This window comes from Channa argus, chromosome 20 (genome assembly GCF_033026475.1).
Source record: "Channa argus isolate prfri chromosome 20, Channa argus male v1.0, whole genome shotgun sequence".
Lineage (NCBI taxonomy): Eukaryota > Metazoa > Chordata > Actinopteri > Anabantiformes > Channidae > Channa > Channa argus.
The window spans coordinates 14944495-15182453 of NC_090216.1; the positions used below are offsets into that span (position 1 = coordinate 14944495).

At 39.7% G+C, this 237959-nt stretch overlaps 18 protein-coding genes and 1 long non-coding RNA gene across 32 annotated transcripts; 8 read left to right on the forward strand and 11 right to left on the reverse strand.

The window, feature by feature from the left end:
• The first annotated feature begins 5525 nt into the window (after positions 1–5525).
• l3mbtl2 (L3MBTL histone methyl-lysine binding protein 2) lies at positions 5526–17161 on the forward strand. Of its 4 annotated transcripts, none has more exons than XM_067488612.1 (18): positions 5526–5578; positions 6355–6778; positions 6911–7028; positions 7182–7315; positions 10449–10524; positions 10773–10852; positions 11504–11621; positions 11907–12041; positions 12541–12629; positions 12729–12975; positions 13473–13543; positions 13909–14013; positions 14225–14372; positions 14518–14600; positions 14825–15059; positions 15744–15809; positions 15941–16105; positions 16181–17161. In XM_067488612.1, exons 2-18 carry the CDS (start codon positions 6428–6430, stop codon positions 16450–16452), a joined length of 2493 nt encoding a protein of 830 aa, XP_067344713.1. In that variant the 5' UTR covers positions 5526–5578; positions 6355–6427; the 3' UTR covers positions 16453–17161. The 4 variants fall into 4 exon arrangements, with proteins under 4 accessions (XP_067344713.1, XP_067344712.1, XP_067344715.1 ...); XM_067488611.1 differs by having other exon boundaries at positions 5564–5688; XM_067488614.1 differs by lacking the exon at positions 15744–15809 and having other exon boundaries at positions 5564–5688.
• A 44-nt stretch (positions 17162–17205) lies between these two features.
• Positions 17206–24544, reverse strand: chadlb (chondroadherin-like b). Its single transcript, XM_067488616.1, has 11 exons — positions 24279–24544; positions 21600–21776; positions 21302–21496; positions 21054–21209; positions 20813–20958; positions 20294–20575; positions 19993–20212; positions 19036–19309; positions 18541–18953; positions 18269–18435; positions 17206–17972 (listed from the first exon to the last, which is right to left on the reverse strand). Exons 2-11 carry the CDS (start codon positions 21774–21776, stop codon positions 17660–17662), a joined length of 2343 nt encoding a protein of 780 aa, XP_067344717.1. The 5' UTR covers positions 24279–24544; the 3' UTR covers positions 17206–17659.
• A 257-nt stretch (positions 24545–24801) lies between these two features.
• Positions 24802–32197, reverse strand: rangap1b (Ran GTPase activating protein 1b). 2 transcript variants are annotated; one of them, XM_067488618.1, is made up of 16 exons: positions 32072–32197; positions 31561–31679; positions 31320–31447; positions 30919–30978; positions 30577–30756; positions 30311–30445; positions 29853–30011; positions 29632–29745; positions 29439–29538; positions 29166–29250; positions 28917–29070; positions 27717–27800; positions 27479–27581; positions 27112–27200; positions 26453–26574; positions 24802–25739 (listed from the first exon to the last, which is right to left on the reverse strand). In XM_067488618.1, the coding sequence occupies exons 1-16, from the start codon at positions 32182–32184 to the stop codon at positions 25655–25657; spliced, it is 1830 nt and encodes a 609-aa protein (XP_067344719.1). In that variant the 5' UTR covers positions 32185–32197; the 3' UTR covers positions 24802–25654. The 2 variants fall into 2 exon arrangements, with proteins under 2 accessions (XP_067344719.1, XP_067344718.1); XM_067488617.1 differs by having other exon boundaries at positions 32033–32138.
• Positions 32198–33357: 1160 nt separating this feature from the next.
• On the forward strand, positions 33358–51166 carry zc3h7bb (zinc finger CCCH-type containing 7Bb). 3 transcript variants are annotated; one of them, XM_067488609.1, is made up of 21 exons: positions 33358–33782; positions 34486–34547; positions 34661–34697; positions 35034–35231; positions 35893–36051; positions 36262–36396; positions 36482–36524; positions 36616–36839; positions 36948–37254; positions 38405–38463; positions 38589–38688; positions 38777–38938; positions 39057–39262; positions 39386–39486; positions 39613–39794; positions 40088–40167; positions 41124–41377; positions 42077–42182; positions 45414–45522; positions 45643–45776; positions 46142–51166. In XM_067488609.1, exons 2-21 carry the CDS (start codon positions 34489–34491, stop codon positions 46175–46177), a joined length of 2691 nt encoding a protein of 896 aa, XP_067344710.1. In that variant the 5' UTR covers positions 33358–33782; positions 34486–34488; the 3' UTR covers positions 46178–51166. The 3 variants fall into 3 exon arrangements, with proteins under 3 accessions (XP_067344710.1, XP_067344709.1, XP_067344711.1); XM_067488608.1 differs by having other exon boundaries at positions 33358–33661; XM_067488610.1 differs by having other exon boundaries at positions 33359–33661; positions 36948–37242.
• A 3703-nt stretch (positions 51167–54869) lies between these two features.
• Positions 54870–62311, forward strand: tefa (TEF transcription factor, PAR bZIP family member a). Of its 2 annotated transcripts, none has more exons than XM_067488620.1 (5): positions 54870–55076; positions 58326–58700; positions 59012–59232; positions 59940–60151; positions 60588–62311. In XM_067488620.1, the coding sequence occupies exons 1-5, from the start codon at positions 55001–55003 to the stop codon at positions 60607–60609; spliced, it is 906 nt and encodes a 301-aa protein (XP_067344721.1). In that variant the 5' UTR covers positions 54870–55000; the 3' UTR covers positions 60610–62311. The 2 variants fall into 2 exon arrangements, with proteins under 2 accessions (XP_067344721.1, XP_067344720.1); XM_067488619.1 differs by lacking the exon at positions 54870–55076 and adding an exon at positions 57203–57532.
• A 2870-nt stretch (positions 62312–65181) lies between these two features.
• Positions 65182–66724, reverse strand: phf5a (PHD finger protein 5A). Its single transcript, XM_067487869.1, has 4 exons — positions 66574–66724; positions 66212–66235; positions 65577–65743; positions 65182–65366 (listed from the first exon to the last, which is right to left on the reverse strand). The coding sequence occupies exons 1-4, from the start codon at positions 66623–66625 to the stop codon at positions 65277–65279; spliced, it is 333 nt and encodes a 110-aa protein (XP_067343970.1). The 5' UTR covers positions 66626–66724; the 3' UTR covers positions 65182–65276.
• A 372-nt stretch (positions 66725–67096) lies between these two features.
• Positions 67097–75414, forward strand: aco2 (aconitase 2, mitochondrial). Of its 2 annotated transcripts, XM_067487867.1 has the most exons (17): positions 67097–67212; positions 68936–69078; positions 69540–69798; positions 69925–70017; positions 70091–70249; positions 70368–70518; positions 70676–70780; positions 71037–71128; positions 71415–71520; positions 71655–71812; positions 71900–71973; positions 72087–72198; positions 72305–72583; positions 72671–72862; positions 72999–73131; positions 73425–73546; positions 73661–75414. In XM_067487867.1, exons 1-17 carry the CDS (start codon positions 67177–67179, stop codon positions 73793–73795), a joined length of 2349 nt encoding a protein of 782 aa, XP_067343968.1. In that variant the 5' UTR covers positions 67097–67176; the 3' UTR covers positions 73796–75414. The 2 variants fall into 2 exon arrangements, with proteins under 2 accessions (XP_067343968.1, XP_067343969.1); XM_067487868.1 differs by lacking the exons at positions 67097–67212; positions 68936–69078 and adding an exon at positions 69282–69373.
• A 2936-nt stretch (positions 75415–78350) lies between these two features.
• On the forward strand, positions 78351–87320 carry csdc2a (cold shock domain containing C2, RNA binding a). Of its 3 annotated transcripts, XM_067487872.1 has the most exons (5): positions 78351–78629; positions 83597–83953; positions 84052–84174; positions 84661–84861; positions 87081–87320. In XM_067487872.1, the coding sequence occupies exons 2-4, from the start codon at positions 83766–83768 to the stop codon at positions 84821–84823; spliced, it is 474 nt and encodes a 157-aa protein (XP_067343973.1). In that variant the 5' UTR covers positions 78351–78629; positions 83597–83765; the 3' UTR covers positions 84824–84861; positions 87081–87320. The 3 variants fall into 3 exon arrangements, with proteins under 3 accessions (XP_067343973.1, XP_067343974.1, XP_067343972.1); XM_067487873.1 differs by having other exon boundaries at positions 78353–78629; positions 83627–83953; positions 84661–87320; XM_067487871.1 differs by having other exon boundaries at positions 78358–78629; positions 84661–87320.
• LOC137105531 (uncharacterized) lies at positions 78456–79724 on the reverse strand. The gene is made up of 2 exons (XR_010911831.1): positions 79092–79724; positions 78456–78928 (listed from the first exon to the last, which is right to left on the reverse strand). It is a non-coding gene; the product is annotated as an uncharacterized lncRNA (long non-coding RNA).
• A 4023-nt stretch (positions 87321–91343) lies between the features above and the next one.
• Positions 91344–99234, forward strand: get4 (guided entry of tail-anchored proteins factor 4). Its single transcript, XM_067488334.1, has 9 exons — positions 91344–91544; positions 92546–92624; positions 92854–92935; positions 93075–93224; positions 93533–93671; positions 93957–94097; positions 94242–94317; positions 94585–94657; positions 96251–99234. The coding sequence occupies exons 1-9, from the start codon at positions 91405–91407 to the stop codon at positions 96340–96342; spliced, it is 972 nt and encodes a 323-aa protein (XP_067344435.1). The 5' UTR covers positions 91344–91404; the 3' UTR covers positions 96343–99234.
• vps35l (VPS35 endosomal protein sorting factor like) lies at positions 99213–108351 on the reverse strand. The gene is made up of 30 exons (XM_067488332.1): positions 108180–108351; positions 107692–107791; positions 107310–107489; positions 107005–107124; positions 106874–106898; positions 106096–106175; positions 105783–105911; positions 105599–105683; positions 105472–105528; positions 105279–105375; positions 105092–105139; positions 104757–104850; positions 104475–104675; positions 104319–104365; positions 103818–103929; positions 103494–103610; positions 103351–103404; positions 103151–103231; positions 102982–103044; positions 102812–102897; positions 102639–102719; positions 102458–102521; positions 102110–102208; positions 101948–102025; positions 101725–101839; positions 101363–101502; positions 101033–101198; positions 100749–100867; positions 100347–100496; positions 99213–99982 (listed from the first exon to the last, which is right to left on the reverse strand). Exons 1-30 carry the CDS (start codon positions 108215–108217, stop codon positions 99884–99886), a joined length of 2925 nt encoding a protein of 974 aa, XP_067344433.1. The 5' UTR covers positions 108218–108351; the 3' UTR covers positions 99213–99883.
• A 444-nt stretch (positions 108352–108795) lies between these two features.
• zdhhc16b (zinc finger DHHC-type palmitoyltransferase 16b) lies at positions 108796–116640 on the forward strand. Its single transcript, XM_067488333.1, has 10 exons — positions 108796–108950; positions 112550–112872; positions 112945–113139; positions 113526–113614; positions 113713–113741; positions 113860–113993; positions 114448–114533; positions 114623–114746; positions 114829–114899; positions 115389–116640. The coding sequence occupies exons 2-10, from the start codon at positions 112603–112605 to the stop codon at positions 115489–115491; spliced, it is 1101 nt and encodes a 366-aa protein (XP_067344434.1). The 5' UTR covers positions 108796–108950; positions 112550–112602; the 3' UTR covers positions 115492–116640.
• Positions 116614–130767, reverse strand: mms19 (MMS19 homolog, cytosolic iron-sulfur assembly component). Its single transcript, XM_067488331.1, has 31 exons — positions 130613–130767; positions 130032–130080; positions 129677–129777; positions 129453–129538; positions 129213–129287; positions 128848–128917; positions 126680–126808; positions 126475–126536; positions 125441–125527; positions 125263–125337; positions 125035–125112; positions 124413–124551; positions 123536–123690; positions 123299–123377; positions 122978–123103; positions 122796–122877; positions 122545–122642; positions 122066–122230; positions 121630–121785; positions 121416–121515; positions 120890–120992; positions 120493–120570; positions 120268–120394; positions 120078–120184; positions 119841–119897; positions 119507–119693; positions 119303–119385; positions 119034–119198; positions 118709–118768; positions 117986–118086; positions 116614–117873 (listed from the first exon to the last, which is right to left on the reverse strand). The coding sequence occupies exons 1-31, from the start codon at positions 130731–130733 to the stop codon at positions 117843–117845; spliced, it is 3132 nt and encodes a 1043-aa protein (XP_067344432.1). The 5' UTR covers positions 130734–130767; the 3' UTR covers positions 116614–117842.
• A 421-nt stretch (positions 130768–131188) lies between these two features.
• Positions 131189–145216, forward strand: ubtd1b (ubiquitin domain containing 1b). Of its 2 annotated transcripts, none has more exons than XM_067488335.1 (4): positions 131189–132000; positions 142036–142263; positions 142408–142565; positions 142935–145216. In XM_067488335.1, the coding sequence occupies exons 1-4, from the start codon at positions 131919–131921 to the stop codon at positions 143202–143204; spliced, it is 738 nt and encodes a 245-aa protein (XP_067344436.1). In that variant the 5' UTR covers positions 131189–131918; the 3' UTR covers positions 143205–145216. The 2 variants fall into 2 exon arrangements, with proteins under 2 accessions (XP_067344436.1, XP_067344437.1); XM_067488336.1 differs by lacking the exon at positions 131189–132000 and adding an exon at positions 135447–137176.
• Positions 145217–162895: 17679 nt separating this feature from the next.
• Positions 162896–196644, reverse strand: antxr1c (ANTXR cell adhesion molecule 1c). Of its 2 annotated transcripts, XM_067487715.1 has the most exons (18): positions 196001–196636; positions 187811–187882; positions 186500–186571; positions 183431–183512; positions 183273–183303; positions 183100–183173; positions 182894–182962; positions 182141–182221; positions 181264–181324; positions 180435–180533; positions 180146–180215; positions 176625–176703; positions 174756–174851; positions 174512–174550; positions 174052–174150; positions 173781–173948; positions 172367–172447; positions 162896–165711 (listed from the first exon to the last, which is right to left on the reverse strand). In XM_067487715.1, exons 1-18 carry the CDS (start codon positions 196156–196158, stop codon positions 165454–165456), a joined length of 1689 nt encoding a protein of 562 aa, XP_067343816.1. In that variant the 5' UTR covers positions 196159–196636; the 3' UTR covers positions 162896–165453. The 2 variants fall into 2 exon arrangements, with proteins under 2 accessions (XP_067343816.1, XP_067343817.1); XM_067487716.1 differs by lacking the exons at positions 162896–165711; positions 172367–172447; positions 173781–173948; ... (1 more) ...; positions 174512–174550; positions 174756–174851 and adding an exon at positions 175568–176511 and having other exon boundaries at positions 196001–196644.
• A 1087-nt stretch (positions 196645–197731) lies between these two features.
• On the reverse strand, positions 197732–202288 carry LOC137105475 (retinol-binding protein 3-like). The gene is made up of 4 exons (XM_067487714.1): positions 200976–202288; positions 200171–200361; positions 199642–199784; positions 197732–199288 (listed from the first exon to the last, which is right to left on the reverse strand). The coding sequence occupies exons 1-4, from the start codon at positions 202167–202169 to the stop codon at positions 198963–198965; spliced, it is 1854 nt and encodes a 617-aa protein (XP_067343815.1). The 5' UTR covers positions 202170–202288; the 3' UTR covers positions 197732–198962.
• Positions 202289–202435: 147 nt separating this feature from the next.
• LOC137105474 (retinol-binding protein 3-like) lies at positions 202436–207906 on the reverse strand. The gene has a single exon (XM_067487713.1). The coding sequence runs from the start codon at positions 207118–207120 to the stop codon at positions 204148–204150; it is 2973 nt and encodes a 990-aa protein (XP_067343814.1). The 5' UTR covers positions 207121–207906; the 3' UTR covers positions 202436–204147.
• Positions 207907–209038: 1132 nt separating this feature from the next.
• gdf2 (growth differentiation factor 2) lies at positions 209039–214780 on the reverse strand. Of its 2 annotated transcripts, XM_067487719.1 has the most exons (3): positions 212143–214780; positions 211752–212086; positions 209039–210746 (listed from the first exon to the last, which is right to left on the reverse strand). In XM_067487719.1, exons 1-3 carry the CDS (start codon positions 212238–212240, stop codon positions 209827–209829), a joined length of 1353 nt encoding a protein of 450 aa, XP_067343820.1. In that variant the 5' UTR covers positions 212241–214780; the 3' UTR covers positions 209039–209826. The 2 variants fall into 2 exon arrangements, with proteins under 2 accessions (XP_067343820.1, XP_067343819.1); XM_067487718.1 differs by having other exon boundaries at positions 211752–212244.
• A 143-nt stretch (positions 214781–214923) lies between these two features.
• gdf10b (growth differentiation factor 10b) lies at positions 214924–219383 on the reverse strand. The gene is made up of 3 exons (XM_067487717.1): positions 218899–219383; positions 216754–217661; positions 214924–216162 (listed from the first exon to the last, which is right to left on the reverse strand). Exons 1-3 carry the CDS (start codon positions 219158–219160, stop codon positions 215971–215973), a joined length of 1362 nt encoding a protein of 453 aa, XP_067343818.1. The 5' UTR covers positions 219161–219383; the 3' UTR covers positions 214924–215970.
• Positions 219384–237959: the final 18576 nt, after the last annotated feature.

Here is a 237959-nt window from a genome sequence, read left to right on the forward strand (position 1 = left end):
CCTCCACCTGCTCCCTGCTCACACTACAGATCACAAAAATCATCTGCAAACATCATAGTCCAAGGACATTTCTGTGTAACCTCATCTGTCAGCCTGTCCATCACCAGAGCAAACAAGAAGGGGCTCAGAGCTGATCCTTGATGCAGACCCAACTCCACCTTGAACTCCTTTGTCACACCTACGCATCCTCCTCTCTCCTCCTTCTCTCCCTTTCCATGCCCGTTTGGTGTATGTGTGTTTGTTTTGCTCTTCAGCACAGCTGGGACTGCAGCGGTGGCCACACCTGCATGCAATCATCCACCTTAATGACAGTCTCCTGCATGCCACAAGTCGATAGATCGTCTCAGTAACCCGTAACCGAATTTCTTATTCGTTCATTGTCTCTCCTCACCTACAGAATCTCCGGCCACCCTGCACCCTGTCATCCTCCTCAACTCCTCGTCCCCACGGCACCTAATTCCACGGTTACCACCCGTCCCCCTCCCACGACTCACCGCCCCATCACTCCCTCCTGCACCGGGTCTCCAAGCACCTCACCTCCCTATGACCTCCTCTGTACTTTCTCATCGGCATCCTCAAAGCAAATACTGCATCTGTTGGACTCTCTAGGCATGAAACTATATTGCTGCTCACAAACACTCACATCTATCTATCTATACTATTACGTCACACTGATCTAATCATCACTGAGTACATAAAATGAAATTTGTGCTCTGGCAGCCACAGCCCATACCCAGGGAGTGTATCAAGGAGATGTGGTGCCTAGGCAGGATTTTTAACAGGGAGACCTCTACCTATTGAGACACCTGGGTGACTATACAATGTATTCAGGTTTTTGATATGTCAATAAATGTATAATCAAGGTTTAGACACAATACTGATGTAAAGACTATTGAGTCCTAAAGTACTGCAGTCCTGACTAATTATTTGTTTTTGCTGTACACGGAAAACATTTGGGATTAACATCTAAAGATTATATCTAGTTAAGATTTTCAGTTTTTATTTGATGGTTGATATGATGAACAAAATGAAAGAGTACTTTTGCATTAGGTCACCCAAATGTAAACTCATACAAAAGTATATAAGCAGACAATTTTAATTTAAATTAATATAAATTATACTTGCTAATTCCTTGTTTCTAATAACTACATTTCTGCTCATGAAGTTTTCTTCAAATGATGGACTGTGCCCTCGTAATGTTTTGGGTTTTTCTTCAAAACTCTCAGAAAATTTTCAAAAACTATGGCAGACTTCTAAGGGTTAAGCTACTGTATATTTTACTGTTCTGGTTTTAATTCAATATTTATTTTATTTTTAACTTGATCTTATGTTTTTCTTTGGCAGCCTCCCTTTTTTTGTCTGTGCTATAGGATAGTCTCCAGTAAAGGACCAGACAGTTGTGAAGAAGGGCATTATTAGGTTTTGTGATGTGTTTCTGCTGATATTGGGAGCATTTTACACTCTTAACATAAGCTATTCAGCAGCCCTGGCATCAACATTGGAATTCTTAGAGACGTAACATTTTATTCATTTTTCCACACAGGTTTTTCAGAAAAATCATCATCTCGTGTTACGTGTGCTTTCACCCAACAGGTGCTACTTCCAAATTAATCCTGACAAAGGTTCCAAGGTGGACAAAAAGGCACCCGAAACACCAAGCGGTGAAATCTAAGGTCATCTTGCTCATCTCAAAGATTGCAGATTTCAAATGGAGGGAGTAGTCTGTCCTTGTGTGTCTGATTACCAGGTGCACACACTGTCCTCTCATTCCATGTACACACAGTCAGCATACTGCAACATGTCAAATATTTTATCTAAATGGTGCCTTTCAGATTGTTTTGTTCTTTAGTTGTGGATTAATCTTTGTGAGTATTTTTTACATGGGCTGCAGTCGTACGTATACAATTCAATACGAGCAGCTTGTTTTGATGGAAACAAGAAGAAATTTTTCTGAGGTATCAACCACACAGGAAGTATTGTTTCATCTTCAAAGAGACAACATGTTAATCTGTGTAATGTTTTTCCAAAAATGTAAAAATGTATGAATGTTTTAATTGTGGTATAAATTAGGTTCTTTGAAGGATGTTGTATACATAAAAAAGTGACAGGGTTCTTTCATTCGTATAGAAATTAGAAATGCATCGTGTTTTTAGGTTTTAATTTTAGCCCTTGTATTTTTCCTTGTTGTTAACTACATAATGCAGTTGTATGTTGTTGGTATTACAAGCCATTATGTGAAATGCAGCAGGTTGTGATGGAAAAAATGCTAATTTGGGAGGGCATATTTTAATCTTTTTCAACAAATGTGAGGTCGAGCATTCTGAGAAAACTTAGTGTTGTCTTTGTTATGAAAGGATTTATTGTTCAATGAATGAAATTTTTAAACATGAAGAGTTTTCAAATAACATAACTTGAAAAAAAAATGCATACCTAATTAAACTAACTGACTGTGTAACAGGAAGTCTTTCTAGGTTGTAGAGAATGCATGGAGATGCATTTAAAATAATGTTTTTAGTTAAGTTTTTACAGATATTTCATAGTAACTAAGTAGAATATCGCTTATTTTTAATGTTAATTATCTTACATTTTTAGTATTTTAGCCATCTTCATTAGGGAAGTTTTCTGTAATCGTCTGTCATTTGCTTGTTTGTTTTTTACTCTTTCTCCATTAAGTTACAACAAAAAACATGCCAGACATGGTCTCTAACTGTAAAACAAAACTGCTATGTACTGTTCTGGGGCACATAAAAGAACTTTTTTATTTTATTATTTTTTTCTTACATGAATGCTGCAAATATTTCACTGTTATTTTATTTCTCCCCTGTGGAATTTCCACCATTATTTTATATGTTTTTTCTGGCAACTGTGCTGCCAGATTCTCACCATTTTTAACAGCATTTGCTTGTGACAATCCTTGCTGCCGGAGTGTTGGTTTTTTATGATATTTTGTTTTCATTTTTTTAACACAGAGACACACTCTAACAGGATTAAGAATTACACAAAATCAAAGCTCTGTGCAGTAGTATTTGTTAACAGTGACAAAAAATGTTTATTTCATTTTCTTTAAAAGAGACAAGCGGGAATTTTGTCAGCTTGAAGTTTAAACAAGCAACATTTTGGGCTAACTGAAGTCTGTTTTCTTGTTGATAGGTGTTTGCTCTTATCCTAATCTCAACCTAATGGAGACTATCCTCTAGTGAAATATGTCAGTGTATCTCATTTGTACCAGCTGCCAAAAATGACCAGATACATATTGTTTTGTGAAATCTAGTAGCTGTAGTGAAATAGTATTTAGAATCTCCAGAGGCTCTCAGGAGAGAGGTTGGGGTGGTGGATGGATCACAACCTAGGACTTATAATAATGTTGTTTCCATTGTGTGTAATCACCTGACAATAAGAACTGTTTTAGTTTCATTAGCTTAGAATTTCTGTATTTGCCTAAAGTTTTTAATATTGTGAAACTAAAATTAAAATGTTTCTCTGTTTTAGTCAATCATGGAGGAGTCAAAATCATCCATCATAATAATAATCACCCTCCTTCTGCTGTGCATGATCCTGGTTTGGCTGAACAGAAAGAAAAAAATTGAACACGTGTGTGTACTCTTCCTCCACTGGCATTTTAAAGGGGGAAAACATACATATGGAAAAAGAAAAAGTCCTTCTTGAGTTTTGGATTTTGGACTATTGTTCAAACAAAATAAGCCATTTGAATACATCTCCTCAGCATTTGGAAATGCTGTGGAACTCCATAACTAACCTTTGGACATACAGAAGATTCATTATTAATATAAACATATTGGAATCTGTGTGACAGATAAGATTTAAACCAATGCAGTGCAGTTCATTTAATCCCAAATCTATGTTCCAGTCTTTGTAATAAAATGCTGTCGTTAATGGTGTTAAACGTGGCAATAAGGTCTAGTAGGACGAGTATAGACACAAGTCCATTATCTAAAACCAAGAGAAGGTCGTTGGTGACTTTCACTAATGCAGTTTCTGTACTGTGATGTTCCCCAGTTAAGCACGCCATTGTTTTTTATTCTTACCTTTGTTAAATCTCGATGTCCATACTCATGTTGTTTGTATGCACCATTTTGACAAAATTGTGTTCTCAGGTTTGGTTGTTAAGTGTAAGTGCACCCCCATTCATTATATCCACACTTGTTAATCTCCTTTTAGTCCCTTTTGTGGATGTCTATGTCATTCTCAGAGATTCCTGCTGCTTTCATGTTTTACTTTGGACTCCACTTACGAGTTTTTTTCTCTTGCATATTTGTCCCCTTGCCACTAATTTGTTTTCGTTTTTGTTCCTCAGTTTCATGTTGGGTCTTATAGGCTAAATTTGTGTTTAGCCCTTGTGTGATTTCTCATCAGCTGATTTAGTTCCCCTAGTTCACATTGTCTGGTTCACATTCGGCTTCCTAATTTCCCCCTGCATTGTTCATGTTGTCACTTTGTCTAGTTTTTGTCTGAGTGGCTTTTGACCTTTTAGTTATCCTTGTTCTGACTTATATTTTTCTGCCTCAATAAACCTTATTTACCTTTAAGCACTGTCTCTCCATTTCCTTGGGTCCACCATAGATTTACACACATACCTATATCTATCTATTTATCTATCTATCTATCTATCTATAATTTCATATCTGTGTGTTTAGTTTGATTCCTATATTCAGAATATTATCATTCATTTCTCAGAATTCAATCGGTTTATGACTAATGTGGCTTCAGAAGCCTTTGGTGGGAATGAAATGGTTCTTAGTTTATTAGAAACTTGTCCTGCTGACGAGTAAAATAAACAGAGCTGACTTAACATATTTGCGCTGACAATCAAAGTTGTTTCCTGGGGCCAGGAAATTAATTAATTAATTCTTGTTCTTCTAGTTATGTTTAATTTTCTTGAGAAGACAGAGGCGTGATTGTGTACTCACATATGTTTTAACATTTTGTCAGCTTGAAGTTCGAACAAGCCACCTTTTTTCTCTCACTCACAGCACTATAATGGTTAGGTTTTTATCCTAAAGCTCATCAGTAGATTTTGGGCTAACTGAAGTCTTTTTTATGTGTTTGCTGTTACCCTAATCTTGTCTTCTTGTGAAATACTGTATGTCAGTGTATCATTTGTACCAGCGTCCGAAAATGACCAAATACATATTACTGTTTTGTGTCATAGCTGTAGTGAATGTAAGACCATCAAATAGTATTTAGAATCTTTTAGATTAGAACGTTTTTCAGGAGAGAGGTTGGCGTGGTGGATGCATCACAACCTTATAATAAAAGGACTTGTAAGAGTATTATGTGTGAAGGTAAGAATTGTTTTGGTTTCTTCATCTTATAATTTCTTTACATAAAGCAACAATGATCTGCTGTGGCGACCTGAACTCACGGGATAAGCCGAAAAAAAAAAAAAAGACGATCCAAAATTTTATTTATTTATTTATTTATTTATTTATTTATTTTTATATAGGGAGAAAGTAAAACCGGAAGATGGCACCAATGCAACATGGTACGCCGGCCGCCATAAAACCCCGAAGAAGAAGAAGAAGAAGACGACGACGACGCAGCTGCTATTACGTCAGAGGTACGCGACTACAGCACTTAGGGCTACAAAGATTTAGCTACACATCCTATATTCTAGCAGTTTAGTAGACGTACGAAACATTTGTCAGCGCCTAAATATTATTGACCTGCGTAAGTAGCTATTTAAAGTAACAGTTAAAATGTTACTTTTTTATGTCACAATTGACCTATTATGTTTTTAGCGCCCTTAGCTGTTAGCTTGCCTGTGCAGCTTGTTTATATAACTTTTAGCTGTAATAGTTGGCACACAACATTGAGTTTAATAGCAAAAAATACTAAATTGTTACGGCATATACATAGGCTGGCAACGACTTTTATATTTATCAAATATATCTGTCATTTTTAGTTTTTCAAAATGTGTCTTTACACATTTTTTTTATGACATTAGAAATGGCTGTTGTGCATGGTGTGTTCGTGAGCCTTTGTGTTTAGGGCATGTTAATGACATATTTAGACCCTTGACTAGTGAATTCAGCATAATTATTCCAACTGTATTATGATGGAGGTTATTTCAGATCATGTTCACACATGAAAACATTTTGAGAAACTTTGCAAATATAAACACAATGGCCAAGCAGGTAGTGGTAGGAATCAACACAGATGTTATATTGCTCTACTCTCTCATTTTGCTCAGCCTGTAACTACCCTGTTAACCATTGTCCTATCTTAAATGTTGAAATCAGCATCACCCAAAACTTCATGTTCCATGTTTTGGAGTGGAATATAAGTGTCTACAAGTATCAATTGTTTTTGGTTTATCTGTTTTTCACACTGCAGAGCTCACAGTACAATGCCCTACGACTCAAAAGAGAAAATGATGCACTGGCATTCCTCTAGATGAGACTAAAGGATGCCCTACCACTGTGTGGCCTATGGATGTGGCAAAACAGCAGAAGATGGTGTGACACTGTTTAAATTCCCTAAAGACCCAGAGGCATTTCGTAAATGGGAGAAGCAGGTCCAGCGTACCCGCACCCAGTGGGTTGCTACACCCAACTCTCACCTCTGCAGTGAACATTTTGGAAGGGAGTACTTTGATCCTAGACCACCCACAGGGGATCTGAAGCTGAGGCCAGGAGCTGCTCCTACAGTGTTCGTTCGCCCACATTGTTCTGCCTGCAGTGGAGTGGGCTGTAATGACTGCCTGCCTGCCATCCAACAACGGGACACTGCAACTGAGCCAAAAGATTATAACTTTACTGTTAGTAATTATTGTTGTGGACCAGCACAGATCACTGCATAGCACGTCCTGATGTCCTGAGAGCTTCAAACAATTCTTTTGTTTGACTATAAGTGTAATGTAAAGTCTTTCATTTCTATTTTGTCTTCACAGGGTGTAAATAGTGAAATGGCACCCATTCCTTTTAATGATAATGATGGAGGAGATGGTGAACAACATCTAACAGGGGGAGAAGCGAAGCACAGAGAAAACAATAGAGAAGATCGACCAGGTGAGGTATACATGAGAAGAAAAGTGAATAACGGGAGAGAGCAAATGGTATTTTATTACTGTCAAGTGAGTCGCAAGAATTGATGGCTCTTCTGTACAGAAGTTTTGAGTTGAAGTTTTCAAAATTGTATGATTGCTTTTCATGTTTTTACAGTGGTGTGTGAGATGTGTGGCACCACTGGCAACATTAGCACCTTCTTTTCAAAGACGAAGCGGTTCTGCAGTACATCCTGTTCACGCTCTTATTCCTCCAACTCCAAGAAGTCTTCCATACTGGCACGTCTGCAGGTGAAGAGAAAATGTGCATCACAGCCCAGAAATAACATTGAATTATATGTCTTTTGCTGTCACATTAGGTATTTAGCATTTTTCTTCAAGTAGAAGATATTTTTACCCAAAAGTGTATAATAATTTAGATTAATACAAATAATAATGTAAAACATCCATTTAGCCATTCATTGTCTGCTGATGCATTGGGTCTTAGAGGCAACTTTCCTTCCGGGGAATCCTGAGATACTGTATTTCCAGCCTAGATAAGCTATATAAATATAACATTATAATAATATTTATTTATTTTTTGACATGGTCTTTTGCTCATTTACACAAAGGGAACTACCCAGTAAAATCATGGTTTAGTACACTTGCTCTGTTACCAAAGGGCATTTGTAGTTAATTGATTTTTCTAGATAACTTGGGCAACTTTTTGGATATTTGTAAGCTTCTGCATTCCTCTCATATCAGGCAAATGTTGTGTGCAGGGAGCTTGGAGAATTTGCTTTTGTGAGCAGTTTCCATCAGCAGATCCACAGTATAAGTAGGGGTATATTTTGGAATCATACACATACAACACAATTTTTTTTAACAGCTTCAAATCAATGAATGTTGCTGTACACTGTGTCATTATTGAGTTCAGTTAAAACTGAAGCTTTAATTTTGCAAATAACAAAAATCTGCAAAGCATTTCTTTCTTGACAGGTAAATATTGAAATTATATAAGTATGACTTGTTAAGATCTGAAATTTTTAGGTGTATCTTAGTTACATGGATGTGTGTTGTGTTCAAATAACCCATAATTACTGTAGATATTCTTAATTCCTAAACAACCAGTTTGCCTTTTTAATTTTACCATAAGTAGCTTTGTGATTGTAAAATTCATCATATTCTACACTTTCTGACAGCATTATGTTGTGTGTAGACTATATGATCCCATAGGCAGTAACTAACAATTACTTATTAGCTTTTCTGATTAACCTGCCAATCATTTTCTCTCCTAATCATTTACTTTTGAATTATGGATAATCACAATGTTGACACCCCAATGCCAGGTCTTCAATTTCTGTGTTTTTATCAGTTCAAATGCAATTTCTAATAAACCAAAAAGCATCAAATATTCATTTGAGAAGCTGGAACTAGGAATATTTGACATTTATGCTCGGCTCCAATGATCATCAGAGATGTTTGGCCGTTTACTGGACGTTTCTGCTGTAAGTTAAACCTGTATATATTAACACAATAATCAAATCTCGATGATTTTTTATTTATTTATTTATTTTATGGCTGCATCATTCCATCAGATCGATAATTTTATGCTAAATTCCCCAAGACTCAACTTGATCCAACTGGGAATCAGTGGAAAGTTTTCCCAGTTAAAACTCTGCATGTGTTTTCCACCCTTCCAAGCGAGTGGGGCAGTCGCAGCAAACCTAAGAGGACGAGGAGGAGGAGGAGAAGAAGACGACGACGACGACCGCGCTGGACTTGAAAACATTGCGCCGAGTGGAGAAGCTTTTGGAGCAGCCGTGCGTGATTGTTTTCTGCGCTGTAGTTTCGCAAAGACCCCGTTTTGTTAAGAAACGATGGTTCACAAATGTTGCGTCGACGCTTGCTGGAACACAAAGAGGCAGAACCTCGCTTTTCATCGGTTTCCACTCGGCGACCCGGACAGACTGAGGCAGTGGCTGTTTTCACTCAACATGGACGTGAACACTCCGTTCCACGTCCTCAACAGGCTGTTCGTCTGCCAGAAGCATTTTCAGCCCGACGACTACAACGAAACCACGGACCAACAGAGCCGCCGAGCTCGGACCCTCAAGGCCAACGCCGTCCCCACACAGTTCAGACACACACACCCCTCGGAGACTGGTGACCCCACCGCCAGTATCATTTACCTGGATCGTCTGGTAAATATGGCTTAATGACGGAGTTATTTTGACCAAACCATCGTCTTCACAGCCTAATCATTCACGTCCTGTGCAGTGGACATTGTCTTTTTGACTAATTTCAGCTACCTTACTAAGTCCTGATGTCTGAGTCCAGTGATATCTCGCGGATGCGATGAGGGGAACTTTGTTTCCACGATCAGACAAAATGGAGACTGCGGAAAAACGCACTTTTTCCTGCAGTTCGTAAGAGGATATGAGCAAACCTTCCAACATAATGTATAAATCTATTAGTGGAAGATTGATTTAATCATGCAAAAATGACAAAAATCCCCAGATTCTCAAATGTGAAAATTTGCTCAGATTTATTTTTATTTAACTACTTTATTTTAGATTTAGAGGTTGGATATGGCTATGTTCTCGATCAAACCATAAGTTAATTGAGGTTTTGTTTTCTTTTTTTCATGGCCACATCTAGCTCTCTGCATGTTATTTCCTGTGTGTGTGTGTGTGTGTGTGTGTGTGTGTGTGTGTGTGTTGTTAGTCCTTGCATATTAAAAATGTGACTATTTACAGAATTTCTAGATCAAGTCTAGTGGCTAGTAAGAAAATATATGCTAAATCTTGCTTATCCTCTTCCTTATTCCTCTATAAATCCTGTTTTATAGTTTTGTATTGTAGGAAGCTGCAGTTTGGTGCAAAAGTTTGCATCCCCTAATTTAGGATGGCGCATTCAATTTCATTGCAAAGGGATGCAAACTTAACCCTAACAGAAGGGCAAAGCACATTCAGTTACTAGTAAGAAAAGGAGTGTATAAAAAGTTTATAGTTAAAATAAGGAAAATTAAATTACAAAGGTTCAGGCTCTTGATTAAAAATAATAAATACAATTTCTAATAAAGGAACATTTGTACCATCCATGCATTTCATATTATGCTGATGAAGGAAAAAAAATTAGTCTTTATGCAAATCAAAATAAAGGGGCTTAGATTTTAATATTGACTAGCAATACAATGTGTCCCCACTGGATTGATTTTTGTCTCATGTTAAATCTGTTTTGTCTTTATTTCTTTACTCACCTGAACCAAAGCATTAACATGCACTGAAACCCATGGAACTTTTGCACCCGTGTCTTTACAATTTTGTAAATAGGGAAGAGTTTGTCAAACTCTCACACCTATTAACTAGCAGCGTCAGTCATCTACGTCTCATGTTGTTGTTTTTGTTTTCTTTTTTAAATAAATGGATGTTTCTTCTTTTAGGGGAAGCCACCCTCGAAGAATGCTGTTGTGTTAAATAAGGTGAACAAAACTGGTCCAGTTCCAACAGGACAGGATGGTAAGGCATCATGCAAAGTCCAAATTAATTTCACTGCAGTGCATTTGTATTAATATCCATATCATAAATATCTATGTCTACACAAGTTTGCATTTGATTTAGAAATGCTTTCTTCGTAAATTTAGTAAAATCATAGTGAAGACATTTTCCAAACTTAATTCAGATGTAGGCACAATCTGAATACATTGGAATATCCTTATAAAAGTTTTTCTCCAATTGATGATTTGTGTTTTGTTTGCTTTAAGTAGCATTCGGTGCTGGTTTTGATTGGGGTGTCTACTTGGAGAAGGAAATGTCTCTGGCTGCGTCTGTTGCATGCTTCAGACACGTGAGTCCTGTATTTGAAATCTTATTAAGTCTTTTTGATTATTCACACATGACAAATATTAAAGGATTTGTCTCTAACACTGGTGGAAGGACAATTTTGACTGTTTTAAAATGTCACAATTGCACATTTCAGCATCTAATTGCAATGTCCTGAAATATTTGTTTAATAATGTTTTTACAAAAACTATATATTTTTACAATTGAATTATAATATGCCAAGTACATTTGATTGTATATTTTGTTTATATGCAGAGAGCAAACTGACTTCCTAAGGCTTTGAAATAGAACAACACAGAAAATCACAATAGTATCATAAATTTGGTTTATGCAACCAAAGGTTTAGTAACATTTTCTGAAAGTTGTATTTGACAGAAGTGGAGCCTCTCAAACACTATTAAACAAAAAAACTGTTAGATTGATTATCCTAACGAAGAATAGACCTTTACAAAACCATTGGAAAAACTGAACTATGAAGATGTAAAAAACAAAAAAAAAAACACCGTTTAATGTACCAGTAACTTTAGAAACACAAGAAAGAGGCTTGTGGCATTGGTGACAATAACAAATTCTTAGAAATATCTTTTTATTGTAAAGCAAATTAAAACATCACAGTGAGGATTTGTAAGGAACTATCTGACCTTCCACTCTCCAGGCTCCCCTATGTGCCCAGTGGGACGACCTCACCGTAGGGATGAAGGTGGAAGTCCTGAATACTAATGCTGTCCTCCCCAGTAAAGTTTACTGGATTGCCAGTGTAGTGCAGCTTGCAGGTCTGTACATGCAAACACCTGTACATAGGAAATTGACAATGTATTTTCTTATCCTCCATCACACTTAAATGCTACAAGTACAGCCAGCACACTCTATTGTATCTAAGCAGTCACAAAACCTAAAACTACGTGTTAATACATACCACTACCTTGGTTGGTCATACTGGTTCTGATGATCATCATAGTGTTTAATTCAGCAGAAACAAGCTCATAATGGCTACTCAATATCTGTTCTGACATTAAACGGTAACGTTTTCTCCTTTTGCTCACCTTCCCTGTCTCCAGGATACAAAGCCTTTTTGAGATACGAAGGGTTTGAGGATGACAGCAGCCATGATTTCTGGTGTAGTCTTGTTTCAGGAGAGCTGAACCCGATTGGATGGTGTGCCATGACAAGCAAGTTGCTGGTGCCACCACAAGGTGAAGATTCACATACAAACCCGAATCACACCGCCATTAAAACAATGCTGAACTGGGCCAATACACCCTGCTGTAAACAGCAGATAGAATACAGTGAAACTTAAGTTTGTGAATACTCTAGAATTTTCTCCTGTTGCTGTATATATTACCTAGCATACGACCAGATTTTTACTTCAAGAAACTAGATTAATTAAACCTAGTTACAATAATACACCAAACAAAAACAAATCTAATTTCCTGTAAGATTTGCTCACTAAGAGTTCAGAACTACTTCATTAATGGCAAGTCCCCCTTATGCACCTGAGTGAGCTGCATTCTGGCTCTAGGTTTAATATTTATATGAAAATCTGGTCATGTATTAGGTCATTAATACAGAAATAGAATTTTAAAGTATTCACAAAAAAGCACCACTGTGTCTGATACTGTATAATTACAGTGTGTTGTGATAGGTCTATATAATAATGAGGAAATGTTCTAATTTGACAAATTGTGTCCATAGATGTGAAGCAGAACATCACAGATTGGAAAGAGTATCTGATGAAAAAGTTGGTGGGTGCCAGCACTCTACCCGTTAACTTCTACCTGAAGGTAAAACAGGCTCATAAATGGAAACCCAATTATTTAGTTAAACACATAATTGGCATAACTATTTGTTTTGTTGCTACTGTTGCTCTGTCCTTTCCTAAGCTGGCAGAAAGCATGAGGACCTCCTTCAGAATAGGCATGCGTGTAGAGGTGGTGGACCCCAAACACGTGAGCCGGACCCGTGTCGCCATCATAGACTCCAATATTGGTGGCCGTCTACGCCTGGTGTACACAGACCAAAGCGATGCCCCTGAGAATGTCATCTCTGATTTCTGGTGCCACATAGGGAGTCCGCTCCTGCACCCGATCGGTTGGTCTAACAGTGTGGGTCATGCCATTAAACCCACTGGTAAGTGTAGAATTAGGTTTGATTTACAGCACGCAATATGAACATAAAACCCACTGAAGAATTTAAATTGATAATACAACTAAGAGCATTCGAGAAAGAAATTATAATGAAACGAGCATGAAGAGTAAAACTCTTCATATATCCGCAACCTTCAGGGATCAAAGGTTAAGCCGGAAGGATATCAAGTCTTGACAGGACAGAGAGAAACAGCCATTTAACTGGTCAGGATTGAGGTGTTATGGAATCTGTCAAACTCACCCATTTATGTACAAAAGATGCTTTGTGATCTGACTTATCACTCTCACAATCTAGTTGTAAAATGCTTTTTTTTTTTTTTTTTAAACTTCTGTGCTGTTTGAACCGGAAGCCACCACAGTTGTTTTCCGTAAATAGAGGAATATTGTAATAAACTGACACTTTAAGTCAGTTTGTGCTCAAACTAAAACTTTTAACGGCAACAAATCTTTTTAAAATCTTTTTTCTTGTTCTTTTTATAGAAAACAGTTGGGAAGCTGCTCCCAGTGGTTTAAGGGGTAACTCTGACAGTACATTCATGCTCTTTAAAAGGGTAAGAAAGCATAGACAGGCTCAACAGCTTTTCACTAAAACCTCAGTGCACTGGAACTGGATTGGAGTTTTTCTATACACTAAAAGCACATTCCCAGATAACTTTTAAAATGCTGGTGACGCAGTTAAATGAATAACCATTCCACATTGTTTAAGCAATTAGTACTTGCTATAGTTTAGCCTGGAACTGTAGAAATTTGTTTAAAGTGACACAAATACCATTTATTGTAACTTATGAACTCATCATTTCATGACAGTACAAATGAGTGTTGATGTTTAGCCTTGCTGATACTAGTCTGCCTTTTCTACATACAGTGTGGAAAGCTGCTTTAACCCAGCTCTCAGTAACCACTTTGTGATCCACAGCCTAGGATCGTTTACATGGAGGGAGGTTTCTTCGAAGAAGGAATGAAGCTGGAGGCCATTGACCCGCTCAACCTGGGCAATATTTGTGTGGCCACTGTCCACAAGGTACAATAAACTAAAGTTTTGTTTATAGTTGCAGCGGTGGTCTGCAGGTTTAGCTAGTTCTTTAAAACTAGATTATGTGGCATTATTATGACATAATAGCCAATGGTCAGCGTAAAAACTATCTGGTATGGATCATCTCTTCTGACTCCGATAATATGGTTCTCTACTGAGTCAGTTTCTACTAAGTACCCTTCCCCCTTCTCTCCTCCAGGTGCTGTTAGATGGCTACCTGATGGTTGGAATCGACGGCACCATATCTAACAATGGCTCTGATTGGTTTTGTTACCATGCCTCTTCTCATGCCATTCTTCCCATAGGCTTTTGTAAGAAAAACAACATCCCTCTCACTGTACCTCAAGGTAAATATAAACTCTTTGTCTCTTTCTTTCTCTCTTTAATTTTTTTATTCCTTTTATTTAAATGTACATTTAATTACTCATGGAAATGAGTCAAGCACAATGCTGTTCATCGATGTAATTGTTTGACTTTTCTATTTTTTGACAGGTTATGATCCTCAGAACTTTACCTGGGAGAAATACCTGAAGGAGACTAATGCCAAAGCTGCACCAGCACAACTTTTTAATGCTGTAAGACATAAAGTATACCTATTTCAATATTTGAAATTGTACTCATTATTTTGTAATATTATTGTGATCACACTCAAGTTGAACTAATGTGCAGATTAAGAGAGTAGCAGTCTGTAAATGTATGCACCCGTACATAAATGTGACATGCAATAAGTTTGATTTGATTTGGTATAGAAAGAAAAGAATTCAAATGGCTTAATAAATCACACTGTAACTTTGCTTAGGACTACCCAGGTCATGGTTTCTCCCCCAACATGAAGCTGGAGGCAGTGGACCTGATGGAACCACGACTGGTGTGTGTGGCCACAGTGAAGCGATGCATAGGACGTCTTCTTCTAATCCACTTTGATGGCTGGGACGATGAATTTGACCAGTGGGTGGACCACCAGTCCCCAGACATCTACCCTGTTGGGTGGTGCGAACTCGTGGGCTACCAGCTCCAGCCACCTCCTGGGCTCGGTAAACATCCAATGTTAACGTCGGTGCATAGAGCTCGGTCTTGTCTGAGAGGCTAACATTGTTTTTAGTTGGAATTCAGATTCTGACTATTCCTACATATAATAAGTCAACTTTTCATCATCATCATCAATCATCGAGATTAGAAGTATAACGTTCAAAGAAATACAAGCTGAGCTCCAATCTCAAGATAAGAGTACATCATTGGTGGATCCCACAATCACTTTTTGAGCAAGGGAAAAAAGACCCAGGAGGACTCCAATGTGAAATAAAAACTTAAGACAGACTGGAATTTGCCAACTGTTACTGACAAGCCACAATGCTGAAGCACAGTAGTGAAGCTTTTTGGGCAAATCACATCAGCTTTATGTTCAGAGGGGGGGGAAGAGGGGGGGAGGTTTCAAAGAAAAAAACACCACACACAATTAAAAGCACCAAGAATGGCTAAGAACCAAAAATTGGACCATTCTGAAGTGTCTTCTAGAAACCCTGAATTGAATATTATTAACAATGGTAAAAGCTGAAACATCCACCCTGGAGAAGGCCCCCCTCCAAACCTGACATGGCTGGAGCACTTTGCTCCAAAGTCAAGATAATAAAATTGAACAACAACAAATGTATCTACGTCTGTATTTACATTAATTTGACCCTGTATAAAAGTGACAGGTGTTTTATTCTGTTTTCCAGTTGATTTAATCACAAACCAAGAGGCACGGCACAAGAAATGCAAGCCCTTTATGTACGGGAAAAAGAGTACGTTTTGACTCAGAAATGTACACGAAGTCTTGTCTCATCCCATTACATTATACTTTACAGTATAGTTACTTTTTTGTGTGCATGTGTAAAGGCTGTGAAGCATCACCCTTTGTTTTCTCTTTTTATAGAAAAGAAGTATGCAAAGAAGAGACTCTCTGAGGAACAAGCTAAGGATGATGCTGTTCATCAGCCTGAGGTTACTGGCACTGATGACTCCCAAAAGCTGCTAGACAGAAGTCTACCTCCAAAAGTTCCACTCATCCAGCCCAAGACTGAGCCAGAGGAGCGGGAGAGTGAGTCTCACACAATTTGCTTCAGTTTCCACACTTCTTTTAATCAGTTGTAACTTGACAATTCTTTGTCTGTAGTCTTTTCAGTGCAGGTGAAAGTGGAAGAGGTAGAGATGGAGACCCCCATTGAAACTCCAAACAACCCTCCACAAGTCTGTCTAAGTAGAGTCAAGCAGGAGAAGAAAGACGAGCAGAGCAAGTCGGGACTACATGAGGTTTCAGAGGTAGCAAGTTTGGAACATGTATCACATAAGACAGAGACAAGTAAAGCCGCTAAAGACAGACATGAAGAGCTGGGACTGTTGGAGAATTTTGCAGATGAAGGCACGATGGACAAAAACAGTACCTAGGGGAGGGTACCCAGGAATACAATGGTACCATCGATGAAAGACATTAGTACTGACTAGGACATTACAGGAGATGCCTTAAGAATGAAGAGGATGAGACAAGTGTGTCTGCTCAAAGACTTGAGAGAACTGTGGAGTAGGAGATTTAAATGACTCCACGATGGACTAAAAAAAAAAAAGACACTTTTGAGGCAAATTAGTTTTCAGTGTTAGTGTAAAGTTATAACTTTTAATATTTAATTCCTGCTAAACCTGGCAAACACCCATGGTTACTGGTGGTAATAACATTTCATACTGGGAGCTCAAAGACCTCAATTTTGTCTTCATTGTAGTTATCAGTTTCCCCTTCATGTTATTTTACTTCCTGCTGTACCTACAATTTATTGGCTGACAAAATAGTCAATGGAATGTTGCCGACAAATTCTTTGCTATACTATAATAACTACACAATAAAGACTTTTATAAATGCTGAAAATATAATGTGAAGCAGCATCAGTTGGAAGTCTCGGGTTAGCATTAGCAGTAATATAGTACCACAGGGATACAGTGTTGGTAGAGTGAACAATAAACAACCCTGCTGACATCTGTAGAATAAAGTCACAGTATCAACAATGACAATATGAAAGAAAGAAAATGAGAATCTTTTAATATGTCATGGCTGCATATGGCTTATGGGGATCAGTTGTGCCAGTTCTTGAACTACCTCACTTGATCTATGTTGTGTGCAGAAGTGATAACTTTACTCATCATACAATGGTTTGTTGTAATGCTTTTATTTAAAAAATAATCATCACATCCAGATGTGTTTTGACTTTCTTAGTTTGCACAGTTTATTAAATTGATGCTTATTCTAATCTTGAGGTTGAGGTATAGTGGTTCAGAATAACTAGCATGAAGCCAAAGATCAGATCAGTTTGATCAGGTAACTGTAACATTCACTTAATACATGTTGATCAGAACTGCTAAGGAGCTGAAGTCATTTGGTTTAACCAACATGATCTTGACTGGGAACATAGGTCTAATGCTGCAAATTTGAAGGAGGGCAGTGCTGACAAAGCACATGCTCAGTCAAGTTTTTTTCAAAAGCTTTTATTCTGTGATTTATGGATTATACTGCTGTAAGTGGCGGATGGTCTGCAGAGGATAGTTTAACAGAGTTGAGTCTATAGAATAATCTGCTACAGTTGCGAGTTTACTTGAATCTGTGGTCTCAAAAGGAAACTAAAGCCATGCTCCATTTCTTGTCACTTTTATTCGCCCCAGTCTGCTTTTTGTTTGGGCTCCGACGAAGTTTGGATTTGGCTTTCAGTATTTTGACCTGTCGAAGTCTGTTGAGGTGCATTGGTTTGGGTTTGGTTGCTTTGGGTGCTTTGGCAGGCTTGGGGGTCGCTGTAGGGGCAGAGGAGAGGCCCTCTCCACCCGGACAGGCCTTGAACACGTGGATGTCTTTGACCCTACGACCCCTCAACTCAGGCGGATTGGCACAAGTGGCTCGCACCTTTAAGTTGACTTTCTCAATCCACCTATGAAGAGGAAAACTCAAATTATTTCATTCAGATATTGAAGTAGTCGCAAGTAAAGGTACAGATCTTAGCTACAGATCACTGGAGTGTAATTACATCTGTCATGTTGATGTGTAAAAAGAAACTTGGTGGACATTTTAAAACAAAATCTATGTTGAAGAATTTAAATGCAGTCAAAATATAACTATCATTATAAAACATGCTTTGTCCCTATTTAGGGAACTGCATAGATTTGTATGCTTTAGAAATCTCGGTCTGTTGAACCCCATCACTTTCTTCTTTGTGGGCTGTCTCACATGCGTAGCGGCAGCAGAGGGCAGTCACACATCAGAGGGTTGTGGGCCAGGTTGATGACCTCCAAAGCAGTGAGGGGGTGGAGGTCAGGGACCTCCTCCAGCTGGTTGCCCTCCAGAAAGAGACTCCTCAACCCTGGACCTAGGCCTGCGAGGGAGTTCTGTGACATCTAGTGTGAGAGAGTATTGGACTTCATTTGATGAAATTAAGAAAGGAGAGAGAGAGAGAGGTTTTTGATTTTTAAAAAAAGTTATGGCATGTGTAGCTCACGCACCTTCTCCAGCCCCATGTTGTCCAGATAGAGCTCCTTCAGCGACCTTGCCAGAGGCTGAAAAGCATTCGGCCCCACCCAGCGTATTGAATTCCCAGACAGCCTCAATTCTCTGAGGCTCCCAGCCTTAGTCAAAGCTTCAGTGGGCACCGCCTTTAGCTTATTTCCTCCCAAGTGGAGCGTATCCAGGTCACTTGCCTTGTCCAGAGCCCTTGGGGACACCCATTCGATGGCATTTGCAGTGAGATAGAGAGCTCTCAGGCCCTCGGCCCCAATCAAGCTTCCTGGCTCCAGTTTGGTAATGGCGTTGTTCTCCAGATGAAGTGCCAGCAGACTGGGCACCAGCTTAAAGGCTCCTTTAGGGAAGCTGGTGAAGCGATTCTTGTCCACGTGGAGGTACGTGAGCTGAGGGAGACCTGTCAATATACAGTAACTTAATGTCAGCCTTGTTTTAACACGAATATGTAAAGGAATTCAGATTGCTGCTGAAACCTCCACCTTTAAAGGCGTTAGGGCTGAGGGACGTAAGTTCATTTTCTGACAGGTACAGGTAGATCAGTCCCTTCATCCCACTAAAAGCCCCATCCTCGACCTCCACAATCTTGCAGCGCTGCAGGTGCAGAGACACAACCTGGGCAACGCCCGGGAAGCTGTTACTGGGGATATAGTGGAAATTGTTGCCACGCAGGTCGAGGAGGCGCGTGTTGGGAGGGAAACCCCGAGGAACTTTGCTGTGACCACGGTTCTCACAAGAGGAGTGGTGTGTCTCAGCCTGAAGACAGGAAGTTAATGGGAATGTAGAAAACAGGGGACATGGACACACCTCCAGGACGGAGCATTGGTTCACTGTGTCTTGGAAGTAACGTGCTTCTACATGAGATGAATTATTTATTTCATTTGTCACTATTGTGTGTAGCTGACTGAGCAAAATGTGCCTCTTTTTTTCCCAAATCAATATAAATTCAGTACAATCAAACAAACCTAGAGCTAAAGTCTAAAATGTTAAGTGAGGAAAACAATAATGGCAATCTCTCTTTTAAACAGGACATAATTGGCAGCAGTAGAATCTGTAATATTAATAATTAGCCACAATATACTACTGGTCAAACCAGTAAGGCTGCAGCAATGAACCCTTTAGTAAATGTAGCCGAGCAACATTTAATCATCAGAATTAGGCTGAGTTACAATAATCACCTGCTGACCACAGCCATGATAACACTGATCTTCTCATTTAATCAGAGCAAAAAGATCAGATTTTATTTGAAAAACACAATTCCAAGAATTTAAGTGGGAGATATTTGAATAGTTTAAAGAAACTTGAAACTACATTGAAAAGCCACAATCAATAACCTTTTAAATCTATCAAATATTCTTTGGTCAACTCAACCTCAGAAAGACATAGACATTAAACATAATGTTTAAAAGTTTCACTGAATCCACCTAGTTCCCACTCACCTCACACACACAGTTGGTGGGACACTTGACCTTGTTCTCTGGCTCTTCAGTGGGCAGTGGCATGATCCTAGTTGCCTCCTCAAACTCTGCCTTCAGCATGGCCTCCTGGCTCTGACAGCGAAGCTCTGCAGGGTGGACGGCCTCCAGGTTTTCTCCTGAGAGGTGGGCCGGTCCGCCACATGTACCCAGCAACTTGACCTTCCTACCAATTGCCCACTCCCTGCAGTGTAGGGGAAACACATTTCAAAGTTGAGGAGAGTCAGAAAGCCGTTGGTTTATAATGCACAAGCATCTCCAGTACCTGAGCGGACGCAGGTAGCAGTTGCAGTAGACAGGATTCCCAGCTAGGTTCAGGCGAGCCAGATTCGGGGAACCTTCAGCGAAAGGCTGGATGACACGCAGCTGGTTGTAACTGATGTCCAGGTGGGTGAGGCTGGGGCATTTTGAGAAAGCTGTGTTGGCCAGGTCCTGCAGGGACATGTGGTCCAGGAAGAGGTGGGTGAGTTTGGCCATGGACACCGCATCCTCTCCCATGTAAATCATTGGGTTGTAGCTCAGATCCAGACGGGTCAGCTCTGGCAGTCTGGACAGGAGAAAAGTGGAAAATTACTTTCGCTTCTGAGTTAAAGCAGCTGTGAGAGCAGCCAAAGTCATGCAGCCACTTTGGTCCACTTTTATTCCTCACACCCGGGTCTACCGTTTGTTTTCTTTCATGTACGGTTTTTAATCTGTTCTGCAGTAAAGTCTGAGCTTTGCCTTGCAGCATGGCCTGGGACTGATGCTACTGAAACCCATACTTTGGCGCAAATGGTCTGTTCACCTGGTCATAGTCTCCGTAGGGAAGAACTGCAGCGCATTGTGGTCCAAACTGAGACGGATCAGAGTGAACAGACCAGCGAAGGCCTCAGTGTCCAGGTAGTTTAGAGAGTTGTGACTTAGTCGAAGCAGTTTGATGTTCTGCAAACCCTGGAAAGAGAAGAGAAGAGTTGAGATATTTCTGTATGTCTTTCAATGTTGCCTTTCATTTTGAGGTATTTTGTGTAGATTGTCCTTGTGTCTACCTGGAAGGCCATGTTTGGGATGTAGACCAGGTGGTTGTGTGTGAGGGAGAGCAGGTTGAGGAAGCCCAGCTGGGAGAAAGCTCCAGGCTGAATTTCTTCAACCCGGTTATGGTCGATCATGAGCTGCTTCAGTGAGGACAGACCATCAAACGACTCCTGGACTCACAGTAGACCAAGACAGGAAAAGATTGTAACCTTGCTGCATGTGTTTCTACTGAGCTCTCGTGGGGGGTTTGCACTGTAATCACCTGGTAGAGGATCTCAATGTAGTTGTTGGCCAGGTTGAGGAACACCAAGCGACCTAAGCCGCGGAAAGCACCCTCCTTTACCCTGCGGATGTTACAGCGCTGAAGCCACAGGTGAGTCAGGTAGGGAGTATGTTTAAAAGCCCCGGTGGGAAGCTCTTTGATGTCATTTCCTCGAAGATCCAATTTCACTGTGATCTGGGGAAACAGGATTACATGTTTAGAAAAAAACAATACAGAACCTAAACCTTTACGCGTGTGTGTGTGTGTGTGTGTGTGTGTGTGTGTGTGTGTGTAAAACCTCATCAACAGCGGGAGGAACTTGGGTCAGGTTCTTGTTGACGCAGGTCACAGTGAGCTGGATCTGGTCACAGACGCACTGCTGTGGACACTTAGCTGCATGTGCTGCAGGGGTGCAGAGGATTAGCAGGTTGAGTAGTGGGACCCAGAAGATGTCAGGACAGAACTGGGAGTTCATCTGGGAGAGGGGGGAAAAAAAACAGCAGTGACTTCAGTATATACATAAAACAAGATTCATATTCTTTAATAATGCTCCTCTTTGACGGTTTGTTCCATTAGGACCTAAAAACGTCCTTACACATCTAAAGGGTGACTTATGTTAAAGCCATTTACTCAATTATTCTTTCATTCATTTACACAGTTTGCCAGTGGAAATGAGGAAGTGCTCTCTGCTCTTCCTAATTCAAAACACAATCAACTAATAAATGCTGATGTACGGACATAAACTGCTATACTTTATTATGTGATGCCATTTTTTTGTTGTCTTTTTCATCTTTGAAAGTGTTTGCATGTTTATACTAAAAAAATAAGAAAAAATAAATGGTCACTTTTTTCAAAGTAGTCAAATCAGGATTTGGAAATGGTCAATGTGCATGAATCAAACTTAACAAATCCTAAACATTTTAGACATGTCTGTGAAATTAACTCAGCAAAAACCTTTTAATTGAAAACATTAATGCAATGTTTAATTTACAGTATAATTTAGTAGTGAACCAAACACAACATTTAATTTTAATATGTCAAAATAGTTTACATTTTAACATATTTTACATTTATTGTACAATACATTTTATTGTATAATTGACAGAATACTGTACTTTCACCACATAAAAACTAATATAAAAACCAATACAATACAGTTAAAATGACAATAAATAACAAAATAACAAGATGGTGTTAATATAAGGATTTTTATGAGAATTATGTAAATAGATTGCATTACATAAGCCTGTATTATACATCCTAAAAATGGAATTCATAAGTAATTCTAATACATATTTAATAAGTGTTACGTTGGGGACGATGGGCAGCCACAGTGGAATATGTTCCGCACATTGATTTGACTTGCCCTTCCTGCCACAATCCCCTTTTAAAGATGCTAAGGACCGGACCCAAGGTCGCCCTTGGTGTCTATGTGGGGCTGGATTCGAACTACAGAATTTACGGAATTGCTTTTTCATATAGTTAGGTTTTGACAAGTGCTCTCACTTTTACTCAACTATAACGTTTGTGTACTTCTATCACCTCTAAATTGTTCTTGTAAAAATCTGCGATTATACCGTCTAAACCTGTGTGTTATGAAAATTTTATTTGACACATAATACAGATCTTCAAGTTATTTTTGTTTTGTGATAGCTGTCACATGCAGCTTTAAACAAATTCACTTTCAGCGTCTGAAATCTAGAAGGTTGTGATACTTTCGCTTAAGTATTTTTACTCCTCTCCTTTTACAAATGCATAAGCCCTTGGCATCATGTTTGGTAAAGAAAAAGGGGCGTACAGTATCATCATGGAAACACACTGCATCTTATGTTCAACTTTTCCTTAGTAAAACGCAGTGTGATGAAAACCATCACTGTCATTCTGTAGTTTTGGGGATTAGAGTGATTTTGGTCAGATCAGGCTGCCCTAGTCTTCATTGGAATGCCTTAAAACCACATTCCCATGTCGGATCAACAGTCTTGATCCACAGGAATGGACGGGAAAGCTTTCACAGCTTCACACTCTGAACTTTCTCAAAATGTTGACACGGTGAAATGGTGCCATGACTAAACCTTGCTGTCAAAACTGCTGCGCCACATCTTGTCAGAGAAAGACTAGAGCATAAAAGAGCGCTACATTTAGTTAATTCACCTGTTATGTACATGTGCAGTCAATTTGAATTCAGATTAAATTTCAAAACAGTTATTTTTCAAGTTTAATCTCTTAATTGTTCAAGAGTACAGAAACCTTCCCTTCTTGTTAAAACAACCATATATTCAGCACTAGTTTACTTATATATATATATATATATATATATATATATATATATATATATATATATATATATATATATATATATATATATATATATATATATATATATATATATATATATATATATATATATATATATATATATATATATATATATATATATATATATATATATATATATTTTTTTTTTTTTTTTTTTTTGCAGCATGCACATTTTGTTCCTACGATCCCTTGTGTTAAAAGGGGCAAAGAAACTGGAGACGCAGGAATTTCCCCCAGTCCGACTGTTTGTCCGCGTCCCCCCGGGAATCAACAGTGCGGACCGCAGAGGAGCTGCCGCGTCGGCGGCGCACAAAGACGCAGTGTTTTTCTCTGCCGATTTTGTGCCAAAATGCGCTTCCCCTGGAAAAAGTGTGTATTTGGCCAGAGTCGATGAAAAGACATGTCTCCGTCGCCTGAGACTGCATTTATCTGAAACTATATTGTAAGATGCTCTCAGCAAACAGTCTTTTGTATAATTGGGGATGGCGACGTTTTGGGAACGACAAGGACTTAAAGACGAAACTGGATTTCAATTTAGTTTTCTTTGGGCGCAATTTATGTCAAAATTACAATCACTGGACATTATTTTACGAATTCAATTGAAACCAAATCATTTACAACGAGTAGCCTGTAAAGTGTCCCGTTGTCCGCACAGACTCACCGTGGTTCCGTCCAGCTGCAGGTCCTTTTCTGCCAACTGCCCCTCACGGTCTCTGCTCCGTCTGCAGCTCTTCCCCAGACTGACTCTCAGCCAAATCAGATTCAGTTTACACACATACACACACACCTCCACCTTTTAGGGTCTGCGCTGCTCTTCTGAGGTTGGAATAGTTCTTTCAAAGTTAAACGATTTTTAGGCATTTGGCCTCATTACAAAGACAATCTGCAAAGCCCGTGGACGTTGTTGGTTCTTGACCATCTAAAATGAGCAGTAGAGTTTCTGTGATTGGTCAGAAATGTGAGCCTCTTTCAGTAACTTTTAGAAATTCACACACACACACACACACACACACACACACACACACACACACGTGGTTGACCGATACCGGGTTTTTCAATGGTTGATCTTCAGAGCAGGGAGGCCGATGGCAACGTGGCTTTTACTTTCTTTGTTTCACATAAAATGCAATTTAATATTATAAACAGAAACACTCAACTTAAATCAACATTTGAAAAGACAAGAGTCAAGCTTGTTGAATTTGTTCTATTTAAGACAGAATTCAGGTTAACAAACATTATCCTGATGATATAAATGTGGTCCACACAGTTATTCAGATTATCTCAATGCCAATAAAGTGAATCCCATTTTCATATTTCCCTTAAATGCTAAATAAACCCACACAAACAGTTATGAGGTAACACACTGCTGTTACACTTGTGCTATACAAAGTCAGTAAGAGTGATTCATGATCAAATGAGGGAAATAAAAATCAGGTAAAAGTGATTCTGGTCCCCTGAGCTATGATATTATTTATTGACATAAATAAGTATCTTGCACTGACCAGTTCTGACACTGCACACCGTGAGTTTACAGGTGAATGAGCATGTGACAGAGGTCTAAGGCAACAACAAATTATGTGATGTGTTTATCAGAACACGGACATTTCCAAAGTTGCAACAGATGCATTGTTTTGTGACTTAATCCAAACCATTATAGTGTGTGTTGCATAAGGTGCCAAACTGTTATTGGCTAATGTGAGCTCACATTACAATCTTTCATCTTTAAGACATTAACCACAGGCTTATCTTAAATGTGCTCCGCTATTTTTTGTCATTTGTATCTAGATTTTCTATAAAAATATAAGTCACAAGCATCAGTAGAAAAATAAAAATTAAAAGATTCTGAAAAGACTTCATCACACCTTCATAAAATACACAGATCACGAGAGGAGATACAGTAAGTGGTTGTCTGAGTCCCTTGTTCAAGTGTTAAGAATCCCATTTGGTTTTGTTCATTTAAAAGAAAAATAATAAAACATTTTATATTTCTGTGTGTATCAGTCCCAGTGTTGGTTCTGGCAACATTGACCTGTGGAGTCAGTGTTGGTCATGGCACCTCTTCTGCAGAGCAGAGCTCAGTCTCTCGCTGGCACTCCTGCAGGACTTGAGAGCGTCACTGTTTCTGCAAATTCACACAAAAACCAAATCAAGTAAGAGTGTATTCACACAGATGTTTGGCCTGCCTTAAAACAATTCAAGGAGCTGGATTATACCCTGGTAAAATACAACCAAAAAAGCCAAATTGGAGAGCTGTATATGTTAAGACCTAATGTAGAGGCTTTAACCAACAGCTCTATGTAATACGTGCAGACAGCATTTTATATTATCTTTAGATGTGGCAGAGTCTGCAAACAGCAACAAGAGGGAGAGAATTTTCACTACCAAGATGTAGGAACTGCAGTGATGAAATTTGCCAATAAAATCAAAAATCTACATCACAGTAAAATAAATTGCCAGCCTTGATGACAATATGATGAACAGAATAATAATTTAGCAATAATCTTCACATTTAAACTCCACGTTCATTTGAGATTTTAGATCCGATCTGATTAGAACAGATGAGATGAGCAGTGATTTCTCCCTTTAGAGAAGGGCGGTCAGTCTGTTTATGATGCATACTCATGAATATTGTTTGTACCCAAGACAAAATTGAAGTAAAAGAAAATTGGTGAATGCTACAAATTCTCTTAAATCGTTTGTAAGTGGCAATTTAGAGCAAATCTATTCACATGAATGATTTCCATTCTCTGAACACAGCCTAAGACCATCCCACCCCACCAGCTACACACTGACAAATGATACTAAGATACTTATGTAGCTTAAAAATGATCCTACTTGGATATGAAGGTGTAAAGCAGTGAGATGTGGTGCTGAGAGAAGTAGTCCTGCTGGACAGCATGTTCCAAACACAACAGCTGACCTGGGACCAGTGACTCCTTTTTCATCTTCCCTTCTCCCTGAAACACATCAGAAATGTAGAAAATTAAAAATCTCTGATACAGATTGATTAAATTCTGAATTATATCCAGCTGTAATAGAAAGAAGTAAAACATGAAGCAAGCCCTGTAATAACTGTGTCCTAATGAATCATAAATGTGTATATTTAACTCCCCCCCATGTGAGAAGAAATAACAGATTCAGTAACAGTATAAAAGACTTGGTAGCAGAGGGAATCCTTTAAAGTAGACTTCCTACAACTGGTGACTGTTAAAGCCTTTGCAGATGTAAATCCTACTTGAATTCTTATTACTTTAAGTAGGTGTCAGCCTGATAGACTTTTAGGCAAACTGATGTGTGTGTTTAACAGACTGCACTGTGGCAGACCCAAATAAACCTGCTGAGCTATGCTAGATTTTAAATATTAAAAGTGTAATTAATAATAAAAATAAAGTTACAATAAGCAGTTTAACTGATTTGAGTTTTTCTTCTTAGAAAAAAATATTCCATGTTAATTGGCAAATCTATGTCTTCAGCTCATTGTATCGACACTGTACCTTAAGGAGTCCTAGCTTGATCAGCAGTATAGAGAGAAAGCGATATGAATGGAAGGTTGTTTCACATAGGAGCTTTTTCAGGACAACATCTGCGGGACATAATGATACAGGTCAATTACATGATACAGCAGAAGAAAGTCTCACAAATGACTCTGTATCCATCAACACCAAACTGAGGTTTGAACCACTGAGAGAGCAACAAAATATGCAGCATCAAAACAAAACTGCATGCCCACTGCAATTGTGGTCTTTTACTAGATGCACTGTGTGTGTGTAGCCTTGTCAGAGTGTACACGGTATCACACTTTTAAAATAACAAGAAAAGTGAAAAAATAAACAATATGAGTGAAAGTAGCATTTTACTCACCAATAGTTTCTAGAACAGCTGTCTTCATCTCGGGTTCCTCCTTGTACAAGGAAGCAATTTTCAGAAAGACATCAGCAGCCTTGTACGGGTCAGATGCATCAACCTGGTGAGAAGGGATATGCAAAAAAATATTATCTTCAAACATTTCTGTGTGTACAAGAGAGACAGTGATATCAAACTGTGCTCATTGTACGGGAGCAGAAAAAAAAAATTCTATAGATTTTTTTTAAATTCCCACCTGTTGGTGCAGGGTTGTTCTCATTTCTCCTAGCTGAGTAAGCTTTTCCACAGAGGGGCAGCTGAGGAAGGACATAATCTCTGCCTGAGAGCAAACACAAAGTCACAATCTGAACCATGGAAAGAAGCTTGTGTACATCTGGTTTATACAAAATAAAAAAAGAAAATAAAAAAATTCCAACCTAGTCTGAAGCGTGTGTTCTGTTTTGTCCATTAAAATAGGTTGAGGCAGATGCAGAAACAAGTTTATAATTACTTTACTATGATGTTGCACTAATTAGCGTGTAAAAGTGAAGTTGCAAACACTGAGTGCTGCTGTCATTCAGTTTTAAAAACGGCAAGGGGACAAGACAAGGTACAGTGAAGAGATCTGCGGGTAATATTTTAGTCTGCTTCATTTGAGGATTCCTGATATCAATGTTTACGATATTATGAATGGGGTGGGGGTGGTGGGGGGATTGAATAAAACAATGACGGAGGTGTGCAAACAGTCTGCGGTGAGACTTATGCTATCAGTTATACTTTGAATATGATGAACCATATAAGAAGACATTGCCCCAGTCTGTCTGATGACAGCCCAGGGGAGGAAATGGCAACATCATCCTGTAGCATTTAAACAACCTCCCCATGCAGATTCAGACAGGAAAAAAAAAATCCATAAATAAAGTAAAGGTTTAAAAGATATGCAGCCAACTGTAGTTGTGGCAGATGCAGGAATTTAGCTTTTGAATAAAGTGCTTGTTATAAATATCCTCTCACACCAACACATAAGCAACACTGACCAAAAGATGATGAACAGAGTAGTGTTTTTTTAATACAGTGTGCTTTTGATTTATGTCTATAATGCCACCATAATTATGTACAAATAACAAAGCTGCATTAATTGATAAATTAATAACAAAACCTCTTATTTAAGATTTATCACTACGTATTTGACAGGTAAATGTTTATTGTGCTAATGCCTGAATTTTAAAGGAGACTGCTTTACCAGAAACATGCTGAACCAAAACCAGTGACCCCACAATTGTTGTCTAGACAGAATCGTACATTTTGTGAACCATTTCACCTCTAAAAGAAACATTTTTAAATTAATGTAATGAGTCAAAATTATGTCCCCGTTTTACAATTCTTTCACTTGTACACAGTTTAAATACCCGCTCAAACATGGATATACAAAGTATAAAAAGTTGTGTTGTCTTACTGAGCTCTGATGTTTAGTAGGACTGTCATCCTTTCTTGTCACTCCATTTTCCTTTAAAATGTCATCATCGTCCTCATTACATTCATCACTGGAATCCTCTTCCTCCTCCTCATTATCGTCATCGTCTTCTTCATCAGGTTCTCCCTCATCATCACTAAGGGCCAGACAATGTTTGGTGTTTTTAGTAATAAAATCCTTCATTAAAATTCAGGACGCATTCACTGACTTACATTACACACACACACTTACCTGAGTGATGCTAGCAAGTCTCCTTTGTCCATGTTCTCCATAACTTCTCTCAAAGCCTCACAGCCCTCCTCTCCCAGACAGTTACCTGTTAAGATTCATGCACAAGTGTACTTTTCACCTTTTGTACAATGGTTTTATTCTCAGGTTTAAAAATCCTCATGAAATTTCACAACTTTTCTAAACTAATTATACTATACTTAACATTCCAGCACCATTACAATTCTCTGAAAACTAATTCCATAACTTTTACATTGAACGTGGAAATGGGTGTACCGTTCAGATCAACTTTTTCCATGTGAGGCTTGTCCATGACTGCTTGAGCCACCACTAGTGCAGCAGCTTCTGTGATTTCACCAAACGACACATTCAGCTCCTAAAAACATAGCAGATAAAAGAGCATTTCAGTAAGGCAGGTGAGAGCAGACACAGGTAAAAACAATGACTTTTACCAAAAAGGGGATCTGACCTTGAGGATCGGCAGTCCCTCTTTAAGGACAGCAGCTAGGGCGATGGCTCCTTCAGAGCGGACCAGACAGTCACCAAAGTTAATCACCTCTACGTTCCTCAGGTGCCTCAGAGCCTGCAGGGTCAACAGAAGAAAAGCATGTGCAAAAAAAAAAAAAAAAAGTTTAGCATTAACATAGTGCCTACATTCTGCTCTTCTAATGGGAAATACACAAGTCATACCTGTGCCATGGCCAGTGTTCCTTTCTTGGTAAAGGTGTTGTCATTGAAGTTAAGGACACGAAGCTTTGGGTTTTGCTGCATAGCTGAAGCCAATGCTATTACACCAGCATAGTTGATACCATTCTGGGGCATGTGAACTTCCTCCAGGCTGCCCATCAGCTAATACAGAAGGGGAGTATAAATCAAGGTGCCTAGAGTGCAGTAGATCTATATTCTTTGTAGTCACATCATGTTCATATAAATGAAAAATGAATAGTGCCACAGTTTGAACTGCCTTAAAAACCAAAAACATAATGGAGTACCTTTCAATAAAAATAAGAAATATTCTACTACATACAAAGTTGAAATGTTTAAACAGCATCAAAACATAAAATTAACAACTTTAGATTTCCTGTAGTTTGTTCATGTATTAAAAACCTATGTCAATCACTTTGGGCATGAGTGTTCTTTAGGCCTACCTGAAAAGCCTTGGCGAGGGCGCTGGCTCCCTCATTTTCCAGACGGTTTCTGCCTGCAACAAACACTCTGAGTTTGAGGGGAGCTCCTACCGCTGATGACTTTCTGTAGCACTCAGTCAGAGCTTCAGCCAGGATCTACACAAACCATACAGTCCTGTTACTTTCTACAACACCTGTTTTGTGTGGAACATATACAAACTCCTATACTGTCTGTATTTCTTCTATTTGACTGAATGATCTGGAGGTGCATTTGTTTGTGAACACACCTTTCCTCCTCCAATCCCCATGCCACAGTTATTGAGCCTCAGCTCCCTCAAAGTGTGGCAAGAAGGGCTTTTCAGCAGCTGTTCGATTCCCTTCACACCGTCTGGCCCGAAGGCATTATCACTCAGGTCCAACTCTGTCAGTCTGGCTCCTGCACTCATTAATGCACTCCCTAGGGACCTCTGATCAAGCACAGACAGAAAACACAACAAGAATACATGAACTCACAGAAATACATGAAAATGTTGAAATGTATAATAATAAAAGAAGCATTTTAAAACAATATTAGAAAGCAAGCATTGAAAGCCAAAGTAACGGCATAAACCACTAGCTAATGTTCTTACCAGGGCTGTTGGGATTTCAGAGCGTAGCCTTCCAGTGAACATGTCGCTCCAATAACATCTCTAAAAAGATAAGAGAAATAAAACTGCAAAAGTACTGAAAGCTGGCATGAATGGTTTAACTCAGAACATTTGTGTGAAAGCATTTATTTCCAATGCATAAGATAAATCTGAATGACAAGCTCCAGGGAAAAGAGTTATTACATTTTAAAGATGATGAAAGAGCTTCAGCAGCCTACAATACCAACTCAGTCCTAAATTTATAACAATGTAATATTATTATATAGCCTCCTGGCAAAAGCATTCCTTTTGTCATTTTAATACCTTGATCTCTTAGCTGAACTCAGGTTATCTAGGAGAATAAAACCAAAATCTCTCACTGCTAGCTATGAACTGAGGGGTACCTGGAGCAGATCTTTGTTCTCCAGAGCCTTGGCAATGGTTTGAGCTGCCTCCACACCCACAGTGTTCCCCTCCAGGCACAGAGCTCTGAGACCCTGGTACTGCTCTATATCACGGACCAGCCCCTGCACTGAAAGCAAAGACAGCAAGTTAAGAGGTCTGAAGAGAAAACAAGGACGAGTCCAGTGATAACAACACTACAAAACCCAAACCCTCTCTCTGCTGCACTGTTTAGTTTCTGACCTGATTCTGCGTTATCCAGCTTCAGTCCCAGGCCTTTATAACTCAACTCGCCGTCTCCGACATGGGTCTTGGAAAGCACATCAGCCAGCCGAGCAATGTCGTCTGAAGCCATAATGAAACTGAAAAGACAGCGAGACGGCATCTAATAAATATGCAGAATGTGTGTAAATATAGAAAATAATTAGAGTTCAGATCGACATGTAAATGATTACAACAGAAAAAAAAACCTTAAAAGACAAAATAATTTCTAACATCCGTAGCTTACAAGACCTACTAATAACAGCGGAATTAGCTTTTTAGCTTCACAGGTGCTAGCTAATAGTAGGGCGCAACACCAGAAACTCGTTAAACTAAGCCTGATGTGGCCGAATGTTTGAATTTTATAGAGTGAGCTCTGGTGTATCTCGGCCAATAGGATAATCATATAACTTTCAATAGAAAGCAGAACATTGTTAATAATACTGCCAATTACCAAAAAATAGTATCTAGTACAATAACAGCAAAAACACACCGCTCCTTCCGTACAGCGCGCCGGTTCCTAAACCAAGTGACGTTATGGTGCCTGTCTTCTTCTTCGTTGATACCGACTGAGCAAAAGGTCACCTTTCTGTGTTTTAGCGCCATCTAGGGTGATCGTTGGAACATTGTCATCACCGCCCGGTTACCTTCCAGCAGCCTTCAGTGATCATTCGAGTTGCCCCCTTTAATCTATTTTCACTTTTATTTCTATCCTTTCAAAGTAGTTTTGAACAATACATATATTAGACATGTTATAGGACCATGGGACAGACAATACAATACAAAAGCCCATGACTAAAAAGCCAATAATATTCTAAAATATTTAAACAATTATTTAATATTCTTCCACAAGTTCTTCATTACATTGCTGGCTCTATTTGTTATGTGACAAACTAGAACTTCTAACAATTCTAGTTTTGCAGAGAAACATGACTCAAAACATCTCTGCTGATTAAATGCTACCCACTTGCTTTTCCTTTTACAGAACATGGGGGAAAAAAACGTGCGCCTCTGCAGCTACTCACTAAACCTTTCATTTTTACCTGGTTGTGGTCTCCACTAACTTGATTGTCAGTGCCTTTGCTTCAGTTACCGTCTCACTTGTAGTCAACGTCTATTCCTTTCAATAGCTAAGCTAAACTGAACTCTCTTGTAACAAAACCTTTGGTTTGCATTGTTTCTTTGACAAGTGGTCAACAAACTTAAATGGAAAAACTACAAAGGCAAAACTATAAAGGCAAACATCAAAGCCACATTATGTCACTAATGACATCATCAGTATAATGACACATGTACATAAACTTATTAATCTAATTAACCTTACAATACACAACATAAACAAAAAAAAGAGGAAACCCTGGTTGGCTCATAAAGTCACCGTTGGCAAAAGTCAGCCAATGTCCATTGTGTTCTTGTAAAAACTGAACCCTGAACCCAAAATGCCTGCAGGGAATTTCAACCGGGGCAATCATCCATTTGGACTTATAGATGAACCAATTACAATATGAGTCTGGACGGACATAAGATGTAAACTGCAACTGCACGTTTATATTTTGGATTCTATGTTTGCACCTGTCACCAAGACAAATTCCTAGTACTGTAAAGTTTTAACTGTACCTGGCAATAAACCATTTCCTGATTCTGTTTGGTAGTTGTCACTGAACAAGAAGGATTTTTTGCTTAAATTGCAGCTGTGTTTTGATGATAATACAGCGAAAGCAGTATTTTTTTTTTTTTTTTACACTGCTCAACTACCAGAGATGAAGACGGGGCTCAATCAGCTCGGTGACCGTTTTTGCTGTCCTCTGGTGGGCATGCTTCTACTGGAAACTTGTTGCGATACTGCACTGCCCAAAACTGTTGGCAGTTAGCTTGCTAACACTAGCTATAAAGTGTACTGGAGCGGCCGTAACGCGGAGAAACTCGTACCTCGTCCACATACCAATGACAGGGACAGTAACCTTACAAATATGCTCCTGGATGTTGACTGATTTTTGGCTTACTAGTTCTTCCTATCATTATCGACGACGCGTTGTGAAGCTCTCTCAGATCTGAAAAAGCGCAGTGACTTAGCAAACTCTCGGTGAGTTGCATCGCTGAGTGAGGACTGGGACTCCACTAGTAGCTAGCTGAATTCTTGGCTAACTCATCTGGAAACCGGATTTGTAGGAAGTGTAGTGTTAGCTATAGCTGTCGGCGGGAAGGTAATTACTTGTAAACTGTAAATCAAGCTATATCAATGAAACTAATTTGAAATCTGACTGAATTCTTATTTTCTTAAATGTCAGTTAAGCTAGCTAAGTTCACGTTAGAGCGATTAGCATTTAGCCCAAGTCAGCAAGTAGCGTTAGCTCGCCAATCCTGTCGGTGGGCACACTCACTCAAGTAGTGCTAAACTATGGAATGGAAATTGATGCAAGTTATTTACTTTACATGCACCAGTTTTTGTGTGGTTGTAGTTGAGTCACACTTACACTTACATAACGGATAAGCCTACATTCCACACGCTAACATTAACTAGCCAATTGGGGTTTCTCCCAATATTTCTGTGGTTAACTTGTGTGTAACGTTCCCCTTCCCCTTATTTTCTTGAATATCTGCATCATGTATGTACCGACGTTAACGTTAATACAACTACCCAGCTAGCTTTGTCCTCGCTGTTGATTCAACGCAAGTCAGACGATTGCTTAGTGTTATGTTTGAAGCAGGCCTTGGTGTGAATTAAACTACTGTTAGTTAGGTGGTGCGTGTCAAAGACGTTTTTAATAATTGCAGCTTCAAAGCTTATTCGTTGAGATGCTAAACGTCTGTGTAGACAAGACCATTGTAGCTGTCAAAACTGTTAAAACGGTTGTGTAAGAAGCTCAACTTTAAGCTGTTGCAAGTAAACATTGTCCTCGCCCTCAGGCTATGGATCCCGAAAGACATAAGCGTCGAGAGGAGATTCAGAAAGCGATGAGCTTTATCCAGTAAGTGAACCACGAATATTTCCTTGTTTTCTCCCCTCAACAACCGAACTAGTCATATTTACCAAAATGTACAGCAGAGACAGCAATGACAGCCTTTTGTCTTCTGTCCACAGGTCCTCATTGCCTTTCCCAGAACCAGAGAGTTATGAGGTTTGCATTTATCCTGTCACATTTTTCATTAACAGCCTTTTATCAGCACTGTGTTCCTAGAATTTTCACTCTCACACATTATCATGACTATATTCACGTCTGTTTCTCTTATTGTCTGATTCTCTTTTTTTATTGTCTTATTCTCTTACTGTCGGGTGGAATTTAAACATTTATCCTGTCCTCTAACGTTTTTCCTCTTCCCTCTCTCATTCCGCTGTTTTGCCTGTTCCTGTGTCTTACTGACCGACCCATATCACCTTACCATAAATTTGTATGTCACCTCTTGTATCTCGTTATTGTTACTATAACTACTTTCTCTCTCTCTCCCCCCAAAAGACATTTCTGACCCAGTTGGTATGTAACTTGCTGGATGAGGGTAACTCTTGCTTTCGAGATGGAGACTGGCGACAGGCGACCCAGCAGTATGGAGAGGGGATCAGTGTTGCACGCTATGCCCAGGCTGAGGCTCTTGTCATCCCTCATGAACTGCTAGAGAGCCTCTATGTCAACAGGGCTGCGGCCTACTATCAGACAGTAAGGGAGAAGGGGATGTGTCACTTGTACAACCTTGTGGAATTGCATACAAACCCCAGTGGGGAATGTGTATAGATCACTAACTTGTATTACATTCACAGTTTAATCATACACCATGTCAATTGTAGATTATCCCCAACTTCTGAGTTAGGATAGATTTTTGTATTTGTCATTATGTGCACTGTCGCCAGGCCCTAATTGTTCTTCAATATTAGAAACAATTACTAGTCACCAGCACTTGACACACCGTAGAAGAAGAGTGTTCACTGTTTCATTCTGATTCTTGGAGGACGCAGACCTTGATACGAACCTAGCGGACTAGACTATGTTCATCTTTTTGCCACCCATGAGTGTCAAGGTGCAGACTCATCAACAATTAACACAATGTCCCCAGGAACAAATTTTCAGTTTGCATGTGTCCATTTTTGCCCCCTTTGGAGCTCAGGCAGATATTACTTAGTCCAACGTTTCCAAAAGAGGTATGCCATATACTGGACTTGTCTCCAGATATTGCGGGCAATTTACCCAACCATTCAAGGCATAGTGACTATAGAAAAAATACAGAGGAAACTCTTGTTAGCTCATTCACCTTTTATGCAGGTTTAGTGGAACTATTTCTCCATGCTAAGTGACACTAAAATCCTTGTATTTTCTATTTCAGGTGGAATATGAGCGCGGTGTACAGGACTGTGATAGTGCACTGTGTGTGTCAGAAGGTAGTCGCAGGGCTTTGTACCGCAAAGCACTCTGTCTGAGGGAGTTGGGACGGTTCAGAGAGGCCTATGAGTGCGGAACCAAATGCCTCCTGACAGCACCGCAAGTATGTCAACAACACAGATAATAAAACTACAGTTTGAAATAAAGATTAAATTTCAGGGATTTCCATTGAAGATTAGTGAAAAGAATGAAGTGTCAGTGTATATGTAATTATGAATGTGACAATATTCGATCTCATGGACTAAACTATGTTTCTTATAGTAGTTCACCTTGTAGGTGATGAAACTTGTTCTTTTTTTCCCCCATCTTCCAGGACAGACAAGTGACTGAGCTGGCTCAGGATCTAGCCAACAAACTGGGCCTAAAGGGCCGTAAAGCTTATGTCAGCCCTCAGACCACACCTACAGAAGGAGAGAGTCATGGGGAGACATCCCCACCCACAGGAGAGGTAGGTACAGTTGTTTTAGTGTAGTTCTTGTCATGGGGTAACTTAGTGAGAGGCTAATATATTTAATTTTTACTGTTGTCTGTAGATGTCCTCAAATGGACTGGAATCTCTAGGTGACATTGGACCAGGTATGGAAAACCTTGACCATTTCTGCTAACACCCAGACTTCAATCTCTATTTCCATGCTCATTTCTTTGTCTTTGTTGTTTTCCTTTTCAGCGGACATCTCTAGCGCACAGTGCATCCCTGCTCCTTTGGCCACACCCATCCCAGTCAGTGATGAACCCCCTGTAGTGACTCCATGCGCAGACACGTCAGGCCAGACCTTGTCTCCCATGCCATACTCTGTGCCGGTGTCGGAGCACATGGATGAATGCAGCAGCAGTGTCATGAAGGGTGAGCTAGAAAGTCTGCTGGAAAGTATCCCCAAGAAAGTCAGTGAGGTAAGCAAGGACGGGCAAGAAACGAAAAATACCATAGATTCTCTTTTTCTGTTAATATTTTAGTAACAACCTTTTTAAAACTAGTGAAATTTCTGTTTCCTTCTGCAGAGTCCAGTCCAGGGTGCTATCCCCACCAACCTTCCCAACACGGCGGTTGGTGTCCGGCCTCCTTACTCCCCCAACCTTCCGGCCCCATCACCACAGCTTCCTGCAGCCTTTTTCAGCTCCTCCTTTAGTGATATGCCCTCTTTACAGTCTTACTCCCCACTGACCCAGCGGGACCAGGGCTCCACCCAGGCGCAGGACGCAATGGGGGGATTCTCTACAGGGGCCACGGATGGAGAAGGGAAAGCAGGAGTTGCTGCTGGTGGCCTAGACTCATTGTCTGAGTACACTCTCCCTGGTGAGCTAAGTGGTAAAAGACTTTATTTGTTTTCATATAAATGAGGGTAAACTACTATAGATTTTGAATTTTGCTCTGTGTTGGTCAGTCAGTACATCCAAAGTACAGTGAGAAAGTTGTGGGCATTTTTAAAATGTGTCACTGGAAATCTTGTAGTTATGCTAATAGAGGTGTTCTGATCTATATTTGTTGGCTTTGTTACCCATCTGATTTCCTTATATTTAACCACTTTGTAGTAAATAATAATAATAAATAATAATAATTATTTTACATATTGAAACAGGAGATAATCAGATAAACCTTACTTTGCAGGAACTACTAGCTCCAAATACTAGAGCTTTTGGTCCAAACATTTTAAGTTTCTAAGCTGAAATCATTGATAATAGTTAAAGAATAACTGTGAGAATGTTATGTCTTTAACTGATATGAAGGGCAGGTACAGAGAACAGTTGAACCAATTAGTTACTCACGAATTTAATGTTCATTAGTCACAGCTGAAAAGACCTGGTGCTGGATACATCTGTCCATTTAATCAGTTTTGCTTCATCTGTAATGCCTAAAAACAAGCACTTAGCTGAATATAGCCCTGCATCTGTGGTGCTGGAAGGTAGAGTGGTCGTCCACCAAGTGTCCTTGAGCAAGACACTGAGCCCCAACATAGTTGCTCCAGGTCAGTATTGGCCAGCTGCATAGCAGCTCCCCCCTCGGTGTGTGATTTTGAGTGCGAATGGGTGAATGAGAAGCAGTGTAAAAGCACTTTGAGGGCCAACAGGTAGAAAACCCCTTTAAAGTGCAGCCCATTTACACTTCACATCATACCAGTGATGAGCTAAATAGTCACATTAGCATATCAGTTTTTTGGCATATTTCCAGCATAAGTGTACAAACTCATCACTCGTCAGTGTGTACAGTTACATTTTTATATTTAATTAGAGGATCCACGCAGATGCCATTTATCCGGACATTTCTAGATGATAACATAAGAAGCACAACATGTCATGTTTTTCAAAGCTGGCCTGCCTGTAATGAAAAATATATTGTTAGATAAACACCAGAAATTACTTGTAAATAGAACTGCTTAATGCTGATGAGCAGACGTTGTGACTCAGCATAATTACACTACTCTGTTTGACATCAGGGTCTTTGTGTCTCTGGTCTTTAGGAGGACGAGTGTGTCACAGCTTCATTCCTGGAGTGCGCAACCACAGTGCTGCCCATGCAGTGAGTAATATTTATTTATTTTATTCTGTTTGCAAGACGGACTAGTTTTTATGTGACATTAATGTTTGTTATTTGTTGAGCTTTTTTTTTTAAATATTAGTTCTCCTTTTCCTCTTCTCCTTCAGAATGGTCCAGCAGGAACCAACCTGTCCCTGCTCTCCAGGAATCCATTGGCAGCCACACATGAGTTTCGACAGGCCTGCCATGCCTGCTACAGTCGAATAGGTCGGTTCAACTCAATGACACTTAAGTAAGTGAGCAGTAAGTATTGTGACTGTGCTGTAACCTCACCTTGTCTTTCTTATTATTACAGGTCCAAGGGTGATGGACTACAAATATCAGCCAGAGGCAGCACACCGCTGCAAGAGAGATGTGCTGCTTTGTCGCCTCAAAAACACAGATGACCCCACCTGGAAAAGGATACGGCCTCGGCCTGCACGGAACAACTTCCTGGGGGCATTTGTACTCTGTAAAGGTAAAGAATATAGTAAATTTTATATACCTGCATGTATTTTCTAGATATGAAATTCAAATCATGTAGGCAGCAGGCAAATGCAATTAACTTGTTTTCATGTTTTGTCTGTATCCTGCAGAGGTACAGGAGCGCCAGGAGTGCCAGTATGGGGAGAACTGTACATTTGCTTACTGCCAGGAGGAGATAGATGTGTGGACACAGGAAAGGAAAGGAGCATTGAGCCGAGAGCTGCTTTTTGATCCATTGGGGAGCACAGAGAGACGAGCGCTCAGTGTAACCAGACTGCTGCAGCTCCATATGGGCATGTTCATGTTCCTCTGTGAGGTAAGCTCTTAGGGTCTTGTGAGATACTCCTGTGCCTTTTTTCTTTTGGTTTGATCAGCACATTTGGCTTGTTAAGATAACAAGGGATTTGGTCTCATCTGGATCTCTTTACCTTTTCTACAGGAATGCTTTGACAGTAAGCCTCGCATAATCAGCAAACGCAGCAAAGAAAACTTGGCAGTCTGTTCGAACCTCACAGCGCGACACCCATTTGATGATAACAAGTATATACTCTATATTATGTTGGTTCTGGTTTGAATACAAATCATGTTTAGTTAAATGAAATGCAAATTCACTCTTTACTGTGCCGTAACACCTTAAAAGTTATTCCAAACCTCTGCCGGATGCAGGTGCCTAGTACATGTTGTGAGGTCAGCCAATGTGCGCTACAGTAAGGTGCGTCCCCTCCACCCCCTTTGCCAGTTCGACGTATGTCGCCACGAGGTTCGCTATGGGTGCCAGCGTGAAGACAGCTGCTCTTTTGCACACTCTGTCATAGAACTCAAATGCTGGGTCCTACAGCAGGATACTGGTGGGTAGAACGCACACAACTGTTGTCTTTTTCAGTTTGTTAAAATAATTTTGCACAGTTTAAGCTGGGATGGAAGTTTATACTGTAGTTCACAAGCATAATAAAGTGTAACCCACAACACAGTGTAATGTTCTGTTATTGAGAGAGGTGCGCTGTATTTTTAAGACACTGATATGAAAATTTTGTGTAATAAACAAAATAAGAGTCAACATCGGCAACCAACAATAACAAATTAATAGAGCATCTAGTAAAATAACAGATTGTTACTGAACAGGTACTAATATTTCCTTCAGGTATCACCCATGAAGAGATGGTGCAAGAGTCCAAGAGGCACTGGCAAAGACTGGAGCAGAATTCACAGAAACAGCAGAAGGTGAGGCAGGAAAGTAAACTAACAAAACTGTTTTTGTTTTACACCAGATATGAATTCACCAATTAAGTATGACAAACCCCCTTTTGTATTGTAGTTATTGTCGTTTGGAGTTTCTTGCAACAGCTTTGTGCAGTGTGGACAGCCACATGCTTACTTCGATACATATGTCAGCCAGTTTTTTCACATGTAGAGCATAATAAACACAGAAGTCATATCCTATCCCAGTGCACCAAAAATGGTACAGTAGGACCATAAAGACCTACATTTAGAAAAATTTACATGTAGTTATTTATTTATTGCCTCAGTCACTGCTTCAGCATGTTTAAATTTGGCATAAATGTTCACTTGGGCCTAAAGGTGAACAGATTTATATTTGGGGGGTGAAAGGTAAGAGGTGTCAAAGATTAGCTTAAATTTAAAATAAGCATCCACAAACTCCTTGAGCTTTGACCTAGATCAAAGGTCAACATGAAATCACTTCAGTCTCTTTTCCTTTTCCCTATGATATCTTGGAATGAATTGAGGGAATTCTAATAACAATAAAGAGATGAACAGCTTTTGAGTGGTTTGTGCGAAATCAATTTCAAAATCCGGCAAACTGCCAGAGTACAATGTACTTTTCTATACTGTGGCAGCAGCACTGACCTACTGTTAGATGAAACACACAGTACACAGCTCCCAACTCGCCAGCAGAAAGACAAAGAATCCTCACGACATGGCGCAACAGCAGTTTCCCATTCTCTACGTGATAATGATACTGATGCACATACAGACTTTGATGTTATCACTATTTTTGCATTTCTGTTAACATTCAGGGCAGCTTTAATTACATATCTTAAAAAACTTGCCTGCAATAACTGTTTAGCTAGAATAATAGAGTTTAAAAATGGTTTAACTACAAATCATATTTGTGATATTTACATTAAAAAATATCACTTTTTTCTTCTGTCTTTCAGCCTATCCATATCCCGCATTCGAGCAGCAGTGTACCTACAGGGGTCATTGGGGGAATGGGGGGAGGAGGGGGAGGAGTTGGGGTAGATGGACATGGGGGTGGTGTGAGCCCAGTAGGAGGGTTAGGAGCAGTAGCAGGAAGGGGGCGACCTCTCAATCTGAAAATTAAGTTTGTGTGCGGTCAGTGCTGGAGAGAAGGACAGGTGAACGAGCCCGACAAGAACCTCAAGTACTGCACTGCTAAAGCACGTCACAGGTGAGGCCTAGGCTACATTCACATCACAGATCCTAATGGTGAATACCAAAGTTTTTGCCAGATCTGATCTATTTTTGTTGGTTGACCAAAGTGAGAACACCATTGTTGTCCTAAACTGACTCGCAATTACTGAAATGTGAGGCTCATGTATAGAATAATGTGTGAGTGAGACACAAATTGTCAAATTGTGCAGCTTCCTAACAACTACTTTTACTATAAGTTCATTCCAGTTTAGTTTTAACAGACACTTCTTTATAAGTTTCAAACTTCTCTGTTTTCATCTATCTTTGCTGTTGATCTCTTTTTTTTGTTTGTTTTAAAGGGCTGTAAGATGTCAACAATGACTGATGTTGAGGCAATATGCACATGTGCACAGAGAACATAAACAAAAATAAATAAAAAACACAAATTCCACGCATCCCTTTCACGCACCACATATGAATCAGATCTTGGATCTCACATGATCTCTTTTTTTCTTTTTTTTTTTTTTTTTTTGTCCATACTTCCAGTTTTGGGCCACTTCAGCATTTAATGTAAACATACAGTAGCATTACTGACCCTATGTAGACTCCAAATATTGAATTTGTGTTAATTCTTTAAATTTATATATTATAATGAACATTTGTATAAAAGAACAAATGTTAGTTATTTCTGATGGTTTAATTTGTTATACTTCATTTTGGGTCTATGTCTCTCTAGCTGGACAAAGGAGCGTCGGGTCCTGCTGGTAAAATCATTTGAGAAGAAAAAGTGGGTTGTCGTTCGACCTTTGCCATTCTCCCGCACCTATCCACAGCAATACGATGTGAGTCCATCCTACTTTTTTTGCTCTTTACCCAAACTGTATTCAGCATTTACGTCTCATCTGAAAGGCTTATTCAGTTCTGACTAACTGCTCAGAGACCTGAAGAGAATGAGAGGTAAAATGTCTACAGCAAATACAAGCAAGTCCAGTTGCCTATACACAGCACTTTTGGGATAACCATGACTTGTGGGACTAAGACTCTTGAGATCAGGGCTTCATCTGGGACATCTGGTTAGGCCCAGTTGGGTAAAGTCTGTAAGTTATGTTGTTTGTTTTGAATTAGTGATATTCTTTTGCTCCGAATCGCTCTCAATACCAATGGCTGAAGACCGACCCATTGATTGATATTTTCCTAGAGCACTCCCAAAACCTGAGGAGAGGGCCTGTTTATGAGAGCTTAACAGTCAAGTGTTGTTGTGGTATTTGGAATGTGGTGACCCAGCAACACCACTGTCCACCCCAGAGCAATGCCCAACATTGCCCTAGATCACTGCGATCAGCAGCCAGAGAATATCACTGCCAAACATCTGAATCCTACTTTTTAACTGTCCCAGACTTGATAACCATGGACCCAAATTAGTCCCAAAAGTCACCTTCTGATTGTTCTGATTGACATACTGTGCCATCAATGTATGCACTTGGTATACATAGTAATCAGTTTAGTTGTAAAATACAAGTTTGACTTTTTCAGTAGATTTCTTGATCACTTTGTACTCTCTCACAATTATATCTTAATCTTTAGTCTGTTTGGCTCTGTTTTAGGGTACAGCACTTACCTGTGCTCTGCTGCCATAAGACAAATAACCTTCTTCCAAATGTAATCTGTTTCTCTCTGTGAATGTTGGCTATATATGCAAGAGCAAATGATTATACTGGCTACAGTAGCACCTGGTTTTAGGAATGATTAAATGGCGGCTAACTGAGTTTCAAAAAACAGTTTACTACTATTTTGTCCACCACATTTAGTACATCTGTTAGGACTAGCTGAATAACAAATTCTGTCTGCACCACAAGTTTAACAAAAGAACAGCACAAAAAAACATGGTCCAAATCTGAATCAACTCCGAGTTTGAACTCAAACCCAACATTTAACATTATCACCTTCATAAAGGAGGATTTGCTGCAAGAGTGTTTCATCAGACTGATGTAGATTTGGCCCAAATAACTTACAACCGAGTGGAAATTCATTCATATCTACAGAGTCTCTACATAGACTCAATAACATTTTCATAATTAAATAGAAACTGGATGAAGTTTAAATAGAATGAACATGACCTGTGTTTCCCCCTAGAAATTCTTTTAGAGAAGGTGGAAAGAGGATGATAGAGGTCTTGTGCATACACAAACTTTTTTTCATTATTTACTTGTCCTTTGGTTGGCGAATTCCATGTAAAGGTGAATTTAAGGCAAAAGGTGAATTTTAATTATTAATGTAATTATTTTCTTGGTGTTGCACGGCTTCAGTGTGCTGTAAACAAAACACTGTTTCCCAAAGTTTACATTTTATAACGCCTTGTGCCTTCTGTGCGTGTTGATAGCGCACGGAAATCGAGTAGATTTTTACACCTGATGACGCTTCTCACCTGGGCAATATCCTGCTGTGAGTTGCTTGTCTGAAAGGCAATTTCCGAAGCTGAATTCTCCTAACATTGTCCGGAGTTCATGTCTGAAACAGGCTTATGTCTCACTGGGGACCTCAGTTAAAGCCCACTGGGATGTTCCTCTTCTAACCGAATGTCTATGCTGACAGGAACAAAAATATTCCTACCATTATAGTTATATTATTAGTTATAAACAACAATGTGTAAATGTGCTTTTTTTTTTTTTTTTTTTTTATAAATATTGCTTTTAAAAAACTAAATTATAATAAAACTAAGTTTCGAAACATTTCTGTTTAAAATCTATGAGGCTATTTGACAAATTGAAACTTGCCAGTCTGATATCTGATTCAAACTTGAACGTCCCATTAATATAATTTACTTTTTTTTTTTAACAGCATAAAATCCCGTTGTCAGACCCAGTGTAATGCATTTAGTACACACAGACCTGCAGATGGAAGAAATGTACACTTTAGTTTTGTGAAAAGGAACTTCTGATTTCACTGATTTATGGATTTGTTCTTGCTAACGTTGCTCTTTAGCACTATGTCACTTTAGCACTGCTCTCCCTCTCTCTGGGATTGAGGAGACAATTAAATAGTGCACAGGCATGGCCACTCAGCAAGTCTGTACTATTGTAGGGTAAATGGAATGTTCCTTGTGGCAATTATGCATTTGGGTGCTCAAGTTAATTTTTACTGCATAATGACCATGCCGCAGGGAAATTTTCTTGATTTACATTTAGTCATTTGGCAGATACTTTTTTCCAAAGCAACTTACTAGTGAGGTACAAGACAAACAAAAGTCTAAGTCAAGGAGAAAAACAGATGCAAGGTTTTGTTTTTGTTTTTTAGATTTAAGTGCATAGGAAGAAGAGTTCTGTGTTCAGCAGTTTTTTGAATATTGAGTGAGTCTGCAGAGCGTGCAGTTTGGTAGCTTGTTCCACGATTGTGGGATCACTGAGCTTTATTGTCCCAGGTCTCGAATCTTTCTGCATTAATTTCCCTGGGACAAAGGGACAGCATTAATTTTAAGCTATGTCCCCACTGTTAAGTAATGGCTAGGTTTTAGAAAGATGGAGTATAAATAAATCAATTTTAAAAAGAGTGTGTGGGTAAAGGTATATTTATTGTGTGTGTGTGTGTGTATATAACTATATATATCTATATATATATATATATCTATCTATAAAAAAACGAGTATATATAAGAATGGGTATTACATAAGAAGATTGATCTAGGGATTAATATGTAGTGAGTTTTTAACTTTAGTTTAGAAGAACGATTGTCTTGGTGATAAGGAAATGACTGGTGGGTTTCTGTATTTATCTAAAAGATGGTCATATTCTGAGATGTTACCAAACAGACAGTAATAGTGATATTGGAATCCTGGAGCTCAGGATAGTGGAGTACTTTTCTGTCCAGACTGAACTGGTTCACAGGCCCAGGTGGCATGGAAGTAATCATTAGTGCTACCTACTGTGCTTTGCTACTACAGGTGCTAATTAGAAAATTAGCTCTTTTTTCTTTTGGTTATGTTGTTTTCTGTTTTGATTATGAATTTTACCACTAAATCTGTTGCAATGCTGTCTGTATCACTCTGGAAGCAATGCCTTTTCTTGTCTCTCATCCAGATGTGTGTGCACGTGATGAAGCAGAAGAAGTGTCACTATATTGGCAACTGTTCTTTTGCCCACAGTTTGGAGGAGAGGGATGTCTGGACGTACATGAAGAACAACAACTGTAAATACTTGGATCCATCTAGAACCACTGTGTTTTGAGATCACAACGATGGTTACATATTATCATAAAATTCTGGTTACCAATAATGTCTTTACTCTTTTTATTCTCATCTTCCCGCAGTGAGAGACATGCAACAGATGTATGAACTGTGGCTGCAGCTCACCAATCAGAGTAGACGGACAGATAGCTCCGCTGTGACCCCACCCCCAGAGGACAAGCAGGTCACCATAACAGCAGATTACACAGAAAGCATGGTTAGTGGTTATGGCGCCATCATCAGCAGACAAACCTGCAGTCCCCTGATTTATTGCCCTTTGTGTCAGATAAAAGTGTCACAGATGCCTCAGGAAAAATCTAATTTCTAAGATATTTATATAGTGATACAGACTGGATAATTCTGCAATTCACAGTATGTCTCAAGTCACCGTGACTTCTGAAGCAGTTGTTTGACAGCTTTCCCACAAATCATATTTTTTACTTGACATTGGACAAGAACTTTTAGTAGAAAAGTTTTGGACAACTTTACATGGAAGTTTGCTGAAGTCACGTCTTTTGGCTGAAATTGCCCTTATTGTCTGTGTGTGTGAAAGATAAACTGTCTTGGTATGTGTTGTTTCAGGGAGGCCGGCGGTTGTCAGAAGGGGAGGACCTCTAAGTATTGATGAGACAGGCCTGCCACACCAGCTACAACTGAACAGTCCATCATCTTACTGGTGTGACTTCCTCTAGCATCTAACCAGCAGTGTGAGGAGCAGATGGATACACAGCAGAACATTTAACCCCACCCCAAAAAACACAGAGTCGCACACATTTTCTCAGCATATGATACACAAAACACAGGCACTGATTACCATTAAGCTTTGTTAGAAAAATACAAGACTTAGCTTTGTTTTGTTTTATAATGTGCTGCAGTTACAGACAGCACCATTAGATTCCCCTTAAGCAGAAATTTTACCGACAGCTAGATTTGTTCTGACTAAAATAATAAACTAGTGTTACCTTGTGCTCTCTGGACTGAGCATCTGTGTCCACCAGGCTCCTCTTTTAGTTTAGTGGCACTGAAACAATTGTTTGGGTGCGCTGGTCGCAGCTCTTAAACATTGCTTGGTGATAATTCAAAACTCAATAGAAGCTTGGCGCTCAAACAAAAAGTTGAAATTTTAACTTGGAGTGCCAAAAATGCCAAGCCCTCAGTGTTTTCGACGGCATTAGTAACTGAAGAAAGTCCGAATTATTGTTCAAAAGAGGTTCTTGGAGGACCCTTGTTTAAACTGTGTAAAAACCAAATCCTCCTCTCCTTCCTTCATTGGATTTTAGTGAGAGGGTTAAAGTACATTTTCTCGGAGATTAAACATTTTGAGTGTAATTTTTTTTTTTTTTTTCCAAGAGAAGTTGTTCTTCCTTGTTATATTGTCTGCCATATTGGTAGAACGCTATGAATGTAATGCCTGCATGGGCCTTTAAAATGAGGAAATTAGTCATTTAAAATGTTGCTGTTATTGTGGGATGTTTGTAAAGGTACTGAAATCAAACTTTAGTAACATTACAGTTTCCTCCCTCTCCCTCTTTAATGATTAAAAAAAGCCCCTTGATAGCTAATTTATGTAATCATTACTATTCCTGCATAGGACGAGCACAGATGCGTATACACTCACATATTAACCTCCTAGTTGCCATCGGTTAATGTCGAGGTGAATCACAGCATGCTTTAATGTCAGTTCTGCTTAACAACAGTAGGTGGTAACATGGTGATTTTGAGGGGGGAAAACATTATTGTGTAAACTGCTGGTTAGCAGCTGACAGAGATGTGACGGTTTAGGAGGGTGATGTAGAAGCAGCTGCTACACTCATACCGAGTCCAGGCTAGAGCTGCTCTCAGCAATTGATCAGTTCAGACTGCAGATGCTCATTAATAAATGAAGACCTCATGTGCACTGAAGCACAGTGATAATACTGACCGCACAGAAGACTTTGGTTGTTGAAATAAAGATAAGAAAGAAGTGCTTTCTAATAATTGAAAGAAAAAGGATAAAGATAATTTAAAGACTGAGAAGCTGAGTGAAAATGGCTAAAGAAATAATACAGTAAGAATGTTTTCCTATAGTTAGTCATTAGAATAAAAAAAAGAATGGAAGGAATGCTCACTTCTTCAGTTGAACTGTGGTCATCATTTTACTAAAAACCAATTATTCCTCCACAGCCATCAAACGGAACCCTTTGTCCCTAATCTGCACCCAGAGGTTTGTTCCTGATAGTTAACAAAAGATTAGCAGCTTTCAGCTTGTCCCTTCAGCGGTTGCCTCAGCGGAATGTGTTGTTCCTGATAGTTAACAGCAGCCCCTGAAATAAATCTTATCATTATTTGAAACCTGTTAGCTTGAGACAGGGAAACGATTTGTGCCACGCATTGTGCCTATAAACAACACCGTCACATTGGACACACATGCAAAAACATGCATGTACACACACACACACACACACATACACACACAGGATATGTTTTGCCATCTCATTGTAGCCTTTAATGTGGATGGAGACATGATGGAGGTATGTCTATATACAGATACATATACACACATATTATACAAATTTACAAATAACGGTATACTACTAATAATGAGGATAACTTAGCGGTTAAGCTTAATAAATATATAACCAGAAAACCTGTATTGATTACATAGAGGAACTTCTTGTTACTGAGATATTGCTATATGATATGTATCACTGAACTAGATGAGTATAGTGGATTCTTTTTTTTTTTTTTTTTAATGATTCTTTTATTTTGTAATTTTCCTTCTGTGTGGGTTGTTCCAGACAGGGTTGGTTTGACAGGATTGCAGTAGAGAATGATTTGAGTTCGAGGCTGAATTTGTACATTGTCTTTACATCAAGAGCAGAGAGGTAGGAATGGATAACCAGGATTTTTGTTTTGTTTTTTTCTTTAAGTGCTGCAGCTACACTAGATGAACAGAATATCATCCAGTAGCAAATTTCCTGCCAATTGTAGAAAATTTTCCAGGCGCTGCACTTTATAATTGATGTATTTATTTAGTTTTCTATTGAGAGAGACCTCAGCTCTTTGCATCAGTTCAGATAAAGCCTTCAAATACCAAAATACTGACAAGCAGTACTGAGTACTGATATTATAGGCAATGTATGTAAAACATTAGAAACAAGTGGACATCATAGAAATCTTAGGCAAGGTTGTAAAAGTCTGTTGTTTTTATTTTTATATTTTTTGAACTCGCTGCAGTCCCTAAATTTATGTCAATGGATAAATAGCAAATAGAGAAATGGATGCAACATCACGGGCTGCTGTCTGTTATACCGCTCCTAAAAACTAAAATGCAGATCTTGGATCAGGTTAGCTGATCACTCAGCAGCAGTTTTGGGGTTGATGATATGTATTGTTTGTCTGGAACAGCCCAGGGATTAGCTTATTTGAGGGATCGTATTACTACTACTTCTAATATGATGAATAAGATGTCAATAATGATTGCTATCTATTGACTATTTCTATTTCTCTTCTATATGCTATTGATATATGTATGTTAATTGCTATGTATAACTTTCTCTTTATATATGTATCCATGTATAAATATAATATTTAACAGTAAATATGCATCTGTGTATGCAGCAGTGCACTCCTCTGTCTGGGAGTCAGTGAGCAGAAAACATATCTTCTGATAGTTATTGTAAGCTTCTTGAGTTAAGTCCTACAGATGATGACTTCAGTTGTCAGTAGAACAAGATATTTTACATGATATATATTAATGTTAGAGCTCTGTTTGTAGGCCTTTATTATAGTTTGGACTTAAAAAAGCAAAGTTAATGGTTAACTCTTCTTCCTTTGCATTGTCTCAGTGTTGACCTAGAATCAGAGCTCGCTGCTCACTGCCTGTGCTTTGAGTTTTTGTTTAAATTAATAACCAGACAGATGGACAGCTCTGCTAATAGAAGCATACATAGAGGCCTATATACGTCTGTATAGCGCCTTATTCTATATACCACACCTATAAGGTGATACATACCCCTTATTGTATAATCCTGCTTACTATACAGTATATGATACCTGATACTTATTATAATACGTAGACACCCTTTTAAGGTAATTTAGATAAGAGATGATGGAGCTTTTTTTTGTTGTTTCTGTGGCTGTGGAGGAGTTTGCTGTGGTCAGTAATGTGTTCCTGTCATGTTTTTCAGGGAATAAAAATGGAAAGTTTTTAGAATGCCAAACACTCAAATGCTCTTTATTTATTCAAATGCTTTCAGTTCCGAATATTTGCCAAGCAATTAATCCTCTGCCACCAGCCAAAGTTCGGTCAGCGTTTGCTAGCAACACTGTAGCTGGTAAATAACCAAAAGTTGGAATTTTTTTTATTAGTATTCAATTTGGCCACATGAACTAGTGAATATGGCAGCGTAAAGATCTGTTGAAGTTAAATTTGTTTTTGCGAAAAGCACAGAGCATTTGAGGGGAGGCTCCTCTTCCACTGATGATGTAACTGACCCACAGGAAAAAAGAAAACTGCATATCTGTGCTGCGTGTTCTGTGCATGTGTTAAAGGCAGGCGAGTCGTGACACACATTTAAATGGGGAGGCAGGTTTCTGCTACTGTATGTGCACACAGAGCAAGTATCATTATGATCTGACAATATTACTTATACTTACCATCTTAAACAAGCTTGCCCTGTTGTGTATACTGTATAGTTTGCCTTACCAACTATGGCTGATTGTCATTCATGCTGACGCATTAAGTAAACCAGACCTGAAGTTTGACAGCCAGCAGATGAAGACCATGGTGCAAAAATCCGTGATTCTATCTGGAAAGGGTTTGGTATTAAATAATTACATTTTGGTATTAGTCTTTCTGATCCTGTGCTGCATGATTAATGCAATGCACCAATCGGAGCCAGCAAAAGACAATTTCGCAAACTAAAACGGAGTCAACGACATTAGATCAGAAGGCAAGTAACGTAATACCAGGTCTTTTTTCTGACTTTCAGTGATTACATCCTTGTGAGCATGAATGGCCTAATGCTGAGCAAAGGACTTTACTGAAGCATTCATGACGTTTTTTATATTTAGGTTGATGAAATACAAGGACCGTCTCAGTTTATGGAAGTCAAAATTACTGTAATCCTTTCACACCATCATCACAATACAGTAATTGTTTACTTATTATGTTAGAACACAACAAGATTGGCATTTAATCAGTATTGTTGATGTTGACATTAGTCCCTCATGCTAGAAAAAGCAGAAATAATACGATTAATAACATGTAATTAATTACACTTTTACTTGGTTATTTCCAAAGTCGTTTGACGTAAGCATTATCGGTTTCTGACAAAAGTGGCTTTTGTCCTGTTCATCAGTTCTGGTTATTACACACTGCTGCTCTTTAATTAGGTGAAATTGATTATTTCAGCTGTGAAACAAGTTTCGGCTCAACAAATTTTCTTGTGACTCCAACTCTTTCCTGCCCCCAACGCAGTTTGTGTCATTTGATCTGCATTACCAGCTCACCCACACAGCCACAAAATAAACTTAACACATTGGTTTAAAATCTTTTAGATAGTTATTGGTTATTTGAATTGTTTTCAGCAACCCGTAAGAAGGAAACCAGGGTTGTAAAAATGGGGGGGGAAAAAAAAAAACAATGCATTTTCTTTTGTACTGTATTTTTACATTTTGTTGGGTTTTTTCCTTGACTTTGTTTTTGCTTTTTTTCCTCCCCTGGTTTGAAGTTCATGATAAAACAAGTGGACCAAATCTCTTGAAAGAATTTAATAAACTGACAGTTTTAGTAAAAATGTACTTTTTTTTTGAGTAATCACAAACGACAAAACCTATGTGCATGTGTTTATTATCTACAATTCAAATCATTTTAAAGGTACAATATGTACAGTTTTGTGCCGCCTGTGATTTGGAACTGACAGCAGTACAGAGCTATTCACTTTATACACGTGAGGCTCATCCTCCTAACTAGAGTATTTCCAATCAATGCACAAATAATTTCTGCTTGGTTAGTTTGCTACGTTTTGCAGCATTGTCCTTTTTTTGTACAACCCCAGTTCAAAAAAGGTGGGATGTGGTGTAAATAAAAACAGAATGCAATAATTTGCAAATCTCATCAAGCCATATTTATTCACAGTAGAACATAAATATGGTGAAGCTGAGACATTTTAGCATTTCATGGTAAATATTGGTGGCTGCTACACGTTTTTAAAAGAAAAAGTTGGAACAGGGCAATGCTTCCTATTGTGTAGTATCCCCTTTTCTATCAATGTCTGTCAATTTCAATTGTCTGTCAATGTCTAGGAAGACCAGTTGCTGGAATTTAGGAGATGCAAGATTCTAGCTGCTCAACAGTCCTGGGCCTTTGTTGCCAGTTTTTTCATTTCATGATGCAACCAATGTTTTCTATTGATGAAAGATCTGGACTGCAGGCAGGCCAGTTCAGCACCCGCACTCTTCTCCTGCAAAGCCATGCTGTTGTGACGGGTGATGTGGTTTAGCATTGTCTTGATGAAATATCCAAGGCCTTCCCTGAATGAGACGACATCTGAATGGGAGCATATGTTGCTCTTGAACCTCTATGTACTTTTCAGCATTGATGGAGCCTTTCCAGATGTGTAGGCTGCCCACACCACAAGCATTAATGCAGCCCCACACCATCAAAGATGCAGGCTTCTGAACTGTTTCCAGATAACAAGCTGGATGGTCCCTCTCCTCTTTGATCAGCAGGACACGGCGTCCATGGTTTCCAAAAAGAATTAAAAAATTTGACTCATCTGACTACAGAACATTTTTACATTTTAAATGAGCTTTGGCCCAGAGAACACGGCAGAGCTTCTGGATCATGTTCATATATGGCTTCTTCTTTGCACGATACAGCTTTAACCTACATTTGTAGATTGCACAGCGAACTGTGTTTACAGACAGTGATTTCTGAGTCCATGCAGGGATGTCCAGTAGAGAATCAGGCCTGTTTCTAATGCAGTGCTGCCTAAAGGCCCGAAAATCATGGGTTGATGAGATTTGCAAATCATTACATTCTGTTTTTATTTGCGTTTTACACATCGTCCCAGCTTTTATAGAATTGGTGTTGTATGAGATGTGTTTAACCTTACACAAATTTCCAGTTACCAGGCTACACTTTATGCTACTGTTGTTTTTTTGTTGTTGTACTGTTGAGCATGCAGCATGGGTTGAGGAGATTTGCAAAGAATTGCATTGTTTTTATTTACCTTTAACACATCGTTCCAACTTTTTTTGAATTGGGGTTGTAATTTGATCAAGGAGAGTGAGGAACTTATGTTAAAACAATTTTAATTCACCCAGTTCCAGGTAGTTGCACATTCAAATTATTATTTTTATAATCAATTCACTAAGGTTTTTTGTATTAAATTTTTTTTATTTGCAGAAGTTGCAAATGTCATTGTTAATGCTTTATAAATGGGAGAAACTCTTGTTTTCTCCTTGTCCTACATTAAACTGATCATTTATAGTGTTTGTACTGTTGCTCTGATGAAACAAAACATTTGTTGATATAACCTTGGGCTATAAGAAAGGTTTTTGCTGCCAATGGTGGATTTTTCTAGGCTACAATTTTTGTATTTTCTGCATAGAAAGTAATTATAAAAATAACGAAATTTAAATTATTTCCTGTTCAGTCACAGGAGCATTCAAATTGTTAACCCTTGATCTTAGATAATACTTTCTAGTGCTCATTGCTTCTATACTAACCTAAGTATAGATCAAGGGCTTTCAGCTTATCCCTTCAGTGGTCTCCACAGCAGAAAATGTTCTATGCATTGATTTGGCGTGAGGTTTTACTTTGATGCCCTTCATACCCCAACCCTCCCATTTTATCCTGGCGTGGGATCAGCACCAAGGTAGCCATTGGTGGGGCAGGATTCGAACCTGTTGCCTTCTGCATCTCAACCCGATGGTCCCCTACTATACTAACCTACAGTAAGTATAAGATGCGATATTATACAGTATTGTATATGTGGTCAGTCTATGGCACAGTTTCAACTAAAATTGTAAGAATGTGAGGACGCATCAACACTGATCATTACAAATGACTTTGAGGGTAGTGAAGTTTTTCCACACATCTTGAAAAGTCTTAAAAAACCAGTTGTGCACATGTAAATACTTTGACACACCTCCCTCATAAGCCTGAGGTGATGTTAGTGCTTTGAGAGATTAGATGTAGGGATTCATTTTTATTTATTTGTTTAACCCGCAAAAATAAACAAGCTTAAAATAATCTTGTAATAGCCTGCAATGAATACGGGGGCAGATTTAGAATGTTTTATTTTAATGGACAGAGTGGGGCACATAGTCAAAATAGGGTGGCACGTTTAGCAAATTATTTTAAACTAATTGAATGATTTAAAAGGTTTAAAACTCATAATAAAGTGTATATTAATAATAAAGCATTCATAAAGTGTTTGTTCAGTGTAAGAAATCCCAAGTACTTAACTTATATTTTATGTAGTCTGTCATTCCACTCTAAATAGTGCCCTGAATGAATAAAGTTATAATTTGAGCATGAAATTCAGTTGGGGAGCTCTTGTGTGGGCATGTCTCTGGACTACACCCATGTGAAATGACTGCCCTCCTCCTACTAAAAGTCAAAGTCTCGTGAGAAACAGATATGTTATCTTTATACACACGTATTTTACTTTAAACTTATACTTTATATACTTTGAGCCATTGGCTGACATTTCATCTACTAAAACCAGGACCTAAAATGTGCAGTAGCTTGAAATTAGTGATATGTAGTGAATAGGTTTTATTTGGTTGACCTACCTCCTACAGTAGCCTATCGCCTAAATAAACTACACTCACTGGCCATCATATTAGGTGCAATCCAGTACAGCAGCTCTGCCATGACTTGTATTTTTACAAGGTTATAATTGCTCTGTTTGCAATTTAAAACAGACAAAGATGATTCTACTGTGTTCATTAGCGAGGTCACAGTGGATGGTGGAGTTATACTGAAGGACATTATATAAAATGGTTCTAATGGTGGTTGGTTTTGACCATCCTATTTAAAATGAATGAGCGGTGAAAAACATTTCCACCACCTTATGGTTACCTACGGTCCACATTTTTTCTCCTGTTTTCCCTTCTTTTTTTTATTCTATTCTAGTATAAGACGAGGTTCGAAATTGGCCGTTTCCACTCTGACGGACCCAAACATCGACCAATCGAGGCTCTTTCCGTCTAACTCGCTCTGCTGATTGGATGCTTGGGAAATGAGAGGGCGGGGTTCCTCAAGTAACTTCTAGTGGAGAGTTCATAGCGTGCGACCCGTCGTCAGATTGTTGAGATTCCCAGCACTTTTCTGGAGCTGTCAGCCTCGTTTAACCAAGGGGACTTTATTTCATCTGCTGCTTCTTGTGAGCAGCCCCAGCTCTAAAACATTTGTTGAATAACTTGCAACATCCAGCAAAATAAAACATGTCTACAGAGATCCCGGAGATGTTCAGGGCTCTTGTTGAGCATGTGTTTACTCTCCCAAATTTAGACGACAACGGTAAGTGGCTGTCATGTCAAACAGGGACGTGTGTTGTCTCGGACTTCTAATGCAGTGACTTTAGAGTTCGTGTTTTATGAAGGTCCGGTTGCTGATGTAGGGACAGTTAGTTTTCAACGTGACATAATTAAATATTCCATTTCATTGCTTTCAATTGAGCGTAGATGTTTGCGTACACTGGAGGTCTGTGACGAGACCGATTAAATCAAAGTAGGTCAGAAGCTGTGGATATTGACTTACAGGAGTGATACGAAAGACTGTAGAAACAACCTAGTGACAAATTCTCTTGCTGTGTCGTCCACATTAAGCCATTAAGTTACCTTTCAGAATAAGTATCATGGGAAAGTTACATAGTGACAGTAAGCTTGAACAAGGAAAAACAATTATTGATATTCTGGCAAACTGTAATTTTGGTGATCATCATAACCCGATTAAGAATGTCACCTGTTTTGATCTTAACTGACAAACATGCTCTACTTTAGTGAGACAAACCTTCTTGACCTTCACCATCACCTTGGATTGTCAGATTATCACCCTGAAATCAGCTTTTAAATGTTGCGCAAAAGTTTCAATTGCAAGGCTTTAATTATCTCTGCATTACTACTCTGAAATTCTTACGTTTGAGCAAATGGCAATTTGTAACATTTGTTGTCCATCAACAGACATAGTGAGCAAATATTCTACTCTGTCACTACACATTACTCTGTTAAACAAGTGCTGCACTTATGGTTAAAACCCGTTAGTTTTAAGCAAATCATGTCCGTGTTCATCAGAAAAAAGAGAACACTTAACCCACTTTGGTGCTGTTTATTTTGTGGTCATATAACCCATGTCTTAGGTAAAATGGATGTGTAGAGAAAGAGAAAGAGGAGCAACTGGACTTAGATTATTTAATTACTAGATAGTCCTGGTCCATATTTAGATAAATGAGATTAGGGTCAGGTAATTTCATCACATTGAAAGGTGCTCTGTTACTGACTTCATTTCACAGGGATTTCATTATCATCTGTTGGGTGTTTTGTTATACGTGTCTCTAAAGAAGCCCACAGAATGCATAGGCTGTCAGACAATGTACAAAAACAATTAATGTTTACATAATCAGACTTTGGTTCCCCTCATATTGTTGCAAGCAGCAGTTGAGGGGAACACTCCTTCCACCACTTCCATTGAAGTCTATCTTGCATCACGTGGATAGTGATTGCTGAATCCCATTGTAATATATCATAATGATTCTGGTAGACACTGTATAAACTCTGTACTGCAGCTATTCTATTTTGAATACACTAAGCTGTCAAAGATAAGTAGATATATATTTGCATTAGAATCAATGTTTGTTAATGATCAAGTGCGCATACGTGCTCTTAAAAAAAAAGTAAAACTATTTTCCTTTCACTTATCATCTGCATACTAAGACTTTATACTAAGACTTTTTATTTAGCCCGAGAGATGCTGAGAGATTAATCCAGTGCTGCTGTAGCAACTGAGCGAGTTTAAAACACGCAGATCTTTGCTGCTGGAATTGCTGCAGGGCTGCAGCCCTGCACCCGTAAATATTGTATGTCATGCTATTGAGTGGCCTTCCGGCTACGAAGCGTCGCCCTTATTACACGTCTCGGCACGTGAGCGTCAGAGGCGTTGCGCTGTTTCATTGGACGCTGCCAGTCGATATGCAACAGTGGCAAGTGCACATGTTTTCCCATGTGATCGGAGCAGCGGTAGCGCTCTTTTAGAAGAAGCTTCAGTTCGCTAGTTGCAAATAGCAGACACATCACAACATCTTAAATGACTCCTGAAGGCCGTCTCTTATTGATAAGTTACACAGAGTTTTGCAGTTTATATGCGTAAAACATATTTTAGAATATAGTTTAGAAAATAGGTGCAAGTTTGGACTTAGTTTATTGCTCGTGATGCGTTTGCTCTTAATAAAGTCAGCGGTTACATATATGTAACTCGGTCAACCAACGAGAGTTCAGCTGGTTGCAAGCGACCATCGTTATTGGCTTCTCGCGAGAATCACCGCCCATCACTGAATGAGCTCATTAATATTAATAAGGCCCAACTCGCCTATCAGCAGCAGGCAAGGCGGAGTGAGGAAAATTAGTAGGCGGTACAGCTTGTTCCAAACACAAAAATCCTCTAAGCACGGACATTGTCGAGGCAGGGGAGCAAGACTAGAGAGGAAGTAGCGATGCCCTGAGGGTTGTTGCTACTTTTTATCGAGTATTTTGTGGATTATTATAAAGCAGAAATAGATAGCTGGTGTTTTCGATTTAGCAGGAGGCTCGCTTCTCTGTCGCTGCTGTGTGGATAACGCGAACAACAAGTGACAAAAAAAATGTCCGCAGAGCCAGTTCTCATCACAATGGCAACAGAAACCGGGACCACGGGTTCATTCCCGGTGGTTCTGAAGAAAATCATGGAAATGCCTCCTCCGAATATACTGGACGGCGACGACGGTAGGTGCAGCGAAGTGGCGGGGAGAGGACGAGAGGCCGATGTAGCGTTACGTTAAGAACGAGTTCAACCGAAGTAAAATCGAGAAAGCGTGTTATTTATGTTAGAGTAATCGCCCGTGTGACAAATTTTCAGCGAAACTCCTGTGCACAGCGCACACTGCCGTCGGAGTAACGTTACACCCCGTACACGGGCCTCGCTTTGCTAAGTTTGTGACCCAGCTCAGCATCGAGACTTTTCTAGACACGCCCCTGACTTTAAACGCAGCCTTTGTTGACATTCCTTTCCTCGATTTCCGTGACTGAACACTGTGCTCACAGAAATTCCCAAGTTACGATCATAAGAAGGCAAATGCGTGACTTGTCTGGGTGTGTGATCGAAGGTGTCTTGTTGCTACACGCTAGCTAATGTGTGTGCTCTAGTTAAATGATGGCCCAAATAAAGTCACCGTGACATTGGGATTAGTCCGCTAAATGGTAATGTTTGTGCAGATAGGATATGATCACCGGTGTGGTCATACACTGAGCAATGTTGTCGTTTTGCAGTTCATAGCTGTTGTGGAAACTCGTGGCTTAAACCCCTTTTAATGCAAAAAGTGCCCGGAATGCTTAGGTTTGGGGGGGGGGGGGGCTTAGAGCCATTTCTAGTTAGGGTCTATTTGGAATGGAACCTCCTTTTTAAAATGGGTCATGTCTCAGCTATGGTTTTTTTTAAGGGGCTATCCTGTCAGTTTTCATATTTTATGGCACATCTATCTACCTATATTTACGAACTTCTGTCTTCTCTGTGTTTCAGACACTGACAAGGAAAAGCTGTGTCTGGGAGATAATGTCGACCTGGGTGCTGGAGGGGGTGATATGGGTCCTTCAGCCGCCTTGACCCCTGCTATCTGGGATAAGACTATTCCTTATGATGGGGAAAATTTCCACCTGGAATACATGGATCTGGAGGAATTCCTCATGGAGAATGGCATTCCTACTTCCCCTGATGAGGACTCTCTAATGAGCAGCGCAGAGGGAGATGCTGGGAAGTCAGAGAAGCCTGAGGCCGAGACTAAGGTTACCAACCCAGCAGTGGCCCTGCTACCCATTCAGGAGTTGGACAAGTGTGGGGAGGAAGTGGTGATCATTACCAAAAGTGACTCTGATATCACTTGTGATGTTACTGCAGGTGAGTTAGGGGACCCTCTCTAGCCTGGTTGTTCTTCAAGCTTGTGCACAGCCACATAAACTACTGAATGTCAGTTAGCACAAAAAGTTTTGCAACCAGTTTTTATTTTACACTTGCGTGTATTTATTTGGTTAAAATTTAAACCTCTCATATGATAATGCTGTGATGCTGCACTGTTGCTTTGACTCAATGATTATCTCTTAATTTACAAACTTTTGCTACTGGCAAATTCTTGCCATAGTGCTGGTTGTGTCACTGACCTTGAGTTTAAACTGCAGCTTGCTCTTATGTCCCTTCTTTGTCTGTCTCAGAAGTGGAAACAGAAAAGGACAGAGTGACCCCTGAGCCTGTGAGTCCTGAAGATATTGAGGTTGATGTCAACTACGAGCCAGATCCCACAGACCTGGTCCTGTCAAGTGTGCCTGGGGGTGAGCTGTTTGACCCACGTAAACACAAGTTCAGTGAAGATGAGCTCAAGCCACAACCTATGATCAAAAAGGCGAAGAAGGTGTTGGTGCCAGAAGAACAAAAGGTATGCTGGCAGAGACAGGATGAGCCTCTTAAGCTCAGAGACTTTAGCTGGACTCTGTCCAGCAGTTAGTATTGCTGTTTGTGGTTTGTTCGTTTTATAGAATACTGTAATAGTGAAGTGAAGCATAAAGCATTGAGGGTAATGTAGTTGAGTTTTCATTTGATTAAATTTCACATTTTAAAGTTTGCTGATGTTTGAAGTGTAAAATAGTGTATTGGAAAAACTACATGTTCAGGTACTAATGCATGTTGGCCTATGTAGAAAAAGTATCAGTGTATAAAAGTGACTTCAACTTTAGCTGACACAACAATAGTAAAAAGATCGACATGTCCCACTTCTTGCAGTGTTGACAGGCTATTTTAAAGTGTAACTGAAGGTGTCAAAATGACATTGAATGATTAAAAAAAGTTATTAATTTAACACAGGACAGAAACGTTGCCATGTCACAATAAATCACTTCTGGCAACTCACAGTGACTCAGCGTTTTGATAATCCAAGAATTGAAGTTTTCCTTCCTATTCAGTCTGCCAGAGAAAACTGGTTTTGTTTACAGACAGAAAGAAGCTTGGATGAGGGCCACATTGCAAAGTTATCTGGGGTCAGATTTGGGCTAATGCGTCAATAATAAGATTGAACAGTTTGGTGTTTTGTTTCTTGGACCCTGTTCAACCCTGCTGTTTTTTTTTTTTTTCTTCTCCACTCCTCAGGATGAAAAGTACTGGCACAGGAGAAAGAAAAACAACCTGGCCGCCAAACGCTCACGAGATGCCCGCAGGTTAAAGGAGAACCAGATCACTGTCCGAGCAGCTTTCCTGGAGCGCGAGAATGCAGCGCTGCGGACGGAGGTTGCAGAGCTACGGAAAGAGTGCGGCCGCTACAAGAATGTTGTAGGACGATATGAAGCCAAATTTGGACCCCTGTAAGGCACCTAAACATAAGATGCATACAACTGTAAAGGACATCCACAGAACAGTATCAGTCACTTTGTTTTAAGAAGTGAAGTTAAAGAAATTATTGAGTTCTGATCGTCGGCCTTGTCGACATACACCCAATCTACTGAAAGTGGTGAAAATGTGGATGTGGGTTATAATAAATCAGCTTTTGTATCAAAGGTAACATCAAAAAACGAGACAGAACTGAAGTTTTATAGACTAATGTGACAAATGACAAATAAGCTGCACAGTGGAGCTTTACTAAAACTTTTTGTTGTATTTTTTTAATTTCATATATGAGGATCTGTAAAATAATCACACAGTCTTGTTGATTGGTGTAACACATTAGAAACAGCACATTAATGTTAACCTCACCACCTCCTCCTCCCCTTGTCATTCATCCTTGTTCTCTTCTCTTTCAAGCGCTGTGGCAGAAGACCAATAGACAACAGTTGATTGATTCGTTTATTTTCCAAATGAATAAATAAATCCGAACTAGGAGTTGACACTACAATCAGTCAGATGACGAAGAGGAGGAGGAGAGCATGTGTGGGGGGAAAGACTGATGTTGGCATGAAGGTGGAATAGCATGTTAAGACCTGATATCTCTTTATTTCTTATTTTATGACTTACATTTAACATCTATGTGAATGAGGTCAGTGGGGGAGAATATTCAAGTGCTTCTTCAGTACATCTCTACAAGGAAGTGTACTTCTATCATGTTTTATATTACTTCGTTTAAAAAGGATTTGTGATGTCTGTGTTGGAGAAACTGGGTTTTTTAGATTTATTTTTACATTATTTAGATTAGATTAGAAGGTATTTTTATTATTTATAGTATTAGTAGAAATGAACTGCTCTGCAAGTTGCTTCCAGTTGTTTCCACATTTAAATTCTAAAATCTGCCTGTCTACTTTTATATTCAAATTTAAGAGCTGGGCTTCTTTGCCCAACAAGACGTTTTAAGTGGGACATTTCCAACAACTTAAACTTCTACAGGGGAAAACTGTGACAAGGGCGAAAGGTTCAGCCAAGTTCTCTTCTCCACATAAACAATCGCCAGTGGCACAGAGCTGTACATAAACGCTCTATTCTCCCTGTTTGAGTGTATGTAACGCAGACGCTCTCATGTTTGTCGGTGAGTAGGATTTCTGCTTGGACCTCTGCAGGTTGTAATGTTTACTCGTCTGTTTATGTCAGTAAAGCTTCAAAAGTGTTGTGTGTAGAATACACTGTTGCATGTACTAAAAATAATTGTGGCCTAAAATAATTCTAATAATTTATAGATTTTTTTTTCCCCCATTATTTTACAAATGTACTCATTGCGACAGTACAGTTTTGGAATTGGATTTATTTAGTTTTGGATAGATATTAAGCAGTGAAATAGTAAATTCCCTGTCAGAGGTTAACTTCTTTCATTGATGATTTGACTTGATGCATGTTAGTTTGTTCTGTTGGAAGCAAATGGCACAGGTAGTGCTTTATTACAGGCAGCTGGTGGTGAAAGGTTAATCTGGTAAGTGTGTGAAATAAAACTTTGTTTATTACAGTGACCTAATGAATTTGGGTTGTACATATAGCAAGTCTTTAATTCAATTGCTTGAGATGAACAACCAAAACAAAGTACTGAATCCTTTTGAGTGGAATGGAACAGTAAAAAACATTCAGCAACTTTTATTCGTTTGTGTCTTTAGATGGTTTACTTATTCTAAGACTTGTTAGATGGCAGTTTCTGTTGCCACAATTGTTTTTTTTTACTGTTTTATTACTATTCTTGGACAAACCAGGAAGTCTCAGTGAATGCAGACTGTATTGGGGTGTTTCTTTCACTTATAAGAGACCCCAAAATCTCAAAGTGTCTTCTTTGTCTAAAGCCATTTCAATGCAGTGTGCAGTCTGCCAGTTTACAGAGGGACATATTGTGTAACATCACAATTGGAAAAAAGTTGTAACTTAATCCTGGATTATTTCATTGTCCTATTCTAACAACAAGGGAAAGCTGTTCTTTGCTGCTGGGCTTTAATCCATACACATTATGTCTTTTTACTAGGATTAATTCAATTTCATGGTATCTTGTTTGATGTGTGTGTGTGTGTGTGTGTGTGTGTGTGTGTGTGTGTGTGTGTGTGTGTGTGAGACAGAAACAATGTTCACAAACAAAAGAGTTCTCAAATGACATATAACCTAATACAGGTTATATTGTTTTTCATTACAACCCGCAGTAAATACAGTTTTGTTTATTCCTGCTGTTGCTTTTCTGTGGAGTCAAACTAAGTCGAGAATACCACATTTTTCTACTTTGTGTGAATAACTTTCTTTAAATTCAGTCTAAAAAGTCATGTCCTTTTGTAATATATCTAAGGTGGAGTTTTAAATTCATACCTTTTAGTGTAATTGTGACATGAATGATACAGTTGAGTGAAAAAGTTTGCATTCCCTTATGTTCAAATGGCAAAAAGGGCAGAGCAATGTTTGTTTGTTTTTTTTTCCCTTAACATAATATTTAATGCACATTAAACAAGTGCAAATTTTCCTTTGTTAGAAGTAACAAAAATGATCATATTGGGGGAAAAAAAGTAACATTATAAATGTTTGCATGCCCCTTAATCAACCATTAATAACCTTTACTATGTAAAATCTGGTGTCTGATATTTAAATCAGCTTGCATAAGATGTCAGACCCCAAAATTGGTGAACCTTCATAAAGCTGAAGAGAGCTATAAAAAACATCTCTCTCTTAAGACCATAGATTATGAACATCATCTAGAAATGAAGGAAGAATCTTAATGTGACTATATTTCTAAGAAAACTGACGGAAAGAGGTGATAGAAAACTTCTGAGCTACTTAAGAATCTAAAACAAAGGCGGCCTGTTAAAGTCCTTAGCGAACTGGAATAAAAGTGTTCATCTTCACAGTTTAATGGATTGTTTAGGAGAAAAGCATAATAAGTGTAGTATACTAAGGCGCATTTGAACAAAGTTTTAGAACAAGATGATGTGACCTGAGGAAATCAACGTTTAATAATTTTGTATATGTGGTGAGAAAACGCAAATCTATGAGGAAATGAATAATAGAACACGAATAATAGAACATAAAGGCGCAATGATTTGAGAGTGTTTGTCTGCATCTGACATTTTTCTGACAAAGAAAAAAATTGTACTGTACAATCCATTAAATATTATGTTATGTCTAGCCATATCAAGTGAATGCAAAGTTTGGCACTCAACTGTAATGAGCTTCCTGACTCCATTTTAATATTTTTATGGCTTTCTGCTTTAATAGAAATTACATCAGGTCAATTTGACTTATGGTTTTTAAACTTCCTGTTTCTGTCTTTGTATTACTTTGTAAAGAAATGTACTGACATTTTGAGTGTGGTCAACTTTTGTCTTGGATATAAAGTATGTATAAATAAAGCTTTATTGAGAAAGCGTAGAAATGCTTCTTAAGTTTCTAGCAGTGAACAGTTCATCTCGAAGAAAAGTCAAATCCAAAAGAATTAAATCTCCTGTCCAAAATTGACCCTCTTGAGTTTTAAGCATCACATCACTAAACTAGCTCAGTCGAGCTTTTATCATAATATCAAATACTGCAAAAATCAGACCTATGTTAAATTTTAATAATGCTGAGACTATTATTCATGCTTTTGTCTCCTCTCGACTTGATTGTTGAAAAGCCTATTTTCCTCACTTCATCGCTCAGAACTTAGCAGCTGCCTATAAGCCGATAGTTCGGCCACAATCCTAGTCTAGCTTCTCTACATTGACTACCCGATTATTTTAGGATCAATTTTAAGATAATGATTACTTATAAAGCACTGGATGTTGTTGCTCCATCCTATATTTGTAATCTTTTAATTCTATATGTGCCATTACAAAACTCATCATCAGACAGTGGATTGTTGTGAAAAAACAAGGGGGATGGAGCATTTTCCATCATGGCTCCAAAACTGGAAAGACTGTCATCTTGTTGACACGCATTTTTAATCAAATTGCCTTTCCTGAGATGCAAGACTTTTGTTTCAGTATAAATAGTATTTTCCATCTGTCATTTGATGCATTTTTACTTTTGTGCTTTTCTTTGATTTTATTTATTTAAAATGTTTCCCTTTTTAATGTACAGCACTTTGTACTAGTTATTATAAAATTATATTTAACATAACTGACAAACACTTGGCCACAGAGGCTCTGTAGTTATACACTTTCAAGCTGATGAATACACACTATATTGCCAAAAGTACTCGCTCACCTGCCTTTAGACCCACATGAACTTTAGTAACATCCCATTCTTAATCCATAGGGTTTAATATGATGTCGGCCCACCCTGCAGCTATAACAGCTTCAGCTCTTCTGGGAAGGCTTTCTACGAGGTTAATGATGTGTGTTTATGAAATACATAATACACAGTGCTCGCAGTCTTCACTCTAATTCATCCCAAAGGTGTTCTATCGGGTTGAGGTCATTTATTTGGATGGGTTAGTGAATACTTTTGGCAATATAGTGTAGGAGCATCAGAAGATGATCTCCAGTAGGTAAATTGGAAATTAAATGAACCTGTAGCCCAATACTACCATTTTCACTACAAATGCTCTGTAGATCATGCCCGAGTGTTAAAATACAAAGCAAAACCTTTGAACCATTGCCAAAGAAGTTGCATAAGCTATAAAGGAAAGAGCTGGATCATCTCTGTGATACTTTTCACTCAAAATGGAAATTTAAACATGTTAATTTGTTTTTTTTTTTTGTTCAAAGGTTGGTGCCCAATATGAATGAAGCTTAAAACTTTAAGCTTAGTGATTACAATTTTTTACAGTTTTGAAACATTTACATTTAGTCATTTAGCAGATGCTTTTATCCAAAGCGACTTACAAGTGAGGTACAAAACAGCAAAAATCTAACTCCAATCAGAAAACTGTTCACATTTCACGAGATGCAAGTGCGAGAAAGAACAGAAAGGACTTGGAAAAAAAATAATAAATTGATTTAAGTGCATAAATCATGACACAGAAACGCAGAAATATAAAACAGAGATTTATTGACAAATCAAAAAATGTTTCTTGAAGTTTGGAAGAAAAAGCTGAAAAACTAAAACAGGGACTGGAGCAGAGCGTCTTCACCTCTTCTTAAAGCCATACTTCTTCCTTTCATAAAACAGATCCGTTTTCGAGCTGCCCAAGTTTACAATCTTTGGGCATCCATCACGCTGTGAAGACAACAGAAACAAGAGTAAGAAAAAAAAAAAAAAACTTCCTCTTTAAAAACTTCAACACAGGTTTTGTAATATGGGGTCTGCTTAAACTGTAATTGCTAATTCTTTCTCTTATGGCTCATAGATCTCAGCAAGTAATCCCAGATCACACAAAATCTCACCAATATGGACTGTTTATTTTCTTTAGTGTTTAAGCACTCTTACATCTTTCTCCTGGATTGTACACTCTTTGCAGTAGTAGGCATCAGATACTCCGGGACCTCCACAGATGACACAGCGTCCTTGATAGGAACCATAGTTACACTCATCACAGATCCGCACCAGTGTGCATGGTCTCACGTAGGAATCACAGATGACACACTTTCCATCACCTAAGGAGAAGTTAGAATTGATAGATGAGATAATTGGGGGTAAGAAAAGCTGACCCCCAAACAACTGTAAAATAAATAAATAAATAAAAAAGCATCTTTTAACACAGACTTCATCTTTGCTTATAAATTAAGCCAGTTGTAGAGGTAAAACCCAACTTGTATCCCACCATAATTTTATACTATAAAAGGGTGTGCTTGTTGTATCAATGCAGAACATTTTAATTACTAAATCTATTAATACAAATCCTTTGAATACTCTCCTCAACTCACTGAGGTGAAAATTTTACAATGTGAGTGTCCCTGAGCAAGACACTCAGCCCTTGCTCCCCTAAACTTGTTTATACTTGCTTGAAAAATGTAATAAAAACCTGGCAACAAACTTATACAGATAGCGTTAAATACTTTACCGTATTCACAGAGAGACAACAGTTAAAACATATAATGATAATCACTGATAGAAATACTCACATTTTTCGCAAAGTCTCCCGATAGCTGGGGATGGAAAACAAAGCAGTCGGTGAATTTAGAGAGAGATCTACTTTCACAATAATGAATACGCGTTATCAAAATAATCGTTTCTGTTTCCTACAGTATAAATTAATTACATATCACATAATCTGTAAAATACCAACAATACAAACATTATTGATCCTGTCGATATAAATTTGTAGACCTCTCAATGCTAACTCCGTTGCTAACATACTTTTAATGAAATACATGCTCTCTATGTTAGCATAGCAGCTAACGTTATCTTGGACAACAACAAAGTGGCAGCAAAGATAACAGTAAGGTAGTAGATAGCACGTGGAACACAAGAATATAAAACATACCAACTCCAGCTTGTTTTCTGCAAAAGATCAAATCTGGATGATGTTTAGCCATTGTGAGCTAACGTAAGGAAAGCGCTGTTGAGTTGGTTCAACTTTCACCTTTGAACTGTAAATTTTAAACGAGGATTTGCGTTACTGCCACCTATCGTCTTCAAATTAGAATTCCTCCTATGATCCTAAACAGAAAGACAAAAATAAAAAATAAAAATACAGTTTAGATGTATCTCACACCGTACAAAAACAGCGTTTTTGATTAAAAAAAATACAATATTCTAATTTAGTTAATTATTTAACTAGTTACCTTTTTGTTAAGTCAAATTGTGGCTCAGCCAGTACAAATAACAGTTATCCTTTCAGCTCTTTAGAAGTCGTTTCAAATATGAAAATTATTTCTTGGTGATTTGAATTTTCAATTTTTATTTTCATGAAACATTAAAAGAAATAAAATGTAACTCTGTGAATGTCACATTAAATTACACGTTTAAACACTTTGGATAAAATTAAAGCCGTTAAAAATATTTTATCCTTAAAGGACCTGCGAGGCCCTTACATACAAAAGCGTGACGTCACAACTTGGCCGACACATCTTTGTCAGTGAACAAAATGGCAACTTACTGTCTTACTGTCGCCCGGCTTCAGGTAAGTGAGATAATCGATTGCGTACATGATAAATGTAATCTAGAGTTTGATGCCACCTCTAACCTTAGATTACATACATGCAATGTAACGTGATTCTAGCCAAAGCAGAAGAATCAGAGCGGTTAGTGTGGATACATAAGCTGTGAGACAGTCACCGGCTGGCTGGTCAGGTCATCGTGTCCCTGCTGCAGGGGACACAGCCAGTGGGCAACGGCTAGTTTGTCCGTAATAACAAAGCCCAGTTAATGTCTCCGTTTACATGAGATGATTTTCGACATCGTCAGTCCTTAAACCTTATGTCTAGGCTACTTTTAGAAGTGGGGGGTTGTGTTAAATAGCAAGGTTAACCACAAGGTTAGAGCTGCATGCAGGCGAGCAGCATATAACAGTGGATGTATGTATTAAATTACAGCAAAGAATCCATCAAACTATGTTTTAACCAGTCATTTTTAGCACTGGTTCAAAGCCAGAAATGCTCACTCCACTCAGTCAGCCAATTAAAGGTCGCCTTAATTGATTTTGAAATTGCTTCTTTTGGTTCTAGTTTGAGTAGTACATGTACATAAATCCCCTTAAACTTCCCTACATCAAATCTTTCTCTACAACTAGCTGTAAAATGCTTCTAGATCCCCTGGAGGATCTTGTTGCTCACAGTATCGAGTTTGCAATCATGGGTAACCCGCTTCCCCAGATGACATCATCTGAACTCCAAATGATGCTCCAGGTGATGTCATTTGAAGCAGTTTTTTGGCTAGAAAAAGAGAAATTTATATCTATATAGATATCTATGGATACCTCTATCTATCTATCTCACTTTAAAAGCATTAATGTACATTTACATCTTAAACTAAAGTTATTAAAAGCTATTTGAAAAGGTCGCTCTTTAAAGGTGTGTTGTGCACCTGATAAGTACGGTGTCTGTGAGAGCTCACAGCACTGCAAATCGAGAAAACAAATGCAAATAGAGCAAAAAAACAGCAAAAAAAAACAAAGTTCACAACAGAGAAAATGCACACAACACAAACCAAATAATGAAACACACTGCAAAAAGCAACAACGCAATAGAAATGACTCCTGGAGCAACTTAAAAGACATTTAAAAATGTAAATGTCCGTCACTTTTTACTGTCCCCTGGAAACATTGGTGTGACAGTTTTTACCACAGTTTGCCTTTTTTCTATGTGGTTATTTAAAACCTTCAGCTCTGCGACAGTTCAGTCTTGTCAGTTGTCTGATACCTTTTTATTTTTTAGCTATTTGGGGAAATCTACTAAACAGCCTTGTTCTTTTCTGGCAATACCCTGCTTTACGACCACACATTAGTGCATATTTACCAAAGCTGCCCACAGAAGCTCTGTCTGCTTTACTGGAGAGAGGCCCTGCTGCATCTAAAATTTTTTGGGGAACTGAAGCCATTATTTCCATTGATTGAGGGGATCGTCATTGGGGGAATTCTATTTGGAAGCTCTGACATCTGACACTTGAGTGCTCTTTAAAACAGCATTACATTCCCAAGCTAGTTTCCCACTGCGTAAGTCATTATTTCACATGAGTACAATTTTAGACACAGTCTGCTCTATTACCTGAACTTCAAGTAGACTTTCAAGATTAATAATACATAACTGTGTTTTGGGTGAGGAAGAATATATATTTTTGATGGGGTGACACTGCTGGAGAGGCAGCTATGTGACTAAGTTCATATTTCTGTTTGTGGTCATCTCCAGCTGGCCCTGGGCCATGGTGCACGCCGCTTGCACATGTCAGCAGCTTACAGAGCCAAGGCCAAAGTGTCTATGAGCCGCTTTGAACCAACTTCTTTCATCAACTATGAGACCCTCCAATCCAATGTTGACATAGTACGAAAAAGGTCAGTGTCCTCTCAGTATTTGCTACTCACAGCACTGTTTTGTCAAATATGTCCTAATCAGTAGAAGAGTTTTAATTAGTTTGTTTGTTTGTCTGTTACCAAAATTTTTCATCATAGTAACCTTTGTTCCAGTTTTTCAGCCTGGGTTGCACTTGACATTCTATAAAGCCTTACAAAATTCTTCTTGTTAGGAGGGTTGGTGGAGTTGGCAGGAGTGTGGGGGGGTGATGTTTAGCTTTGTGGCTTCTGCTTGTTCAGACTTTTAATTACTCCAGGTTTAGCCAAGCAAAGACTGGTAATTATAGAATCACATATTGAAGTGATTTTGGGTGAAACAGTGGCATGTAATTTAACTATATTATAAGATGAAAGAATATGTGAGATTTTATCCAATAGAATAGTTTTTTGTTCCAACTCACTGAAAACACTCCTTTCTATGTCGTTTTATACTGTTTCACTAGACTCAACCGACCACTCACCCTTTCAGAGAAGATAGTTTATGGACACCTGGATGACCCCCACAATCAGGAAATCGATCGCGGTCGCACCTACCTTCGCCTACGTCCTGACCGCGTGGCCATGCAGGATGCCACAGCTCAGATGGCAATGCTGCAGTTTATCAGCAGCGGTCTGCCGAGGGTGGCGGTGCCCTCTACCATCCACTGTGACCACCTGATTGAGGCTCAGATCGGAGGAGCTAAGGATCTGGCCAGGGCAAAAGTAAAGAGAATAGTTTGTTTATGATCATTATTTATGTCTTTACTTATCTTAAATAAATCAATACAATATTTTATTAAAATGTTACATACAGCACCTTAAACTGAGCTGTTGTCTTGATTCTCATAGGAAGTCAATGAAGAGGTCTACAACTTTCTGTCCAGTGCTGGGGCAAAATATGGAGTTGGCTTCTGGAAACCAGGCTCTGGAATCATCCATCAGGTAAGTTGTAATTAATCTTAAAGCCACTGTAATGGCTGCAGCATACTAAACATTTCATTTGATATCCAAATAGATCATCCTAGAAAACTATGCATACCCAGGAGTGATGCTTATTGGCACAGATTCCCACACACCTAACGGTGGAGGACTTGGTGCCATCTGTATCGGAGTTGGAGGAGCTGATGCTGTAGATGTGATGGCAGGAATCCCCTGGGAGCTCAAGTGTCCCAAGGTCAGCAAAATACACTTCTCAGCTCACTCTATCCTGTTGTAATTGTTCTTATTGTACAGTAGTGGTTGATTTAATTTCTATTTTAACCCTAATTTACTCCTCAATCTCTTCCTCTAAGGTGATTGGTGTAAAGCTGACTGGGACTCTCTCTGGCTGGACATCTCCTAAGGATGTCATCTTAAAGGTGGCTGGTATCCTGACTGTCAAGGGGGGTACTGGGGCCATTGTAGAGTACCATGGACCAGGGGTTGATTCCATTTCCTGCACCGGTCAGTGGGGGTGGGGCGTTTTCCATCTGACTTGTTATTTTTCTTCTTAGCTTGTTGGCTGTTATTTAAAGTAAAATTAAGGCAATATTAATAACTTTTCTTTCTCAGACCCAACATATAGATTCAATACAACATGAGTCTATCTTTTTGTGTTCAGGAATGGCCACCATCTGCAATATGGGCGCAGAGATTGGAGCCACAACCTCTGTGTTCCCCTATAACCACCGCATGAGGACCTACCTGGAGAAGACAGGACGTGGAGGTATGTTCAGAACTCAGACTTCACATATATATCTACAGTTCTGTTTAAGGTTTTCAATGCCAAGAGTACACAAAGAAAATGCTGGCTCAGTTACTAATATCTCAAAAGTTTATAAGCAAAGACATAACAAGGAATGTAAAATTAAAAAGGGATTTAAGTCCAAACTGCAATGAAAACCTAAAATGTCATTGTATGCATGTATTTGCACGTTTATCTTGAACTTTTAAAACTTACATTTTAATGACTTTTTTCTTAGAGATTGCTGCCCTAGCTGATGAATACACTGACCTGTTGGTACCAGATGAAGGCTGCACGTATGACCAGATCATTGAGCTCAATCTGGATGAGGTCTGTCCTTTTTTTGCTTTTTTTTTTTTTTTCAAATTGTCTTGGTGTTTCCTTCTTTATCGCATAATTAAAAGTGGAGAACACCAGGAAATACAGGAAAGGGGTAGAAACAAAGTGCTCTAGCCAGGAAACACTTCTTTGGCATTTGATGAGGTAAAGCCAGAGTGAAAATATGTTTTCACTGTCAATTTAGAGTTGGATTTGTATTGGATAGTATTTTAATAAACCACTACTATTACTAGTACTTTGTGTACTTGACTGACTGTGGTGCTGTTTCTTTCCCTAGTTGAAGCCTCATATCAATGGTCCATTTACCCCTGACCTGGCTCATCCAGTGTCTGAAGTAGGTGCCGTGGCAGAAAAAAACGGCTGGCCACTAGAGGTTAAAGTTGGTAAGAACTTCTTCATGATGGCTATACAGCTTTCATCTTATTTCCTATTTATTAATTCAAATTACAGAATACAGAAAAACATGACCAGGAAGCAGACTCAAAGATTAAAAAAATAAAAAATCTTTTTTCTTAAGGTTTAATTGGCAGCTGCACCAACTCCAGCTATGAGGACATGGGCCGTGCTGCTTCTGTGGCCAAGCAGGCTTTGGATAAGGGCCTGAAGTGCAAAGCTCAGTTCACAGTCACCCCTGGCTCTGAGCAAATTCGTGCCACCATTGAAAGGGATGGATATGTGAGTGGCAGCACACACAAAATCTTCCTAAAGTTTTAACCTCGAGTAGAGTAGGAGAAGCTGAAATGTGTTTGTGTCATCTCGCAGGCAAAGATCCTTAGGGATGCGGGAGGCGTGGTCTTGGCAAATGCATGTGGACCCTGCATTGGACAGTGGGACAGGTAGGACCAACAATAACTGGAAATGTTTGTGCTGCAACTTAGTGTGTCCAAATAGATTAATGTGACTTTGGGTGTGTCGTGTAAGTTAAAGTACTGTTCCTGTTTGTATTCAGACGTGACGTGAAGAAGGGAGAGAAGAACACAATCGTCACCTCCTTCAACAGAAACTTCACTGCCAGGAATGATGCCAATCCTGCGACACATGCTTTTGTTACCTCTCCTGAAGTAAATGAATCCACATTCCTGGAAAATTAACAATTGGTCTGCTAGTATGACAGTCTGAAGTACATAATAAACATACATTTTAATGTCCTCTTATCCTCTTCCTCAGATTGTTACAGCTCTCGCCATTGCAGGCACATTAAACTTCAACCCAGAGACTGACTATCTTACCTCTCCTAATGGTGAAAAATTCAAGTTGGTGCCCCCCACTGGTGATGAACTCCCTGCCAAGGACTTTGACCCAGGCCAGGACACCTACCAGCATCCACCCCCTGACGGCACCAACCTTATGGTGAACGTCAACCCTCAGAGTAACCGTCTACAGCTGTTGGAGCCCTTTGACAAATGGAATGGAAATGATCTGGAGGACATGCAGGTGCTCGTCAAGGTGAGGTTCCTGAAATCAGACTGCGGCAGTCCTACTGCTGGAGTGGCAAAGTATAGGGTTTTACCATGAAATTGTCCTCCTTTGCAGGTGAAGGGCAAATGCACCACAGACCACATCAGTGCCGCAGGGCCGTGGCTGAAGTTCCGCGGTCACCTGGACAACATCTCCAACAACATGCTTATCGGTGCAGTCAACAGCGAGAATGATGCCATCAACAAGATCAAAAACCACCTGACAGAAGAATATGGAGGAGTCCCTGATGTGGCCCGTCACTACAAGGTGAGGAACATGGAGAGGGAACTTTCAGGTGCTGGTTTATTGGTCTGAATTTGTATCTTACTGGAAAAATCAGATATAGGGACTTTTTGGAATGAAATTGTTTTTTCTAACACACTTTTTATCTTGTTGTGTGAAGGCTAATGGTTTGTCGTGGGTTGTGGTTGGAGATGACAACTACGGTGAGGGCTCCAGCAGAGAGCATGCGGCACTGGAACCCAGGCACCTGGGAGGAAGAGCCATCATTGTCAAGAGTTTTGCCAGAATTCACGGTATTTGGGAGCTTTTTTAAAATTTACTCTATGAACACAAATGGTTATTGGTCTGCACTTCCATAGCAACTTTCTACCTTATGGGTTCCCAAAGCTCTTTGTTTCTCATTCACCCATTCACATACACTTACACACCTGACCTGCATCTAACCACCAACTCACGATTGGTGCTCGACCTCTATACCTCCTGAGCCAGAGCCAGACCCTCAGACATGAGTGTTTGAAACCCCATTAAACACAGTTGATACTTGACTTCATTGAAATCTTAAATTTGTTTGACCTTCTGTCCTTAGAAACTAACTTGAAAAAGCAGGGCCTTCTCCCACTGACCTTCAGCAACCCATCAGACTACGATAAAATTCGCCCTGATGATAAAATCTCCATCAGGGGACTCAAAACCTTCACTCCAGGAAAAGTAAGCACACGTCAGCTCAAACTGCCATCTTTGCATTCGCCATTTGTTTTCTAATAACTGTTAATGAAAAGGACCTGTGATGAAAACTCTGGCTCATTTCTCTCCTCTCCCTAGCCTTTGACAGCAGTTGTAAAGCACAGCGATGGCACTGAGGAGACCCTGGAGCTCAATCACAGCTTCAATGAGACACAGATTGAATGGTTCCAGGCAGGCTCTGCTCTGAACAGGATGAAGTTACTGCAGCAGTGAGGAAGAGGAGAGAGGAGGATGATTTTCAGTAGGAAAACAGGGGAGGGAGGCCTATTGGGAAAAGGAAGATAAATAATTTAAACAACTACTTCATCTGCAATAGAATGCAATTTGGACATGAGTAATGTATTGACATACGTGTAAATGGTAAATGTTTGTAGAATACTCCAGACTGAAAGGGTGATGTAGACGATGGTACATAGTGCCTGGTCTGTGGTCAGACATTTTGAAGCCTTCAGTTCTCAGTATATATCTTCTTAGATAAACAGTGATAACCGGTAAAGATCCCAGCCTTTGTAAAAACAAAGGGGACACACACACACACACACACACACACACACACACACACTTTGACACACTAAGCAGTGACATAATCTTCTGCCAGCTGATGTGCTGCTGTTTGTGTGGCTGTTCAAAAAGGGGCAGTGGAGCCACAGGAGCACAGCCAGCTAATGGCGGTCAGTCACCTTGTTGCTTTAGGATTGTGTTGCACACTGCATGCGTTTAGCCAACCTTTGGCATCCGTTCTGCTCATGTGTTTATTCAAAGGTCACCCTGGGAAGGTAAACACGGCTGAAGCTGTAGCTGCAGTGATCATGTGAAGCCATAACAACACATGAACTTATTCATTCATTTGATCGTTTAGCCACTCATTTATTTGCAGTTATCCTGTTTCCTCCCCTGGTGGCCTCAAGAACATTCTGTAGTGTCTACAAGTGACCGTGGCTTGCTAATTTTATGTAATTGTACACTTTGAAAGGAGTGGCCCAGATGGCAGCTGTTCCCCCGGTGTTGTTGAGAGACATTTATTTAGCATGCAAGTACAGAGAGAAAGCAGATAGACCATTAATGTAAAGTCAGCCAACTTATCGAACTTCAGAGTGATTACCATAACTAGTGGCATGAGAGCGTTTAAGAGTTGTTGTCGGGACGTCTATCACACTGAGTGGATATTGCCAATGTACAGAAAACCACTGCAGACATTTCCTGATTTACAAAGGAGACTCGTGTGCTTTAATTGTGTGGAAGAAAAGCAATTCTTCCTCTTCTCCCCCTGAAACCATCTTTAATCTTCCCTCCTCATCAGCTGTACTATCTGAAAGGTCATCATTTCCCAAGTGTTTGTTTATGCCTTTTTCCTGTAAAGGGTTCAGGTCTTTGATGCTATTTCATTAAGGCTCAGGCCTTCCCACACAGTGTAAACTCGTAAAAGTCATATTTCCATTGCTTTTCTTTGCTATGGTAATATCTTCAAGATTGGAGAAAATAAATGTACATGACATATACTCTGTTTTTAGGGTGGGGAAATTGGAAGTTCTAAACTCTCAATTTCTATTTGCTTTGTTTCAAAAAACGTAGCTGTCATTCACTCCAAAACCTTGACATGGGTGGTAACATCAGAAAAAAATACAAGATGTTTTTATTTGTCCTCAAGATTAATTCATCGTCCCATTCTCTGCAAACAAAATGCATTAAGACAAAAATGACTCCCTTTTGTAAACCCACTGTAAAGTGTCTGGTTCCGTGTACATTGAAGTTTGTGTATCTTTTTCTCCAGATGATCTTTTCTGTATTACAGAAATACCAATGGGTTGTAAAATAAAAATTCATACATCTCACTTTCATAGTTTCCAGTCATCTATCCAAAGTTGAATAAAAAAAGAAAATAGGGGTTTAATAATGATGTTGGTGCTTTTTTGACACCTGCATTTAAGTGTCAGATCAGACTCTAAACCTAACAGGACAGACACTATTTAATATTTATCTGTTTAAATATAATTTGGACTTTAACATTAAAAAGTCCAGACAGTTCTGGTGCAGCTGGGCTCCGCCTCAAAATATGGCAAAAGGCTGTAGAGATTAATTCAGCTCATAATGAGCTATTCATATGAAGTCTGAAAGCAAACTTGTATCAGACAAGTTAGATTTCATTTGCAGCTGTACATTTTTCATTAAATACTGGCTCAAGGCTTTTTACAGTTTGATTAGAAAAGGCTTTAGATGAAAGATGGAGGTCCAGGATCCCATGGTTGCTAAGTCTTGTCTCCAGTCATTTCTATTTGATCATTATTTAAAAATAAACTCAGTGGGTCCAGAAAAAAATTCCAAATATATTGCCTCTCCCAAGGATTTTTTTGGCCTCCTGCCAAAAGCTAAAGACTCACTGAGACTGAATGAAGCAACACAACATACCTCCATCATGAAAAATGATTAAAGCGCTTTAAAAGTCTGTGGTGTTTTCTATGTATTTGATTATGGACACTGTTAATACTGTCACTGTTCACTAAGGCATTGACAACAGGCTCTGCCATCAACATCATCAACAGAAATCTGAACGAATAAATTGTAGGGAAAACATCCACCTGTTCCAACAGGCAGATGTGACTGGATTTGGCTACACAAATCAAAATTCAATTAGATTCTTAATGTTAATAGTTTGAATGTAGGTTGCTTTTACTGTATTTGTAGATCCTCAGTGTAACAGTTCTGTGTGTTGTTGCGTTGAGATTTCTTCATCCTGCACACCAGAAAAGGGGGTGAAGAAAGGAAAGCAAGGCTGCAAGCAAGTGTCCACGCTGCAGGAAAGACCAGGTAAAACATTTGAGTTGAAAGCAAAACTCAAGCCATGTTGTCATTTATTAGTGAATTTTTGAAAAGCAATAATTTATTCCATTTTTATTTTTAGTTAGTTTCTTGAAGTTACATGAAAAGAAATCTGTATTTTTTTGTTTTTTTAAACTCTGATTTATTGTCAACTTAGTTTCCCAGAGAACAGTAGCATATTGTTAGGACAGCCACACACAGACTGAACAGTTTTTATATGGGCGACTCCGGTAATTTCAATGTTAGCGATCAAACTTTGGACACATGGTGGAAAGTATTTTATGTTTTAAAATGGTTACATTAACATTGGAATGTTAGGGACCGACTGAAATTGTAGAGAATAGTAAATATTGTTGGACAAGTGAAGTTGCAGATGCAATCAAGTGAGAACTATGAGCTCAATAAAAAGTCAGAAATCCTTCTCATCCTCCACTTACCCTCTGAACTCCTACCCTCAGGAAGGCGCTGTAGGCAAGAGCCAAGAGCACCGATAAGGGAACTGCTAGGGCTGACAACGCTCACGGGGAGCAACTAAGTTGGGGTTCAGTGTGTTGCTCAAAGACATTTTGACACGTGACCGGAGCAGTCGGGGATCAAAGAACCAACTGGGGAATTGGTAGATGGCCGCTCTATCTCCTGCTCCACAGTCGCTCTGGTAGCAACAGAAGCTGCAGCCAACTACAACCTCTTGCACAAATCTGCAATCCTGCTTACATTTGTGGATTTTCAAACAATGCAGCTACATGAATTAAACAGACAGCTTTAGTCCAATTCTCAACCTACATCCTCTTCTAGTAAGCTGCAGTCTCTTCCACCTGCAATTTCTGACAGACAGCTTTTCATCTTTTGGCTTTTGCACTTTTGGCTTGCAACACTTGGAGGTACATGTTAGTAGAAATGTGTGTCTGTGTGTGTTTATTGCTGCTGATTAAAACAGGCACTACCAATTCAACCACGTGCAATAAATATATAGTGAGCCCTAACAGAGTTATTTGAACTGTCATAATGTGAAGGCATATATTATTAACCTTTCTCTCAGAGGACACAATCTCCAGCCCCATCGTTTGTCCATCAGGTTCTTTAGTCGGGACAACAAATAAACATTTAAAGGAAGGGCCACAGGACAAACAAGGTGAGTGCATGTACTCTACTTACACTTAATAAAAGATGACAAGAATAATTAAGTGATCAAGGAACAATCGGTTTCTCTGAATTTCTGTAACACTCCAATTTGGGGGAACCTTGGAGGGAACCAAACCATGTTTGCTCTTCTGTGGGGACATCTAAGAGAGCACTCAGGTCCCCATCCCTGTGATATCATGTATTAAAGGAAGTTTATAATAGTTTGAATATAGATAATCTGGAGAAGGTTTTCTGCTCCGACGATGTCACGTAGAGGACTTACGGAGAAATCAAACCCGCAACCTCTGCGGATGAGAAACATGCAAACTGGAAACCTCCACCAGCTTGTCTGGAGGAGTTTTTTTCAGCTAGAAGCAGAAAGGTGCTTAATATATAGAAGACAGAGAAAACTTTAGTCACAACAAAAAGCTATAACAGCTTTAGCAACTGCAAATGGTGTCATCACATGGATGGACTTCCCAAGAGAAGAGGTCCATTGAATTCAAATCAAGGACTCTGCACAGGGGAAAGCTGTAGTGTAGCCTGCTGTGAAATAACATCTAGATTGAAAAGAAAAGGTCAAACGCCAGGGAAGTATCATGTAAAAGGCTACTTAAACAGAAAAATATTTTATTTTCGTTTTATAAGGACAAAAACCACCACTTGTAACACAGGTTCATTTAACTTTGATATTTGTCATTTTATTTTAAAGGGATTTCAGCTGTATCTACAAGCACAGGACCTGCAGCCTCTGTAAAGCCTGTGAGGGGAACCTCAAATCAAAAAACACCCTTTGCCCTTACATTTAAATGAAACCTCTCCGGCCAAGGTCACAACAAAGAATAGACTGTAGTGGGCTGAAGCCCGCTGTTGTTTTTTGTCCAGGAACCCTTTGCACCCCCGCCCCATCCCCATCTCTGCTGCCTCCTCTTCATTTGCTATTTTTTTTATTCCGCCTGTGTGTGCGCCGCATCCATACAAGCATCCACGGACTTATTCACCACATGTCCCCGCAGCTTTCGCCGGATTTCTTCCCAGAATTGCCTTAGATCACCTCCAAACGCGGGGGCACGTCGCGTCTGAGTTCCAGCTGATCGTGGTTTTCACGGTAAGTGATCGTATGACCGATCGGTTCTGTGGATGATTTGTAGCGTGGCTTTTACGCACCGAACCTTTTCTTCTCTTTCGGTAAAGAGCCCGTCGGCTTACTGCCAAATTGTGCTAAAATGCCGGGGTGGAAGTGTTTAACTCAGACCACAGATTCGCCATCTCGGATTCCTCCCTTTGTGTTTGGCATCGTCTCGTGCTGAGACGCATTTTGTTGTCACATTTTTGGGGCCATCGGACGAGCATCCTTTCGCCTTCTTGTCTCAAGCTGCCACGGTATGAGAATGTTCTGGAAACAATCTGGCCCAAGGATACGGAATGAATTATTAAGCCTGTGTCAGCCTCACATTCAAAAACAAATTTAACCATAAAAGGAAGTGTATCTTTAAAAGGCTAATTTAAAGTTTAAAATGCTGTGTGTGTGTGTGTGTGTGTGTGTGTGTTTGTGGAGTTTACGTGTTACCCATGCTGATGCAGGGAAGTACAGACAGCTACAGTCCCCTGGTTTCACAAAGAGGGTGGTGGTGGTGGGGGCGCTTTTGGCCTTTTGTCTGTCTTTTCAAACATTCTCCAGCTCTCTTTCCTTCTCCAGTCCAGCTTCAGTCATGGCTCCTTATTTATTTATTTATTTATTTATTTAGACATAGCCTCACACCCTCCTGATAAAACCTTTCACCAAGTCATCTGACGTAGAATCACAGCAGGCTCATTACAGAAGGTCAGGTCTCTGCTAATAAATGAATTCATGAAGAAGGAACTCAGCCAGGGAAGTTGTTTAATTACTCGGGCTACATATTTATGCCTTGTCATCCATCAGCCATGCTATCAGTCATGGTGTCTCCTCTGTGGCACCACCATGTTCAGCATCACTATACAGCCTGATACCAGCAGGTTAAAAGGCCCAGTCAACAGCCCTGATCAGAATCTGTTCATCAGATGAGATTTAATAGAGATTAAAGCCACTACTGTCAGCATGTTGGGACCTTTGAACCCTTGTACTATTTGGTGTCTGGACATGCTTTACAGAAGCTAGTACAGATTACTCTGAACTCTGAATTTTTGCAATTTAAATCCTCTTTTACATGTAGAAAATATATACTAATATTCATATACATATATATAACACAAAAAAATTGGGGACAATGTGTAAAACATAAATAAAATCATAATGCAATGATCTGCAAATCTCAATAATCCATATTTTATTCACAATAAAATATAAACAACATATCAGATGCTGAAACTGAGCCTTTTTTTCCATTTTATTTAAAATATTAGCTCATTTTGAATTTGATGGCAGCAACACATCTCAAAAAAGTTGGAACAGGGCCAACAAAAGGCTGGAAAAGTAATTGCTGCAAACCAAAAACAAATGGAGGAGCATTTGACAACTAATTAGGTTAATTGCAAACAGTTTAGTAACATAGGTTGGTATAAAAGGAACATTTCAGAGAGGTAGAGCCTCGGGAATGTAAAGATGGGCAGAGGTTCACCAATATGTGACAAACTGACAAACTCTAAAAATTGTCGAACAATTTCAGAAACATGTTCCTCAACATAAAATTGTGAAGATCCCACCATTAACAGTATCATCAAAAGATTCAGAGAATCGGGAGCAATCACGCTGCTCAAGGGACAAGGCCGAAGGTCAAAACTGGATGCACATGATCTTTGGGCCCTGCACTGTGAACACAGTTCACTGTGCAATCCACAAATGTCAGAGCTGTAAAGCTGTATCATGCAAAGAAGAAGCCATATGTGAACGCTGCCGTGTTCTCTGGGCCAAAGTTCATTTAAAATGGTCTGAGACAAAATGGAAAACTGTTCTGTGGTCAGATGAATCAAAATATTAATTATTTTTGGAAAACATGGACACTGTCTCCTGTCGACTAAAGAGAAGAGGGACCATCCAGCTTGTTATCGGACAGTTCAAAAGCCTGCATCTCTGATGTTGTGGGGGGGCATTAGTGCCTGTGCTGTGGGCAGCCTACACATCTGGAAAGGCTCCATCAATGCTGTAAAGTACATAGAGGTTTCAAAGCAACATATGCTCCCATCCTGACAAAATCTATTTCAGCAAGACAATGCTAAACCACATACTGCATCCGTCACAACAGCATGGCTTCACAGTAGAGGAGTCCGGGTGTTGAACTGGGCTGCCTGCAGTCCAGACCTTTCATCAATAGGAAACATTTGGTGCATCATAAAACAAAAAATCCGGCAACAAAGGCCCAGGACTGTTGAGCAGCTAGAATCCTGCATCAGACAAGAATGGGGCAACATTCCTCTCCTAAACTCCAGCAACTGGTCTCCTCACTTCCCAGATGTTTATAGACAGTTGTCTAAAGAAAAGATGAGCCGAAGATAATAAATGGTAAACATCGCCCTGTTCCAACTTTTTTGAGATGTGTTGCTGCCATCAAATTCAAAATGAGCTAATATTGTCCATGAATTGTTAAAATGTCTCAGTTTCAACATTTGATATGTTGTTTATGTCCTATTGTGTATAAAATATGGGATGATGAGATTTGCAAATCACTGCATTCTGTTTTTATTTATGTTTTACACATCGTCCCAACTTTTTTTGAATTGGGTATGTAAACACTGAAACAGGTCTTACTGTAAGAAATTAGTCTCTTTAAACAGATCCTGTATCTTCTTCGGCTGGAGTGATTTACTTCAAAATTCTCTGTTTCTTTCCACTCAACAGGGAAAAACAGCCTTGAGATTTAATAATCTCAGACTTCCGAAGCCTAATTAAAGCTTTAAATGCACATTTGATTACATTTTTGCATGACGAAAGACTGAATGGGTCTTAAGAAGTGACCTCTTGATGGCCAGTAGAAAACTGGAATAATGATTTCAGCAAAAGGGACCTTATTTAGTGTTCATGTGGGCACCTGACTCTTGAACAAATGTGAGCCCATGCTTTAAATTTTAAATTGATGTATTTATCAATTTAAATAGCAGTATAGGAACAATATGTAAAAAGTCGTTCCCGTAATGCAAAGTCAAAAACAGGTTTGCACTCCACATTCTAATGATAGTGTTATGTTTAGTTTATTTGACAAAAAAAGAAGGAGGCACTGAAATCACTGTGTGTTAAGGTTACTTCAATCCATTGAGAATCATTTGAGCTCAGCAGTTAGATGCTTGATCAATGAGGGGACACTGGAGAGAAATGAGGATAACGAGCAAATTTGGGAAGATGATCATTCGATTACTGATGCTGACCTCTTCAAATGCAGTAAATGTTTTTTTTGTAGTGCGTGTAAAGTGAAGCTTACACACAGCTTCTCAACCTCTGCCTCAATACACTTCAAAGCCCCCCAGCTTGGGATCACGCCATCAGGTTCAGTCTAGCTGAAAAGATAACCTCCATCTCATAACTATATTTAGACTGACCGCAAGGAGAGAAGGCAGAAAGTGTGATATTGGCTGAAGCCCGTGGGAAACAGATGTTTCATCAGGCTTAGTCAGACATTCAGGCTGAGGGCATCAATACTGACATTGACTGGGAGGTGGCTGTCGATAACCCCAGTAGCACGTCTGTGCAGTTAGACCAGCTTCTACCGTAGAATGATGCCCTGCAGTTCTTTGTATTTGTAGAGAGGGGTAGTGAATGTCATAATAATGATACACACAACAGCTCCCAGTTACAAAAGGATAATTAGGTTTGTGTGGTGGCATGGTAATGGAGCTCATTTATCCTAAAATGAAACGCTTCAGAGAGCCGTCTGTTGTTTGAATACAGAAGAGCAATCCTGTAAAGAATGTCGGGCTTGCGTGAGTGGGGATTTCACTATAATAAAATGTGATGAGCCGAGGCGAGGCCCTCTGGGGAAGGATTGTTATTTACATCATCTTAAGACCTTTTCCAATCCAACGAGGTCACAGTCCAGCATTCAGAAAAGTAAACTGCTTTGTTATTCTCAATGTTCTGACAGCAGCTGGGGTACACTTGGCTGTACAAAAGGAGAAATCAGTTAAAAATCATCTGTTGAATCATCTGCGTCGTGTTAGGCCACTTTGATAACTGCAGACCTCTAAAGGTTATCATGTCCCTCAGAATCAAAGACCACAAGCTGGTTGCAAGATCTTTTTGGACCAACCTTCAACATTAATATGGAAAGAAATCCTGTACAAACAATCAGTTTATACTTACACTAATATCTTTTGCTCTATTTGATGAAAAGAAAAATTATTTCGAAATGGGCCTTAAAGAATGAGAATACAGTTCAACTAGAAGAAGATTTGTATTAAAAGTCTACAATGTAGTGGGCAGGTTATGATTACTTATCCAGTGTTATCATCAATAATCCTAAAACATTACACTGAATTGGTTTTAGGATGATTCAGCGCATACATGCTACTTGAGCTTTGGGTCTGTGCATTCTTTATGTTTCAGTTTATGTTTTAATGCAACAGGTTTTTTTTATTAGTGTAATTACAGTAGCTTAAGAAAGAAGAGATTTAAAGGGAAAAATTAGAATTAATCATTATTATAAATTATAACCACATTTGGAGATCAAGCTTTTTGCTGGACAGAGACATAAGAGTGCAAGCTTATTATGGGAAATAGTCGGTACCTAAATAAGTTTGCATTTCTAAAACCTCTTGTGATGACAGAAGGGAGCAGTTTTTCTTTTTATATTTTGAAACCTTGAATTGAGGCAACTATTAAAAAAAAATAAAAAATAATAATAACAAAATGCATGCGTCTAAAAAAATGTCCTAAAATCAATGCAGCATCATCATTTAACATGAATTCTGGACGTTTTTTCCAATGCTTAGCAAAAATAATAATAATAATCAGTAATGTCCACATTCTGAAGTTCTTGAGAAAAAAAAAGAACTATTAATAAAATTAAGTCAGTCAGTCAATGAGTATCAACATATCTCTTATTTGGAATTATTTGCTAAAAATCTTCTTTTGCTCTCCTTTACCAATCCTTACCTAATTTTTAGGACATCATCGCTCCACTCCTTCCTCCTCAGACCTCCTGTCACAGCACCTCTTCTCCCTCTCCTGCACTCTTGCCATGCAGGAGGTGTAACCCTCCTTCCTCTTTGTCCTTGTGTGTCATTGGAGGAAAACCTAAACCGGAAAAAAAAAACAAGCCTTTAACAAGACAAGATGTCAGACCCTGATGTCACCTCACCAGCGGACCAAGCACTGCCTCTGACCTCCTCTCGCACCCCCCTGCAGCTCTCTTTCCCCTTTCTGAGGGAGGGCAGCCGGGTTTGGGAGAGAGAGAGGAAGCCGCCCCAGCCCGGAGAGCTGCCCAGCCCACTGCCCACTAAACGCACCCGCACATACTCAGCGTGAGTAGGAGCACAGAGGCAGAAAGTTATACTTATTATATAAAAATAATATCTGTGGTAATGATTTATATGGCCTTCTCTCTCCTCTTTCTCTGCAGGACAGTGCGAGCCAAATCAGGTCCAGTATTTAAAGGGATGTGCAAAAACTTCTCCAGGTCTCAGGGTCATGGATTCATACGTCCCTCTCATGGTGGAGAGGACATCTTTGTCCACATCTCTGAGTGAGTGAAGTGATGACTTAACTGTTACAACGGATGATTGGTGTCTATATTAAACAGTGCCAAGTTACAAAACATGAGCTTATTCTATGTTGAAGAAACCGCACAAAAACTGAACTGAACTGATCTGTCAACTCTGTCACAAGACGTTCCCAAAGCTTTCCAGAGACTTTCTCTGGACCCTAGTTATGAATGTCATCAGTTCATTAACAGATATCTGGTTTGGGTCCACATGTCCACACTGGAATAAGCAACAGTCACTAGCTCTGACAATCACATATGTGGCTCAATGCCCCAGAATACAAATGTCAACGTACCAAATTGCTTGAGGGCCTAGTGCAGGTTTTCTCTTTTTTTTGCTCAGTGGAACAGTTCTCATATCTAGAAAGTTGCTCACTCCAGAGTTTTCCCCACTCTGTAGTTGATAGAGACTTTCCATTGATGACTAAACCACACTTTGATGTGTGTGTAATTTTGTTTCTTCGACAGCATCGAGGGGGAATACGTGCCTATGGAAGGGGACGAGGTCACGTACAAGGTGTGCCCCATTCCGCCCAAGAACCAGAAGCTCCAGGCTGTCGATGTGGTGATCACCCACCTGAATCCAGGCACCAAGCACGAGACTTGGTCAGGTCAGATCATCAGCTCCTAGACCAGGACTCCAGACCACAGGAAGCTGGAGAAATTTAGGTTTAACTTGAGGTTTTATGTTTTCAGGGTGTGAGGTTTGGGACCATGTCTGATAAAAGAGGGATCCAAGCTTGGAGCTTGTTAGTGAACACATGCGTAGGTCCGAAATTGAATGTATTTGTTTGAATGTTTTCCTTTCTAGATCTTGGATTGATGAGCTCAGTCGAATGTTTTAGTTAAAAGTTTAAACTGTGGTCGGAAAGTCAGGGTGGTAGCAGTTTTACTTTGGCGTAGGGAAAGTATTTTAGTTGGTAAACCAATGTTAGGGGAAGTGAGGTCTTTAATGAGTTGCAATGATGAAGATGGGTTAGAGGCTAAAATGCATTCTGAGCAAATCTGAAATATTTCAGCTTGTCAGATCTACAGTCATCTCATCCGTCCAGAAAATCAAAGGGTTTTCAAGGTTTTTTGACATAAACTGCTGCCAAAAGAGTATACTGACAGTAAATGTGGCATATATCCAGTTTGCTCTTAATTCCTTTTGGCCTCAGGAGCTCTGAGTAGCTCTACTTTTCTTTCCCTTTTAATATTGTAGCACTACTGTATTTTGTATTTTGGCAAGTGTAGAAATCCAGTATCACTGTAGCCAACTCCAATGATGGTCTTATGTTAAAGTGATAGAGCAGTTATGTGGGCCTGAAACCAGGCATGGGGAATGGAGAGGGAATCAGGCAGTGGATGGAGTGATTATCTGTCAATGTACTTGAGCATAGATGCAGCTTGATTTGAAATGGTATGAAGTATGTGTAAGGAAGATGACCAAGATTAAACTCTGCAGTTCTTTAACTTCTTAGTGACAATAAAGAAATAATTTTTTTTTTGCTTACTTGATGAGAGTTAAATGTTTACATTGGTATCACTCTATTCGATCAGTGTGAAGCTAAAGCCAGCAGCCAAATAGATTAGCTTAGCGTAAAGACTGCAATCGGGTAAAACAGCTAGTCTGACTTTGCCTCCACCTCTGAACACCAACTTGTCCTCAAACTTTGATGCCTTTATGTGTCCTTTGTAGCCACACTCCCATATGACCTGATAAACCATTTGTTGCAAAAAGTGCCAGCACATGGGGATGCCAAATTGCACCGGTGAATAAAATGGAGCCAAAATGGCGGCCAGTTTCATACTCAAAAAACAGCAGTTAGATTATGGTCAGGATCTAAATAAAGACATTGGGACGCATAAAACACACAAACAAACAAACAAACAAACAAACAAAAAGATTTGCCTGTTTTACAGTGTTTTACACTGGACTCAAACTTCAGGTCTCCTGTGTGAAAGTCCTGAGTTTTGTGAGCCATCCACAGCCACAGCCTCCTCCAAAACACTGGAGAATCTAAATATTATGTAAAGGTCTAACATTCACTACAGACAATAGATGTCATGAACCAATATTAAGTATCTGTCCTTTTCAGCAGCTGGTACAAACAACCTACTGTGTCCTATTTCACCATAGGACATTCTTCCTTTAGCTCATCAGGTAACATGGCATTTGTTCATCCAAACAAAAAACTGTCAAAATGTCTTCATGCTAAGCTAATCTCACCAGCTGCTACAGCCCCTGCAGCTTCATATTTAATATAAAACATGAGAGTGGTATCATTCTTTCATCTAACTCTCAGACATAAAGTGTAGAGGCAAAGCTCCAATCACTTCTGAGATTTTTGATGTCTAGGCTTAAACATTTTATATATATAAAAAAGACAAATGGCTGTTTATTTATAATAGTGAATTAGAATTTTCAAATTCTACACAATTAGAATTAGAAACTGAAAAGGGGAAATAAGTTTCACCACATGAAGTTCGAGAGAGGATGAACTGCTGAATTTTAGCTGGATAATTCATTAAGTTTCATGTGTCACAGCACACGACTGTGAAAAATAATAAAAAAAACAACAGCTTCCTGATATGAGTTTGAAGATTATTTATTGACTTATTTATTTTCATTTGTAACTACAGAAACATCAGGTATTTGTGAAAGCCTGTTTGAATACACTGCACACCTCACTCTAATGATACTACCCTGTTTAAATCCCTTTGCTACTGTCACATCATACACAGGCAAAAGAAGAAAAAAAGACTTTGCCCAAATACACATTTGTAATTTCTCCATAATTCTTGTCTAATTTTTAATAACAGAGAGTGTGTGTGTGTTTAACAAGAAGTTAAGTTGTTTTGGAAATCGGCATGTTATGTACTATTTGTCGTAATTCTTTGTGTAGATTGTTTCCTCATGCAGTAACACAGCTGGAGCGTCCAGAGAAGTGCCGTCAGGTGTCCCTATGCATCTCTGATTTCTTGCCACGAGTGGGATTTAACACCATAGTGACACAACCTACGTGTTCGGTTTATTTAATTGACAGAAACAAGTCTGATTGTGTTCGCAAGCACTTTTATTTCTGTCAAATCACTGTGATGCTGTCATTGAAAGAAAGTTTGAATAAAACTTACTACTCTATTCACGGGCCTGTGTGGAAATTGGTTCTTTTTAATGTAATAGTGAAATAAATAGACATTTTACTTGTTTTACTTTTACCACGCTTTACCTCAGTGTCTCTACTCCTTACTTGTCTTAATATAGGTGGAAAAACTAGGACAGTTATTTTGAGTGGACAAAGTTCTGTCTCACTGAAGTCCGTTAAAGGACAGGCACAGATAAGTTACGTAATTCTCCTTGGTGGGTTTAAAACCCGTTCAAAGAAATGGGTTAAAACAAGAAAACACACACAGAAAACCAGACTTGCTTTCAAGTCCCTAACAAGAATGAGGTCACTGACAGACCTGGCAACTTAAACACCACATGGTGGATTTTCTACTTTATTCAGAAGTAAAGGAAGTAATATTTACTGCAGTAGCAGCAACACTCACTTTGTAGATGAAAAACTCCTTTTGAAAAAAAATGCATAAATATTAGGGGCAAGACTTAGACTTGCAGTAACAAAGTATTATAATGCACTAAAATGCTACTAGTGGGTGTTTCACTGTGACTGGATTACTATAACTGATGAATTAAAGTGATAGAAGCTTGTTAGTATTGTAGTTGGTTGAGGTACAGCTAATTTTAAATGTTAAAATATTCTTGGATTGTTAACTGCCACAAATGAATCTTGTACACTCATATATTGTGTGTGTAAAATCTTAAAGTACATTTGCCATTTCTTGCTAAAATCTATCTGACCACAAGGTGTCAGTAAGGTGATGATCCCGTTTTCCAACATCCACTAAAGAAACAGGGGGGGGGTTTTCTGTGAAGGTGCTGAACTTGCATTTTTGTGAATAGTAACTGAATACATGTAGGTACTGTACTTGTGTGCATCTACTTAACTTAAGTACTTCTATTTTCTGCTCCTTTATACTTTGCAGTAGAGTAGTCGTCCACCAACTTATAGCAGCTCGCCCATCGGTGTGTGAGTGTGTGTGTGATTGTGAGTGTGAATGGGTGAATGAGAAGCAGTGTAAAGCGCTTTGAGTGCCAATAGGTAGAAAAGTGCAGAGCATTTACCATTTACTCTTACTACGTCTATTTAAGAACTATTTAGTCATTATTTAAATGTTTAGGTTCTGAATAATATTAGAAATAACAGTATAAGACTTTATTTACCTTCGTCAAATTCACAGCTACTAAGCAGTATCCAATTTGGAATAAAATTTGTTAGACGGAAGAGACAAAATCATCAAAACTGCATAAGGTTGTAAATCAGTAACTATAATGCAATAATAGCACATTTCTTTGTGTGAATTCAGTCATTTTGTATGAAAGGCACTTTTATATTTGGCACTTTAAATAATGCTTTTTTTACTTAACATTTTGAAAGCAGGACTAATATTTGTAACAGAGTATTTCTACACTGTGGTAATGATACATAAGTAAAAGACCCAAGTACTTCTTACATCACTGTTTTAAAGGTAAAAAACACAAGGAGAAGCATAATAAGGCAAAAAAAAAAAGACTTAAGTTTGTTTAGTTTCAACCATTGTGTTTGTTTAGTTTTCATACATAACTATTTCTATCAACCCATATCATTTAAACATTAGGATTGTAGACATACCCCATAGAATAAATGATAAACTGTAATGTGTAATATACCTTTGACTAGAAGTAGTGAAGTAAAAGTCAAAGTAGCCATAATTAAATCTACTAAAGTACAGATACATGAAAAATATACATATAAGTACAGTAAGAAAGTACTTTATTGGGATTCCCTGATGTAAGAGGAGATGCTGACTCGGGACATGTATCTGCAGATGTGCAGAGCAACAGAGGACACAAGAGGACAGCAAAACTTTAGTAGGAAAAAGCCTCATGGAAAAACTCATTAAAGGATATTAAAAAGGGTCTTTTTTCCCGTCTTCTGGTTTTTTTTTCTTTGCTCTATGTTGTTTTTAACTTTTTGTTCCACGGCTTAGGAGAAATACAATTTCTTAGGTTGGGTTTGAATTGAGCGCAGAAATGTACAAAAACTGTGGTTAAAAAAAATAATAATTTAAAGTGCTTTAACAAAAATTTAATACTGCACACTGTCAGTACATTTTGACCTTAAGCAGCTGCTGATGGTTGAAAAATTATGACATACCCAGAAAAGATTTAGACTAAGAAAATATAACATTTACAGCACTGTCTTCCTTAGGTCCAGATTTTATTTAGAAAGCATATTTACAGTAGATTGTGTCCAGAATGATAGAGCTAAAACTTCTTCTTCTTCTTTTCCTTTCGGCTGCTCCCTTTCAGGGGTCGCCACAGCGAATCATTTGCCTCCATCTAACTCTATCCTCTGCATCCTCTTCACTCACACCAACTAACTTCATGTCCTCCCTCACTACATCCATAAATCTCCTCTTTGGTCTTCCTTTAGACATGATAGAGCTAAAACTAAGTGATAAAAACACCTACGTCAACTGTAAAGGATCCAAAGATCAAGTAATTTATAAAGCAGTAGACTTCGTAGTATAAATTACACAGTAGGTTGAAAACCACACTGGTTTAAACACAATGTAGTGTTCAATCTTTTTATCATTTTCAACTCCTTTTTCCCCTAATGTTCACTTTTCACTCATTTAAGTGCAGACTATATAACTGCACCTGTCTCAAACCAGATCCACATGGCCAATCGCCTGTTGTCAGCTGCAGCATTCCTGTGTGGGGTTGGTATGTTCTCCCTGTACTTGTGTGGTTTTTCTCCAGGTATTCCAGTGTCCTCCCACAGTCCAAGGCCATGTTACGTTAACTGGTGACTCTAAATCGACCGTAGGTGTGGATGTGAGTGCGAATGGTCGTCTGTCTGTGGATGTCTCTCTGTGCTGGCCCTAAGATAGGTTGGAGACCTGTCCAGGTTGGAGACCTGTCTAGGGTGTAGTCTGCCTCTTTCCCAATTACAGCTGGAATATGCTTCACCCCCCCTCGACCCTGATCAGTATAAGTGGTTAAGATAATTAAAGGATGGATGGACACTACCTATAGATTGAGCTCCAGTCAGGACAATGTAATCGTTAAAGTTATTAAGGTAATTTTGTCACACCCATAGTACTACATGACATTTACAACACCTTTTATGTAAGTTGAGATATTTGTAGATGATGCGATTACAATTAGAGCTAATATCAAGAATGACAGCACAGATGTTATGACATATAATCAAAATTTTTATTTTTCCACACTCACAACAAAGCTTTTCACAGATGTAACACAACCCTGACCTTATGACTTTTCACCTGTCCAACTTTTAAACAATCAGAATCACTTAAATTGGTAAAGTAACTGGCGATGGTCCAGTATTTTGACTACAGTACATCGGGGCTTTATCATTTAAGGCAATATTATTAGTAATTTAGTAAGTATTATCAATAACAATAATTACTATTAAGTAACAGCATTTAGGATTCACATTCTTTAAATTTAATTATATATTGTAATACATTTTGTTATTTAAGACAGCAAAAGGTAGTGGGATGGGGATAGGAATTATAGAACAATAAATGGGCACTTTTACATGTAAAAGAAAGCCAGTTTATTACGGAATTTCTTATCCTATGTGAACAATGTCTTCTTTGACTGGGGAGAAGTAAGTAACATTGATGTGTTGCCCACATTGGGGTTATCTTGGCTGAAGTCTAGAGGCAAATGTCTATCTAAAGTTAAAAACACTGAAAGAATTGGGTATTTACCAGCTGGACAGGGCTTAATGAGTGATGTTCTAGTTGCATTATAAAATTGGTGGGTGCATTAACTGGGTCTATAACAATAAAACATCTGGATAAAAGCTTTTAAAATCAAATTTAAAAAGTTCTCAGCTCTTTGACAATGCAGTACGAAGTCATAGAGTAATGGTTTTAATCAAAACACTGCATAGTGTCTACAATCGAATAAAGCTAATTTAATAATAGTTTTTTTTATTATTATTGTGAACCTTTTAAATGTTCTCTGCTCATCTTCCCACAACAATCTCGTACAACTCACCGGCTACGGCAAGCGAAGAGGGTCTTGTTTAAAACGTTTCGGGCTCCAGCTCCGGTGCTGTCAACAGTCGGAGTGAGTGCTGCGGAGCAACGATGTCGGAGCAGGAGTCTCTGAGGTGCTCCAGTGCCAGAAACCGAGGAGGCGTCCAGAGAGTGGAAGGAAAGCTGCGAGCCAGTGTAGAAAAGGGGGATTATTATGAAGCACATCAGATGTACAGGACTTTATTTTTTAGGTAAGATTTCGTTGTACGTTCGTGTAATTGTCATTTGGCTTTGGGGCCTGGCTGTTCCAGATCATTCCTGGTTTCAACCTTGCTTCTATACCTGCCCGTTTATGATTGGATGGGTTTCACTCCGGACCCACCCACATGTGTTGGTCCATCTGTTTGTTTGGACAGCTGTGCTGTCAATCTTGCAGTTACAAAATGGGACCGCTGACTACGGCTAGTTAGCTAGCCGCTTTGGCTAATAAATAACGATAGCCGTGTTAGCTGGGCTGCTAAAGAAAGACAGCCCATGTGGATGAGTAGTAGTAATAATACTTAATATTTAAATTACATGAAAATAGAGTCTGTCTTTTTAAACTAATGTCTTTCACTAAACGTGTATATTGAGCAGCCCAGCTGTGTTAGCAGTTAGCTATATAGCCACATAGACTACCGACGCAGTCTGCGTTACAACGTGATGGTTGGACGTGTTACGGTTTCCTAGCGTTAGTACATTTATTTTGTCTTCACATATCGATAGTTATGCGCACATTGCCATTGGACAGATTTGCAGAAGCTGTAAACCGAGAAACCTTCACACATGCACGATCATGTACCTGTTCCTGCATAGAAAGTTGGATGCTGTTTTGTGGTGAATAACCGAATATGGTTGCCTCCGCCACCGTTTACCAAGGACGGTTATTCGTTCCAGTTTAGGCAAATTCCAGCTAAACCTTCCTCATGTCAGGGTGTGTCTGGCACTCCGCTGCTACTTCATTTGTTTCTTTTATCATATTGAGCAATTGAAATTAAAAACGGTACCATATTTACGAAGTTATTGCATTACTCACGTTTTTACCTTTTTTTTTTTTTTTTTTTTTTTTTTTAAATCAAGCAAAGCTAATGTGGAAGTCTCTTATCTTGCAGCCTTGTGCAGTAATCACCTTGAGCCAGAAACAAGCTTGCGCCTGTCATGATATGCTAATGGTACCATCCCGTGTAACACTGACACTCCTGTCTTTCATCAGGTACATGTCACAGGGAAAACATGCTGAGGCCAGGGAACTGATGTACAATGGCGCTCTCCTCTTCTTCAGCTATAACCAGGTACGTGCTACACTAGACTTCTGCTCCCTTAAAACTGTTCCAAATGTTAAATGCTAGTGGTGTGACAAATGAATATGGATTTAATTATGTTTTGTGTACGGTATTCGTTCTCCAAAACAATTCTCATTTTTCGTAGATCGATTAGACCTTATTCCTAATCCACAAATCACTTGTGAACTGTGAACCACATAGACTCTAAAAATAAGATTGTTTTTTTTTTCCTCTGCAGCAAAACAGTGCAGCAGATCTCTCAATGCTGGTGCTGGAAGTGTTGGAGAAATCTGAGACAAAAGTTGAAGATGATATATTAGGTAAGCAGCAGCCTTGAGCATTTAAAGCAGTGTATCTAAAAGACTATTTGTACTTAAGAACACGTTTTGTTTTAAGGCCTTTAAGTATAGTAGGACTTTGCACGTTTAATGGGACGGTTGTCTGCTGTTTGTTGAGCAGAATGCCTTGCCAAGCTCTTCAGCCTGATGGACCAGAATTCTCCAGAGAGAGTAGCGTTTGTGTCTAGAGCCTTGAAATGGTCCACAGGAGGGTCTGGCAAGTTGGGACACCCAAAACTACATCAGCTGCTAGCTGTCACGTTGTGGAAAGGTAATCATTTATTCACTGAAGTGAAGCACATTTTAACAAATGATTAACAATATGAAACTGATAGTAGAGAGCTTGTAACTAGTATACCAGTATTAGATCAATGTTTCATTCACTCTAGTAATCATCAAATCAATTATCGACATGCTACCTTGAAACAAGGGTAACAGTCGAAGGTGGCATATGAACATTTGCATCAGAACATTCATGCCTGTTAGAATCTGTGTGTATTGGCCTCAGTACTGTTCTTCATGTTCAGTCCATCCTGTTCTTGTTTGAAACTTTTAATATGGAAATTGTTGTGTTTTAAGAGGAAAACTACAGTGAGTCTCGCTACCACTTCCTGCATTCGTCAGATGGGGAGGGCTGTGCACAGATGCTGGTGGAGTATTCCGCGTCCCGAGGCTTCCGCAGCGAGATTGACATGTTTGTGGCGCAGGCCGTCCTACAGTAAGTAAACCCCTGCAGATTAATTTAATGTAGAATTAGTACTAGTAAATATTAGAGAAGGTGGTATTGGCGCATCATTTACTAGCATGTCAGCTTGCACTCATATCCATTTTCTCTTTGCCAGCAGTTTATAAAAAATGGCATTCATCTTTATTTCTCAACAGTCGTTTATCTCTCTTTCCTTTAATCCTTTGTGCTATCTTTTTCCCCTAATTTTCTCAATTTGTCTTTAATGTTTGTTCCTTTTCTCTTTTTCTACTATCTTTCTTTTACCTACCCCTCCAGGTTCCTCTGCTTAAAAAACAAAAACAGCGCTTCTGTGGTGTTCACCACATATACAGAGAAACACCCATCCATAGAGAAGGGCCCCCCCTTCGTCCAGCCTCTACTAAACTTTATCTGGTTTCTGCTGCTGGCAGTGGATGGGTGAGGATGCATTTTATGTTGTAAGACTAGGTAAACTAGTAGTAGTACCTCTAACGATTGAGACGTGAATTGATAAATATGTGCAAATTGGGGTTGAAAAAGGTTGAAGATGGTTTTTTCTTTTCCTTCTCTTTGCTTCTTCAGGGGTAAATTAACAGTTTTCACAGTGTTATGTGAGCAATATCAACCCTCCCTGAAGAGGGACCCCATGTATAATGAGGTGAGTGTTGGAAGGTTATCCTTCACCACTTCACCCAATAAAATGATATTAATCAGTGTTTTAATGATGTTTAGTAACAGCATTGTATTTGAAAGTGTTTTATGGTCACATAAAATTAGTTAGTACTTGGACATTATTTCAAACATGACAACATTGTGTATAAAATGCCATTTTTAAAAAAATGTTATAATTGAATATAACAGTATGTCTTTGACTGTAATTTGGAAACTGTGTCCTCCTCTTTTGCATGTCTTCCTGGCTCCACAGTATCTTGATAGAATAGGACAGCTTTTCTTTGGCGTTCCGCCCAAACAATCCCCATCATACGGTGGACTGCTAGGTGAGTTTACTTTGCTCATGTGTGCAGATGTTAACCAATATTACACAATATTTAATGCGTTTTCAAATTTGGGGAAATTTGCTTATTCACTTACTTGTAAAGAGTTCGATGGAATATCAATATCACTCTTATGTATATACAATAGATGTGGAGATATAAGTTTGGCGGACACAGTGATTTTCTGTAGTCTGGTAGGAGCCTCTTGCTGAGAGGCGAGTTTGTTGTGTAGTCAGTTTGTACAGAAGGTTAGCAAGAACACTGTGTTAGCAGAGGAGAGGAAGGTTCGGTTAACCGTGTGTCTATAACGGAGGAGCTGACGCATAGTACAGAATGTAAGTTAACTAGGTTTTGGAAGCACTGTGACCCCAGTATGCAATCATTGTGGCTATACATGCAAAACACTGGAAAAAGAAGAATCTTTCACCAGTAAGATACAAGCAAGTGCGCTGCCCTTGCTGACAGCTGAATTAATTAAATATATGCAGCTGGTATTGGTCTTTTCATCTCTTAAGTCTTAGAATCTCTTGTGGAGTTTGTGAAAGGCAGACACGGAGACAGGATAGGAGGTGTCAGGGATATTATTAGTTCTTTTTGAATTAACACTGTGATCTAGACATTTTTCAAAACAACTTCCTAACAAAAATGTGCTTGTACAGTGGAGTGGAAAGCTTTTCATCCCATGATGTTAAAATGGCAAAAAATAAAGCAAAAAATGGTTTTCATCAAATAATGTTTTATGCACTTTTGGTTAGTACAAATGGTTTACAAGTACAAAAAAGTTAAGGATTGTATTAAGGAAGTACCGTCAGGTGCAATTCTTTCCCATTCTTTGTGGTGTAATTCTTGCAAGTCTACTACATTGCTGAGTTGTCCGCCAAGTACATCCTTCGTCAAATGTATCCACAGGTTTTCAATGATATTTAGCAATGAAGACTGGGAAGGCCAGTAAAAAAAGAAAACAAAAAAACATCCATATTATTCTTTAATTCTTTTCAACCATTGACCATTGAGTTGACTTGTTTTGTGCTTTGGATCCTTGTCTTGTTGAAGGATCATCTGCCTCTTGTATTTTTTTAGCTTTTGGACTGATGGTAGGAGGCTTTACCCTAAAATCTGATGCTGCATTCATTCCTCCTTCCAGTTTATCTCTCACCACACATACTTATGTGAATTATTATCAAATAATTCAATAGTGCTATCAGACCACATAATGTTGTTCCAAAACTATATCGATATATAGGTAGATAGATAGAGGCCGGATTTACAAAGTATTAGAATACATTTCATAAATGATGGGGATGCAAACTTTTGCACTGATAAAATTTCCATTATTTTACTATAACTTTCTTCTTATACACTTCTTGACCATTTTTATTGAAGGAATGATAGAGGTGATGAAGGAACATTTGTACTACCTGAATTTGCATGAAATATTGTTGATTAAAAAGCATATGTTTAGGGTTTAGTGCCCCTTTTGGTTTCTCTGTAAAAGAAATCTTCAGTGCACTAGTGTGTGTAGACTATTAAACTTATGTATGTACTTGATTTGATTGAATTATGTGAAAACCATGGTCACTCTGTTGCATACTTCAGGAAACCTGCTTAACAGCTTGATGGGGTCAGGCGAGGAGGATGATGGGGTTGAGGAAGCCCAGGAGGACAGCAGCCCTATAGAGTTGGACTGAGCCTGCAGCCCATGAAAAGGAGAGCAAATGAACACAAACAAAAAGAAAGACCACCCCAGCCCCCTTCGTCACTTCGACAACAAGAGTTGGGGCAAACTCTGGTCTGTGTTTTCAGAGGCGTTGCTTTGAGAAACCACATCCAACCTATTCAGTCCACAATTAGATTATGCATCAGGTCGCCAAAACCTCCCTGTCAGCACTGCCTGGACTGAATGCATCAAACTGCAAACTCTTCCCTCGCTGAACTATTGTACTTATTTTAATCATTTTTTTTGTTAGAGACTCTTGCTATTTGTTTAGAGTATATGATTTTTTTTTTTTAACAAGAGTTAACAAACTGTCCTCTCCCTGAATACCAGCTCACAGGAGATGCAAATAGTTATTCTCCCAGCAGAGAGGATGGCATCACAAGTAAAACTCCTCTTTATAATGTTGTTTATTACATCATTATAAGAGGGGTTATTTATTTCACTACTACTATTCTGTTTTTGTTTTTTTTTGGTCTGCCAGCCACTTAGGGGTCGGTTAGAGTTTTGGTGTTGGCATAATTTTGGCATTTTTAATAATTTATTCCGTTACTCATCTGGTCTTTTAGGTAGTAAATTACATTGTACTGGTAACCATGGCCGTGTTACACTTTTTCTGTAGTTTATCCATAAAACTAATGGACAAACAGTTTAGAACTTTGTAATTTATTATCAGAGGCCATTTTGCACCTTCAGTATCAAACATTTTCTGATCAGTGTCTCACTTGTGGTTGTCATTTTTCTATTCAAGTGAATTGCAAGCGCACAACAGTTTGTAATCAAATAGCTTCAGTCTAGAGGTCTCACTTGTTACTGTGCACTTGCTGAACTACAACAGTTTATTTGCGTCATGTCCACTAAAAATTGTATGGAGAGATCCAACTTCGCCTTTTTGCAGTCGGCAGAAGTTACACAAATTATGGCACTGAGGTGTTTGACGCACTTGCAATCACTTGGATAACTTAGTTATGTTTACTAAAGGAGAAAAATGAGACTAAATATTGTGTCAGAGTGCGTCTTGCTTTGCATGTCATAAAACACAGATTACCGGGATGTTTTTTTTTTTTTTTAAGTCTCTTTTTCAGTTCTATTTTTATTTCCGTTAAACATTTCCTTTTAGGGGTAGATCAGTAGTTCCCTATTAGTTCAACCTGTGCACAATAAGAAGTATGATTTACAGTTGCAGTTTATTGATAACTTCATCAGCACATGCGGTCTGCTCGTTCCTCTTGACAGCTTTCGTCTCTTCGCTAACATCAATTTTTAACTTCTATATTTCTTTTCATAGTTACATTACATCCGTTCTGGTCTTGTCAGATTTGAGATGTTTTTTCATAAAAGAAAAAAAATTTAAGATTACCTCAACTCTAGGTAATCTCAAGGGTTCGAATCCCCCATGTGACGTGAAAATTTGTATTAAAAACTAGGAATGTCCAAATGTCTTCCAATTTACTGATGTTCATTTACTTATATGTAATCTGTGTCAGACTACAGAAGTCCAAAAGGGCCAAAATGAAAAAAGACATTATGCAGAGTAAAATATAGATGTGATCCAATGAATTCTATAATACATTGATTACCAATTTCATTTAGTTTAATTTTAATTTAACTTTTTTTTTTTTTAATAAAAATTTATAAATTGAATAGGTGGTGGTGGGACACCAAGAAATACATTGAAAAATAATTTCCATAATTACCTTTAATTTATTTCACAGATCTTTGCTTTATTTTAATATTTTTATTTCCTAATGATAATAATGGCCATGTTGACATTTCATAAGAGCTAAACTAGTGTTGAATTAGTGTATAAGCATCATCTGATGTTGGTGTTAAACATCAGATGACAGCAGAAATTTCAGAGATGTGGCCGTCACAGATTAAACAAAATATATGTCCCGTGCTACAAAAACCTGCAAATAATTATTTAAATTAATTAGAAAAACTATTTTTTTTTCTCCAAGCCTTTCTGTTACACCACTGAGATTGACCATTCAAAGGGAAATTCAGGCAAAACTGACTTAAGTTCCCCAGTGTTTCCCCATGGATTTCTTTTTAGCAGTGATAACATTTCCCATAAAATTTTCAAACAACTTAAAGCTACAATATGCAACCTTTGGAAATCAAGAAAGCTGTAGCACAAGACTTGAAATCAATCCATCAAGGGGATCAAATACTGACACTAACTAAAGGTTTTTGATGTCTAATGGATAAGGACAAAGTAACCTTTTGTGTCAGCATTTCATGTGCAGGGTTTGACCTTTTGCTTATGAGAGTGCTCAGTACTTTGCTGGAATTCAGTGTTACTGAAGGCTTTGACAGCCTTTCTAAACATCAAGATTAATTATGGAGCATATTTGGTATGTAATTATTTGAAGTTGGCCTTGGTGTAGGCCAAATAAACACTTAAATAGATATTTCCGTGTGTAGCATCATTCTCACCATCGCATTTATGATTCTTGAAAGTGGTGACATTTTAGTTATGTGCTCACATAAAGTAATAGATTACATCTGTAACTTGGTAAACCATAGAATAAGATACTAGATAAACTAAACAATGTAACTCAAAGCACGCAGGATTTAGTCTGTCAACTTTGATAGCTTTCTTTTGTTTCTCAAGTTGGGAACAAAATGTTTGGATATTTATAATTTAACCAGAAAGTCAGTTTTGTCAGAATACTCCTAATTTGAGTAAAATAAAATGTGTGACCAAAGGCCTACTGTGTTAGTGAACATCATCAAAGCTGTTAGTTTTTTTTATCTTAAATATATCTGTTCATTTCAGAACTGAAGGGGAGTGTTTGCCTTTGCAATGATTCACTAATTGAAAAATAAACTACAACTGAGTTTGAGAATGTCTTGAAACAAACATTGTCCTGTATTTTTTTTTATTGCATCATTTTTATGTAGCTGGCACAATACAAGTTTCAGAATTTGCTAACATTTTAATTAAATTTTAGTTCAGGTTAAAAATGGATTCATGCACATTATCACTATTTACAAGTGCTAGGACATGTTAAGACACGGTTACAATTACATGTATGAAGGCTGGAAAATCACGTTCCTGTAGAGACCAGCTGTACTAGAGTAGCGTTAAGTTTTCTTTTTTCCTTGTGTGCAAGATAACAGCAAGAACAATGAGGACAGAAAAAGTTGATCAAAAAGTAAAACTTGTACGGTAGCCTTGTAAGTCCTCTGTAAGAGAATAAAATGCCTATTTAACAATTCTGTAGCTTAAAGTATTTCTCCCCATGTGTCACTCCTCACTGAACAACATCAGACAATGTTATTTAAAGTTTCAGTGCAAGGGTTTATTTCTTATGATTGTTCAAAAAGGTGCTATTTTAAGTTTGGAAAAAACAAAGAATATGGCACAACTGGCTGAAATTGTGGTCTGAGTATGCCAGGTAGCATCCAAAAACTTTTTATCCATTGATATCCTCATCAAATCTTCAAGTACATTTTTCTCCTTCTTTGTGCATCTTGTCTTTTATATACACAATACTGGAGGCTGGTACTCAGGTGCGAGACTGTAGTGTGAGCCTCTGGATGGTGTCTGACAGGTGAGTCATGTCGGGCTGCTGAGCCTGATGTTTGATGTACTCCAGAGTCCGAACCTGAGAGAAAGGGGGATAAAGTTTGTTGTAGTTAAAACATTTACATTTAGTCATTTAGCAGACGCTTTTATCCAAAGCGACTTACAAGTGAGGTACAAGGCAGCAAAAATCTAAGTCAAGGAGAAAACATCAAAGCAAAGTCCTATAAGAAAAGTGTTCACATTTCACGAGATGCAAAGAGCAGAAATGACGTTTTTTTCCTTAATAGATTTAAGTGCATAGGAAGATGCGGAAGAGTTCTGTTTTAAGCAGTTTTTTGAATATTGGGAGAAAGTCTGCTAAACATCCAGAGTTTGGTAGGTACAACAAAGACAAGAAACACACACATATGCTAAATATGTTTGCGGTGTGAGTGTGTACTCACAGAGACACAAGTCTCACAGTATCCATGTTTGTGGCTAAGGTTCCACAGGTTGACAGCCAGCTGGCTCAGCTTGTTGTTCCTCAGGTCACCATGAGCCAACAGCACACCGAAGAGCGAGAAGCCCAGTGCACCCTGGCGCCGTGTGCTTTGCTGCGAGAGGACGAAAAGAATGTCACTGCTGTGTTGTAAAAAAAACGGCCAAACTGTGAAGCAGGACTTTCCTATCTGTACATGAATGCAATAAATATGCCACTATGCTGCTATTGTGTTATGCTATTATTTTATTGATATCATTAAATTGACTCAACTTGTAGTTGTTAGCAAGGCGCTTCTGTTGCATAATAAGGTCATCACTACAAATCAAACAGGAGCAAACCAATGCCTCTCTCTGTCTGTCCTCACCTCGTCCCGACCGAGTGTCTTCAGATGGTCCAGGACCTGCCCAATCAGAGTCTCACACAGCTTGTTGAGCTCTGATAGAAACTTGGGGTCACCGCCATAAAGTGTCTCATTGGAATCCACTAAGACCAGAGAAGAGACAGAAAACAACTTTTACCATTACCACCTATGTAAAGGTAAAAAGTAGAACCACAAGCTATGAGTAAGAAAGAAAATGTACATTTGGTCTTGTAGTAAAAGACTGGAGTATATTAGACATACTTTTACTAGAATGTATATGCATGTACCTTTGGGGATGGAGTAAAGGTAGATTTCCTGACCCATTGCAGCCAGCAGTGGGAGAGCGCTGATGTAGACCCGCACCTTGGCATCACTGTTGTCCTCCCAGGTATAATCTTGGACCATATTCAGTAGACCACGAACTAGGTAGAGCACTCCATGCTCTGGATGGTCCTGTAAACGCACATGCACAGAAACACAAACGCACTTTCAGGGAATTCGCAAAAAACCCACATCTGAACCCCAAAGTGAGCTGTTGAAATAGAACTGAATTTTCCCACTTTGGAGGAATTTCTGTCTGTATTGGGAGGCTGTTTAGAGCAGATGGAGAATGTTACCGGGACAACCAGCAGTGTGGCCAGGAAGTTGCTGATGAAGTCCAGCAGAAAACTCTCAGAGGAGCGAAGTTTCCCCTCCACACTGATGGAACGAGGAACCTCGGGAAGAATACCAACTGCAGCCTTTAGGAAAGCATCCGCTGGAGGTGAGGAAAGGAGAAGTGAAAGGCAGGAAGAAGAGAGGGTAAGCAGGAAAGAAATTATATGGGGCGGGTGGGGTGTGGTGGGTTGGGGGAGACAAAGAAAACGGAGAGAAAAAATAAAAAGGGAGAAAAGTAAGAATTACTGAAAAAAAAAAAAAAAACACAAAGAAAAAGGTAACGCTATACCCTAAGCTTTCAGTTTATAATGTGAAACCTCACCCTGGGAGAGACACTGGTTGGCCAAAGCAACCTGACCAGACAGCAGATAGAGGCTGAGACGACTGAAGATGCTGCTGAGAGATGGGATGGTGATATAACTGTAGGCAGCACACGCCTGGTGGACATAGACAGAGAATCATGGTTATGGCATCTGGTGTCATCTGAAGGATTCCTTTTTACTGTGTGTGTGTGTGTGTGTGTTTGTGTGTAAGTTTTGACTCACCCTGACAAATGCCGCTGTTTTCCTGGAGTGACTCCCTCTCATCACCCTGCTGGTCTCCATCGCCAGCTGGTTTACCGTCTATAAAAGGACAAAAATAAAGTGAGCACCATAATGTAAATGTATTGATGGACACAAAATGCACGCAGGCAGATTTATACTGACGTGAATGAGCTGCACCAGTACTGGCTCTAGATTACAAAAGGTGGCTCTGGCCTCCACACAGAAACTCAACTGCTGCTCGAAGTCACGACCAAAAGAAACCTGAACAACATAATGGAAAAATAGAACAAAGTGTAGATATTTTATCACATGACTGGAGGATTCCGTCATTTTGGCTGGTTATGGTTTTCACACAGCGATAACTGCTGCAAGGTAAAATATAACCATATATTAACATTTACAGCTCGATTTAAATTTGAAATGTCAAAAAAATGTAGTTTATTATGATATGACCAACCACTGACATTTGAGAGACACTTAATACACTGACAAAAGTCTTTGGGGCCTCACCATGCGGATGAAACCAATGATCAGCAGAGATAAAGACCGTTTCTCATCCTCAAGCGTCAGAGAACTGCAAGATAGAGAAAAAAGAAAAACTTATCCCCCAAACTGCTAATAGAACAACACCTACGAAAATGATTGGAGGAACATAACTCAAACGCACACAGGAAAGAAAAAAAAAACCTACTTGACAGAGTCGTGCATGGTTTTGCAGATGTGCATCATAGCGTTTAGGATGACGGGGTCTCTAGTCAGCTCCACCTGGTGTCTGTGAGACACATACACACATGAACATTTACATTCTTGAGATGGTGTCAGTTTTTGTCACAAACCAAACAAATCAGCGATGCGGCTCTTTACTTGATGAAGACCTCCATGATGGATCTGCACACCTCCACCCTCACACTGTCCTTCTGGAACATGTCTAAAAATTGCAAGAAGCGCTCCTGAAGAATGAAAAGAGAAACACACACAAAAAAAGTTGGAACTGAAGATGATGAAGGATACATTCTGAAGGGGTGAACACTCACCATGGAGAAGAGGATGGAGAAGTCATGGAAGTAAGTGAGAATCTTCCTGATCACCGACTGCAGCTGCACACACGATGAAACAAAAACAGAGTCACTACAGAGGAGGCATCAGGAAGAGGTAAGAATAGTTAAGATTAAGAGTAAAGAGTAAGTCCTCTCAGCTTCTAACCTGAGGGTAGGCATCCTCGAACGCACGGTCGGGTGTCATGTGTTTAATGATGTCAGCCAGAATGGTATTGACCTCACGTTTCTGAGCAAAAGAAAAACCACAAACTGTGACTCAGGGATACAGTTAAAGACGAAAATCGTCACTGAATTCCAACTATTAGGAAGTGTTTCCACTGATGCCCTCTTCTGCGTTTTACTTACCGTAAAGTGCCGGCAGGTAAACTCCACCCAGATCTCAGCGCAGTTGATGTAATCCTAAAACCACAATCAAATCTGGACTAAAAATCGAGGGACATTTTAACTTAGAGAAGAGTCTCTCTGACAGCCAGAGTCAGTCACAGTACCTGAGGACTGCGGACTTTGGTGATGACCTTCCAAGCTTCATTCAGGATTGTCAGCCTCTCGGATTCTGGAGGGTCAGCGCAGGCCAGACTGCGACCCAGAGATCCAAACAACAGATGCTGGAGAGGAGACGAAAATCATGCTTCTGATCACTTTTAGAGCAGATAAGTCCCAGCAGAACTCGACCGTGCATTTAATTTTAATTTCTTTTTCACAGCCAAAATAACAGCTCATATCTCACAATAGCAGAGAAACAGGATCTTCAGGGCCTGAATTAAAAAAATATTTAAAAACTCTTAAGTTAACCATATTATGACTTCTCTGACCTTTGGGAAACCAGCCTCGTCACAGTCTTTGATCATCCCGATGAAATCGGTGGCTCTGGCTGCAACAAACTCCGGCCTGAACGCTCTCATAACTGAATTCAGAAGCAAGGCACTGTGGGAATGAGGAACACATTACACGTTTCCTGTTGAAAGGGCAAATTTTTCATAACCACCAGAAACTACTGAATGAATTTTTAATAATAATAATAATTACTTTAATAATTTTGTTATAGTAGCTCTGATAATTTTGTTTCTTTTTGGGCAGTGTCATTGTCTGGATCGATAAACAGGATTTTCAATAGGAGTTTATTTTGTTTAACTCTTCACTGGTTGCATCCAACAGGTCTTTATTCTTCTTGTTTTATCTAATTAATGTTGAGATGTTGTTGAAAATTATTTTATTTTAAAAACAGTGAAGACTTTAGCATCTTGCCATTTACCCGCAGGACCAAAGTGTAGCAACTAAATTCTTCTCATTAACATGTTTTGACAAGCACTCACTTATTTCCCAGTTTCTTGCATCTCTCCATCATCTCTGTCAGCAGAGGCTATAATGGAAGCAAAAGTGGCATAAACACAAAGGGAGGACACAAAAACCAGCAGTATTATTTTTAATATTTCCAGCAATTCGTAAATTCAACGTATGTGGCTGCAAACCTCTGGAGCTCTGTAGGCGATGCACTGCAGGATCCAGTTGATGGCGGGTGAGTAGAGCGTCAGGTACTCGGGCATCTCTACCCGCTGCACTACCAGCTGATTCTGGACGCTCTCACCGCTAATCTGCTGGAAGGTGAGGAGCAAGTCGAAGAAATTGCAGTTCAGGCTGTCTTTCAGGTGGGGGGCCACCTCGATCCCCACCTACAGAAAGAAAGTAGCATGACTTATTTTTTCCCCTCTATCAGTTATTAGTATGTTTATATTAATAAACATTTCTCTCACTCGACAGAGGTAAGCTCGGGCGTATGCAGCCACTAAAGGGTCTCCGATCCCTCGGATCATAGCGGTCAGACGAGGAAGCGTCTCTTGAATGCCACTGTGGATGCAGGAAGGACAGAGGGAAACTTACAAACCCTCTTTAGTGTAAGCTGACAGGACTGTTAGTACAAATGCACCTTCATAGTGAAGCTTTGCATCAACTTTAAAACCCAAATATTCCCCCCAAAAAAACAAATGGCTGGTTTCTTTCAAGTTCTAACATTATACTTTACTCACACACTGATACATTCAAATGGAGAACTAGTCGAAAACATGGAGATGGGAAAGAACAAACTTACGATCTGTTCAAGAAGCAGTTGCACTTGAGAATTGCAGCCTCAACATATCTGTTCGTGGAGGTTAAAGACTACTTCATACACAAGGTAAGAGGGGTCTGTCTTGATGATCAGGGTCAAAAGAGACACAGACTTATGCCATGTGAATCCAGAAACAACTGTGCGGCTGTGATGATACCGGAAAGGATACAGTCTGGGCAGGAGCTCTCTGATGGAGGCGATCTTAAAGAACCAGTTGAGGCATGTCTCCTTGGCAGTGTCATTCACATCTTCCACAGTGAAGGACTCTGGGGAGACAGGACACCATATTACACACACAGCCAAATCGAGAGACGAAGAAACTACTGTGCTCCAAAACAATGACTAGATTTAGATCTTCCTACCTGGTAAGGGTCGTGGGTCTGAACACATGGTCCAGATTCTGTCATAGACCAGCCGACCTACAAAACAACAGGACTACGCTCAGAAAACGTGAACCAAACTGAAGCACAATGAGGCACATTCACTCACCAAAAGTGTCCAGGATGTCTGTTATGAGAACAAACTTGCTGGGGTAGAACTGGATCACTGAGGTGTCAGACAGAAGCTTGGAGCACTAAAACACAAAATATATAATATAGACACGGAGGAGTCCACGTGTTGATCAAACACTGTCCCCATGGCAGTATAGGTAAGTTTTCATTGGATCAATTACTTGGATGACAATCTTCAGCGCTTTGACTTTCTGGTCGGAGGCCCAGGCCTCCTTCAAGGACTGGTTCAGCTCCTCAATGCGGTTGGCATAATCCTGCTGGGAGAGGTTCAGCAGCTCTCTCTGGGAACCCTGAACACACACACACAGACCAAGTAGGTCCAAAATGCATATTTGCTGTAATATGGATTGACATTTTTTCTTAATTGAAAATCTATTGTGTTAATAAATTTTGCAGCTTATTTCAGCACCAACGGAGGTGGGTGAGGTGCTTACAAGCCTGTAGATATCCATACAGAAATAACAAAAAACCTACATCCTCCAGATCATCCAGCTCCTCTAGGCGAGTGCGAACTTTCTCTGAAACAGCTGAAGATCCTGGACTTTGAGCTTTTCCTACAGACATAACGGAAGTCATTAATTAAACATAGTAAAATAATAAGAGCAAGAGTTATAGCAACTTTCTGAAGTTGATATAGCTAATATGTGTCAACAGGGTTTACACATGCAGCAGTTATAAATATTCATTTGGAACCTGATGAATAGGAGTCTGATAGTAACACTCTTTACCTCTTGTTTGGTATGAACCTCGATGCCCCTGAGGGAAATATCTGGCTTTTTAGCTGCTAAAGGCTCCATTGTATTCATCAGCTAGTCTGAACTTTGCCTGTTTACAACTTTGTTTATCTGAGCTTTTTTCACACAACAATGCTTCCTGCTATAGCTACAAAACTGCAAGACTGAATCAAACAAAGTTGTGGGCTGTAAAACACAAACAATTAGCTGAAAGGCAGTAAAGAGTCGATAATGAGGAGTGACAGTTATCTGTGAGTTTGTCTTTAGGCGCAATTCCTTTCACGTTTACAAAGTGATTTAATCCACTGTCAACGTCAGCATAATGACGACATCAGCTTTAATTTTCGGAATGCATGAGTTGATGTATTAAAAAAAAAAGTCCATTGTGAGTTCTACCGATATTAATATTTTGCCATATAAAATCCTGATATAGTCTTAAATAATCATATTGCTGACACAGTCTGGCTTAAGTTGAAGTGTTTTAGGAGGTTTTTATATTGAAAGGCAATAGATCTTACCTCTATCAGACCCCATGAAAAGATTCTAGGAGGACAAACAGATATACATTTGGTTACGATCCAGTAAAAGCATGACTGCGTACACAGAGACTGACGTGGTTACTGGTGTAGTAAATCGGTGAATGACTCACGATGGAGAGTTTTTCAGTGGTGGTGAATCTGGCCAAGATCTCTCCTCGCTTTGCTGACCAGGGCTCAAAGTCTGGGCCGACCCCCACTTCCTCCTTCTCTCTCCTCTTCTTTCCCTTGTCCTGGAAGCCAGACATCTTTATTTAAACCTCAAGTCAAGTGTTGAATACTGTTCAACTGCTGTTTATTTATAAAAATTACTATCGGTAACGATGTAATAAAGCTGCTGATTATGTCTTTAATGGAGTATAAAAGCTTCTGGAGCAGCATTTGTCTAAATATCAGTCAGTCTGTGACACGAACTGACCCCTGTGGAAGCACTGTGCGACATGGCTGGGGTCTCAGTGGCTGAGGCTGCAGCAAACATGGACAGGGGATCGGTGCCATCCAGCATGGAGCTGAGGGGGTCTGGTGGCATTGAAGAAGAGGAGGAAGAAGAGGATGTGCTGCCTTTACGAGCCCCATGGCGGGTTTTAGTATCTGTCACCTGCATGGAGCAATGAGGATCAGGTCATGGATGTTAAAGGGACATTAAAAGACAAAATTATATCATGTGTCATTTGATGAGGGAAAAAGCTGTAGTGAATATCAGGGTTTAAGAAAGTGGAGGAAGAACTTTATGATGCAAACACTGTGATGTTTGAAGTGTTTGTCACTGTGTGTGTGTTACAGCAGGACGACACTGATACCATAATTGGTTTAAGGGGATGGTAATCTCCAAACTCCACCGGAGTAGTCTCAGGACGACACCTCTGCAGTTCTGCCTCATAGTTACGCCCGCGGGAACGCCTGGTTGCAGACAGACAGACAGACATATGGAGGTGATGTCTTTGGCAGAAACGACAATCAGCTGCCATCATTGTCAGTACCTGTATGCTCGAGGCAGATAGGTTGTTCTTATTCTAAAGACTGACAACAAGCTGTTCTTTGCTAGACTACAATAAACCATAGCTTGGAAAAGACACAATCACACTTGCTAATGTTGCAATAAATTAAGTAATATGTTGGAAACCTGCAAGAAAGTTGACATTTCATTTAGGATCTATGCTTACACACGACACACGCGTGTGAACTCAGAGTACTTTAAACGTATTCGCACAATGTCAACAGATATGTCAATTGAACAATTTGTGCAGCTATTGAGACGTTTTTTTTAAATAAGAAAACAGCATCTTACCACTGCACCGCGGCCATTTTTCTCCCATCATATGACATTCTAGTACTTCCTGGTTATGCCAGATTTTGGAAAAGCGCCGTATTGTCTAAAATGGGGTGTTTGTTAAGTATTTAATCCTGTCATATTAAGGTATAATACAGTGAACGTATAATAAAAAGCTGTTTTATTATCTGTATCAACGTAAGCGTGGGTTTAGTGACGGACTTCAGCAAAATAAAACTTCATTTCCCAGGAGAAATTGCGCGCTCTCAAGCGTGGTGACACAAAAGATATGTCGTAGAAAAAGAGGTCCCACTTAGACCTTATTTTCGGTAACTGAACAATAACAGATAAATGGTAAAGGACTGACCCATATTAGTAATAAGAAGCCCTAACATACGTTTTCTCCAAATATTACGCAGCCAAATCGCGGATTGTAAGAGGTGCTACATGAGATTTAAGGCCAAAGAGTAAGTGGACAGACGCATGATGTTGGGCTCAGTTTAAAAACTAGAAAACAAGCATAAGAATGAGTGGGATCAGAGCAGGGTTCGGGTTGAGGTAAAAGAGAACACTAACCAAGAAAAATGACATCACTTCCTCCAGAAACTATTAATGACCCTGTGCACTTGGTATAAGTTATCATCATAGAACGAATCGTGTTGCCAATAGAACATCTTCGTGAGCGGCGCTTCTCTGTGAAAGAGTCCGAAAAGACCTGAGCTAACACTTTATCCTGACCATGACCTGACCGCAGGGCTCCTGCCTCGTCCGCCCACTGCACCTGACCAGGTAACACACCTCGGCGTCAACTTTGTCTCAGGTCGCTCGGTCGGCCGTGTTTACTGAACTTTTAGTTGGTGCATGTGGAAGGTGACTGGAGGCTAGCAGGTAGCTAGCCGACATTAAAGATATTGTAGCCTCTTTTTCCGGAGGATGTCTTGATGAAACCTTACTGGTTGACTCACATTGATTTAATTCAGTCAGTCGGTGTGTGAAATATCAGGTTCAGTTTTTTTACACTGTTTTACCTCAGTTGTCTGTGAGTGCGGTCATAAATTACATAAAGCCGTCCTGTCTTCACAGCCTTGGTTTCTGACATGAAGAGTCGACAACACTATTACCCTGTTTGAGTCCCGGCTTAGCTGCTGTCGACAGGATGAGAATAGAAACAGTGTCACTGCTGGTGTTTCCAAATTGTAAGGTGTAATATGGGCTGTTAAACACGAACTCCTCATAATATCACGACTCAATAAAAGCATTTCACTCAAGCAGAGCTGCAGGGTCAAATAGCTACAAGATGTAACTATAACGTGGCTGTTAAGCAGGGAAAAGACATTATTTCAGAGCACAGTGTCAGAGTTTGATCTTCAGTTGATTGTGAAATAAAGCAAAGAAGAAAGAAATGAGAAGATTACCCTATTACAATAACTGAAATAGATCAAAAGAGACTAGAGACAGGCCTGGTGCTAATGCTTATTATCTGTCCATATATTTTAATTAATTGTCAAATATATTATGCCAAACAAATGTTCTTTTACTCCAGGCAAGTGGGACAGCTCAAAATCAGAAGTGTTGCTCATGAACTAAAACACTTAACTCAAATATTTTACAAAAATTTATTACTTATTGACTGTATTTAGACATTTTAATAAATGTCTAAATACATTTAAACATTTATACCTGCAGTTCACTGCAGGTGGAGAAATTACATTGAAATGTCTAAAAGTAAAAATCATGGGGCTGAGTATTGGGGAAAAAATATGCCGGTATGATTCATGTCATGATAGAGGGGTTAGAATTGGATATATTGTATACTTAAAACTGTGCGATATATTGACACTTTTTAAATGGTTAATTTTGGGAAAGCTGTCATGAAGACAACACTACCATGCAAAAAGATCTGAATAAATTTTAAAAGTTAAAATTGTGTGCAGTCAGAGCAACAGAAAATCTGAACATCTGTCTAGTTATCAGGCGTTTAAGCACAACACAAAATGTAAACTATAACTGTAAACTATATTGCCATACTCAAGTGTATAAAAACATTTTTCTACACCCCTAAAAATTAGCAGACAGAGATATGCACAGTGATCTTTTCCTCTTACTTTCAACAAACAGCAGATTTTAGCCAAGCAGGTTGCCATAGAGACTGTGGTGCCCTGCTATGTGCCACTCTCATGTTTTCTGTCACCAAGGTACGCAAGAGATTAATATAATGGTTTTTAACACCCGCATGCCTGCAAAAAGCAAAGGTGTTACTGTGTATGTGTCTTTACAGGGTCATAAATTTTTTTTTTTTGTCTCTAATAAAATGGATATAAGCTATTACATCGAGCTCCAAGTGTATTGGGGGGCCTGGTGCCTCAGTGGCAGAGCATTGGGTTGGGATGTAGAAGGCGACGGGTTTGAAGGTGTGGCCCCACCCAGTCACCAAGGGCCACCTTGGTGCCGGACCAAAGCTTGGATAAAAATGGGAGGGTTGCGGCAGGAAGGGCAGAACACGTTCCACTGTGACGGCCCCTCAAGAGACAAGCCGAGAGCTGTTATTCTTTTGACATGTAGCTCCAAGTGTAAGATTTTTAACTTTTATTTAGTTTTATATTATTAAAATACAAATGAAAAGTGAAATGTGAATGGAAATCAATGCCTGCCAGAAAACAAAAAACGCCAAATTTCTGGAATGAGAAAAAGAAAATAATATCATTTATTTGTACTGTATTGTGGTATTCGGGCTGTTTAGTTCAGTTAAATGTGGTTGGTTTCACCCTGTGTATGATTCAGGAGTAATGAACTGGACTTGAATGCAGACCAAGACCTTCAAAGGACAACACAACACATTTGTGGTGTGAACATGATCTCATCTCAATCTGACAAGATTGTGAGCAGTACTCATCATTTTTGCGAAGACAGGACTTCCTACCTTCTAATTCAGTTGCCATTTTTCAAATATTCTGAACAAAAGAATCAATCAATTAAATATGTAATCTGGTGTTTAATAAGTAACAAAAATAGTAAGTAGATACAGCCCCAGTCTAAAAGTAGAACTTTATAGTAATTTTATTTAATTTTGCCACAGCGGATCATTGTCCGCATGTTGATTTGGCACAGCCGGATGCCCTTCCTGACGCAACCCTCCCCAATTTCTACCGGGCTTGGACCGACACTGCACAACTGGGGAGGGGAATGGGCTGTTAGGGGTTCAGTGTCTTGCCCAGAGACACTTTGACATATAGCCGGGACCAGGGTTCAAACCACGGACCCTGTGGTCCGTGGACGACTGCCTTTATAGTAATCTTATAGTAATTTTTAAAAATAACCAACAAAAAAAAGCTAATTATTTTGTGGTGTTAGCTTAATGTTATAAGTTATAATTAGGCCAATATTATGACATATGACAAATTTTGAGGCAACTAAGTGAACTATAGGAAATTAGTGATAGTATTTATCACCATTTTTATAGGCAAAACAAAATGGTTAATTGAGAAAATGATCATTAGTTGAAGTCCTAACTAGAAATATTTTTGTTTTTGTTATCAGCTTTCATACATTTCTGTACAGCAAATAAACTAATGTTTCAGAATGAAACTGGTCATTGTTTATTTATGCTGCCCATGAAACCATTTCAATATAGATAGAACTGAAAACCTATCAGTATCATCATGTTTAACTTTGACAGATGGGACATGGCCTCCTTGTGTTGTGTGTTCTCTCGTTGTCAGACATTCACACATGTCCATACAAAGTGAGCCAGCTGAACAATAAATTACTGTTATATTACAGAGCTGAGTTAGCAGTGGTCTCCATTAGAAGTCAGAGATTAAAAGGGTCTCAGAAGGTTGCCCAGCCTTACTGTCCCTGAGTAGCAGTTCTCATTATTAATGCCATCTTATTTTGGAGAACCTGAACAAGTCTTATCTGTGTAACCTATACTCACTTTCATGAAATGATGCCCTGGATCAGGTAGCCACTTTATTTCCTTCTTACGACATTCATCCTTTTACATTTCCCTCTTATAGGGTTACCACTCTGCCTCTCCCCGGCTAGTTTCTAAGCGTGTTTTTGGCGTGGAGATCTGGATTCGCTTTGAATTATTAACAGGAGAAGTTTACTGTGGGCTCTTTACCTGATAGCTCCAGTCTTGTACTGATTTGATGGATATGTGTTGCACAAAGGATGCTGTCATTGAACTTGAATGACTTTAGGAAAGTTGCGGATTTCAAGTTACCATCTCTCGCACAAATGCAGTAGGAGCTCTCACACCTCAAGAACTGTGGAGACGACAATGGAAACCTCAGTGGTCATCAGTCTACATTATGAAGAATTGTTGTTTTACGCAGCCTGTGTTTGTCACTGTTGGTGTGTGTGTCTGTGCGTTTGTGTATGTGTAGAAGGCGGAGTGTGTAGGAGAGGAGGAGGAGGAGGCGGTGGTGGCAGTGGTGGCATGCGTATGGGCAGCAGCTGGAGGTGGCAGGTCTCCCGGGCCATGCGACTGGCGTTGCGCTGGTGCAGGCTGTGCCGCCTGCAGAGAGGAGGGCGAGGCAGCGGAAGCAAACCGTGGATCAGTGGAAAGATTTTGGACCTGTGGATCTACAGTAAACTGCTGCTCAAGTCACTGTATTACAACAGCCTGAACAACTTTGACACCGTGCTTGACTGTGCGTTTGAACCGGTCTATTGGATTGTAGACAATGTGACCCGCTGGTTTGGAGTGGTAAGTTCTCTTCTCTTTTCTCCTCTTCTCTTCTCACTACTTTCCTCACCCTCTCATTACTTTCTCTCTCAGGTGTTTGTCTGCCTCGTCGTCCTTCTGACAACTTCAGTTGTGGTCATCGTCTACCTGTTCGTCCTACCCACCATCTTCAGCACCTACCCTGTGCACTGGATCGTCTGGCATCTCTGCTGCGGACACTGGCTTCTCATCATGTTGGTCTTCCATTACTATAAGGCCACCACCACCTCCCCAGGTCACCCACCCAAGGTATCGAGCACTAGGTGACATTGTGGAGTGAAGGTGTTCACCATCCGTTTCAGCTTAGCTGAAGTAGTCAGACATTAGTTGTGTTTGTCTTCTTTGGCACATCAGCTTACAGCAAGCTGAATTATGTTTTTCACCAGTTCTGTTACAGCTAAGTTTTGGAATCAAATGAGTTTGTGTTTACAGGTTTAAACGGCAATAAGTAAAGTTATTCAAATTACAGCATTTTTTCCTTTGAAATGTATAAATCTAAAGAAACAATTTTTCAGTGTGTATTTTATTTTTATTTGAAGGCAGAAGAACAGGGGCTTAAATCGATTTTCTGTTGTTTTGTTGTCCACTAAGACTAATATATCATATTAATGTTTTTTTTTTTTTAATTATTTCAGGAAAAAATTAATGTCCCTTCAGTGTCGATGTGTAAGAAATGTATAACTCCTAAACCACCCAGGACACACCACTGTAGCATCTGCAACACGTAAGAGAATTTGCCAACTCTGCTTAGGAGTCTGTTATCTTTTAATGTTTGTTTTTTTTAATCTTTAAAAATTAAAAAAAATGTTTGTTATATTACAGGTGTGTTTTAAACATGGACCACCACTGTCGTATCCTTTTAAAAGCTAAAAAAAAAAAAAAATGCATATAAATTAATTTGGCTTTAATTTAACATTCTGCAGTCTGTAAGTTCCCACATTGTGCATATTGATCTGAATACATGTCCAGCCTGGTTAAATAACTGTGTGGGCCATTTCAACCATCGCTACTTCTTCTCCTTCTGCCTGTACATGACTCTGGGCTGTATCTACTGCAGCATCAGCAGCAAGGATTTGTTTCTGGAGGCCTATAGTGCCATAGAGGTGAGGCTGGCTTACTTTTTACTTTGATCACCAGCATCTCTGGATGTTGATAAGCGATGTTTGATATAATTTAGTTGTCATGAGACATGTCTAAAGAGATGATGTGATGATTTGTTTTTTAGTGGCAGCCAGATGGTAGTAAGAAGACAGAATTCAGGCTCAGATGACAATAAAAAGCGAAACAGGAGACCTGAAATGGATATTGCCTTTCTGCTCTCATATTCACCTCTGATTCTCGATGATCTTATCGCAAAAGATATTTGTTTCCCAGATGGTAAACTAACAAGTCTAGGCTTCTAATACCCTCAAGCATGTTAGACTTGTTAACTCAACAATAAGATGTGTTATCCTGAGTCAAAATGACCTCAGAAAGCAGAGAGATAAAACACCAGCTCTGGCTTTGACATAACTCCACATTTGGCAAGTGTCACAGTTTTTTTCCTGTCCTCGTCAGAGTTACTCTCAGAATCCCCCTCCGGAATACACTTTCAGAGAGACCTCTGCTCACAAGAGTGTCATCTTCCTCTGGGTGCTGACCAGGTGAGCAACATTTTGCCTCTACTGTCCCCTTGTTTGTTTCACAGTCATACTGACAGGTCAGGTTTTTTTTTAACGTGTTGCCCCTGCAGCTCAGTGGCAGTAGTTCTGGGAGGACTCACCCTGTGGCATAGCATGCTCATCAGCAGAGGAGAGACCAGCGTGGAGCGCCACATCAACCGCAAAGAGACCAGAAGACTGAGAGAGAAGGGCAAGGTACGTGAACTCCATTTTACAAAACCATGTCTTCATATGAATTGTTCTTTTTAAGTCATGTTTTTTCTCTGCTCTTATTTAGGTGTTCAGAAATCCACATCATCATGGTAAAATGAACAACTGGAAGTTACTGCTTGGTGTGGAGAAAAAGAGGTGAGGTCTGCTACGCGTTGTCCTTAATGGGGCTAGTAAAAAAAAACGTGTTGTCAATCTGAAACCTACGTACACTTCACTGTGGCTGCTCTTTTTGCTTCAATGTTTAAAAATGTCTGGTTTAGGTCATGTATTTTATCCATGATTGATTTGCAGTGACTGCTTTACAGTACAACCAACGTGTGTTGAACCCTTTCATACTTTATATAAGTAATACTTTCATACATACAGGGAGGTGGCTGCTATAAAAACAATTTTTTTTTTTTAGCCTTCATGTACATGAAGGCCGTCTTAACCTAGGCAGGAATGGCAAGGCCTCAAAACTACCAATAAAACTAGATTAAAAAGTAATTTTAAATAATGAGATTTGGTTTTCATAAAAATGCTCTAAGTTTAAAAGGTTAAACAACTTTCTTACTCTAAAAGTGACAAGTAAAGTTCAATGTTGTTCCCATTTACACTTCTGATTTTTGTTCTTTTATTCCTTAGTCACTGGTTCACACGGGTCCTCTTACCCTCCAGTCATCTCCCTGGTGGAAACGGCATCACATGGGACCTGACCCTCACCAGAAGAGATCCTATGGCCATCTGACCATCAGAGTTTTGACTCTTTTTAGGAAACCGCTCCCAACCTTTCGACCTGCATTTACACAACGAACAGTGTGTTGCAGTGCTGTTGTGTTTAGCTAGATAGTATAAGAAGCTCCCATTCCAACTATTGTGGCCTCATGTTCCCATTACTTGATGAGGGGGAAAGCTCCATAGTGTGAACATCATCTTTTCCCGTTGCTAGAAAACCTCTTAGGTCTTATGGTGACCTCGCCACCAGTCGACTTCGACTTTTGACCATTCTGATTTATAAAAGCTGCTGCTGGCCAGCATTGTCATCAAGCCCAGACCTGTTTTTACTACTTTCTCCCATCCACTTGCAAGTGCACAACACAGAATGTTTGTGCATCTCTTGCACGATCATTCCAGCCTCCTTGGATAATTATCTAGGTTTGAGGACAAGGCAGTATGAGGACTTAAGGGCTCATTGAATAGTGAGAACAACCTTAGTTACCTGATACTAAAGGCACTGTGTTGTATTTTCAGTGTGACTTCACACTGAATGAAAGATTGATGGTTTTCTCAGTAATGATAAAATCCAAAACATATCATCTTTTAAAACTGACACTGTATTGATCCAAGATAAATGTTTGATCTAATCTTGGACCTTTTGATTGAATGTTAATATTTAAACTACTTCTGGGTTTTGGACAAATCCAAGTGTTAATGTGTGGGGAGGCTGGTCATAAGATGAAAACACTCACTTTTTAATCGGATGAATGTCAAAAGATTATTTGATCATTTTCAATATATTGCTTACTTGTTTACACCTAAAATATTTTTGTAGTCATATTTAGATCCACTTGTCTTAAATTCTCGAATTGAATCTTATGGTTACGATCCAGTTTAGGCAAAAAGGGGAAACCTACACAGCACATATATTATAATATTCAACATTTCTGTCTTAGGTGCTGATAAAGAAATTGTTGCGTGCCTTGTTTTGCTATTCAGCCTTTACAATGAGGCTCGCTAAACAAGGCATTGTGAATTTTTTTTATTCCCAACTGATTTTTACCCATATTCATAATGAAGAATGAGTTGGATCTGTAGTTGCCATGGAAACATTACATACAGCTGTGAGATCAACCGTAAGCATTGGGAGCTGTGCTCCAGCTTAGCTTTTTTTTTTCTTTTTTTAAAATAAAACCACCCTTTGATATTTCTTGCTTCTATAGAGTTTCCATTGCCATGTGATAAAATAAAATTTGAAACTGTTTATTATTACAAAAAGTACTTTTAATGACAACTTAAGTTACACATTTTAAATATTGTCTATTTCCTTGGCATCAGTTAATGTGAGGTCCAGAGACATCACTGAAATTACTCAACTTACTGTGACATCAGTACTTTTTTAGACATTGACAGAACACAAGGTAGATTCTTGACACCACAACAATTCATTAATGAATATTAATCTCAACATAGGTAATTATGTAAATAATCTTAATCTAACTCATGTCATTGGAGGTGTGACAGATGTACAGTAATGTACATCTTTTTTTGTCTGAACCTTACACAGCTGTCTGGTGAAGGTGACAGAAATTAAACACACCAGCTGTTAAGACATTCCTGTTCAATTACATTCATCCAGGTGGGAAGATAAAAGGCTATCAGTGCCTGCTGGGTTCAGTGCTGTGTGCATTTGACTCAAAGTCCACATTATAGTAGTAGAGATTGGTGTTTCCACTACTCTAGATGGTCACAAAGTATAAGAAAATAGACAATGCAGTTGAGACCTCTCGCTCATTAATGTGCTATGTTTAAACAATACATTTAACAGGAGCGTTTTTGAATTCTAAATAGTCTGAAATTTATAGATCTAAACAACTAATTTTATTATTAGAAATTTAGCAAAATGTAAATGAATATAAAATCTGTTAATGTAATTAATCAAGCAGCAATATTTGATATATTATTAGGCCTAGTTAACATCAGATTTATAATTTAAATTAAACTGAGCCGTATTATTATTATTTTTTTTTAAGTAAAGCATGTTTAGCAGCAAGACACTGAACAACCAAGATACCTTCACATGATTTGGTGACATTTCCTCCAATATGCAGCGAGAAAGATGAAAATGTACATGAGGCCAATTTCACAATAACAAACTAGTAGTTTTCATTTGTTTAACTTAGACTATGCTCCGCGGTCGGTTATTCTCTTACTGGCGCATTCATTATGATTAGAGGCAGTTATGACAAAAAAACAAACAAACAAAAATCAGTAAAAAGGGAATGAAAATGCAGGATGGGTGAATTTGACCTGGGACAATGAGCGCAGTATTAATAGCCCAGCTCTGATCCTGGGTACCTGGTCATAGGAGGGTTGGGAAAATCACCTCCCACCAGGACTTCCCAGGAGGAACCTATGAGAAAAATAGGTCAGTTGCAGTGTAGAACCAACAAATAGTTACAGTGAGGCCTAAAGTAAAAGGTGATTTCACTTTTATTCAGTTAACAGTAAGATCTGATTCTTACCACTCTCCTCGGGCCTGAACAGCCTCACTCCTCACCAGCCTCTTCTTGTCATCCAGAGGCCGGGCCAAAGCTTTTAGAACTCTGGCCCGAAATGGTAAGATCTGAAATGATGATAAATGTGAAAAGATTTGCTTTAGTTTTAGATTACTGTGATTCCTGAAGCCAGGAATGTTACATGGCACAAGTTAAAGTACCACAGAGGAAGGACATTTTGCTGTAGTTTGAGATCAGCCAAGTTTTTGTCGATGTGGAGCAGAGATGGTAAAGCAGACAGAAGCAGGAAAGCAAGCAGATTTTTGTTACTTCAGTAGTATCTCGTTTTTTTTTTTTTTGTTTACAAGCTTCATATGTGATTTTTTCCCCCCCAGTGTTTATACAGCATTACAATTAATATGGTAACAATTTGTGTACATAGTTTACTGTGTTGCAGTGGGTGACGTACAACACAGTTATTATGCAGCATATTTATTATAACTACTGATACAAAAATCTTCACAATCTATACCCCTGGAGTTTATGTTTTTTGGTACAAAATAAGTAAATAAGCTGTTCTTCACTTCACACAAATTCCTAAATTGCTTTGCTGAAGATTCCACATTTATTAGATGAAAGTGGAAAGATGGTGGAAAATGTTTTACTTCAGCTTCATGAGAAACTCTTTGAAGAGGCATATAAAAGGAGGGATGTTTCTTCACAGAAAAAAACCTTCTATTCAGCTTTTACCTCATGTACAGGAAAGCGGGAAAGAGCATGGATGCAACGGAGTGAAGCAATCCTTACGTTCTGAAAGAGAAACAAAATAGTAACAACTCTGGCTAATTAGCCCCATGCTATATAAAAATGGATCCATCTGACTAAGTTACATTAATGTGCTGTAACTATGGCAACAGGAGTCATGAGCTGGTTAATGGTTCTTCCTGAATTGTTCTTTCTTTTGGTAGGTTTTTTCAGAGTGCATGTAAGTGTTCAGGCATTAACATTTATGTAGCCTTTCTTTGTGCTGCTTAAAATCCTACCAACCATAACTCAGTTATGACGTTGCACCTACCATGACTGAACTACCAACAAGGGCCAGCAACCTGCTCACGAGAGCCTCGAGCTGCTGAATGAGAGCTGCTGGTGGGTCAATGAGGACGGGCTCCAGACAGGACAGAGTGGACAGTTGGACACCCTGATCAGGACATGACAAGGCTTCCAGCAGCAGTGACAGGAGCTAGACAAGGACAAATAAACTTTTTATTACTGTAGTGCAATTTCCAAAGGCCACTGCAAGCAGTAAGAAGTAATTTGCAGAAATCAGATTTCCTGTTTACTCACTGCTGGTAGTTCAGTGACTTGGACCTTCTTTGGCAGTTTATTGACTATGTTGGACAGAGCTTTCAGGTAGTTGGGCTTCTTCTCTGGATCAGAAACATAAAATGAATAAAACAAAAACTTGCAGGGACCAGTGTCTAATCACCCAAATCATAAAATAGTAAGTCGCTCGTTGTGGATATTTTATGTCTGTAAATCTCTGTGTACCTTGGGGAGCTGCGTTGAAGCCCTGAACCAACTTAGCTGAATTCTCTCTGAAGAAGCGCTGCCGGTACATGATGCGTATATCGGCGTGGCAACCGCGGTTTAGCACATCAACAGAATCGCACATCAGCAACGAGAAGCCGTCTGCTGCCATTACACCAAGATCAGCATCATCGAGCAGAGATAGGAGCTTCAAGGATACACAATACAAATAATTAAAAACAAAGGCTATTAAAACCATACATCAAAGAAAATAATGCAGACACAAAAAAACAACGTCCAAGACTGAAGTAAAGATTATTGTGTAGTTGAGGAAGTGAATCCTGCCAGCAGTCACCTTGTCAGTCAGTGCTGTGGATAGAGGGTGGTATCGCAGTAGCAGGGCTTTGGCAACCTGAAGACAAAAACAAAATTAATGCACCAAAATCATTTTAATAATTCTTCAACTACTGTAAAAGGTGAAGACTTTGTTGTTCTGTGTTTCATGACAGTGACATGCATTTGTCAAACTATTATATCAGTGTATAAACACAAAAATTAACAGTAGGTACATTCAAACCAGAGTGAATCTTACCCAGATCATAAGTGTGAATGCCTGAATGCGTATAGGAGAAGAGGCAGAATCCAACTCACTACACACTCTGTTCATCATCCTCTGAATTAGACTGTCAAGACAATCACCTGCCAGAGAAACCAAACCGTCACTACAGTTTTTATTTGACAAGCTTAAAGCTCTTATGACGCCTGACAGGACACACACTGACCCAGTGGTCTTTTGTTAACTAGACTGGCAAAGCACTTTGCAGCAGACATGTAGGACAGTGGGTGGTTGCAGGAGCAGCTCATCTCTTCCAGCTGTGACAGCAGCCGGTCTATCTGAGGCACCTCCACCTAGACGAAAAACAGAATGATGTCAGTTTACAGCTAGTAAGATGATTTTCTTCAGACTTTCAATAAAAGCAGAATGAGGTGTTACAGATGAGACTCACACTTCGAGGTAATGAAGACACGCAGCCCATGAGGAGACAAACCATCTGAGACTGGGTCCATGAGTCGCCCTGCTGCTTCTGGGAAAACATTACACGCCAACATAAACACACTTTTATGGTAACAGTGACATAAAAAGTGGCACAAAACCTTAGATGATCAACCATAAATCAGGGCTGAGGAAAAACAAATGATACAAAGATGCTGCCTTTAAGGACACAGATGATTTTTTTCGCCCTAATATCAATTAAAAAAAAAAAATACTAACGAGACAAGATTTGAAGAAAAGCCTCAGAAAATCCACTAAGACAGACTCTTATTTTCTTAACTTTATTATGTAAAGTGCCTTGAGATGGCTTTGTTGTGATTTGGCGCTATATAAATAAAGTTGAATTGAACCTTAAGCAGCTGGATATTTGAAGGGAAGGAGTTGTCAGGCAAAAAGGAGACATCACCATCCAGGAAGAGAGACACAGCCCTTGATGCCGTCTGTCCTGCCAACCTGAGGACGTGATACATAGCAACAGGGAAACCACACAAACCTCATGAGAGACGCTTGTAAAACAAATCAAAGAGACTGACACAGAAAGAAAAAGTGAGGAACAGACAGGAAAGGGGTTTTACACCTGTATGTCTGGGTAAGATAACAGTTGTACCTTGAATCCTGTTCTGCATTTTTCTGCAACGCATTAGAAAACTTACCATTTTTAACTGCAATAAGGTTCTAGACACACTACGTAACAGATTTATCATAATCTAAATGACTCTTTACTGACAGTGTTTTATTGGATGTCTCTGTACTGAAGACTTCCTAACATTTACCTCTAACATTTTGTTCTATTTGGACTTTCACCCTGTAAATTTCCTTGTTATATTAACAGAGAGAGAGCAAACGAATAAAGAACAGCAGAGAGATTGTACTGACATTGGCTGTAACCTAGAGCAGGATGTACTGATGACGGGGACCATAGCAGACAGGACCACCTCTTCTACTATAGGACTAAGACAGCCCGATGACCCCTGATCTGTTTATGTAAAAAAACAAAAAACAAAACAGACAGAAATGAATCACCATTAAACCTAAACTAGGGCCTATGTTTTGGGATAGAGTGAAACCTGTTTAGGAACTGTCTCTTTACCCTGCAGTGCTGCTTGGAGAGCCAGCGACAGCAGACGTGGTATGATGATGTCATGAAAACACTGCCCTGTCTCCTCGGTGTCCCGAACCTGCTCTGCTATCCTCTGGAGGCTGCGACAAGCCAACACCATCTCCTCCACTGAGAACCTAACAGTACCTGAAAACAAGAAACAACTGCATCTTATGTAGAGTTGTGTCTTATATATTTAGTTTGGGGTCACCTTCATTTTGTGATCAAAGATTTATGTTAGGGAAAAAAGTTTATTAAATGAATAATCCGAGCTCTTTTACCAGATACTCAATATTTTCCCTATTTAGCTAAATGGAAAAGAATAAAAACAGCATAGACACAGCAAAAATCCATCATGTATTTTGAGTTATCAAGTTCCATGCATATTCCTATAAACTAAAAACTGTTAACATCCAAGTCCAATTACCTGTATGTGCTGAACTCAGCACCTCCAGGAGGACTGGCGTGCTCTCCTGCACAACGCTGGGCTGCATTGAAATAGCAGCCAGAGCAGACAAACACCGCTGACGCACTGCATGATGGGAATGTAGCTCAGATGTTCTTCTGTTTTCGTCCCCTTCCTCTATGGGCTCTGAAAGGACGTGACAGGTTGGTCAAGTATTTCTCTGCAAATTCAAGTATATTTGGAGTAATTCTGATCACAATACTGGTGCCACCATGGCCTCTAATCCCTAACTGAGAGGGCTAATGCTTATGCAATCAATTATTTTGTCTTTAGTATTTCTCACCGATTTTAAGAGGGTTTTTAATTCAATGGTGAAGTAATTTTCGGAGAGCTAAATACTTTTTGTACACATTGTAGCCTTAACCTTACAGTGCTCCTATTTTATGAATTTCAAATTGTATGCGCAGATGTCATATTCTTAGTAAATGAATTTTAGTTACCAGAAAACAATTCTCTCTTTAGTCTTGGGATCAGTTTAGTAATAAAAGCTGCTGGATGCAGCTCCGCTAAGGCTCCAGCACACTCCACCACAGCACAGCTGGAGGCAGAAAACAAGGAAAGAGACAATTTATTTTTAGTTCACATAAACATCTTGATTCTAGTTTGGTCAAAATGGTGAGTGAAGCAGAACACCGGAATAAATTGGATGACACAGGAGAAGACGACTGGGTAATGTTCATGATAACCTGACCTGACTCTGTCATCCTCCTCTGTCAGCAGCAGTCTTATCAGGTGATCTACAGCCAGCTCAATATCAGCATCCAGAAGCAAACCTGAGACACAGTGCATTTGTAATATTTGAAAGAGTTCTGCACATCTGACTAAAACAGATGGTGCTGTTACCTATAGATGTAAGAGTATATCATGTCTCACCTGTTTGTTGTGCTAGTGATGTGAGCACAGAAGTGGCTGTGATCTGAAGACTAGAATTAGTCTCAGACAGAGCTGAGAACACCATGCTGCACAGAGACTGACGAAAGGCTAAAAACACACTCTCCTCTAATGCAGAGAGATGAAACAAAAAGTAACACCGATGAGTTCAAATCTGGAGACTGTTTTTAACCTTAAGGAAAGCAAATCCCCTCTGTTTCCCAAACCAGTACAGTCTAAATTCACAATAACACAAAGTTATAGTTGAGCTTTAAGAAGAGAAGGTCAATCATAATCAGCCTGGTGTGTAATTGATGCACTCACCATTCTCTGATGACTGGCTGTTTTTTACTGACTGGATGAATCGCTGCACCACCTCCAGTAAAGTCCGTCTGTGGGAACACTGCTCAGGGACAGAAAGTCATGTTACTGTATCACTGAAAATACGAATGTTGGTGTCAGTAACGGCACAGAATTCACAACTCTTTCAGACACCAAACAGCTGGAAAACTTGCTCATAGAAAACTAAACACGCATCTGGATACCGGATTCCTCACACACCTGTGTTCTGTTGTCGTACTGCTCGATTAGAGAAGGCATGACAGCGGATGTAATGATGTGGCTCGCCCTGCTGGAGGCGCTGCAGGCAGCTTGGAGCAGCTTAGCGCTGGGCCACACAAGCTTCAGGTCAGGCTCACACAGGTGATGCTTGCAATCTGGAACAACACAGTGGATACAGCATGTCTTACATCCTATGAGTGAGTTTCATTAAAGATATTTTACATTCGGCGGTTTTATATCCTGGTTGAGTCGTGGTTGTTGGACTAAAGTAGCTTTGAATCACTGGAGCTATGGGGAAGGGTTTCTTGCCATTAAAAATAACTAACACTATATTCATTAGGGTTTTCAATGTGAAGGTGCAAATTTTTTTAGATACCAATAAGTATAGTGTGCCAAAGCTTTGGTTACTAGTTAGTTTGTGCTCTTTTTTGCCTTTATAAATAAAACAACATCTTTGAAACCCCAGGATTTCCCCCTCCTCTAAGTGGAAAACCTAAATGTAAATGTCTAAAAACCGATGGCGTTTCCAACCTGTTTCATTTGAGACTGAGCATATTTAATGTGACACAAGAAACCACAGCTGGTTCGATGAACTTCAGCCACTGTGGTGCAACTTCCTGTGCTTCTACTTTAGCAGCGCCTCACTGGAGCCAACCCTCACCACTGGCTGTGTGAGTGTTCTGATCAAAGTTAAAAAATCTTTGTATTTGTTACATCACACAACTCATGTCTCACCTCTGTATTTACTTCAGATGTATCTCTATCATAGTAATTTTAATGTAAACATTTCTGGACGTTATTTCCCCTCTAGGATCATGTTGCCACATTTTATGTTTTGTTCATTTGCTTTAAAATTAGGTGTTGGCATTTATTTCACCTTTGAGAACAATTTCCAGGAAGGTGCTGAGAGAGTCTTCAGAGTCAGAGTTGAGGACTGAGCGAGACAGACAGGAAGTGAGTGCGGAAAGAGCAGCAAGGCCCGCAGACTCAATTTTCTCACTGGATGTCTGAAACACCTGCAATGAAACAATGGAGGGAGTTTCACTTGCATATGAGAAACTCATTTACACTCAAATCATGAGAAACTGCATTTGTTCCCTTTTTCCCAGAAATCTTTGTATTTGCGTTATTTCCTGTAGCTCTGATAAATCATGCCTAACTTCTTTGTTAGAAGACTTTACATATCCTGGTGTCTTGCTTCCATAATTTGTTACAAGCTGTGCTCTACTCCTATTATTAAGTCCTCTCAGTAACTGTAGTATCTGAATATTGGCTGATGTAAAAACACGGTTTAGTGAAATCTTTAACGTTTACAGAAACTACTAAACCAATAAAAGAAACTACTACAATAACAAAAGTCACAAAAACACTGACACATTTAAATGTGTCCTAACCAAGCTTAAGATGTCTTATACAAACACAAACAAATCATAATCACATGCTTTTTGTAGAAGAGTCACAGCAAGAACACTTTGTATTTAAAGAAATATCGATCAAACCTCTCTGCGCAGTGATGCCCACAACCCCTCGAGGAACTCGGCCAAGTCTTTATGTTCATATCGTGACACACAAGCAGTCTGAAAAACATGAAATCTTACGTGATAAGAAGCCACAGACGTTTCTTAAATGTTATACTCTCATCAAGATTTTCTAAAGCCTACACATACATGTCAGTCAAATGTTCATGTCAAAAGTTAAGCTTTATGGAAATGTGTCAAGAACCTCACCAGAGTCTGCAGCGAGTCCAGCTTCGCACTCTGAACATCTGAGTCCAGCTTCTCGATGATGAGAGGTAACAGAAACTGTGACAGAGAACACAATACTTTACACCTTGATACGCAAGTCTTCTCAGGTCATTTAATTTCCACTGCAACACCACTTGTTTGTAATTTGCCATTATCCCACCTCTGCAAACTTCGGTGTCCCAGTGAGAACAGCTCTCAGTGCCTCAATTAGTTCCTCTTTGGTGATGCCATGGGCGTCACTGGGAGGCTGGGGTGGTTATGGGAAGAACACAGGCTATTAAAGCCTAAATATGAATTCACATTTAAGTCATTTTTTTAAATTAACAATGCGAAAAATTGATTGTTTCCATTTTCTAAACTGATTATATGCTGGTTTTCTTGGTCTTCTATAATCTTATGATATTTTTGAATAGATCAACTTAGACTGGAACTATAATTTGTAAAGTACGTTTTTCTGACATTTGAGGGATATAAAAGGGTCAGTTCACAGATAAAAAAAATTGATAATTTTTGGTTTGATAATTTTGTCAGGTCCACAGAATGCAATTTAATCATTTATTTTTTTCTTTGTCTTATGACCCAAGCTTGCCACAGATGATTGTGTGGCCCCCACAGTGACTTGGCACAGAAGGATGCCCTTCTTCATGCAACCCCTACTATTGTCACCCCCCAAAAGAGGTTAGGACTAATTTTCAGGGACATCAAATACAGTAAGTGAGATAAGTATAGGAAAAGTTTTGGCACAACACCAGCACTAAAAAGGGGGGGGGGGGGTTCAGTGTTTGGGGGTTCAGTGTCTTGCTAGAGATACTTGGACTTATAGCCTGGGAAAGTCCGGCCACAAATTGCTGATCCTACGGTCGATAGGCAGACACTCCACTGAGCCTCTACCACCATCTCATGATAATATAACACCTACTTATTATTGTTTTGGTATAATCTGATAATACTGAAAACCCAACATCAAATCAGCATAAGTGTGTCAATGTGCTGGTTTGGGCCAGAGAGTCAACATGTGATCCTTGAGCTATGATTCTCTGTGACGTCGAGTTGGGAAATGTGCGTGAGCAGATGAGTAGACAGTCACTATTATTACTGTTTTCCAAAGAGATCATCTGTCTGTCGTTTTTCTGTCTGCTACACGCTGTTTTCAAGAGTTCAAACCTAAGAGCAGCTGAGTAAACAAGGACTTACTGGGGTGAAGTCGATGGGGAAATAGCAGGACGTCACTTCGAACAGCTCCTCTGTGAATTTACCTGAGACAGCAAACAGGAGAATGGGAAGAGAGAAAAGGAGGCACACACAGCCCAAAATGTGGTCTTGTGAATTGTGCACTGAACAGTAAAAGCGTTAAAAAAAGGGTCAGCGAGTGACCAAGACAAAGCGTATGTGTGCTCACCCAGATCATAACCTCGGTGAATGATGTTCTTTGCAATCTGGAAGGCCAACAGGAGGTTTCGAGGATCCCTCTCCCCATCCATTGATTGGACAAAACCAAAAACAAAGTCTGCCCCTAAACCCTTCAACTCTGTAAATTAATTAAAATGATTTAATCAGAAATACAGACTTGATATACTGTAGGTTACTACTATGTTCAAAGCTTTGCATCATCTTACTTTAAAATTGCAAAAAGAGTAAAAAAACAAAAATAAAACTATTTGGTCAACATAATATTTAATGCACATTCAGCTGGTACAAATGTTCCTTCATCACAAAAAAAGTGTATAAAGAGAAAGGTATAGTAAAAGTAATGAATATTTTATCATTATAAAAGTTTGCATCCCCTTTATGTAATGTTCTCTAATAATTTGTATGTCTTTCCTCTCCTTCCTCCAATCTCTTTGGCTACCCTCTAAGCAGTGGCATAATCGCTCCAAGTCTACCAGATTGCTTAGTTTCTATCATGTACAGCTTTCTTCAAATCTATCCCCAGGTTTGTCAATGATGTTTAGGTACCTGCTAATACATTCACCATATTTTTTCAAACCACTTGTGTCTTCACCTTCCACATCTTTTCTAACTCTTCTTTCAGCCATTGCTCTTTCTGGAGCTTCTAGCATTCCTTCTTCCTAATGTTGCTATTACTTAGGATTTCTACATCTACCACCACAGCCTTGTTCTTCTGTTTGTTCCCGACTACTATGTTGGCTTAGTTGGCCATTACCAGCTTGTCAGTCTATATCTGGAAGTTCCACAGGATCTTAGCTCTGTCATTCTCAACCACCTTTGGAGGTGTGTCCTATTTTGGCTTTGGGACTTCCAGCCTGTACTCAGCACAGATGATTTGATGATTTGGGTGAGTGGGTTCAGGCCTATGCAGAACACCAGCGGGCACAGACTATCTCTTTAGTATATGGCGCACTTGATGCTGACTTGTGCACAGGTCGGTGTGTCTGGTCTTGCAGTCTTAGGTGAATGCTTTATCTGGTGCTTTGCTCCTCTTGTGTTAATACCAATTCCTTTCTGGGCTTTGCTCATGCATTGATCTATGTGCCTGCTCATCTATGATGCCTGAAAGGAGCTTCCATGTTGTGCAGAGGTATGTTATTGGGTGGTAAATGAACGGGACTGTTCCCTTCTAGGAATCCTTTCGGATCTGGACTGTGCGGCCTTCAGTTAACAATTCAGGGTGGGTTACATCCACTAGGAGTGCGGAGTGAGGTTAGCTTCTTTAACCAGTAGGCATGGATCATGTCCCTGACATGATCATGTCAGGACCTGGTGCTGTCCAGCTTTTCATACTTGAAACACTCTCTTGGATGTCTGCCATTGTGATGGTTAATGGATTTTTTTCAGAAAGGTTTCTGTGGTCTGCTCTCTAGTCCACCAGCCACTGGGCATTGCCGTTATGGGAGGCCTCCTTCTCCCATATGCTTTTCCAGCATTCTTCAGTCTGCAGCCTTGGTGGGTCTGCTCTCATGTTATTACCCTGCCACTGGGAGTACACCTTGGATGGCTCAGTAGAGAACATCCTGTTTATTCTCCCAGTTTGAACTTCTCTGGTGTACCTCTTCAGCCCGTTACCCAGGGCTGTGAGCCCTAGCTTGGCAGTCTCCAAGGCCTCAGGTATGGACAGTTTGTTGTACTTCTTCCTAATTGCATCAGTTAGGGTTAAAGAACTTGATGCCAGCTGAGATATATTTATAACAGTAATTATCCAATGGAATGCTCCAACTTATTTGCGTGGTTAAATTCTCCGTGGATATATTTCTAAGCCCCCATGTTTTTGGGATAGTACCAGGAAGCTTCTAATGGAAATGCAAACTATCGGCAGGACCACATACACACTTCTGTGTCAGTCCTCTACTTGCATGCAGTATAATATGGCTTTGTGAAACATGCCAAATTATTCAACTGAAAGACAAAGCAGATGAAGTCATGACTACTCTGTCCTCACTCTGAGTTTAGAAGTGACCACAGTGCTTAATCAGCAAACTGCTGAGGCTTCTCACTCTCTGTTTTGGACCGCTAAGACATTCATCATTTTTTTTCCTTCCAGCAGAGCTCCTAAGTTATTGTTTGGAAGTGCAATAACAGACTAAAAAAGGCTCATTATCTGTATCTTACCAGCCTCTCTGGTCTCCATGAGGTTGATGAGCATGTTGTAGACGCACGATCTCTCCACAAGCATCAGAGACTGAGGGAAAACACACAGATAATATGAGCTCCACGTGGTTTATGTCCACATGGTTTAGGAATGTGTTCAGTGAGTCAAGTTTACCCATATAGCAAATTTAACAAAAGAGGGGTTTTGCAGAACACCAAGAAGACAAAAACCCAATCAAATACAAGCATTAATGGGTTTATATTTTTTAAATATAGAGACAGAGATGCAGTTTAAACACAAAACGCACCCAGGTTCCTTACACTAACAGATTTCATTCTTTTTAATACATAAAACATGCTTATTTTAACACTATGTTGAGACCCACCTGGACATGAACATCCTGAAACAAAGATTTCAGCATGGACACAGCTGAGCCAGGAGGTAACGTTTTACACTTTGTCTGGAAAAAGCACGAACACACACACAATATTAATTGGTGGTTGCTGATTTTACATCTAGAACTTCTTTAAATATTTATAAGAATTTTATTTGTGAATTTAGTACTTTTAATCTCATACAGCAACAAAATGTTGTCGATATAAATCCACCACACAAAGACACTCACCAAGGCTCTTAGCCCCTGTAAAACAGGCGATGTGACGACATAATGGTCCTTCAGACGGTTTTCATAGAAAGCGATGAGCACTTCCACTGGGAGGAACAGTTAGACATACTACTGAAATATCGACATTTCATTTATTGATAGGTAATTGAGTTTTGCATCCAAATAGCTAATTACTAAGAAGAGGAAGAAAATAATCATAATAAAATCACACAGATGATATGTACCTTCTTTTTCTGAAAGATTTCCATAGGACTCCAGCAAAACCTCAGACAGCATCTGGACTCCCCTTGCTCGAGTGTGAGGCTGTGAGCTAGTCAAACTAACTCTACAACGGAGAAGAAAAAGCAAAAATAAAATGAGAACGTTTGATGAGCACCTTTAATTTATCATAAGAGTTTCTTTGCATAAATGGAAGTCATTCATGTCAAGTCAACATTATAATGGTGAAAATTTAAATCTACATCTATATCAGAACCACTTCTATTATCTTACTTGTGTTATATACAAAGTCTGATAAACATTAGTGCTTTCACTTGCTTATGTTCTTGCTACCAGCTTACAAAAATGTTGACACCTTACCCCAATGCTTCCACCAGCTGAAGTACTGTAAATTGTCCATCTTTGACAGCTGAAAATAAACCGCACTTTAGTGAAGAATAGTAAATCGATGAGAAGATAACCAACTACAAACATAGAGTAAACTGTCCTGACAACAAAAAACAAAGTAATGTCTGCTACTTGGTCGTTAGCTATAGGTTCAATAGCAGCATGCAGCATGGGGTTCAAGTGTACAGAGTTCACTGACAGGATTATTTAGTATAGGTACACAAACACAGCAGGATGTGGTTAAACTACAAGGGTATAGCATTCAAATTCACAGTACTAAAATAATGACAATTGAAGAAACACTAGGGTTACAGTCATCGTGTGCTGCTGCTGCTGCTGCTGTGACAAAAAGATGAGACCGGTGCTAAAATGTTTATGCTTTCATGAGGTTGGAACACCACACAGGATGTTGTGGGGCTAAAGTTAGCTTGTTAACCTAAATGCTGTGTTGCGCATCCTTGGAGGGGCACTCGAGCAGCCTCAACAGCGTTTAATTCACAACGAACTGCAGGGGAAATGCATTAAGGAAAATATGTGGAATACTTTTCTTTTACCTGTTGCTGTGTCTTTGGCCTTGCTATCCTGTAGTCCCGAGACAAATTCCTCCACCAGAGACAACAGCAAGCCACTATCCGCAGCCATCGTGCCCATGTAAAAGCTACTGAAACCACGCATGCGCGAAAAGTTTGTGTTTCACCGCAAAAGTGAATTTTACAGAGACCTTTTAAAAAATATATCTTTAGGTAACAACGCGTTGTTAACTCTGTGTCATTAAATTACGCGAATGTTGCCTGACTTGCAAACGCTTTAAGAAAGATCAAATAACAACAGTATAGCTTTTTTTAGGTGCCTCCTTCAGGTGTTGTTCGGATTCTAAAATGTCAACCGGGACAACGAAGCTGAAGTGGACTTTACTATTCATGGTGTGGCCATTAACTTTGAATAAATCATTATATGTATCATTAATACACTATGCGTAAAATAAACAAAGTCGTCTGTGTAATAACTATGTTGAACCTCGGCCAGGGTTGAATATATTTCTTATCATCTCCAAGCTTATATGCTTGTCGTCCTGACGTAAGCGAACCCAACATTTCCCTGCGTAGATATACGCAAGCGTAAGAAAGTTCGGTGGCACTCGCTCTGTCGCCAGTCGTTCTACCAGTGTAGAGGGAAGTAACGTTAACGACTGAGGGGTTTAAAGAGAGGACTGTGGAGACAGCGACAGAGTTGTAAAGTGGTACATCGAAAGCTGCGGAAAACTGTAACTACATACCACATCTGTAGTAACTCACAGAGAAATGGCCCCAATGGGTGTGTGGAGAAGTTTGTGTTTACTGATGTTTTGGTGGTGTTAGCTAGCTCGCTGGCCCTGTTAACGTTAGCTATTTAGCAAGTAAGCTACGAGCTGTTAGGACTGCTGGCGTCAATATTTACATTTACCCAAGTTGGCAAGAAAGTTAGAACGTTAGGTAACTTACACGATGAAGGAGATATGGTTAAACTGATAGAAATTTGGCAGATGTTGCAGCGGGTTACAATCTAACTATTAGTGTGAGTTAGTGTGGGTCACGAGCGTTGAGTGTTGTAGCGTTAGGGTCAAACTTTTAACTGCACGACACGGATACACAAAGAGTGAAAACCCACAACAACCCAACAGGTAACTTATAGATCAACTCAGTGCTATTTAACATACAAGCGACTCCCTCTTTGCTGTTACGGATTAACTATCAGGCTAGCAACGCTGGAACTGGCACCTCTCCTCCTCCACCTCGTTGGATCTAGTTCGTCTTTCTCTTCCGTAATGGACCCCCTGATCAGCTAGTGAGACGCGTGGAAACGATCAGCTGCCTGCTAATCATGGGAGGCTGTGTAGGGAGATACTTGCAAGGCTGGGAGGACACTCAGAGCCGAGGCTCATCGCGGAATGGTGGACGAGGAGGTAAGACAGTGGGTGGATGGGTACATCAATGTGTACGGTGCTTAACTAACTGGTAAAAAGTTAAAACTGTTCTTCTTTCTTTCATCTAATGCACCTTTATCCCAAGTATTATTATATGATATTTTGCAAAAGAGTTTTCCACATGACAGTTGTCTGGTCTTTCTCAATAGCATTTATATTAACTTTACACAGATCAACCCCACCCAACACCAAAAAAACCCCCACCAGGTCTGTTTACTGTTGTGGCTGGTTGGTGTGATACCTTATGCATTTTACAGTGCACCCACTGTGCTAAAACAACAGAGGCATTACCCATTCCTGCATTACAATCCTGCATCAGACTGTAACCTAAACGCATCTCAAATAACCCCTTTGAGATTGGATTTCACCTCCGTGTTAACCTTTGTTTTTTTGAGGGAAATCTCTTAACTGCTGGTAAACAGAAAAGAAAATTACTATCAAGGCATAGTCATGCAACCAAAGAAAATAAAACAAATTTGAGGCATCCCTTTGGGTGATCTTTCTGTTTGGCAAAGAAGACATTTGCATTCATAATGTGACACACATATCTTATAAAAAACTGAATTTTATATATACTGTCAGATTGGCGGAACTGTCTCCTAACTAGAAAAAGCATTTACAAAAAAAAAAAAAAAAAAAGGACTGTGAGTGCTTGGGCGCCAAAAGAATTTTCCAAAGCAAAGCTAAAATAGTTTTTGCTGGAATAGCTTTAAATTTAGCTTTTGCTGAAATCGCTGAAATAAAATGTTTGCTTCCTTATGGTTAAGCAAATCTCAAAGTCAGTTAGACTTCAAAACTTCAAAGGCAATTATGTGATGTCATTGATGATGTTCCTTGGTGAGAGTATGCCGAAGCAGTTTGGCACCAAACAAGGTACGGAAGACAGAAGTTGTAATTAATAATAATATTGTAGTAGTAGTAAAGGTGATTATAACAATAAAGATTAGGATATAATTACTGTGAGTAAATGAATTCTCCACTATTCACAGTAAATAAATATGTTGTATTTTCCTCCAAAAGACAATAAACCAGTAAGTTGTCTTTTCTTAGAGAAAGTTATTTTCGTATTTTACCAGCGCGCAGAACGCGATCGAGCTTCCTCATGCGATTTAAATTGAGCACCTAGCCGACTCATCTGTCATCCCAGAGCCACACCTAACATTGATTACAGCCAAATTCTCCTACACCACACCTACATTTGCCTGACATTGCACCTACAAACAAAGTGGAAACCCAACAATTTCAATCCTTACTCTCATCCCACAACAGTAAGCTTGCTGCCCCAGCTGCTGTCATTTAGAGTGATATTAAGTTAGTCCTGTTAACATCGTGTATCATCAGAGACCAAGCAGGACATTGTGGTTACTGTAACTGCCAGCAAAGCACCAGAGGTTACATTAATTCCAGAAGGTGCTTATATACCAGTTATTCACATCAGGGACTTGCGTTCTCGTTTATTACTTTCCCGGAAAATAGCATTCCTCTAAAGGTAAACACTGGTGACATGTTTTGTTGTATTACACATGTCTTCAATAGTGATGGATGGAATCTGGATTTACAACCAGACTTAACAGTGACACAGGCAACAAAAAAGTTCGGCATAGTTTCAACCCCTAGACAATAAAGTCTTTTCTTTTGTTGTTGGTTTTAGAATTACCTTTTAGTGATAGATGGGGTGACTGATGAAATGCTTTCTGTTCATGGAACAATTATAGGCTTTATATACCTGTCTCTTATGTCTGTTATAAACTCTGCTAGGAAGGAAAAAGTCTCCCAAATACTCCAGCAGCAAACTTAATATAAATAATGTTATTTTACTTAATCAGTACAATGAATGGCCAAGCCATCATTAAGTGTATTCCAGCAGCTACTTTCTTCTCAAGACAATTCTTACACAACTGGGAAGAATCCTTGGGGGGGTCATTGTTTTGCTACAAAAAGAAGTTGTCAACAATCAGTTATTGCCCAGATGGAATTGCAGCCCTCTTCAGTATGGAGTAGTAGCCATGCTGATTGAGGATGCCTTGCACATTGTGCAGATCACAGTGAAGTAAAGTGATTTTGACTCTTGTTAACACACATACTGTAATGAATGTGAGTAGCAAATACATGTGTGTCCCTATACTCTTAAGGTCAGGTCTGGCTCATCCTATGTTATTAGTAAGACCTTCAAGTACCGTACAGTTGTTTTATCCACAAATATCTCCCCAATGATCGTAGATATTTTCGCAGAAAGAAAAAAAAAAGTAAGGCAATGTAAGGTTGCAGCATATCTCTAAAGACTATAGGGTGGACCTTTTTAAAGAAAACTTTAATTTTTTGGCCTTATTTTGTAGAGAATAGCCTTCCTTTCTCAAGACCAGTATAGATGACTTTCTAACGATTTTAGAACCATTTTTGGTTCTAATTTACAATGAAAATTACAGCTCACTTTAACGATGAAGGAAGAGCCAAGTATAAACCCATACATGAACCTATATGCAGTAAATCAAGATGTTGTAAGACCTTTTGAAAGACACACATGATCAGTTTCAGAGCGTTCAGGCAGTTATTGCTAGAAGTTAAGTGTAACATGCAAATTTGAAAATACAATATCACCAAATCATCACAGAAATACAAATGTGTGTAGGGGTTTCCAAACTTGTCTTGCCAGTAAAAATTCCCTCAATCAGGTTAGTTGGGGTGTAATTTTCAGCTTGTTCTAGTTATAGTCGCTTTGAGAATATCCAGAGCATTAAAGTATCCTTTATAGGGACTGTTTAGGAATTTAGGAAAGTGTCTGTTATTCATTTTGATGCAGGTTCTGTTCCTTTTGTTTTTTTTTTTACTAATGGAAAGTTTTGCAGTTTGTCTTCTTCCAGCAGGAATAGTCTGCCGTTTAAATCAGAAAGACAGGACGCTTTTAAGAATGATAACAGCTTTGTATCAGGGAAAAAGACGTTTTTGTTTTTTCTTTAACCCATAACAACTTGGACATATCCCAGAACAGGCATCTATTATAGATTTCCAAAACAGAATGTGACCTTCATAATCAACTGCATTTTCTTTCTATATGCCAAATTGGACATAGACTATATAACAGCTAAGATTCCCCAGGTTTATTTTGGCAGTAGTTTGTGCTAATGAGCTGATTGATTTCATCAGACATTCCCTACTTTAATGCTCAAATGGAAAAGAACAGGTCAGGTCATGTCTTGCTGCCTCACTGACTGGCTTCTTTACCAGGTCTACATCTTTACTTGACACAACCTAAGGCAGCCAGGTGAGAGCAAGAGGTCAAATGCAATACAAGAAAAATGTAGTATAATTTTAATTTTGAGTATAGATCTTTGGATAAAAAGGCTGTGTGACTTGTGTTGAACTGTGTATGAGTGACATCTTTATCTTTTCCTTTCTGCTGTTTCCCTTTCAGGGGTCTTCACAGTGAATCATGTGCCTCCATCTAACCCTGTCCTCTGCATCCTCTTCTCTCACGCCAACTACCTTCAATGTCCTCTCTCACTACATCCATAAATCCCCTCTTTGTTCTTCCTCTAGAGCTCCTGCCTGGCAGCTCCAACCTCAGCATCCTTCTACCGATATATTCACAGTTTCTCCTCTGAACATGTCCAAACCACCTCAATCTGGCCTCTCTGACTTTATCTCTAACACATCTAACATGAGCTGTCCCTCTGATGTCCTCATTCCTGATCCTGTCCATCCCCGTCCCTCCCAAAGAGAACCTCAACATCTTAAGCTCTGCTACCTCAAGCTCTGCCTCCTGTCTTTTCTCCTGCCACTGTCTCTAAGCCGAACAACATCTCTGGTCTCACCACCGTCTTGAACACCTTTCCTTTCATTCTTGCTGATACTCTTTTATAACACAACACATCTGACACTTTTCTCCACCCGTTCCAACCTGCTTGCACTCGCCTCTTCACCTCTTTTCCACACTCTCTGTTGCTCTGAACCGTTGACCCTAAATACTTAAAGTCCTGCACCTTCTTCACCTCTGCTCCCTGTAACCTCACCGTTCCACCTGGGTCCCTCTCATTCAAACACATGTATTCTGTCTTACTGCGCCTAAACGTCATTGGTCTACTTTCCAGAGCAGACCTCCACCTCTCTAGAATTTCCTCCACCTGCTCCCTGCTCTCACTACAAATCACAATGTCATCTGCAAACAACATATTCCACAGACATTCCTGTGTAACCTCATCTGTCAGCCTGTCCATCACCAGAGTTAACAAAAAGGGGCTCAGAGCTGATCCTTGATGCAGACCCACCTCCACCTTGAACTCCTCTGTCACACCTACAGCTCACCTCACCACAGCTTACAGCTCTCATACATGTCCTGCACCACTCTAACATACTTCTCTGCCGCTCCAGACGTCCTCATACAATACCACAGCTCCTCTCTCTGCACCCTGTCATACTCTTTCTCTAAATCTACAAAGACACAATGCAACTCCCTCTGACCTTCTCTGTACTTCTCCATCAGCATCCTCAAAGCAAATACTGCATCTGTTGGACTCTTTCTAGGCATGAAACCATCTTGCTGTTCACAAATGTTCAACTCTGCCCTTAGCCGAGCTTCCACTACTCTTTCCCACAACTTCATTGTTTGGCTCATCAGCTTTATTCCTCTGTAGTTGTCACAGCTCTGCACATCTCCCTTGTTCTTAAAAATGGGCACCAGTACACTTCTCCTCCAGTCCTCTGCATCCTCTCACTCTCCAAGATCTTGTTAAGCTAGTCAGAAACTCTACTGCCACCTCACCTAGACACTTCCATACCTCCACAGGTATATCATCAGGTCCAACTGCCTTTCCACTGTTCATCCTCTTCAATGTCCTCCTCACTTCACTCTTACTAATCTTTGCTACATGGTCACCTCTTGTACTCTTTGTTCTCTTTCATTTTCCCCAATTATCAAGTCTTCAAAGTTCTCCTTCCATCTTCCCATCACACTCCTGGCACCATGTAGGTCAACAGCACCGGTGGGGGGGCACTGTTAACCCAGGCCCCGACCGATCCAGCATGGAAGTCAGATTTGGTGTATGAGTCACATCTATCAGAAGAAAAAACACCAGTTGGCATCCTCATGGCTGGAATACACTGGTAGAACAAAGCAGTGTTCTACATCATATAAACTGTGTCTGACAGTTTTTGAAATGTGAATATTTTTTATTATCCCTTGTATTCCACGATAGTAAACTTTATATCATTACATTTAGGACTGTTTGTTGAGCAAAAGAAACCATGCATTTGCTCCCCATGTGGAATAGACAGTTTCACTATTTTATATTTTAGAAGCCAATCTCTTTTCTATCTCGCCGTTTTTCTACAAATACACAGAGGCTGATTGAGAGGCAAGAACACACTAATCTGAGCAGAAAAGTCCAGAAAACGGTGACCCATTCCAGTTTCCTGGAGTGCTCAGAGACATCATCAAATGTCTAAAATACAAAAGACATTTAGTTCAAAAGGATATAAAAAGCAGCGTGACATAAATGGCAAAAGTGTGGTATTTTTGTATGATAATGTACTTTATTAGGTAATTGTTGCAGTCACGTTTTACGTTAAACAACGTTCACATCAGAAGTTAGATTTTTCTAGCATTTGTAATCTGAATCATTAGTAATAAATGTAGCTGATCTCAAAGGAATTCTCAGAAATCAACAAAACCACATGCCTTAAAACAGATGCATGTTTTATCATAAATAATTTGTTCAGTCTTGTCAGAAGAAAACGATGAGGGAAAGGATTATATTTGCCTCAGAACTACCCAGTGTTTACAAAAGTCACTGTATCCATAGTTCAAGGAAGCGTAGTACACCATTGTGGTGAGAAGATATCCAGCCACAAAGATGACCCTGTGTGTCTGTGGTTGTGTCTGCAGTCACACATAGATTGTGTCTGTGTCCAATGGACCTCCTCCCTAGCCTCTCTCATTCTTTAGTGCATGTTCACTGCTGTCTGGTATTTAAGAGAACACAGAGAACACCAAACATTCATTACTTGCCTCATGTCAGGGGAATGTGAGTAGCTGTTAAATGTTTTTACAGGGCCAAAGTAACAGATTCCCAGATTCAAGTAAACTTGTAACAACCTCCTAAGATTATTTATAACCCCACATGGCTGTGGGGTGTGTCGTTACCTGATATACAAAATTGAGAGGCAGCATTATATGATGCCTGTCCCTTGTTTATGATGCATTTTACTTGCATTCATAAATGTGACAAACTTGACATAATTTTGCGTCTACATTTTGTGCAAAGCAGAATTAAACTTTCCTGTGCTACAGTGACAGTGTTGATACAACAGGCGCATTCACTGAATCAAGTCCTTACGTCCACTGTTCATACAAATTATCCACCACGCCAAACTTACTTCAATAAAAAGTTACCCTTTTAAACCGTATTTCTGCCACGGGGCCTATAATTAAGGTGCAGGTTGTCCATTATTTTTCTATTGAATATAGATTTTTGGCAGATAGTTTTGAGTGTTGAGCGTTAGGGTCACTTTTTACCTTTTGCGAGAAATTTTGACTTCAGGAGGGCACACTTTATAAAAGAAAACACAGACAGTACAGAGATTATACAAGTCTGAAGCGAACTACAGTAAGACATGAAATGCTTAATGTGATTTGTCAAACTTCAAAGCTGTTAGCTTTCTCATGTCTGCTCTAGTGGAATGTACAGCATAGAAACACTTTAGAAAAAAACTCCCTGTAGATACTATATGGACTGAATGTGTTACTGAGAGATAACTCTCAGAATAGTTTTCAGTCAGCCCTTCTTTAAGATATGGGGGGTCACTAAACGTGGGTTTTCTATTGCATAACCTGAACTGTAACCTGGAGAACATGTTCCACTACAAGTAGAAAGTACCAGTTCAATTTTTTTTTATTCATGTTGAAGTATAAAAGTTCCATCCATCCATCTAATATCTTTACTGCTTATATTTTTTAGGGTTGCGAGATGCTGGAGCCTATCCCAACTGTCACTGAGAGAGAGGCAGGGTATAGGGTTCTAGTCTAACTCAGGGCTAACACAGAGAGACCTATAGGCAACCATTCACACTCACATTTACACCTATGGGCAATTGTTAGCCACCAATTAACCTAACAAACATTTCTCTGGACTGTGGGAGGAAACTTGAGTACCTAATTGAAACCCACGTAACTATGGGGAGAACATGCAGACTACACACGGGGGACCTTTTAGCTATGATGCAGCTGTGCTAACCAATCCCCCACCATGCTGCTGGTACAAAAGTACATATTGTAAGCGATACAAAACAACGTGTTTTGAGTAGTACTGAATTCGATGCTGTTGATGACATGAACACCCTGAAAGTGTCATCCAGATCTAATTCAACAATTAGTGGTGTCACTGGGGAAATAAATTCGAAAAGAAATGAACTAGAAGCAGGTTGACTACCAGAAATCAGAAAATAGTTTGGAGAACATCTCTTAAATTCATAGCATATCTCTACAACTATTCTGTGGAGTGGTATTCAGAAAGCCGCATTTGCTTTACTTGCGATTCACTGGGCTCAAAGTGCTAATCTTACACCACCCATGCACTCCAAATTACTCCCCCTAAAGCACCCACACTATAAATAATTTGTAAGAAAGTCAACCCCTTGAATGTGTGCTGTCTCCTCTATACTCTTCTTCATTTCTCATCGCTGCACTTTGTTCTGTTAAAGGAAATATTACATCAGCAGTAAGACATGGTTGAGAGAGAGAGAGAGAGAGAGAGAGAGAGAGAGAGAGAGAGAGAGAGAGAGAGAGAGAGAGAGAGAGAGAGAGAGAGAGAGAGAGAGAGAGAGAGAGAGAGAGAGAGAGAGAGAGAGAGAGAGAGAGAGAGAGAGAGAGAGAGAGAGAGAGAGAGAGAGAGAGAGAGAGAGAGAGAGACTTAAATAAGTGCTCATCTGATCTAGCCTGTCTAGGTTTGTTTTCTGTTAATATTGAATGGTGGGAAACACAGATAAAATTACATAGACACATCCAGGCTACACATGCTAAATGCATATTGCAAACTCTGGATGACCTTCTAATTTTAGATTTATACGACGTAGTGGGGTGTGTTGCTGTCTCTCTGGTGACAGCTAGTATTTCTCCCTGCTCCTAGCTTTGTTTATGCCTGTTAAAAAAGAAAAAAGAAAAGCGCAAGGCATGAATTTTATGCAAACATCAAGTTTATTAAACAATTTTACTATTTTCTCACCTTCCACACAGTCATTCTAAATGTGAAAAGCAAAAAGATTTAATATAGATAGCAAATGAAACCATACTAAATCTAATCTACTTTCTAATCTAATAAATCTAAAGTACTTTCGTTTTTGAATACCAGTAACACTATGAAGAATTGTTTATGAGAGTAGGTCTCCAGTGCATTCGATGTGTTTGTCAGATATACACAATCCATTTGTAAACATGCTTTTTATTTTTTTTTGCATGAAAACTCAGGAGGGCAGATTTTACTGCAGTTTATGTTACAGAAATATAAGTTTGTGCCCATATTGAAATATATATTCCCTCAATGATGGCTACTTGATTGCCAGAAGGTTTGTATGTTTTACTTTGAAATATATGTTATCTAAATCACAAATATCATATTTGCACCAAATTAAAATCAAACAAAAAGTATTTACAGAGCTTACCTGTATACTTACCTGTATATTTATTTTTACTCTTAAATATTGGTCAATGTAATTGAGCTTTTTTGAGAAAAATGTAAAAATAACCTTGTTTTATGTCAAAGTGAAGGATTTCTAAAAACTCTTAATCAAAAATGAAATGATGTAATTGGATAGTTATTCACCTTCTTCCAGTGTGTATTTCTTTTTAGCACATATGGCAGGAATTACATCATTAAGTCTGTGGGGATAGGTCTCAGTAAGCTATGAACATCTGGACGCTGCAGTTTCTCTCTGCTCTGTCAGGTTGCACAGGAATAATGAATCCAACCTTTTCCAAGTCCAGCTAGAAATTCTCAGATTAATTGAGGTCTGGGCTCTGACTTGGTCACTCCCAAACATTACCCTTGTTGTCTTGCTGGAAAACAAATCTTCTCCCAGTTCTTTTGTAGACTGCATCAAGTTTTCCTCTCTGCTGCCTCTCCCATAAAACATGGACTGGTGAAGCACCCAGGCAACAGTGTTTGTCTGTGCAGTTTCTTATCTCTGCCACGGAAGCTTGTAACTCTTTCAGAGGAGTTGTGGGTGTCTTGGTGGCTTCCCTCACTTGTCTTGTACAGACCCCCAGTTTTTAGGATGGCTTGGTCTAGGCAGTTATACCTCTGCCACATTCCATCTAATTTTACTGATGGATTTAACTGTATTTCAATCCATTCTGACTTGTGCTTTTCACTAACCCCTTTGCAAAATTGTTTGAGTGGTCTTTTGTCTTTATGGTGTAATTGTTGCATGAATAGTGATTTAACAGTAAGTGGACCTACCAGACACAGGTGTATTTATACTACACAAACGCATTTACTCTACTGAGGTGATCCACATTTACTTATTGTGTGACTTTCGAAACCACTTTCATTTTTTATTAGTAACATACTTACAAGTATTTGTTAGCTTCATTGAGCTCACATATAGACTTGCTTATGTAAATGATACCCGATTTTTAGAGTATACATTTAGCATCCACACCATTATTTCCAAGCTTTTTATCAAACGATAACGTCAGTTGTTCTTGTCCAATTTCCTTCATCCACTGTTGTGCAAATCCGAAAACTAACAGCAAGTATGTTTGTATGTCTTATGTCTTTGTGGCTTACCTTGGTTTTTATCTGTTGTACTGCATTAACTGGCATCAATTTAATGGGAATTTTGGATAAAATATCTTTTTAAAACAACTAGCCACTGGTAAGTAAAAACATATTTGGAATGCTCCAATCAGATGGTAGAGTGGCTGCCTACGCGTCCCGCCCTTCCCAACCCCACGTTGAACTGTCGAAGGGCAAGACACTGAACCCCCATCCTCATTCCAAGCTTCTTTCTTTTCCATTACAGGACGTAATGAACCACTGAAGAAAGATCGCCCGAAATGGAAGAGTGACTACCCAATGACAGAGGGTCAGTTGCGGAGCAAGAGAGATGAGTTCTGGGACACGGCACCAGCTTTTGACGGTCGTAAGGAGATCTGGGATGCCCTGAAGGCCGCCGCTGTGGCCCTGGAGTGTAATGATCATGAGCTAGCTCAGGCTATAGTGGATGGAGCAAGCATCACACTGCCACATGGTGAGGACATAAAGTATCTACCTTTCTTACTCATATCTGAAACATATGTTTAAAATAAATAAATATCAATCTTTAAGTAACTGGTTTATTTAGGGTTTACATACATTTACACGTTAATTTGTCTTCGTGACAACCCTTCCACAGGTACTCTCACAGAGTGTTACGATGAACTTGGAAATCGCTACCAGCTGCCTGTCTACTGCCTGGCTCCTCCCATTAACCTCATCTCAGAGCGCAGCGACGACGACCCTAGTGACAGCCCTGAACCCCCTGTGGCACCCAAGAAGGAATTCCAGCTCAAAGTACCATAATAAGTTTCTTTCTGATTTCAGTATCGTAGGTTTTAATGCCTTAATTTAACATGCAATCATTACCCAGAATCCATAGAATCCACATTTCAAATGTGACTCAAATTGGAACCAGCTGGTATTAGTATGGGTTTTATTCAGTCAAAGCTTCTGACTTAATATAGTTGAAATAATAACCTCAGAATCGACTAAAACCCCAACTTAAGCTGTGTCTAAGATTTTGTGCATAAGGGACAAAAGTGAAATATATCTTTAAGCAATTTCCAGCTTATAAAAGCACTGATAGTTACCTTCCTGGTTTATTCTTGAAGGTTTCCGTGCAGGACTTTTTTGATCATTCCTACATTCACTATTTCTCTGTAGGTACGTCTGTCCACAGGTAAAGACCTGCGTCTCAATGCCAGCATGGCTGATACCATAGGCCAGCTTAAGAAGCAGCTGCAGGGCCAGGAGGATATCGACGCTGCCCACCAGCGGTGGTTCTTCTCTGGCAAACTGCTTACAGATAAGACACGACTGCAAGACACTAAGATCCAGAAGGACTTTGTCATCCAAGTCATTGTCAACCCGCAGGCCCTTCTGTCCCCCGAGGTGTCACCCAACACCACTGTTTTCTCGCCTCCGTCTGAATAGCTGAGACCCTCGAGGAAAATGATGTACAGGGTGACTGACACGCCTAGAGGACCACAAATGCTCCCTATTGCTGAATAACTTATATTTTTTCGAGAACACTAATAATTTTCAAATACAATCAAACTGTGGAGGTACAGTGCTGCTTTCTTTCATATGTCATTGTATTTTTTTGGGTGTGCTGAGATGTTAAAGTGAATCCAGTCACACCATTAACTCTGGAGATCTTTATCTTGAATTATCTGTGATAAATGCAGAATCTATTGTGCTGGTGTGCAGTCTTATCAACAACATCACGGTGCACGTGCAAAGACTTGGCCTCTGACCTCTTGCCTGCACTAATGCTAATTAAGTGCCAATGGAAGAAATGCAGAGCAGAGGTGTTTGTGTTGGTTCTAAAGCACATTTTTACTAGAATGCCCATGGACTCAGCAGTTTTTGCTGTCCTCCACAAAAACAGGAGGTGGAGGTTTGAAGGGGAAGGGGACGGGAACGAGTGATCTGGAACCCTTCTTTTTCATGTCATTATTTTCCTTTTAATGGGGATATAATGTAAACGGAGCTTTTTTGCACATTTGAACATAATTACTATACTTTTCGTGGTAGTTTGTGTGCCTTCTACAAGATGAAAGAAAGCTACTCAAGTCCTGAAAGACACTTGTTGGTTCTGCTAGAGTAAGCCTTCTGTATTTTTTTAGATCAGTCCAAGCTAATTCTGCTGCCTTGTTTTATTGATTTTGTAATTCAGTCAAGGAATTTTGGTGTGTGAGTGCTGACAGGTGTGTGTTGGTGCATTTGGGCAAAAGGAAATACCCATACAATACGATTATTGTAGCTCACATAGACAGGACTGTTTCCCTAGTGTACAAGTCATAGCTTTGCAATCATGTGGCATTGTACAGGGACATAAACATTACAATGCAAAGTTATGGTATGTGAAGCTCTATTAATGAGTGCTTTTGGATCATTAAATGCATAGGGGCAGCATCACAACCCAGATATTGTCAGGGAAGGTGCTTAGGGCTGCTTTTTGAACCACCTGATGAATGTAAATCCAGTGTTCGCTCACCCTTTCTTCTCAATGTGGTCCAGTAGCTTTGAAAGAAAATATTTTTCAAATTTGTTCACCGATGTCTGACTTCCTTCACCAGCATACAGAAGGTTTCGACTGAGCCTGTTTGCCAGAAGACAGAACAACTTCTGTAGTTGTTGAGATTGGTGAGAGCCATTATGGTTGGATATATGGAGCAGTGAAACACAACGGTGAGGTTAAAAAATGTAACTTTGGCGGTTGATTCTTATTAAATCTAGCAGCACTAAACCTGTTCCCATTACAGGGAGTTATTTTGTGTGCGTGAGTAAAAAGAGCCACTTCACTGATTTTAGACAAGAGCTGACACAACTTTGTCTCTAATACTTGAGCGTACACATTGAGTGCATTATTTACTGTGGCTCTGGAGGAGCTTAAATGAGGCTGAGAACATAACCCTCATTGTAATGTCACCAGATAAAGGTTTTAGCAGGTTTCTTTGAACAAACCTTATACATTATCAGGTGCATTATAGAAGATGTAGGATGAAATGTATTTGACCCCCATATTAGAAAATAAGTCAGGATGTCTCTCAGTGAAATACTAAATCACGACTGACTAAATCAGGACTAACAATTAATTCAGATGAATTAGCACATTTTCATATTTTCCTTTGTGACTAAGCAAAACAAATTTATTAAGTATGTTACAGTATGGCCTTTTTAAGTTCACAGCATTAGTGCAACACCATCACTGCACAGACAATGACTTATTGAGAGATTAAAACTAAAGTCTAATTACATTACAGATGGTCTTTGCACAAGCCGTTCTGCCTGACAGTTGTCACTGACCAGGCAGGTATAGTTATCGCGTTGAAGTACAGAGATGCCTCTGTTAGCGTTTGTTTTTCCGCAGCAACAAACAGGGCATTGTTGCATTGTTGTATGTAGAGCCATCAAGTTGGTCAGCAACCCCAGAGCACATGTCAGCCATGAAAAAAAAAATGACCCTAAAACTATTCTCGCACCCCCTTTGCTGACACTCCCATCAGGCCTAACAGCATGATTGGTAGAATGTTACTAAAGCATTGTGGTTACGTTCACACACAGTTTAGATATTTCCCCTCATCACACATGACGCATCAGATTTCAACCTGATTGCTTAATAAATATTCACTAAGTTGCATTTAAAAATTTTTTTTACTTTCAGTCTGAGACATACGGTACATTTGGAAGTGTTCTGGCATGTAAGCAACAACTAAATAAGTATAAGAGACTTGACATAATTGGTATTTTATATGCAGTTTGGTCTAAATGTTTTGAAAGAGTTATTTTCTGGTACATTCATACTGAATAGAAAGAAAGATTGTGAGTAGCTTAGATATGTTTTTGAGTGTTCTAACAATCAACAAACATTTTTTTCAAGTTGTGAACTTTGTGAACCACTGGGAATCTAAGAGAATTCTAATTGCATGTTGCTTGTTTGGTGCGTCGCTTTCACATCTAAGTGATGTCAGTCACAATTTGGTAAATATTCATGCAAATCATTATTGAGCATCAATACCTGCTTTGTGCACGTAGCCCATGTTGTGGCGGCGGTGGTAGAATTTCCGCTGGCACAGAAGTCTATAGCTTTATAAGCACTGTTTTCACTCACCACTCCTGTTGCACAATTATCATGCAGTGTCACCAACGAGGAAATGAAAATGAACCATCTTTATGAACTGAGCCACATCCCATCACATTAAGCTAAATGTTCAATCTGTAATTGAGTTTCATATTCTTGTGTGTATTCAATACATTTTTAAGTTCTGTAGTTTATCGATCATCCTTTTGCTTCCCTTTGCCAATGGTTATTTTGGGGTGATTTCATAATGATTGTATGCAAACTTGAATACACATTTTCTCTGTACAGTATGTGCAATACAATAGACTTAGACCTCGATAATATTTTAGATTTTAAAGTTTCATAGAGCACCAGCCTTGATTATTGATACAGGCCCCTTCCAATCTGAACGTCAGACAATCAGCTGCCTCTGTCAACTGTTCAAACTCTTTATGTCTATCACTTCAGACATTAGTCATCTCTCACAGACAATATATCTTAATGTTAAAATGCCCACATAAGTTCCCAGTGTCCATTCAGCTGTCAGCCCTTCATGTCTCAGCTGTGAAGGTCGTGGTGTCGTTGAGTCTCAGGGTGGGGAAAGGCTCTGACAACTTTATCAGTAGCTCTCCTGGTTCAGAGGCCACGCTGGAGTGAGCCTGTGTGCGTTTGTCCCCGTTTATCTCACAGCCTCTAGTCTTATGATAAGATTTACTTACTTTCTAAATGGTTTAAAAACTAACATTGAGCAGTGTTCATTGCACCAGGTTAAACTTAAAAGTGAAAGTATTAGTAAAAAGTAAAAGGGCTTATGGGAACTTTAGCGTGCCCCTCAGGTCGCATCAGAACAACAAAAACCCCCTGATATTTTCCACCAGCAGTTCACTAGAGGGTCACTCCATGTAGAGTGAAACACTATGGTATGAAAAGATTCTATTTTGCTCAGTTGAGTGACAAAATATTATGAGCTGTTTCCCTTTAAATGTGCTATGAAATTGATGAGTTCCTTTTTTTTTTTTTTTTTTTTTTAATTGGTGTGTGCATACTATTTTGTTTTTTGTGAAGGGCCACTATGAAAAGTCATATTCTTCTAAACAATAGTAAAGTAGCAAGATGTAACATTTCCTTAGATCTACTTTCATCTACACATCTACTTCAACATAGGAAAGCACAGGCATTAATAATAACATGAACAATGTCTGCATGAGGGTGTGGCCATGGAAGTGAGGCAGCTAAATAAAAGTCATCTATTGTTCAACTTATTATTTACACCTGTGCTTTTTTAAAAATGATTTTCTATTAATTTCCACTGTTTATTTGACCTTTTACAATTTGCAAGTGATTTTCTTCACAGGGAAACTAAGGGACAGCAAACCGTAGTAGTTGAGAGATTTGTCAGTTACGTCTGTGCAGTCCAGAGGTGAATGGAAACACCTCTGTAGTCAGACTCCAAAACACAAACTTGACTTTTACAAACCTATTTCCAGTGTACAGTAGTGTGTCATAAATGTGGGACAGGGGCTTTTCCATTACCCTGTACTGGTCAGACTCCGATGATGATTCAGTTTCAGCATTTTAAGCTGATGTGACAAACAAATCCAGCGAACTTTAAGACGTGTCCTGTTTTGTAGTTGTTGTTTTTTTAATTTGAAGACCACTGACACTGACTTGCCTGCAAGTTACACCTCTCATTTTTGTGACCACTATTTAAAAAACAAAATCTTTGTCCAAATGCAAGGAGTGCTTAGTTTTAGATGTAGTGGTAATGAGCGGTTCTAATAAAAAATAAAAAATAATAGGGCTCAAGAGAATTTTATGCATATTCCAACAGTTCAGGTTGGAAGATGTTAGTTGACAACAATCCTTATTTAAGGTCCACTTGCTCACTTTATCTAGATCTTTCAACTGCAACTTGCTATCTTCTTTAGCACATTGAGCTTAATAAACCCCCCAGTTCTTGAGGAAACTGTAATTTCCCAATTTATCAGAAACATGGCAAGATGTGGTTGAATGTAGTAAATGGACATTGAGCCAAGAGGGTTTTTTTTTGTCAGCTGTTTGTAAAATGTAGAGACTGACACAGGATCCACAAGGGACAACCACCACTTTTTCTTTTTTTTTGTCTTTTTTAATGCACCGTCAATGCTGTTTTTAAAAGCACAATAAGGAGAAGTGCAAATGGACATTGCCAGTCAAAAAGCCTCACTTATCATTTTGCATACACTTGAATGTATGTAAACGTCTGCTAATTTGAACACATTTGGTAAGATTTGACGAAAATGTGTAATCTGTTTTCCGCATAGCGTCAAGCACACACGTCTATGTTACACAAACAAAAGTGCATAGAAAGTAAATTTTTTTTTATAGCTGGATACACAATAAAAGCCATAATACGCCTGAAACCTTTTATTTTACACGTTGAACAGCAAATAACACTTGTAAGATTTCAAATTCAAAAAAACAAAAATTGCAGTGATATGAAACCTTTTGAGAAAAGGTTATGTTTTTCAAATTGTCTGATACCTAATTGTGTATAAAAACAACTGTATCTCGTCAAAGAGAAAAATCAAATCATATGGAGATATTTTGATGGTTAATTGCACCCTCAAATTATTTTACTATACAATGCATTCATTTATATGCTTATTTCATTCTGTCATATTTTTAAGCTGTTGAGGAAAAATACAAAATAAAAAAAATAAAGCTTGTCTTCTGCCTTTTTAAAAATTGGGGTTTGAGGGAATGGAAACAAAAGAGTTGATGATGAAGGAGCATAACGATGATAAAACTCTCGACTGCCTACGGGCTCCACAGAATCATCATCCCCACAAGATGGAGCTGTACTGTTGTGCAAATACTGGAGCAGACTGAGGCGTCTGAGGAAATCTAACTGTTTGTTTCAAAAATTCCATGCGTGAATCTGATGATTTAATCTGCGTGTTCCTTAAAAAACAGCAGTGGTTCAGAGCCAACAGAGGATCAACGAGTGACTTATGGAGTGTATTCAATCATTTAACAGAAGGGCAGAGTGTGTTTTGGATCTGCACTTCTCATGAATAATAGGACATGAGCTAAGAAACAAAATGCTTCATGTATTCCACAGAATGCCTTCCAACCCTGTTTAAAATAAGTTTCATACACATAAGTTCATATATTTGCTGCAATGTTTCTCCGTTCGTTTCCCAGCAGCCACCTGTCAGTTAGTGATGTTGGTGGGAATGTGATGGGACAGACAACCTTTCTGGAATTTTCCCTTCCCAAACTTTGAGTTACAGTAGGTGGCGCTCTTCTCTTTCGCTGCTGAACTGTGGTGAGCCTTAGCGGTCATGACAATTATGCCCCTTTTTCCTTTTCTTTACCCCAGAGCTGTAAAATCCACCATTTACTGTCTGCGAAGCAGGAAATAAGTGTGTAAAGTGTGAAGAGCAAAAAGTATTTCGTCATAGTGAATAAGCCGATAGAGTGGTGGCTGGTACTTTATGTGAAAATACTTGACAGTGGCGCCATTTTTGCAGCAGCTAACATCCTCCTCTCAGTACACGTTGAGAAAACTTTGCAAGCAGTGTAACTCTGTCTCTCTCTCTCTCTCTCTGCAAATACAGTTAACACAGGGTCTCTGGAGGGATGTGGTGCACCGGGTCTGGAAAAAGCCCCCATTGACACTGGAATTTCACAGGGAGAGCTGTGTTTGTGGTCACTCAGCCAGTCTGCCCCATACACACACACACACACACACACACACACACACACACACACACACAGTCCCTAGATGACCCTGACGCCATAGCAGAGAGTTTGGAGGTTGTGATTTTTTGGGGGGGGTCATGACGCAGGCTTGTGACTTTATTTGACTTTTGATTTCATTTTCTAAAAATCCCCCATCATAATGTGTATGACTATGTTGCTTACCTCTTACTCTGTAAAGTTATGTCTGACTTTTTATGACATTACTTTAAAATAGTGTACCATGTATCAAATGGCAGTGAAGCCAACACACACTCTTCTCTAAAGCTACATACTGTAATGTCTAGTGGGTCATGTGCTTTCTCTGGATTCATATACAGCTTTGTGCTTGTTTCGTGTCTGGCTGTTGGTTAGTTTAAATCTGCCTTACATATATTAAATGTCCCAGAAAAGAAAAAGACCCTTCTCATCACATCGAATCAATTTAAAACCCCCAACCATACCAACTGGATTTAGCAGTAAATAATATTCTCTTATCGGCACAATGGAAAGTCAGCCCCACAGGAAGTTGAGAATCAAGAATCGGATTAACTGTGCAGAGATAGTTGGACTCTACAACAAACGTCCTCTCTCCAGACAAAAGCACTACCTTCTTTTATAGTTGGGAGTAGTTGGGAGTTTATATGACGATCTGTCATTTCTACTCCTACTGACCACTGAGGGCGGCAGGGAGTTTGTTGTAGGCCAACGCAGAAGTTTGCATCACCCGGGTTCCCTCGTAAAAAAAAGGCAATAAAATGCTTCCACTGGTGTTTATATTATTACTTTATCATAAAGCTATAAGTCTTGAAATCAATCCTGCGCGCTCTGCCCAGCCTTCACCGTCCCTGCTCTGCTACGCTCTTCTACTATCTACTAAATGGGAGAAAACTATTTTAAACAAAAACGTCATACTGCAGTTGAAGACGTTAACAACCCAAATAACATTAAATCTTGTGTTTAATATGTGTTTTAATTGTATTGAAGGTTTTGACACCTGCAGTTCCCCCCAAAAAATTCTCTCTGATTCCAGAGGACAAAAATGTAGCACGATAATTCTTTTGTAAAAGTTACCAAGCTCAGTTCTTGCACTTCGTTTAGTTAATATCCTTGAGCTTGAAAACTGGACATTTTTAATGTCTAGTGAAACATTTTAACCCCTGGGTCCATACCTTCCACTATTGGACCCTCCTGGACAGTTAACCACACACAAAATCTAAAGTCCTTAGAAGTCTTGATCCTTTCAACCTGAATGCAGTAATATTAGTACGACTTTCTACTATCCTGTATACCAGAGGAGCATACGGTGAACACCTGTTAACTGTAGGTAATGTGTCTGTGTCCAAAATCCCACCCTAACTCCGTTTTGATGCGATGTTACACTAAGCAGTTAACTCAGTGAGAAGTTAATTGAAGTGTCAGACACTTCGTAAACCACGTCACATTGCATCCTCACTAACAGTAATTAGCACCACAGCATCTCTACAGCAAGGAGAATTGTCATAAAATTGTTATGTACACTGTTTTTCCTCCCATTGGGGAAGTTTAGAGGGACTGTACACTGGACAGATTTACACACTCAACAATTGGACACTACTGCAAAATGGTGAACACACTGTAAAGTGCCCCACTGTAATAGTGAGTAGGGTTGATACTGGACACGAGCCTATGATTTTTTTTATTGATGAAATGCTCATAGTACAAATGTCCCCAGGTTGAGTTCACAGGTGCACACTCATTTCTAATTTAATCAGAGATGAGTTACAAGCTTCTTCCAGCTTTTTCTTCAGATGATGGCTTGATTATACGGTAACTGTAATATAATTTGCCTTCCTCTGATGTTGTGGTTATGTTGCGAATGACAGAACAGAAACTAAAAAGAATAGGCTTTCAAAAGAAGCTCAGAATTACCCTATTCAGTGTAATGCTTAGTGAACTTCTTGAAGTTTCTGCTGAACTGACTTACAGGAACTGGAGGTCATTCATGAGTAATCAGGATGTTTATGAAAGAAGTGTGTGTGTGCGTGTGTGCGTACTCCCTGAATTACAGATGCCTCTAACCAGAATAGATGAAGAATTTAAAGCGTCTCAGCACAGAGTTGGTGATTTTGTGTTTGTGTGCTCGTCCAGCTAGTTACGGTGGCTTTGAAGCTAATCGCTGGACTCCTGCTCTCATCCACTTACCTAATACTATCCCGGTACAGACTTAAACCTCAGCTAAGATGATGGTGTTTGGGTGAGTCACCTAAATACCTTCCACTGTAAACTAAAACTGTGAGCCTGGTCACCCCATGGCGTGACGGACCAGGTCACAGAGTCCAGTGGGAGCAGAGCCAACAGAAGGTGTTACAAGGCGAGGCGGGTTTCCAGGGCTTAGCGTGGCAGGAAGGTGTTTGTGGGTGTGGGTGGGGGGTATTTGACAGGTAGAGGCTCGGAAGGTTACCATGAACCAACCTATTGTGTTAGTAGAGGAAGCAAATTTGGCACTTAGCTAAGTTCGGAGGTTGCATGTCCGCATGTCTGCTATTGTTCCTATAAGTTCAGATGCAACTAGTACAGTTTTTTTTTCAATTCACTTCAAATGAACTTTATTTATAAATCTCCAATTCACAACAAGCCATAATAAAGTTAGGACTATACAGGTTTGTAGAGGAAAACCAACAATCCTCCCTAGGCAAACTCCCTTTAATGGAAGAAACCTCCAGCAGAACCAGGCTCAGGGTGGACGACCATCTGCCTTGACTAGTTGGGGTGAGTGGAAAGTGGAGAGAGAAAAGAAAAGAAAAGCAATAGGAAGAAACAACAAAACATTTGGCCATTTGGTAGGAAAAGTAGCTGCAGCCGGGGACACCTGCAGAAAGGGACAGAGAGAGGGAGAAAGACAACAATGGAAGAAAGAGAACACAAAGTTAATATCATGCAACGCTCACATAGAAATGCAGGAGTCTAAGTCTGTAGCAGCATATCTGAGAGCTTGCTCAGAATCCCTGAGCGGCTCTAACTGTAAGCTTTTAAGAAAGTACGATTTTATCCTGGGTGTCTGCCTCCCAAACCGGAACTAGGCTGGTTCCACAGTAGAGGGGCCTGGCAGCTAAAAGCTCTGCCGCCCATTCTACACACATTCACACATCACTACATACAAATTTGTGGCTTCACACAAACTACAATTTTCTTTGGCTTTCCCAAGTGACCAAACTAACATTAGCTGTCAAGTCCTGTACTGGCTCCATTTATATCCCTAAATGCTGCCTGATAACAATGTAACTAGGGAAGATTTCTTAAAATTGAACAAAAGCCACACACATTCTGTTACAGCTTGAGACACTACAGGTTCCTGCGAACCAATATACACACTACAAAAATCAGCAATAAGACAGTTCATTTAATTTGAATCCTGTAGACATTTAAATCAATTGTACTAGCTTATATTGAATCCGAGCTATAGACTCTGTTCCACATACATTCAGTAATGGTAATATGAGCTGCTGCAAACCAATCAAGTTCTCCAAACACAAATTCATAAACCCCAAACCTAACTGAGACTCTCATGAGACTGATTCAATCTCCCAGAGCCAAAGTAACCATCTCCTCATTTCCTTTCAGCCAATCAGGAGGCTTCCAAACATCCCTATTGTAATCAGCAGACCGTCTCGGGGTATTTACTGTACCAGATTGTAGCTTAGGACAATCTCCCAGTGGCCTACAGGGTATTAGACGCTGATATGAGCTCTATCAAAGTCCCGTCTTCCCACAGCAGCCTAAAGAAAAAGAGGCGGTGTTGCCTGAAGGTCACAGAAATTGACCTCTGACTTGAAGGGTGCAGGTTTGACACACTTGATGGACCTCTTTTACATTTCTGTATTGTAGTTTGATTCCACCATAGATATTTGAACTGAGAACTGTTAAGACATGATGTCACACTACACGAAAATCACTTTAAAGGCCAGATCACTTTACTTCCATGTTGCTTCTTGCTTGCGGTCTCATTACATTTGCTCTAAAGTTTACACTTATTGTTGTGTTAAATCCTCAGTTTCAATTCAGCTCTGGTAACAGTTCTTTTTTTCACTAAACTAAGTGTTACTCAAGTTTTACACTATCAGGAAACTAACACTGAAAATCTCATTTATTTTTTACAAACAAAACAAAAACTCATAAAACTGGTTTACTGGACATGACTTTATTTCAAGATGATTTAACACCCGGGAGGGACATGAATGATAAATTTAAGAGCATTTAAACTTGAATTCCTGGAAAAAAACGACCAGTAACAATCAATAACAGATTTGTTATTGCTGGAAGTGAAGTTTACCATGCAAATTTGGTTTAGTCATTACTCTGTGCTGAAATATGTCTCCCACCGAAAGATAATATACTAAAAAGGTGGTTGCAAACTTGTCACTTGTAAATCAATATATAAAAATCCGGTCAATGATGAGCGGTTCACACAAGGTTCGGCAGTTGTTGGATTGTTTCTGGTGCCACCAAAAGGGCAAACTACCAGTTATGTTGTGGAGTAAGGCAGCTTCCACTGTGCTGTAGCAAGCTGTGATGTACTTTACATTACACTATTCTTTAAGTAGTAGCTTTTGCACGTCTGAATCCTTTTTCTAACCATAATTTCCAGGAAGCCACTCATTTTAGTGTGGTCTAAAAAACATCATGCAGAGAACAGAAACTTGCTAAAGAAAAGCAATCCATCACATGAAAACTCATGTCTGGTTTTCGTTTCGAAAATGTTACGTTATTAATAAGTGGCAACACAAATGCAATCATGGAAATAATTCCACTGTGGGACATTTGCGTGCAAAGGGGGGGAAGCCGCAGCTGAGACCGAGACCAGAGTCGGCTGCCAAACAACAATGTCGTTAAAGCAGGAACTGACAAAATTCAAATTGTTACTTAATTTATGAGCATGAATTTTGGTGTAGCTTGTAAATACAACCCGTGCACCAGTTGTTGGTGCTTCGTTGTTGATCTGATTGTTTGTTTTGAATCAGCACGTGCCTTCCACCACATTGTGATGCAAAAATAACCTAAGATTGAAACAATTGAAAGCAGAATGTGGAACTAAAGTTATCTTAATTGATTTAGTTTTCCTGTATTTGCACACACATTTCCAGGGACTCTAGTCCAGATAGAAGACAAACAAGTAAGTGAACAAAAGACTTTGATTTATCTGTTTACTTCTTCTGTATTCTTGTATGTTCTGTCCTCTGCCGTACTCTCTTATTAGTTGGATACACTTTGTAAGTCCGCTATATAAAAAATACCATAAAAATACCATTTCTTATTGTGGTGTAATGACATATGTAATGTGTTACCCAAGTCATCCTGAATCCCCTCCTGACAGTGATGACTGCAGATGTTTTCTTCACTTCACACCATATAAATCAGTTAACTGTGACGGAAGAGGGGCAGTAAGCGTCCCTGATTGAAACACTTAAAAACACACGCAGGCCCACACACGCACACGCACACACACACACAGTGCACAGCCTTGATATGGCACAATTACCATAATTACCAGCGGCCTACAGAATGCTATATCCAAACCGCATGACATGGCAGAGTAGTGGAAAAATGACAGTTCATGTCCCTGTATTTGCTCCTATCAGGTTGCACTGTTGGGCTCTTGGTTATGGGACTGATCTGACTGCCACTGCGCTCAAACGGAGGGTTCACACGCATCAAGCTTAGTTACTGGCTTGCTTGAAATCTAACAAATACAGATGTATTGCACACTTAACCTTACAGGCACTGGCTGTGGTTATTCGGGCAAAGTTCCGCATTTTGTGAAATACATTTGTTTACTTTCTGTCTGTTTGCTGAATATAATGCTACAGTCAGCAGCTTTGCATATAGCTGGGTGCAAAAGTTTGCATCCACCTCTTTTTAAATGTCAAAATGAGTAAAACAAAGTTTTTCCCATCAACACTATATTTTATGTACATTCAGCTACAAGTGTTCTTTCAACGGGAGTAATAGTTTATCCAAGTGTTAATAATAAAATAATGATAATGATCAGTGCAAAGTTTTCATCCTTCTTAAAAACATATTTCCAAATAAACTTTAAATGAATTCTAATGCAAGAACAATTTTACTAGTTGTATGTGTATTAAATATTATATTGATAAAAAAACATTTTTACTCTTTTTGTCGTTACTTCTTAAAAACAGTGTATTGCTACGCTTCTTGTGCTTAAGTTTATCCGATGGCGTTGACACCAACCAACAGTATTAATAGTGTCAGATTAGGGCAACTTCACTTACACAGAGTACTTATATAGTAGTACAGTATAGTATAGTACTACCTGATGTGTGCTGTGGGATTTGAGATAATTTGCTTTGTGTATGCTTCGCCGTATTTTCCATGTAGTCATACCATACCTCCACTTTTCCCTTAGTCTTGTGGTTGTGTGTCTCAGACAATAAATATCAGTTGTGTCACTGTAATACAGTACTTTCTCTCTTTCTGTCTCTAGATCTACATTCTAAAATTGATACCACTGAAACCAGTTGATGCATGTTTCCCACTAAGCATTGCTTTGGAATAAAGCTGTTTATGGATGCTAATGTCACAGTCAGAATGTGCACAACCCTTGTTTAAGCAGCACCTAAATAATTACATTTCTTTTCTACGACACAATAGATGGTTGCAACCAAGAGGTTTAAACATGGCTAAAACACTCATATAACCCCAAAGTTCTTCATTACATCTCCACTGGAGCACAGCAGTGAAACGCCAGATGAAATTTCAGGGGACAAAGATCTCCATCCGTTGTAAACAGGCATGTTAATGGTATATGGGGATTAATGTGATGGAGACTGCATTATGCAGTGCCTAGATCTTTTGGAAAAGTGTGTTTGCACATGAGCACATTTGTGATGTGAGAGCCAACCCCATTTAAGCCAAGACACACCAGACTGTGGGTGTCCTGGCTGCTCAGTTGGATAATGTGCTCACCATGTAACTGTAAGACTTGTATCCAGTCCTGGACTTCCGTCACCTCCTGCCCGTTCAGTCTCTGGTCATGTGTCTTTACAGTCTGAGGCGTTTACCAAAACCCTAAAAACCTGAAAAATGTCGGTCATCTTGGGCTAGATTATAACTGGAGGAGTCAGAAAACTCTATAGGAACTGTTGGATTATTATTAGGAAGGTGTGGTGTGCAGAAAAGGTGTATGTATTTTGTTTTTCTTTTTGATAGGAGGTTGGTCACATTTTAGAGAAAACAGAAGAGGTTTGAAGTTCTTTTCAGCCCAGGTTTTGGGTTTTCCCTCGTGACATAGTGTATTGAAAGATGCCAAAAACAAAATGCCAGTTTTGTTTTCCTACTTCTGTTGTGTGATGTTATAGCCATGTAAAAATGACAATTTTCATCTGAGTACACTATTTTAAATGTATGATATTATGGTTATGGGTAATGCCAATGTTTGAGGAACTGAAATAAATGAAGGAAAAAGGACAGAATCAGAAAAACAACCTGTGTCACATTATTTAGACAGAACTTTGTCACATAATGATTTTGTGGTTCAGCTTTATCTCTGTGTACTACGTGGTTTCTTAAATCCACCTTTAAACTCTTCAACCCAGCCCAGCCTTATTTTTCCTAATCCCTGCAAACCAGCTCCATGTGTATGATGGCCGTGTGTGTGCTCGCGTGCGTGTGGTTGTGTGGGTGTTTAGGTGAGTTCCTGTGTGAGTCCTGAAGCAAGCTGTGATCTCTGTTTATCTTTCTTGTTCTTCCCTCTTCCTGGGCAGGGGGTTGCATGGTAATAAAAGTTTTAAGGTACAGTCATTCTTAATGGAGACAGTCTGGGTCATACTGAACCTAACCTGGACCACCTTCAGTGTTTCTTCACAAAAGAGTCTAGTTACTTATCATTTTGCAACACAAAGCAAACATGAAGAAAATAATGTTTTCTGAGTTTGGTGCTGTTGAGAGCCAAATAGTGCTTGACAAACAGCTCACTGTGAAGTGGTCGCTGGCCGTGGCCTGAGGTAGAGATACAGTTATAGAGAGTAAGACAAATGCCACAAAAGTGAGAAGCCAAATACACAAAAGCTTTGCAGAGTAGATGTGAGATGAGAGGATTAGGATGAAGAAGGGGATGTTGGGAGGGAATTCGGTGCCACACAAGTCGCTCCTGGGGCCTGAGTGGTCCTGTTGGGTTGGCAGGAAGAGCGAGGAACCATGGAGTAGGGGGATGTGTGTGTGTTTGCGTGCGTGTGTGTGTGGCGGGGGTGGGTGGGGGGTTCTGCTGAGAGCAGCTCTCGGTGCCACGTTTGCATCACAGAACTCTAATCCTTTCAGCACTGAGTCAGGCAGAGCTGGCGCTGTGGTTGTTTCACTTTTTAAAAGCCCTTTTCTGTCATTTGCTGCTCCATCTGCAACATGATCACAACAGCGTGCGGCTTTTATAATTTATTTTTTACCTCTTTGAAGTGGTTACGTCTCCTTTTGTTTGAATCTTTTTAAAACAGACCATTGCTGTACCTGTCAATCTGTGTATTGCAGCGCAGCACACAAACAGTTTATGTACAGTAAATGATTCAACCACTTAGTTGATCAACCACTGAAAAACTCTACTTTTATTTCACACAGAACTAAACAAAGCAGGCCAAAAAAAGCCATGTGTCCACACCGTAGTTATTTTCATAGACTGTAACGAAACCTAACCTCTTTAAACATTTTTGTAAACTAAGATAAAATAATTTACCCACAAAAAACTAAAATGAACTAAAAAATATCAACAGCTTCTTAAAATAACTTAACCTTATCGAGTGAAGAGGTGAGGTCAGGGCGTCAGGGAGAGAATGCGGGAGTGCTGTGTGTGACTATCTCAAATTAATTGTAAAACTGAAAATGAAGGTCCATGTTTAACTCGTGAAATTACTTCAGGTAAAAGCATCTGCCGTGCAGATGTAAAAGGAAACACTATGAAGAAGAGAAACGTGTTGAACTGCAAGAAAAAGAGCAGCAAGGGAAAAGTCACAATCCAACAATAGCAGACAAGATCAGCGATGACCAGCTCCAATCAATATCTTAAAACACACTCATCAAACTTTAAACAATTTCATGCAACACTGCATTTGAAATTTCAAACTCAAATTAATTGATTGCGCTAAAAACACAAAGAGCAACACAAAGTGTCACTGTCTTTTTACCTAAACACACAAAAAGTGTTTTGTGAAAGTGTTTTGAGTGAATACATGTTCACACTATTGTAGACATACACAAATACTATTTACAGTTACAGGTTTGTGTACAGACACACAAATCCCTGTACATACACACAGATTGAGACGTACAAGTCTAAGTACTGACACACAAATCCCAACACAGACACACAAGCCTAAGTGCGCATGCACAAATCCCTGTACACATACAAATAATTTTGCTACTATTCTGCTTCCATACCTGTTCACGACTACATGACTAAAATATCCCATCACTACGGTTTATAGTAAGATTTACCTGGTTTGAAGTGGAGCTGAAATGTTGAATCTTTTTCACACCACACTGATCTTTGTCAGCTTCTATTTTCAACTAAAACTAAAACTAAAACTAAAATAAACAAAAACAAAATAGAAATAGAAAGTCTGTGAAATAAAAAATAAACCAAAACTAATAAAACTACCCTAAGACTCGATATTTAAAATAATCCAGACTCCAAAAATAATCATTTAAAATTGTATGTCAAAATGAAAATCTATTGGAACCTTGGAACCCCCCACCCCCAACCCTATAGTATGAATGCTGTTTTTGTCAATATTAAATTTGCTCCCATCCTTGATGTTGTTGCATTAGTAATTTTTCAGTGAACAAAATGCAAAGTTTCAAGCATATCTACTGACACTAGCTGAAAAACACATACTTATACACACATTGAAAACAAACGAACCAGCCAGCTTCTGTCTGCATCTCTGAAAAAGCTGTTGATGACAATGTTTGTTTGTTGTAGGTCTCCCGAGATTAGAAAATTGCACGATATCACGTCTAATTGAACCCATGCAGATCTGATGAATAACATGTCTCTTGTCATGTCAATGCTGTTGTTGCTACAGTAGGAATCGTTTTTTGTCTTTTTTTAAAGACTTTGTTTTTTCAGAGTGTCTTGCCAGAGGCTAACCTGTGGAATTGCAAAAAGAGTGGTGCAGCTGGAAACTGGAAATGCTGGAAATAAAATTAGAACTAAAATGTCGGAAAACGGAAACGGAATAAATAAGAAAAACAATGAAATGAAAGCAAAACTGAAATGTAATTAAAAAAGCATTAAAACCACACACACACACACACACACACACACACACACACACACACACACACACACACACACACCTACCCACGCACACACAGTCGTCAGTGGCAGTGGAAGATTTGGTTGGCCTCTGTGGCACTCGGGGTTTTCCAAAGTCCACAACATCATCTGTGTTGGAAAGTTACTGAAGAGCAGCAAATGGTTTGTGTCAGCGCTGACAACCAGGTGGAGTGAAGTCAACAATCAGGCTTTTCTATCTGCAAAAAGCCTGTTTTCAACATGTGATGTTGCAACCTGTGCTCAACTCTCAGTCCATTGCAGTTGAGAAGTACTTTGCTCACTCTGCCTTTGCATTCAGGCCAGCTAGAAAATGGAAAATTATGCAACTGACTAACAGGCAGTGTTTTGATCAAGCTGATGATGAACTGACCTACAGTTGATTGCAGTTGAGTCAAAAACCGTTTCTCTCATGTTGCAGTGGAGGATCAGAAACAGTGTTTGTGGTCAAATAAACTGAGGTTTAACTGTGACAAAACCACCACTAGACTTACAGGACAGCTTCCATCGTTCCATCCTGCTGTTTGCACTCACACCAGTTACCATGGAGACGGGGGGCATCAAAATACAGGCACAGTGAGAATTACCAATGTGTGTCTGTGTGTGTGTTTGTGTGTGTGTGTGTGTGTGTGTGGTGCTGGGTCAGTGAGGTTCAGTCTGGGCGGTAATGTGAGACCAAGATGAAACACTAAGCCATCAGCACATTCCTATGGGCCTTGGTTTTCTTCAGCTGGGGGTGGGGGGGCGGCGCGGGGAGAGGGAGAAGGGAAAAAAACTGAAAAAGAAAAAATAAAAGGAATGAAAGTAACCGAGCAAAAGAAGAAGAGAAGCCAGAAAGCAAAGTGTATGACAGAGAGTGCGAAAACCAAATGGCCGTAAACACATCATCCACTCTTTTAGCACTAGTCATATTTATACAACAATAACTCCTTCACCTCTCATTAGAACATAAGTCTGTGTAAAATGCTGTAGTTTTTATATAATGATATTTTTCGGGGCGGCTTTGCACCAATCTGCCGGCAGCCTCGCCTGCTGGATGGCGGTGGTTAACGGAGGAATTGGCTTCCCACAAATATTGTCTGAATATCTGCGAACCACGCTAACAACAAAAAAAAACGATCATAAAGTTCTTGTTGTGAAGTGGCTACAGAACCCTTTAATAACCACTTACAACCCTTCATACCCACATTGTTGTTCGTTAAATTAGGTTCTCGACAGTTACAAAACAAACACACACGTTGTCATTCAAGTTAGCTGTCGGATTAAAAAAGAACAATGTCTGGAAGCAACATATAAAACAACCTACTGTGAGCGGAGGTTTCAGATCACCCAGGGCAGAGGTCATCCTTTAATGACTATAGAGTTAGGATTTGTTAGCAAATGGAGGCGACATTGACACTGTAACTGTCTTTTCTACTCTAAACCGCCCCAACCTGCACAAGGTGTCAATTACTTACATAGGAAAAGGTTTTTGAAAGTCCTCTTTAACGTGTTAATATTGTGACTTACTGAAATGATACTAAGGAAACTAATGATTCATTTAATGAACATTTATTCCACATTTTAGGCTGCAAGTGTGATTTTTGGAATCTGATACATACAGCATAATCAAAGGTATTATTGGTCCCTGCTGTGAAATTCAGAAGCTACACAACAGAACGTCAACTCTGAATAAAGTTGTTAAAATAAGTGCGGCTGTCATCAATTGCAACTTGTGGAGGGATAAACACCTGAATGCATCGAAAAGATGAGCTGATAATTTTTGTAATTAAACTCAAGTTGCAGGATGTTCACTTTTATCAGAGTATTTGTACTTTCATGTATACTTGACAGCAAGGCTAAGTAAATGATGTGAGTTCCTCATCCACCTCTGAAATCAACACACTGTGATGTTTGCCCATTAAACTAAAACCATGATTTTTGTGAACTTGTTACATGCTCTTACTATGTGTTGATAACCATGCAAACATACCCTGGGGAACATCCATATAAATATAGTTTTTTGTTTAAAAAAAACAAAACAAACAACTGCCACTTGAGTTTTAACAAACAGGATGTGTGTTTACAGTCTATAGTAAATGTAGTTTTGGGGAATATTTGGTTTAAAATATACCCATCAAACTCAAATAATGTGAAGCAAAACTAGATCAGGATGAACAGGAATAAGAACAGGTTGATGAAGGTTGATGGGAAACCAGTCACACACTGCTGTTATTCTTGATTTTTGCTTTGTTCAGCTCGTCTGCCTCATTTTCTCCATTCTTCTCTCCTTCTCTCCTGCTTCAGCCCACTCCTTGCTGCACACCACATCCTTCTCTTCTCTATGTGTGGAAGGAAAAATCACAGACTCCACAATAATTATCCCGCTGGAAATACTCATGGGGGCTATTCTGGCTGTATTAAATTCATTACCAACCATAGAAATAAATTTGGAATTGTCCCTGAGCACATAGTGTGAACTTATGCACGTCCGGTTATTAACGAGAACCCTTGGTTGTCGCAGGACGCTCTCATTCACTTCAGTTCTGCTTTCACCAGAGGGTAGCCATTGGTGAACCCAGCATCATCATCATCAGCAAAGAAGAAAAGGGATTAGGAAAATCCTGTAATATGTAACCGCTTCTTTGGTAATGTCTATTTGGGTCCCTGGCTAACTTAACATGCTAAAGAGCTCTGTTTTTCTCATTGTTAGGCAACCAGTATTACAGTGATACACTGGTTAAGCCTGAAATAAAACATGTCTTGGCTATTTGGAGAGCAACAAGCTAGACTTGCTGTACTAGTTGATTATTTGTTGCTACGGCCTAAAACTATGCAGATGAGAGCTCTGAGGATGAACTGAACCCCCCGTGGAGTCATTACTACAAACAAGTATTTTATATCTGATCCACTGTTGACCACCATGTGTGTATGAACAGTATACAGGGCTTATTTTGAATATTATCAACTGTATAAACATTGAGGAGCAAAAAGGCCAAGGAGACCAAGCAGAAATCACACACAGGAACTCTCTGGTAGAAGCTTGGAAGTCAACCTTTATTGATATTGTTCGAAAGAAAAGTCACCTCAACCAACAAAGAAAATCACATACGTCTTTCATATTTGCTTCAGGTACTGCTTTTTATACATGTAAAAACACTGGGTAACATAATGCATCTCCACTCATCTCTTATCAGGAACAAAAACCAATCGAAAAAAAATGCCTTTCAAGCACTGATCTTACACCTGGACTGTCATTCTTTCTTAGATTGTTAATAGAGTTGAACAGAATCTGCATATTAGAAAAGAGTCACTGCTGAGGCCAAGGTAACTCTGGCTAAACAGCCAAACACAATTTTCACAAATGGAAAACATCCTTTCTCATTTGCTTCTCTTGCGTTAATAAGTCTCAACTGAAGTGAGGAGATCTGCTCTGGTTTAGTTTCTCTGAGAGTTTCCATCACTCAGTCACACGAGAGAAACAAGGGGATAAGGTCAAACCAAGGTGCAGTTTGATGGTGTACCAAATTACATCGTAACATCAAATCATTGTGTTTCTGTGGCCGGAGTTTGGTAAACAGTTTAGTTTTAGAAGGCACCATCACATTCTGGGTGTTGCCACGTAAAAGGTATAAAATGCTGATGTTTTTGGTTTAATTCCAATAAACCAAGTAATGAACCAAACGGTTATGACAGAAGACGCAGTTTTCAGTCAAAAATATTATGCTATCAGTTTATACAACAATTCTTATATAAATTGTGTGAAAGTTCATGGTTATTTTAACAACCACGGATGTAAATTATACACTGTAGTGAAGTGATGTATGTACGTTTCCCTCAACTCAGCAGTGCAACAGCCTTTAAAAAGCTGCAACTGAATATAAATGCATGTAGAAACACAACGGTACAGGACAGAACTGACTGACGTACATTTAAATCAAAGTATAAAAGAAAAATATCAAAGAATACAAATCCAGAAGGCACTCGATATAGAAGGAATACCAACATTTGTCGACCTCTTTTCTACTCACCGAAGTACAAATTGCATATTCATTCATACTGTACTTTTTTTTGGTCCATTGTTTCCCTTTTGTTTTCTAGCAAAGAACTACAGAAAGATAATGCACAACAGGATTCACATTTTTTTGTTTTCCAATTTACAAAAGATGAAGTCTAAATGGATCTTTTTCAGTTTTCACAAATGTTTGCAGTGTAGCTGAGGGACTGAGAAACATTGGTAAACTTTCCATCACTTTTAGCTGGCTAGCTGATGTGTTTCTTTAATTCTGTGCACAGTGTCCGTCTTGGTGGTTGGACACCTTGTCGGTATTCAAGTACTCTCCTCTTTTTCTCTCAGGGAGTAAAATAAATTAGATGCTCTTTGAACTGCCCTGCAGTTGCAAAGCGACTGGTGATGATAAAACTGAAGACATTAAACACACATAATGGTATAAAAGTACAGAATCAGGATTGTGTCTAAAAAGTGTGAGGAGAGACGTAGACCTGACTTCTGGTTGCTTGAGTTTATGAGTTTTAATGTCCCGATGTTAACAAAAACATATTGTAGTTGCCCAGCAGTCTATGTGCGCGGATACCATGAAAAAAAAAAAAATATATATTGCTGTGATCTAAATTCAACTACATAAAAAGGTGGTTAAAATCCAAAGCCTCAAACACATTAACCAACAAACGTAGCATTCAACAATGTACTCAGACATAAATTTTAACAACATACCTTTCATATAACATCTGTACACTTCCCTGTCACTGAGTGGTAGAAAGTCTGGACCACAAATCACCAAACTGTAGCATTTCTGTATTGAAGAGCTGGAATTTGTTGGATCAGCATGTTGTTGGACAACATCACAAAAATATGGAAAAAATAAATCCCTTTTATACTGAAAACAACTATCAAAAATTATGTTTTTTCAACCAATCAGATCTTTTCTTTTCTTCGATTGATTTAACTTATTTGAAAATCCAATTCCCAGGACCTCACAGCAATGGCAAAACAAGCCAAAGGCTTCTGATTTCCATCTACAACTTACGTTTCACCTTTAGTCTCAAACCCAATGGCATAACTCAGTAGTTGATAAAGACATCAAAGACATTTTCATCCCATGAAGTATTCCCCTGTGGACTTTCTGTCCTGTGCTGTCCAGCAACAATCCTCCCTGATCACCACATTCAGTCTGTATGGGACAGGACATCAAGTCAATCTGCTTGTCAAACCAATTTCACTTATCATCAGCAAATACTCACACAGTTTTCTAGTTGCGGGTTTTTTTTTTAAACTTGATTATTATTAATGCAGAGAGGAATTGATGATTTCAGCTTTTTGATACGTTTACTTGGTATTGAGGCATTTTCTGGTGCTGGCATGTGTTAAATGACTAATTGCCAGGTACACAGTGTGACTTGATACCCTTTTCCATACGGGAAGAGAAACACAGAACCACTTAGATTCAAAATACTGCTGATCTTTGGTTTAAAGCAGGAGTATCTTTGGCAGTGAGCACCACAGCATTCAGACTGAAAGAACTGTGATAGTTAAGAGGGTGCATATGGGGGTGGGAGGGGTTCATATGTGGGATTCAGGGTCGGAGGCTTGGTGGGGGGCGTGATGGCGGTGGACAGGGAAGCCCCGGGGGTGTGCGGGATGGCGGTGGACCTGGGGGTACCTGGCCGGATGGGGGTGACCTAGTTGGTGGGCTGGTGGAGGTGGGAGACGGGGAAGCGGTGCGGGTAATGGGGTGGGACTCTGGGGGCGGTGGCGAAGGCGTGTGGATTGGAGTGCGAGGTGGGGCCTTGGCTGACTCGTCCTTCACCCTTGTGAAGTTGATGCATCGACCCTAAATAGAAGGAAAGAGATGCAAGATTATCAAAAATGTTCAAATCGGCAGTTGATATGATTTAAGTTTAGCCAGAGTCAATCAGTCTGTCGCTCTGATCCTTGACTTTTGGATAAGTTAGAACAGTTTGGATAACTTAAAACAGTTTTTCTGATGGATCCTAATGATTCCAGCGAGAAAGGCCTTGATGTTTTTGCTTCGTCTCTTTCGGCCATTTCTTGTCTGTTTTTTTAGATGTCTTGTGTCTGATTGTGGATGTTTATGGACCTTATGTGTTGATTTTTAGGTCAGTTTTCATCGGGTTGTGGTTCAGCATTTTTAAATGGTTTGCACCTTTAGGGGCTGCACTTTGTGGAGGCTCTGTGTCTGTCAGTGTAGAGTTTCTAAAGAAGGACTTCACTAGAGACATTTGCCCTTGTGCCCTCTTCCCTTGTGCCACTAACATGGCTTTAGACATTTAGTCTTATTAATTTGTGCATGATTGTCTAAGACAGAAATAACCAGCGCACTTTACATTTGTGAGTATAACCAAAGAAAATAATGTAAAATACCCAAAATATTGCATAAAGGATTTTAAGCTACTAATGTGGAAAAGTTGGTGAAAAGGTGTATTGACCAAGAAAAGTGCTATAGAAACAGGGTCAGCAAATTAATCACGACCTACACAAAGCATGCAACCTTGGCCTCTGCTCTACCTCTGCTAACATGTAACAGCAAACAAAAACATTATACCTCTGCACCACACGTCATCTTGATTGATTTTCTATAAAATGTATAATTTGCTCTACATTTGGATACAAACTAGTGAGGGATTTTACAAGTACTGACCAAGACCAATGGCCTGTACTGTGGTCGTCTGACAAACCAATACAAAAACAAACAAGCATGTAATATGAGGGTTATTGTGGTTTATAAAATACAACTGAAAGAAAACAACTCACCCATCTTTTAAGTACAGATACACACAGGTATATAATCTAAAGTACATCTGCAGCTAAGAAGGCAGTGACATCAGTCGACAGCGGGGCAGCACGGTTCAGTCCATACTCTATGTTTGTATCTGTGCCTGGGTCTGTGTCACTGTGTGTGTGGGTAGGGCCAGCTGGTGTTACACTTAGCCCAGTTAGGCCCAGGGTCATGTCCTGAGAACTCTCCTGGCCACTTTGAGAAACAAGGGGAAGGCTGAGACTAAAACAAGTGCATTTTTCCAGGAGAAATCACATTTTACTCCTGAGCAAAATATTACCCCGGCCACAAACTTCACCAGAATTCACAGAGGTCTCTGTTGCCACTGCAATTTCACCCTCTCCATAGCTGCATGTGGTTGGCAGCTAGAGTGGAGTGAACTGAGATTAATCCACTAATAACCAGTATCACTGACTGAAGCCACACATGGTTTACTGATGGAAAAATAATTGCAACTGTATGAGATGAAGACAGTTCACTCATCCACCTTAAACCTACGCAAAACAATTTGGTCCTGATTTAAATGTATTGGCATGATGTCCAATACATGCAGCGAGCTATAACGCACTGCCGCAACATCACGTCTGGCTTTTGGATTGTGTGCTGACAAAAAGTCCGATGATCCCATCTCATTTATTGACCCATTGATACACACACTGATGGTGGCAGTGGCCATGGAAGATGCTCATCCGACCCACTGGGAGCAACTTGGGGTTTAGTGTCCTACGCAGGAACACTTCAACATATATGATAGGGGGGACTGGTAGTCGAACCATTGACCCTGTGGACGACTGTCTTACTAGTTGAGGTACAGCCGCTGAAAAATCATAGCAGCCAGACTGACAACAAAACAAATTACACTGGAAGCGTTTGAGCTCTCCTCCAGCCAGCCGCTCCTGTCCTCCTCCATTTAGCTGTGGTAGATATAGATCCATCTCCATATCTACCACACACTCTTCTCCAACACTGTTGTTAAACTTCTCACCTCTCATCAGGTTCAGTTACAAAACGCTGCTAAAGTGCAGCCATGATGTCGATGATATGCAGGATGAGCAATGTCTCCCTAACACATACACAGAGAAAACATTTGGCAAAAACAAATCATTAAAAAGAGATTTACATTCCAATTATCCTGACTAGTAAATTTGCTGCTGAGATAAAAAAAAATAAAAAATTGATAAATGAAGGAGAAAAAGTAGAAGAATTTAGAAACAACCACTAGTCTGTCTCCACTTATCCAGTCTGACATTCCTAGACGTTGATGGAAAAAAAAAAAAGCTTGTATGAGGATCTTCTCAAATTCTTTAAACTGCTTTTTGCCTGGTGGAAATACCCATGGACGAGAGATGTGCAGAGAGGGGCTGCATTCAGCTACATTCACGTCTGCTCGGAACTTTGGCTTCATCCCACATAGGATGCATTGAGAAACAATTTCTCCCCTTTTTGTGCTGCTAATGAGAGCAGTTGGTCTGGGTAACTAATTTCACACTTGTTCACTTCTTCTTACCAGATTCTATTGCCAACATTGAAAAAGCTGCAGGAGAATTCCTGTTTGCATGATTCCTCTTTACAAAGTAAATGAGTCTATCTGAGTAGAAATATGCTCCAAAACATACATACAATGTTGATTTAGTCGAAAAATATTTCAAAACGTATTTAATGTGGACAGGTACAGGGCCTGTGACCCAGACTTATTGAACAGCATTGACATTGTATAACACATTATTATGGAAAAACTGCATTTGCACATGCACTGCTTCATTGAGTACTTCTCATTACTTTTCTCGGCTGCTTACTCCTCCGTAGCCCCGGAAGTCGTTTTTAGGCCGCAATCGTTAACGATGTCACAATACCATTATTTCCTTGATTCAGAGGAGAGAGGATCGACATAAGCGAGGAAGCACTGGTGCATCCTTTGTGGAAAGCTCTTAGCGGACTGTCACATCCCTCTGTTAGAGATCTGTCAGTCATCTGGAGTTTAGATGGGCTCAAAAACTGAAGCTAATGTTCCAAAAGACGACAAATGCAAATACAAAACAATGAATAAAGAAACAGGCCTAAATTTAAAATGTGCATCTCAACGCATTGATTAGAAACAGCAGGAGCTTAATTCATTCATCAAAGCCTGAATAAATGAATAAATGATAGATTATCAAGAAATGCAGATTATAACATGATATATGTTAAATTGTTGGCAAAGGCTGTTGTACTCTATGAGCCCAGAAAATTTAAACGAGTTACGATCAGTTGACAATATGAATTCCAAAAGTTTTTAATAAATATGCAGATGCTTGTGAAACTGTTTGATCTACTTACTGTAAAGGAAACATGCAAAGATGATTTACACCTTTATTTTAATTTGTCAAAGTCGCCCGTAGATCCAGATGTTATGTATCATAGCACGACCATCGCCATTGTTCCTTAATTGAACTTTGACTCGTGCTGTGCAGACTGTTCTCAGCCCTGCAACCACTGCTTGTACAAGCAAAAAAAGTTTGAGTCTCTAAATTGTAGTCATCGAATGCCAGCAACCTTCGCAGTGTAGCTAAGGTGGTGCCAATTAGTATGTTGTCCTGGGAAGTTTGGAGGTTAAATACTGCAGTGACAGGCTGCAGTTTGAACCGCTGAACATTTTAAAGAATTAGAGACAACCACACATGCTCAAACTTTCTCAGTCACCTCCTCCACTGTCTTTCCAAGGTCATAAAATGTTCTGAGGCTGGCAAAATGTGTGTATGTGTGTGTGCGTGTGTACTGTATGTAAGTGTGTGAGACATGGTTGATAGGTTGGTGGTGGAGACAGCCCTGGCAGTCGTCTGCCTTAGGTATTACTTCATGTCCTTAAGCCATCTAAATGATTTCCCAAGGAAGCTCATGTTTATATGAATGAGTGTGTGTGTGTGTGTGTGTGTGTGCTTGTGTGCTTGTGTGTGTCTGGACTAGCTATCACTCATACTGTACACTCTGACGTCAACATAATGAATGTGGCTTGGACACATACCCACACACCCACACATGCACACACACACACACAAACAACACCACACTGTGCAGAGGTTATGAGGCAAACCATGAGGCTCTGCCTGCACACACACACACACACACACACACACACACACACACACACACACACACACACACACACAAGGACAGCCTCTCCACTCTACCTCACAGAACAGTACAGAGCCTAAGTCTGAGTCCCACGTCCTATTCTTGGACAAACTCAGAGGGAATTATATAAAGCTAGATTGTCTATTTGTCCTTTTACACAATCCCGTCATCACTGTACAGGGGTTTTACACGGTCGATCTCCTTTGTGCCAGGGGACGGTATGAAGTCATACTAGGTCATAAGGTTTATGTCTGAGTAAAGCCATGTGTGTCTTTTTTTCACTTTGTTAGTTCATCTGTTAAAGTAAAGCAGACAATTTTGTCTCCTAAGACAAACAAGCAAAGCACCAGTGTCAATACCTAATTTCCTCTGTGGCTGGAGATTATTCCCCTGTGAGAATTCTTCATTAAACAAACAATGAATAAGACCAAGACAGAGGACATAACAGAATTACATAATCCACAGCCAGTACAATAAAACTAACAGGTCACACCGAAAATGTAAATTCCAAAGAGGCACATGTGGTAAAGAGAGATGAGCAGTCAGCTCAAATCAATCTTTGGTTCAGTATAGAATCAAAACAGCCTGATAGTTGACTGCATGGGCCCCTAACCACAAGGTTCACATCAGAGGCTGAATCATCTGGATTGATGTTTCTGTTATCACTGCTCGCTCTCTGAAACTCATGAGGAGGTTGTGCAGGATTGCAGCCAGGTCGGTCTTATGGGCGACTTTCAGCTGTTGGTGTGGGAATCAGCACAGCAGTGAAAAACACATCATGACACAATAACCAAGCAGGATTCCAGCCCGATCTCAGCCAACTTGGCCTCATGCTAAGAGTATGTTTGTTCCTATTGGAAATCTTGCAGCTTTGGAGATTGACAGTTCAGGAAATGTAATCGCTAACAGCTTTTCAGGGTAACTCCTAAAAGTGAGAGGAGAGGGGCACTTTTCCTTCCTACCGTTCCTTCTTGAAATAAAACACAAGCTTGCCTGCTGCCCTGAGATTTGTTTCTGCTGCTTTGTAACAAAACCACAAATAACTTGAGAAGGCAGCATCATTTCGGTGGAAAGACCCACGCTTTCTTCTGCGAAAGAAATGTTGCATCACGCAGAGATTAGGCATCACTGAAAGCTTTTAAGGTATAAAGGCAGTTGTCAGCGAAGGAAAATCAAATCCAAAATACGCTTTTTTCTTACTGCCAGTTTGCTTTGGTAAAGCTGTGATGGTAAATTAGTGATGATTTTTTTCTGTCACCAGCGGGAAGGCTGAAAGCTTATCTGGCGGCAATTCTGGTCTGCACACCTGTGAGTGGTGCCAGGAAAAAACTCTTAAATGTGGAATTCCTGTAGGAAAAGATCATTGGAAAGTTTTATGCTATTAAGATGAGGTTTTAACTAGTGTTTAGATCAGGGCCTGATCAACAGGAGAGTCAACTGTGGAGACGAAGAAGAGTCTGTGGGGGAAACGGGCACAATAGATTACGACCTTAACCTAACTCACCAAAAAAAAAACCTCCTTGAAGCCTGGAGTTTCTGTTTACTGTGCACCAATGAACTTCAAAGTGCCCATTAAGACTAATGATACTGGCAATGCCTGCGAAGAGCTCATTTTAACATTAAACTAGTACTTCGCTAACAGTGTGACCAGGGTTTAAAAAACATCCCCCATGTTTTTCTAACCCCAGTGAACTCCTGCCTTCTCTCTAAATTCAAACCAAACTCCTATCTGGGGCTTTTTGATGCAGAGGCCCTGGGCATTAAAAAAAGCATTTGGCTGAGGAGAGGGAATTTTTTTTTTTTTTTTACCAGCTTGAACATGCAAGCGCTTACAAAAAAAAGGGATGTGTCTGAGCGCATGCTGTGGTTCTGCTTTCTGTCCGATTTATGGCGGCTAATGTGACGCAGGTGTGAGAACGATTGAGACGAGCCAACTGAGGTGTTAGCTCGGGAACACCAGGGGTGAATGAGAACGACAGTCTGATGGAGGGAAGGGAGGACAGGATGAGTAATCCTTACAGATGACTGAAGCTTTTAAGGGTGTTGACAGCAGAAGATTTTTTAAACTGAGCCAGCATGTTACTGGATTTCTGTCTGACAAAGTCTTTCTCACTTTCAAAAGTATTACCATACATTTGGTCATATAATGTGAAACATCCTTCTTAAGCCTAGTTCATCTATTCAAAAGCCAAAATATGAAAATCAAGAGCAACATGTGTAAATGATCAAACTGAATTTTTTTTCTGAACATAACCATGTATTTTTCTTTTTTTACTAACTTAAAGTTTTATCACCATTGTTTCCAATTGATTGAGTTGTTTATTGTTTAACATGAGATGTGTGTTAGTTTGAAATATCTGTAAAAAAAAAACAGTAAAACATTGGAGTGATTGCTTAAAATAAATGTCAGTCTTCATCAACCCCCTAACATTTGTGTTTAGAGGAAAGATAAAAAGAAGCACAAGGATAATGCAGCTGCAGGTTCAAAACATGGCAGGAATGTGAAACAGGGGAAGTGAACGGGAGTGGTTGTGGGTGAAAACATTGGATGAAATGAAATATTTCCTGAGGCACTCACATGGTCCCCAGGCTGGGGTCTCATCAGAGACACCTGGTCGTACCCACGGCGAAACAGAGCCCAGATAGCATCCAGTTTTCCCTAAATGGGAGAGATGACAGAGATTTAACCGCCGGCTACATCTGGACACTAAACTCGTAACTTGATACAAGTCTATTAATATTGATTCTACTGTATCAGCAAACATTTGGTTTGTGGTTTTTCAGTCAAGGCCAAGAGTCTGCAGGTTTTAATCTCAAACACTACGGCAGCTGATTCTACAGATTACTGTAGCTCCTTCCTCTCAGGGTTTAGTCACTGATTAGTCATGATCAAGACTTATGGTCCTATTTTGGTTCATTTCGCTTTAACATCACCTTTCATTCCCTTAGTGTCTATCATGGCAGGAATAAAGTAGTTAACAAAGTTCGGTTTCAGAAATAAGACAAGGAGCTTGCTATCAGGACTGTAAACCCATAAGAGCTGCACTGAAGGTGATAAAACTCATTCACAGAAAGTTTTTTGTTAGATACAGTAAAATGGATTAAGAGGAAAAGGTGAGGTTTAAGATGCTACTACTCTTCAATCCCGTATATTGAAACAAAGCTTAAACTAATTTAAAAATTTGCATTAAAAGATCTTTATGTGAGCTGCACAGGGCCATTGTTCTGTTGGTGTATTTATTTACTACACACACTTTAGTCAGCATGTACAGTGCTTTCTCCTTTTTCTAGCACTGGGATGTATGAAGAGTGTAGAACTTCAGTGTGAATCAGTCCAGTGCTGTCTGTAGGGCTGTGTCCTATTCACAAAACCGCCTTTAGAGTCGTAAGGTAGCGGTGTGCACAGATAACTGTAAGTACTGTGGCCGCATAAAAGGCCAGTGTTGCTACACAGAGCTCTATTGTGGTGTACGATAAAAGCACAAACACTGCTGACGCCAAGTCTAATAATGTCCTCAGTGTGTGTTAAATTATTCTAGTTATATGGGCACATTGATAGTTGGCGAATTGTGTGCTTATGCAACTAATTACACACAAATATGGCCAGAACCGATTTCTTTTCCCTCCCTGCTGTCTTGTGAAAAGTTTGCAGCTAAACTCATGGTGCTTTTCATCTTTTAGCCTCAGCTGAAGGATCTCATTCTCCTCTGCGGGTTGAGAACATTCTGCCACACAGTTATTTGAAACTCTGCGGACAAGAGCTCAAAAATGCACAGTGGTCAAACTCTAAACAAGGCACATTTTTGATTTCCTGAAAAGCTGAGATTTCATTTCAGAATGGCAAGGATGCACATGTGCCAATTTCAAAGTTTTCCTCATCCTGTAGCTTTTTTTTGCCTTTTTGGGAAGTCAACTGAATGTATTATATAAATGTATTGATAAAAAGTCCCCCATGGTCAGCTGGTCCTGAGGAAAACTGAGGCTGTGTTTACCCGAATGGGTGTGTACCACTTCCGGCTCTGAGGTGGTTTCTTGTTCTGAGGTTTCTTAGGTTTGGGCTCATAGGGCTCGTACTCCTGCTCGGGCATTTTCACCACAGCGTTCTTCGGCTTCTCCAGCTTAGCCCCCTCCTCGGTTGAACCCTTCCCTCCCCAACGCACCTACAGCATGGTGGGAAATAAGTGAATACACATCAAAATGGAAGCGGTGAGTGTAACCTAAGGTGTTTGGGATGTAGATTTAATGCATGTGTCATTCTATCACCTCCATCCTCTTGATTCCTCCGATTCCTCTTCCTCCGTAATAGGAAGCATCCACAGTGGGCCATTTCTTCTTGGGCAAGCCATCTTCATCATCTGACTCCTAAAATACAAATATTGACACAAGAACTAGCTATTTCCTCTCTCGTTCACTTTCTAAAACACAGTTTCAGGAAAAAAAGGCCAGGACAGTGATCGTTATAGACCTACACACTGAGACTAGATCACTACATAAAACTACAATTATTTTCAACTGGCCTTCATAACCTTTGAGGCATGTGTGTATTGCCAATAAATACAAAATGCAGTATGATGAATGAACTGTAAGATAATCTTACAGAAGGTTCCAGCTTATTGTCAAGTAGCACAGCGCTACATCAAAACATTTGTACAGTGTATGTTTAATGTGAATAAAGCAAACTGGACTAATGTGTGTGTGCGTGTCTGTGTGTGTTTTGACTCACAGGCTCAGGAGGAGGTGGAGGAGGGGGTTCTTTGATCACCTGAGAAAGAATAACACACATGACATGTTCACTGTTATGAGAGCTGGAGTCAAGTTTAGCTTGTCACAAACACATAAATCACATCACCTTTACACTGCTGACTCACACAGGAGCTTTATGAAGCTTTTTGTCTGCGATTGTTGGCCCTTTAAAGGTTTTGATGTCAGTGTTTTCTTTTTTTATAATCGACGACTTCTTTTCTTACCACAGTGCAGCAGAGAGGCCAGAACCACCAGAGGAAGAGCAGGGCCAGCAGGAGGACCAACACCAGCAGCGTGATCAGGAGAATGGTGCCATCAAACTGCAGAGCAGACACGCAGAACAGCTGTATATCAGCACCACATGTTGAGTAGGTTCCTGTTTTACCCTTACTGCAACTACTTCCTAAAACCATATTTAGGTAGCCAGATATTTAATGGACAAAAGTGAGATATGAATCGAGATATGAATTCCTTGGTAGAGGGAAGCTGAGAAGTGGTACTAACTTGTGTACTTTTATATTTTAGACCATCTGCTGTTTCACATTAGCAACACATGTACAACTAATACAACGTGGTGTATTGTTCTGTTTGCATTAATGCATCAATAAATCTAATCTAACCATATAATTTAGGTGATTTATGTGTCAATGGGCCATTTTGAATGATGAGTATTTTTACTTTCAATGCTTTGAATGCTTTAATTAAGCCATTTGGTTTTCACTCGCACATTTTAGTTGACACTGTGGTGCTACTTTTATTTAAGTAAAAGATCTCAGAATGTGTTCCAGTACTGGAAGAATTGGAAGTAACACATAGTGCTGCAGTCATAGCACAGGCAGTAGCAGTGGTTGCAATAAAAAGAAAAGAAATAATAGTAACCGTGTAGTACTAATACATGTACATGCAGCAGTAAGAGCCGTAGTGATAACAGTATAATCATAGATGCAATTGAATGGATTTGTCACGGTTAATATTCACGTTATGTTTCTGTTGATGACAGTGGTTGATGTCGGCTGCGTGATCCCTGAATGAATCCATCAGCTACGTCGCTCAGTCTCATAATAAGAAGCCGTGCAGGCTTCTGTGATGCAAACATGGATCACATTACAGGCCTTAGATCAGGCTCACATGTGGTCAGACTTTCCTCTATCTATCTTGTGGCAAAGACATGAGAGGATTTATCTGAATCAGCAGTTGGGTCTGTCACAGTAAACACTGCACTAGAACTAGGTTATTATTTCTCAGAAATCTCCCAGTTGGATGGTTTGAGTTTTTCTGTTACTGTAACCAGTTGACAGGTGTTGACCAGAGTCACGCATCTCAAGTTGTCGTGCCTCCTCAAGCTTGCTGTGCCTACAGCCTATATGGTTTAGTTTAGTGGCAAGAGGCGGCTAATTGCAATGGTATGTGTAACCGAGCTCTGTATATCATCAACCACAACACAGCCCGTTGAATTCACAGTGTTTTCGTGGATATGACGTCACATGGACTAAGGGGGAAACATCTTCAAAGGGCGTATTTCTTTTTGGCTTGGTGGGAATCTGCCATGGCCCCAGGCCCATATGTTCCAACATACGTGTTTTATTTGGTTCAATTGCTTTAAATTGCATCTTAAATGCATCTTGCGTAATCTTGGTTTTGAGGGAATGAAGCTCCATCCTGCTTTTCCCTGAACTTTTTTGGGGGAGGGGGGTCTATACTAAGGAGTGCTGTGATTTATGTTTAGAAAAAAGGGGATAATTGAGCAAGGAAAGTGCAAAAAAGCAATACAACAGAAGATGGGACGAGACAGAGGACTGGGGAGGACAAGAAAATTTGAAATAATAGGGGAAAAATCTTTAAAGGTTGTTAAGTGTTTTCTTAATCTTAAGTGTAAACTGGAGACTCTGTCCAAACCCTTTCTTTTATATTCCATCTTCATTAGTGTTGCTCTGCTCCTTAAAGATGTTTGGACTGTTTAAGCTAGGGATATTTTAAAGCCTATAGAGAAAGGGTTAATTAAGATCTGTTAATAAGTGATCGACCACACACTTAAGTACAAGTTGTTGAACTTAAGCAGATTAAAGGCATGAATGAACAGAGACTGTACTTACACACTCTGTGGTGGTGATGTGCACATTGCTGCTGATGAAAGACAGACCATCATTCATGCTCACTTGAAGATAAATCACCCTGAAACAAAACAACAGACACACAAAGAACAAGTGAGTGTCTCAGCATGAGGATGAAACGCTAGGCCAGTTTGGAGCAGTTTATTTACTCTGAAGTGTTTCCTCCTTTCATTCAGTCCGTTGGATGGAGATGATGTCACTTGAACTTCGGTTCACACCAAATAACACCACTAACCAGCCACAGACTTCTTTAGTAATAAGAATGAGATTCAAACCAACAGGAAACAATCACAAAAAACACAAGGGATTCTGAACAGGAGGGGACAGAGTTTCAATTTAGGAAGAATGTGACAACTACAAGGATGCTCAAGTCCAGCTTTTCTTTTAAGTTTACAAAAAACGTAGCACCTGCCAAAATCTCAAACCTGGCAGGAGGACATGTTACTAAATCTCTGTCCAATAACACTTGTTTACGAGTGTCCCATTACTTGTACTTAAGCAATTTGAACCCAGGTGAACCCAGCCTTTCCACTGTGATTTAAAAAAAAAAAAAAGAAAACTCACATTGTAGGTGTGATAAGATGCTGAGGTGAAATTGCACAGAATGAAAAGTTGCCAAGTCAGAGTTTTTGTTTTTGTGATTAGGGGCAGGTTGTGTATTTTTCCGAGACGGGACACCATCCAACTTTTCTGGAATGAAAACAATCTCTAACCCATGACTCCGTTAATGCAGTCAGTGATCCTTACATGGAGCTGAAATGCCTCCCTTTCGTGACACAAATAATTGCGCAATAAATGAGAAAACACTCCTAGGATCCAAGTCCTGTCAATGCTTTGGAACAACAAGAGTCTTTCTAGATGTTTTGAATCCATCTTTTCCCTTCCTCCTGTGAACGGTGAAAAACAATTCTGAGAATTTCATGTGACCTCCTCCCTTTCTAGTTCACGTCTTAAAAATATGGAGACGAAAGTTTTGCCATTATTTTCAACATTTTCACCAATATTCTGTCCACTATAGATTCATTTCAATACACCTTATCTAAACATAGTATTTCCTATGGAAATATATACTATTTTCCATGTTGGGCAAAAAGTGGAGGTCCAAAAAAGGCTTTTTTACACAGACAGTACTTTAGTAGAATTAAATCAAAGTTGAATTTGTTAGTTTTTGAAAATAGACTAATAAATATTGCCAGCAATATAATTTAATCTCTTACTCAGCTTGCTTTCAAAATGTTCAGGGTGTGGCTCATGAAAAGGCCAATTAATAATAATTATTATTTTTTTCTACAATTAAGAAGAGAGAAGAGAAGAAGAGAAGAGAAAGGGCAAGAATTAAAACCAATCGGTTTGAATTTAAGGATGTGTAGAAGAAACAAAGCAGCGGGGAGGAAATGTTTGTAGAACACTGTGTCCAACAGTTGTCAAACAAGGAAATGAAACAGTCTGAGCAGATGGTTCAAGCATGGACACACACACACACATTTACACAACTAAAAAAGTTCATCTGACACCTGCAGCCTCAGGAAGTGTGGGACCCTTTGCAATAAAACACTTTATCAAGTAGAATGGCAGCTTGCATTTCCATCTTGAGTGTCCAAACATAGATGATATGATGACACCAGTCTACATAAGAATATAGACCAGAAAGCGATGCATCAGTAATTAAGATCTGCGTTTACATATAAAATATCACACATTTTGCCAAAGATAAACCAGTTTCATGATATTAAAACCGACAATTGATCCGAACACAAACTTCATTAGCGGATCAGTTTAAACCCTCGTTGAAAGGTTTTGCTGAGAATCTGGCTGCATACAAACACACAGCCATGAACTTGAAATACCAGGCTAGCTGCTACATGGCTTTGATCAGCTGAATGTGGACAAGGAGAGTGGAAGTCTGACAGGAGATAAAAGAGGGAGTTTCTGTCGTACGTAGACAAATGAAAGACAGATACAGACAGATACAGTACAAAGAGGAGAATGAACAGATGGGCTAGTTGGGAATGTAGTGAGGGAGCTTAAGTGTTAAGCTGGGTTGGAAATTTCTAGAAAACAGAACAAACACACAAAGGCAAAAGCGAAGTCACTTAATGAGATGTTTGAGTAAGACAAAGGCACATGATAAGCCCTTAGTATTATGACCTCCACTACCAAAGTATTGACAAAGGATTCCGAGTTTGAGTGACTAGTCCAGGTTGTTTAAATCTTTCCCTGCTGCTGCACCACTGCCAGGCCATTTATTAACTAAATGACTTCAGACCTTTATGGGAGACCAAAATGAAGGAATTGTAACATAATTACAGGAGTACGCCATCAATACAGCTACTGTTAAGTTTCAAGGAACCATGCAGAGTTTTAAACATTCTCTCTTCTCTGCTCTGTCTAGAGTTTATGTTTAAAGTTCTTAACCACTGTCTACGAAACCTTAAATTCTGTGGCCTGCTGTACTTTTCTTCTTATAAAAGACTTAGGTTAGAGAGGTTTGTGGATTGTTAATGTTGGATTATAGTCAGGCTTAAAAAGGAGAATACAGCTGATGCAGAACAATTCAGACTGGGTTACACCAGAAAAGTGTGTAACCGTCACGGGGTGAATGTTCAAGTAAACTAACCTTCACCTTGTCACCTTCTTCTTTTTTACCCAGTAAACCAGAAAACGCTGAAGTGATACGATTGAAACCGACTATGTATTTATTAATATGTCAATAGACCGGATCCTGATGTCATCCATACAACCAACTATATTCAGATCTGCTAATATCATGTTATAATTCTGTTCACCGTCAACAACCTGTTTTCAGCCTGTTGAGTCTCACTTTGAAACGGGTCCTTGAATGCTCAAGTCTGCTGACTTGACTATGCCCTTTAAAGCTGCAGTGTTTTATTTTACAGTCATTTGGTGGCACGGGGGCAACATTTTGGGTCATTAGTGTCTGAAAAAGTTCACCATGGTCATGTGTTTTAGCTCTGCATGGTTTATATGCTCACCAGTTCTCTGTGGGTTTTGTCTTTTGGCAATATAACATTTGTCAAAAAATCCACAAAAAAATCAAAATAAACCGTTTTTGTTAATTCAAATTAAAACCATTACCTTACCAAGTCATCAGGTTAGCTGTATTATATTGTTTTCTTTCTGGCCCTGACTTGTCGGTTTTAACTGTACTGTTCTAACTGTGGACAGAAGCAGGATAAATGCATGACGGCTACAGACAGCCCTATATTTTAGCAAGCTGTACTGGGATTTAGAAAAGAAGAATGTGACCACAGACAGGGATCATAAAAAGAGCTAATGTAGTGCAGACATCCGATGGTGTGGGCATATTCACTTATTTTTATATACATGCCTTTGTGTTTTGAGGTAAGCTACACAACATGTCTCTGGCACATCACTGGTGAAGATCTAAGAGATGAAATAAAAGCCCTTTTCTTGAGATGAAATTCAAAGAAGATCTTTTGAGAACAAATGAAATAATAAAGCCATCACAAACAGAAACTTACTTCCCAACTTCATTGATGACAGGAGCTGGACACAGTAAATATGTGTCTTCTACTTCACTTGGCTTTTCATCTAGAAGTCAAAGACAAACCTTGATAAATGGAAAACCACAGATACAGTATAATGTGGGCAGGTAATTAAAAGAGCTTCAAAATGTCCATTTAAATAAGACAATTTCCTGCTATAAAATCCAGTGTATGTTTTTGTCTTGCATGAGTCACCTTTTCACATTTTTTTTAAATAACCAGTTATATTTTCAAAGGTATCAATCAAAAGCGTTTGTCTACTCACTGACTGTGACGGTATCGTTGATTTTGAAGCTGCAGAGCACCTGGTTGATGTTTCTGGCATGTAGAAAACCGTTTCCTTTCACCACCACTTGGAAAGACTCTGTTTACACAGCCCATATTGGCATTAATGCAGTTTTGACATGTGATAATGAAACTCCAAGCAAAACTACATGATAGATATGATATGAGAAGCTCATTTTCATGTTTACTTTTACTACAAAGTTATATTTTACACCCATCGTGGTCACAATGACTAAAGTCCTAAAAAATGCTATTTTTTTAAAACAGGGATTCTTCTTATTTCTAAACCCACATAAATCTGCACCATAATAGGCCTATTTGAAAGATTATTATCTAGATGTAATACTAGAGCAGTGAGGTAGTTTCCTTTTTGAATGATGAAAGCTATTCACTGCCTAATAAAAGGCAAAAGCAGATGTGAAAAATTCCTTCTGCTTTTGCCAAAATGGTTAATTAATTCATGCTTTTATGTCCAAATTTGTGGCTTTTAACGCCCATAATCTTTGTCTTGGCTGGACACTAAAGGACTCTGTCTATTGCACATCTTAGCTGCAGCCATGGTCAATCCTTTCTAATATGAATTAAAATTTTATTCCCACTGTGGTCCCGGTAGATTTTCTCTAAGTGACCTTGTTGCCCATATATGGTGGTTTTCAGTCTGGGATCGTCATTAGTGAAGTAAAAGGAAAAGAGACACCAAGTAATGCACAGGTCAAAAAAAAATTAAAAATGACGAGAGGCTGGCATCAGTGTTTATAACTCAGGAAGGACCCAGTTCAGTTAGTGTGTAAGTGCTTCTTGTTCCCCACCTCCTGCACAGACACTGGAGGGCTCAGCTGCCAATATTTCAATGCAGGATTTCTTGATGATCTGGAGCAGAAACAAAGACAAAATGGTGTTTGTCTACGGATGACAGTGTTAACCATCTGCTTGTAACTGGAAGAAAGATGACACTGGAAAAAGAGCCAAGATATCTATCTACGTATCTAAAAATGTTGTAGGGCTCTCTAAGAAGTAATAATAATATAAGTAATAATACAGTATTATTGTGGGTCTCACTCTCAAAAACTCATCAGTTGTTCATAACAACCGACTGTAAAAAAAACTATCACAAGAGAAAAAAGGAAGAGCATTTCCTTTATGCACTTTATTGTAAAATGTAATAGCTGCACGGTGTCATGTCATGTTTGTCATCTTGGCTACTATCACTTCATTATATTTGCAATGGGTCGTAAGACTCTTTTATTCGTAATGTTAAAATTAAAACTGTGTGTAAAATGTATGTTAAGTCTACTAAAGACAGTATATGGAGCAAACATTTATAAAGAATTGAGCATCGTGAGAATTGTTTGACAGGCTTTGATGGCTGTGGAATAGAAACAAGAGAGGAAATGTGCTGCTGTCTGAATATGTGAGGCCTTTATGAGCCTAGTGTTCACAGAGTGTTGAATCTGTCTGCTGCATAGTAAAAAGCTTAGTAAACTAACTGGACTGGCACCAACAAATATTCCTGTTAGCAAAGTTGAGTGACTTCTGCATAACACTCTTCTAGTTTCAGTTTGTACATATCGAATTGGACTAATACAGAGCCCATCTGTGTTATATATAGCTGGCATCTGCACAGCCGGCCTGTTTGTCCGCTCGAGCTACAGGACTGTTTCCCTGCACAGAGCAATGATTATTTACCGAGTCAATGACTCCCCGCAGGGCATGGAAGCCTCCCAACACAGGAAACACATGCTCGATGGTGTCTGCAATGGTGGCCAGCTGGAGCCGTAGAAGTAGAGACAAAGGTGTACATGGAGAAGAGAAGGAGGTAAGCAACAAAAGAAGAATGAATTTGCAAAATACCACCGTTTTTCTCTAAATGTGAAAAGAAAGGAACCTCTAAGATTAACAGCAGACACTAAATACTGTACGAGTGCGTGTATAGTACTCTCTCATTCACTTTAACACATGATACACAATCAGGTAGTGGGTCCATTGACATTCTAATGGGGTTTGAACCACACTTGAAACTAAACATGTCTGGTCACTTACACACACGTCCTTAAACTCTAACATCAACGTCTGTCAATGTAAATACAAGGACCTAATTCTTCTGCTGTTCGTCATGTTGAAGCTAATTGTTCAAGATAAATAAATTCACAGATGTTTCTCTGGTCCATCCATGTGTTTGTTGGCATCTGCACTGGCAGCTCAGGGTTTAATTTTAAGTTAAATTGCACATGAGGACACAGAATACACACTACGGACTGTGGAAGTTACAGCATTTTGGATCTTTTACCATCTCTGGATTGACAATCATGTAACTAACAGTGGCTTTTGATGATCATTACAATAAAGTTTAGGAAATTATTTTCTTTCAAACCAAATGCGTAACATGTTTGTGTGCCTAAACCTGCCCAGTATAGCTTTGAACACTGACATGGGTATTACCTGTGTCTCATTAAAGTCTTTAACACCAACACAGTACACGATAGCTCCAAGAGACCTTGCTTTCTCCGCCTGTTGGAAAGACAGGGGAATAAATCCATTACTACAAGAAAAATGTCATTTAAGACCATATTTTGGTCTCAAAAGCAGCCATGTGACTTTGGCCACAGAGGTTTAGGAACTAGTCCCCAGTGCGTATGTGTTGCTACCTCTTGCTGTGCAGTCTCGAGCTGATGTTCCTGCAGTTCCCCATCTGTCAGAGCAATAATTACGCTTGCTGGGCCTGGGAAATAAAAAAATGAAATAAAAGACATATAGTCATGTTCTAACTTCCAACATAATGTAATTTAGATTATATGCAAATTAATAATTCAAAACTCACCAAAGTTCTCTCTTCGTATCTGCTCGTTTGCCTTCAAAAGATATTTACCAAGGCCTCACATTAAAAAAAGGACCTGAGTACACTTCACGATTTACTTTTAGCTACAATACATTTGATATATAAATACAAATATCATACAAATGACAACAAGGCCTTACCTTCTCCAGTCCAAGGTGCATGAATGTGTCTCCTCCAGGAATTTCTTTGTGCAGAGCGTTTAGACCTTTCCTGATGTCCACTCTGCACAGAGGAAAGAACACACAGACCCCGCAAAGTTGTCTTATTTATCATCTGCTCTATTATGGAAACCAATTAACCTGTATAAATGCCAGTATTGGAAAGTAGGATCAATGCAACCGCAAGGGGACACAAGCCAGTGTCTTCTTGTGCCAGTCCCAAGTCTGCATAAATGCAGAGGGTTGTGTCAGGAAGGGCATCCGACGTTAAACACATGCCAAATTAAAAATGCGAATCATGACTTTCACACTGAAAATGACTCCCGTATCGGCCCAGGTTAACAACAACCGCAACTAGTTCTGTTGACCTACAGGGTACCGGTGGAAATTGGACTACTGTTGGTTGAAGAAGGAGAGGAGGAAGGTGTGTTCGTTGGCAGAGAGAGAAGAGGAAACCTAAGAATGTATGACTGACAGTAGAGACATTGAAGGTTGGGACTATGACAGGGAAGGCTAGAGAGTTTATTGACATGATGCAGAGAAGGAAGGTGGACATGCTGTGTGTCCAGGAGACCAGGTGGAAAGGTAGCAAGGCTAGAAGCTTAGGAGCAGGGTTCAAGTTGTTCTACCATGGGTCAGATAGGAAGAGAAATACAGTAGGAGTTATCCTGAAAGAGGAATTTGTGAGGAATGTTCTAGAGGTGAAAAGAGTATCAGGTTAGTGGTTATGCCCCACAGAAAGGCAGTTGGTCCTGATGACATACCTGTGGAGGTATGGAAGTGTCTATGAGAGGTGGCAGTAGAGTTTCTGACTAGTTTGTTTAACAAGATCTTGGAGAGTGAGAGGATGCAGAGGACTGGAGGAGAAGTGTACTGGTGCCCATATTTAAGAACAAGGGAGATGTGCAGAGCTGTGACAACTACAGAGGAATAAAACTGATGAGCCAAACAATGAAGTTGTGGGAAAGAGTAGTGGAAGCTCGGCTTCTCTCCATTGGCTTCCCATAAAATCTAAAATAGAATTCCTCCTTACATCCAAAGCTCTTAATGGTCAAGCTCCAACATACTTAAAAGATCTCATAGTACTGTATTACCCGATTAGACCACTTCAATCCCAGAATACAGGCCTACGGTTGGTTCCCAGGGTTTGCAAAAGTACAATGGGAGACAGAGCCTTTACTTATCAAGCCCCTCTTCTTTGGAATCAGCTTCCAATCCAGATTCGGGGGGCAGACACCCTCTCTACTTTAAAGACTAGGCTTAAAACCTTCCTCTTTGATAAAGCTTATAGTTAAAACTGCTCTGTCAACGTGAACTAGCACCTAATAAAGATGCTATAGGTTTAGAGTGTTGGGGGACAAGTGCAATGAGCTCCTCTTCTTACTCTCTATACATTTATTTGTCACCTCTGCATGCTATTGTGTCTTCTCTCTCCCTTAGATGTCCTTCTCCCCCTCTGTCTCCCTCTCCCTGTCCCTTGCTGCAGGTGTCCCCGGCTTTGGAGCTGTGTTTTCAGTGTGCAGCTACTCATCCTACCAACCTGTATAAGGTTTTGTTGTTGCTTTTTGTTGTTCTTTTCTTTTCCCTCTTCAATTTCCACTCACACCAACCGGTCAAGGCAGATGGACATCCACCCTGAGCCTGGTTCTGCTGGAGGTTTCTTCCATTAAAGGGAGTCTTTCCTCTCCACAGTTGCCTAGGGCTTGCTCAAGGGGGATTTGTTGGGTTGCCTGTAAATACTTGTGTAGTCTGGACTTTATTATGTAAAGTGCCTTGAGATGACTTTGTTGTAAATTGGCGCTATATAAATAAAGCTGAATTGAAATTGAATTGAATTAAGGGCAGAGGTGAGCAATTGTGAGCAGCAATATGGTTTCATGCCTAGAAAGAGTCCAACAGATGCAGTATTTGCTTTGAGGATGCTGATGGAGAAGTACAGAGAAGGTCAGAGGGAGTAGCATTGTGTCTTTGTAGATTTAGAGAAAGCGTGGAGGGAGCAGAGGTGAAGAAGGTGCAGGACTTTAAGTACTTAGGGTCAACGGTTCAGAGCAACGGACAGTGTGGAAAAGAGGTGAAGAGGTGAGTGCAGGCAGGTTGGAACAGGTGGAGAAAAGTGTCAGGTGTGTTGTGTGATAAAAGATTATCAGCAAGAATGAAAGTACAGGTGTTCAAGACGGTGGTGAGACCAGAGATGCTGTTCGGCTTAGAGACAGTGGCACTGAAGAAAATACAGGAGGCAGAGCTGGAGGTAGCAGAGCTTAAGATGTTGAGGTTCTCTTTGGGAGGGACGAGGATGAACAGGATCAGGAATGAGGACATCAGAGGGACAGCTCATGTTAGATGTTTTGGAGATAAAGTCAGAGAGGCCTGATTGAGGTGGTTTGGACATGTTCAGAGGAGAAACTGTGAATATATTGGTACAAGGATGCTGACGATGGAGCTGCCAGGCAGGAGGTCTAGAGGAAGAACAAAGAGGAGATTTATGGATGTAGTGAGAGAGGTCATGAAGTTAGTTGGTGTGAGAGAAGAGGATGCAGAGGGTTAGAGTCGCTGTGGCGACCCCTGAAAGGGAAGAGCCAAGAGGAAAAGAAGAAGTGGAAAGTAGAATCACTCAAAAACTGCACTTTGGATGTATTTTGTAGTATTGCGTTTTGCCATCTTTCACCTCAGACTTTTCCTGTAGTGCAGGATGGTCCATTCACATTGGCAAAATTAAGGATCTGAATACTTGTTTCAACGCTAATTACTAAACCTGGAAACATCTCTGTCGAAAATAAAAACCAAGGTTACGCAACAGTTCATAGTAAGTTGTAGAAATATTTGCAACAACAACCACATGGTGATACGAGCCAATTAAAGATCATCTGCTTTCAGTCTGGTTTAGTGATCTATGTTTACAACCCATTGTTTTTCTTGTGTAATAGCACTTTGCACTATAATAACATTTACTTGAAAACAAATTCATCTTCTTTCAGTCAGTTGCACTTAATGACATAATATGTCAATGAATTGGATTATGCAACAGATTGTATCAGCATTGAGAAATCCTACCTGTTTTCGGTCAGTTTCAGGATGGTGGATGCTCTGGAGGAGAATGTTATGAAGGACATCCTCAGCATAGGACTGGAACAGAAACAAAGAAACAAACAACCCAAACAAATTAACATTGGATCTCATTAATTTTTTTGCATTTTAAATGTATGTAATAGGTACATGCCACAGACTGATTGTAACTACTAAAGGTAGAATTTAGAAGCATTTGCCTGCAGGCTGTTTATTTCTACATCATCTGAGATTAATCTGAAACACTTTGTCAATGATTTATTTTTGTAGTAAGTGACATATAAAGCAGTTATGTAAGTGACATAACTGCTTTAATTCCATGAAAGTAATAAAATCAACAACATAAAAGTCTTTTTATGAACACAATAGATATCTCAACTCCCTGACATGATGCATTGGTGTTTGCTGACGTACTGGATTTGAACACTGTGTGCATGACAATAACTTCGATGTTAATCTTCAAAATATGTCACAGAAACTTCAGATTTGGTTATTTGTGTTTATTGGAGTAAAATAAACTATCTTTGGAGAGGAATTACATGCATGTAAACAAGCGTAACCATATCTGAAGCCAAACGTGTGTTGTGCTGTGAGAGAAAGTAAGTCGTTGCAGATTTGCACTGTTTAAAATGCTCCCTTTAATGTTCAAAGCTCAATCTTTGATGGCATTTGAAACTTTGCTTTGACTTAACCACAAAGCCCCAGGTGTTGTGGTGGCCTTCAAGCAGCGCTGACAACAAAACAGAGCCACCCACAAACTGAAGGACAGATGTGGCCTTTTGTTGAAATATCAAAATGTACCACATTTACTTTTCCCGTCGCATTAAAATGTGAATGATATTGACAGGATGTTAATTTGCAGAATATGTAAATGCACATGGCAACTATCAGATGACTACAACTGATCTGGAAAAATGATGAAGTTGAAAAGATTGTGTTATTGTTTCCAGCCTGCAATCACTGCTGGTTACCCTACTGACATCAGCCCAGCCACTGCAGAGAGACAGCAAAAAATCGGCCTGGACACTGACAGACTTAGCATATGGCCAGTTGTGGCTGTAGGGTTAGGACCTGATTTTACTTCACAGGGATTCCTGTTGCGTAAAGTGTGGGTTTCTCATTAGTGATCTACATCCTGGGGCTTCAGGAAGTCCAGTACAGAGAGGCTGTTTTCTGTTTTAAGAGACTTGCAGTCATTTGTGAAACCTTTCCAATGTTACAGTATTGAGTTAGTTCCGCTTTTTACTTTGGACTTTAATTGTGTTTGCAGACAGTCCATGTTAACAAAGTAGGACTTACCTTTTGAATTTCTCAGCTAAATTTTCCACAAAGTAGTAGATTTCCTCCCAGTGATTCTTCACACTCCCAGACCTAAGAGAGGTGAACATTTTTTCAAAACTTTTATGTAAAACAGTACTGTACAATAAATGATTAGGCTACACTGCACACCGGGACCCAGTAAGTGGACTGGGATAAAAGGAGCGGGTGGTGTGGTTGGTTGCTTATTTAGCTCTCCCCCCATATCCTGAATGAGTCCCTGTGGGCTGAGGAAATAGGTCCTGGTCTCCCCTGGTTAACCTCCATAAAACTGGACTATGGCAAAAAAACTCCCTATGGTATTACCTTCATTTCCTCCGGGGAGACTGTGTGTCTGTGTAGCAATTTTATTAAGTGTGAGCATTAAGACAGAGGGCTTCTGGCCTGATATGACCAGTCCTCAGGTCATCCCTTAGGTAACGAGGGAGCCAGAGAGATGACACATGGGGAATAAGCTAATTGACCGTAGTAAAACTGGAGGTCTGGTTAGAGGATGAAGCTTACTGAGAATAACTGACTGAATGCTATTCTAGGTGCTGACGAACGGATGTAACAGCATTAGAGACACTGACACGGCTCAGAATTGATGTGCTGCTGTTTCTCTGTATGCAACAGAAGGTCCACACCAACTTTTGCCCGTAAGGATTAGTTGGATTTATTAAACAGCTTCTAGTGTGTTATAGTGAGAACCAGACTAAACAGTGACTGTTTTATGTTTGTTAACCTTTTAGTTTTATCAGTTCCCAGCACACCAAAGATCCAAATATCATGCCTGGACATAATAAACTGAATCTCCCATGTGAGCAAGTTGCGCCTTGGGCTGCCAGGAAATCATTTATTCAATAAATTAAATTACTACTGTTAATGCTGTACTTATTTTCTGTAGAATGCAGTGTGATCATTTGTATATTTATATAGAAAGAGAAGAACCAATGGAGCCTCACTCGTTCACATTACTATGGAAAACAGCACAGGCTACGCTGCCAAAACCTGGAAAGGAAATGAATTGTGACTAATGTTATTCGTCTGCATTTGAGTATCAAGGAGGGTATATACATACCCCATGGTGTGTGTGGGTGTGTTATTGGTCCTCACTAACATGGAAATCATTTGGACAGGGTGGCAGGACCAAGAAACAGTTAGGACAAACCAGGGACTTTCCAATCATACCTCAGTTATTCAAGACTTTTTATCCAGCCAGAATAGACTCTGGATCTTTATTAAATGCCCTGTTTAGCAGACTGCGATAGTAAGATAGACAATCAGGCTGGTTTCTCATCACTATTACTTATCTCCAAGAGGGTTAACACAACTGTTCACCAGTGATTGCATTTACAGATGCTGGGATTTCTGTTTTACAGTAGTCATCTTCTGAGAGAGCCAACTTATATTCAAACCTCATCAACAGCAAATCCAACAAAAACAAACAGAAATCCTGCAGAAATGTAGGCTACACTTTATGGGTTATGTAAGAATCAATGTTTTTCCTCCCCCTAGTCTGAACAGATACACATTTTGTACACGTCCAACCTAAGCGTTTTCTCAGTCTTGTCGATCTGACATGACTTGTTCCTCCACATCAAAGCTTTACATTCCTCTGAGGCTGACTGAGCAAAGAAAGAGGACAAGACCTTACAAGCTAAACAAAAAATCTTACCAGAATGTAAAAAAAAAAAAAAAAAAAAAAAAAAAAAGAGGAGGTTGTGAAGCAGAGGAGTTTAACTTGGATGTCCAACACAATGTGCAGTTTTACAGAAACAGTCACAGAGGGACTGGACAAACATATGTAGAGATGTGGCCTCTAACCTGCAGAAATTGTGGATTGAGCCAGTTTTTCTGTGCAGATTGTTCCATTACAGCGACAGCTTTGGCACAGTTACTAGAGGTGTTGGGATCGTTTTAGAGTATTTATTTAACATTGTGGATGAATCTGAGGACTCCCACGTTTGGTTTTTTTAGCTGCTTATCTTTATTGCTGAACCACAATGGCTTTTGTTTGCATTGGAACGACTCGATTGTCTGAGGTGGCTGCAGTCGTGGGACCGAGGCTTAGCTTGCAGTTTCTCTCACCTGTCCAAACAGCGTTAGAAAGGGAAGTGGGTGATTTTGTTCTGCAATTCTTGATGAAGCAGTTTAATGAGGTGCCCTTGCCCTCCTCAATCTTTTGATCTAATTTTAATGGTCTCGAAGTTCAGCGGTTTGGGGTTTGGACAGAAAATAAATGTTCTAAGAAGCCAGGCGCATTAGAGACAAAGTGAGAGACAAAGCCCAACAACATTTTGAAGTTATGTCATAGCAAATTGTCAAATCCAAGCAACAGTGTTTTCTCAATTGTAGTGAATTTCAGAGCAAGATAAAAAGCATGTGTCTGGCTTTATGCCATCTGTGGGCTGAGAGAAAAGGAAATGAAAGAAAAGATAGGGAAGGACAGATGTAGCGCTTTCTTGGGGTGATAAAAGTAAATTTAGCCGGGCAGAAGTGAGATAATGTGAAAAATATGTTGGCTTAATCACAAAGTTGTGTGCCAGAAGAAATGGTGCAATGATTTGATCAAAACTTCCAACTATAGGCCAAGTCTTTCTCCAACCTGTTTTAGTCTTTTTGAGCCAAAGCAGCAGGCAAACATGTCAGAACACCACCAGACAACCAAAAACAGGGAGTAAACTATTGATGAAATCCACATGTGGTTGACACATTTTAATGACTTTTTCTACTGGCTCCATGCACATTACTAACAATGTGCCAATGTTGCCAAACATGAATCTCGTTTCAGCTGTTTGCCAGATCTCGAATTTGACCAAATTTGAATTTCACTTGCCCTTTAAAATTAAATTAAAACCATGAAAAATTGTATTGTAGAACAAGGTACGAGTAGATGGTACAAATTATAAAAGGTAAATAAAGTAGTCAGTGACACTGGCCAGGTTACTCTACCTTTTTTCACTTTATACATAAAAAATTAAGAAATCTGAAAAATGTATTCATCTATCCATCTATTGACTTGGTGTATGTGTATCAATAAAAGCTAAATATCCCAAAGTATTTAAAAAAACACACATAAATCAATCCGGTAAACATAGCAGAGGCTGTGGTTTTCGAAAGGCTCTGTGAAACCGTACACCTTAACAAAAACAACCCAGCAGTTAAATGTCGACACGAATGTGAAAATAACACCATGATCCATCTGATGTCCATTAAAGTGAACTCTGACTAACGGGAATGGGAAAACCCCCAATACCTCTCTCAAAACACAAAAGCAGTTTACTCCAAAGTCTACTTTGACTGGTGTGTATAAGATGATAATAAAGCTTTAAGGAGGGTGATGTAGGTGATAAATATACAGTCAATGATATATCGTAAAACCCTTTGAAAAGCTGAAAGAATCTCAGTGGATTTAGGAGCGTTTAAAGCTTCAAGTTTACTTGTTTAGATTCAATGACTTCCCCTATAGTTAACATTCAGTGTTAGTGTATTTTCAAATAGCTGTGGTCACAATCGGATGTGAAACCGTATTCATCATTACTTGTCAGCAGTGTTACACAGACAAGCAGGAATTTACCAATGTCCCCATCTAGTTTTTGACTCAATAGGCCTGATGACTAACAACATCGTTGGTGTTGTGGTGGGGGGCTGGAGCCTATCCCATCTGCTTTTGGGCGAGAAGCAGGTCTCCACTCTATCTCAGGGCCAACGTAGAGAGAGATACAGTACACTTACTCACATTCAGACCTACAGGCAGTTTAGAGTCACTAGTCAAATGCATGTCTGTGGACTGTGGGAGGAAGCAGGAGGAAACCAACGCAAGCACAGGGAGAACATGCAAACTCCACATAGAAGTTGAATTAGAAACGGCCCCATCCTGCCACCAGGGGCAACCCCGGTCAACACGCAGAACATGTTCCACTGCGGCGAGGCCCTAAAGGCACAAGCCAAAAGCCGTTAATCTTTTGAAGTCAATGTTGTTTATTAATAAATAAAATTTCTACTTTTGAGAAAAGCTTGCTTACAGTGATGAAGAAGAGATTATCACATGACTCTGCAGTTCCTCCTAGCTCAATTACATGTTTTAGTGTCTTTGAGCTAATTGTTTTGGTTTAGTGTCACTGTTGCAACATCAGGTGGCAGCAGCCGTTTCAGTGACATCTGCTATACACTAGCATAAAGCACCAAGCTGCAGAAGGTAGCTACATTTAGCAGCTAGTTGATGAGCACAAAGGGACATCGAGAACCTCAGAAATAGGTGGAAACAGGAGAGAGTGTATTGATTTTTGACTTATAAAGGGATGTTAAAGGAACCGTAACTGTGATTCATGTCAACTGAAGGGGACAAGGTGACATCACTCTCGTGTTCGGTTGTTCCATACAAACGTACAGCTTCCTGTGACGTTTGCAAAAAAATTAAAAATAAAATCGCAACAAAAAAACAATTGAAGCATGTTTGTTTCGGGTAGGTCTTTTCGATTCGTCCTATAAATATCACATTCTTCATTATTCTTTCCTCAATTTCCCTACTATTGCCCTTAACTACCCAACAGGCTTGTAGATGACGGAATGTGGGAAAAAGCTCCATTGGTCTGAAGACTCAGCTTCATTCTCACAGTTCAAAGTGTTGAAGAAAGAAAAAAAAAAACGAATCCCAACTCTGCTTATGAGGCTGTCTGCCACCCCAGCTGGGCCTACCCACACCACCTCGGCCTGCAACCAATGATGGTGCTCCAATTTAACTGACTGGGCACAAGGATTTGTTTGTTTAAAAACCACTAACCTACTTTAACAGCCACTGCAGAAGTCTTTACTGCGTGATTGCTGTGCTAATGCTCTCTTCCAAACCCGAGAGAAATAGTGTGGAAAAAATGATTGGATAAGTAGGTGGTGAAGAGGCATAAGGGATGCGTGTTAGAAGATACTGAAGCTTCTCTGGCCATCTCAAAACTTTACACAACACTTTTTTTCTCTTTACTGAAGCGGCCTCACACATTACATATTACCAGGAGGTTTGCATTAGAAATAGGAGTGGTGTTCATCGCTTTAAAGCCCTCAGGGCCTGAAGGACTGACAGCATGATATCTTTTAACAAGACATTTGTTCCTGATGAAATTACCAGAGCAACATGCTGCGAAGGGGCCAAATGACAAAACACAGAGCGGGTGTCATTCCACAGCTAGAACGTATTCCACAGCCAGACATATCGAAAATATTTATGGACTGCAGCTGCAGTTTTTCCGCTGACTTGCCTAGATTCAGGCCACATGACTGATCGCCCTACCAGAGCGCTAACTTGTGACTACATCAACAACAACAAAAAACAGCCATGATTGCTGTTCACAAAAATTGAGCACATGACCGAAATAGCGGGGATTCGGTGCCCAACGCAGAATGGGGCGTGCAAAACACTGCTGGAAAGAAGAGAGACATAGTCCAATACTTTTAACCCTTCAACGTCTTCTAATATTTTCCAGCGGACAAAAAACAAGATGGTCACACGCAGCCCCCATCACTAGGTAAACATTTGGCCTCTTTACAAAAACACTCAAATCCATTTGTCTGGCTCTGTGTTCCTTATAAAACAGCAAGCTGCAGCCCACCCTCTCTCTGAATCAGCAAATATACAGTACATCTTGTAAAAGCAGCAGTATAGGGCTTAAAGGTATATACTAAATGATAACAGGGTGTGTTTTAAGGCTTTTGGTTTCAGTATTTGACAACAAGCCAGTCTCTTCAAAATGAATATGTACTGAATCGGTTCAAGGTGGTGTTACTTCTAAATAAGAACCCTGTACTATAAATGTCAATGTGGGTGCTGCATGGAGATGTTGCTACATTTAATTTAATTAGGATGTTCGTTCTTTTAACCGTTATTCACCAAAACACTGCACTTTATAAAGTTTTGAAAATTCTGCTCCCTTGTTGCATACATTTTAACTATGAAACACATTTGGTCGTTATTTCATGAATGATTTCAGTTCCTGTTTTTACTCCATACATTACTGACGATTATACATCATGTGTTAGCAGTCTGTCCCCTTATCTTAATGTCTATATGTGTAGGTCACAGTTGTGTGCTGAGCGCAGGTTTCAACCATTGTCACGTCAATACTGACATGTCACTGGATGTTATGTTTCTGTTGCTCACCACTTGTAGCCTGCTGATTAGTGCAACAACCCTATTTTCCTTTAGCATACAGAAAAGCACTGCAGGGAATATAGCATTTGAGGATAATGTGTGTCACTAAAACCCACATTTTCAAGACCCAGACCCAGATGTCTCAGACTGAAGCTGGCATTTACCACCTTCTGTTGGCTTCAGTCCGCAGCCAGCTGCATGTCTCAGCGAGCCCTGTCCTACATGTTCGAGTCATGATGTGACATAATTTGTCAGAGTCTGGAATAACTTGCTTTTGCTGTTGATTAATGAGCTAACGTAGCAATTATTCCCCATCATTAGTGTTAAAATCAAGATTTTCACCAACAACCCAGTGCCAAGAAGCATGTTTCTCATTTTAAGTCAAACGGCCTAACCCAGTCCCACAAGATCTCCAATTATGTTTCTGTAGGTTGTTTTTCCAATTTAGACGCTCGCTGGTGACCAAAGGTTCTGTACAAGCATGAGGGGCTGGTGATGCCCTGCCACCACTTTATTGGCCTGCATCCTCTGCTATTCTGCTGGCTGTCACCTTCTCTGATTAATCTTTAGATCCTCCATATGAATCAATCAGTGCGCAGAGTTTAGACTGTGCCTCGTAAAAATAGCTCAGCCCTGAGTTATGGGGGTGAGTGAGCTACACGAAAGAGGAGACTGGTCTCTAATAAGCTTCCTCTGGTTTGAAGTCAACAACTAATGAACAAACCGTGTTAGTCACCCCTAGCGTGGGCACCAAAGCATGCAGGACAGCAACAAAAACATCTGACATTGGGAGAAAAAAAAAAAAAGGCTGTTTCCTTATTTGTCGCATGTGTCAGTGTTTACTGCACGGCACAAGCCAAAAGCAGCCTCTCACATATGGGGAGCAGTCCCATTGTCATTTTGTCCTTTTCTGCTTGGGAAAAATGTCAAAGGGTCAGTAAAGTGTAACAAATACAGTGAAGCACTTTAACTGTCATTAGAAAATGATTTCGGGCTGAGATCTATCAGTGTGGAAACTGTACACTCACTCTCATCTCCTTAATTGACATTGGAGCAGAAGCAGGCTTTTAAAGGTGCTGCAAGCAACAATTTGTTGTCCAAATTACCCCCACATTTTCCATAAATGTTGCTGCTTCCTGTCCCCCCCCCCCCCTCCCCCCAAACACACACACACACACACACACACACACACTTCCACATTCCTGGCATGGCATCATTTAAGTGCAAGACAAAGAAAAACGTTAGGCAATGTCTAACATTTCTAACATTGACAATGACTGCAGCATTCATGTTCAGAAATAAAAGCAACACGTGAATCACACATTGCTTATTCCTGCTGTGGTGTTAAAAGCTATAGAGTTGCCTTCATTACTGGACTGCAAGGTAAATGCACTGAGAGAACAGCAGCCCCTCCAGAAGTTTCTCTGACATTTTATTTTTTCCCCAGCACTAAGTCCAGCTCTAAGATGTCACATAACCACAACATTTTTCCTATGTGGGCGTAGAGAGAGTAAAAGGTGCATTCACTGAGCGTTGGGCAGAAAGAGTCCCTCCAGTTTTTCCCCTTACAGGAAAAAAGTCCCTGTTCTGCTTTTTCAGTATAATGATTAAAGAGGTAAGGACTTTTACCTTAAGAGAGAGAGACAGACAGACAGCGAGAGAGAGAGAGAGAGAGAGAGAGAGAGAGAGAGAGAGAGAGAGAGAGACTATTTTTGCACTGCAGCTCCTTTTTGCTTATTCAGCAAACTGTACTCTACCAGTCAGCCTCCGTTCCTGCGTCATAGGCGCCGCGCACGCACGGATGCTATCCATGGCCCAACTCCATAGTCTTACTAAAGTCTAACTAAACTATCCTTTCTGGTTTACCTGGCCTCAGATTTGCAAAATGAGCTGCTGCCATGAAACAAACACACAAACCACATTTTACGCAGCAACGCGAAAAGTAAGTGCAGATGTCAGCTTGGAGTATTCTACGTGTTTTGCCGACGACTTTCGCCGGGAGGCACATGTATGTATCTATAAAAAAAACACTACCACGCTGCACTTACTTATCAAGCACAAAATACAAATCAAACGCGCCCTGACAGGAGCTCTCCTCCTCTTCTTCGTCCAGCAGCTCCGGCTCGCTCCTCACGGATGGAGAGCAGAGCAAAAATAATCCGAACAAAACCAGAACAAAACGCATGTTGAGCAAAAACGGCGGCATTACTTCTCTCTGGGAAAAAAAAGTTATTCCTTCGTGGATGAACAGGAACTGGAGCCGAATTAAAAGGCTTGTTTCATCCCTGATAGTTCAAATAAAGAACGGAAGAGATGCAACAAAGAGCAAAAGGAAGGATGCAGGCGATGCTCCCACGTCTCTGTTATTTCGAGCTCAGTTTGCAGTCCTGACCACCCACATCCCGGTCAGAAAGTCACTGGAGAGATGCTTTCTCTAAGAGGGAACGATTAGAAATAGTTAAAAACACAAAAAGGTTCGGATGGATCAGAATTGCCTTGCAGGTTACAACAAAAAAGTTTTAAAGACAAGTAACAAATCCAAATGCAAGGCAATGGATATTGTCAAATTTCAGATAAGAGTTTCCTGTCAAAGTGTCAAAACTTGTTAAAGTCTGAAAAAGCCAAATGAAACTGGGTGGTGAAGAGCAGGATTGGCACTGGAGGAACTGAGAGCCCGGGGGACAGACATGGCTCAAATGGAGCAGGTGTCAAATTTCGTCCTTAGGAGGAGGCAGAAAGAGGGAAAATGGGTCAAGATACTATTTTGCACCTCCCTCACTTGGAAGATCGCTGGTTTTTACTGGGGAATCTGCGCAGGGCAGGGGACGATGAGAGAAGCATGATACGAACCTCCTGTCATCACATAGCACCTTCGTCACTGTAGTTATTCATCCTGAGCAAATGTGTGCACTTATCTAGTGTTTCAGCATTTTGTCTTTATTTAGTTTGCTGTCTCTGGTCTGCTACCAGTTAATTACAACAGCAGGGGCCAGGAACAGCTACTTCCTCTGTAATTACTCCCTCATAAATCAGAAGCTGGGACTGTGATAGATGTGTGTGTATTGGCACATTTACAGGCTAGAACATTATTATATTTTCATATTGTGCTGTGATTTTTCCTTCCGGAGTTGTTGTGCTTCATTTCAAGCATAATTCCACTTTGAGTGGAATCCACAGTAACCCAACATTTCTTTGTTCGTTCTTACAGTTAGATGTAGACAAAATTACTTTTGAACTGTGAGGAAAGGAAAACATTAAGACTGACAATATGGATTTAAAATTAGGGCGAATGTTTGCTGTCACAGTATAAAACTGTCTCTGTTTTACTTAGTTTCATGTGTCCAATTCAAAAATGTGCACAAAACGCACGTGAAGCAGTATGTGAAGAATACGGTCTTGTATTGTGTTGCTGAAATAAGCAAGCAAATGTTATCAAGTAGTTCTCTCAAAGATTTTTGTTTAAAGGAGCCTTCACAGATGTGCGAGTTATCCATGTCCCCACATCACTACGGATGCTGACTGTTAACCTGCCGACTGATACAATGCTTTTTCTCCTCTTCAGCCAGAGGATGCGATGTCCATGATTTCTAAAAATAGATTTAAATTTTGACTACTTAGACCACATGAGAGTTCTTCACTTACACTAAGAGTGGTCCATCTGAAATGAGAGAACGAGAAACTACAGAACACAAACTGTGTTAGTTGAATTTCAGAGGTGTTCCTGACTTTATGCATTTCCACTGTAGAAGCATAGTCACTACCTGCTGAGCTTGATGTACTGACATGTCTCCTGATTCTCTCAATGTCTTAACAACATTATTTCCTGCAGAACATAAAATCCCCAAATTGTTTGGACTTTTACATTGAGTAACATTTTTCTTGAGGTGTTTAAGGTCTGTATTCTCACAGAGTGATACACCCGGACGTGTATCAGGAAAGACAAGCCAGGGAAATGTTTAAAGGCCCCTGATGGCCTCTCATGTTGTGACTACAATCCCTCTTAACCTCCATAATTAAACGGTGCACAGAAGCTGCCCCACAAATCTCCAAGTTGGACCCTTCCTGCTCGATTGCTAAATCAATCAATATGCTCTTGAACGCAATGTACCCTTCACAACTGTACTGTTGCTGACATAAAAACAAGGACTGACAAGCAGCATACCAGCAAAGCATAGCAGACAGGGCTTGGGGCACATTTTAGTTTGGGTCTCGATAAAATCCTCTGTGACTTTTCTGTTGATTGAAGACTTCAGTCAAGAATTTGTCTATTGAGGTGCAGTTGCAGACATTACTCCATTGCTAGTCAACCAATGCTACAATGTAGCAGCATCATGAAGAAAAAAGGTTTTGTTCTGTCTTTTCAGCTGTTGATGAATTTTGTTGTAAGTGGCAGTATGATAAGTATGATATAATATAGTTATTTATTTTCTGAAAACAAGGAACTACACAAACATTTCTGTTTGATGCTTCGCTTGTTAATGTAAAACACTGACAAATGCACACACGGCTGTTTATTTACATTGTGTTCTTTTTAATATTGTTTCAATACTGTTCCACCACAAATTCATACAACCCAACTAGGTCCACGTGACATGACGTTCACTGTGGACATATGGACATACAACATTTTCTCATACAGAACAGGGAGATTACATGATGATTTTCTTACTACAATATTTAATGTATTCTTTTAAAGAGGCCCCGATTCCAAAATATCTACTATAATAAATGAAAACCAACTGCAGTTCGGAAGTGTTTCAGAGTTGTTGTTATGTTTGACTAAAACATAATCGTTCCCTGTCATTCAAAAAACCTTTCACAGGCAAAGTAAGATTTGACAGAAATAAAAACAGTAAGTAAATTCTTTTGAACCTTTGCTCTACTGGCAGCTCTACTGGAAGTTTTGGCAGAATTAATAACAGATCACACGTTGTAATTAACCTAGATTCTTATTTGTTACACAAATCTTGGGCCGTTTTAAACTCCCCATGGATTTGCTGTGAATGTGATTTACTTCTGGCCTCCAAAGTGCTTGTTGAAGATGCCCTTGGCGGTCTCGAGGGCGGCATCTGCTGAGACAGCCATGTGAGGTGCTATGCCAGCTCCCTCCCAGGCTGGACCAGCAGCAGTGTCCGAGTGGACCGTGGGGATGCTCAGGAAAACATCAGTCTCACCTACGCGGAAGGTCTTGGACGGATGGGAGCCCCCGGCAGTGGTCTCTCCGATGATCATAGCGCGACCGAGCTTCTTCATAATGTACACGAACTCCTCTGCGGCTCCTGCAGTAGCTCCACTGGTCAGGATGATGAGGCTCTTCTTGGAGCCATATCTTGTGCCTGAGGACCAGGATAACACAAAAAGCCTAACAAGGTTAAAAACTGAGATGGTCAACATAAAAAAACCATTTGTGTAACGTGAAATGTGTAAAGATAAGGGTTAACTGCTAACCAAATCCATTAGTGGCCAATCAGGACAACTTTAAAGACCCATCACCTATTTAAATAAACTGGCATTTTTACAGTTGTAACAACCCTGATTAGCTTAAAGATCGCTCAGAGTCCTAAAACCCGTTGCTAATTTCATTTTAGTTCTGCATTTGGTGTCTTCCAGCACCTGAGATCCTACAGGCACTATTTTTTTCAGTTAGCTGTAACTTAGTAAGATATGTACTTGTATTCTTTTTAATTACCAGTGAGATCCGCCAAGGTCTGAAGCTCTGTGATGGTACCAGATGGTCTGTCGTACAGCTTGTCAAACACAATCTGCTTGTCAGCATCAAAGAAATAAGAACAGAAGCCTGCAATGGCTGTTGTTGGGCCACCGAGGTTGTTCCTGCAAATACAGTCAGACAACAATAACTAAAAGGCTCCATTTATAATTAATTGAATGATTGTTTTTGAACTTTGTTCATGCAGCTAATATTTAAAATATAACCACCTGGTTTGAGTGTCAGATAAGTTAAGTCACAGAAAATCAAAATTACCCTTACAGCCTTTATCTTACAGGAGTCAGTTAATTCACTTAATTTTTCAGTGGTTCATATTTGAAAATGATTATAAATACATAGATAGACATATCCTTATAAACCCATTTTAATTTTCAAACTATTTTCAGACATTTATGAGCTTTAGCAGCTTTAGAAGATGATTAGTGCGGCAATATAGCCCCATAGAGTTTTGAATAGAAGCTGTGATGTGGCTGTGAGCCTGTTTATTCACCTGAGGTCAATGATCATAGCATCAGTGTTGACAACTTTGTTCCAAACATGCTCAACAATAATCTGGGCGATAGGTTTGACCTCTTCAAAGTCTCCAAACATGTCAAAACGCAGGTAGCCAATGTTGTTCTCAAATACATCGGTGTGGAAGGAGAGTTTGATCAACTCAATGTACATTTCTGGAGAGTAATTCTGGTGAAAAAGACAAGCAGAAAACAGATTTGCTGTGAGAGGACACTGTATAAACTGTAACTCGAATTTGTTGACACGTTGACAAGTTAGTACCGTTTAGAAACTCAAGTTTTCAGCAATTAAAGTAAACATTTAAATGATGTTAACAAATCAAACTCATGTCCTAAAAATATTGTGTTTACTTTATTGTGGCATCATATTTAAAAAACCATGAGTTCGGTTGATTATATTTCAAATCAATTGCTCACTTAACTCCTGTAATGTGGCTTCACTGTTAGAAACATTGTTCACTTATTTGCATACACTTCCCAGCATGCATTTCATCAGGGTTAAAATGATTTAGAATTTCGTTTTTCGTAAAATCAAAATGTGTGATTGAAGCAACACATTGTCTCAGGAGTTAAAACGCTCTTTTTAAAACAATCACAACGAAGAAACGTCTGCACTACACACACTTACTCTTGCTTAAAACCCTTTGTGTTAATTTGACTTTACAGCCACTTCTACATTTTGCTACTTAAAAACTCAAAAAATAGTGAGCCAGAAAAAAAAATGTTTAAACATTTACACTTTCACAGCCAATTTAAACAGTAACCATCTATGTAAGGTCTCACCATAGGTGGCAGGGGTGGGGTGTTGCTCGTAGTCTTCAGGCTCTTGTCTCCAGAAAGTGTCTTTAAGTCAGCAGACAGCTTTGTCTCCAGGCTGTCCTTGGAAACAACCATGCTGTACTCACCATTTGCTAGGAGCCCTCTTAATTTCTCTGCAACGTCAACCCCGATGTCTTCAAAAGCATAGTTGTCAGCAATCAAAGCTGCGGATCCCTCAATGATGGCTGGAACTTCGGCACGGAGGTTGACAATTTTGATGGCGGTAGCGAGCGCATCCTCTGCGTTAACCTCCACATCGGGGATCACACCTGTGACCTCCCAGGTGGAGCTGGTAATGGGGTTGATGGACTTTGCAGTTGGCACAGTAATATAGAAGTCAGTGTCACCTACTTTGATTTTATCAACTTTCACTGAGCCCCCAGCGGTCTTCTCACCCACAATAGTGGCCCTCTTTAGGTTCTGGAGGCAGTAGGCAACATCCTCTGCAATGCCTTTGGTGTTTTTGCTTGTGAGAATGATGAGAGGTTTGGTTAAAGCGTATCTCTGCCCCAGCAGTGTGGACCTAGTAAAGAGCTTAGTGGTGGCATTCAAGGGCCGGTCGTACACACTGTCAATGTGAATCAGAGGCTCTGCTTCGGTGAAATAAGACACAATGTAGGAGATTCCTGATAAGTCTCCACTGCTGGTGTAGCGCAAGTCAAAGATCAGAGCTGAAGTAGGCAGGATTTTATTCCAGACCATGTCTAGGAGCAGGGAACCAACTTTGTCAGCAGCCTCTTCTCCGAGTATATGATCTATCCTTAGGTAGCCAGTGTTGCCGTCCAGGATGTCGAGCTTGATAGAGGTCTGGAGTACGGCAACGAGCTGCTCTGGGGGCAAGGGAGGCATCTTTGGGGGAGTTACAGGTACGTAGTTTGGTTCATAGGAGACTTTCAAGCGTAGGTCACCGATTGTGGTCTGAATACCACTGGTGAGGACTTGAGCCAAGGATTCGGCGTCTGGAATGCTGAGAACCTCTGTGTTGCTGCTGGCGGCCTCAGTTGCCTCCTTCATTCCCACCAGCTTCTCTGGTGAGCAATAATTGTCCATGATGATTTTTACCATGTCAACAATGAGGCTAGGCTCAAATGAGCCATGGATAAAGATGACATTTCCCAGAACCAACAGAGAGGCCACAAGAAAAAGAGCCCTTAGCATTTTTGCCAGTTTTGTTCAGAAAAAAAAAAACCTGTAAACAAGTGGTTGTTGATAAGATGGACTTCCTTCTGCGAGGAGGTGTTTTGTCAAATGGCACTGCCGTCGCCGCAATGTTGTTAACACACACACATAAGAGGATTTGCCCGACAATAAACCTCTAATTGTATTATGCACAGTGAAAGGTAAGGTGAGGTAACAACCCAGCCAAGTAGGTGTAGTAACAAGGAGATGTTGGCAAAGACACTACTGTTCTATTTACACAAGGTGTTTTGAACACTTATTTTAAGCTTCTTTTGTTAAACAAGGGAAGCTTCTAACCAGCAAAGATCTAAGGGATTAAAGGGGGTCGAAACATGCATCCCCTTAGAGTAAGTTCCTGTTTACTTACTAAACCCTTTGGTGTACTATGAAAATAAAAGTAATAGATTTGTGGATTTTCTTTCTTTTTGCTTCATTTGGAGATGAAGATAAAATAAATTATTGATATAGAGCATATAATTACGATATTTCAACTAAAGGTTAAATGGTATATGGGCTGTTTAATGATTATTTTTATTAACAAAATAAAGCATTTCTATTAATTTCTGAAACATAAATACAAAGCAACTTAGACTCACTGAGTTTTTTATTATTTCATAGGCATACAATTACCTTCAGTGTCTTTTTTCTGAAGGTGTGTGGAAGTGAACTGAAAGGTGCAGTTTGGGATTGTTTGGTTCTTGCGCCCTCTGCTGGTTAGGTTTTGTAATTCATGAATAGAGCAGGCTGAAATAACACAGCGCAGTACAAAAAATAAAACAAAAAACAAAAAAAACACATAAAAAAATAATAGGGACACCACGACAATCAAAAACAATCAAGAAATGCAATACATCACATTGCATCTAATATAAGACAACATAAAATAACATCCTAATACAGAGCATGGAAGCAAAGGAAATCACAGAAAAGAAAAAAGATAACTTTACACAAAGTGAATAAAAATGAGGGTTAAAGGATTAAACAATCAATATAACATAAACGGTGCAGCATAACTTATGTCAGCAGACACCACTTTTTTTGTGAATTATCATTCATTTGGAATTTGCTTAATTTGAATTCACACTGACACACATGGGTATTGCCACATTAATTAGTTATCATACGTTACATCTGGTTGCTATTACTAATACCAGGATAGATACATGGGTTGGAGTTTTTACTCTATCCACAGCTAAAAGGTTCCCTCCTGTAATGAGGTACCTACATGCAATGATATATATGCATTCACCTTGAGTCTGTGTGAATGAAGGTTTTTATCGTTAAGTTTTATGGTACTGGAGTGTGTCTGGTATATATGGAAAGCCATATATATTTACATATATGTACATATATATAAAAAAGCTGAACCCTTGTGTTAAAGGGCCACTTCACCAAATTTCAACTTGCTTTTTCTGTCTTTAGTTTAAGTTGTAAATGTACATCAATACTTTTAAACTTCCCTCTGACTTCCCTGTATTAAAAATATTTCTCTGATTCTAGCTCATTAGGAGTTCAGATGATGTCATCTGGAGGAGCTCTGGATAAGAAGATGATTACAAACTTCATAGTGTGAGCAACAAGATAACATATTCTGAACTGAAGTGACGTCATCTGGAGGCATTTTTCACCTACGTGTAGGTAGATATTTTAAATGTAGTGAAGGTGTCCTTTAACTTCAGCTCTAAAATACATAATTCCTTTTAAATAAAGAATTAATTAAAGAAATTTTAACACGATTGCTTAATGATTAAGTCTGATGACAGATTTTAAAGCCAGCTTACTACTGTAGCTTTGGTCAATCAAACACATGATTAATTCATATGCGGCATTGACTACAATGCCCCAAATCCCACACATAAAACTGGATGTTAATATAAAAGTATTTGCAAAACCTGGAAAAAGGAAATGAATTAATCAGTTTTAGGACAGGAATGAAATTATTATGCAACATGAGAAGCTATGTCCCTTGCTGTCTCTTCATCAGCCTTGTTGCTATGATTCTCTGTGCAGTGGGAAGAGCATCATTTGCCTGGGCAATGACATGGGGCTCAATCCCTTGAACACTCCACATCCTCCCTGTGACAGCACTCAAAATAACCTGGTTAGGGATTGAAGCATACAGGACACTGTTCCCGATCTGATAAATTCCACTTGATAGTGAACCCCCGTTTGTTGGCTCTCCAATGATTGTGGCCCGATTTAGTTCCTTCATAGTGCGGGTGAAGACCTCAGCTGCTGACCCTGTTAGATGACTGGTCAGGATATAGACGTCCTTGGAGGACCCAAACCATTGTCCCCAGAACTGAGGCAATGTCATGACCTCTGTTACGGTATTTGTGTTGCGATCAAAGACTATGTAAAGACGCTGCGAAGCTTCAGAATCGAAGAAATAGCTGCATAGAAGGGGAACTGCTGTTGAATACCCGCCAGTGTTGTACCTCATGTCAATTATGAGGGCGTCTGTGTTTATTATCTTGCTCCACACTAATTTTATCAGCTGTGGCACAATGGCTTTTAACACCTCTATGTCTGCCATCATGTCAAACCTCAGATAGCCAACATTATGTGGCAGGAGCTCGAGTTTAAACAAAGCATTGATTAAATATTCTGCTTCTTCTGCTGTAGGGATCTTTGGAGCGTCATAAAGTGACTCAGGCATGACATCGTAGTGGAAGACATGGAGGCGGTGATCACCTGAAGTCTCTTGGAGGTCTACTGTCAACTGAGAGGCCAGTGATTCAAAGTCAACCACTGAGCGATATAATCCCTCGGTCCATTTGGTAAACAGTAGCTTTCTAACATTCATGGCAACTTCTCGGATTGCGTAGTGTTTTTCTAGTAGTGCCCCAGTTTCTTCTATAAGGGACTTGAGTCCCTGGTGAAAATCTGCAATGTCATGAACATAGTTCACAGCTTCATCAGCAAGCACAATAGCATCAGGGACCACACCACCTCCAAGCCAACATTCACCATTGTTGTCAATAAAATTGATAAAAGGGACAGTAATAACAATATCTGTCTCATCTATTTGAAAGGTCTTTGAATGCATTACGGTTCCTGATGTAATTTCCCCAATGACGGTGCCACGATGTAAGGACTGTATAAGGTAAGCGAAGTCTTCACCGGTGCATGCTGTGTAGTAGCTGGTCAACACATAAACCCCACGTTGAGAGCCGTAGGTTGGGCCCGTAATTTGAGACATTGAGTTATGTTCTGCTGTTATGTTCTGAATTCGGTCATAAATTGTAAAAAAGTGATGCTTCTGTGTAGTGTCATGCAGATATGACAGTATTAGGGCTAGAGAAGTAGAAGATCCACCACTGTTATAGCGTAAGTCAATAATAAGGTGTTTAGTGTCTTTCAGAGGTTCCCACACCTTTTTAGCCATCAGCTCTTCTATCTTAGCGGCTGTAGATGCTGTATCCACTTTGACAAACCGGTCAAACCGGAGATAGCCAGTATTATCTGGGAGAATTTCCACTTTAAATGTTGTATCAATAACTTCCCTTAATAATTCCATATCATCTGTAACATTATGAAGACCAGCATCGTCCTCTACGAAGGCAGCATTGTCTTGCATGTGTTTGATGATTAGTCGCGGATCCTCAGACACAGTCTGGAGAACTTGGTTGAGTCTGACTGCTAGGTCTTCCTCCGATACGACAGAGAATAGGTCTGTAGATTGCAGATGCTGAAGAAGAGCTGGAACTCTGTCAGTGAAAGCATAAAACATCCCAATTATGTCAGAGATACTCTGTACAAGTTTTGGAATAGCACTCCTTACAGCGAGAAGGGACAAGGCCTTTGCAAGAGCTTCCTTGGCAATGACATTGATTGTTGGGGAAATGCCAATCACTTCCCAGCTCTGGCCTGTAATTGCACTGACAGATCTTGCCACAGGAACTGTTATGTAGAACTCTGACTGATCAATCCTAATCTTCTGGACTTTGACGGATCCACCAGCAGACCTCTCTCCAACTATAATGGCCCTCTTTAGGTTTTTAAGCGTATACGCCACTGCCTCTGCAGCTCCCACGGTACGCTTACTGGTCAAAACGATTACATCTTTTTTCTTTCCATACCTTTTCCCAGTTAGTGAGGGCATGGTCCACAGCTCCCTGGTTGTATTTGAGGGTCTGTCATACACAGTATCAATATGAAAGAGGGGCTCAGGGTCTGAGAAATAGGAGATTATAAAGGGGACTCCGGACAGTTCTCCAGCTGTGCTGTACCTCAGGTCAAAAATCAATGAGGATGTGCGAGCAACTTTATCCCAAATGATTTCTCTTAGCAGGGAGCCCAGTTTTTCTTGTGTCTCCTCCCCAATGATCTGATCTATTCGCAAATAACCAACGTTGTTTTCCAGGACATCCATCTTGTGAGAGTCCCTCACTAGTCGGAATAGTTGTTCTAAGGGGAGAGACGACAGCACCAGTGGGCTCACTGCCATGAAATTGGGCTCGTATGATACACTCAGCCGGGGATCGTTCAGTGCCCCTTGTATTCCGACCGTAAGCACTGCTGCCAGGGTCTTCTTATCTGAAATCTGCAAGATTTCTCCACTGTTGATTGCTTGTTGTATGGCCTCCTGCATCCCAACAAGGTTCTCAGGGAAGCAGTAGTTTTCCAGCAGAATCGTAGCCATTTCTAAGACCAGGGCGGCCTGGAAAGATGTGTTGGCAGAGAGGGTACATAGGAGAAGCATCAGTAGCAGTGGTGGTGCGTGTGCCATCACCACTGTCTTGTCATTACTCATGCAAAGAAAAGCGAGTGCCTTGCCTTTGACTGGACAATGCTGCAGTAATTGAGTTGTCTGTGTTAAGAGATGGTTAATTTTGTAGGAGGGAACATTGTCACTGTGGTTTGTGATATTTTGGGACAACATCAGCAGCTTAAGAGGCTTTTGCCCTCCATAAATCTTTAATCGCATTATCTGTTGTGCTTCTGTCAGCAGACAGTAGCCCGCAGAATCAAAATTGGTAAATGGGTCATAGAGTTTCTTATCCTTTCCCACACAAAATACATGTTTAGGTTCTTACTATAATTCTGCCTAACTGTTACACAGTTACCTTGTCTTTGTCCAAACCACTGGGTGTACTAATACTAATAGCCATATGCTTACTTAACCTTAGATAACATACAAAACTTGGACGCTTTAACGCATATTCTCCCATCCCATCACTCTCTCTCCCATGTCTGCTAAAAAGCTTATGATGGTGTATTCGGTGCTGTTGGTAGCATTAAGGGTCATGTCTGGGTCACTCTGGGGAAATCGTTCCACATTGTGTCAACACGTGGTAAACCCTTCTTAAAAAAGGATCAGAATGGTCTAAAAATACACACCTACCCTGGATATGGGAACAAAAGTTCACAAGGGAGTTTTTAATCTGATTAAATCCTGACAAATCAACCTACTTCCAGCTTTCTACTGCCTTCATTAATGTGTTTTTCCATTGTCATTTTCATAAAAAATATAATCAATCAATTGAGTGAAAAAACAACACATAGTTAAAAAGTTTGAATCCCTTCATTAAATCCACCTTTTTGCTAAAGGGTTGATCTGTATATTGACCCTGAAACCTGACATTAGTAATGACTTTAGTAGTCTACAGGACCAACAAGATACAAGCAGTTACCACTCAGAATATGCATTGCATCTCTTGCTGTGGCCAATGTTTGAATGTTCTGCTGTTTTATTACATTTCTTCTTTATTATTAATGACTGTAACAACAAATCAACAGCAAAGGACAACTCAGAAATGGAGGCTATTGTCGCATGCCACCGGTGGCTGCTGAAGAAACAAGGCAAAGGCTATCTGAACCTGATTATTTTTGTGAGATGTCTTCTGGTGTTGATTTTTGTTTTTTTCTTGTCACTCACTCTAAAGACACTTAGAGAGAACAAGTTAACCTTTGGGCTCGCTGGAGATAAACTGTGCCTGCACAGAAAGTGGATGAGAGCAGGTTGCAGCATTGTTGAGAGTTGACAAAGAGCTGCATCCAAGATGGATAGTTTCCAGCTTTCCATTTGTGGCAAAGCTGTCATCTGTCATGTCATGAGGTCTGAGTCCTATTAAATACAATGTAACAAGACATTTTTTTAATAATTATGTACTCTGATCTGTGGCACTACAGAGGAATTCAATCATTTATTTTCCTTTTTGTATGGATGTTATTTCATTTTCATATCATTTTTCTGCAGTATTTCTAGGAATTCATTCACTGATTGATTGTTCATTTCAGTAAACAATGGGGAAATATGGAAATATTAGTAAGTGCACTGAAATGTCTGTTGGCTAAGTTAAATCCAAGAGGTGACTTGTTGTGACCAGGCAGTGTATAATTCAAAATCCAAGCGCGCATCAACACGAGGTAAAAAATATAAACCTGGAGGTTTTAATATTTCAAAGAATTACTTTTAGTGACATATTCAGCGTGAAAGTGTTAAATCTGCTTCCACTGAGTGTACTATACACTCTGTACAGTGTTTACCCTCCCGGCCTCTAGAACAGCACTTTAGACTGCAATAAAATGTGGTTCTTACACGTCTCACCTATAGTAAATTTCAAATGAGGGTTAATTTTAGACAAAAAAAACGATTTGTATGTGTAGGTGGTAGCAACATATTAGGACATTTGCCATTTAAAAGCCAGTAAATGTATAGAATGATGAGCTGATCTATATTTTATATAGATTAGAAAGGCCTCAGTAACATCATGAATCATACAGTAAATATGATTGGAGAGTTTAGAGCAGCTCTGTACAGAGAAGGAAGCTGACTTTATTGTAGATAAGGCAACAACTTCTAGACTACTACAGTACTTAATACAATATATAATACTATAAACAAATCACATTAGTAATGTACACATTTACATTTGTCATCACATTTGAGTTGAGCAAAAAAACATATTTTAGCCCTTTATGCCACTGAACCTTTTTTTTTTTTTTTTTTTTACAAAATCCCATTAGCCATGGATTCACATAAACATAAAGGTCTTAGGTTTATACATATTTACTATATTTGCAAAATGTGATAATACTGTTTGAATAGATAGATAGAAGTTCAAGTGTTATGTACATGTAACCAGTATTAAATACACAATTTAAAGGCATCTGTTTTCTTTCGTTGTGTCTGCCGAGTTGTATTGATATAAAAAAATGCTAAACATTTTTTTTTTTAGAAAAGATAATACAGTACAATAGGTTCTTAATAAAATAAATTGCAGCATAGATGTGTACACGGAAAAACACACAACGAGGTATAACTGTGGATCTACTGTTACCACTACTCTACTGCCACTCTAAAGAATTTATACTGTGTCTGAGTTTCCGACGTATTTAAAGCACTAGCATAAACTATGAACGTTTAACTCGAATACACACTAAATACAGTGAGTTTCATTTTCCGCATCACCTGACCTGCATTTGATCTTTACTATAATCGATCACTATACTAGGATACTGTGATAAAGAAAGTCTTGCAGGTGTCCATGTTTCCATTTTGACGTGCTTTTGTCCTTACACTACATGCAGATGAATGGGGGGCGTCCTGCAATCATCAGGCTGATCTGAATAAAATGCAGCAGTGGATTCATCACCTCAATTCCACCAGAGCACAACTGACTGTCTCCGACTACCTGCAGCCGCACTCCGCCACCTTCATCTCTTCATATAGGTATCTTATGGTGATTCGCCCGTTCTCCTTATACATGACGGTGATGGGGTCCAGCTTGATGGGGACACAGCATGCCATGTTGGCCCTTTTGGGGTCCCTGATGTTGATCAGTGTCTGGATGAGGGCGTGTTTGGATGGGGTTGTTTCGTCCGTCAATGGGTGGTAACAAAAGCCTCGACATTCAAAGGCATCGTATTCGGGAGGCGCCACGATCCAGCTGTCCCAGCCGATGTCTTTAAAGTTGACTTTGAGTGAGGTCCGCCGGCAATATTCCCTCTCTGCCTTTCTTTTCTCTCTTCGTAGATGCTGAGCCTCCAGGATCTCATTTGAAAGCTGCTCGTCTCTGTGCCAGTCAACGCCGGAGTGTAAGATGCTATCCTCTTCATGAAAGATCATTTCTCTTAGTTCCTCCTTTGACTCCCATCTTCTGTTACCAAGGTCATCTGAGAAGACGATTAAAGCTGCTGAAGTGTTATCTCCAACAGACACGCTCAAATTTGAGCAGTCGGCTCCTTCCTTCCTGCTATCAGGAACTCCACAGTCCTTCTGATCCACAACTACATCAAAAACAGCGGCTCCATTGGTTGACTTGCTCCAGCTCTGAACAGCTGTGGTCACTTCAAATTTCTCCCACGTGCTCTGCGAGCCTGTCAGCTCTTTGCCAACCAACAGTTGGGTCATAGAATGTAAATCACTGAAATCCACCTCGTAGACTTTGACTGTGGTCTTGATACTGTGCGAAGTGACCCTTGACCTGGAATCCAGGAAGAAAAAGAGCTGTAGTTCAGCACTGGAAATCTTCTCATGGCTGGGGATGCTGATGTTGAAGTGCAGCCTGTACTTTGACTTTGTCCCATTTGTTTCAGAAAGAGTGATATCTGTTGAAAAGAAAGAGGTAAGACTATTTATCTGAAACAGTAGCTGTGATTTCCTCTATCTAGGAAGGCTTTACCCTGCATGGTCATTTGGTAAAAAAGTGTAGGCCCAGTTACTAAAAAGAAAACAGCTGTCGTTGGCTGTTCGTCCCGTCCTTAACATGCTACTACTGTATATTTGGACATCTTATTTATTTTATGTTGTGAATGATTCACAGAGTAACATGTGGAGTGCTGGGTCACACAACTCCCCACAACTGGACCCGTGAAACAGAAACAGCTAGTGACAATAATTGTATGATGGAGAACAAACACACCACTGAATGAATAAAGGTTTTTCAGAAGACTTGATACAACTATGCTAAGTCTTATGGCAATTTTCCACAATAAAGTCCCGCTGTCACTAAGCAATGCCAAAACTTGTGTCAAACACATAAAAAAACTGATGAAAAGCAGATCTTATAATATTCATAAAAAACGTTTAACGTCACATTTAGTACTACTGTATTTGCTGAAGTCTCATTTTGGTTTAGCACAGAGTAGAAAGAGTTGGGCATTTACTGTAATTCTTTGGAACCAACAATGACTAGTGAAAGAAATACATTGGGATGCTTTGCTACAAAAATAAAATATATATTTATCATAGCGATACAGGTTTTCATGGTGTCACAAACACAAAGGGGTTGAGAATAAAATGTTTTCTATATGGTAAAGAATTCTCAAATACATAACCTAAACAAGACAAAACCAAACTGAACAGACCAACTACTAAAGCATTTTCTGTAGCTGGAAAAGAGGGAAAGACTGCTACAATTTCAAACATACAGTAGATGATATTTACCAGCTACATAAATGTGTCACACTGAGAATTAGCAGATTGGAAGAAATGAGTATCCGATCTTTAAAACTGTGGAATGTGAAAGTGGGAAAGCTCACAGGTTAAACCACAGCAGCTAGATAGAAAAAGATCTTACTACTTTCTTGTCAAGTTAATCCCTGTTTGTGTACCTTGGACAGTGAAGCTTCGTATGACATCAGACTGAGGGATTGCCAAGTTGTCTGAGGCGTACTTGTTGTACAGCTCCATCATAAACTGAGGAGGGTAGATCTTTCTGTGCTCCTGAGGGACATCCGACAGGTTGAGTTTCCGCAAAAATCCCTCCTTCATTGTTCCCAGTAGGTTCTCTGTCCTTAGGTCTGTGTGTTCCTCCTCTAGAAGGTAGTCTGACAGCTCAGCTTGGAATCCCTCAGGGTCCTCACTTTGGATGTCATTGTTGAGAGGTTTACATGTGCAGGAGCCAATCGAAAGGACCAGACTCAAACACACTTGGAACACAAATGCTCTGGACATCCGCATTTTCAGACGAGATCTTTTCTAAGCCACCGAGCTGGCACAAACTTTACCTCCTTCGCAGCTTGAAAACAGACTTTGCGGTGACAAGGTTCAAAAATGGCGATCCCCCATGCAAGGACCACAGTCCTAATGTCCGCTCCCATGCTCCTATAGTAAACAGGGGGACTTGTGTCAACCAAAATAGTAGCTTGGCCATGCTTATCACTGTCAGTGATGCCTCCTTTTAAGCTGTGTTATCATTTGCGGGCTGGCTGCTAATGAATACTCTGTAAACACTTGACAGCGATAATGAGGAAGACACTGGAAACTGCGAGGTTACTGACAAGGAGACATTTCAACTAAATGACTTTTCCCAGATTGAGGGTGAAACTGTTGAGGCAAGCGTGGAAAAAAAAAAAAACTCTTCTTTAGAAAACAGAACAGGACATTGCATCGTTTACCAACGTCATATTGCTAAAGACTGTATTTGTCGATCAGGTTTTTTCTTTGATTCATTCACTTTACATTGGCGATCACACTCTTGTTTTATGTACTAAAATGTGATCAAGTCATCCATTTTGAATGAATGTCATCATTTAATCAGAGCAGAGGTTATTTCACACCACTGCCAAGTAGAAAGTAGAAAACCATGATGGTGACAGGCTTCACCACTGCAGCTCCACCGTGGATGATGGTAGAGTGGGAATCTACCCTCTTTTTCTGTAGTGGTTTGAACCCAAACCACAAGCCAATGTGTCTCGGGACGTTGGCCTGTGTCCGGCCTATCTTGGAAGGTCTGTCTTTCACCCATGCAGTCACTTTGTACTTAGTTCATGCTGGGTTTCATATAAATGCTTTCATTTTAGCCCCTTCATGTGTTTAAGAGCTCATTTCTGTTGGTCATGAAAGGCTATGACAAAATCTGCTGGCATCCATAAAGTAAATAATGTGGGCAAACACGATGAAAACAAACACTTTTCATTACTGGGTTGAGAAAAAATATCTTCTTAAACTTTAATTGAACAAAGTTGTTAAAACATTGTTGAAGTGGCCAAACTACCAGTGTGTTGTTGATATATTTCAAACGTTTTCTTCTCTCACTTCAGAAGTATCCAAGTGTGCCGCAAGATTTTCTTTCTTGTTAGTTTTGAAAGGCTTTTAAATACTAGTTAGGCCAATTTCTGACATTTGAACTCATTACTTAAGCACGTTAATATTCTTTTAAACAGCTATTTTCCAGCTACGTAGGGCAAAATGACAAACTGCAAACACATCTGTAGAGAATCATAGTCCAGGTTATTGTTGTCCCAAAGATGCTATTCAATGACAACTGGACTTGCTTGATGTTCTTATAGGCAAGAATGTGAACATTGCTTTTATCCCTAGCAGACTCTTTTGGTGGCCATGAACAAGCTTCTGGTCAAACTCTGTTTGGATATTTAACCACTTAACTTTTGGTTTGGCAGAATTGGTGGAGCTTGGTAAAATTTGTTGGTTTTGTGGCACAGACCAGACTTATAAGCACCGTCTAAATATTTTCAAATTGGTTGAGCTCAGGACTCCAGACACCTGGTTTATCCATTCCACAACCAGCTTTGCTTTGTGTTTGAAGTCATTGTCCTGTTGGAACACCCGCGCTTGTCCATATACTGTAGCTGACCCTTTAAAATTATGCCTAAAAATTTAGACGTAATTCAGGTCCACAGGCACAGTTTAACAAAGGCTCCAAGAGTCATTCCTAACTTGTATAAACCTCCTGGTTTTCTTCTCAGATCTGCTCTGAGCTCACTGGACTTTCCCATTGTACTGTGTGTTGGTCAGTCCGACCAAGCATGTTGGCACAGAGACGCCAACAGCTGTAATCACTCAAGTTAAGAGGCCCTAGGTTTAGCAAATGAAAGATCCATCAGAACTTTCAGCACCAATTAATTAATAATCTCAGTGTGTATGTATATTTTATCCTTGTGTGTTTAATTGAGCTGATTATTTACTAATCTTGTATGTTGTAGAATCATTCATCTTTAAATCATTTAAAGTCTAATATTGCCCATATCTAAAATGAGCTACCAGTTGCAAGTGAACAATACTATGTTGCTCTGCTTGTGTCTGCCAGTCCATAGGATGGACAACTTTCTGCCTCAGTGTGCTGGGTGAAATGTACCAGACTAAGTGTATGTTGACAGCAAATATAATGCGTCCAATTTCTTCAGCAATCAAGCATTTAGCCTGATCACCATAAAGCTCAAGTTTTTGGTCTCATCGCATCACAAAATAACTTTCTTTGAGTTGACTTCAACATCTCCCACATGTCTTCGGACAAACTCTAGGCACCGGCTAACACTGGCCCTTGTACCACGTACCCACAAAGCTTCAAGTGGTAAAGAACCAAGGAAAAAGCTTCTCCAAAAGTTTCTCCAATCTCAGCGCACCTCCAAACTTTTAACACTTTTAACTCCTTTGGAGGAGTCGTAGGTGTCTTGGTGGCCTTCATCCCCAGTCTCCTTCCTGTACAATCACTAATTGTTTTTAATTAAATGTAGATGTATACATTACATGCGACAACTTATTTTCATTACCTAATGACATTTTTTTATCCATCCCCCGGCTTGTGATTTTCAGTAACTAAATGTTGATGTTGAAGTTTGTAGACATCTGTTTTGATATGAATCTATTTTACACCAAATTATATTAACAATGATTTCATTTTGTACGGACCAATTGTAATGTTGGCTAAAACGTATGTGGCGTTGATTTACAGTTTTTTTCACAGTGTGTTAGTCAAATGTACACATCATATTTGGTTTATATACATTTATAAAACCCCAACAGTCAACAAGTATATTTGACTGTATGTACAATTCTGTTTATTTATATATCAAGCATACATTATATCTATGTCTCATTAGAACAAATGTCATACTAATATTTAATTACACTTATGCCATATGGATTATAGGAGTGGATACACAGATATCCCTTTTTAGTTACAATAGAAATCTACTGTCATTACAAAGTGTACATGTCTGTACTGTACATGTCATGTTTGGCTACGCAGTATTTATGTATTTAGGGGAAATACTGAATAGCAGCAGGAAGTACTTTAGTTTTCCAACATGTACAGCAGGTGGCAGCAGCAGCGCACCAATTGTTCCTCACTGTGTCAACGCTCCTTTCAAAAAAATGCACTCATTATATACAAGATATGAACAAATGATTATTGAAATAAAGACATTACCTCTCCTTGCTGATATGAAAACAAAGTTTCCCCCTCGCCTAAGTGCCACTTCATTTGCATTGATCAGTATTTACAGGACAAGAGGGGAGTTGAGTTGGTAGGATGTGAATGTGTTATGTGCCGTGAATGCTCCTGAGTCACTTAGCTAATGTGCAGACTCAGACAGAGAGAAAATGGAGTCAGTATGAGAACAGATGGACGTCTCCATGTGTGCATCTGTGCCGAAAAGGAACGATGGACAGAGGTGAAGAGGTGTCTACGGGGACGTTTGTGTGTTGCCAGTGTCCAAAAAGTCAACACTTAGAGACTTTAAGATAGCACATAAACGGACTGGTATGAGAGCACTTCTATACAATGATTTTAGATAAAGCCAGAAAAAACAATGAAGTTGGCCCAGGTGAGGAAAAATGTAAGAAATGGGTTTCAAACCAGGAGCAAAGCAGAGTAAGTGTTGAATCAAGACAGACACTACTTTCCAAGAAGTCAGAGGAGAGACACAAGACCTAGAGCAACTGCTGGTGCAGTTTACTTTGAGCTGTCCTTATCGTGTGTCAAGCACTTTTATGTGAAACAAGACCTCCTTCTATGTGCTGAGTCTACATTAACGTCCACTTCACCGTTTTTCATCTGCATTGGTTGCAGGTCTAGTGGCTCCAGCCCTATCGACAAGCACATGTATCCACGGACATGCCAGGGTAAACCTTTAACACCATATTCCTGTTTGGGTCGAGGAAAAGTACACTGAGAGGACTCATCTTGTCAGGAACACAACACGGTTCGGGAACGCCGGGGACAATTCCCACAGCTCTGACTATGCTCTGGATGGTGGCGTGATTAGAAGGTCGCACAACCTGAGGAAACACATGATGGCAAAGGGGATTATTGTTAAAACAGCTGAACACAAAACTGATGAGAACTGATAAAACAGGCAGAAATCTTTGCCTGAAAATAGCTCATAAATATTTGCATGAGGTGCATAAGTGAAACTGCTAAAAAACCTACAACTCAACTATAATTCAGCATTTTCTGTTGTGTCCTTTTAATGTTTCTAAGGTCCCCTGTGTCTACCGTTTACTTTACAAGTTTACATTAAATGTATGTCTTAGCTTTTTAGTTCTTAATGAATATGTAGTTGAAAATTTCAATCAAATCATATGGTTGTCCTGTCCACGTCAGTCACTGTGTGCATGAAACAAGATGGATGACAGTAACAACACTGTATATCTCTTTGTTTAAATTTGTAAAAACAGGGCTTTTCTATGAAATGAAAATACTGTATCTAGCTGCTTTTTTTTTTTTTTTGCAGTTATAGTAGATTTAATTCCTATTGGCAAATACTGCATATGTACAAATGCGTGCATGCAGTGAGGGCAGCAGTGGGAGTAATGAGCTGTGTTTTTTAATCTAAATTCGACCTTGATCCGGTAGTAAAAGTTTCTCACTTTAGGGATGGGGAATCCACATGTTCCGGCGCAGTAGTAGGCATCGAATGACTTTGGCGCTAAAACCCACTCACTCCAGCCGATATCAGCAAAGTCCACCCTGAGGTACCTCCTGGAACAAACCCTTGGCTCACTCCACTGTCTCCTCCTCGCCTTCTTCATCGTCCTCTCATCAAAACTCAGCACCTGGGGCTTACCCAGGCCCTCACTGCTCTCCTGGCCCTGCTTCCTTCCAGACTTGACCGCTGCCTTGGCTTTGGCTGGGAAATATGTGTTCTGCCACAGCTCATGAGTCTTCAAAGGGTTGAACTGGACCTCTGGGATGTCGTTGGTTTGGATCTGGAGTTGAAGCTCCCTCCGGATCCTGGGGGCTGAGGGAGAGGTGGATGCATCGTCCCCAACAGGGAAGGGTCCATACCGCTGAAGTGACACAGCCACACTGTTCGGCTCATCTATAGCTTGATCATAGGCATATACTAAAATATAGGGCAGGTTGGCCGGGGAGAGCTGCTCTTGTCCGTGAAGGCTCCTTTGCTGTATCCGAGCGGACTCAAACCCCATATCAAACTCCACCTTAACCACAAGCTCCTTGATATCCCTGGCGTGTTTTACTACTGCCGTTACATCCCTTGTTTGCCAAGAGCCTTTCTTGAAAGGAGCCAGAGTTATGTTTCCCAGCGGTGTTGCAAAAGCTGAGTTAGGAGACGATCCATGGAAGAGGAGCTGTGGGGAGGGAGGCTGGGAAGGCTGGAAGGTGCTGAATGGGTGGCGAGGCCTTCGGAAACGCCACAGTCGCTGGTGATGGCGAGGACGCTTGTAAAGGAAGTGAAAGGAGGCCAAGAGGATGACCTCTGAATTTTGGATAGAGGAGAAGTTGAACTGAAAAACTTCTTTGCCATGCAAAACCCCTGGTGAATTTGAAAATAAAATAAAAGAAGAGTGAGAAAGATGATGAGTAAAAGTCTCAGAAACTGAGAAAAGAAAACTTATTTTCCTCTTTTCTTCCATGCTTTTTTACAACCTTTCTAATTGGTTTTATGAACCTATTCACAAACAATGTACAGATGTTTTATTAAACAGATACTGAGGCCCAGAGGGAGAAGCTGTCTCTGAAATGAACAAAGAAGATGACTAAAGTGATCAAATTGCTGCCTTGAACCGTCATCCCCTCTCTTCTTTCCTCTCCTCTCTCATCTCACTCTGGCGGGTGTGTGACCGACATGAATAACAGCATCCTACACATCTCGCTGTGTTTCTCAACACATCACACACAAGAAGCAACGTGGAAAATATTAAGCGCTGCCACGATCAAGTGCTTGCCTCGTGCATGACCAAAAACCTCATTCTAGGTTGCTCTGTACTCTTGAAGTTGAACTTTGTCTCCCACACTTCCACCACAGCCTGAAAGACAAACACTGGATCAGTCCAGTAGGTCTATTGTAGACATATGGAAATGCTTATAGGAGAAAAAGCTCCTCTGAGGCTTTTTGCTGCGCAGCCAGTCTGAGTGCGATAATAGGCTCTTGTCTTACACGTAGGCTGTTACAGCTACTGGGGAACTATAGGTGTTTGACACTTTAAAAAAAAATCTCCCAGTTCAGTAAATCACAAGACTGATGGAGCATAGAGTTGACCATGTTTTAGCCCGAAGGGGTGTGAAGGCTGCAGTGTGATTGACAAAACACCTGTGCTTAGGATGTTTAGGACATCCCACTGATGAAATAATTAGGATCAGATCATCCTTTAGCCAGTAGTTGGTGCAAAGGATTGAAACTTTTTTCAAGTTTATTGCAAACTAACTTTTGTCTGCAGCTTGTAAACGTGCAAATCGTGCAACAAAAACAAATCCAATGAGAGAAGTGAAATGGGGTTTGGATGATAAACAAAGCACACAAATCTAGGACGTCAATCACGGACAGGTAAAATGAAAACGTAAAAGCTATTTATTATTTTTTTATTTATATGGTAGCATAAAAAAGGAAAGGCGTTTTCTGAATATAAAATGGTTTTAACTTCAGTTTTTAAGTTAAGTTTCTAAGTCAGAGAGTAGATATAACGTATAGACATGTAGACTCAGAACATACATTAGCCTACATATTTTTTTTCATTTTGTTCACGTTAAAATAAATTCATGTGGTCACTCACTCGGGACAGCTTTAAAACTTCTCACAGTGTTTCCGTCTCTCTGGCTGTGCGACTCTTTACTGTACTTCTCGTACACTTTGAACATGTTGATTGAGACCATATCCCGGTTTGCGCTTTCGTGCGTAAAGACGCGCCGCTCTTCAGCCGATGACACATCGGCATCTGGACGCACGGCTTCACCAAGTTCCTCCGACCTGAATTTGCCCCAGCTGCACTCCAGCATCAGTAACAAATGCAGAATGTATAAACTCAGGTTCGTCATGGCTGATCAAGAATACAGTCCAACTTAGAAGAAGCTTGAAGAAATATAAATTATTGTTTTTTAAAAAAAAATAATAAAGAACTGCTTCCTTGCAATTTTTCGTTTTTTTTTGGTTGATTGATGCCCACCCCGACTCCAAGCCGGTATCCAGTTAATCCGTGTCAGACCCTTACTCCACGGTTCACAGTCTACAGCTGTTTCTACAATGGGAGGAAACCGGGGAAAAGAAGTATACATGAAGCGCTGCAGCTGAATGACAGATGGTGACGCGTAAGAGCGCACAGCCAACGAGAGGCGTGCAGTCTTTTTGCTGTAGTATTGATCAGCAAAGTTAGGAACCGAAGAGACTCCTACAACAGTAAAACCCTTATAACAAACATGTCTAAATCCTCCCCAAATGAACAATTCAATGATATAAAACAACTTTGAAGCTAGTGATTACAACAGAAGATCAATGTGGCACTGTGCTGTTTGCTGCTTTCTAAATTACAAAATAAATCTAAAATTAACATCTAGCCAACACTCACTTAGCAAGCTCGTTAGCTCACTTGCCAGTTGGACAATATCTTCAAGGTGTTTATTCAAAAGACATATTTGCATAATCAACCCCTGTCTCATTATTGTCTACAAATCATCCATCTTTTGCATAGCAGTTTATTTAGTAGTAGATGTGGATGAGATTTACAAAATACCCTGCAGTGCATGTTGCAACACAGATAATAAGCCACATTAACACTTTTGTCTTTTTGGACTTTGCTTGAATAACAGTGCAGATTTGTTATGTTAAAGTTCAAGTAAGATATTTGCACAAATACTTCTCGATCTCACTGTTTTGTGATTTGAGTTGGCCCAACAATACCAACACTGCTACAGTCTGATCCAAATAATCAGAACTATAAAAATACCAAGCTCTTAGAGCAAACTAAGCAGCAGGAAAACAGCAGAACATCTAACATCTTCCTTTAGGGAAGTTTCATGGTTTCTGTGTTTCTGGAGCAACACAATGGTCTCCCTGTGAGAGAGACAAGGCAAGAGCGACCATGGGTCAGACAGCTTTTAAAATACCTCCAACTGGTCCAGGAGGGGATCACAACGGTCTCTTTGACACCACCATGTCCTACATGAGAGATAAAAGAGTCTGCTGAGACTTGGGTTCACCTTTAGAAAGACTGGTTCAACCAAAGAGCCAGATAGCATCAGTCTCCACCCTGGGCGTAATCAAATGCAGTTATCACTCAGCATGGGGTTGTCTAATTGGTTTTCAAGGAGTTGGAAAAACTAAAGTTGCTTTTGTGAGGTTTTCTTTGATGGGCTATTTTCTGTAAGATTTCAAAATGCATCGACATGGGATTGGCTACGTTCTTTAACTAAAATGAAATACCAGAGGTTTGACAGCTGGTTCCCATTGTTACAATACCCAAAATGTCTTCTGCAAAGGTTAAGGAAATTGGCTTGGGGCTAAAGTGCATGACTTTGATTCAATATTTGAAATTACAGTCCATTTCCAGCCCGCCACAAACAGCTTTATTTCCTTAAACATGGTTACATCGTTTTGCCGACATTAACCTAGTTTCAGCTGCCTTCATATGACCAAACGCAATGAGATCAGACCCGATCAGATAATACCTAAATAGGTAGCTGTTGATAGCACAGACGCATTAATACCTATTCTACATATTTCTTCTACTAACCAACTGCATTGTGCCACAGTGTCCTGCAGAACTATGTCAGCCAAAGGGTCCCACCTCCATGTTGGCTCATCTGGTTTAACCAGCTGTGGCCACGGAGCCAAAACTGCTTCAGCATGGTGATTAGCTGCCACTTCAAATGTAATTTAAACCATTAGGAGTATTTGTCCCACCCACACCAAACTTCATAGGACCCCTCACTTAACGGCTCTCCTGCGAAATACGCAGTTGAGCAAATATAAGACTGGAACTTAACAAAGACACACTGTAAGTCATAATTTGTTGAACTGAAAACTGTTGTATCCAATGACCATAAATCCTCCGTGATCATAAAGTCACCTCATTATTGTGGCTTGTGTGCCAGAGATCAAAGGAGAATATGTCCCGGCTGTGTCCCACACACGGCACCCTGGTTACCACTACAGCTGCTAAACAAAGTAGACAGTGTAGAGATCAAGTAAATGTAGAAAATAGTCATTATTAGGTGTTTAAGTAAAAATAAAATAAAATAAGTCAGAGGCTTTATGTTCCATGAGCAGATTAACTTTACAGCAAGTTTAAACTTTGCTCCTCTTTATAATGGTGCTGGAAGTTCGGTTTTTCTTTTGTTTGCTCATGAAAAGGTTCAACTTTTCTACATGAATACTTTTCTTTCTTGAATTAGATGAGAAGGTTAATACAATTCCTGCGTCGGCACATTAAAAAGGACGTTAAAGCCGACCTGTGTGTGTCCAGATAAAAATAAAAAATGAAACGCTTCTGCAATGCTCACAAATTAACGCACATCTTGCTGATTTATAGTTTGGTGAAAAGTCAACATTTGCTAATGTCAGTGAATGAATATACTGTATATACAGAGAGGGAATTACAAGATCTACATACAGTTTGCTAAAGAAATGCTGTCCATAAACTGCATAAAAATTAAAAAAATTCTCTACACGTGGGCCGTAGCTTTTTATGAGTGTTTTTAAAGGACTTGCGGAGGAATTTTATTTCAACACTCAAACAAGCAAAGATAGATTGACTGTGGCAGTGTGAGTGAGCACTTAGAAAGAGGCCAAAATTCATGTCCTCTTTTACGCATTGAGACTTATTTAAACATTTTCATCTTATATGACATCATGGATGAGTCACCTCTCCACCACCACCACCTCCTCCTCCTCCTCCTCCTCTTTCTTCTTCTCCTTTGCAGGGTGAAATGGAAGCGTAGCCCCCCAAAACTCATGTTCTCATTCACAGAATATTTGCCTGGGGTGCTCATCAGGACAGAGAGGAGGACAGATGAGCCCACCATGTTTCTTTTGGCCCGAGACCCCCATCCTTCATCCTCCCCCTGCTCCTCCTCCTCTTCCTCCTTTTGACTTGTTTTCATACTGCTGGCTGGAGCTGAATGACCATTCATGCTCGCTGCTGTTGGATATGGATGTTTGTGTTTGTGTGTGTGTGGGAGAGTCTGAAGGCCATGACATTCCCTCGTCTGATGTCTGCCAAGCCATCCGTGCACACACACATACACACTCGCACTCACCATGCCCCACTCTGGTCTGGATTCTGTGCCATACCTCCCTCATAGAGAGCTGCAGTCATGCCACTTCAGCTCGTATCAACGTCACTCAAACAAGAATGACAAGTCCACACAAACACGCACACACCCCTCTGGCTCCCTCCCTCTAGGATGTATCCGGTTGTCTCATGCATTAGTTTTGCGAGTAGCTGCGGCGGTGCCAGCAGAAAGAGCAGTGTCTGCTGGAGTCAAAGAGGAAATGTATGCATGAGAAATTTATGACTGCAAATCGCTGCAATTTGCCAGAATTTTGTGGTAAAAAAAAAAAAAAGCAGGCGTGGGGAGAATTAAACCACCATCTTTTAATTCACGCAGCACCTGTGCAGTGTGTTGACAGAAGAGTCATCGGTTTAGTGGTTGTCACAGACAGACAGGAGGAGAGACAGTGTGTGTATATGTAGTATGATGACTGGGTGCCAGTGAAATAGATTGTAGTGCACTTTGTCTGTTTTTTTTCTCAGTGTGTCTGCACTTCTGCAACTGTATTTATCACACTGAAGCACACACAGCCTCAAAATGTCAACTGCTGTTGTGTTGTGGCCAACACCATATATATAAAATATATTAACCAAAAAATATCTCTATATATAAAAACATATTGTAAAAGAAATAGTGGCAAAGTACTCAATTTGGAAATAAGTACAGGCATCAACCATAACTGTTATGTTTTTACACACAATCCAACTGTCGACACAGCTTATGCTGCCAGACCTTGAACACAGCCACTGAATATTGTTTAAATTCCCAGTAAGCCCTCGCAGGCTCCCTGAACTGTGGTTGCTTCTTGTTCGGTCTCCCTGCCGTCTGTGCCCCCCGATAGATGTCAGCTTGACCCTGTGCCACGAGGCTGTCAGAGCCACACATGAGGACCTGCTCATTTATCATCCTGCTTGCAGACAGTGGGGCTGGTGACTAACCGAGGTAATGAGCTGCTCTCGGCTGCACGAGGGCTTCCCTCCTGAGATCCAACTAGTATGCGCAGAATCCAAAACCACAAGAACCCCAACTAACTCCACACAGTGCCACCCCCATGCGGCTCCACGAAGACAAGGCCAGCAATCAGCGTGATGGATTTCAGCCCTGACACACTTTTCCTCAAGTGGCCCAATTAGGAAAATACTTTTGTGGGCTGTTTTTTCTTCCTTTAACAAAGCTAAGTTCTAATTGTGACTTACTGTCGGATTCAGTGGTTGATGTACTGATCATGCACCAGAAGATGGAGAGGAAATTCTACTATTGCGAGGTATAAGGAGCTGGGGAAAGTAAAAAAAAAAATGGATCTTAGAGTTTAAGTTGTAGGTGCTGAACTCCAAAACCAAGCACACACAGCCTTGAAAAAGGCTTGAAAACTTGCCGGCAGGCCAACGCACCATTTGAAAATATACGTATGCAGTTCCATCCAACAGCAGATTTTCACAGAGGGACTCATTTCTCACTAATCATACGAAAACATGTTATAGGAAGCTTTCTAGCTGAGGTCCAAACCTTACAAATCCTCTGTAAACCAAGTGTCAATCTGTTACTGTGACGGATGAGCCTGAATGTCTCCCATGAGAAAAGCTCTTTAGTAAATGGCGATCACTCTCCTCGAGTGCAATTTTCTCTAAGGGAGTTGTTCTGGCAATTCCTCCTCGGAGGCCTCTGTCTGAGAACAATCCTCGATGATGTGTTTGTCAGTTATTTGAAAAATTGACAACAGTCTCAAATGGCACCTATTATTCACATATCGTGCTTCTGCAACAGCTGTATTTTAAAAGCCAGACATGATTGCATATGTTTCTTTGCCAGTAGGAACGATTCGCAGCACCCGGCGCTCAAGTTGATTTCACACTCCAGGAGCAGGCCTACACTTGCACTTGGCTTCACCTGGTTTTCTTTCTCTTAGTTAACTACATCCAGACTACGCTGGACCGAAGAAGGCTAAAGCTAATGATCAGAAAAAGCAAGTCACTGTAAAGTAAAATTGCTCTTAATTGGAATATGAAGTTAAATCGGAAATCGAATGTATTTTCATGGGACACATGTTTCGTTTATATGAGTTGATAGAATGTACTTTGTATTAAATCAGAATTTATAAAGCACAAAAGCCTAATTATGTAACTTTTATTTGAAACCATTCAAATGTATTTTTGACCTCGCACTAATTTCATTCTGTTAATTTCCTGTCCAACTACTGTTAGGTCTTCTCTGTAAGTTATTTGCATATTATATTGTTTGCAACAGCTTTTCGCTCATGTTATGTGGCTGTTTGCCGCATCTAAATATAACCTGACACCCAAACATCCTCAAAAAATGCTTCAATGAAATAAAGCATGAAGCAGGAGCCTGCAGCTGATTAATCTAGTTTAGTATAGAGACTGAAACAGCAGTGACTTTCCGAAATATGAGTTTGGTTGCATCAGAAGTATAGAATGACCAACATGTTAATTTTGGGATGTCTCGTGGCTATAGTGACCCAGTCTGATAATATTTAGATGCATAAGCAATTGTAAGGATGAGGTCAGGGTGTGTGGTTGGGTCAACAGAACAGCAGACAGCAGACTCCCTCCTGGCCACATGTCCAACTGTCCCCAGGCAAGACACTGAACCCCCAACCGCTCGACCCCAGCTGTGCAGTGCATGTCTGAGCACCGGTCCCAACCCTGGTAAAAATGGCTGAGGATTGCGTGAGGAATGGCATCCAGTGGTGCCGACCTGATCCACTGTGGATACCCCGACTCGTGCTTAGACCCAACCCAACTAAACTGCCATGTTTCCACAGCCATGATCAAGTGCTTTAGTTGGATGTTGAAAACATCCTCACTTTTTTCTCTCTGATACCTGGACATTTTAAATATGGGACGTCCCCATCATACACCAACCGTGCCACTGAAACCACCCTGAGTGTTTCTAGAGCAGCTGTTCTGGCCGTGACCGGCCTCCTTTGGATTTTTAGCTGTTTAGTGTAATTCACCAAATGATGAGCTGCAAAACAACATTATCGCAGTGACATTTTCTTATTTCATAGAAAAACAGAAGAATGATGGTCCAGAGCCTGTTTGGAGAAATTGTGCTAAAAGAGTTCGGACACGTTGGTTTGGCTCTCTTCTGTGAAAGTGCCTTCTCTTTACAGTGAAGGCCCCCTGTTGTTTATGGCTGCGATGACCTGAGGAAGGAAAAATCTGCCATCGAGTGCAGCGCTCTGTCCTCGCTACTATACATCACTTCAAGGGATACGCTAGAGGACAGCCATTTTGCCATCATCCCTCACTCAGTAAGGCCATTACTCTCCACATTAATGGACCAAATAGGCCGACGACTGGCACCAAGCACTCTCCATCGTTCTCAACCCGCCCCCCTCCCTCCTTTTATTGCTCTGTCTTTGTATATTCTCTCTTTTCCTTCTCTCCCTTTCCCATTTAGTGTACTTCTCCCATTGTGTCCACAGTTTTCTCTGCCGTCTCCCCTCAATCCCGTTTTCTGCAATTTGGCTCAGCTGTAAATCATTTGTCATATCACAGTGCCTGGCCCCGCTAAGGCAGCCTGTGGTGTGACTTAGCCTCAATTCGATTTTCGTGCAGAGTGATACTTTATATGTCAGTGCAGCTGTCAGTCACACACAATTCGGACACAGAGTTTTCCAACCAGTCCTGAACTTCTCTTTTCATGCGAGAGAATGGAATTAAGTCGGTGTATTACAGATTTCAACATTTCTGGCCCGGCACATTGTTTTCTTTGGCTGCCACACGTAAAGTCTGTTGAAGTGGGCCGTTTTTTTTTTCACGTCTATAAATGGGTTCTTTTCATGAATCCATGAGGGAATGGTTGCTTTTTGAAGGGATTTAAGAGGATAGTCAAGGGCCCTAGATTTGAGCACCATGTTCACACACTCCATCAAATTGAGAATAATACAGTATGGCTGAGCTCACCAAATATAAATTGTAATGATATTTATGAAAATAGTTTCCCCAAGTGCTGGAGAGGTGAACGGATGGAGCGGTGATGATTGGAGTTAGTGAATTGCTTCCTGTCTCTGAAAACGAATGAGTGAATGAGAGAATAAGGCAGCAGGAGAATAAATGAAGGAAGGAAAGAGATGGGAGAATAATAAATAAATAAAAGCTTTGCAATATGTTGAAATGTCCTCTTCAACTAAAAGGCATAAATGCACTGAAAAGAATCACTGACAGTTTAGCTTGTGTCCAAATACAATTGCAGCAAAAGATACATAACAGAAATGAGTCCAAAAAGCCCAGAGCCAGGCGTTTTCCTCAGTTTCCAGTCTTTGTGCTAAGCTAACTGCTGCTGTTAGCCTCATATTTGAGGAAGAGTGGGTCAAACGTATCATGAACCTTCACAAGAAAGTAAATATGCATTCCCCCAAATTCTTAAGTGCTTCTCCTCTGCCAGTCTATCTCAGGGCCAACAGACTAAAACCAAGGTCTTTCTAGCTGTGAGGCAGCAGTGCTAACCACTCCACCACCGTGCTGTCCTCCTCTGTCACCCTGTTGAACATGAAATGGCTTAATTACTGATGATATTTACAGTAGTTTTGACAAAGTTCTTGTTTTTCCAGTGAGTATTGACTATATGCTCAGTATTCCACTGTTAGCTACAGTGTTTCCCCTGGGGGAAAAAAAAAAACAGATTTCAAAAGGTCATTTACTTCTGGGTCTGGTCAAACTGAAAATATCTGGTCTAGTGGAACCTAAGTTCGCAGGGCAAACATCAACTTAACTGATGTTATATTATCAGGGGGAGTTTCCAGCTGTGTGTATTGCTTCTGTACTGTAGGTTGTGCCTTAGGCAAGTTATTTATACATTTTGTAAACAGTTTATTTTTTACATTATTGTATTTTTGTATTTTTGCTCCAATTAGGTTTCTTATTAGTCTGTAATTTGACTGGCTTTGAGCTTTGAACAAAACATTCATAGACATGTCTCCTTTTAAGGAACTATAAAAGGAGATTATTTGCCTTACAACATTATCAATGAGATCAATGTTCCGCCCATGTTTCCATCTCAATGTGATTTTTACTTTTACTAACCTTTAACTAAAAAACAACCACTATTTTTTAATGCACATTTGCATTTCCACTAAGTGTTTTCTTCTCCTATTTAACTAAATCCCCCGTTCACTGCTCCTGGTCTTGATTCTGATTCAGTTTTTCTTCTACAAATTGACTGTGATGATCCCGTTAAAGTCATTATTTGATTTGAATATAGTTCCAGCGGTCTACATGTATTAGGCACATTACTTTACTTTTTTCTTTACCTTGATAAAAATTTTCTCCATCATTACATTGTGCGACAGGGCCTATAATCTACTGCACTGCAATCAGACTGACATAACTCAGATTTAATCAGTCTCTGAGGAATTTTTAATGTGGTACTGTTATGTCAGCTTGCTGCAGTATCTTTTGATTGTATATCTTCACTTGCACTGACACTAATTAACCTACATTTTTATTGTTACAGGCTGAATGCATCTGACTTGAGTTAATTTCTGGTTCTGAATGAGTTATTTCTGTAATCACATCCTTCCACCACAGACTCTGTCATTTTGACAATCACATGACCCAGTCCTGAACCTTTGATACCAAATACTCCAAATGCGGTGTGATGTGAGCGTAGAACTTTTGACTGCTGCGCGTATCGCACCGCACTGAGCTCTCCCTGTGTCTGTTTCCTCTCTCTTTCCCCGCTTCATCAAATGACACGGAGGAACTCCCAGCTCACAGCCCACTATCTTTTATTTCACACTTCCTGTCAGTCAGTCTGTCTCTCTGTATGTCAGACTTGTGTTTAGAAATGAAGTCAACCTGCTGCTTTCTGCCAAACCTCTCAGTGAAATATGTGATAGCTCTACTTCACGGTTCTGCAGGAGACACAAGACAGACTTGGCTTAAAGTGTCTTTTGCTTATTAACTAACGATGTCCTGATTCCATTTCTTTGGCTTCAATCCTAATCCTTTGTGCTGATATCAATTCATACCTACTTGCAGCAAAGTATTTACTGAACTTTTATGTATATGACGCTGAAATAACAGCTGTTATCAGACAGATTCTATTTCAAAAGCTTTTTTGATCCAAATGCTAAAGGTTCTGCTCCTTAAATTGTGGATAGGATATAACTGAAAGGATTAACAGAGACAACATGACACGATGGGGTCTATTTGAGTAAAGATGTATCACCCTGTTGGATTTTCTGGAGCTGCAAAAAACACTAATTTCACATGAGGTTGTACAGCTTCTCTCTCTCTCTCTCACTTTTTTGTGTACAGAGGTTGCGTAATAATGTTCATTAACAACAGCTGAAATTACCTGCAGAAAGTCACGCAAAAGAAGTAAGAAGCTCTGACATCAAACGAGAAGTTAACTAAATATTTCTACTACACAGTGATTTCTTTGTGATTACCGGCATCTGAGCTTTGCCAGCCTCAAGTGTATGAAAAGTGATATTCCTCAAAGTGATATTCCTACATTCACAACTGTAATTTTTACCTTCCTATGCAGCACAATGATACATTGGTTGGAGCCTGGTTGTGAAGGAGACCAGCAGCTTGCAACTAGTTTCAGACATTTACTTATTGAAAAAAAAAAGTAGAAATGAGGTCGATGGATCTTGTATTGGACCTAAAATCCCCAGATGCCAAATGAATGCGAATGTTTCTGGTTGTGTAAACAGGAACCTGTTCACTCATACTGTTCACCATCATAACTTGAAAACCAGTATTATGTGTCTCTGTTAAGGTCATGGGTGTTTCACTTTCAAAATGAAAAGCTAGCAATAAAAATGTTATTTCTACTTTATGATATTAAAGCTTTGAAGTTAGGAGCTTTGTAGGTGATAAAAATTTATTCTCCCTTCATGTGAAATAAACGTGTAAGGCACAATTGCAGCCCTCTGCTGTCGTCCTGTGTAAAAAAAAAACTGCTCATGCTTGTTTATGTACACAGGTAGAAAGGCCTCAGAAAAGCCTCACAGATGACAATTATGGATATCAGATATCAAAGGTAAAACAGTGTTCAGCGGGCAAAATCAACATCCGAGTGGAAATGACCAACATGCATGTCTTCATCAGATGTCCAGAATGAATCCCACAGCTCAACATGTGAGGAAACCTGAGCTTGTGTGTCTATGTCTGTAGAGGGGGAAGATGAAAAAGAAAATGATACAGATAACAGTGTTTTGTCATCATGGGCAAGATTGATGTTCAGGCTTGAATGCCAATAAAAGGTAACAGAGTTTAAATGAATTGAAAAAGACAACGACTGCAGGGGGAACCGTAAGGACAAAGAAAGTCACTATAGAAAAACGAGACATAATAGTAGATAAAGAGACCGAAACTTAGAGTAGGCAGAAAGAGACAGAAGGGGAGAGAGACAACGAAACACCCTGAGAAAAATATGCAAAAAAGCACAAACAGAAAAGAAGGACGGCCGGCTCAGCTTCATCTCATCAGTCAGACAGGTTCATGAGTGATAGCAGCCAAAGGCCTAGCGAGTGGCCTGTCTCGGCTGCTGTTCGCCCTCTGCTTTATTTCATCATGAAAGCTTTATGCGTGGAAAAATAACAAGACGCCGAGCCAAGTGGCTCGATGGTTGAAGGAAAAGAAAGAAATCCAAGTCCTCTGAGACAAAAGGCTTCTGTTGTTTCTAAATCAATGTTAATTTGTGACTTGGCGGACCCCCGCCTGGAGGAAGCTTGTGGTATAAAAAAACAGAAAAACGAAAAGAAAATGAGTCGTGTTATTTTGTTCACATTTGCTATCTGAGGCCCAGGGTAGGTTTTTTTATGCAAACCTTGTGGTTTATGCTAAAAGTTTGGATTTCACCTCTGCCCCCACTGACACACACTTCCATCCCAGCCCTACTGATGGCAACAAGGAGCAAAACGTCATCCTGAGATTTATCAAGATCATAGCGAAGTCCTCGGAGATGCCAGAAAATAAAGTCAGTGTATCTAACTTCAAACTGCTGTGTCTCCCAATATTTTGCAGTTCATTTCACTGACCAAACCCATCACGGGAGCAGAAGTGCAAATATACAGTAAGACAGAGGATTTATATAGTGACAGAACATTAAGCATTATGGATCCCTGTGTGTTTCATGGAAGCAACAATAACAAGGAGGTACGTGATAAATCACAAAGGAAACTCAAAGTTGTGGAGATAAGTTATGCAATGTGGAAAACATATTTCACTGACATTTCCCATGTTTTTCTTGTTTTCATCTCTACCAGTCACTAGCATCCCTTGGCTATGTCAGTTAACAACAGTCAGCTCTGTGGTTGGAAAAGCAAAGCGAGTTTAATCGCACACGGGTGTGCAAACTTGAGCCAGTCCTTTTGTACCACTGTGCAGTGCTTGTTTCATCCATCCATTGTCTGTAACTGCTTGTCCTGTTCAGGGTCATAGGGGGGCTGGAGCCTGTCCCAGGGCATCATTGGCCAGGATGCAGCGTGCTCTCTGGACAGGTCTTCATTCTATCTCCGGGCCAACACAGAGAGACATACGCAGACAGACAACCATTCACACTTATGGTAGTGATTGGACTGACTTAACAGAGTGATAGATCGTCAATCTAGAAATGATCTTAGACATCACATCTGCTCAATAATTGAATTCATTTTTAACAAAGACCAGTATTTGGATTAAGTAACTCACGAAAAATAAGGTCTAGAGCTGTTATTTCAATGACTCAAATATATTTAACATATCTAATCAACCTTTACAGTAGGTACTGTAGTTTATATTGGCAGAACCTGAGGGATGGTTCCAATCTTCAGCAGAGGGAGCCAAACTAGTTCAGATGCTAGTGACAAGCCAAGTCAGTTACCAGTCTAGTGGTTGTTCAGTTGGTGAATCCGTAGCCTTGTTGGGTGAGAGAGTTTAGAGTGTGACTGTAAATTCACTACCTCAGGCCTCTAATTCCAGTATCATAAATATGAATTTGCTCATTTATAATTTGTGTCTAGATATGGCTGAATATGAAACTCAAGCTGTTACAGACCGGTGTGAAGTTGCAAACCAAACACTGCCTGTATGAATCAAGAGTCCAAAAATAGAAAAGAAGAAATGAAGACAGTGAAGACCAAGGCAAACAAAAAATAACATCAAAGAAAGAAAACGTTGTGCCTAATGTTCCCCTCTAAATTCAGCCAGAGGAAAAGCAGCCACAACACTTGAAATGAGAAAAATCCACACCATTGTTAACGATAAAGGCCATTTTCTCCAAGACTCACCGTTTTGAGTCAAATGACGTTTGTGTCCCTGAAAAATGGCCCATTTGGGAGGTGACAGGGTCAGAAACAGGTGAAGGCTCTCCATCAGTTATCCTGTCTTTAACTGCACAAAGGGTGAGAAAACCTGACACCAACCACAGTTGCGTTTAGTCTGGTCAAATGTGCAACGTTTCCTCGTCAAAGGGGTTCGAAAAGATGTGCTCAGCATCTGCTTTGGGTGCAAAGGTGTTTGAACAACGCTGAGTTCACTAAGGGACAGATGTCTGGTCTCTGAGCAGCTCTTATGTATGGCAGTGACCGAGTACCGACTCGGCTAAGCGACTGTGAGCTTCACCTGAGTGCCATCGATCTCCATTTACAGCAACTGTGCGTGCATGAAAGCCAAGTCTGGACTTGATTGGAAGGTGCGTGGAGAGGCGGCCAATTTGTCATCATTTGGGTGACAAGTTGTCTGACTGACATGCTCCTTCACTGACCTCTCTGTGCTTTGAACTGATAACAAAACTGTATGTGTGTGACTGTGTGAGCAGGGAAAAAAGAGAAAAATGACAAAGAGGAGGAAAGCAGGCGTGTTAAAGAGAACTCCAGCTTTTCCTGGTTAAAGAGTAAAACTCCAGACCTTTACGATGACATTTAAAGATTTTGGGGTTAACAAGGTTTTAATAACAAAATGCATTTTACAGAAAGTACTGTGTCACTTACTATGTTCTTTTTATTTGTCATTGATACATATATCACAATGGATGTGAGATTATTTGAGATTATTTGACTTTAAAACCCCATTCGTTCTATGAATATCATTGTTTTATAAAACTATTTTCTGAAGTTTTCAGCATCAAGTTAAGTTCATTTCAACAATTTCTTTCCAAACTTGTTCAAACTTATTAAACTTTCCCGGCAGTTTAGTGATTGCTTTAAAAGCTCCAGTGGTCAGGGTTTCATTGACTGTCTTTCATGTAAAAGGGGTCAGGACCCGTCTGTAGAATCCAGCTTAGAGAGACTTAACTGTACATCTTAGCTATGCGTAGCATTTTATCATCTTTTAACTCTGAACTCATGCACCGATTTGCTAAGCTGAACAGCCAATCAGAGTGAGTTCTCTCCCCCTGATGGGACTGATGCTGATTCAAAAGAGGTTGGTAGACAAAACAAATATACGGCTTGCTCAAGGGGGATTTGCTGCGATTTCTCTATACATCTTTAAAGCGTTGGCTTTATTCTGTAAAGTGCCTTGAGATGACTTTGTTGTGAATTGGCGCTATATAAATAACGTTGAATTGAATTGAACTTTCTGCACAATGAAAAGTTTAAAGTAGAACTGAAACCTTTTCAGTATTACTGGTGGTCTGAGCACATTTTAGCACATCGTTGTATCTTACGCAAAGAGGATCAACTTTTAATTTTCAGGGAACTAAAACATTATTCAATTAACACAATATTTTGTCCTGGTCAGAGTTGGGAATCTCGCATCATGTTTACGGTGTCTTCATGACACAGTTTTAATCAGGAAATGATTGGCAGTATAATAAAACAATTGGCTGTCGCTCAGACTGCAACAGACAGAACACATGATCATTCGTCCTCTGTAGATCTTTGCACACATCGATAACAAAGCTTTCTAAACTCTAAGTGTCCACATTCACATCTGCTTTTTATTTAAATTGGAAGGTTTTGTTTATTTATGTTTCTCTAACGTCATGCAACGTTTTTGCCCACTGAGATTTCTAATGTGGAGCTACATATTTTATATTTTAATGTGTGTGATGAAATAAACATTTATTTGTCCCTAAACTCTTACTCAAGCTGTAATATTTCACACAGTTAACAACTAAATCAGAGTAAAGCGAAACAGCCTGGTTTTCATAATGCTAAGAGAAACTGCAGTGGATAAATATCCAAACCTGAACTTGATTACAAGAAGTAATGAGTTGTTCTGTTTCAGAAGCTGCTTTTAATTTTACATTTTTACAAGCAATTGGTAGCTGAGAAAATAACCCTGTGAAGGGAGCCAGCCAGGTCGCAGGCAGGCAAGGCTGCAGGCATTGTGAAGGCTGAATAATTACATCGCCTAAAATGTTTTTTTGGCTTAAAGCGTGGAATGGAAGATTGGGTCCCCAGAGAGAGGATTTAAAAGATCCAACATCTCTCTCACTGCTGGCTCGAGGATGACTGCTGAGGCTGACAAGATGTAAGAAAGGACTCTTTCTCTAGATTTTAACTTTTTTTTAAATTTAATATGAATGAATAAAATGAAGAGAGGTGGGTAAACAAGCAGCTGGTCTGCGCCAACAGTTTTAAGATTTTCCCACCTCTTTAAGCTGCTCCGCGAGTTTTGGGGATCTCACAGGCCAAGAATGAGGACAAAAGAAATGGTGAGTTTGTGGTGACTTTATGACAGAAAGATGCAGGAAACCTCTGGTGACAAATATGCAAATATGTTTTACTGTATAGGTTGATGTCTCATACCAAACACAGAACTGAGGAACTTCGACTTTGTTTAACTGCATCGGGCAGATGCCGTGTTTGGGTGCAGGTTTCAGGTCTGTGCATCATCAAACCTGATTTGACGAAATCACATTTTCTGTTATTCATCACTAAATGATTATTGATGATGACTGCAAAGCTGTGACAAACACCACCACAGGCATTTTGGTGCATTTGGAGAAAACTTGTGCTTATATGTTAAAATATGTTATTGTTGACCAGTTCTGTTGTATACTAACTATTAAAATTAAAAGATGCCTTCACTGATTTTGAACTTGCTTCATTTGCTTCAATTCTGGTAGGACATGCCATTTAACTTCCCTTTGACTTCTTTATATCAAAATTTCTCTCTGCTTCTGGCTGAAAAATGCCTCCAGATGACATAATTTGGAGAAACCTTCACTTCGGATTGTGTCATCTTGCTGCTCAAACTACGGAGTTTGTAATCATGCTCAACCTGCTTTTCAAGAGTTTCCCCAAACGACATTATCTGAACTCCTAATGATGAAAACCTCATCCAGGTGATGTCATCTGGAGGAGTTTTTTAGCTACAAGCAGAAAAATATTTTAATATATGGAAGTCAGAGGGACGTTTCAAGACATTAATGTGCATTTACACCCTAAACTCAAGCCATAAAAAGCAAGTTGATAATTGGTGAAGTCACCCTTTAACTGTCCTGTCTTATTCAAAAGAAGAACCAAATAAAGAAAATCAACTTACACTGCGCCTGAGAGAACATGTAAATGGCTCAACACTTCCCAGTTTTTACCAATAGAAACATGTGGCAGTAACACATCTCAGTCAAACGTATTGTAGTAAATCCGTGCATTTTTCATTCCATACTTTGTCCGGAAAAAAAAAGAAAAGAAAAAAATTCTTCTTCCTAATTGTTATGGGAAAATCATATGAGTAGCAGTTACAGGGAGAGATGCATGAGTAAAAGCAGTTTGGTATGTTAACATGTTGAACAGTGGTTCTTTGTTAGCAGACAGAAACGTTCTCCCTGTGCGATCACCGCAGGATGCAGGCCTCATAGAAAACACACACGCACGCACGCACGCACACACACACACACACACACACACACATCTAAGCTGAGGGAACTTAAACATCAGAGTAGTTGCCCTCCTATGAATGTTTAATAAGCAAAGGGAGAGGCCAGTGAAAATTCACTGCACACACACACACAAACACACACACGTAAACGTAATGAGGGGTGTCTCACACATAGTTCTTCGACGCCAGGAATAGCGCGAGAGGGAAAGGTGTGTATGTGTATGTACAGTGTAGTGAGGTTGTCTGGAGGTGTGAATCAAACACTTAACTAAGCTGCTCCACTCATACTTTCCCATGACTTATGCAAACACATAAAGTTTCATGTCATATTTCTGAATTTATCCCGTAGCTGTACACAATCGAACCAAATGGATTTGTTTAGAAATGTATTCAAGTTACAGCTGGATCGTCTTGACATTAGGCCCAGTCCAGGCATAGTACGAGGGTATTTTTTTAAACAGGTTTTTATCGTTGTTCATATGAAAATGTAAGAACACGTTGCATGTCAGACCATCAGGTCGTGTTATAACTCCAACTGTAACCATGGCCAAGCAGAAATCCTTCCTCCAGTGTGTGCACAGGTTGATTTCTCTCTCTCTCTCTCTCTCTCTCTCTCTCTCTCTCTCTCTCTCTCTCTTGCTTGCTGAGCTAGGGATAAGAGTATAGAAGTGTATTGCTGGCAAAAGGTTTGAGAGTACACAGACGACAAGAGCTCCTGGGTTTGAGAGGCAGCAAGTCCAGCTTTGTAAAAGCAGTGTCAGATTTGAGCATGACTTTGTGAGTGCTCCTTTCTGGGCCTGCTGTCTTGGTGTTTTGGCACTTTCTGAACACATTGCAAGAGCTCATTTGTCAAATGTTTTTTTTATAGCAAGGCGCTACAGAGCACACCCTTCAGATCCGATGGTCAGCTTCACGTCGTTTTCAAAGTCTGCAGAAAAAAAAAACAATGCTCACAAAACACAAAAAATCATGGATGAAGCCTCTTATTGCTTCTTATTGCTTACAACAACACTGACACTGAATCTTCTCTACCCCATGTTAAGGGTCCCAGCTGCGGAACATTTGTCTGCGTGTTGATTTGGCACATTTTTTTCAGGGACACTTCGACATGTGGTCAGGAAGAGCAGGACGCAAACCTCCGACCCCACGTTCGGTAGGTGGCCAACTGAGCCACTGCTAGTCAACTGTGCTATTTATGTGATATTTTAGAGCAGTCAGTCTAAACAGTGTGGACAATATTCATAAGGGTCTTGGTTTTTGTATTGAACAAGCCTATCAGCCAGTGCTGTTTTGGGCCTGGCTCATGTGTCTTTAATAGTTTTTGGACAACAGAGGTCTATGGCACAGACAAATAAGATACTCCTGGCTTCAGGGGGAAAAAATAACCAAAAGTGAGTAGAACCAAATGCTCCAAATCATCACTTACAAACCGATGAGCATTTAATAAACCTTTTGACAACTACAGATTTGCATAGCATGGATAAACACTCCATGCGTCATCCTGCTGACATGGCATCACTGTGGACAGGAGAGACACACAGAGGCAGACAACCTCACAATCCCATTCATTCATCACATACCGGGACAACGTGCCCCCCACCGGCCAGCCGAGATTCAAACAAATGACTTTGTTAGGTGGCAGCGCTAACCACTCCACCACCGTGCTGCAGCGTATGCAGACCATAAAACACAAAATGTTTTTTTTTACGTGTTTGTTACAGTGTGGTGGAACAAGCTTTTAAGTCCTTAAAACAAACCAACCGATGGAAAACATGGGTTGCCGGTAATCTTCTAGGAACTTGAGGTTGTGTTTTTGTGAACACAGGAGAAAAGAAACAAGTGACAGAAACATGTTGAGGTAAATCTTTTACAAATATTTCTCTTCCTTTTAAGCCTATTCAGCGCTTTGACTTCTGACATTATTATTTCAAAGGTTGCATCAGCACTCTGTATTTTCCACACTTTTCACGTACTGACATAAAACAGCAAGGGTTTGCTATTTTTTGAGACCAAACAAAGCTCTTTAGAATTTCTCATAGTGACAGATGGTGAATTTAAACCCAATTTTCTGATATTTTTTTTTCTGTGGCGTACATATGTACATGTGTACATCACAGCGCACATCTAACCTGAGCACAGTGAGATAACTTGTCAATCTTTGACTGATCTCTGACTTCAGGCTTCTTCTGCCTTCACTAGTGACAGACTAGTGATATTTGCACAACCACAATATGCAGTTTGTCAGTAAAGAAAATCTTCGCTTTGGTCACGAAGAATAATGATATATAATGAATGAGATGGTAAATAAAGTGCAGTTGCAACTCCAATCAAGGTTAATGTGATAGACACGACCAAAGCACCTGAAAGCATCTGAGATACGCTAGCAAAATTCTTCAGTGGAGAGTAGCTCCGAAAGAGTGTGTGAGTGAATACATGTATGTGTTTATGTGTGTATGATAGCACACACAGAACAGGGCCTAAAAAAAGCCCCAAGGATGTAAATTGTCAGTATTATCTGGAGCAAAACCATTCTTTGAAATGAAGACACACGACTCAGCATTTGTTGAATTGAGACTCTCAGCGATTGTTTTGTTTGGCTTACTTGAAGAAAAATTGGCCCTTCGTTTTGGTAATTTTTTTATTAATAGTATATCTAAAATCTTGGCGCAAACAATAATATAAGAGGAACATCAGAAATCTAGCAAACTGTCTGCCTATAGAAAATGTGCCAACAATAATTAACATAATCCCCAATCACCAATTCAATTCAAACAGTTTTA

What these genes read in the sequence shown, in the direction of transcription:
- l3mbtl2 (XM_067488612.1), top strand. Translation starts at nt 6,428, where the DNA reads ATGCCCTACCACTGTGTGGCCTATGGATGTGGCAAAACAGCAGAAGAT. An exon ending in CCCTCTCACTGTACCTCAAG is followed by an intron (nt 14,373 to 14,517) that starts GTAAATATAAAC and finishes ATTTTTTGACAG; the next exon opens with GTTATGATCCTCAGAACTTT. An exon ending in CAGCACAACTTTTTAATGCT is followed by an intron (nt 14,601 to 14,824) that starts GTAAGACATAAA and finishes AACTTTGCTTAG; the next exon opens with GACTACCCAGGTCATGGTTT.
- chadlb (XM_067488616.1), bottom strand. Translation starts at nt 21,776, where the DNA reads ATGAACTCCCAGTTCTGTCCTGACATCTTCTGGGTCCCACTACTCAAC. An exon ending in TCCCAAACATGGCCTTCCAG is followed by an intron (nt 20,959 to 21,053) that starts GTAGACACAAGG and finishes TTCTCTTTCCAG; the next exon opens with GGTTTGCAGAACATCAAACT. An exon ending in ACAACATGGGGCTGGAGAAG is followed by an intron (nt 18,436 to 18,540) that starts GTGCGTGAGCTA and finishes CTCTCACACTAG; the next exon opens with ATGTCACAGAACTCCCTCGC.
- rangap1b (XM_067488618.1), bottom strand. Translation starts at nt 32,184, where the DNA reads ATGGCGCTAAAACACAGAAAGGTGACCTTTTGCTCAGTCGGTATCAAC. An exon ending in CCCTCGCCAAGGCTTTTCAG is followed by an intron (nt 30,012 to 30,310) that starts GTAGGCCTAAAG and finishes CTTCTGTATTAG; the next exon opens with CTGATGGGCAGCCTGGAGGA. An exon ending in AGCTGTTCTAGAAACTATTG is followed by an intron (nt 27,201 to 27,478) that starts GTGAGTAAAATG and finishes TATGTCCCGCAG; the next exon opens with ATGTTGTCCTGAAAAAGCTC.
- zc3h7bb (XM_067488609.1), top strand. Translation starts at nt 34,489, where the DNA reads ATGGATCCCGAAAGACATAAGCGTCGAGAGGAGATTCAGAAAGCGATG. An exon ending in CATCCCCACCCACAGGAGAG is followed by an intron (nt 36,397 to 36,481) that starts GTAGGTACAGTT and finishes TGTTGTCTGTAG; the next exon opens with ATGTCCTCAAATGGACTGGA. An exon ending in TGCCTGCTACAGTCGAATAG is followed by an intron (nt 38,689 to 38,776) that starts GTCGGTTCAACT and finishes TTATTATTACAG; the next exon opens with GTCCAAGGGTGATGGACTAC.
- tefa (XM_067488619.1), top strand. Translation starts at nt 57,412, where the DNA reads ATGTCCGCAGAGCCAGTTCTCATCACAATGGCAACAGAAACCGGGACC. An exon ending in TATACTGGACGGCGACGACG is followed by an intron (nt 57,533 to 58,325) that starts GTAGGTGCAGCG and finishes TCTGTGTTTCAG; the next exon opens with ACACTGACAAGGAAAAGCTG. An exon ending in GAAGCCAAATTTGGACCCCT is followed by an intron (nt 60,152 to 60,587) that starts GTAAGGCACCTA and finishes TTCTCTTTCAAG; the next exon opens with CGCTGTGGCAGAAGACCAAT.
- phf5a (XM_067487869.1), bottom strand. Translation starts at nt 66,625, where the DNA reads ATGGCTAAACATCATCCAGATTTGATCTTTTGCAGAAAACAAGCTGGA. An exon ending in CAGAAAACAAGCTGGAGTTG is followed by an intron (nt 66,236 to 66,573) that starts GTATGTTTTATA and finishes TTCCATCCCCAG; the next exon opens with CTATCGGGAGACTTTGCGAA. An exon ending in CGGGAGACTTTGCGAAAAAT is followed by an intron (nt 65,744 to 66,211) that starts GTGAGTATTTCT and finishes ACTTCTCCTTAG; the next exon opens with GTGATGGAAAGTGTGTCATC.
- aco2 (XM_067487867.1), top strand. Translation starts at nt 67,177, where the DNA reads ATGGCAACTTACTGTCTTACTGTCGCCCGGCTTCAG. An exon ending in AGGATCTGGCCAGGGCAAAA is followed by an intron (nt 69,799 to 69,924) that starts GTAAAGAGAATA and finishes TGATTCTCATAG; the next exon opens with GAAGTCAATGAAGAGGTCTA. An exon ending in GCCACTAGAGGTTAAAGTTG is followed by an intron (nt 71,521 to 71,654) that starts GTAAGAACTTCT and finishes TTTTTTCTTAAG; the next exon opens with GTTTAATTGGCAGCTGCACC.
- csdc2a (XM_067487872.1), top strand. Translation starts at nt 83,766, where the DNA reads ATGTCAGACCCTGATGTCACCTCACCAGCGGACCAAGCACTGCCTCTG. An exon ending in CGCACCCGCACATACTCAGC is followed by an intron (nt 83,954 to 84,051) that starts GTGAGTAGGAGC and finishes CTTTCTCTGCAG; the next exon opens with GACAGTGCGAGCCAAATCAG. An exon ending in ATCTTTGTCCACATCTCTGA is followed by an intron (nt 84,175 to 84,660) that starts GTGAGTGAAGTG and finishes TTTCTTCGACAG; the next exon opens with CATCGAGGGGGAATACGTGC.
- get4 (XM_067488334.1), top strand. Translation starts at nt 91,405, where the DNA reads ATGTCGGAGCAGGAGTCTCTGAGGTGCTCCAGTGCCAGAAACCGAGGA. An exon ending in TACAGGACTTTATTTTTTAG is followed by an intron (nt 91,545 to 92,545) that starts GTAAGATTTCGT and finishes GTCTTTCATCAG; the next exon opens with GTACATGTCACAGGGAAAAC. An exon ending in AGCTGTCACGTTGTGGAAAG is followed by an intron (nt 93,225 to 93,532) that starts GTAATCATTTAT and finishes TTGTGTTTTAAG; the next exon opens with AGGAAAACTACAGTGAGTCT.
- vps35l (XM_067488332.1), bottom strand. Translation starts at nt 108,217, where the DNA reads ATGTCATATGATGGGAGAAAAATGGCCGCGGTGCAGTG. An exon ending in TCGAGGATGCCTACCCTCAG is followed by an intron (nt 103,045 to 103,150) that starts GTTAGAAGCTGA and finishes TCGTGTGTGCAG; the next exon opens with CTGCAGTCGGTGATCAGGAA. An exon ending in CAACCAGTGTCTCTCCCAGG is followed by an intron (nt 101,503 to 101,724) that starts GTGAGGTTTCAC and finishes CCTCACCTCCAG; the next exon opens with CGGATGCTTTCCTAAAGGCT.
- zdhhc16b (XM_067488333.1), top strand. Translation starts at nt 112,603, where the DNA reads ATGCGTATGGGCAGCAGCTGGAGGTGGCAGGTCTCCCGGGCCATGCGA. An exon ending in TGACCCGCTGGTTTGGAGTG is followed by an intron (nt 112,873 to 112,944) that starts GTAAGTTCTCTT and finishes TTTCTCTCTCAG; the next exon opens with GTGTTTGTCTGCCTCGTCGT. An exon ending in TTCCTCTGGGTGCTGACCAG is followed by an intron (nt 114,534 to 114,622) that starts GTGAGCAACATT and finishes TTGCCCCTGCAG; the next exon opens with CTCAGTGGCAGTAGTTCTGG.
- mms19 (XM_067488331.1), bottom strand. Translation starts at nt 130,733, where the DNA reads ATGCGTGGTTTCAGTAGCTTTTACATGGGCACGATGGCTGCGGATAGT. An exon ending in TACAGGGGCTAAGAGCCTTG is followed by an intron (nt 129,288 to 129,452) that starts GTGAGTGTCTTT and finishes TGCTTTTTCCAG; the next exon opens with ACAAAGTGTAAAACGTTACC. An exon ending in GTTCAGGCCCGAGGAGAGTG is followed by an intron (nt 117,874 to 117,985) that starts GTAAGAATCAGA and finishes TTTTTCTCATAG; the next exon opens with GTTCCTCCTGGGAAGTCCTG.
- ubtd1b (XM_067488335.1), top strand. Translation starts at nt 131,919, where the DNA reads ATGGGAGGCTGTGTAGGGAGATACTTGCAAGGCTGGGAGGACACTCAG. An exon ending in AAGCATCACACTGCCACATG is followed by an intron (nt 142,264 to 142,407) that starts GTGAGGACATAA and finishes ACCCTTCCACAG; the next exon opens with GTACTCTCACAGAGTGTTAC. An exon ending in AGAAGGAATTCCAGCTCAAA is followed by an intron (nt 142,566 to 142,934) that starts GTACCATAATAA and finishes ATTTCTCTGTAG; the next exon opens with GTACGTCTGTCCACAGGTAA.
- antxr1c (XM_067487715.1), bottom strand. Translation starts at nt 196,158, where the DNA reads ATGCCGCCGTTTTTGCTCAACATGCGTTTTGTTCTGGTTTTGTTCGGA. An exon ending in AAGACTTTAATGAGACACAG is followed by an intron (nt 182,222 to 182,893) that starts GTAATACCCATG and finishes CTACGGCTCCAG; the next exon opens with CTGGCCACCATTGCAGACAC. An exon ending in CTCCACCTCCTCCTGAGCCT is followed by an intron (nt 174,151 to 174,511) that starts GTGAGTCAAAAC and finishes TTTGTATTTTAG; the next exon opens with GAGTCAGATGATGAAGATGG.
- LOC137105475 (XM_067487714.1), bottom strand. Translation starts at nt 202,169, where the DNA reads ATGCTAAGGGCTCTTTTTCTTGTGGCCTCTCTGTTGGTTCTGGGAAAT. An exon ending in CCCCACCCCTGCCACCTATG is followed by an intron (nt 200,362 to 200,975) that starts GTGAGACCTTAC and finishes CTTTTTCACCAG; the next exon opens with AATTACTCTCCAGAAATGTA. An exon ending in GCTATGATCATTGACCTCAG is followed by an intron (nt 199,785 to 200,170) that starts GTGAATAAACAG and finishes CTGTATTTGCAG; the next exon opens with GAACAACCTCGGTGGCCCAA.
- LOC137105474 (XM_067487713.1), bottom strand. Translation starts at nt 207,120, where the DNA reads ATGCGATTAAAGATTTATGGAGGGCAAAAGCCTCTTAAGCTGCTGATG.
- gdf2 (XM_067487719.1), bottom strand. Translation starts at nt 212,240, where the DNA reads ATGGGAGCGGACATTAGGACTGTGGTCCTTGCATGGGGGATCGCCATT. An exon ending in CAAGCTGCGAAGGAGGTAAA is followed by an intron (nt 212,087 to 212,142) that starts GTTTGTGCCAGC and finishes GCGGATGTCCAG; the next exon opens with AGCATTTGTGTTCCAAGTGT. An exon ending in ACGAAGCTTCACTGTCCAAG is followed by an intron (nt 210,747 to 211,751) that starts GTACACAAACAG and finishes TCTTTTCAACAG; the next exon opens with ATATCACTCTTTCTGAAACA.
- gdf10b (XM_067487717.1), bottom strand. Translation starts at nt 219,160, where the DNA reads ATGACGAACCTGAGTTTATACATTCTGCATTTGTTACTGATGCTGGAG. An exon ending in AAGTTTTAAAGCTGTCCCGA is followed by an intron (nt 217,662 to 218,898) that starts GTGAGTGACCAC and finishes CAAATTCACCAG; the next exon opens with GGGTTTTGCATGGCAAAGAA. An exon ending in GTGGATTCCCCATCCCTAAA is followed by an intron (nt 216,163 to 216,753) that starts GTGAGAAACTTT and finishes GTGTTTCCTCAG; the next exon opens with GTTGTGCGACCTTCTAATCA.